This window comes from Cupressus sempervirens, chromosome 10 (assembly GCF_028749045.1).
Source record: "Cupressus sempervirens isolate cs-2001-9-10 chromosome 10, ASM2874904v1, whole genome shotgun sequence".
Taxonomy (NCBI): domain Eukaryota; kingdom Viridiplantae; phylum Streptophyta; class Pinopsida; order Cupressales; family Cupressaceae; genus Cupressus; species Cupressus sempervirens.
Window position 1 is genome coordinate 341711624 of NC_143127.1, and position 278821 is coordinate 341990444.

Genomic DNA, 278821 nt, shown 5'->3' on the forward strand with positions numbered 1-278821 from the left:
TCACACTTCCACTAAAGCCTCCAATTCTATTCTATTGTTAGTAGTATCTTCAACAAATTTTACAATTTTACCACCTAATTGCCCATCCCACCAATTAACTACACACTGGATCCTTTATGTTCCTAGGTTGCCACCTAACACCCATAAAAATTTATTGTGAACCAACCAAATTATATGATAGTACACTTGCAAATTTCTCTTTCTTTACTCCCTCTTTCTATAAAATTAATAATTGTTTAAAAATTTAATATTACTTTTTTATAAAAATTATTTTCTAAATACTTTATTACTTTTTTAAAAACTTACACTATTTATTTATTAAGCCGAGAGGTTTTCTACAGTAGCAACAATCTTCAATATAAACATTTTCCATTTTGAAAAAAATTTGACATTCATGTACATGTCAGAAAAACAAAATAGAAATATGCATTTTTTTATTACTATGATATGATTTTTATGGAATATGGTATTTCAAAAATCTGTACATGGTGACATAAATTGTTGTCTAAATTTGATTTGTGAATTTTCCAATCTCATAAAACTCTTATATATTAATATCAAGACATAGTATATATAAAAATAAATACAATAGTTTATTCATGAAATTTTTGTGTTCATTTGAATACAATATTTACTAAATTTATATTAATTCTTTTGAAATTACATACTTCTCAAGCTATTTTACAAAAAAATTAATTAAATTTTTAGATATGCTAGTTAATATTAATTTAGAATACATAACTTTACCTATTGGCTTAATAATAATTTTTTAATTTTATATTCTTCTGATGATAAATAAAAACAATTTCCATATATTATCAAATTTCAAGCATCCGTACACTTATATTTATCAAACCCAAAAAGGTAAATAGCAATAATTATCTTTTGATCTTTTTGGAAAGTAGCCCCTGCCGACATCAGTTAAACACGTAATAAGTTCCTGGGACCACTTGAAGCAATACATATTTTGTGGTCTTCCGGTCACTGGAAGCGCTCAGATTCATTGCATACAGCCGCTTTGAATGTGATGGAACACTGACTGACTGTGACTGGTGAGAGAGAGATAACACAGCCGTCAGTGAAAGTTTTATCGACTGCGATTTTGCGCAGCCATTAATTATGAAGGAACTTGACTTTTAGGGTACACCGGCAACAACTCTTAACGTACAACCTTCCCCGCATATTCTCTTCTCGTCCATTAATGGAAACTGTACAATGCCAAACGTGGGTGGTGAAGATTCGATCCGGACGACTTGCTCTCGATTCTGTATTTGCAGAGCTCAAAATGGCTTTTCATCTGGCCAGGGGCCATCTTGCCGCACAACATTTCCGAAAGAAAATTGCGGCAACTTCAGGCAAATCCGGAATTCTATTTTTCGGATTCTACACTGCGAAAATAGCATCTTATCTTTGCTTGAATACGTAAGGCTGCATTTGAAAGGTTTGAGGTCATTGCGAGAGCGCCTGTATTTTTGCAAGGTAATCGCTAAGCTCAGCTTGTTTCGCAAATATTTGTACGATTTTGAAAGCTCTCTTCAAATATTTGTGTAATTTCTGCAAATATTTGCGTATTTTAAATATTCTTCGAAAATATTTGTATAACTTCAAAAGATCTTCGAAATTATTGGTATAATTGTGAAAGATCTCAAGAAGATACCGAAAATAGCATCTTATTTTTGATTGAATACGTAAGACTGCATTTGAGAGGTTCGAGGTCATAGGCAGAGCTCGGCTCAGTCGCCGGTATCAACATTTTCTTGATTTTCCTGAATTTCAGCAAGGGAATCGTTATATTCTGCTTGTTTTGCAAATATTTGTGCGATTTCTAAAGCTCTCTGTAAATATATTCGTAATTTCAAAAGCTCTTAGCAAATATTTGTGTAATTCAAGAATTTCATTGAAAAATATTAGCATAATTTTAAAAGTTATTTGAAAGTGTATAATTTCTAAAAATCTTTGCAAATATTTGTTGTAATTTCACAGAAAAACTTCACAAACAAAGCATTTAAGTCGTTGTTTTGCAAATATTTGTATAATTTGAAAAATCCTTTTGCAGGTATTTGAGGTTTACAATGGGCAGAGAAAGAATAGAACTAAAGAAAATAGAGAAAGCCGCAGCGAGGCATGTAAGTTTCTCGAAGCGGAGGAAGGGGTTGATAAAAAAGGCGAAGGAGCTCTCTATTCTCTGCGACGCGGAGATAGCGCTCATCGTTTTTTCTGCATCAGGGCAGCTCTTCGAGTACTCCAATACCAGGTACCATTTTCTCGTCCCTGATTTTATTTATTTAGGAAAAAATCTAGAGTTTTTAGAGGATCTAGTTTCGGAAAGTTAATAGGAACAGCGAATTCGTGACAAGGCAGTTTCCTAAATATTTGAACACGTTGAAAGCTGTACAACGCAAGTCTTTTTTCTGCTTCTAAAATTAGAGGTTTTGGAATGTCAACTGTTTAGAAAATTATCGAGAAGAGTTTTGGAGTTGGTTTTTACAAATTTTGTTTAATTTTTAAGCGTGTTAACAGTAAGCTATATTATGTTATGAAACCAAAGTGTATCTAATAGTTATTCAACTTTTAAAATTATTCTTTTTGTATTTAAATTGTTTTAGTGTGAATACTTAAATTTATTTTACTATATTTACTTATTTTACTATATTTAGTTTAAGTGATTCTATTTTTATTTATATAAAAATTTATTTATTAATAATTATAAATTTATATTTTTTGAAAATATTTTCTCAAAAGTTGCACTCTTTGAGCATGAAGATCTCGATTTTAAATTGTTTCAAAATAATTTTTAAAATAAAGAAATCTAGAAAGAAAAATATATATTTTTGAGATTTTATTTTTAAGACATTTGAATTATTAAAACAACAAAAGGTTAACAAATTGCCTATTCATATAGAACTATGTTGAAAATATTTGTAATACTAGAAATAATGAGGTCAAGAAATTCACATAAAGTAAAGAATATAGGAAAAGCTAAATTATTATTTTATGTTTCCAAAATTGATTTTTTGATGGAAAAGTTGTAGTTGGTAGGAGAAGTTGTAAGATGGCTAGAAAAGTTTTCATTTTGGTAATTCGTCTTTCCATTAATTATTTATCCATCATTTTTATCTAACTCCATTTTTTACTCTTGTTTTGATATTTATTAATTGTTATCTCCACTTTTAACTATTGTTCATTTTTTAGAAAAATATTCACTTGTGATCTCCACATCTTTATTTATTTTTAAAATTGATTTAAATTTAAATATAAATTTTTTAATTATTTAAATTTATATTTTTATATTAGTTTAATTTTTTCTTTAAATATTGCTTTTTAGTTTCAATAATTTATTTAGTAAATAGAATATATATTTGTTAGAGACATTGCTTCTTATTTTTTTTTCTTATTAATTTTTCATAATAAAATTTTAATGGGATTTTTAAAAATGATTAATTTTTCATATTTGATAAATTGAATTTATATAAATAATATTTATTAATCTATTTAAAATATTTTATTAAATATTATGTTATTTAAATTAAAAATTATTAATAATCTAATCTGTTCACATAAGACTCTATTTTAAATCTTTACTTTTAACTATTATTTTTATTTTCCAATTTATTTGAAAAATAATTACTTGTGACCTCTAGATTTGTATCTAAACTTTTGAATTTTAAAATTGATTTAGGTTTTTTTTATTTTATTTTTTATTTTTAATATTAGTTTAGTCTTTTCTTTAGATATTGTTTTTTAGTTTTTATAATTTATTTAATCAATAAAATATTTTTATGTTAAAGATGATTTTTATGGAATTTTTAAAATAGTTTTTTTTGTTTCATATTTGATAAACTGAACTTAAATAAATAATATTGATTAATCTATTTAAAAGAGTTTAGTAAATATTATGTTATTTAAATTGAAATTTATTAATAGTCTAATTTGTTCGCATAAGATTGTATTTTAAAAATTAATTTTATTATCAAACACCTACACAAAAATATACAACTGCGAGTTAATATTATCAAAAATATTTTTCTTATAAGAAAAATGGGAAGTTTGTTATGAGATTATGCACGTCTTTAAAATGGAGGCAAGTATACAATCTTTATTAAAAACCTTATTAGAAATATAATTAATAAAAATGAAAATAGCGCAAATATAATGTCATTCTTAATAATTTTCAAAACTATTAAAAATAAAAAATAATTAAGAACATCTGTAATTCTTTTCTAGATATGGATTTTTTTATCTAGACTTTAATGTTTTAATTTTGGATCTATTTTATCATCCACATTATTTGCTTGAGGTATCTTATTGCATTATGATATCCTTCACCACAATGGTGAAGACATGTTACTATTACTCTAATCAATCATAAGCTATAGTCCTTGAAAAATAAAATTACTATAATATGATTCAAAGATATTAAGAAACGTTGGAAGATTTTGAAATAACTAAAATTTAACAATATTAACACATTTTTAATTTCTTTTGTGATTTTCATATAAAATTCAAAGAATTTATGTTTGTGATTGATTTTTCCTTTTTCTGAAAATATTAGAGATCATCTTATCTTCTTCTTCTTTTTTTCTTTTCTTTTTTTTCTTTTTTTTTTCTATAGAAGCAGTATAGATCTCCCTAAGAATTTGATTTGTTAAAACAAATTAGTGTACTGTAACAATGTTAGGATTGCCAATGAGGTCAATATCTTTGGCTATTTCTAAATTATCCCTTAATCCAACCTTAGCCCTATTAAACAATAGGAAAATATTATCTTTAGATTTTGACAAAGAAAGTCTTAAAGACGTTTAGTAGAAATTTATTTTTGTTTTAATTTTTCACTATTTTCATATATGATTCTTTTAAGTTTGAATATGAGTTATTAGAGGTGGAAGACATGTCATAGACATAGAAGAATTTTGATTCCTTTAGATTTTGATTTGTGAATTCATCCATGGTCATATAAACTTAGTAAGCTTGTAATTTATATATGTTTAAAAGAAATATTTTTCTTTACCAAAAATTATTATTAATTTTACTACTACATTCTGAAGAATTATTATTTTCACCTCAAACTTGATAAGCTAATGGGTTGCTTCACTTTCTTTAAAAAATAATTATTTGACTTTCTTTAATTTGATTCTGTATTGTATTATGGTTCCATTTGTACATTAAAAAAAAAGGTTCCTAGTCCTCTTATATTTGACTCCATCATTGTTTTTATTCTACTAGATGACTACTATTATTTTTCTATCTAAGAAATAATATTTATCAAAATATAAAATCTTGATGTTATAACTTATTGATAATGTTAATCTCTTATAGATATACTTAATTTTTATTCTGTGATCTATATAATCTCCTAGATTATACCATACTAAATCATAATGAAAAAAATATTATGGATCAAAAATAATTTACTATTCTCCACATTTTATGAGGAATTAATCTAGTCATTATGGATCCTCTTCAAACATTATTTTCTTTATCTATTATGAATTAATCTATATAGAACTAAACATAATCATGACATGATCTCATAAATATTTTTAGAAGTGCTCTTTTTCAATATTTGTTGCTACAATACATAACTAAAATTACACTCCATAAGCATGTAAATATGGTTAAATTATCCAAATCATTTGGTTCTACTCTAACTTGATAGTAGCCACTAAATCCAACTAAAAAGGAGAAATGTTTTGCATAAAATATGGTTGATGAAAATAACATTTAAGGTAGTAACCTTTAACTATCAATAGCTAAAATAGATATTATCTTTTTTAATCTTAATTTTGAAAAATTTACTAGTGGTAAAGTCAAATTATTAGCCAAATGTTGGATACACAAATCTTACCCTCTCGAGTGTTTTCTCTTGATTTTGTTAGCTCTCTAAGGGTTGAATTTATCATACCTAAATTGGATTGTTTTATTTGATTGAGTATAAATATGATGTGCTTACATGGTAGTGTGAATTATTTTTATGTCACTATATTTCCAAGCAAAAGCTTCAGAAAATAAATGAGGCATCTCATAATTTTTTTAGATTCTAAATAATAGGTCAACTTTGTTCAAAGGTGTCTTAATTTAATTCATGATTAACTTGGAATGAGGGTAAAATTGATGGAAGTATTTGGTATACAATAATATGCTTGCAATAAATACAATGTAGCTATTTCATGATAATAATAAATAAATTCTTCTAATGGTATAATTTTTACCAAAAGGCATATCAAAGATACTAAAGAGTATTGTTAATGAACTTAGGGTTGTTCTTATGTACTTATTTATATTGGGAATTATTATGAATATTTTCATCATTTATTTATAGTATTCTTATTGTTACTCAGTAAACTATTTTATTATAACCATTTATAACCTATTTCCCTCGTACAATGATTCATTTATGTGAATTGACATAGTAATGATTAAAAATATGTTTAAAATATATGTGAAGTAATATAAAACAATGGCATGACCACAAGTGTAATTAAGGGAACCATAGTACTGATGAGGGATAAATTTTATTAGTACCCATAGATTAGTGGGCCAAGAGAGGCATACCAAATAATAGTTATTGGCATTACAAGAAAACAAAGGACCAAAGAAGGAATTTATAAGTCAAGGAGTGGGCATCAAAATTTGAGAGAGTATTGTTCCCATATCTATAGGCAAGATATGAAACATATTAAAAATTCTAGAATGCAAATTAGGTTCTTGTACTAAGTTGTCAATCAAAGTTTTAGAGTAGAGGTAGATTTAAAACTAGAAGGGGTAGGAATGAACAATTTTTATAACAAGCCCTTTTGAAGGGAGAGTAACATATTGATCAAGAAGTAATTGATAGGCAAGATTGTTCTAGATAGGAATAAAAAATCTTTTGGAGATATAATTTCATGAAAAAATATAAGATCCAAATAAATGGAATCAATATTTGTTAAAGAATATTGCAAGAGATGAATGGAACTAGTGTTTCCAAAAACCTTTTCACTTTGAAGACAAGCACTACTATAGACAAGCTTTTCAAAGCAGGATTTTGAGGGTGCAACAATAGAAAAGAAACTTGAATACTAAGGCAACTCTCAATAGGAGGAGCCATGGAGATAGTCAATGGAAAGTAGCCCAAAAAAAAAAAAGGTATTAAAAAAACCCTACTTCAGAATCTTATATTTGAATAGTAGAATCATAAAAAGTGAAGTGCCTCCATTAAATGTGATGGAGGATGGCCACCATTAGACCAAAATATAAAGATGGTGTGAAAGAAACTAGGGATCTCTTACTAGGACAAAATCTTTACCTAGTGGATTTTTTGTGGTAGAATTATGGTCAATGGATATAAAGAAGAAAGATGTACTCTTGGCACCCCACTTGATGGATGAATAGGGACTATTTATATAGGATTTAGCTCCTATTTTAACTTGTTGAACAAAGCCATAGATATTGTTACATTATGGATCATAATGTAATTCTTATCCATAGAGTATTGGAAGAACAGTGTGTTAAAAATTATAGGGGATAAAATTAGAAAATTTGTTAAAGCATATGAGCAATTGGATGATCAAAAATATGAGATGTGTGATAGGATATATATAGAGGTACTACGATTTCTATTAGTCTCCAAACCAATTAAACTACACTCATAATTTGATATTATGTATTAGTCAATTATAGGGGAAGATTGTCTAATCTTGTGATCTAAACATGGTTCAAAAGGATGCTAATCGTTGGAATGCTACAAAAAAGAAAAAGAGAATTAAAATGATATTGAAAGCCCTCAAATAGGCCAATATAAAGAAGGAGAAGAATAAAAGTTGGTAAAGAAGATTCTACTGATCAGAAGCCTAACCACAACTTTTTGCATAAGAAGTAAAGGATTCAACACTATTCATAATTAATAAAGCTAATCAAGTTGATAATGAATCAATAACATAAGATAATGGAGGAAACAAAAACATGGGTTGGGAGATCTCCATGGAAGAGTCAAAAGCCTTTACACTTGATTTTCTCTCTCATTTTTTCCTTTTTCCTCAAAATTTTAAATTTTCCTCGAATCACACATTATTTACCTCATAATTAATCAATCCTTGTATATATTATACATGGGGTGACTTATACCTTGGGGAGTTAATTTTGGTAAATTTAGATGCCTAGTAAAGGGCATTTCGCTATACTCCCCTAGTATAGTTGACCCTTACAAAAATTAACCCCAAAATCCCTATTAAAGGAGGCTTCCTCTATTCAAAAATCACAATTACAATACACAAGAATGCATTTCCCTCTATAGATCTTTCTTCTTTCTTCATTGGAGATGTAAAAATTGGCCATGAAGGGAGGAGATCTACATTCATACATCTAAGATTTCTTCTTCTATTTCTATTTAATATTTGAGGTGATTTATTAGCATTTACTATAGGTTTTATTGTCTTACATGATTTCCTTTTGGGATTTTGTGTTGAGTGAAATCTATTATATAAACATACTTGATCACATACTAAAGAAAATTATATTTACATGGTATGATATGTTGCACTAAGGTTTAATCTCTATTGAATTATAGCATTTCTTTTATTTCAATTCAAGGTTAATTCCTAAATAGGGGCTTGAACAAGGAAACCCTCCAACCTCCAAGAATTTCCCCTACTATTTGGTGTGCAAGTGTAGATTCATAGAGTTTTAGATCTAGATTTGTAGATCTAAAAGTGGAGTTACAAGTATAGTACCAAGACCTCTAGATTTGTTTATTATGGGTATAGGTTGCCTCAATATTGACCTATGCTAGTATAGGAAACTTCATGTTTGACCTATTCCTTTGACATTCAAATTTTCACAATACGAATTTCAATCTATTAGGTTTTCATATTCTATTTAATTTCTAGTTTTAGTATAGTTTGACAAGGTTTCTACAAATATGAAGTTGCTTCATCTACTAACCCTCAATGTGATTCCATCTTCTTTCCCCTTCCTTCATATAACTTACTTTGATACACTATATCTACTATCTTGTTATTTATTATTGCATAAATATACATTTGAATTTCCTTTCATTTATATCACATTTTTGTCCCTGCATTCTTACATAGATAGAGAGGGCCTTAGAATAATACATATTATTGTCACTACATCTTGCATTAGCACCCCTTCCTCTAATTGAGCTGTGATAATTAGGTTTATTCCAAAGAGGTTATAATGTTTTTGACCCCTTCTAATCTACGTTTCAAATGGTTGTCTACTATTGATCGTCATCGTGTCTCATACATTTTGGTGTATCTAGGTTCTTACATTTTCATTCTAATTTTAGTGTTAGATCTACTTGGTTACATTATACACATCGAGTTAGATCTCTCTTGTATCACATATTTCATCATTGTGTATAGGTTCACCTTATACATTTTGGTGAACTCGTTTCTTTTATGTGTTATACCTTTTGAGTGGACATTTGGATATTCTAGTTGTGATCTCTTTTGTGTCTTCATTGCAATTCAATTTTTTAATTGGATCCTCTTTGTATATTAGTATTGCATTAGTTGTCCTCATTATGTTATATGCAAGAATATCATAAAGATATATAAACATAATGAAATGAAATAAACTATAATGTACCTCATGGGTTTAGTGGAGAGAAGAAATAATAAAGTTGATTATATTAGTGATTACACAATACTCTATTTTAGAGAGTTTCATGATTAAAAGTATGCAACTAGGGCTCAAAAAGGAATGTAACAAAACAATGTGAAGATGCAAATAAGATTTTAATACTTATACAATGTAACCAAACAAGGGGGATACAAAGTAGATCTAAATATGAAGGTGTAAACTTCTCTACAAGGAATGTTTCAAGATTATTATCAACATTTCATGTATCTTCTTGATGCATATTTGAACTAAATGCATGGAATATATAGATTACATAAGGGTATCTATAAATGAGATTGTTGTCAATCCTCTTAACTTTATCCTTCTTAGTTAAGCTCAAACTCCTAATAATCCTCAAAAAATTAATCATCTCCAAAATATTATCCATGATCCAAATTTTAGAAATTGTATAGATGATTTTTCTTCTAGATCTTTTGGTAACATTTCTTTTCCTTCACCTTTCAAGGATGGGAATACTATTATTTTGAAAGATAATATTCCTTCTACTATTCCCCCTTATACCATGCATGCTCATACAAGATGAATCATCTATTCCTTCTACAGTATAAACTACTTATAATGTAAGCTATTCTATCACCACTCAATAATGCTACAAAACTTTAGGACTAGATATTAATGAGAAAGGTATTACAATTTCTATTAATCCTTCTCAAAAATTTCATAAAGATGGTTTAAGTTTTGTTCCACTGGCTAACCCTTCTCAACTTTCTAAAGATCTTGTGATAGAAATACATTGATCTTATCAATCTCCAAGCAATTGCTAATTCCCTTGATGATTTCCCTCCACCCATAATTGATAATGCTCCTATATCCCTACTTCCTAAAGTTCATCATGTTGATTATTGTCTTCCTTCTTCATCTAATTGGCACTATCAACACTTTTCCTCAAGCATAGATAAGAGCACGATTTGTTGTCAATAGATTTAAATCTTTAATTTAATTTTTTTCTATTATATATCTTTAAGGCCTTGAAATAGGAGTGTTATATTATATTAATTTATTTTTATATTTAATCTTATTATTTATCTGTTCAATTTTCTTTCAGAAAAGGATTATTACATAAACAAAGAAAGCATAGACAAGTGGGACCTAATGTAGGAGCATCTTGGGTGAAGGGAAATCTTGAATCACCCAAAACAATATTTTTTATTCGTCTTTCAATAATGGTTTTCTCAATGGAAAGTTACTATTTCTGGAGGCCTACTATTTTTATAAGTTGGTTGTTTGAGCTCGAAATGTTATGTTTTCATCCCTCGAGGTTGTTGAAATGAAAATTTATAGAACAACCTATTTTGACACTTCCAAATTTTAATAAGGTATTTCAAGTACATTGTGATGCCATTGATAATGCAATCAGATTTATTTTGAGCCAAGAAGGTAAACTTATTGCCTACTTCAAAGAGAAGTTGAATGATGCAAAAGGAAATATATGATTAGGAGTTTCATGCTATAGTTTAGGCATTGAAGAATTGGAGATATTATATTTTCCTAAGGAGTTTGTTTTATATATTGATCATCAAGCTTTGCAATACTTGAATAGCCAAGGAAACTTGAATTAATGACATTTGAAATGAGTTAGGCTTTTGAAGAGGTATACACTTTTTGGAAGATAGGAGTGCAAATTCTAATAGGGTTATTGATGCTCTTAGCAGGAGATAGATTCGGCTAAAAGATATGTAGAGTGAGGTTGTTGGGTTTAATAAACTCAAGATTTTGTATTGAAAGTTTCTTGATTTTAATAAAGCTTGGACATCTTGTACAAAACTTATTACTCTGATAGAACCACATGGTTGAATTTAATCATGTAGGATGATATGTTATTTAGAGGAATTCAATAGTGCATTCTAAGGAGTTCTATGAGGGATAATCATAAAGGAAAGAATGGATACTTTGGACATGATAAAACAATTTTTGTGGGTAATGAAAATTTTTACTATCTACAATTACAACACGATGCTACAAAATTCATACAAATTTGTAGAGTATGTCAGATGGAAAAAGGAGTCAAGCAGGTTACATGATTATAGAAGCCATTACCTATATGTGAGAAGCAATGAGAGGATATCAATATGGACTTTTTTGTTGGACGTTTACCGAGGACTTAGTTTTCAAATATGGTACATTTCATTTTGCGGAAGAAGAATAATGGTGTTGTTCATGTAGTAGAATTATTTTTGAGAGAAGTGGTAAGACTTCATGGTCTACTAAAGAGCATAGTTTTATATTAAGACAAATTTAAAGTTTAGCTCATCACATCACCCACAAACTAATGGATAGACAGAAGTAGTGAATAGGAGTTTGTGAAATTGGTTGTGATGTTTGTTTGGAGATAAACCAAAAGGATGGGATTTGATTTTAGCAAAGGAAAAAAATTCATATAATAATTTTGTTAATAGAAGCATTGGTAAATCACCATTTTAGATAGTATATGGAAGTTGTCCTAGAAGTGCTTCTAAATTGAGAAAATGGACTAAGGAAAGACAAGTAGTGTCAGAGTTAAAGATTTAGTAGAAGACTGAAATAAATTATGTGAGGAATTGAGGAATCATATTACTAAAGTTATACAAATTATAAGGGTAAGGACGATGAGAAAATGAGGCATTAGAAATTGCTGATAGGAGATGAAGTCATAGTTTGTTTGAGAAATGAGTGATATCTAGTTGGAACATATAATAAGTTAAAGATGAAGAATTTTGGACCATGCAAGATACTGAAGAAGCATGATTCAAGAAGTATCTATGAAGTAGAGTTGCCTAGTGAATTTGAATATTTCATAACTATTTAATATTTTAGATCTGACAAAGTATCATGAAGGAGGTATTGAAGATAAGGTCATATAAGCACAATGGAGTATTCTAGCAATTACTCCAACTAAAAAGGAGATAGGTATTGAAGATAAGGTCATAGAAGCACAATGGAGTATTCTAGCAATTACTCCAACTAAAAAGGAGATTCAAGGAATCTTGATAGTCATGTTGGTAGAAACATAAGGAACATGAGTTATAAAGAGTATTCAATCAAATGAAAAGGATGACTTGTTTAAGATTCATCATTGTTGACAAGGGAGTAGGTTAATTCTCTTGGTTTTGCTCTAAACACATGTGATGTGATAAGGTCACATCTCAAATTACCCTGGGTGTCTAATGTAGGAGTATCTTGTGTGAAGGGAAATCTTATATCAACCAAATAAAATTTCTAATTTGTCCTTCAATAAGGGTTATCTTAGTGTAGAGTTACTATTTATGGATGATTTCTATTTTTACTAAGTTAGTCATTTGAGCTTAGAGTGTTTTGATTTCATCATTGGAAGTTCATTTTAGATATATCATCTTTCTAATAAAGTTTCATTGCAATATCAAGTCTTTTTTTGAAGTTAATGAATTTTTTTGGTATTGGCAACAAGGTATAAAAAGCTTTGAATTTAGTTTTCAAGGCTTTAGAGACTTCAAAAAGGGGTTAAATCTTGGATGATTAGATATTTTACACCTTATTTGTTGTATATTAGGTCATGGCATTTCCAAAAATGGGTCATAATAGTCAATCAGAGAAACCATCAATGAGTTATGGTCTTCGGAAGCCGCACCACCTGAAATGGGCAAAACTTAAATTTCTTCAAAATTTCTTTTTCATTATAAAATTTGTGTGGCCTTCTTTATTGTAATAAATATAAAAAGAATTAGGCTTGCCTTAGGTTCTACGGTTAAATTTCTAGAACATTCTTGGGTAGTGGAAAATTGCCTAAATAAACAAGGCATGTAGGGTTGCCCATGGCAATTCTAGGATGTTGGTGTTGGCTTTGGCTTATAGAATATGTTAAGACAAACTACCATGTGGCTTTGCATATTTTATTTTTAAAATTTTTGAATCTATACTTTTGGATATAATAAGAAGCCAACCTTTTGTTCTTCCAACTTGTTATTATTTATCTATTTCTATTATGTATTTGTATTATTAAGGGGATTACCTTTTATTAGGATTATTACAAAAGTATCTTACATACTATAATAGCATTAATAAATAGTGAGAAAAAAAATTGAAAAGTGAGAAAAGAACTTTTGATAAAAGAGGTAAATAAAGTCATTTTATAATTTTAGCCAAACAAATGATCACATTTGGATGAATTTATTGTAGGTTTCTTTCCAAACAGTCGGAGAATAACTAGATTTGATATTCATAAAGAAGTGGACAAATATAATCAAAGACAAGGATGTTGGGATCCCTAAATTATACATTCCTAGCCCTCATACCAAAAAATATACACCATTAGACCAAAATAATTGTGTAATACCTTATAGCAGAACAATAGCCAATGGGATCATAGTGACTCATGAAAGCATTCATACAGGTTATAAAACTAGAGAAGAAAACATGATAACTGAGCTACACTTTTGAAGTGTATTATTTGGTTAACAATTTTTCATTGTCCTCAAAAGTTTGGATTTTTGGAAGAATGTATAAAATGGATAAAGGATAAAATTTCCTAGTTATTTTTCTTATAAGTTGTTAGTATCTTATTTTTGCATTTAGAAAGGAAATTTTAGGAATTTTGGATATTTTAATACAATAGTGGAGTTCATTTCTCTCCTCAATAGCTAAACTCTTTCTTGACACTTGGATTTTATCCTAGATTTTGCACCTTTAAGAAAATTGAACTAAAAATTTAGCTACTCTTATTTTGATAAATTATTAGTCAAGTAGTAGGATTTAGGATGATGCAAGCACAAGGGAAACTTTTGTTTGAACCTAATATGCATAAGCAATTATCTTAGAGTTAGATCCATCACGAATGTGGATGAATCATTTGTATGCATACTTCTTGTCAAGAAGGATGAAGCAAGAATAATTTTCTAAATACAACCTAAGGGTTTTGTATTGATTGTACAAAAGATTTGCCACAAATTAGAGAATAAATCCTTATGAAAGGGTGAATGAAACCCTAGATACAAATTTAATGCACAATATAGTTAGCACGTGCTAGTTTTTACAATCATAATTATTGAGATAACTTAACCTATTATTAGCTTAACTTGATTACATGAAACAATCCATACATTTAGCTAAGTGAATGAAGTAATCTTAGAACCTTGTTAATTGAATAAATAGATGTTGTGGTTATTATTCCAATAGGAAGTACATGCAAGTGAGGCAATAATAATGATAAATAATTACTAAATATTTTTAAATAAATGTAAGATAAATAAATATGGATAAGGATTAAATCATGAACAAAAAATGAAACAAGAGTATGCCACTTATTGACATGTTATTTTGATAAACTATCACAACAAAATAAAATAAGTAGATCACTAATATTAATTTTCTTGTTATAATTTTATTAAGTATATATTATTTGACATGTCTACTGATTAAAACTATTGTAAGTTCAAACTTAACTATTGGTGCATTGAGTTTTATAATATAAAGTTTTCAGATTTTTTGATGCTTTTATAAATTCTCTTCTTATAATAATAAATATCAATTATATTTTAAATGATAGTCTTTAACGCTAGAATTTGTGTACCTTTTGTATTTAGAAACTAACTAAAAAAATCAATATGTATATTTTTTCTAAAATATATAATTAATTTTTTAATTATTAATTTAACATTTCTTGTTTTCTAAAGCATGAAGAGAATCTTGAGGAAGTATTCTGAAATCTTTGCTGGAATTATACTTGAGGTAAATTTTCACTACATTTTTTTGGCATATTCATAAGAAATCATTTACTCTAATAGTGAATGCTTATTATCTTTACAAAGTATCATTAAAGTTATTGAGAAAAATCATTCGAAAAAATTCATATTCAATAAAAATAGAACACACAATCAAATAGTAAAATATAGAATCCATGCATATATCTATTAATATTTTCTTTAAGTGTGAGTTTCATTTATTTATGTCTACCCCTAAATAAACATGATATTGTGATGATACTATCATACGTTCTTGTTACTAGCTACAATATAGGGATCAAAATGACTCTAATTATGAACAAACTATGCTTCTATTTCAAGAAAATATTATCCCACTAATATTTGTTAGTAATATTTTCTTAAGTTATTGCATAAGATGATGATACCATTTTAAAAAAATTCTTAGAATTGGGTTGGTTATATTGGGGCTATTGATGTGTTCTTAGTCATTTTTATGTCTAGTTTTATATCTTTTTTCTATATTATTGTCTTGAAATTTAGTGTGTCAAATCTTACATGGAGCTTTTCTTTTGTAATTATCTTCTATATATTACTTTATTGAATGTTATCCTTGTTGAAAAAATGTAGCGTCGAGAGGACATTATTATCCTTTGATTGAACAAATTAATAATACCAGACTAATTGGTATTATATTTGTAAAAGAAGGTATTTTAAAAGGGAAACACTAAAAAACTCAATGAGTGGATGAAATTTATTCAATCGTGCAACTATAAGACAAATGAAATAGTTGTCTTCATTATCATAGAATGCAAATCAAGACTTCTTGATCAATGTCAAACACATATATTGAAAAATGTATATGTAAGATGAAATATTACATATATAATACAAAACAAGATAATAAAAATCACACATATATATATGTATATTGGGTAAGTGGACAAAGAAGAGGGACCAAAAAATTTACACATTCTTTTTTTCCCTCAAAAAATGCAATAAAGTGTGTGTGCAATGTAGTGCATGCATATTATGGCTTGGATTGATCAAGCCTTAGGTTTGGCAATTTAAAACATGGCATGTGTTCCCTATAATGTGTACACCCTATGTAAAGTTCCTAAATAAATATAAATATGTGAAAAAACTTATAAATAGATAAGTAACACACAATAGGATCTACCATATCCTTTTTAGCTCTAGGACCATACATAAAATGTAACATTTAAATATAAGCAATCCTTTCTTATACTTAAGTTGCATATTAAGTATATACTTTTAGGATGTTTGAGAGTAGTTTAAGATTCATAGGAGATAAGATAAATATTTTGGATTCTACATAGTTTTTAAGAAATTTTAGACTTATCTAAATTTCAAGAATTAACACATTGTCTTCCACATAATTCACATTAGACTATCGATTGTAATCTTAAGCCCTTCACTAGTAGATGATCGTTTAAGGATTATTTCACATTACATAAAAATTTAGTTTTCTAATTGACATTTGTGTTTAACCGAGAGAGAGAGAGAGAGAGAGAGAGAGGCTCCCTTGTCAATGGTAGGTGAGGAAGATGGATTTCACTTAATTACCAAGGAAAGATTTTGAACACTCATTCATATGGGTTTAAATGGATAGAATTAGATTATTTTGCCCCTTACTTTAGTAGATTATTGTGACCACTACCCTATATCTCTTGTACTGACCCCTCCATCCCAATAATTAAGTACAATAGTGTTCTAGAGAGAGAGAGAGAGAGAGAGAGAGAGAGAGAGATCACATTAATCATTGTAAGGGACATATAATCCATTAGGACCCCTTTGAATAAATTGACTATTGTAGGTTCTAGGTACTCCTAATTTATCATAAGGGGTCATAATGATACCTAAGTGGTCTAAGGAAAGAACCCATTACAACCCCTTAAGATACATTAGGGTCCCAATAAGACATATTAGAAAATATTAGTACATCTTATAACACATTAAGGGATGTAAACACATTACTATGTTCTAATGGGTCCTAATATGTCCTAATGGATTGTAATGGGGCCTAAGTGGTCCTAGGAACTCAAAAGACCCATTAAACCCCCTTTAGATCTATTAGGACTCATTAAAGCATGTTGCGACACATGAGTTCCCCTTAAAACACATTAATTTTTGTAGGACACACTTTAGGGTTCTAATGTGTCTTTATGAGCCCTCAAGTGTCCTAAGGAGTTGTAATTGATCTTTTGTGATCAAACAACCTTTCCAATCTCATTAAAACCCCTTAAGACATATTAGAACCCATTAGGACACATTAAAACCCATTAGGGCACATTAAAACTCATTAAGGCCTCTTATGTGTCCTAAGGAATACTAATTCATCATAAGGTGGCATAATGTTTCCTAAGTGGTCCTGGGACCCCTTAAGAATATGTACGACCCCTTATACAACATAAGGACACCAAAAAATATTAACTCCCATCAATACCCCTTAAAACACATTAAGATGCATATGACACATTAAATGGTTTTAGTGGTCCCTAATGGTTTATAATGTATCATAAAGGGGCATAATGGGTCCTAAGAGGTACTAAGACACCTTAGAACCCATTGCATCCCCTTAGGACACATTAGGACCTCTAAGAAACTCTTATAACACATTAATCATTGTAGGCCACACTTTAGGAGCCTAATGTGTCCTAACAAGTCCTAATGTGTCTTAATGGGACATAAGTGTTCCTAAGACTTCTTAGGATCCATTAGGATAACTAAGGGCACATCAAGACCCTTTTGGATACAATAGAACCCATAGAACCCAATAATACCCTTAGAATACATTACTAGGTGTAGGATGTACTAATTGGTTCTAATGTGTCTTAATGGTTCCTAATGTTTCCTAAAGATTTTTAATGAGACATGTCATCTTATAACCCTTTAGGATACATTATAATAGATTTGAACCCATTATGACACCGTAGAGTACATTAACCATCATAAGACAAACTAATATCTCCTAAAGTGTTAATAATGAGACCTACATGGTCCTAGGATCCAATACGATGCCTTGTAATATATTAGGATTAGTTAGGACACATTAGAAACCATTAATACCTATTAGGATACATTAAGGGGCATATCACACACTAATGGGTTTGAATGTGCCCTAAAGGTTCCTATGGTATCCTACGGGATTGTCTTAATGTGTTCTAAGGAATCCTAATGAGTCCTAGTGTGTTCTAAGGGATTTTAATAGGTCCTAAGTACTCCTAAAACCCACTACGACAGATTACAACCCCTTAGGATGCATTAGAACCCGCTAAGGCACATTAGGTTAAAAATAGGTCAAAAGAGTATATAAGGGATCCAAAAAGGTAGATAGATGTGATGAAAATATTAACTCCCTTGTGATAGGAAAATAAAGATGAATAAGTGAGTGACAAGACCAAAAGGAAGATGAAGATATGATTGAGAAGAACCAAGAAGATGAACACAACTAACTAACGTGTCCATGAAAGATAAAGAAGACTCTATCAACACTCAAGTGTAAACTTAAGCTAGAATGAACCCTAGAGTGCAAGCTAGTATGCAAAGTGCACGTGAAAGGATTATATAAGTAGTATCTTTTCTATCATTTAGCCTTATTAGGGACATTGGAAAATTATACAATCATCACTAGTATAACTACGAGGATATGAATATGATCTATATTAAATAGGTATATGGGAATCTATCCTATGCATCAAAGATGCAAAGGTCAAGATGAGGGTGCATTTAGATTCCCTAAATTTAGTATAGCAAGATTATGCTTGCATCAAGACAAAATGTCAAGATGAACATAAACATGCATTTTCAAAAAGAAGACAAGGATGTAATGTTAAAGATCCTAAGTGTTAAGTGGGTCAAGCAAGATGCTCAAGACACCTAAGATCTAACAAAGTACACCTACATATAGAAATTAAAGGGAAAATGCCCCATGCCCCCAATCTTATAGTTCATGACATCTGTGAGAGACTATTAGGGATGGAAAACTTGGTAATGCAATCATCACAAATAACACACAAAGATAATAAGCCAACAAGTCTCTATTAGTTTTTAGTTTAAGTGTGTCTTAAAGTCACATGATCGTCTTCCATAGACTTAAGTCTGCTAATGAGAAATGTCGCAACATCCTAAACTGGACAAGGGATCCAATAAGTGTTGAGAAACACTTGATGTCAAGGGGAAGTGTTGAAAAACATTGTTTGAGAGTTGCCAAAGAAACCCTAAAACACTTAAGAGACCTTGATAAGCATGGACAATATGTACCCCCTAGACATAGACAATAATGAGTTCTACGGTAGAAAAGGTAAAGAAATGTGAGATGAATGGTTTGGAGTGCAAAGCAAGATATTGATAGACATAGATGCAAAGGTCTCAAGTAGCACCTATTTCCATGTTTTCACCACTTAGAAGGGTTTTCTTTTTTCTTTTCTTTTTTAGGATCTTTAATGATTTTTTAATATTTTTGAGATATTTGATATTTTTGGTGATACATCAGAGCACCTATTACTATGTTTTCACTAAGATGATCATTTTTTAGGACCATTGAACTGCATATATATATATATATATATATATATTTCATAATCATTAAGTATGTACAAGCACTAAGCAATGGGATCACTAAGAATAGAACTTCTTCAAATGTAGTATATTGATGGGCTCAGGGAGCTATTCTACTTCAAGTGTAGAGAGTTGATAAGCACCAAAGCCAAAAGCAGTAGTAACAATGTAAGGACCCATCCACTTAGGTTCAAACTTTCCCTTCTATTATTTATTTTGTTGATTCTTCAGATTCTCTCCAAGGACTAGGTCACCAACTTGAAACTCCCTAGGATGGACTTTCTTATTGTAGCTAGTAGACATTCAAATTTGATATGCTCTCATGTGATCAAAAGAAACCTTGTGGTATTCATCCAAGAGATTAACCTCTTGTATTCTCATAGCTCTATAGTCCTCATTAGTAATCAGCCCTTCCATGCAGACTTGCAAGGAAGGAATCTGAACCTCTAATGGCAGAACAACCTCAAAAGCATAGACTAGAGAAAAATTTGTAGCCCTAGTAGGCATGTGTATGCTAGTCCTATATGCCCATAGTGCAAGATTAATCTGTAGATGTCAATCACATCCAAACTTATGTATAGTTATATGTAAGATTTTGAGCAATGTCCAATTCAAATCCTCAACTTGAACATTCCCTTGCGAGTACTATATAGAGGAACAATGCTGTTTAATCTTAAATTTCTTGCAAATTTATATGTGGTCCTTATTGTTGAATTATCCTCCATTTTTAATGACTATAGAGGAGGGAATGTCATAGCAAAATATGATGTGATTTAGGATGAAGAGAGAAACATGTTTTCCTGTAGCTATAGAAAAAGGCATAACTTCAACCCATTTAATGAAATCCTCGGTAGCTATAATATAAATTTATTTCCAGTAGAAGAACTAGGATGTATTTACCAACCATGTCAAAGGCCCATTGTTGAAAAGGCCAATGTATGATAGAAGGAATCAACTCAAGTCTAGGAGCATGAATCAAATTACCATGGAGTTGATACTCTTTGTAGAAGTACGCATACTACATGACATTAGCTTGTATAGTAGGCCAATTGTAACCAGCCCTAAGCATTTTTTGAGCTTGTGTGAAGCCATTAGAGTGAAACTTGCGAATATTGTCATGGATTTTAGATATTGCTCTTTTGGACTGATCCTTCTCTAAGAACCTAAGTAGTATTCTGTCTAGACCCTTCCTATACAAGTTACTAGAGATAGTGGTATAGTAGGAGGTAATTTGAATGAGTTGGCATTTTTCATTGTGGGTTAGACTTCCAAGAATAATTTGGTCACACAGGTAAGAATAGATAGTGGCATATAAAGATGATTCACAACCAACAACAATACAAATGACTCGATTGTCAGGGGAATCATAGGCGGGATGACATAGCTCTTCCACTAGGAATTTAAACCAAGACTCATGTTCTTGCAATTGTAAGATAGATACCAAGGTAGCCATAGCATTAACAACCTTATTTTTAGCTCAAAGATTTTGTTGAAAGGTAACAAAGGTGAAATAGTTCCTCAAAGAAACAATCAACTTCTTGTAGGGAATCAACTTGTTATCCATAGTTTGATAATCATTGTTCATTTGATTTATGATAGGTTCTGAGTCTCCATAGATATGTAGCTCATTGATTCTCCATTTAATAGCCAACTTGATCCCATTTATAAGAGGCTCATATTCTTCTACATTATTTTTGCAAGGGAATAATAACTTTTAGGAATTAGAAATAGTGTATCCATGGGGTGTAACATACAAAATACCAGCTCCAACACCATTTTGAGTATGGGATCCATTGAAGAACATCTTCCAATTCCTTTGAGTGACATACATGATAGATGAATTTGCAAAACCTATTCGCATAGGAGTACTATCTTGAAGTGGGAAATCGACAAGTTGGTATGTACTAGCTTGTCTATTTATGGCTTTATGTGCAAAGTATTCAATGTCAAATTTGGAAAGAATCATCATCCATTTAGAAATTTAACCAGTGAGTACATCTTTACTTGGGGGGTACTTAATAGAGTTAATTTTGGCAACCAATTGTGTAGTATGAACTAGCATATAGTGTCAAATCTTTTTGGATGCAAACACTATAGCAAGATAGGCCTTATCAATACTGTTGTAATTAACCTATTAAGAAACTAGAGTTATGTTGATATAATAATGAGCTTGCTTCTTTCCATGTTCATCGTGTTATGCTAGTAATGCCCTCTAAGCGAGTAGTTGTAGCTAAGATGTACAAAATTAAAGGCTTTCCTAAAATAGGAGACATGAGTATAGGAGGCTAGGCCAAATATTTCATGATTTGATTAAGGTTGTTATCACATTCTCTATTCCACACACATGTAGACCCCTTATACAATATTTTGTTGAAGGGTTGTGATCTATCATCTTAGTTGAGAAATATACCTCCTTATAGATTGAAGACGTCCTTGAAGACTTCTTAATTGACTAATACTACAAGGAGGTGGCGTTTTCATAATTGTTTGTACCTTTTTAGGATCAACCTTAATGCCCTTAGTAGATATGATGTATCCTAGCAATTTACCAAAGGTGATGCCAAAGGCACATTTCTTAGGAATGAGCCCAAGCTAAATTTGTTCCATGTGGTCCAATATCAAATTCAAACCATCAAAATGAGTATTCCTTTTCTTAGACTTAGCCAAAGTGTCATCTACAAGATATTCTATTTTTTTATGCATCATGTCATGAAAAATGTTTGTCATAGCCATTTGATATGTAGCACCAATATTTTTTAGCCAAAATGGCATGACATTCTAGCAAAAGGTACCCCATGCATAGGTGAAAGAAGTCTTCTCTTAGTCTTTAGGAGCTATCTTTGTTTGGTTATATTGCAGAACTCATCCATTAAGGAGTACATCTCATAGACCGCAGTCATTCCCACTCTCATGTCAATATTAGAGAGTAGAAAATCATCCTTAGGGAAAGCTTTATTTAGGTCTCGTAAGTCAGTGCATACACAAGGGATTTGTCATATTTTGAAATAGCTACAATATTTTAAATACATTTTGCATAGTTTATAGCTCTTAGGAATTTGACACTAAATAACTTCTATAATTTGGCTTCCACCAAGAGAGAAACATGCAGATGCATTTTACTCAATTTTTCTTAAAGACCTTGATACAAAGAGTTATAGAAAGGTGATGAATGATAAGGTCAGTGTTAAGATTGGTCATGTTTGCATAGGTCCAAGCGAGGTTTATCTTCTTTTCACAAAATAATTGAGTGAGTTGTTCCTTTTCTTCACCTAATAAAGGTTGAGCTAAGTGTATAATATTTTGATACTCTTATGTATCAAGATTAATAGGATGTATAGTCTCAATCAATACTGATGATCTATGTTTAAAATAGTTGGGTAGACTACCGAGTACCTCATCGTTAGGTACCTCCAAGACATTTTCACCTTTGGATACATTTGGGTTTTTACTATTTTTAGGCTCTAACGCTACCACAAAGTGTTTTTTGCCATCAGAGTGCCTCTTTTTCATATTGTTTTATTTATTTTGTGACTAATGTACTTGATTTTTTTTTGTCATGTTGATAGTTGGTTCACTGGTGGAATAGACTACAAGGTCAATGGAACTAAGGTAGCAAGAAATCTGAAAGTCATTTTGAAAGGATAGTATCTCAGGTGGTTGACTTTGTATAAACCAATCAAGGAGATTGGGGTGCATGAGTGATAGCAAGGTGAAGGATTTTAGGATGTTAAAGCGAAGGGAATCGTCTCCAATAACTAGAGAGTTATAATCTATAAGGAATTCTTCAAAAGTACCTACATGTAATGTATCTAAAGCCTTCTTAGCAATATGTGAGATATTAAGAACTTGGAACACCACATCCTTCTCAGTAGGAGGTCAACCTGAATGGGTAGCACATTAGACTTTTGGAAGAGTGCTCAACTTTATCATAGGCCTTGATAGTAATCTTCCACCTAGGGTTAATAGAAAACTCAGAGAGACCCAATTGTTGAACAACATTGAAGGAAATGATATTTATCCATGCACTATTGTCTATCAGCATATGTCTGACTTGGGTACGATAGATTTGAACCTCAATATGGAGTGCAAGGTTATTTGGATGGCTAAGCACTTTTTTATCTTCTTCATAAAATGTTAGGTATTCTAGAGTAGAGATGTGGTTTACCATAGCTTGGAACTTATCTGCATCAATGTTAGTACGAACACTAGTTGTACGTATTACTTTCTCTAAGATCTCCTTATGAAAAGGGGATATTTCTATCAACTCAAAGATGGAAATTTGCATAAGGGTATGTTGTAATCGATCCACAAGGTCATAAGTGGACTAGAAGTAGTGGTGGTAGATTTTTTCTTGGACAAGGAAGACCCCACTTGTTTAGCATGAGTTTGGTTGGAAGTAATAGCAACTTTAAGGACAACCTTGGTTTGGCTCTTAGTAATGACATTTAATCTTTCACCATCAGAAGAAGAGGTGAGAGTAGCGACTCTCAAGACAACCTTAGGCCTTTCATCATCCATCTCATAGTTGGGCTCCTCATCATGAAAATGCTCTCATCAACAAGTTCAAGCATGTGAATAACATTATCAGTGGTTGTGTAGGTATAATTGATCTTAGCATTGTGGTTTTTCTTTTTTCCATTTGATGTCTCCCCTTGTTCATACTTTGGGAGAGGCTCATTGAAATCCTTATGATAAATTTTTTTAACTATCCCGTCCACACAAACCTTTCCTTCCTCAATAAGATCTCGTATATGTATTTAAGCTTGAGACAGTAATAAGTATTGTGACCTTTATTCCTATGACAGTTGTAGTAGTAATCCTCTCTCCACCAAGGAGGTATAACAACAGTATCATAAAAATCTTGAATTTTTTGGCAGCGTAATGATCTTATTAGCAAGCAATGTTTTTAGGATTACCTCATAGGAATCAACCAAGGGAGTCTTATAGTGCTTATGCTTAGATGGTTGTGTAAACTTAGGCTTGTTGGAATCATTGGTCTTTTTATCCTCTTGTTGTTTTGTAGCTAGATTAGCATTAGCCAAGTTGAAGATGGGCTCTTTGGTATTAGGGGCATCAACTACCCCATCATTAACATCATACTTGTTTTTATTCCAAGGTTCAGGACTATCTCCTTGTTCAAGACTATCTCCCCCTTCTTAAAAACAATATCCTCTATATGATACACACTCTCAATCATGTCATTAAAAGTGAGAAACACTTGTTTTCTAAGATTATAATGTATCTTTGGTACAAAAGTGTTAAAAAAAGATGTCAATCTTTCATTTTTAAGAATTAGTCGGGGGTATCTAGCATGCAATTTTCTCTATCTTTGCAAATAAGTGGCAAAAGGTTCTTCTTGTTTTTTTATTGATGTTGCATAAATCCAACATAGTAATGGATGTTGTATATTGTAAGAATAATGTTCTATGAAACTTTTCCCAAGCTCATCAAAGAATTTAAAAGGTGGGGTAATCTTTGTGAACCACTCCATGACTTGCCCATTCAAACTCCTTGGAAAGAGTCTCATGAGGTATGTGTCATCATGCATGAAATCCATACTAAGAGCATAGAATTACCTAATGTGATCATGTGGATCCCCATTGCCATTGAATTTATCATATTTAGAGATCTTGACATCTTGTGGAAAAGGCATCATATAGAGACTTTTGTCAAAAGGGAGTGCACATATATATTCAATGAGTGAGGACTTAGGTTTTTCCTTTTCTCTTTCCATGCATGAAAATTCATTTTGTAAGTCTTGGAATTGTTTCCTCAAGATCTTATTTTCAGTAGGTTCTCTCTTTTGACCCATCCTTTGAACATCAATGTCATGGGGAAACTTCTATCCTCTAGAAGTCAAGTATGTAAAATCTTCATCCCCATTTTTCTCTAAAACCTTAACTAGAAGCCTTTGAAGGTAATTGTATTGTTGAAATCTTAGGAGGTTATCACTAATAATCTTATTATCTACCTCACTCCCACATTGTAAAGGTTTTCCATGACGGAGCCTTTTAAGGTAAACATATTGTTGAAATCTTAGGAGGTTGTCACTAGTAATCTAATTATGTACCTCACTCCCATGTTGTAAAGGTTGTCCATGATGGGAATGTCTAGGTGGAGACATTGGCCTCAAGATGAGACCTTGGAATCCAAGGAGGGGTGTCATTGTCATTGTTCCCAAAGTTCACAAAATGATTGCTATAAGTGACATTAGAATTTTGGTATCCAAAGGTATTAGAGTGATGATTTCCAAAGCCATGAGCATTATTTTCCTCAAATATATGAGCATTCATCCTAGTGGCTACTTGTCTTTTTTTTCAAGTCTTTCTTGTTCTAGTCTTGCTTGTTCATCTCAATAGGATTTCTTCTCTCTTTCTATTTGGTCATGTGTAATTGTAAAGAATCTATCTAAGTGTCAATTTCTCTCTTCTTGATTCATGGTGAAAGACACATTATTTTTAGCCCTAAAAGTATCAAGTGGTGTATCAAAGGAACTACCAAAAAGGCTAAGAGGAAAGTACCAAGCAATTGATTTGTCTTCCTCTATTTTGTCAAAGATAGGTTTAGCCTCAAAATGTTTCTTATGTGGATGCCTTGTTTGAGAGTGTAGTTGTTCAAAGTTAAAAGAAAAATGACTTCCTTGACTAAGTTGGAGCCTAGTTTCAACTGGCATGTTAGGGGTATTTTTTAGATTAGAAGGATAACACAAAGCACTTGGAGTCCAAACTTAGAAAATCAAGATGTTCACTTGTCAAAGAAAGGTAGCAAATAAGAGTAACTTATCAATCAAAGTTTTTAAGTAGCATACGGAACCGGTGACTTGAGTGAAGAACTAGGCAAGAAGCCAAATAGCCATGTAAATAGAGAAGGTCAAAATAAAAAGTGAACAATCCCTCAAGTCAAGTATGTAACCAAGGAGCCAAGTGATCAAGTGTAGACTTTTCTAAATCAGCCAAGAATGTAGTCAAAGTCAAATTAAGCAAGCACAAGGATTAGGCAAAAGATCTTAGATAGTAGGACAACCAGGAATTTTGCACTACAATTTGCAAGAAGCAATATAATAGTTTTGGGCCATACAACAATTTCTGAATGATAGTATGATAAAGTCTAGTATAGCAATATGATAGAGTCTAGTATAGCAGTATGACCAAATTTGTATGACATAATGATACTTTATAGAACCTAGAAGTATCATATGATTTTTTTGAGATAGGTAGTATGACAATTGACTACCAGAGATAGTTTTCATAACTTTTATGCCTAAAAGACCTATTTTTCACAAAGGTTTTTGTTCAATTTGTGTAATGTGACTATCATAGCAAAGTTTGTTTTAGTTTTTGACAGCAAGGTAGCAATTTTGAAAGTAATTATGATATAAACATGTCTTCAAGCAATTGGACAAGGGACAAAGCAACCTTACCAATACAAACACTTGGAAACTTTTGAAAGCAAAAAGCCTTGTGAAACTATTGGTTGTGTATGTTAAAATGATTCCTACAGGTCTAACACATTTGAAGACAAATTGAAACAATATCTACCTAAAAGACATGTCTCATTACTCAATACCTTGGCCCATAACTTGATACTCCCTCATCTCATACAAAGTGGTTGTCCATAAATAGATATTGGCTTCGTCATAGATGGGTTACCCACATCTAAAGGAACATATATGGTGATTCAAATCATGGGGTGATCCAGGTAGTCCACTAGGAGCAACCCTTGCATCAAGATATGGAGCACAAAAATAGGGTGGCCTCTATTTTATATGGTGTCTAGTAATGGTTCAATTCATAACACTCCTCTTACACCCAATATGGGAAAGAGTCCTCATGACCACAAGAGTACCTTATGCATACCCACCTAGTGATTTCCTCATGGTCCCAATCCCACAAGTAATCTCACCAAGTGAAGTTAAGTGTTATGCCTACCAAGGTTTTTGTCTTTTCAAAGAGGTTTTGATTATAGTGGGTCGAGATAGCTAGGTTTTTCTTATTCCCACTTCCAGTCATTCCTATTGGTAACTTTCGACCAATAGGAGGCCATCTAAAGGTAAAATCTCACTAGTGAGATTAAAAAAAATGGATCCACACTATGGAGATTGTGATTTCTAATTCACCAAGTAGGTGAAGAGAATACTCTCCTATTCTGCAATGCTTCCCCCAAAAATGCCAATCAGGTTAATTAAGGCCACTAAAGAGTGGAATATGCCACCCACTTTCTTGAACCAGTGATGAGTCAAAATTTTTTATTCACCAAGAAGGTGAAGAGCATACTCTCCTATCAACAATGGAACCTTACTAATGGGTTTTATGTGCCTATAAAAATAAATACAACTAGTATATGTCGTACTTGAAATGGATTGGAGACACTAAAAAAAACAAATTATTTTTGCTTGGGTAGCCCTGCAACAAAGTTAGTAGCCCTTTTTTTCTATTTTTCTTAACAAGACAAGTAAGCAAGATAGGCACCTACAAATTAGAAAGGGTTAAGGCATCAAAATAATCAATTAAATCTGAAAGAAACCCTATAAAATCATTGTTAAGACTAGTTGGAAAGCCAACGGGCCAAAATATGAAAGCCAAATTGAGAAAATAAAATAAACATAATGATATTATTGGGTGACCTAGTATCATACAATACTTCTCAATATGTTGGGGTGATACTGCTTCCCAACATGATACTTTGTACCAATATAGAATGATACTTTTCAAACAACAATATGAAAAAATATAGAGTACCAATATGATAGTGAAATTGGTCATGTATTGTATCCCAGTCCACAAACTATCGTACGATCATAGAGAAAGTATTGTACAATAATTCTGCCAGTAAAAATAGAATTCAACTTGCAAGTGTAAAAAGTGACAAAAATAAGCAAAAAAGGAGCTAAGAAATGATGTCCAACCCTACAGTGGGTGCCAAAAATGTATACCAAAAATAGGGTACACTATTATAAACTAATGCTTGAGGGAAGCCATGGAAAAGGGAGTCTCAAGAAGTGGCTTATAGCTTCCTATCTATGACGTGCAAGAGTATTGAGATGGTGGATCTCAAATGAACGTAGCTAAAGTAACCCTTGCAAGGTGCACCTAGTAACCCTTCCAAGGTGAACCAAAGAATGGAAGATTCAAAGAGTAAAGGAAAAAATGCCAAAATCCAAGAAACAATGAGGTGCAATGCAAACTCAAGCTATTCTAAATGAAATGCAAGCTAACAAAGAGAGTTACAAGAGCCACCTAGTTAAGCTATGTGACCTAAGCTAGAGCATATAGGAAATCTAAGCTAATGCAAGTATGAAGATGCAAGAAAAATGAAGAATAAGCTAAGAGTACAATAATGCTATAAGAAAATTGATAGCATAACATTAGTATAAACTAGAATAGAATAGAGAGTGAGGAGAGAGCCTCCCTTTTAAAGAAAAATGGATGGTAGAGATTAAGAGGCGAAATCAAGGGTGGAGAATGAGCCTTGAGTGATCCATGTGACTGGTTAGCTTAATACCTTAGTAATGAAGGATTGGACATCCTCCCACAATTATTCTATGGTCAGACAACATCATGTGTTTTACTTAAAATAGTATACTGACTTCATTTAATTTATCAATTTGACAGCATAAACTTGAAATGGTAACTACAAAGTATATGCTCTAATTCTTCTTTAAGTCGTTACAACTAAAGCAAAGGCAATTCTTGAAAGAAACCTGTGCTAGAAAATGAAATGACAACTTAACTTAAAGATTAAGATAATGTTACAAATGGTAAACCTATCTATGGACCTATGCTGCAGGAATAGTTCACTGATTCTTTTATCAATGGATGCAGGAGAAACATAGTTCTACCTTACTTAGAAACAACAAGGAAATGGAATCTATTATAATAGACTAGTTCACTCACCAAGTGGACCCCCTTGGATGAGTGAACAGAAAACACAATCAAGTCAAGAGATATAAACTTGAACTGTGCATTCTATTCATTCATGGTGAAAGATTACACTTGATTAAAACTAGTATCAAACTTTGCTACTATGAAAATAAACTCACTCTATTCTTCTTTTGACTACACTCAAAGCTATAATAGTCATTATTTTTAAAATGAAACTACAACTACTTCATAAATCTAAGATCACTTCATTAATGAGGATCAATTAGAGACTCATAAAGTTTGAAATAGAAACAACATTAACCACAAATAAATCCTCCAAGAATATAGCAAGTTGCAGAAGACACATTCATGCACTACAAAAACAGAAAGCAATAAATGATTTTCCTCTCTTACAAAGGTCTAGCAATCCAATTGCCTTTGATTTCTTTAGCGCTGAAATATTGATCTTGGAATATCCATGACAAATGCCTACAAAACAATCAATACACACAGAACCTCTACATATATATATTTATTCTCATCATCAATATTAGAAAAAAAGGTGTAAAGTTCAAATTGCCACTCTTGCAAATCCTGTGGCTACAGAAGGAAAACTGCCCAAAACATAGCATAGATGGGGAAACATTTATTAGCATGTTATACTACTTCATTATACCATTTTTGTCCATGGATTTAAGAAAAAAAAAATATATATATATATATATATATATATATATATATATATATATATATATATATATATATATATATATATATATATATATATATATATATATATATATATATATATATATATATATATATATATAACCATAAGTTCATATAAGTTCATATGCTTGAAACCACAAAGTCATAATTGTTTGCAAGATAATTTTTTGAAAGTAAGATAAAAGGAACTTAGAAAGATGGCCTTTTGGAGGCCCATCATTCCCCCCAATTGATATATTGCTAGTACCTAGCAACCATGAAATTTTTGATTCTGGCTTGAACTCTCCAATCACTAGTTGTCCTCTCCCTTGGCTCATTCTTAACATTATCAATGTATCCATAATTTTCCCTAAGATTTCTCCATCATCAAACTTCTATTGAAATATCATGATCCTCTGCATTGTCATTCACTATTAGTAATGGTTGTAGGAGAATGGGAGGTTGATACCTTAATAGTATTGTCTCGAACTCCTTCCCAAATTGATATACCATAGAATTCTAACAGTAGCAAGAATTAAATTTTGAAGTGAGTGGGGTTCCCTTATCTTTAGGTCATGTGGCATCCGTGTCCACCTTTATCTTGAAGCAACAATTGTTGTATCAACATCATAAGATGAATGCTTCCAATCTACAAAGGCTTGTTCTCTTATTGGGTATAATTTATTAGCTTCCAATCTAGGAATGTCCACTAAGAGTTTTGAACTTCTAGTCTCATGAGTAGAGGAATTGCCATTTTATTTTCCATGTATGGTGCAGCTTGATGTTCCCTACTTATCTCATTCTGTATCCAAGACATTAATGCTCTCAATTTCACATCTCCTATATAAAGGAGTGAGTTCCACTCTATATCATTAGGCACTACCAAGTTATGCCGATATAATTCACACAAAAATTCTTCAAAGACATTGGAACAAACTGGAATGCATCATAAAACTCATGAGGAGTTGAAATGGAGGGATTAAGTCCTTCCACAATTCTTGTCAATCTTGAAATTTACAAGTTTTTCTTTGAGAAATAATGCATACACCAGTGATGGTAATTTGCATTCCATAAGTTTAGGAATCAACCCTATGATTTGTTTAATCCTCCTCTTTAAAATTACAGTTTTTATTGAGCTTTGCTTCAATTGATGGCTTTGTTCATTAATAAAATGTTTCAATCTTTCTATTTCCAACTTCCATTGTGCTCTTCCCCACAACATTTGATGAAATAAATTGATCCTAGCAGATAGGGGTGTAGACAAATTAGGTGGTGCTAATGGTTCTTGATTGAGAATGTCTATCCATTCAAATTTTGGACAATGAACTTTGTTGGAACTTTGTGACATGACACAATCTCCTTTTCTTACAAAAAGTGTTGTCACCACATTCTATTCCTTACTGGACTCAGTTTCTACTTTAGCTAGTGTTTCTAGTCCATCCTAGTTAATCTTTTCTATCACTTTTTCAACAATTTCTTGTCTGAATTTTGAGTAGTCCTTAGAAGGAAGGTCTTCGGAATTCTCACAAGTGTCCTGCATAATAAAATTTTCTTCAAACTCCTTAGATGCTTTAGGCTCTTCATAATCCTTATCACTATCAACAAGTACATAGTTAACACTAAGGTCAACTTTGGGTTACAGACTCTAATTATTGCACTCATTATCGCTAGCTATGTTTTGTTGAAATTTTCCCATCGAAGAGGAATCCTTCACAAGCTTAGAAGACTCTAGGTTAACTACTAGAAGAGAAGCTTCAATAACCCTATTTCCTTCATAAAGCCTCACACTTTTTCTTGTAGGGGTGTAGACAGGCATGGAGAATTCTTTTTTTTCCTCTTTCTTGTAGTCATTTCTACTTTAGCTACTTTAGGAGGTTTTTCTAAAGCTTACTCCGCTTGTGAGTGCAGGGTTTCATTAATATTACTTTCACTATCAGGCTGTTGTTCTAATTTTTTCTCTTTCCATTCCACAACTTTACCCCTACCTTCCCTAATGGTGTCTTTTCAAAAAAATGGGACCTTGGGGGCAATAGAAGCTTCTCTATTTTTACTTTTCATCTTGCTAGAAATGGAGGAATCAACTTTGTAAATCCTCTTCCTAGTTGGTCTAGAAGTGGAGGGAGAGGCTTCAAGAACATTTTCTATCCTTGGAATAACCTTGCAAAAACCAATGGATGTTCTTTCCCTTTTTCCAACACCCTGGTCTCTAGCGCTGACCAATCTATGTTCTACCTCATTTAATTGCAAAAACTCTTCCCATGTCCCAATTGATTGTTTTTTTAATTCCCTTTACATAATTAATTTTATAAAACAATGATGGAAGACAGACTGATCCTTTCCTGATTGTACTAAAGAAGCTTGCTTCTTCACAATATTAAAAAGGAAATTGAGAAGATTTACCCATCTATAGCCATGCTATAGATGAGCCAAAATCTTAAAATAAAGGGTATGCAGGTACTTGTAACGACCTTCACAAGCGAAGTACTAAATGATAAATATTGTTGGCTAGATAAACTCCAAGGGAAAAGATGATCTAAAAGTACCTTGCTTCTTTTTTGTGTCCATTGGAGGGTCAGGATGAAAATTGAATTGTCTCCTAGTTGTAAGTAAATCAAAATCCTTTACCCGATTTTTTCCTTTCTAGGGTAACCCGGTGACTTTAGCCACCACATCTTCTATAAATTCAATTTTTAGCCCCTTGACCATTGCAAAGCCATCCTTCAAGATTCTAAGAAATTGAAGAGCAACGTCTTCATCGAACCCCTTAAGACTGAGGTAGTAATCTAACTATCCTCTTCTCCTAAACATCTCACAACTGGTCGCTTCACCTAGCAAAACCCTATGATCAACCGGCTAATATCTCTGAAGATCTCCACCCATTCTTATGAACAATAGAATCATGGTGTTCTCAAAACTCAACAATGGTGAATTAACAAAATTTGCAATGTTACAACACCAAATGGTACAGATAGAAAAAAATGGCATACAATGACTACATGCTTCTTGAAAGTAAATATTTTTAATGAACAAAATCTCATGATATATTTCATTGCATCAAGTCTCATAATATTTCACTCGTGTATAGGCCTACCACCCTGAACACATTGCTAATATATTATTAAAAGTTAAGCTTCAATTTTTAATGTCCTTAATTTCCTTAATAATGTAATCATGGAAGGACAAGTCATCAAACATATGACGACAATCATCTTAGAGGACAAAAACTTTAAAGTTTAGATGTGATTTGAACATTTGAAAAATGAATATTCCCCGCCCCCCAACTAACTAAGGGCACGGGTCCCACCAGGCCAAGATATGCAAGAGTAATAAATTTAAAAAACATGAATTTCTAATAAAGATTGAATACAATAAAGTATATGCAAAGTTATGTGGAATGAACCTGGCGACTGTTGCAGGAAAAGTGTTCTGAAAAAGATCACCTGAATTGATGGAGTGATGGGATGGAATGGAAAGATGGTGAAGAGAGAGGGTGAGGTGGAGTGTATGGTGGAGAAATTACTTTCAAGAAGAAAGTGTTTATTGTAAAAATCTTGAATGGAATCTAAAATTAGTAGAAGTCTAGGTAGAAGAACCAGACTCTTCAGCTGTAGAAATGAGTAGATCTTCCTTGTGTCGAAACTGCTGCAAGAACTCCAAGTGTGACTAACCAGTTTGTTGTAAAGCTTGAGACAAATTCCATTGACAAGTAACTTGAATCAAATAGGATCAATAGTAAACAACTGGACTGCTCCATTTGAAAATACAACAACAATTTCATATGGTCCAAACCAAGGAGTTTGAAACTTTCCTAGATTGTATTGATGATTGGAATCATAAAGAAGTGTCCAATCTCCCACAACAAACATTTTATCTTTGATAAACTTATCATACCATTTTTTTGTTGATGTTGGATGAGTTTTGTGTTATTTAACATAGATTTGTGTCATTCATGAATGCCTTTTAAACTCAAAATTTAGTATTGTTGTGCAATAATAAGTTCCATACCAAGCTCCAACACAGTCCTCAATGTCTTATACTCAAACATTATAGCTGATCTATCATAGACTAGCTCAAAAGGAGTGAAACTTGTTGTAGATTTTTAGGTGGTTCTATAAGCCCAAAGAGCTTCAGGAAGGTGTGTGGCCCAATCCTTCCTATGGAGTGCTACTATTTTGGTGAGAATAGCTTCAAGCTCCCACTTAGTAACTTCTACATGGACATTAGCTTGTGGATGGTAAGGTGATGATTTACAATGTTGAATAGTATATTCCTCTATGATAGTAGCTATCATATTAGATGCAAATTGAGCTCCTTGATCATATATTAACTCCCTAGGGACACCAAACTATGTAAAGATGAATTCATACAAGAACTTGGAAACATTGTTATCCCTTGGATGTTTCATGGCTTTGGGCTCTACCCACTTAGTTACACAATCAGTGCAAACTAAAATATAGGATTTTCCTTGTGAATAGGGCTCAATAGGACCTACAAAGTTAGTCCCCCCATTTATCAAAGGGTGCAACAACAACCTAAGGCTGCAGGGGAATTTCATCGAATTTAGTGGGTCTCCCCATGCGTTGACACTTATCACATTTCTTTGTGTATCTAGCTGCATCCTTGAGTAAACTTCGCCAATAGTACCTAGTTGTCAATATTTTAAATGTTGTATGCTTCACTACAAAATGACCTCCATGGAGCTCATCATGGAATGCCCTCAAGATATCATATGTTTCATCCTCCCTTATGCACCGACACATTACTTGATAAGGATTAGTATAAAACATAAATCAAAGAATAGTTAAAGCTCTTTTCAGCTAATAACTTCCTTTCTTTAGTAGAGAAGTGAACTGACATCTTTCCTGTGGTTAGGTAATTCACAATATCTGCATACCATGGATTTTGTGCTGACAATAGAAAGAGATTTTTTTTGGAAAACTATGATCTATGGTTGCAAATCATTAGGGACATGGAACCAAGAGAGAAAGTCAACTACCACATTGGCCTTCTCAGGTTTATCTAATATTGTGATATCAAATTCCTACATAAGTAGCAACCAGCAAGCCAATCTTCCTAATATTGCATGCTTATTCATCAGATACTTTACAGAAAAGTGGGCAGTATGAACAAATATTTCATATCTAGTAATATAGTGCCTAAACCTATTCAATGCATAGATAACTACATGTAGCTTTTTTTTTAGTGACTGTGTAGTTAAACTATGCACCTTGCAAATTCTTACTAATGAAACAAATAGCATGTTCAACTAAGTCTACCTTCTGACCTAGCACTGCACCTATAGCATAGTCTGAGGCATCTGTATGAATGTGAAAAGATAGTCCCCAATTAGGCCCTCTCAAAAATAGTGTTATGGTGAGAACTTCTTTAAGCTATAGGAAAGATGTAGCACACTCAAAGTCCCAGGATAATTTAGATTCCTTTTTTAACAAGTTATAAAGGGGTGCTACAAGTTTACTAAAATTCTTGATGAATCTTCTATAATACTCAGCATGTCCAAGGAAACTACGCACATCCTTATGCTTCTTTGGTGTAAGCAAGATACTAATAACCTCAATCTTTGTTGGATCTACTTGGATGCCTTGTGATGAAATGAAATAACCTAGTACCGCTCCTTCCATCATCATAAAACATATTTCACTATTTAGGGAAGGTTATAGTCTTGGCATCTCTTGAGTACCTTCTCTAAGTTTTTTTTTGCTTTCTCAAAAGTAGTCCCATAAACAATAAAAGCATCCATGTAGATCTTGATACAGTTAGTAGATATATCAAAAAAGATACTTATGATAGCTTGTTGGGATGTGGTTGGGGCATTGCACAAGCCAAAAGGTAAAACTAAGTAGGCAAACATTCCCCATGGGCATGTGAAGGTTGTTTTTTCTTGGTCATCTGGAGCTATTTGTATCTAATTGTAACCACTAAAACCATTCAAAAAATAAAAATGTTTCTTTCCCACTAGCTTGTCAAGGACTTGATCTATAAATAGCAAGGGAAAATGGTCCTTTTTAGCAGCTAAATTGAGCTCCTTGTAATCTACAAAAACTCTTTATTTTCCTCCTTCCTTTGGTACTATAACAAGGGGTAAGACCCATTGACTATCAAAGATAGGGTAGATAAGACCAATACATAATAGTTTTTGGATCTCATTTTTAACTATATCCCTCAAAATAGGGTTAACTCTCCTCTGAGGCTATCAGAGAGGTTTGAAGTTAGGACTAATGTATATCTTATGAGTGCAGAGCATAGGAACTAATCCTTTCATGTTGATGTAGTCCCAAGAAAATTCTTTTTGATTTTCCTATAGTAGTTGCAACATAAATTTCTGATGAGAAGGTGGTAATTCATTGTTTACATTCAACTCTCTTCCTAGATCAACTTCATCTTAATAACTTTATCTGTCAGGAATAATTGGGCAACAGGAGAAGAATCCACCTCATGAGGTAATAATGAGTGAAGGAATTAGGAAGCTTCTAAATGCTAAGGGGTATGTGCAGGATCATGGTCAACCAAACTATGACCTTAAGTGGCAGTGAAAAGCCAACAGATCAGGGCTATGTCAACTTGGCACAGAATTTTGGGCTTTAAATCAAAAAGTTGTAAGAAAATAATCTATAGGAAATTAAATGTAGTTTCTAAACTACTAGGCCTTATTTGGAGAAAAAAATATTTGATTGGTCAAAAGTTTGGATTTTAATGCAGTACTACAAAAATTTCAGGGCCAAAATAAAAAGTAGGTGTATGTCTAACCACCTTAATCAAAATCAAATGATAATATTTTTAAATATAATTATAGATATAAAAAGTAGACTCATGCTTGAATGTGATGCAAATTTTTGGGTTTTTTTATTCCAAATAAATAATTAAATGTGAATTTTCTACTAAAACATTTTTAGGAAAAAAACTCCCATGTCTGACCACCTTAACTAGTTGAAAACTTTACCAAATTATTATTTTTTCCTTATTTTAGGCGAAGCATAGAATGTGATGCAACTTTTGGATTTAAAAAATGTTATACCATTTGGAGGTTATAGCTATTTTTCAATCAATATGTTACTTAGCACTTTTTAATCATCTTCATTGAAAATTAACTAATAAATACTTATCAAACTCATAATTTGATAGGAATTATATTGATGGAATCTCGAGAGTGTTATAAAAAAACCCATTTTGTTTCATTCAATTTTGATGAAAATAACATTGTCAGATGGCTACTGGAAGTCTGAGTGTAAGTGAAACCCTTCCCAAACATATTTTTTGGGTTGACCAAATAGGCTTGGTAAATACCGAGCCTAATTGGATACCTGAAGTCAAATTAGGTATCTGATTATCCTTGATGCGAAATTGGGTATCCGATTACTACGAATTTTCAATTGGGAATTTTGGAAGGAAATTTGAGAGGAAAGCTTTAGAGGGAAACTTTAGAGAGTTTTAGAGGGAAATTTACTTTTGAGAGGTGTGGGCATTAATATTATTATTACATATGATTATGATTATTATTAAATATAACATAGTTATAAATATTATTATTATAACTAAATATAATATAGTAATATATATGATTATTATTGGTATATAACATAATAATATATTATTATTATATTAAAATATACAGTACTGTATAATTATTAACTATAATATTGTCATGAAATGTGTCAAGAGGGGTCATAGGTTAACCTATGACACCTCTCGACACATTAGAACCAACCAAATAGGGTCATATGTTGTCATGAAATGCATTGATAAAGGTCATAGGTTAACCTATGACCTCTTTCGATGCATTGGAACCAACCAGATGCATCCTTAGGGGCCCTAGGACCCCTAGGGACATACATTATTATGAAATGTGTCGATAGGGGTCATAGGTTAACCTATCACCCCTCTCGACACATTGAAACTAAACAAATGCGTCCGTAGGGGCCCTAAGACTCCTATGGACATATGTTGTCATGAAATGCATCAATAGAGGTCTTAGGGTAACCTATAACCCCTCTCGATGCCTTGTAACCAACCAAATGCATCCCTAGGGGTCGTAGGGCTCTTAGGGACATATGTTGTCATGAAATATGTCAATATGGGTCATAGGTTAACCTATGACCCCTCTCGGTGCATTGGAACAAACCAAATGTGTCCCTAGGAGTCCTAGGGGCCTAGCGACATACGTTGTCATGAAATGCATCAATAGGGGTCATAGGTTAACCTATGACCCCTCTGGATGCATTAAAACCAACCAAATGCATCCCTTGGGGACCTAGGACCCCTAGGGACATACATTGTTATGAAATGCATCGATAAACGCATTAGAACCAACCAAATGCATCCCTAGGGGACCTAGGACCCCTGGGGACATACATTGTCATGAAATGCATTGAGAGGGGTCATAGGTTAACCTATGACCCATGTCGACACATTAGAACCAACCAAATGCGTCCGTAGGGGTCTTAGGGCCCCTAAGGACATACGTTGTCATGAAATGCATCGATAGGAGTCATAGGTTAACCTATGACACCTCTTGATTCATTTGAACCAACCAAATGTATCCCTAGGGGTCATAGGGCCCTTAGGTACATATGTTGTCATAAAAAGTGTTGATAGGGCTCATAGGTAAATTTATGACCCCTCCCGATGCATTGAAACCAACCAAACATGTCCCTAGGAGGCCTAGGACCCCTAGGGACATACATTGTCATGAAATACGTTGAGAGGGGTAATAGGTTAACCTATGACCCCTTTCAATGCATTAGAACCAACCAAATGCATCCCTTGCGGTCCTAGGGCCCCTTGAGACATACGTTGTCTTGAAATGCATTATCAATGCATTAGAACCAACCAAATGTGTCCCTAGGGGTCATAGGGCCCCTAGGGACATATGTCATTAAATGTGTTGATAGGGGTCATTGGTTAACCTATAACCCCTCTCGATGCATTGGAACCAACCAAATGCATCCCTAGGGGTGCTAGCACCCCTAAGGACATACGTTGTCATGAAATGCATCGATAGGGGTCATAGGTTAACCTTTCACCACTCTCGATGCATTGGAACCAACTAATTGTGTCCCAAGGGGGCCTACGACCCCTAGGGACATACATTGTCATGAAATGAGTCGATAGAGGTCATAGGTTAACCTATGACACCTATCGATGCATTGGAACCAACCAAATGTATCCCTAGGACCCCTAGGGACATACGTTGTCACAAAATGCATCGATTTATCTATGACCCCTCTCGATGCATTCAAACCAACCAAATGCATCCCTAGGGGTCATAGGGCCCCTACAGACATACGTTGTCATGAAATGCATTGATAGGGGTCATAGGTTAACTTATGACCCCTCTTGACACATTGGAACCAACCAAATGCATGCCTAGGGGTCCTAAGGCTCCTAGTGATATACATTGTCATGAAATATGTCAATAGGGGTCATAGGTTAACTTATGACCCCTCTCAACACATTGGAACAAACAAAATGTGTCTATAGGGGTCATAGGGCCTTTAGGGACATACATTGTCATGAAATGCATCCCTCTTGATGTATTGGAACCAACCAAATGCATACCTAGAGGCCCTAGGACCCATAGGGGCATACGTTGTCATGAAATGCATCGATAGGGGTCATAGGTCTCGATGCATTGGAACTAACCAAATGCATCCCTAGGATCATAGGGCCCCTAGGGACATACATTGTCATGAAATGCGTCAATAGGGCCCCTTTCAACGCATTAGAAACAACCAAATGTATCCCTAGGGATCTTAGGGCACCAGGGACATACATTGTCATGAAATGCATTGAGAGGGGTCATAGGTTAAACTATGACCCCTCACAATGCATTGGAACCAACCAAATATGTCCTAAGGGGGCCTAGGACCCCTGGGGACATAAGTTTCCATGAAATGCATCAAGAGTGGTCATAGGTAAACCTATGACCCATCTCGATGCATTAGAACAAACCAAATACATCCCTAGGGGTCGTAGGGCCCCTAGAGGCATACATTTTCATGAAATGCGTCAAACTTATGACCCCTATCGATGCATTGGAACCAACCAAATGTGTCCTTAGGGACCCCAGGACCCCTAGGGACATACGTTATCTTGAAATACATCGATAGGGGTCATAGGCTAACCTATGACCCCTTTGAACACATTGGAGCCAACCAAATGCATCCCTAGGGGTCGTAGGGCCCCTAGCGACATACGTTGTCATAAAATGCATCGATAGGGGTGATAGGTTAAATAGGTTAAGCTATGACCCCTCTGGACATGTTAGAACCAAACAAATGTGTCCTTAGGGGTCGTAGGGCCCCTAGGGACATATGTTGTCATGAAATGCATCGATAGGAGTCATAGGTCAACCAAATGCATCCCTAGGGGTTGTAGGATGCCTAGGGACATACATTGTCAGGAAATGCATCAATAGGGGTCATAGGTTAACTTATGACCCCTCTCAATGCATTGGAACCAACCAAATGTGTCCCTAGGGGTCGTAGGGCCGTAGGAACATATGTTGTCATTAAATGAATCGATAGGGATCATAGGTTAACCTATGACCCTTCTCGACACTTTTGAACCAACCAAATGCATCCCTAGGGGCCCTACAACCCCTACGCAGATGCGTTGTCATGAAATGCATCGACAGGGATCATAGGTTAACTTGTGAACCCTATTGATACATTGGAAGTAACAAAATGCATCCCTAGGGGACCAAGGACCCCTAGGGACATACATTTCATGAAATGGGTCGATAGGGGTCATAGGTTAGCCTATGACCCCTATCGAGGTGTTGGAACCAACCAAATGTATCCCTAGGGTGCCTAGGATCCCTGCACCCTAGGGACATACGTTGTCATAAAATGCATCGATAGGTGTCATATGTTAACCTATGACCCCTATCACCGCATTTGAACCAACCAAATGCATTCTTAGGGGCCCTAGGACCCCTAGGGACATATGTTGTCATGAAATGCATTGATAAAGGTCATATGTTAACATATGACCCCTCTCGATGCATTGGAACCAATCAAATGCATCCCCAGGGGTCATAAGGCCCCTAGGGACATACGTTGTCATGAAATGCCTCAACTCCTTGATGCATTGGAACCAACCACATGTATCCCTATGGGGTCTTGGACTTTTAGGGACATACATTGTCATTAAATGCATCAATAGCCTGGATCATAGGTTAACCTATGATCTCTCTCGACACATTGGAACTAACCAAATGCATCCCTAGGGGGCCTAGGACCCCTAGGGACATACATTGTCATGAAATGCGTCAATAGGGGTCATAGGTTAACCTATGACCCCTCTTGATGCATTGGAACCAACCAAATCTATCCCTAGGAGGCCTAGGACCCCTAGGGACATACATTGTTACGAAATATGTTGATAAGGGTCATATGTTAACCTATGACCCCTCCCGACACATTGGAACCAACCAAATGCCTCCCTAGGACCCCTAAGGACATACGTTGTCATGAAATGCTTCAAGAGGGGTCATAGGTTAACCTATGACCCCTTTGGATGCATTGGAACTAGCCAAATGCATCCCTAGGGGGTCTAGGACCCTTAAGGACATACATTGTTATGAAATGTGTCAAGAGGGGTCATAGGTTAACCTATGACCCCTCTCGACACATTAGAACCAACCAAATGCATCCTTAGGGGGCCTAGGACCCCTAGGGACAGACATTATCATGAAATGCATCAATAGGTGTCATAGGTTAACCTATGACCCCTTTCGACACATTAGAACCAACCAAATGCGTCCCTACGGGGCTTAGGACCCCTAGGGACATATGTTGTCATGAAATACGTCCAAAGGGATCATAGGTTAGCCTATGACCCCTCTCAATGCATTGGAACCAACCAAATGTATCTCTAGGGGGCCTAGAACCCCTAAGGACATACAGTTTCATGAAATGCATTGAGAGGGTTCATAGTTTAACCTATGGCCCCTCTTGATGCATTTCATGAAAACATATGTCAATAAGGCCCTTAGTGACCCCTTTCAACACATTCCCAATGGGTCCCTAGGGGTCCTAGGGCCTTTAGGAACATACGTTATCATGAAATGTGTCGAGAGGGCTCATAGGTTAAGCTATGACCCCTCTTGATGTATTAGAACCAACCAAATGCATCCCTAGGGGTCCTAGGGCCCTACGGACATATGTTATAATGAAATGCATCAAGACGGGTCATAGGTTAATCTATGACCCATCTCGCCGCATGGGAACCCACCAAATGGATCATAGGTTATAATAATAATAACATATATTACGTTATTATATTTAATAATAATAGTAAAAATAATAATATAATATAATATAATATAATAATCATATATAATAATAATCCTATATATATTAATCATCGTACTTTTAACCATACATAATAATAATCGTATATATATATATATATCATCATACATTGCCCATAATTCCCACCAAAATTTGGGCATCAATATCGTATATCTGATTTGAAATTGGATATCTAATATATTATTAGATATCTGATCTTAGATCGGATACCCTATTAAAATGGCATGATTGTCCCAACATATTCCTTGTCACTGTAGACCCGACAACATTGCTTTTTGTGGGTCATTTTCATGGATTTTGGAAAAACTTAATTTTTGGGGCCCAAACAATTGAGAAAGGTTGGATAATATATCATTAGGTGTCTGATATTGTCATCTAAATCGGGAGCAGTAGTCGTCAAAAGGCTAAATGTAAAAGGAAGGTATCTAATGAAAATGTTGCGGCATATAGGGAAAGGGACAAGGTAAATCACTAAATGAAAAGACAAGGTATTTTAAATGTGAGTCAAGTTGACGTTGTATTGGTCAAAGGTGAAATCATAGAGTAAGATAATGAATATGTACAGTGGGGGAATGAAAATGTATCAATTGATAAGGATAATGCCAAGATTGAAAATTTAGAGAATGAAAATTTGGAGGATGAAATGCTACCAGGTCATAATGTAAATTGCATGATTGACCATGCCGAACATGACAATGCACAGGAATGTTACATATCTCCTAATTATAATCGATATGAATATTCTAGAACACTAAAATGGATAATTGAAATTAATGAAACAATTAGTGCCAATTTGGAAGGGAAAAAATCAGAAAGAACCATTCGATTATGGGCTTCAAAACTATATAAGAGGTTTTTTGGTAACAAGATAGTGGTGGAGCAATGTTAGCTTTTTATGCATTTATTAAAGATGCAAAAGATGAGACCTATGCTTTCCAAATTGAAGATTTGTGTCAATAGAAAATTAGAAAGAAATGCCATTATTGTGAAGAATCTTTTCAGTGCTCTCAATAGCATTGGGAAAAATAGCAGGGAGAAGGATAAGAGAGTTGCTCAAAAGGTTATTACAACCTCTTCAGTAAGTCATCCTTTGAGAAATGGTAGATATATGAGACAAATATGTATTGACTTGAACCTAAATCATACTACTTTGAGAAGACCACTTAGTAGATGAGAGAGAATTGATGATCCTCTTCAAAATGAAACATGGGCTTTTGGTGGGAGACTTCCACGTTTTTCTAAGAAGCTATCCGACGATGTGAAGGAAGAAATTACATAATTTTGGCACTCTTTCTCAAGAGTATCACCCAATGCTAAAGACGTGTTAGAGTTGAGAATTGGCATTAGAGACTGCATGGCACATCCTAAACATTATTTGGAGGTAAGTCAAACTATGTTGTTCAAACAATTTAGAGAGAGTCATTCAAGTCTTCATATATCACAAAGGGCTTTTGAATCTTTGAAGTTGTTTTATTGTGTGCCACTTAAAATTTAAAATACATATTGTTGCAAATATTATGTCGAGTTTTCTATTTACCATGAACTATTACACTCCATCTATTCTACTTTTCATTGTAAAGAAATGTTAGAGAATTGTGTTTCTAGTGGCCTTCCAAAATCATCAAGAGACTTGCTAGATCAATTTTTATCTCATAGAGTTGATGGTTGTTTCTTTTATAGACATGTTTGCTTAAATGAGAAGTGTTTAGAATGTGGTGGCTTATCCAAGTTTGACACATGTTTCCATTAGGGGTGTGAACAAGATCTTGGAAAGACAATAGTAAAAAAAAAAGGTATATGAAATGGTGAAATACACATTGAAGAGTGGGGGTGAGGACTCTATATGTGAATTGGTTGCAAAAGAAATCAGTGTGGCTAGTTTTATTTCAGATTTCAAGACAAATCTCTTCTACAACTATACCAGACATAGTCATAGGTGTGAGTGGTTGGATCAACAATTTAGAATGTGTAAGGAGACTTTTCCCATTGACACTATTATATCAGTTGTTGATTTTGTTGAAAACTACACATTGCAACCTCAAAATGAGACACAATCTCAGGATTACAACTCCATTCAGATTGCTATTTTTATCCACATAACATATAGACATGCCCCTGATAGTGCGGAAGATAATTAGAAGATTATTATAGAGTATCATTTTTATATAAGTGATGATAGATCTCACTCTCACGAGTTTGTGCAACATTGTTTCAAGAATTATTTTGATATCTTATAGGAGCATGTAATTGCTATGGATAGACATATCATTTGGTTAGATAATTGTATAGGTCAATTCAAGAATGCTCGCATGTTTTATTAGTTATGTAGGATGCACGGAGAGAGCGGAGTGCCTCATATTTGGAGTTTTTTGAGTCTGACCATGGGAAAGGAGAACAGGATGGAGTAGGGGAATGTGTGAAGAGAGCTCTAGTTAAGGAGCAATTGAAGATTCTAGGAGCAGAGTTTCTTGATGCTTGTAGCATTGTTGATTGGTGTAGTTCAACATTATCACAAGGGGGGACTCTTGATTTAGTAGTAGGCAGGTTCTTTTGGTTGGTTGAGGAAGCGTCCATAGGTGATAGATCAGATTGTGCTACAGTGAGAGACTCATCAAAAATGCATTCATTTTGGAGCTCTGATTCTAGTACATGGACCGTTTGGCCATGATAGCTAGCTTGCTTTTGTCCTAGTTTTTTTCGGTGTGATTAGGATCACTATGAGTCGAGTGAGTGGGTGGACACATGGGCTCTACATTATCTTACTCCATTGTCTATCATACCTTCTATCATAAATGATGACATGGAAAGTTCACTTGAGCATAATCATCTATCAGATCTTCTTCAACTAGGACATGTCTTTGCATTGGTTGCACCATAAGGGAATGATGAGAAATCAGATTATTGGTTAGCACGTTGTGTAAGTGGTAAACAAAAGCTTGCACAACTGATCACAGATGATGATGGATTCACATATCCTACTGGTTCAGTGGTTGTTGCTGGAACATGACTATGGAAATATATGCTTAAAAGGAATGGAATTCCTACATTTGAAGACTATCAAAAGCACAAAATAACTCTCATTTATTTGCATCTTATTATAGCAAAAAATGTAAAGTTGTTGAAGCATCAAGGAGGACCAAAAGTAAAAGAACTTTTTTACTATTACTAATACTGATCATGAAGCCCTATTGGAGACCCTAAAATAGAGAGAGGACCCTACTGGAACACTCGACTAGGTATATTTACTTCTTATGTTATTTTCTTCATAATGATTCAGTGAACCAATGATTTTCTTGTTTAATATAATAAGTTACTAATATTTTTTATGATATTGGAATGTAGGTACATCATGAAGAGTAGTCATGCATGAAGATAAAAAGTAAAATAAGGAGCAGAATGAAGAAAAATCTATTCTATTTTTGACACTATTTTTTACAATACTTTTATTGACACTATAGTTTTTGACACTACTATTTTTTACACTACAATTTTTGTTAGTTGTGTATTGATGTAATAATGGTGAAACACTTGATATATTGTAAATGTAAACTTGTTGATTTAATGTAAGAAACAAAGATGATTTTACTTAATGCAATTTATGTGGTGTGACCTAAAAAATGGTGATTTTAATACATACTAACACCAAACTCGCATTTTGCCAAATTCCAAAAACTTGAGAGGTAAAACATAATGTTTTTTCTTTTAATACTAACTCTAATGACACCCTTTTTCTAGCCACAGAGAGCCTCCATCGTCCACGGCCACCCCGTACCGAGAAGTCTCCAAAGTGCTTTAAGTGCATTTCAAGGTTGATCTTCTGAGGGTTGTAACTCAGAGCTAGTGAGTGCTATTGATGAAAAATTAAATGCTACAATATGGTCATGTCAAGGCCTAAAATAGTCTCCCTCATTTTGGAGAGATCACATTCTATTTGAATTTGACACAGCGATCTCGCTCGATGCCAAAACTTACAGTGTGCCTCAATTAATATGTGCACTAAGTGTAACTTTGAAACCATTCATCTTGGCATCAAATTGTCAGTGCCAATAGCTTTGAATGGGTGGGTGAACCCTAGTGATACCCTTATTCTAGCCATGGAGAGCCTTCGTCGTTCACAGCCACCCTGTACCGAGGAGTCTCTAAGGTGCTCTAAGTGTGTTTCAAGGTCGATCTTTTGAGGGTTGTAACTTTGATCTCATGAGGGCTATCAATGAAACATCAAATGCTACAGGATGGTCATGTTGAGGCCTAAAATAACCTATCTCATTTTTGAGAGATCACATTCCATTTGGATTCGGCACAACGATCTCGCTCGATGCCAAAACTCGCAGTGTGCCTCAATTCATAGGTGCACCACAGCATAACTTTGAAACTGCTGATCTTGGCTTTGAACCATTACCTCTGGATGGGTGGGTGAACCCTAGTGACACCCTTGTTTCAGCTATAAAGATCCTCCATCATCTGCGGCTACCCCGTATCGAGGAGTCTCCAAGGTGCTCTAAGTGTATTTCGAGGTTGATCTTCTAAGGGTTGTAACTCGGAGCTCATGAGGGCTATCAATGAAATGTTGAATTCTATAGGACAATCATGCCAAGGCCTCAAATAAACTATCTCATTTTTGAGAGATCACATTCTATTTGGATTCGGAACATCAATCTCGCTCGATGCCAAAACTCGTAGTGTGCCTCAGTTAATAGGTGCACCATAGCATAACTTTGAAACTGCTAATCTTGGCATCAAATTGTCAGTGTCATTAGCTCCAGATGGGTTGGTGAACCCTAGTGACACCCTTGTTTAGATCATGGAGAGCCTCCATCGTCCGTGGCCACCCCGTATTGAGGAGTCTCCAAGGTGCTCTAAGTGCTTTTCAAGGTCGATCTTCCGAGGGTCGTAACTCAGAGCTCATGTGGGCTATCGATAACCCTTTACCAAGTTTGATGAGCTCATCTAATCAAGAATTTAAAGTTTTAGCAAAAATTGCTCAAAATTACAAAAGTAGCAAAATTGCAATTTTTCAACTTTTGCAACTTTTTCTTGCAAAGTGATTGCAATAAGTTAGTTAGGGGTTTGAGCATTACCATACAAGGTTGGAAACACCTATATAAGGTGTGAAATGATAGAATGCATTAATGAAGCTAGTTTACATAATGAAAAAATGCATTAATCGATGGTTGGATTAAGGAAATGAAGTACGATTCAAAAGTTATAAATGATTGTGTTTGGGTCTATACAAAGGACAACAAGAAGGTATGTTTTGGATGATTCGGTTCCTAAGTTTCATTAAGTGGATTAGTATGGGTAATTTGATCAATGTGAGAAATGTGTAGATGTTATTCATATGGATATGGTATTGGGGAACCAAGTTAAAAAGGTTTGATCCAATCAAGTCTCTTAAGTTGGGATATTTTGAGGTTACGTTGAAATTGAAAAGTTGTAGTATGAGGATAGTAACAAAGTGAAGGGCTAGTTATCAAAGATTATGAGTAAAGGAATGTGTTTGTGGTTGGGAATAGAATCCATGGTTGAATAGTGGAGTCCTTAAGTGTGTTGAGATTATATTTGAAGCCAAGAGTTAGTTTCAAGGTTGAAGGTGGAGTTTAAAATCCGATTTGAGGTTATGTGAACCTTGTGTAGGAGGTTAACAGGTGTGTTTATGTGATGATAGCACTTTAAATTAAAATTGCATCCAAAATTGATAATAAAGGTTGTTAAAATTTTATTCACAAATTATTGTATTTGAATCGAATATAACAAACATGATCAAAATTAATGATATTCCATAAACACGAACAATACACATTATCTATGATAAATTGAACAATACTAGATACTAAATTAATATGTATATCATTGTGCACATAAATGACAAAAATATATATCAAAATACATGTATCTATAGACAAATTATACAAAAATATATTAAGGTTCATGTATCCATAGACAAATTACACAAATATATATCAAAATACATAGATCCATATACAAAATGTGGCTGATCATGCCATCAAAATGTGTATAATATCAATGTTTCTGTAACCAATGTGGCATATTCCATTCAAAATATCTCATGACACATCCTATGACAACTATATTATCCCAGGCTACTGTTGGATGATCAAATTGCAACCTCTTCACTAGACTAGGTGGATTAGATGCCTCCTACATAAACAAAAAAGGAAAACCCAAAGTTAGACTACTAAATTTATATGATTTTTTGTATCTAACATTGAATTACTCAAATGCATAATTATCTTTTTTTAATGAAGATTTATACTATTAAACTTTCATCATAAATACCTCTCTCATCGACCTCTTGCACCGGTCAAGAGTCCTCTTGAATGCCCTCGACAATGCTTTTACCTCGTTGATTGTGGCCTGTGTATGTTCAATACATTTTTCAGATGAATCTACAACTTAAACTATAACATTATAATTCATAGCATGCTAAATTTATAATATATAATCAATAATTCAAACTATAACTTACTAGTGTAGACTCCTCCTCAGGATATAGTGGCTTCATCATTAAAGATACAAAACTCTCCTGTCTAACCTCGTGTGTACTAGGAGTTTTCTATGAGATACAAAATACTAGTTGTTAATATAACATAAATAAATTTTGAATTTATTTATGAAAATAAGGAAAATAAAAAATAAATGATACTTATACATACAATGGGGCTCTCAGTGCGAATGGAAATGCCTAAGTGTCTACGACACAGAATTTGCATGGGCTCATCCCCAGTAGCCATGCCCTATACAATAAAGAATGTAATTAAATTTCATTACCATAAACATTTTACAAGAATGCATCGATATTTAATCATATAAAAAGTACCTAATTGCCTTTCCTTTGTCAATGGGTCCTAGCTCATCCCCCACACTTTGTCCCCCACACTTTGTCCCCCAGGGACAGGTGGTACCTGCAAGATCAAAGAAAGATTAGAAACCATATATGCTACAATATAAAATAGAAAAAACAATGAGAAGACAACATAATGTACCATAGATGTCTCAAGGCCAAATGAAATAGCCAAGAGCGTGACATCATCAACCTGTCTCAGCTCCTCCTTAGTCATCAACTAAACATGAATGAAGACCACATACATGTATAAGTCAGTATAGCTTAAAAGTGAAAATTACTCTATTATAAAGATAAACTTTAAATTGCATATATCATAACAAAAAAATGTATACACGTACCAACATAGAAGGATTCCATGCCTCTACATGCCCCTCCTCTCTTGCATCATGGTTTGTACCCTCTGCATGTACGTCTAGTGCATCCTCATCAAATACAAACTAATACTTAGAATGATCACCTATGGAACCTAGACAAATATTCTTGCATGTTATGCAAGTATGGGGCACACAAAAATGTGATGAGCTCACCGATAAGGAACTCACGCCAACATCATCAACATGGGGAGGTAGCACTAACCTAATCGTGATATTAATAGGCTACACAATCTATGGATGACTCTAATAGTCTGAGAGCTAGCCTCTACAATGATATCAGGATGTTGCACTAGAGGAGGGGGGTATTATCAGTATAGGGGACAAAAGTGTCCTCTTTCTTCCACTGGGAAGAGGGTCTATCCTGAGGAGCTCCTAATCCTACACCCATGTTGGGCTTCATGCTCCAATAGTTTACCTTGAGGCCAAGCACAAATTCTGCATACAATTTTCTAAGGAAATAAAATGGCACCTTTAAATTTTTATATGGAGGAATGTCAAAAACCATCCACCAAAGATCCCAAAAGTTTGCACGTATGGCATTATTTGTACACCATTTAATGGATAGTTTGGGCTTTTTGCTGTCAACTGGTAAATCAGTTTTTGGGTTCGCAAAAAAGGCAACCAAATCATCTTTACTTATATTCAGGTCTGCAACCTCATCATTTTCCAACCCATCATCAAACATCTCATGCATTCTATCATACCACAAAACAATGACATTTTGTTCTTTGGTAAGTGTTTCAATGTTATCCACTATGGTGTTTAACATGGATAACATAGGAGCCAATGCAGGTATAGTATTATATGTTGTTCACAAAGCCCTCAATTCAGTGAGATTTTCAAATATCAAATCCTTGATTCAAAGAGGGTTTTGAGGAGGTAAATGATCATTTGGTGGATGATTTTGAGGGGGCACTAGATCATTTGGTGGGAGATTATGAGGAACAGTATTCCTTGCCTCAATATCATCATTTTGGTCAGCCATACCTATTAATTTGCAAAACATAATTTATATTAAGAAAACCTAAATTTTAACAATTTCTATCAAAAAAAACTTAAATTTTAACAAATTCAAATAAAACTAACAAATTTATAATAAAATTGATTGAAAACACAAAAAAAAACCTCAAGTCACTTACCTTATCGCATATTCATTTTACAATTGAATATCTGAGCTACAAATGTGAATAACACTGTTGAAACAAAAACCCTCAAGTTTCTTTTTTTAAATAATAGCACAGTTATTGAGTATCAAAATTATATATCTGATAATATCGAGATCAGATATCAAATCAGATACCCGATAAGGCTTGGGGCCTAATTTTTTAGCTTTGGTATGAGGATGGGTGGAAAAAAGTCAGAGTGGATTTTGAAACACTTTTAAACGTTTTCAAACTCAATTTTTTTCACATCACCACTTTTTGGCACACCATGATCCTGAACATAACCTGAGGTGTGTTCAAAGGTGGTAATATGGTTTCTAGAATACATTCTACTTGAGGACACACTTGAGGCTCTACTCCATACTCATTCATGATAATGGATGAAATTATCTCATCTTCTTCTCAAGAGGCTACAAATGACTCTTGACCTATCATCATTAGTTGTTGGATGGAATTAAATCATGATTACTTGGTCATCTAGCAACATGGCTGAGCAAGGGAGTATAAAGTCAAGTTCTTAGTATGGATACCATTAGATATTGTCATCTTCCTAGACTGACAAGCTATATAGGCAACTGTAGTGGCTAACCATGGTCGGCCTAAAATTAAAAGATATCCACCCATGTTAGCCTTTGGGGAAAGGAAAACAAAGTCTACTTGATACTCCCAAGAGTTTAATGTGGCTATGACATCTGCTATCATCCCATCTAGCTTGATAGTGGAACTATCAGCAAGCTAAAGCAAGGTTGGTGTTTCTCTGAGACCAATGATATGTAATTGAGACAATACATCATTTTCCATGACATTGATGGATGCTCCTAGGTCAATTAAAGCATTTTGAACTTGCATCCCATGAATGGTAATAATAACCACAGAACTCCCAGGGTCAGAATATTTGGGTACAGTTAATTTCTCCAACATTAAATCAAACAATTGTCCTAATACGTGAATAGTTTTTGGATCCTTCTTTCTTCTTGACTGCTTGATACATGCTTTTGTGGTGGCTTTATTATAGATAGGGACTTCCTTAATAGCATTAATTAATGGTATTTTTACCATCATTTTCTTCAATCGATTAAGAAAATCAATTACCACTTCATTTTCTATATTTTGGCCTTGTTCTACTAACCTATGAGGAAATAAAAGCTCTTTGGCTACAAGAGAGGTCTTCTGAACTAACACATCCACCTGTTTAGTTGGTAAATCTTCAACTTCAGTTATTATAGGTTTTTGGGGTGAAGGAAGAGTAGTGCCTAACCTTAAGTGGATATTATTCAAGGAAATAGCATAACTCTCTTGTTATGTTGGTTGTTTAGTATTGTTGGGATTAGGATTAGGTTGAACTAGTAGCTAAGTTTACTTAGGGGGAGGATTAGTGGTTGTAGGAGGACACATTAGAGCCTACTACTAAGGTGGTGGCGTTAAGGCTTGTTTCCTACATTGGGTATTCCAATTTAGGGGTTGTTGACAACCCTGTTGAGGTTGTTGCCAATTATTATGCCAACTAAAACCAGTATTCTGAGAATTTTTCCATTGATTGTTACTATTATAAGTTTGAAGAGGATCTTGTGGCATACCTTGTCTTTGAGCCCATCTCCTTCAGTGAACAACATAGAGCACCTCTCCATTTTCATCAATGGTGTTTAACTTAGTAGGCATTGGTTGTGTCTCTAGACTTGGAACTGACTTGCATCTATAGTTCCTTTTCTTCTCCCTACAATGTGGACAATATTCAACTCAGATGGCATCAATTTCATCCTTATTCCTTCTCACTTGCATGGTATCTAGCTGAGTGTCTACATTGTTAATGGTGTCTTTTTTGAAACTGATAGCAAATTGGATAGCTCCATCTTTGATACTCCTGAACTGCCATTAGACTTATGTGGTAGGTCTCTAAGTCCCCTACCTTTCTTAATAGTGGTCCTGGAATAATTCAGACATATACTTGTATATTAGTTAAATTTTTCTAAGTGATATCTCCTCCCACCATAACATCTAGATCCTCAATACTTCCATCATTTACACCTCTCAAAAAAAATAATTCTTTGATTCCTCATTCAGCTGGTGTTGTTTGTTATGCTACAGGTTGAACATGGACAATGAGACATAGTCTTCCAAGGTTTCATATTCTTTTTGGGACATTTTGAAAATGTCATCCCTTTTTAAATCTTGACCCTTGCAATATTCTTTATACTTTATAAGAAACAAATTGCTCATTGCAAGACAATCTACTATAGCATTAGCACCCAACCCCATGAACCATCTCAGAGGAGCTTCCTTGAGGGTGGATGGAAACAAATTCAGCTTGTGAGCATCAGTTTTATATTCATAACTTCTATAAAGGATATCAAACTCAAAGAGGAAGGTTTTAGGGTCTTTAATAATTATGCCATAGAAGTTGGGAAGTGTAGTAGAAGCTATGTTCTTCAATTTTTGATTACCTAGCTGAGGAGGGATATGATTATCTTGGTATTCAGATTTAGCAAAAAGATCATTTAAATGAAAAGATTCTTCAGAGGATGAGTGTATTTATTCTTGAGCATAAGCAAATGGATTTTCAAAAGGTTCTTCTTCTTTGTTCTCACTATGAGGTTCTTCAAGCTCAAGATTAAAAATATTTTCCTAATTATTACAAGGAAGAGATTGTTGTCACAAAACTTTGCACCCTTGTCTAAAGTTTTTACCTAAGGACAACCTTATGAAACATAGAAACAACCTCCAAGCTATGGGACTTGAACTGTGAGGTTGAGTCTCCAGAGAAGGTTGGCTTCCTTTACTATCAGGGTGCACCTAACTACTCTTGGAGAGAAAAAGGGAGAAAGAATGTATAGAAGCAAATCTAGCTACTCTAACCTAAAGGGGTGATGCACCAAAATAGAGTGTTTCAAGAAATCTCTGCCCATACATGCACTATTGAACCATCATGACACTGAAAGATACACACATTAAGACTTTCTTTAATCTAGCAATCACATGCAAACTAGAAAACCCGAATAAATGACACAAGGAAAGGAAGATTCACTTATATACCATTCATAGGCCAAAAGAGATACAATCATGCACGATTACAAATATCCACAATACATCAATGGGAAGCAAGTAATTCTTGAACTTTACATCAATGGTTGGAAGAGATAGGGTAGAATGTCATACAATTCAGAGGCAAGGGGAATTTACACTAAAGTTACAGAGCAATATTAGAGAAAAACAAAGAAGAGTCCCTTAACAAAATCTACAAAAACAACCTTTATAGCTTAGGCATAACTGAGATGTTCTCTGACTAAAGTTACTCCACAACCACTACCATTAAATCTTACAGAAACTAATCATGCAAATCTAGGGAAAATCTAACCTTGGCACAGACTCAAATACAATGAAATCCAAAATCTTGCTGAAATAGGGCCTCAAGAAGACAAAAATAGTACCATTAAACCATTTTAACCAAGTAGATGGATAGGATCGAAGGTGGCGGATTTTTTCCTTCATTCACTAGGTGCAGCATTCATTCAAGAGTGGTTGGAATCGATCATGAAGATCAAATTGTGCAAGAAAACCTGATTTGCTTCATTTCTAGCTTATGAGTCAGCAAAGTTATCAAGTCAAACAAGTTCTGTAACCAAATGAGCCACATGTGTCAATGATTTTATTTCATTTTTCCACCCACAAAGTCTCCATGTAGTTGATCACCTTGCAACTAACTGAGCCACCTTTTAAGACCATGACCATGGCAGCCTCACAAGTGTCAACCTTAACTGTCAATGCCTTCCTATACTATTTCCTTAGCCGAGCCCTTAGGGGTACATGTCCTTCAAGTACTTCCCTGCAATTTTTAAATACCTTGCATCTTCATAGAGTGGGAAAGCACTGATCATTGATCTCCATAAGAACAATGATCTTGAAAGATCTGTTATTAGACTAACCTTGCCCTCCAAAATTTTTGGGCCCATGAACCACTGAGTAGCCACCTCAGCAACCTGGCCCCCATCAGGCATCACCCTGCAACTTATAAAATATAACCTAACCCCACAAAGATAGATGGTAGCAAGGCACTTGCCTACATTCCTTAACATCTTTACATCTTCATAAAGCAAGGAAGCATTGATCGTTTATCTTGGGAGATCTGACAGTTGATGAGAATTCGCAACTTGTTGATGATCTGTGCTAGTACCTACCCAATGAAGTGTCTTCCATATGCCAACTTGACTGACAGTCCCTTTCCCTCTCTGCAGCCCACAAGAGAACACATTTGACCCAATCGATCCAAGTAGTGCAATGGTGTTTGCCCACAATGTCAAGAAGTCTGACAAAACACAGAATGTGGGAAAGTGCTTGCCAATCAAATTGCTAGCTCACTGGTAGCTTCCCCCTCTACAGCCCACAAGAGGAAATGGACCCACCTGCCACATGTCAATGAGGCACTTGCTCACATTATGTAAAGATAATGCACTTTGATGAAGCAGGAAAGCACTCACCGTAGATCTATATAAGATCTGACGGCGAGGAAAGTTGCGGACCCATGGAAACAAACTTAGGAAAAAGGAAATACCATAAGTCTTTTAATTTTTTAATTTTTTTGTATTTCCATTGGTATTTAAATAATTAGAAGCAAGAAGTGACCGTTGGTGGGCTCAGGCATTCAAATTCAAATTTTCGGCGAGAGGCAAAAAATGGCTAACATTTTTGGCTACTCAAAGGGGATGCAAGCCAGCTATGCGTATGATCAGTGACCTTATGCATCCATTGGGCCATAGAGCCATAAAAAATGTGGATCAGTGTATTATGAAACCCTAACCTTACATCTATGAGAGCAAAAAAATCCTGGAAAACCTACCTTCTGCAACTAGAACCATAGATCAAATCTCCTACAACCTTCAAAACTTGGAAAAACTAGCTATCTCACAGAGAGAACCTGTGTCTGATGCACTTCTTGGAAAGCAAGAAACCAAAAGAAGGAAAACTACTCTACTTATGTACATGAAACCTTAACCCTCATTAGAAGCATGATTTTAGATAGATCCCATTGACTGGGATAGGCAAAGTTTCACCATCAGGCCTACTTAATTGGAAAGCATTGGCCTGCTTGCAACTGACAATTACATAGAGACCACTCCATAGTGTATCAAATTTTGAGTGCCTCCCTTGTTTTTCCCTGTCTACATCCCATTTCAATACTAGATCACCTTCCCTAGAGATTCTAACCCTGGCCTTCCTATCCAAACTCCTTTTTACCTATTGCTGATGCGTTTCTAAGGTCTACATGGCCTATTTTATTTTCTCTTCTAGCTCCATCAGCTCTATCATTCTCACTATCATGGAATCATCTTAAATTAGCTCCAGCTAATGAGCTAGTTCCAATGATGGGAACTCTAATGAAATTGGAAGCCTTGCTTCTGTGCCATATACCAACATAAATGGAAAATTTTCTATTGACCTCTTAGGTGTTATCCTATCAACCCACATGGTTGTCTTCAACTTCTAATGCCAACACCTTTGGTTATCTTCTATTGTCCTTTTCATAATCCTAATTAAGTTTTTATTGAATTACTCATTTAAACCATTGCCTTAAGGACAGTCATTTGAGGATGTGCCTAAGTAGATATTATGGTCAACTACTCATACACAAATCTGAGCTCCTACAAAAGATTTTGCATTATCTAAAATGATGGTTGAAGGGGCACCAAACTTTGTCACAATTCCATAAAGGAATTCAACAACTGAAGATTTGGTGACCCAATTCAGTGCAATTGCCTCCATCCATCTAGTGAAGTAGTCAGTAGCAACTAGAATCCATTTATGACCTAAACTGGAAAAAGGATTGATATGGCCTATGAAATCCAATCTCCATTGAGTAAAAGGTTGGTCCACCTAAATGGGGTAAAAAGGAAGATCTATGAGCTTTTTCTTACCAGAGAAGAAGGCACACTTTTCACACTTCCTCACATACTTATGACAATCATGAAATACAGATGGCCAGTAGTAACCAGCCCTCATGATCTTCATTGTAGTTGTCCTTGCTGAGAAGTGGCCACCATTACAACCATCATGAAGCTCTTTGACCATTCCTTTAGCTTGGTCTGTGTCAATGTATCTTAATAGGGCTCCATTAAATTCTTTTCTAAAAAGGATACCATCAACTATGACATAAGGAATTGACTGCAACCTATACTGTCTCCCTTTAGTTCTATCCAATCCCTAAGGATATTTGTTACCTAGCAATAAATTCTTCATATCATCTATCCAATTCCTTGAGTCATCATTTCTTGTCTCTTGCTATTATGTTAGTATCATAGCGACTTCCTTACATGATTCTTGAGACTATATCATCTATTTACACAACCCCCTCCCTCTTACCAGCTTGGTGATTTGGATGTCAACATCATATTCCATTACTTTAGTAATCCAACCAGCTCTCTTCTTACTAAAATCTTTGGTCAAAGGAAATGCTTCACACTGGCATGGGGTACCAACAAATGAATCTTATTATGAGATAGAAGGTGTCTAAATTTCTTTAAAGCTCTGATAACTACAAGGACTTGCTTCTCTACATAGCTATATTTGTCTTCATACTCTTTAAGCCCTTCACTAAAGAAAGCTATGGGTTGCTCTTCATATTTATCATTTGTTTGAGTCAAGATAGAAGAAATGCTTGACTCACCACCTAGGGCATAAATGATGTAATCCTTTTCAAAATTTGGATTAATGAGAGTAGGAGATGAGGCTATGGCTGCCTTGATCTCTTCAAAACTCTCCTTCCCTTCCTTGGTCTATGAAAATACCATATTTTTCTTGACCATAGTTGTAAGGGGTTTTACCATGGTAGCAAGATTAGGGATAAATCTTCTCACAAAATTTATCCTACCAAGGAAACTTTGTAGTCCTTTCTTATGTTTAGGAAGAGAGAGAGAAAGTATTGCTTTTGTTCTCTCAGGATCAATGGTTAAACCATCCTTAGATAAAACGTGTCCTAATAATTTTCCTTGATTGGTAGCAAAGACACACTTGCTTGGGTTAAGGGATACCCCAAACTCTCTGCACCTTATGAGCACCTGTTTGAGATGATCAAAATGATCTTCTACATTTTTTGAATACATTGTGATATCATCAAGGTAAACTAATACAAACTTTTCAATCATGTTTTTGAAGGCCATCTCCATTGCCTTCTGAAATGTAGCACCTGTGTTGGTTAGTCCAAATGGAATCTTACAATAAGCATAAGTACCCCATTTGGTAGTAAATGCAGTCTTGTATCTATCAGACTCTTTGACCAACACTTGATTGTAACTAGAGAATCCATCAAGAAATGAAAACCTCTCTAAACCACTAACCTTGGACAAAATCTGCTCCATGGAAAGGAGAGGATGGTGATCTTTAAGGGAAGCTTGATTAAGGTCCCTAAAGTCCACACACAATCTAATTTATCCATTCTTCTTCCTAATAGGGACAAGGTTTGCTATCCATGACGAGTGCTTGATGGGGAAAATTATATTGTCCTAAATCAATTTGGATAGCTCTTTTCTCATTAAGGGTTCAATTTTAAGATTCGCTGGCCTCTATTTTTGCCTTACTAGTTTTGACATTATCAATTAAATCTATGGTATGCTGAAACAACCTTGGGTCAAAACCCTTTAAATCATCATATGTCCAGGAAAATACATCATTAAATTCTTGACACAGCTTAATAAAACTTTCTTGCTCAATTTAAGAACATACCTTCCTCATGTTTAAATATTTTCCATTAGCAACCTTGATTGGGATGTGATCATCTTTGTCAGCAGCTAGGTTCATGGCTCTACCTCTTGCTTGGTCATTAGGATTGAAAACACTCTTTAAGGTAATGAGACCTTTAGTTATTTTTTTGGAAGTGAGATTAATGATCTGATCACCATACTAATCCTGTAGTCTCAACTAGTTTCTATTTGAAAACTCTATTTCATTCTGCAAGAAGCTTACAATTTGTTTGTCAAATTCAAACACTTGCCAATGGATGTTGTTGTCAAGGATGGTAGGCCTTACTACCATTTTGATATGTTGCTTCTTCTTCTCCTCAAGATTCCTTGGCACATCATAAGATGCACCTATTGCTGCAAGTCTATCAGCATATCTATTTATTTTTTTCTAGGAATGCTTTGAATATTAAATGCATTGAAACCTTCAAGAAAATCCCATACCCTATGTTTGTAAGACTTGAGCAAACTGTTCTTGGTGATATTCTGATTTCTCACTTGATTAACCACCAATTCACTATCTCCATATACACTTAAGGCTTGAATTCCCCTTTTCTGAGCAAGTAGGAGACCCTAAATCAAAGATTCATACTTGGCCACATTATTAGTGCAACTAAATTGGAGCCTAAAGGAGAAGTAATACCTTGCTTGTGCAGGAGAAATCAACATCATACCCACCCCTGATCCATTCTTATTTCTTGATCCATCAAAGTACATGCTCCATACCCCACTAACATCTTCTTTAGTCTTCATCAAACTAGGAGCTAGAGCATCTTTCTCTAATATACAATATGAATCGAGACCTATCTCAAGGGTTTATGACATAGGATCAAACTAGTATGCATTAGCCCATTCATTTGAGAGAAAATCAAGTATCTCTATTAGAGCAGTGGCAGGCTCATTCACTATCTCATTCTCATCTATTTCTAGGATAGCACAATTCATATTTATGAGATTAGGGGTGTAGGGTTCAATGTGATGGAGGGCTAAAGGCTCTTCCCTGATTGAAGCTTTGGTCCCATATCTTGTTCTAAAAAACATATATGACCAATTAGAAGATATGTAACCACCTATTTAGGCAGTGAAGTCTCTTAACAGACAGATAGAAAAATGTGTCTTGACTTCAGCAATGGATATATCTTGAGTTACAGTAAAACTAGGGCATGCATGTAGGGCCATTTCCATATTCCTAAGGATCCCTATAGTCTTGACAATGCTACCATTCAACTATAATACATCCCTAACAATGGGCTCATATTTCATTTCCAAAATATCAACAACACACCTAAGCATCACTGAACTACTAGCCCCTGAATCAATCATGCAATTGTAGAATACTTTACACCCTATAATTAGAGAAACATAAAATGGAGGGCGTCTAACCTTTTTAATTGTTTCTACCTCCTCTGATGGTTGTACTAGGCTTGTGGCACTTTCCATGTTGGGTGGTTGATCCTCTGTTTCAATACTTTCCAATTCTTGCTACAACAACCTCTTTTGCATGGGTATAGTAAAAACATAATCCCACATGGAAATATTCACATTCATCTTCTTCATTTTTTCTACCACACTAAATGGTGTATTAGGTACTTTGGTAGAAGCCTTGGGAGCTGCATTTGTAGGAGGTTGAGATGGAACAACCTGAGGATCACTTAGATCCTTTCTGATATTATTTTGCCTTTGTTGCTAAAAGTTATTTGATTGATCATTTACTACTTGTACACAAGGTATTGCATTCAAAGTTGAGGCTTGATTGGGAGGAGGAGGGGGAGCATCTTCAATAGCTCTTCTTTTTCTCCTAGTGTTATGAGCAATGGAATCTTGGTTTACATTACAATATTCTTCCACCTGATGATTCATAAAAGAACAATCCCTTGATTGCTACAAATGGGCAACATTAGTAGACTGAGGGTCATTACATTATTTTGTAGCATATGGATCTTGTGTAGTTACTGCTAGGAATAATTACAAGAAGGAAAAAAATCTTGGTCTTGAGCCAAGTTGTTTTGAGGGACTATGGCCCTACTTTGGTTTACATTTGAGGTTGAAGCATAACTATTCTATCTACTCTAATCAAAAGAGTTATTTCCATAATTGTGATTTGGAGGCCTACCATTTTTTGGAGTTTGATATTGCAATTGATGAGCCTTATTACCTTGAGCTTGTTGCCTCTCCAATGTCACCAACTTGTTGCTCACTTTCTACATCACCAAGAAGCTATTCTCCAACTTCTTCTCTTGGCCTTGCAATCTTTTATCTATGTTCAACATCATAGACTACATCATCTCCTTAATTTGACTCATCCCATTTGAAGACGTGGAAGCTTGAGAGACTAGAGCAAGGGGTTGTGGTGTGGATGTTGTGGGAATAGGGGCCATTTCTGGTTGGTGACTTGGGACATCAAGGAAAAAGGGCATAGGAGGCCTTGGGGCTAACTTTCCCCCTTGTATCAATATGTTTTTTTCCTTTATTGCTATGTCATAAGCATTAGGTAAAGTGGATCCTCCCATAGTTTGAATTGTGGTGGCAATGTCTTTATTAAAAGCTTTAAGGTAATGCAAGAAGGCATTACCAGGGGTAGGTTTTACTGAAGTAGGTATTCTATCCCATGTCTTTTGAAATCTATAGTTGAAATTGGTCATACATTCATGGGGGGGCCTTTTTATAGTAGTCAATTGTTCTAAAAGTGACAAATGGTCACTTTTTTCCTCAAAGTGTTTACATAGTCTTGCTCCTAATCCATCCCAATCTATTATAGAATCATGAGCCAAACCTCTATACCATTGTAGTGCTTTTCCTTTCAAGGATGAGGCTAGAAGCTTAACTACAACATCATCTTCTGTAATACCATGTATATTGTAGACATTTTCAACTTCTTGAATGTGTTCTAAGGGAGAGATAGAAGTTTCACCAATAAAATCTAGTATACTTTTGAGTGTAGCTATTGGTATGTCATGTCTTTGGGTCAATAAAAGAGGACTTCCACCATTAAAGGTGGAAAAAGCATGAGCTCTAGGTTGTACCATATAGACAAGTGATCTATTGATATGTGTTAATGGCAATCTAGGTTGAAATCTAACAGCAGGAGGAGTAGAGATGGATCTTGTAGGTGTATTAGTTACTGTTACACTCCTAACTAGTGATAAAGATACTCTAGTCTTTCTTTTTCTAGGGTTTGAAAGTAAAAGCTCTTAGGTTGAGATCTAATAGTAGGAATAGAGATGGATCTTGTAGGTATATTAGTTACTATTGCACTCCTAACTGGTGATAAAGATACTCTAATCTTTTTTTTTTTAAGGTTTGAAAATGAAAGCTCCTTATACTGAAATTTACCTCTAGAAGATGCCCTTGTCTTAGCTTGGGGCATGAATCACTACGACTTTGGTCTAGAACCAGATGCATTTGAAACTTAGAGTTACTAAGTACTTGAAGAATGAGCCTCTTGAAGGCTTAAATACTAAAGCCAGTACTATCTCTTCAGTATTAATCCTGAAATCTTCCTTTTGACACTAGTAGACTTGAAATTATTTGAAAAATTGTCCCACCAGGCATGCCAAAAACTATTGTCACAAAAGTTTGCACCCTTTTCCAAATTTTTTACCTATGGACAAACTTGTGAAACATGGAAACAATCTCCAAGTTGTGGGACTTGAACTGTGAGGTTGAGTCTCTAGAGAAGGCTAACTTCCTTTCCTATCAGGGTGCACCTAACTACTCTTGGAGAGGAAAAGGGAGAAGGAATGCGTAGAAGCAAATCTACATACTCTAACCTAAAGGGTTGGTGCACCAAAATAGAGTGTTTGAACCAATCTCTGCCCATACATGCACTATTGAACCATCATGACATCAAAAGATATACACATTCAGACGTGCTTTAATCTAGCAATTGCATGCCGATCAGAAAACCCAAATAAATAACACAAGGAAAGGGAACATTCACTTATATACCATTCATAGGCCAAAAGAGATATAGTCATGCAAGATTGTAGATATCCACAATACATCAATGGGAGGCAAGTAATTCTTGCACTTTACAGCAATGGTTGGAAGAGATAGGGTAGAATGTCATACAATTTAGTGGCAAAATGAATTTACATTGAAGTTATAGAGCAATATGAGAGAAAAATAGAGAAGAGTCCCTTAACAAAGTCTAAAAAAACTACCTTTATAGCTTAGGCATAACTGAGATGTTCTCTGATTGAAGTTACTCCACAACCACTACCATTTAAGTCTTCCAAAGACTAATCATGCAAATATAGGGCAAATCTAATCTTGGCACATACTCAAATACAATGAAATCCAAAATCTTGCCAAAATAGGGCCTCGAGAAGATAGAAACAATGCCATTAAACCATTTTGACCAAGTGGATGGATAGGATCAGAGGTGGTGGACTATTTCCTTCATTCATTGGGTGCAACATTTATTCGAGAGTGGTTGGAATTGATCATGAAGATTAGATTATGCAAGAAAACTTGATTCCCTTCATTTCTAGCTTATGAGTTAGCAAAGTTAGCAAATCAAACAAGTTCTGTAACCAAAATGAGCCACGTGTGCCAATGATTTTATTTCATTTTGACACCCGCAAAGTCTCTATGCGGTTGATCACCTTGCAACTAACTGAGCCACCTTTTAAGACTATGACCATGATGGCCTCACAACTATTAGCCTTAACTATTAATGCCTTCCTGTACTATTTCCTTAGTCAGGCCCATAGGGACACATGTCCTTCAGGTGCTTCCCCACAATGTTTAAATACCTTATGTCTTCATAGAGTGGGAAAGCACTGATCATTGATCTCCATAAGATCAATGATAGTGAAAGATCAGTTATTATACTATGCTTGCCCTCCAAAATTTTTGGGCCCACAAACCACTCAGTAGCCACCTCAGCAACCTAGCCCCCATTTGGCATCACCCTGCGGCTTATAAAATATAACTTGACCTCACAAACACACACGATATCAAGGTGCTTACCCACATTCCTTAACATCCTTGCATCTTCATAAAGTGGGGAAGCGTTGATCGTCAATCTTGGGAGATCTGACGGTCGATGAGAATCTGCAGCTTGCTGACAATGTGTGCAAGTACCTACCCAATGAAGTGTCTTTCATATGCCAACTCAACCAACAATCCATTTCCCTCTCTACAGCCCACAAGAGAACATATTTGACCCCACCGATCCATGTGGTGCAATGGCACTTGCCTGCATTGTCAAGGAGTCTGACTAAACACAAAATGCAGGAAATACCCTGCCAATCAAATTGCCAGCTCACCCAGTAGCTTCCCCCTCTATGGCCCACAAGATGAAATGAACGCACCTGCCACATGGTAGCAAGGTGGTTGCCCGCACTATGTAAACATAATGCACTTTGATGAAGGGGGAAATCGCTCATCCTAAATCTATGCAAGATCTGGCGGTGAGAAAAGTTGCGGACCCATGGAAACAAGCTTAAGAAAAAGGAAATACCATAAGTCTTTTCATTTGTTTATTTTTTTTGTATTTTCATTGGCATTTTAATAGTTAAAAGAGGGAAGTGACTGTTGGTGGGCTCAGGCATTCAAATTCAAATTTTTGGTGGGAGGCAAAAAATGGCTAACAAAAATCTCCCAAGGAAGGTCTGTTCTTCTATGCATGCAAAATAATGCAGAATTTAAACTAACATAATGACTTCAGGGTTGAACTAGATTGACACCATCCCTAGCAACATCACCAAAAATGACTGGTAAGCATAATACCTTAGTAATGAAGCATTGGACATCCTTCCAACCAATGATTCTATGGTCAAACATCATCATGTGTTTTACTTAAAATAGTATATTGATTTCATTTAATTTATCAATATGGGAGCGTAAACTTGAAATGATGACTACAAAGTATATGCTCTCATTCTTGTTTAAGTCATTACAACTAAAGCAAAGGCAATGCTAAAGGAAAGCTATGCTAGAAACTAAAATGATAGCTTAAAAATTAAGATAATGTTGCAAATGATAAACCTATCTATGAACCTATGCTGCAAGAATAGTTCATTGATTTTGTTATAAATGGCTACAGGAGCAACATAGTTTTTCCTTATTTAGAAACAACAAGGAAATGAAATCTATTCTAACAAAACAATTCACTCATCACTGTGCTCAAAGCTACAATAGTCATTATTTTAAAAGGAAACTACAACTACTTCCTAAATCTAAGATCACTTCATTAATGAGGATCAATTATAGACTCATAAAGTTTGAAACAAAAACACCATTAACAATGAATAAATCCTCCAGGAATATAGCAAGTTCTGGAAGCTACCTCTGTGCACTACAACAACATAAAGTAATAAATGATTTGATCTGCTTGCAAGGTCCAAAAATCTGGTAGCCTTTGACCTTTTTAGTGCTAAAATGTTGATCTTGGAATATTCGTGACAAATACTTGCAAAATAATTAATGCAGACACAACCTCCACATACATATATTTATTTTTATCATCAATTTCAAAGAAAAAGGTGTAAAGTTCAAATTACCACTCTTGCAAATCCTATGGTTATAGGAGGAAAACTACGCAAAACATAGCATAGATGGGGAAACATTTATTAGCATGTAATACTATTTCATTATATCATTTATGTCCATGGATTCAAGAAAATACAACATCTTTAAAGTAATTGTATTCCTACTTCATGTTTTCACACACACACACACACAAACACATAAAACATATACATAAAAAACCATAAGTTTGTATGCTTGAAACCATAAAGTCATATTTCTTGCAAGATAACTATTTGAAAATAAGATTAAAAAACTTAGAAATATGGCCTTTTTGAGGCCCATCACCATGTGCACAAGAATCTCAACTAATCAAGATAAATGGTGGTGTTTAAGAGGCAAATGATGTGTAGAAGAGAATGAAGATTCCACTCACCTTGAATCATGTAGGAGCATCCTAGGTTTTCTTGCAATCTTGCGTATTGGAGTTGAGTGCCAATAGTTTCCAATTTTCTGTTAATGTCAAGTTGTTTAGTGTATATTGAGTTACTATATCTCTAGTGCATGTCAAGTTATTGTAGCTCTCATGGATTTTGAGTATTGTAGCTCTAGTGGATGTCGAGTTACTATAGCTCTAGTGAGTGGATGTCGAGTTACTATAGCTCATAATGGAAGTTGAGTTACTATAGCTCTTAGTGGATGTTGAGTTATTATAGCTCCTAGTGGATGCTAAGTTACTGTACCAATCTTATGTTGATTGAGTGTTCCTTCATGTGCCGAGTGAACTTGTTGGTGCTATATGTTCTAGTGGATGTCGAGTGTTCCTGTATGTGCCAACTACTAGTATTGGTTTTGGTTCTATTAATTCTGAGTTGTTTGTGAGCCAACTTTTGGTATTTAATTTATATATGGGTATTTAATTTAGTGTTGTATCCAACTTGTGGCTCGACCTATATTTAATTTAGTTTGTAATGAGCTAGGCTGACTTGTGGCTTCATTGGGTATAAGTAAGGGTTTTTTTGGAGTCTTTAAATAGTTATCATTCTAGCTTGGAGAAGGGGATGGAGTGTAGATGCAAATTTTGAAGAGCTAGGGTTGTGCCTTAGAAACCGTAGAATTTCTTGGTGGACCTAAGGGTACAAGTGTGGATTCTTCTTGGTGTTCTTATTCAGTTGTGTATTTGGACTAGCTGGAATCAAGTTTGTAAGTAGATCTTGTTGCATCTTCCAAAATTGATTTTGTAATTGTTGTTGGTATTTGGTCCTAACTTGGAAGGCCTTATAGCAAGACATGTTACATATAATCAATTATATCTATGAATAAAGAGTTTTGATTTGGTATCAGATCTTGCATTATTATTGCTTTGTTGTTGTATTTTCATTGTGTGGTGAATTGCTAAGGGTTTGGACATCTCTTGTTGGATCTTGTAGAATTGATTTAGTAATTGTTGTTGGTATTTAGTTTGTAAGGGATTTAATTTAGTTTGTAATTAGATGGGCTGACTTGTGGCTTCGTTGGGTATAAGTTAGGGGTTTTTTGGAGTCTTTAAAATGTTATCATTTTAGCTTGGAGAAGGGGATGAAGTGTAGATGCAAATTTTGAAGAGCTAGGGTTGCAATTTAGAAACCAAAGGATTGCTTGGTGGACCTGAGGGTACAAGTGTGGATTCTTCGTGGTGTTCTTATCTAGTTGTGTATCTAGACTAGCTGGAATCAAGTTGGTAAGTAGATCTTGTTGGATCTTGTAGAATTGATTTTGTAATTTTTGTTGGTATTTGGTCCTAACCCGAAAGGCCTTATAGCCAGACATATTACATGTAATCAATTATATCTATGAATAAAGAGTTTTGATTAGGTATTAGATCTTGCATTATTATTGCTTTGTTATATTTTCATTGTGTGGTTGTTTGCTAAAGGTTTGGACATCTCCTTTAGGGATTCTCCTACCTTGCTCTATGTCAGATGGTATCAAAGAAAAATTTTTCCTGAGTGTCTGGATAGATCACCGAAGTTGTGGCAGTTTATACCAGGACTTGCAGAGAAGGTTGGTCTTGTGTCTGATTAAACTTCTAGATTGGTGGATCTATTGCTCAGGGTTTGCTAAATTTTTTGAAGATGCCTCCAAGAAGATTGAACCCTTGGGAAATTGATGATCTTAGTGATGACATGGAAGAAAAAAATCTCAGAGAAGATAAGAGCAGAGTTCAGATCTGAGATTGCATTGATGAAGAGTGACATGATCACTTAAATTGTAAGTACTTTAGGTGGTGTACCTAGGCATCTGGGTACTAAAGGTAGTTATGAGGACATTGCTAAAGACTTTGAAGCTATTTGATATAGTGGTGAGGATATAATTGATCGTGCAGAGAGACCTATTGGAGCTAGGGTTGGTTAGTTTGCTAGACTTGGATCTCAGTTGAAGCTAAAGCATAAGATGAAGGTTTCTAATTTCTCAAGTACTTTGACTCCTAAAGGCTTGATTGATTGGATTGGTAAATTGGAAGACTAATTTGAGCTTGAGGATATTGAGGATCCACTTAGAGTGTGGTTGGCACAAACTAAGTTGAAAGGACATGTTGCACTTTGGTAGAAAGAATTGCAAAGAGGAAAAGACGAGGAAGGTGAAATGAAGATCACTAAATGGAGATTGATGGTGATTAAGTTGAAGGCTAAATTTAGTCCTATCAATTATGAACTTGAGTTTTTTAAAAGACTACAAAATCTAAAATAAAAAGGATATGTATAGGAAAGATTATACCGAGGAGTTCTACATGTTGACTATTCGGTCTGCTCATAGAGAATTGTCAAAGGAAAATTTAGCTCAGTACATTAATAGTTTGAGATTCAATATTCAAGATGAGGTTGGTATGTTGAATATTTCTTCAATTGAGGATGCTTATCAGTATGCCTTGAAGGTAGAGGATAAGTTGAAAAGGAAAAGTCAAGGTAATGATAGAGGGAAGGAGAAGCTGGATAGCTTGGCACAAGCTAAATTGAGTGCTGAAAGTGAACCAAAACCTACTGATCAAAAAAGGAGGACAGGTAGTGGTGATTTCAAAGGTAATTGTTTTAGATGTGGGAAAGAAGGGCATGGATCTTTTACATGTCTGATAGGTGGGATAACTACTATTGTGAATGAGGTTGTAGTTCAAGATAGTTAGCCTAAGCAAGGAGAAAGTTTGCTAGCTCAACAAGTACTAATTGGTGAGAGGACATTGGATCCTTGTTAGAGGACTAGTTTTTTTAGGACTCATTATAAGTCTGGTGGTAAAGTATGCAAGGTAATTGTGGATGGTGGTAGTACTGATAATCTTGTTACTAAGGAGATGGTTCGAAAACTGGGTTTGAAGAGAGTGAGACATCCTTATCCTTATAGAATCGGTTGGTTGTAAGGTGAGCATGCTTTGAAAGTGAGGGAGAAATGCCTTGTTGATTTCTAGATTGGTAGTATAAGGATCAAATGTTGTGTGATATTATGGACATGAATAGTTGTCATGTGTTGCTTGGTAGGCCTTGGTAGTATAATTGTAGGACTATGCATGATTGTGTCAAGAATGTGTTTACTGCTGAGAAAGGTTGCAGAAAGTTTTCCCTAATTCCTTTGTTGAATGAAGAGCTCGGTAGGAGGAACCTGAGTATTGGTAGTTGAGTTGAGTTGGCAGATTCTAAAAAGTTTGGAGATCAGTGTGGAAAGAAAACCTATAGCACACCTCAAATGGATGTGAAGAAGTAAAAGAAGAACAAATGAAAGAGTGTACAAGTTGAAGATTTGGAGGATATGTATGTGAAGAACCAGTTTGGGATTCATGTGTTGAATCCCAAAAGCTGTTCTTCTAGTTACTAGAACATCTTTTCAAACCTGGGGTTTTTGAAGTAAGAGCATCCTAGACTTTCTTGCAATCTTGCATATTGGAGCTGAGTGCCAATGGTTTCCAATTTTCTATTAGTGTTGAGTTGTTTAGTGTATGCCAAGTTACTGTAGCTCTTGTGCATGATGAATTACTATAGCTTTAGTGGATGCTGAGTCATTGTAGCTCTAGTGGATGTTGAGTTATTATAGCTCTAGTTGATGCCGAGTTACTATAGCTCTTAGTGGATACCAAGTTATTGTAGCTCCTAGTGGATTCCAAGTTATTATAGCTCTTAGTGGATGCCAAGTTAATGTAGCTCCTAGTGGATGCCAAGTTACTATACCAATCTTATGTTGATCGAGTGTTCCTTAATGTTCTATGTGAACTTATTAGTGCCCAGTTTTCTAGTGGATGCTAAGTGTTCCTGTATGTGTCGAGTGCTAATATTGGTTTTGGCTATGTTCATGTCGAGTTGTTTGTGAGCCAACATTTGGCATTTAATTTATGTCTAGGTATTTAATTTAGTGTCGTAGCCAACTTGTGGCTCAACCTATATTTAATGTAAGGGATTAAATTTAGTTTGCAATGTGTTGGGCTGACTTGTGGCTTAGTTGGGTATAAGTAAGACCTTTTGTGGAGTCTTTAAAAATATATCATTCCAGCTTAGAGAAAGGGATGAAGTGTAGATGCAAATTTTGAAGAGCTAGGGCTACGACTTAGAAATCAGAGGATTGCTTGGTGGACCTGAGGCTACAAGTGTGGATTCTTCTTGGTGTTCTTATCTAGTTGTGTATTTGGACTAGCTAGAATTGAGTTTGTAAGTGGATCTTGTAGAACTAATTTTGTAATTTTTGTTGGTATTTGGCTCTAACCTGAAAGGCCTTATAGCTAGGCATATTGCATGTAATCAATTCTATCTATGAATAAAGAGTTATGAGTTGGTATTAGATCTTGCATTATTGTTGCTTTGTTGTTGTATTTCCATTGTGTGGTTGTTTGCTAAGGTTTTCGACTTTTCCTTTGGAGATTCTACTACCTTACACTATGTCATTGAAAATTATGCCTATCATGTGAGACAATAATGCTTTTATTTTATTTTTAAAATGGGAATAATGTTTTTCATTTTCACACTTAGGATTAGTGGGATTTTTGAGATTTTTACTTAATTAAAAGGGGGCAAGTTCTTTGAATTAAATAAAAGACTTAGGATAAGGCAACCGACTGATAGGTTATAATCGATTGATTAAAAAAATGATGATTTGATCAAAGATAAGTGATGAATAAATTAAGAAAAAATGTTAGAAAGGGGACTCATAGTCTAGATGACCATTTTTGGGTGATTCCAGACCTTGACAGATATTAGTGATCTGTGGAGGAAATATGTACTATCTCAGTTCTTGAAAAACTTACCCTTGAATACTCATATACCTCTTTCTCTCTTTTTGCAATCAAGGATTCATGATAATTTATCTTTCCTTCTTCTTCATTAATTTCTATTCATTCACTTACATATTCTCCAATATGTCTTATGCTTTTATTTGTACTCTTGGTTAGTACTCTTTTGTCTTTATATGTAATAGCTCTAAAATTAGTCTCAACTCTAGGAAAAGAATCTTTCAATCTTCTCATTTAAAAATATTTTATTTTACCAATCAATGTTCCTCTATTAAAACTTTTAATAAGAGGAGTAACTTAGTTCAATTGAATTAACCTTATTCTCATAAGTTGGTATTAAGGATCGAAGAATCTTGTGAACAACTTGAACTTTTTATCTGTGTAGTAACTATTGTAATTCATTGTACATATGCTATAACAATTCCATCTTCTTGCATTATTCCCCTTTTTAACTTAGTTTTCCAATTTCACAACTTTTCTTTCTTTATAAATTCATTACCTTCCCATAAATTCTTTAACTTAATCCACATGTCATGTGCAAGGTCAAGTTCCTTTACCTCGATGAATTCTGATTCAAATAGAGCACTAATGAGTGCTTCTCTTGTAATCATGCTCTACTAGAATATCTTCTTGTCCTAATATATACATCAAGATAGATCTTTCTTAGTCTTTACAAAAAATTGATCCCTTGTGATAAACCAATAGTTAATTCCCATACAGAGCGGATGTGTTTGCATCTTTTTCTTCCAACTTTCATAGTTATCACCATTAGATTTAGTACTCTCTTTCCTTTAAGCCATAGATCCCCTCAAGTTGTTAAGATTCTTTTTGAAAGAAGACCTGATTCTTTGATGCCAATTAGTAAGAAGTAGAGTCCGCACACAACAAAGGAGGGGGTGAAGGGCTTGAGATGAATTTTTTGTGATCAAATATAATTAAAACCAAACTTATAAATGTGATTTCTAGCAATTAAATTAATGATGCACAAGAAAAATAAACCATGCGCCATAACACACGGATTTTTTGACTAAGGAAACCCTTGATCAAAGGGAAAAACCCTAGTGGGGATGGCATCCAAAAGATAATGTACTAATAAATAAATTCCTTATAAATGGATGTGACCCTATTAGGATTCAAATATAATACATTTAGTACAATAGTGCTTTGAGAGGATGGATACTTGTTAGGAGACCGTGAATCCTTTCTAGAAGATTGTAAACGTATTAAAGGGTAGAAAGGAAATAAGTAGATCCACTGCCTAAATGCTCTAGCAAGTGTGAAAGACAATATTTGAAGATAACATATCCAAAATCATGAATTGACAAGTCTACAACTTACTTGCCAAAATAGTTCCTTTGAAGCTCCCCTTAATCATCCAATATTAATATTAGTATACTTTGATTATCCATAATATGTATCCACATCAATTGATCTCATATATGGAATACCCAACTAAGGAAAACAACTTTCCATTATACCTCTTACAAATAATTAATTAGGTTGACCTATTAGAGCTTTCCCAATGTACATTTAATTATATAGCTTAATGTTAAGGCATACGTGTTTTCATAAGCATTATTAAAAATAACATAACAATGTTCCCACAAGTTACAATAGAGATATTATATTTTACAATGATAAATAACACATTTCCTCAACATAGTCGACTATCAATAAAATATATCACATGTTACAAAATAGAGATATTTACATAATAACCCAAATTCTTCCTTTAGACATGGGAAAGGATACATATTCTAATTAAAGTAAAATTTATAACATTAAAATGAAAAAAAAAGTGTCTCTTGAAAGTTGCAAATGCTACAACTTACTATTATATGTAAGGAACACTAATAAAAACTTAGTAATGTCTAAGGTGGACATATATTAGGAAGATGTATACTTGGGAGTACTTTTATACAAAAGCAAGTGAATGTAAACAGACTACAATGTTGAGATGTATTTATGTGCCAAATATTATACAAGGAACGATTTCAATAATTTTCAAACAAAATAATTTAAAGTAAATGCATCATTCGAGAAAAAATGAAGGTTTTAAATATACAATTTCTATCTTTTATTTTTATTCATGTAATTTTATAGTTTAGAATAATTATAATAAATGATGCAATAAAAGTATACACTAAACTCATTATAATAATTTGTATCAAAAATAATATTCTATAATCATTTTCAAATTGAATTTTTTCTTAAAAAAGGCAAGGGCCTACTATGCAATGGTAAACTATGAGTCTCTCATCAAGTAGGTCTTGGGTTCAAGTCTATGATTAACACATAATAATAACTAATGCTAACAATAATAATCAATAATAAATAATCTAGGCTTTGGTCAATTACTTTTCAAACATAATTATCATCATATTCTATTAATAGTATAAATTTAAATATTATATTTTACTAATAATTTGATTTTTATTCATTTTATTTAATTTAAATATATTTATAATTGATATTTAGTATAATTGATGATGTAACATTTTGCAAAGCTTAAAGATATACTAGTATTGTTTATTTTACTAATCTTTTTCAAGGTACTTGCAGTATGATAATCAAGATTTTGGAACGATAAGACAAGAAATGGAAAGCAGCAACCATATTTTGAGGTAAACCATATAAATCAATATTATTTGGAATTGTGAAGTTATTATTATTTATTTTAAATAATTGGTTCTTTTAACAAAGGATTTGTCTATTATTTTTCATAGGCATATGGATGGAGAGGACCTTCAAGAGCTAACCATAAAAGAGTTGCAAGAATTAGAACAAAAGTTGGAACTTGGGCTACATAGGATTCGATCAAAAAAGGTATCATTTTATTGTATTTTATTATAAGGTAAATTAGCTTGTTTCACATAAATAATAAAGAATTTTTTAATAGATAAATAATTTATTACTTTTTTAAAAATGGTTCACAATTTCTCTGCTTGCTCACTTTCATGAGCTCTTCACTAACCACATAGTTAGTTCTTCTTAATGTCATAGATGCTCACATTCCTCACTCATTTAAAAATTCATAGAAGCTTCAATAGGGCTTGTATTGTGTGAATTCCTCAAGAAGATGTTGAATTAGGATACCACAACTTGCTTTGGCAAGGGTTTTCTACTTATATCATCCAAAGGTCCTTGGTGTCAATGTACCACGCTGAATTTTACATCATTTAGACTAAAACTATCCCTTCCAATGCGATAGAAAATATGCCTACATCAAAAATGGTTAACATGATTTTTAAGAAGGCACTAAGTTTTGGTATCCATAGTTACAATGGGATAGAATGGCTCCTCAATTGCACTAGTCTCCCCCAAGTTTCGTGATTCCACTACACGGTGCCCACACCTTCTGTCTTCCTATCATCTCTAACCATTGCAATATGCTTGCATAATTTGTTCACAACTTTATTGGATTTTTGTAGGATCGTACCTTGATATGTCAATTTACACAGATTTGGCCAAAATGGTGCAATTTCTACTAGTGTTTCTAAAATAAAAACTTGTTGATGGGGAAATGTTGATTTACCCATGTGTTAAGGATTTTTATAATGTAGTTTTATTATCATGAGGAAAAATAAATTGCATTAAAGAATAAGCTTTAGATTATTTAAGGAAACTTCCTATGTCATCTTTCTTTGATGGAATATGTGTTCCAATATTGTTTTTCATAGATTTGGAAAGCACTAATATAGAAGAAAGAAATGTTAGATGAAGATGTGGATAGCTTACACACTAGTCTACACTATTGTTAGAGTAAAAGGTTAATTTAATTTCATTCATTAAATTACCTTTAACCCCTTCTTAAGATTCCCTTTGTGCACTTGCATTTCCATTTAATAATTAATTAGTAAAATTATTAAATGTCATTTACCTCTTAGAGTTTCCTTTTTAGGTTTTCTATCTCCTTCATAAGGATCGATCGGTTGTAAATTATTCATTTTGTTTTGCACAAGTAAATACAATCTTCTTGTTTATTGAGAAAACCCTTCTCTCTTTGTGTTTCTTACTTCCTCATAATAAGTTATTTGCATGAAAGATATCCAGGGATCTCTAGATTTGTTCATTATCAAATCCTACATGATATTAGAGATTTGCCTCTAGCTACCTGTTCTTGTTTGGAGTACAGAAGGTACTTAATTTTTTTCAAGCAAATCTTGTGATTTTTTGTTATTTTCTGTAAAAATATGGGGTCTCTGAAATTGGGGGCGCTTTGAGCCCAAACAGACATTACAGTTGGATTCAGAAGATGTCAAAACCCACATTTCATATAAAGCACATCTTGTTTGGCCAATCTTGCATTATGTGGAAAAAAATATTTGCCCAATAGGGTTGTATGACCCTGTGCACAATTCCTGAGGGGATATTTTCAAAAAAAAATCTGTGGGTTTTTTTTTGAAAAAAAAGGTTATCTATATTAAACATTAATAAAGTTTTAAAAAACTTTATAAAGTTTTTTTTGAAGACAAACTCAAGAGAATATGTACTTAGAAAAGTACTTGCAAATGTAGAGGGTGACATCATTCAAATGACCTTTAATTTGACATCCATGCACCTATCAACAGATTTATTTGTTGGTTAAAATAGCAGCAGTTGGTTGTTGGGTTGTATCTTGAGCATACTGTGTCTTTTTTTGTAAACAAAATGTCATTGGAAATTTGATTCCAAGACCCATGCATTAATGGAGGATATTTTGGTATTTGGTTTTGTTTGGTTACCTATTTTTCCCAGTGAAGTCAAATGAGTCTTCTTGCATTCCGGGAGACATAATTTGCTCTTTTTAGCTTTTTTTTTTCAATCTAAAAGAAGCGTCAGAAAGCTCTTCTCGAGCCCTATCTAAATTTTGTGTTATTTTTATTAGTATTTCTTAAAGGTGCATGTGATTCTCAAACTGAAGCTCTCTTTTTGTTTACACATTCCTTCTAGCAGTTGGGGTTCAATTTTGTGTATTGTGAGGGGTGTTTTCTATTATTATTTATGTTATTTACATCAGTAAACCATAATGTTTTCAAAAAAAAATCCAACACCTTCGAAAACAATGGTCGAGACCTCTTCTTTTCTAGAACTTCTAACCCCTCATAACTATCACACATGGAAGTCCTTGATGACATGACTTCTCTGATCAAAAGCATTATGGTCTTGTTTAGATGCAATGTAGCCAATTTTACTGACGCCATTTGAGGTCATCTAATACAAGAATAAAATGGATGAGGTAATGGGATTGATTGCTTTACAAGTATCTGATAGTCTATAGTTTCATCTTGATGGGTGCAATACCCCTCTAGCTATGTAGACAAGGTTTGATGACTTGTTTGGTACTATGAATGAGTTTAGGGAACCTCAGATTGAGGCACAAATTACCTCTCTTGTACAAAATTTTTTTCCTTCCATTGAGGACTTCTTGATGAAGTTAAAACAAAAGAGATCTTAATGCAGGGTTATGGGAAAACCAAGATTGACATTGAGTGCATTTACTTGATTCTTTCTAAGCTTCATGGAAACTTTTAGATTTTTTCTTCTACCATTTATTCTACCAAGGATGCCTTGGGTAATAGATTTACCATGCCATCTTTTGAGGTTCTCTGTGATCATTTAACTCAAGAGAAAGTTAAGCTCTCTCAATTTCATACTCTCACACACTCACAAACTTATGCATTGGTAGCTTGGCCATCTACTAGGATGAACGAGAAGAAGCATAAGTCACATCCTATAGAGCCTCAAATTAAATCTAGTACTCACATCACATCAAGCCCACCTCCTCCTAAGGGAGATAAATCAAAGCTTGAAAGACTGAATTGTGCTTATTATAATAAGCCCAATCATGATGAGTTACATTGCTATGAGAAGAAGTTAGATGGCTATGCCAAATAGGTTTCAAATTTGACAACTCTCCTTCAAAAGAGAAACATTGTTATTCCTTCTACTTCCCATAGATCTTCTTCATTATCATCATTTCAGTTAGATGGTAAAGATGTAGGAAAGGGTCATGCACTATGTGCAACTACCACTCCACACTCTTCTAGATGGTTATTGGATTTAGGTTCTTCACACCATATGGCATATTCTTAGTATTTGTTCTCTTCTTTTGAGGCTTCTCATACTCCACACATTTTGATGGGGAACAACATTGTTATGGCTGTATGTGGGAAAGGTAATATTGGAATTGATGATGGTACATTTCATGATGTACTTTGTGTTCCATCTTTGTCCTCTAACTTCTCTCTATTTATCAGATTACGCATACTGGAACAGGGAAGATAGTTTAGTTTGCACAAGATTTGGTGCATATTAGAGATAGTGAGAAATGCAATATTGTTGCTAGAGGGATTTTTGAGCATTCTTCCCACATATACTCCTCCTCTCATTTTGATCCACCATCTCCACTATCAGAGACTCGCTCTCCTTCTTTACAAGAGACTACTGAGGTGAAGTTGGGTCACTTGAACTTATGTGTTGTTACTAAGACCATTGTTGTGACTTCTACACCTCCACCCTCTATTTAGAGTCCATCCATTGCACAAGATTACTCTTCACCATTTCCTATTATTATAGCTCTACTCATCAAGCCACCTACTGTAGTTGTTGAGGATATATCAGAGGACACATATCTTCTCTAAGATGACATATTTAGTTCACCAATTATCCCATCTCTATTGAAGATTAAATTGTAGATTATCATGCATTCTCCTTCAAGCATCAACTAAGACTTCCAACTTTACCTTACATTTAAGGGTTTCACCCTCCTTATCCACTACCTTTATTTCTTTCATATTGGAGCCACATTGGTATGTTCATTAATAGATGAGTTCTACCATTTTGGGGAGGCTATGGAGGAATCAACACACATTCTCCATTCTCCATTCTTCTTAGGTGCCAATGTAGAAGGTACAACACATGGACTCGAACTTTCTCTGATCAAACATTTGCAACAACTCTTGCACTTGTCTATTGAGTTCTTCATTGTCTGTCATTGTCAGCCTATATGGTGGTTTATTCAGAAAACTAGCTCCAGGAATCAAATCCATATAATGACTTATACATCTTTCTAGTGGTAAAGCATCAGGTATACCATCTACAACAATCTTTTTATACTCATTCAACAAGCTTTCAATTTCTATTGGCACTTCACTTACATTATCTTCTTATGTTATCACTCAGCCTCTATCAGTTCTTCGATCATTACTATGCTCTGTCACTAGGCCATTACTAGCACAACTCAACCCTCTATGAATTATAAGAAAACAAACTTGGTTTTTTTTCATTCCCTTCTCAAATTGCTTTCAATTAACCAATCAAGCTCTAACAGTAGTATAGTTTATCTCATTGGGAGACTCAATCAAAGGCGTTAATGTATCGATAACTCCATTTATCCAAATAGTATATTGATTCAATCTTCCATCATACACAACATGTTTATCATATTGCCAAGGTCTACCCAAAAAAATATGACAACAATCCATAGGCATAATATCACACAAAACTTCATTAGAGTAATATCCAATCTTTAATTTCACAACATATTATACACTGACCAATATCTTATCCTCATCCTTGATCCATGAAACATGATAGGGTTTAGGATGCTTCAGCCTCAGCGACTGAGACTTTGTAACCAACTCCTCAGATGCCAAATTTGTTGAACTTCTAGTGCCAATGTTCACTTTGCAGCATTTCTCAGCTATCTTACATCCAGTCTTTAAAAGACTTCTTCTATGAACAGGTTCTTTATCCTCAATTTTCTCACTGCACAGAGTTCTTCTCAACATCAAATTTTCTCCAACCTCAGGATCACTCTAAGGGTATAGTTGTTCACCTTGTAGCACAACATTCGTGCTACCACTTTCATTTTCACTAGAGTATCTACATTCAAAGGATCTATGCCCTTCTTTGCCACATCTGAAATAATTACTATGAAAACCTCCTCTAGAATAAGAATTTCCACTTTTCAATTCAATCTTGCCTTTGTCATCACTTTTCCAATAAGATTTGCACTTATCTTGCATAGAATTATCAAATTTGTCACTTTCTCCATAAGATCTAGCTCTACCTCTCTAGAATCTACCAGATCTAACTCTTTGTTCATGCTTCTTTGTCAAGATCTCTTTAGCTTTCAAGGCATATTAACATGCTTATTCCATAATTTGCAATTTTAAAAAACTTATGTCATCTTGAATCCCAAATCTCAATCCATTTGAATACCTTGCAACGTCGTCAAACTCATCATCAAAATGTCTAGATTTGATGTCCAGTCTATAGAATTCCTCATCAATAGACTCTTTTATAGTCATGTCCTTTTGTCTCAAATTTTACATCTTTCTCAACAAGCTAACTTGGTAATCAATAGGAAGGAACTTCTTCTTTACTTTATTCATCATTTTCAACCAGTTCTTGATCTTTTCTTTTTCTCTTCTCTATCTATCAGTTTGCAAATGCTCCCACCATAGTGAGGTGTGACCTTTCAACCTAATGACTACAATCTTTACCTTGCTATTATCAAGAGTGCCTTCAAATTCAAAAAAATCTCCATATCAGAGATCCAATGCAACACAACATTAGTGTCTAATTTTCCATCATAAGGAACAACTTCCACAACAAGCTTTGAATGTTCCCTAAACAATACTATCAACAATCCTTCTTCATCTTGACCTTCCTCAGGTTTTGGATTAGGGTTTGATGCCATTGCTTCATCATCACTCACATTATCCACGTGCACTCCTCTCCTCTAGGTTATCACCACAGCATCTAACTTGGCTACAATTAGATCAACATGTCCATAGTAGTAGTATCAACATTTCCTTTGCCTCAAACAATCTATACGAATAGGTTCATGCAAGATTGCAACCCTCTAGAAGCTATAGGTCAAATCCAAAGATCTACTACCCTTAGCCAAATTCAACTTGGGGTTTTTTGCATTCCAATCTCCACAAGGAAGAACTTGAAGCCCTGATGCAACCCGATTTAAGGAGGGATCTAAATAGCTAGGGCTAGAGGTACACCTAACTATCCAACCACCTTGCTAAGTAACACAATAGAAGCAAACAACACAAAGAACAACACCAAGGAGAGAGAGATCAGCAAACCTTTTTATTGATTCATCCAATTATCAACATACATGTCCAGTTGTGAGTGTTAGCATGAATGGTGATGCTATGGGGGAGCATTGAAGAACATTGATATGATGTATTTATAACTGTGTTTGTCATTAATGATAACATAGTAATAAGTTTGTAAAAGACTGACAAAGCAGCAGACTCTGATTTTTGTATTGAGAATATTAAATTACTTGTCTAATGATGTGCAGTTACCAACGCATACTAAATTGCGCATTTGTTACAAGGGTAAGTGCACAAAACCTGAATCAATAGTGCATGGAAGATATGGTTGATCTACAGAGAACCATATGGAAACAGAGTATTAGGAAAGTAGTTCCTATTGTATGATTGCTATAGTTCATTACAATTGTAGTGAAGGGTTTCACAATCAACTGGAGATAGTATAATGATCATTGAAGATTTCAGAGACTATGCATGTACAAATGTCACACATGTGAAAGTTTATGTATAACTGTGAGCTAACAACATTAATTAAATGTGTATTTCATTTAATTAATGTGTGGAAAGCTGACACAAGGATTTATTATTAAGCATGGTATAAAGCAAAGATGTTTTGCTTGTTTTACATATAAATGAATAGAGAAGACTTGTGAATTACTAAGTAGCAAAGTGATACAAAAGTAGAGTAATCTACCCATGCATGTAAGTGACCTTAAGGGTTATTGTCACTAAGTTCAGAGTTCCAGATCTCATTGCATGATCTAAAGGTGAAGGAGTCTGATGTATTAGAAAGAGGGAAAAGTAGAAACTTGTTACACATCTATTATTTTAAAAGGAATAGTACTGAGGTTAATTGGATATTGGGTTCATTGATCTAATCCTAAAGCTGTTTGGACAGTAGGTTTAGCTACCTTCCACAACTCCTAACAGGGTTGTCACAACTCCTAATAGGTTTGGAATCTCCTAATAGGGATTAAAGACTTCTAACTGGGACTCTTTCTACTAAATGTTGTAATATACTCCTAATAGGGTCCATCCTCTAATAAGGAATGTTCATATTAGTACATCATTTTGTGGGCATCATTCCCATCAGGGTTTTCTCTCTGATCAAGGGTTTCCTTAGTCAACATATCTGGTGTAATTATGTATGAGCATCTCTTTATGGTTGTTGTTTACATTGGTTGATTGATTAAGATTTGTTAAGAGGATAAATATTTTAATTTTCATATAACTAATTCACCCGCCCCCCCTCCCCCCTTTCTTAGTTATATTGGTGACTATTATTCCTAATAGTGAGGCCTTTATGGGTTACAGCCAAATACAGAATACAACTTAAAAATCTAGGATCTAGCTTTAAATTCACTCTAGGAACATCTTCTCTAAAAACTCTAAGTCCTACCTAATTTAAACTTAAATACCCCTATTTATACTTGCCAAAATGACTTACAAAAGATTCTAGATCATTACATAATAGAAAGGTGGACCTTAAAATGGACTACTCACATCCCAACACAAGATCCTAACATTAAATTCACAATCCAAATTAAATGCATAAGGTGGCTCAAACTAAGATCCAATCACAAAAAAAAATAGTCAAAGAAGGAACCGAACACCAGAAAATATCAAGTTCAACACATGAAGGCACACTTGTCCAATAGTGGACAACTTGGCCAACACAAGAAATCTACAATGATTAGAACTTGAAAGTAACTAGTGAAATGAACAAAAATAGGTAGGATTACAAGGCAACCTAGGATGTGCTACAAGGAGATTGTTGAAGTGAAGAAGATTGATTAAACCTATCATGGAACAATCATTATTTTGTCACTATGTCAAATCTACTTCTTTTTGGTGAGATAATTTCTTACTTTGGTCTGAATTCTATCATTTGTTTAATTGATGAAGATGATTTGAAAAGAAAGGATAAAAAAAGAACTTAGAGGAAGGTTGAGATATTTGGTGTATAAAAGAAGCACTAATATGAAACAAGACATTGATGATATAGTGTACTATTTATCTACTTAAGGCTATAATGAAAGGATACTTGAGAAAAGAATTGAAGGAGGCTAAGAAAAGAAAAGTGTCTGTCAAGCCTAACCAAGCAAATAGTACAAGCCGAGAAAAGTTAGTGTAGGCTGAGCAAAAAATCATGGAAGTTGAGTGAAGTAGGTTCAGTATGTACCAAGTGAAGAAAGTCAGTAAGAGCCAAGCAAGAGAAATTTAGTTGGTGTTGAGAAAAGACAATTAGTATGTGTTGAGCACCAAGAAAGACCTAGTGGATACTGAGCAACCCAGTGTTGGTCGAGCATCAAAACATAGTGTTGGTTGAGCAAACAAATTGTTATTGTTCAGTACCAATAAAATGTGTTAGATTAAAGATTTAATGAATCTTAGCCAACAAAGTTGATTTCTTGAATTGTGTGCAACATGTAGAAGATTACTGTGATAAGTTGGTGGCACAGAATTCAGGATAAACTATTTTGAGGTAATTTCAAAGAGGATTGTAGAGGAAGTTTCTAGAAGGGCAAAAATGGAAAAGTGGGTAGATTCATTGAATCTTACCTAACCCTAGAATGGACAATTGTGGTTAAGTAGAAAGAGACCTAAATTCTCTATTTGTAGAGATAGCAAACAAGAAGAAATAGTTGCTATGTGTAAGAACCTAAGGAAGACAAGAAGTCTAGGATGTTGCTTCATATGGTGGCCAAATAGAAGAGTCTGCAATTGGCATACAAAGAAAGAAGGCTTAAGGGGATGAATACTTGAAGGGTGAACAAGATGTTAGAGACAAATAGAATGAATGCCAAGCAGAATGGAGGACTGAATGTGAGATTTGTAATCTACAAGTGAGTTGTTATTGTTATCAGATCAAGTCCTACTGTTACTCTCTAATAATTGTATCAGTCTAGATAAATCCCTTGGATTAAGGTTGACCTAACAGTCATTAGTAAATCCTTTAATAGGGTGAAATTCTAATGAAATTTTTTTAAGTCCTCTAACAAGGCTCACTCCTAATAGGATGATTGATATCCTTTAACTAGGTCACATTTAATAGTGTGCATTATAACCTTTAGCAGGGTTGGCTCTTCATAGAGCTCACTTTAGGAGAGTGAAAATTGGTAGCATGTTACTGGTAGTTTTTCTCAAATTGGATTTCCTAGTAAAATCCATGTGTCAAAATATTTGATTTATTTTACAGTTTTGCATGTTTACATTTTTGTAGAGTTATTTTGACATAGGACTATAATATGCATATGTTTAAGATAATGAATGGTCAATGCATGCATAAGGATAAGTTGCAATAATGAAAAGTTTTATTTGTATATTTGGATCTTGGAAAATTGATTCACCTCCCCTCTTAGTTATTCTAAAGTATTCCAATAGGATGCTCTTCAATTAGAAATAAAGGGTGGAAATATGACCTTGAAATATGCAAAGGGAAGGGCATTTTAATTGTGAACTACATATCTACAAGTGTTATAGAAAAAGTAATGTGCATATGTGATTGAAAATTAAAACCTCTAAAACCTCAATAATCTCAGATCTCCAGGTATAGGTCAATTTGGATGACATATATCAGTAGGTTTATGAGATGGCAAGCATATTCCTAGAGCATAGATGATGCAGGAGCATCTTGCATGGGAAAATTAAATTATTAGAAAAAAAAAAAAAAAAAGAGAAAAAAAAGTTTTTAAAAATAAAAAAAATAAAAAAAAATAAAAAAAAATTATGGAAGAGAGAGAAAGTGATGAAAATGGAAGGAAAATAATAAAAAAATAGGAAAAAAAAAAGGAGAAAAAAGGAATTTCTATTTTCAAGGTGCATGGGTGGCATAAATAGAAAATAATAAAAATAGTTGTTATTCCATTAATCGAGGTGTGTAGGTGGCATCTTAGAAGTTTGTGGAAAGTTCCTTAAATCATGCATTTAATATTTGTTGGGTGCTTAGTTGTATTTGGGTGGGAATTTAATATTTATTTAAAGGTAGTTGTATTTACCTTTTATCCCACATTGCTTGTGTTTGTAATGTCTTGGGTTAGAAGTGCCTATTTAAGCAAGGCTTATAATCGTTTGTAATCAAGTTCAAGAAATAGAAGTTCAAGAAGTTGGAGAAATGGAAGCTCTTCTAATGGAAGTTCGAGAAATAGAAGTTCTTGAATTGTAAGCTCTTCAAATGTAATCTCTTCTAGTGGATTTCAAGTATTAATGGATGCTTTATGAAGCATTTTTTTTGTGATCTCTCTTGTTTCCATATTATTGCATTTTTGGTTGTGAGTTGGTACGGGTGGTGTGGCCCTTCATCAGTGGTATCAGAGTAGGAGTTCCTGAGTGTGCGGACAGATCGCCGAATGTGAGGTAGTTTGCACCAGGACCTTGAGTTGGGTGAAGTTTGTGAAGAAGTTCTTGATTGTGTAGACAGAACGCCGACTGTGAGGCAGTTTGCACGAGGTTTTTGTTTTGGATGAGATTTTTCTTCTGAAGACTTGATTATGGAGAAGAGAAAGAAGAAGATGACTTTTGTGATTGGATGGATTCTAAGGATTCCTCGACTTGAGAAATTTAGAGCAAGAAATCAACAATCATTGCTAGTTGATTTGCAAAAGCAAGTGAATGAATTAGAAGCTGAGTTGCGGAAACGAAGAGCATGTCACCAGAAAAGAGATGCTGATAATTCCTTGGATGCGGAAAAGAAAGAGGATCCAGTGGAGTATGAGACATGTGGTACAAAAGAAGAGCAAGAGGATGTAGAGGATATTATTTGCGAACCTAAAGTTGAAGAAGATGAACGAGAAGAGGAAGAGCATGAAGATGGAAAGATTTATGAACCTGAAATAGATCAAGATGATTTGAAGATTGCAGCAATGGAGGAAACATATAGTGCCTTCGTTGGAGATCAAGCAAGTGAAGAAGTTACATGCATTGTTGACGACATAAAAGAGGCAAGCGAAAATGAAGATGTCAAACAGGTAAATTCTTATGAATCATGGGATGTTGTCTTTGATATGAGTTTAAAAGATATTAATGATGGTTTGCATGAGGATCTTGTTTGTGATGCAAAGGAAGATTGGTATGGTGTTGCTGGATTTAGTACAAGTGTGATTAATTCAACAAGATTGGATGAGAATGAGAGTTATACTTGGATACAGTTCATTGTGAGGGAGCATTTTCAGCAGCAAACAATTGTTCCAGCTAGTTGTTGGAAAAGAAGAAAGAAGGAAATATATCGGCATCGGATACTTGTTCCAGTTATGTGTTGGAAGAAAAGAAAAAAAACTTTCAACAGTGGCTACTTCATTTTGTGAATCCATATTCACAAAATTTTTCCTACCATGGGAGTCGGATGCAGGAGCATCATGCATCAGCAAAAAAATAAAATGTGAAAGATTTGTATGTTGGTTTTCTTGTCCCTATTGAGGTGGAAGCTTGTGGTGAAGATGAAAATGGTTCTATATTTTTCTTTTGACATCAATGTGTGGGACACACTTTTCTATCTACCAGGGGAGTCTGATGCAGGAGCATCTTGCATGGGAAAATTAAATTATTAGAAAAAAAAAAAAAAAAAAAGAAAAAAAAAATTTAAAAAAAAAATAAATAAATTAAAAAAATAAAAATAAAATTATGGAGGAGAGAGAAAGTGACGAAAATGGAAGGAAAATAATAAAAAAATAGGAAAAAAAAAAAGGAGAAAAAAGGAATTTCTATTTTCAAGGTGCATGGGTGGCATAAATAGAAAATAATAAAAATAGTTGTTATTCCATTAATCGAGGTGTGTAGGTGGCATCTTAGAAGTTTGTGGAAAGTTCCTTAAATCATGCATTTAATATTTGTTGGGTGCTTAGTTGTATTTGGGTGGGAATTTAATATTTATTTAAAGGTAGTTGTATTTACCTTTTATCCCACATTGCTTGTGTTTGTAATGTCTTGGGTTAGAAGTGCCTATTTAAGCAAGGCTTATAATCGTTTGTAATCAAGTTCAAGAAATAGAAGTTCAAGAAGTTGGAGAAATGGAAGCTCTTCTAATGGAAGTTCGAGAAATAGAAGTTCTTGAATTGTAAGCTCTTCAAATGTAATCTCTTCTAGTGGATTTCAAGTATTAATGGATGCTTTATGAAGCATTTTTTTTGTGATCTCTCGTCTCCATATTATTGCATTTTTGGTTGTGAGTTGGTACGGGTGGTGTGGCCCGTCATCAATAGAAACCAACTCAAACCAATTTTTTCCTTAAGTTTGCAATTGATAGATTCCAAATTTTATTTTGTAATTTTGACACCATGTTCCATCATACAAGAAACAAATAATTATTTTTTAATTTATTTTTGGTGGAGGAGGAAGTGCCTTTCCTTTGTCAAGCTCCCATATAGGAATTATCCTTGAAAGAGTTAAGTATAAAAACCCATGTAAGGAAGTAAGAGAAATGTAAATATTCACCTTACTTGATAAATCCCTTGTTAAAAAAAAATTGTGCAATGCTATAATATAGTTGATGTCAAATCTGGAAAGAAGGATGTAGAAAGTCTCCACAAATGTAGTTGATCTAACAAATATCAAATCATGGAGCCATGGATATAGATGTGCACAAAAAAAGAAGATGATGAATTTCACAATGTAAATCTCCTCTCTTGATGACCAACAAAATGCAAGAACTTGAAGAGGGAATGCTCAAGAAGGAATTTTAAATCTTGAGAACACCTTGAATGCTTAGCAAATTTCCTTAAAACTTGATGAATGCCTTAAATATTATAGTTTTAAATTTCTTCATGTGTGTATAGATGTTTTTTTCATGAGAAAATTTGATGAAAAAGCTTCCTTGTATGCTAGTTTTTAGTATTGGAAACAAAGCAAGCCTACAAAGCTCATGAATTTTGTAAATTAACCCTATAGTATAAAACTAGTCCGAGAACCAAAACTACCCAGGATGCAAATTGACCTGACCAACTTCTACTAGTATAGGTTTACTAGGCTAACCTATACGAGGGTTATCCTGAGAAGGAGTAACCTAAGGTCTCAAAAAGTACATAGGTGCAACTACAAAAGAAATAACATGTGAGAGAAAGATTAAGCACAAATAAATCCATGTTCCATAAAATCATTAAAGTGCAAAAGGTAAAAGGTCTTAAATTATGGGTTCTTTAATTTTAAGATAGTACATTTAGCACCCACTTTAGTAGGAGTATGAGCCTACCTCATACTCATGATGATGAAGGATGCTCCCCTTAATACCATAAACACATAACAAAAACAAAGAAACAACAACAAATGTGAGAAAAAAATATAGATTTCTTATTTGCGCCACAAGTGTAGAATTATAGAATTCACAAGTACAATATGTTAACCCACATGAGTGCCTTCATTATAGTAATCTGCAAGGCAATGTTGCAAACTAAACCCAGAGTTGTTTTAGACAATGTTCTAGCCTTTCTTAAATAGGCAATTTTATGTCACCCAGGGAGGTTCTACACATTGAAACTTAATATCTAGGGTTGACAAACCCTAATAATACATATAGAGTTAGCTAAATACATCTTTGACAATTATTTTAGGTATTTCAGGTAACCCAACTTTGAAAGGCCATAACTCATAAACTATTGCTCTGATTGGCTATTATAACCACTTTTCAGAAACATCAGCTCCTAATCTATAGGCTTTGAACTGTGCAATCACCCTTCTATCAAATTTTGAAATCTCATCCTGGCACACTAAGGGCTCCAATGGTAAGCCTAAAGATTTTTCTACAATTTTTTCCACTAAAAATCCACAATAACTTCTTTGATACTTATGCTTAAGGAATGAGATTTTTGTGGTAGGCTTACAACTCTAAAATGAACCTTCTTATAGAAAATGAAAATATTTTGAGCTCATATGAAAAAATTACTAAAAATAGTAAGCCCTCAAGAATAGCAATCCCTTGTCTACTAGTGTTTATTAAAATATAAAATATTTTTGGGTGATGCAAGATTGCTCTTATATGCAGGATGCTCCTACATCTAACACCTAACGTAATTTGAGAAGTGACTATGCCATGTCTTAGGTGTTCAAAGGAAAAGCAAGATGGTGAACCTCCTCCCTTGCTAGCCATGATGAATCCTCTACTACTCTTCCTTTCCATTTGACCAGGTATTCCTCATAAGTTTTGTTCCTTGTACTTTTACCAACATGACTATCCAGTATCTCCTCAATCTCTTTTGTAGCCAAACTAATTGCTGGAACACTCCACTGCTCTTCTGCGACTTCATCTCTATCACCTCCTTAATAATACTCTATCAAATTTGAAATGTTAAATACTAGTGAAATATTCAACTCAACAAGGAACTCCACTTCATAAGCATTTCTAGAATCATTCCTTTTCACAATCTTGTATAGACCAAACTTCTTCATCTTTAGCTTATTATATGTACCCACTAGAAAATGCTCCTTTCTCAAATGAACCTTGACTTCATTTCTAATCTGAAATTCCTTGTACCTCTTTTTCTTATCTGCCCTAACCTTGTACTATATATTCATCTTTATGATGTGTTTCCTCGCCTCCTCATGGATGTTCTTCAAATGTTAAGAAAAATCTTCTACTTAGCACTAACCAACTATCTCAATTTAGAAGCATTTTTGGGACTACTCTCATATACAATCTGAATTGGTGATTTACCAGTACTCTTGTTGACTTGTGGTAAGATCATATCCCATCCTTTTAGCTTGTCTCCAACCAAACATCTCAGCAAGTTTCTCAAACTGTAGTTCACAACTTTTGTCTATCCATCAATTTGTGGATGATGTGATGAACTAAACTTCAAATCTATCTTCAACTTCTTCCATAATGTACACCAAAAATATTGAACAAATTTGGTATCTTGATCTAAAACTATACTCTTTGTCAAACCATGTAGTTTCACCACTTCTCTTAAAAACAACTCTGCCACATGAACAACATCACTAATCTTCTTATAAGGAATAAAGTGTGTCATCTTTGAAAACCTTTCAACCACCACAAAAATAGAGTCATGCCCTCACTGTGTCCTTAGTAATCCAAGAACAAAATCCATGTTGACATCCTCTCATGGCTTCTCTAGTACAGGTAATGGTTGATACAGTCTTATATTCTACTTTACTCCTTTTGCCATCTAACATACTTTACAAATTTGTACAAACTTCTTCACATCTTGTTGCAGCTATGGCCAATAATAATTCTCAACAACCAAAGCTATGGTTTTATCCCTACCAAAATGTTTGGCCAATCCTCCACTATGCTTCTCCTTGATGAGATTCTCTCTCAGTTAACTTTTGGGAATGCACAATTGGCTTTGTTTGAACAACATACTATCCTAGATCATGAAATCCAACCACTTTTTCCTGTCAAGTGTAACAGGTTTTGTATAAGCCTTCCACGCTTCACAAAAATTAGGATCATCTGGATACAAAGTAGTAAGTTCCTTGAACCCAACCACCTCTATCTACATTTCTATTAGCAAAAATTATCTTCTACAAAGAACATATGCAACTCTATTAGACTTCCCACTCTTGTGTTTCAAAAAAAATGTATAACTCTGCAAAAACTCAACCCACTTCAAATGCCTTTGATTTAATATTCCTTTACTATTCAAATATTGCAAAGCTTGATGATCAGTACACTAAACAAACTCTTTAAGAAGAAGACAGTTTCTCCACTTCTTCAATGCTTGAACTATAGCATAAAATTCTTGATCATAAACAAAATATTTTCTTTTTCCATCTTTCAATTTCTCATTGTAATAAGCAATAAGTATACCTTCTTGGCTCATTGCAACTCCTATTGTAGTACCACTAGCATCACAGTCTACTTGAAACACCTTGTTAAGATCTAGAGGTGGTAAAAAAGGTTGTTCAGTAACTTTTTGTTGCAATAGATTAAAACTCTTATCTCATCCTATAGTCCACTTAAATTCTTTCATATCCCTTCTCATTGTTTCAGTTAGGAGTCCACAAATACTGCTAATACCTCTTATGAACTTTCTGTAAAAACTGGCCAGTCCATGAATATATCTTACGACTATCACACTCCTTGGAGTAGGCCATTCAAGGATAGCCTTCATTTTCTCTGGATCCATTTTTAGACCTTCTGTTGAGACTACAAATCCTAAGTACATCAACTTGTCTAAAAAATTGCACTTATTTAGGTTTATCAACAACTTTTCTTCCCTCAACTTATCAAACACCTTGTAAATATGAATCAAATGTTCCTCTAATGTCTTGCTAAATATCAATATATCATCTAGGTAAACAATGACAAACTTACCCAGAAATTCCTTCAATACCTCATTCATGAGTTGCATGAAAGTGCTCAGTGAATTGGGTAACCCAAAAGGCATGACTAACCACTCATTCATTCCTTCTTTGGTCTTGAAAGTAGTCTTTCACTCATCACCTTCTTAGATAAGAATCTGATGGTATCCACTCTTCAAATCAATATTTGTGAAATACTCAACCTCACTGAAATAGTTCATAATATCATCCATCCTTGGCAATGGAAATCTATACTTTATTTTGATCTTGTTGATAGTGCGAGAATCTATGCACATCCTCTATTCTCCATTCTTCTTTGGTGCTAATATTGTTGGTACAACACATGGACCTAGACTCTCTTGAGTCAACCCCTTCTACAACTCATGAACTTGTATATTCAACTCTTCAATTTCTATGCACTTCCTTGTTTCAAAAATTAGCTCCTAGAACCAAATTCTTTTGGTGACTGATCTTCCTCATTGGGGGCAATCCATCAGGTACATTATCTGATACAATATTAGAAAACTTTCCCAACATATCTGCAACTTCTACAGGTACCACCTCTACTTCTTCTTTACTATCTCTTAGAATTATAACAAAACACATATGCCTGTGCTTCATACCTTCGAAAAACCCTTTTCCATCAAAAAAACATATTCTAATAGCACTACATACTTTTTCTTCTTTCTCCTTCAATGACTTCAACTTATGTTTCACTCCATCCTTGGTCAGAGTGTAGGTATTTGCTTCCATCATGTAGAACATGCCTATCAAACTATCATGACCTACCTAGGAACATATGACATATGTCCATAGGTATGATATCACAAAGTACCTCATCCTGGTAGCTTCCAATCTTGAACTTCATAGAGCACTGCCCATTAACTAATGACCTTGTGGTCATCTTATAGCCAAGATATACAGTATGGACACAGGTGTTTCTGTCTCTTCAGATTCAACTTGGTGACCATTTTTTTTGACACCAGATTGTCAATATTCCCACCGTCAATGATCACATCACAACACTTATCTTCACATTTGCACCTTGTGCAAAACAAACTCCTTCTTTGATCAAGTTCATTTTCACCACTTAGTAGGACTCTTCTGTTAACTAGGATTTCTCTTCTTTCAACATCTTTAGAATGTGAGGATTTGGCATCTTCATCAACATGTGCAACTCTAGCCTAGCCTTCTACTCTTTGGTTTGTCCTTCCTTGGCATTGCGTACATTCATGCCCTTTTTCTTCGTAGTGAAAACATTTCCCATGGAAGTCTCCTCTTCCACATCCTTATCCTTTTCCTCTTCCTCTCCGAACTCTATTGTTTTAATCATGGAAATGATTGGAATTGTTTCCCCTCTAGTTCTAACTGCTACTTCTAGCCTCATACTTATTCTTCTGATCATCATTATGACCACTATAAGATCATCTACCAAATCTTCCACCACGACCTCTTCCACTATTCTTGTTGTCAAATTTCTTGCTCAATTTTTTCTTAACTCTTAGGGGAAATAAGTATGCCTCCTCAATACTGTTCATCCAAACTAGACTCATCTCATCTTAAATGCTTGGCCTTAACCCATTAAAATAGCAAGCCACTTTCTCCTTATCAACTTCTACATGACTGGTTCTAATTAGAACTCGGTAGAACTGTTTGGTATACTCTTGAACAGATTTTCCTGCTTGCTTCAACCATTGTATCTTCTTAACAAATCAAGATCATAATCCTCAAGAATGAATTGTTGCTTCAGTTTAGCTATCATCCAATCCCATTTAGTGATTTTGTCCTTTGCCTTTCTATTTTGATCTAACTGAACCTCCTACTACTAGATCTTTGCATGTCCCTTCAATTTTTCCTTCACAAACTTCACCCTATCAAGATCATCAATATCTTTATACTCAAAGTACTCCTCTAGTTCATTGATCCAATCGATTAGCTCCTCTGGGTTAAGATTTTCCAAAAATGTGGGAACCTCAAACTTAGGTCTTTTTCCAATCTTAGAGATGGCCCTAAAAAACCTCTCTTCCTTTGGGTTTAGAACTGTCTCTACTTCGGTATTTTCTTCTACTTTGTCCTCATCCTCACTTTCATCTCTTATGGAAAGGTTCATTCCTCTATGCATTTGTTCTTCCAATGCTTGCATTAGCATTTGGAGGGCTCTAAAACCCTCAGGTGTAACACCTACAACTCTTTCGCCATGCTCTCTTTATGGAGGTATTTTCATGCTTTTGCTGAAGCCCTAGTGCAAACTACCTCACAATCAGTGATCTTTCTACATGCTCAACCCAAACCATAGTCTTGGTGTGAACTGCCTCACAATTGACAATCTATCCACACACTTAAGAACTCTAGCTCTAATACTTCTTGATGAAGCATGCTCCCCTTAACACCATAAACACATAATAGAAACAAAGAAACAACAAAAAATGTGAGAATAAAATATGGACTTCTTATTTGTGCTGCAAATGTGAAATTATAAAATTCACAAGTACAATATGCTAACCCACATGGGTGCCTTCATCATAGCAATCTACAAGACAATGTTGTAAACTACACCCAGAGTTGTTATAAACAATGTTCAGGGCTTTCTTAAATGGACAATTTTATGCCACCCAGTGAGGTTCTAGACATTGAAATTTAATACCTAGGGCTAATAGACCCTAACAATACATATAGAGTCGGCCAAATACATCTTTGAAAATTATTTTAGATATTTCGGGTAGTCCAACTTTGAAAGGCCATAACTCACGAACCATTGCTCATGATCTATAGACTTGAAATTGTGCAAATGCCCTTATGTCAAGTTTTTGGACATCATCTAAGCACTCTAAGGCCTTCAATGGTGAGCCTAAAGATTTTTCTACAAATTTTCCACCAAAAATTCGTAATAAATTCTTTGATACTTATGATTGAGCAATGAGATTTTTATGGTAGGCTTACAACTCTAAATTGAACCTTTCTATAGAAAATGAGAACATTCTGAGCTTGTATGACAAACTTACTAAAAATATCAAGCTCCTAGAAATAGCAATCCCCCGTCTACTAGTCCTCATTAAAATAGAAAAGAATTAAAAGAAAATATTTTTGGGTGATGCAAGATTTCTCTTACACCCAGGATGCTCCTACATCACATGATAAAGTAGATCAAAATAAAATCTAGTTGTATCATGACTAAGGAGACAAATAAACTACCAAACCCCTAATGGACTTGAGTCTTTATCATATCCAAAATCATAACAAGAGATGTTTTATTTAGAAAAGAGAGCGGTCAACTTATCCATTAAGGATTTTGCTTATTATTGTAAACCACACTAAACGAATAGGATTGAATGGTATAGCAGGTTTGTGTGCTCAGTAGTCAATCTTGTAGAAAAAACAAAAGGGCAAGATCAAATGGTCTTAGCAGGTTTGTGTGTCAAATAGTCAATTCTTCAATACTTGAAACTTTGGGTGCATTTATATATGCACACCCTTGTGATATATTACTCCTATATCATGAAGATAGATTATGTATGTGTCAAGATAGGCCAAATGGTCTAGAAAGTGTGTGTGGCATGCTAGTCACCAATATAGGAAATGTAAAAGGGAGAGACCCTAGAAATTTGTGCTACGCTTGTATACTATAATTGTTGTGCTTGAAATTTTTAAAAAAAAACATAAAAATATTGGAACCATGTATGCCCCCATGAAATGGAAAAATAAGTTATTATTTTGGCATCTTAAGGAAGTGATGAACAAAGATAAAACAATTATAACATCAAGATAGTACTCACAAGAAACACCCAATCCAAACCAAAGAGTTCACAACTCCTATGAGGCTATATGAGAGAAGAATGCAACAAGATGTTGGACATAACTGATAAATTAATGCCATTATTGGACATAACTAGTGCTAATAAATAAAAGGGAGGGATTGTTAGATATAAGAGATGTTGATGATTAACAAGATTAGGACAAAGCCACGGGTTGCATGCATAAGAGTTAGATCACTTGTTATTATGTCATTGATGTCAACTTGTTTGACTCTACTAATTGATTCAAGATTTGAGATCTATACTTGATAATGGCATTAAACTTGATATTTTGGTTGGTATATTGACTGTATTTTAGTTGAATAACTTTGATAATTTTTTGCCTAAGATTAAAACATGTTTTAGGTCATCACTACTCATTGGTAGTTCAAGAAAAGAAAAGAGTTCACATAGAATTTAAGATGAAAGTGAATATGAATGAGAGGATAAAGATCTATATTAGATTGAGTGACTATTGGCAAGGATATTACTGAGTGGAAAAGGAAAGTATAAAGGTAAACTACCTTTGATATGTTTTAAATGTAATAAAGTTGGTCACATTACAAATAGATGTTCTAACATGAAAAAAAATGAAAGGAGCGGCAAAAGGGAGAAAAAATATTGTGCAAATACAGACTACAAGGACAAAGGAAAGAAGTCTTGTTCATAGCAAAGGAATAGGACACCGAGCATGAAACTGCTAATCAAGTTGATGTTGAAGAAGTTGTGCATGTTGCAATAAAAGATTATTCTAATGATGAAAGGTATGAACATGAAAAGTCTCTTATTTCACATGTTAGCAAGAATGATACATGGATTATTGATAGTGGTTGTTCATGTCATATGATTGGTGAGATTGATAGGTTTGAACATTATGATGAAAAAACTATCAAAATTGGAAATTATGTTCCATGTCTTGTGAAAGAAAATAAAATTATTATGCTAAATGAGAAGATTAGATGTGAAAATACTTATTAGGTGCAACAACTAAAATATAATCTATTTAGTGTGGCTCAGTTCAATAACTCAAGTCACTAATTGGAGTTTCAAAATAAAAATATGAAAATCTATGATGATGTTGGAAACTTGATTGGTACTAGAGGATAAACAAGAGGTAACTTTTTCTACCTAGATTCTATTGAGGATACATGTTTGATTGTAAGCATTGAAGATATATGGATTTAACATAATAGGTTATGTCATTTGAATTTTAATAATATAATCAAGGTTAGTAGGAAGAAAAGGGTGATGTTTACTGAGCTTAAGAAAACCTAATAAAGTGATGTGTAAGCAATGTCAGATTGGTAAAATAACTAATTCAAGTTTTAAGAGAAAGGCATATTCTTATAATGATGTGCTAGAGTTGGTTCATACAGATTTTTGTGGTCCCATGAAAGTTCAATGTTATTGTGGTGATAGATATTTCATATTATTTGTTGATTATTATTCAAGAATGATATTTGTGATGTTCTAAAAAAAAATTTGATGCATTTCAAATGTTCAAATGGTAGTTGAGAAAGAAATATGTAAGTCATTAAAATGTTTGAGATCTAATAGAGGAGGAGAATTCATGTCCAATGAGTTTACTATCTTTAGAAACTAGAATGGAATTGTTCAAAGGAGGAACATATCTATTGTTGATTGTGCTAGAACATTGTTGATTAAGGAGGTTGCACAAATATTCTAGAGAGAAGTTATCAATGCTACTTTTTATACACTAAATCAAGTACAACTAAAGAAAGGTACAAACAAAATACCTTATGAACTCTAGTATGGACATACACCAAATGTTAGTTATTTCACAATCTTTGGGAGTAGGTGCTATATTCTAAAAGATGATAGAAATGGAAATTTTGATTCAAAAAGTGGTGCAGGTATATTCCTAGGCCATTTCACTAGAAGAAAAGCATATAAATATTTGAACAAAATTACTAACAAAATGTTAAGAATTGCAAATGTGAGAATTGATGAGTTTGTAGAAAAGAATGATGAAGAAAACAAGAAAGAACCTAAATATTATTAGAGATTTGTATATGTGTAGGAAGGTTCATCACATACCCTACTTGAGCAATAGTTAGAAGTAACCAAGCGACAACACACGATACCTAAGCAACAACAAGTTAGAACTGAGCAACATGTTGAACCTTCACTAGGTAGAGAAAATACTAAACAATAGAGAACTGAGCTAGTATTAGCAAATTATGTAAGAAGGAATCATTCACTAAACTAGATTCTTGGAGACAAGGATGTTGAAATCATGACAAGAAATAAGTTGAGAAACAATACATGTTAGATTTATGAATTTGATCCTAGAATAGTAAAAAATGCACTTGAGAATAAAAATTCAATCAATGCTATGAATAAACTAATTGAACAAATAGAGAAGAACACATGGACACTGGTAATGAAACCCAAGGATAAGAATGGTATTGGCACAAAATGAATTTTTAGAAACAAGTTGAATGAAAATAGAGAAGTAACAAGGAATAAAGGAAGGTTGGTATGCTAAATATATGCATAAGAAGGAATTGACTTTGATAAGACATTCCCACATGTTGCTAGAATAGGAGTCATAATTTTAATTACATATGTTTGGAGCAATCAAATTATTTATCGGATTGCAAGTTCAACATGTGAAAGATGGTATATACATAACTCAATCCAAGTATATGAAGGAGATATTGAATAGATTTAGCATGGAAGATTCAAGACCAGTTGGTGTTGATCTCTAAGCCTTATTGTCTATTAGTGCTTAACACTTAGTCATTTCCTAGGTAGCATTAGTTGATCATCACTACAATTGATCCATTCAATGAAGGTCGAGCCACATGGACTTGTCTATATTTTCCCTACATGTCAAACAAGTCAAAGGTTACTGAGCACCCCATTGTAGACTGAGTCACAATATATGTTGAGTGAAACATATAGAGGTTGAGCTATATAAAATTAATTTATGTTGAGTGAGTCAGTACATGTCAAGCCTATAGAAGCCAAGGGACAACATGAATATTAGTTATCACTGAACGTCAAGATATTCAATTACTGAGTAAACTAGTTTTGGCATATGTGTTTGTAATGGCACAAACACTTATGTAAATCATTTTGGTAAACTTCTATATGATATTTTTGGATTATGGAGATAGATAAGGAACTAATTATGTATCTTGTTAGAGGACATCAATCCCAAGGAAGGTAGAGTAACCAATTAGAAAATCAGAGGGACTAAGCAAAAAAAGGGTAAATTTTGGATTGTTGATTATGATCTAGAACCTTCCATTATTGTCTATTTAAGAAGGAACCAAGCCCTAAATAATTATGAGTTTTAAGGAAGATCATGAATGCATGAAAAGGTCAAGGATGTAGAAAGGAAGGCTAAGTTTGATAAAGAGATCAAATAGAGAAACCTAGCAGTTAAGAGAAGAACGGACTAAATTAGATAAGGAGATCAATTTAGACAAGGGAAGAGGAGATCCATAATTTTTCATTAAATACTAAATGAAGGATTGGTACTAAGACATTATAACCAGTGTATCAAGGAAAAAATCTTCATATAGTAGTTTTAACAGACCTAACTGTTGATGACAAAGTTGTGACTAAAGAAGACAAGAGTCAGATGGCTATTAGACTTGAAGAAACATCATCTAATGTGTAGAAGCTTATTAAATATTTATTTGGACATGATGAATCAATTGTTACTTGTAAATCAAGAGCTAAATAGAAAGAATGTGGAGATAAAAAATCTAAGATCACAAAGTGACCCACTGAGGAATGAGTTAAGATCAAAGAAAATAAATTTTGAAAGAATGAATAAACTTAGTGAAGTTATAAGATACTTTGAAGAATTGTTGAGTTCACCAAGGTCATCCAGTGATACTTCTAGTCTAGGGCATATCAAGCACTCTTCATCTGCCAAAGAAGGAGAATCATCCAAGAGTGAAGAGCAAAGAAGTACAAAACCTTAAGGAAAACCTACATGTCATCATTGTAGCAAAGTAGGACACATAGAAAACATTTACAAAAGCAAGAATGGTGACTGAAACCTTAAACCTAAGTTTACTGGTAATTTCTTTATTTGTAAGAAACAAGGACACCAAGCACATGAGTGTAGGTCAAAGGCAAGTGATACACCTAGTGCACCTAGATTTGAGGGACATTACTACATTTTTTGGAAACATGGACATAGAACTCAAGAAGGCAGATCAAAAGAAAAATCCAATTCAACATCTAACAAGAAAGCATGTGCACCTAAGCAATGTAACTCTTACAATTGGGATTAAAACACATGGTATAGTTGTCATTATTGTGGAGAGTATGGTCACATTCTAGAAAATTACATTAGAACACATTTCAGAGGCAATTATAAGAAATGGTTAAATGGAAGCTTGGTTTGCTTTAGTTGTCATAAGGGTTGGACATGCTAGTAAGAATTGCAGAACCCAAGCACCAGCACCAAGTAATGAACACATCAAAGGAAAAGAAAAAGTTGACTTAGAAGAAAAAAGAAGGAGATGAGTCAAACCTAGAAAAATAAAGTAGAAGCTGAAGGTAATGGATCAAACAAAGCTGAGATCACCCAATCCAATGGATTAGATGATCACACCACTTCTAACTAAGAAAAGAAGGTAAGTTTGGAACTGTACACTTGAATGATATATTACACACCAGTTCCTAACAAGAAATGTGATTGAAAGTCCATATATGCATGAACAAAGATACACTAGTACAAATCTGAGAAAGGAATTAAGCAAAAGAATTCAATGCATAACCAATGTCGAGCATCAGTGTTATTGCCTCTAGTAATTGAGTAATGTCATATGAGTTGAGCATTCATACAAAACCAAAGTAATATGATGACAAATTATTTGAAGGAAAGAAGTGTGATCATAATGATGCATGAAGGCCAAAACATCTGTAATGCCCCTACTTTAGTACATTGGATTTATTCCAAACCTAATTTGAGAGATTGATCGTATATATCAAATTTTTTTAGTTCATTTGTATTTACCAAGTGATTTTAGTGCACATAGGAGATTAAAGGTGATTTTAGTGAAAGAACAAGCAGATTACATCATGCCATTGGAAAATTTGAAGAACTTAGTAAGGTTAATTTGAAGTGTTAAGTTATTTTCGAAATTGTTGAAGTTTCAAAATCCTAGTTTCAAAATGGCATTGTTTGCATCTGGGAAATAGATGTTGAAGGAAAGTAACACATGTATTGTAAGGAACTACCAATGTCCTCCACCCAAATTTAAGACCTACCCTAACATTGCGATGACTAGAGATGCATTTGGTGCCCTATCATCGATTCTACCTAAATCTTGATGGTTCACAATGTTCGATCATGTTACATGTGCAAGGTTGCAAAGATTAGAGATTATAAAATATGAGTTTATTATGAAAAGCTATGTTATAATGGAATCTTGAAATATAAAAACAAAATTATTGTTGAGAAAGGGCTTACTCTTTCCCTAGCATTTCCTAGAGTATTCAAAGTAGGATGGATAAAGATCGTATTGAGCTGAGTACATGATATGAAATTATGTTTGGAAGGTGGACCAATCAAGGTAAACAAAGAAATCATTCACCGAGTTATTGGTTATCCCACCCTGGATAGAGAAAAGACTATGAGATGTGCAACAAAAAATGTCATCAAGCATTAGATGATGGCCAAATGGAATAGTCGAGGAATGACTATTAATGGAATTAAGGATCCTATTATTGAGTTTTCAATGTGTATAATTATTCACAAGCTATATAAGTCAAGCCAATTGAATAGTGTTTCATGCATTGTTGTGGACCTCACTAACAAAATTGTAAAGAAAGATCATAGTTATGACCTGGTCAAGCTACAACTACTACTATCAAAAAATCTTGGAGCAATTCGGAAGGTCAAGAATGCTTTGTGTAAGTTCATATCTTTGCTAGTCCGTATATATTTCTAATGCAAAATTCATTTCCTCCGGTAGGCATAGTTGTATGGGATGGGACAAGTACGGTCACTAAGCAGATCAATGTTTTCTTTAAACAACTAGGTGAAATTTTTGAGACCATAATAGATAATTATTTTGATGAATTTAAGAGAAAAATGAAGAATAGAATAAGGATCCCATAGTCCATGGTAGATCATTATGATGAAGATGTTTGTTTCATGGTAGATAAAGATTTCACATATGCACGGGCAATGTTACCAAGGGTTGCATGGTTAAGACCAATGCAATATGAAGTAGATGTAGATGAAATCATTGCAGTAGTTACGACATTTTTGTTTGAAGAGAAAAACAAAGATGTTGATCCCTTCAACAATTATGAGTCATCCAAGCTCAGGATGGTGATGCAAACAAAAGTGCCCAAGATGGATAGGAAAAGGAAAAAGATGATCATAAATCTTGAAAAAATCTTGGCAAAGAACCTCTTCAGATAATAGAGGGAAAAGGTGAAGACAAAAAATCTAATGATGAAGAAGAAGAAGATGAGGAATCAAAGGGTAAAGGGCAAGTTGTTGTTGAGCCCAAGGCAACCAAACAAAACAAAATTGTAATTTTTGATCCTAAGGTGAAGGAGGATCTAAAGAAGAATGTAAAGAAGACAATTACACCTCCTAAATCTGAGCCTAAGAGGAGGATATTAACAAGATCCAAGGTAGCTCTGCCCCCAATTGCTAAAATAAAGAAAATCTATGTTAATAGGAAACACACAAAATAGATTGAGTAGAGTCCACAAAAGAGGACAAGAAGGAATTGATTGTCACACGTGATGAGGAGGAGGATGAAGGAGAGAAAATAGAGTCTGATGATATGAGCAAGCTTCAAATTGTACCCAGATGACCTCTTATGACAATTGATCAAGTATGTAAAAATAGTAGGAACTCGGCTGGCATAGCAAGCTTTAAGCAAATTAAATATGATTCTTTGCATAAGGAAGATCAGGAGAAAGTTGAAAAGGCCATGATAGATATGATGGAAAAAATCAAATGTAGATGCAAAATGGAAGTGGGCATTATCCATTAAAAGGAAAATAAGGGAGACTGCATTGTTGTAAACAATGCTTGACTGAGGGAAGACACATATGTCTATTTCCCTAAGCTATTTTGCTAAGAAATTCATGCTAAAAGTAAGGGCATATAGAATTTTAAAGAATAAAGTAAATTAGGTTGAAAAATAAAGCATTTGGATTGCTACTTCCATTGGCCGAAGAAGAAAAAGAGGAAGAGGGAAGAGATGTTGTATAGTTAGATAACAAAGAAGTTGATGATGAGCTCGGGAGGTTAGAAGAATAGGTGAGGAAGTTAGTAGAGGAAGGTGAACAAAAAGATGTTATCACTATAGAGGATTTTCTTGATTCATCACCATAGAATTAGAATATCTTAACTGAGGAAGATTTGAAAAATGTAGAAACAAACACTTCAAACACCTCTCTTCCATCCACCAATCCAATTTTATTAAAAATTCAAGATTATCAATGGATGGAAAATGCATCAAATGATGGTATATAAGCTACATTAGTAAAATTTATTCCAGACTTGAGTGTCAAGCATCAAGGCAAGGCCATCATTGTACTACCAAAGTCTATACATGTAATTGATGGACAAGGAGAAGAGAAAGGAGATGCAGACCAATCTACTTAGGATGCCTTAGAGGGAGATCAAGAGGTAGAACCATTTAAGTTAGCAGAGATTGGGAAGCCTAAGGAGCAAGAGGTTATCCAAGCTCTTATTCAACTGTTCACATTGATGCATTAACTATTAGACTTGTTCAATAGGTTACATCAACTCAACAAGAGCACACTAAACAATAGACACCTGGATTGAGTGCAAAGGGGTAACAATTGCAAATATCACTACCAAGTGACAACACCCCATGATCACAGATAATGAATACAAATTTTGAATCTCTAGAGATTACAATGAGTCTAGATTAGGTCATTACATTGCCCAAGTATGACCCTGCCAATATGACATTGGAACAAATGCAGAATCTACAAGCTTTGGTGAGTCGTAAGACAAAGAAAGAACAACTAAAGATAGAGTTCAATCTGAAGTAGGTGCTCCATGAAATTAATGATATTTTGGTAGATTCTTTTGATATCCAGGATGTAAATGGGAAAAAATCAATTTTGGAATAGTTAGTCCATATCATTGAGAAAGTGAATAATGAGGATATAGAGACCAATGTGAAAATGATGAAATGATCTGAGAAAAAGTTTGAGCACAAATTTTTGGAGCAAGTTTCAATAGAAATGGAAATAAGACAGGTTGAGATTTCTAACCTTACAACTAGTTTGGAAGGAACTTTGTAGCTTATTCATTCTTTGTATATAAAACTTTGTGATGTTGATTTCTTTACCAAGGAGAATCAACAATCCATTGATCAATTACAAGAATATTTGAAGACTTGTGCTAATTCATTGAGCAAGAATGCAACTTCAAGCTCTCATTCATATAATAAATTAACATTTGGTCAAGGGAGATTAGCCGAGTTGATGGCTAAAGAGAAAAACATTAGAAATAAATTGATTTCAATTCAACCATGTTGCTACCTCATCTGCAGGTGATGTAGGAGGAACTATCAACTGAAACAAACTTAATTAAGAGAGATAAGTATGTTGCTACCACTCAACTCAACAATACAAGAACAATAAGTATGAATATGCATAAGCTATTAAATGATTTCCCTTTTTAAAATAATATATTATTGTTATATCATTTCTGATATAGTTTTCCATGTTGTTGCAGATTCCTTTATCACCTCTTCACTACTTCCTTGGCCATTCAGTAGGGTGAGTCCCAGGTGTTTAAATCTCAGAATAAATGAACTCAATCTATTTTTTAAATTAAAAGCGACCAAAAGCAAAGGGGTCATCCCTTAACAGTCAAAAGGCTGGTAACCAGCAGATTACCAACCAGTAACAAAAACAGTGAAAAAGAATAGGAAAACTAGCAGTTAGAGACAAAAACCTAAAACTAGAGAGCTAGAACTAGAAAGGAACCCTAGCAACTAACCAAAGTCCAATGAGGCACCTAGGCCTAATAAAAACATAATTACAGCTGATAACGAGCAAAACTATAATTGTCATGACAATATATAAAGTCTTTGGATCCATGGACCCCAACAAAACAGAAAAAAAAAAAAAAGACCTAGATTTCTTTTTTCCCTTTTCCTCTTGCATGAAGAAGGATTTGGGCCCAGTCATCAACAAGGAACTTAAAGAGTAATTTATTGTCCTCCATGTCCAAGCCAGCTTCCTCCTTCTCCTATGCCAGCAATTGGGGGGTAGTTGCAGCAGCATGAGTAACTTTAAGTCCAAACTTGGAGAAGGTAAAAAACCCCTCCTCCAAAGATTTGAGTCTTTCCTCTAGGTTTATGTCATGCTCCTCCACTGTCACAGTCTCCTCTTTATGCTCCTTGACCTTCTTAGCAGCAACCTCTTTCATTTTTTGTCCCTTTGGTTTATCCTACAGCACCCAAGGGTTAGAAGAAATCTTCAAATTTTCCTTAACAAGGGAAGAAATTGTAATAGGGGAATTATCCTTTTTGCTCATCTCATCACAAAAATTAATGGGTTTAAGTGAGAAGCTAGCTGAAACATGGGTTGTCCCAGTATTCCTTTCTTTGTCGTTCGACACTTGAGTTTGAGTGTCTTCCAAACCAACTCAATCTATTTATCCTCAGTTAGTGTATGATTAATTACATATTCAGTATATCTCAGCTTTTATGGCTTGAGGAAACAATTCTAAGACTTGCAGAAGTACAATTTGGTTCTAACTTACACCAATAAAAGAAAGATGTTTGGACTCAACTTGATAATTTTTCTTTACTCAATATGGGAAGACGAGTCTCTTTCATATTACAATGCAGACTTCTCATGGACATACTTCCTTTTGCTATAATTTATAATGCAGAAATGAAAGAATGAAGATGTATTAGTCAAAAAAGAAATGACCACTTAACTTGGTCTAACATAATATAGAAACATGTGCCTTGGCTTGATGTTTAATAACTGGTTTCCTCACAAAACCAATCCATATGCAATATCAGAATGTGTCTGATTTTTGCCTTTATCAAGGCTATAGAAACAAGGAGTAAAATTATGGAAATAAAATGCAGGAGTAAAACTATGGAAAGAAAATGTAGGAGTAAAATCATGTGGAAGAAAAATAGATATCTGACTTCTCTTGGCTTCCAAATATATGTAAAGGCATTCAATTTCTCAAAGGCTTCCAAGAAGCCATAACTCTTAAAGAAAATTTTTTACCTTCTTGGATGCCGATATAATATGCCAAGTGTACATTTTGGTTTCAACAAAAGAATTGAATAAATAAGGTAAAGAATTTGAAGGTTATAAATCAAGGATAATTTGTAATAAATTTATCTACTTATACATAGATGTATTTATAAGATGACATTATATTATATGTTTTATCCAAGGTAATATTTTATATTATATATATAAAAATACATGCTTTGTTTGGAAGATTATTTTATCTTCTTATACATGCATTTAAATGTATGTATTAGATAGAATCTTGTATAAAAATGATATTATGTTGTCATCTTTATATCTATATCTATGTGCATGTACATAAATATGTGTTACAATGAAATGATGGATAAGTCAACCATAATCAGTTAAAAGTATGCATTTTAATTAAGTTAAAATCATTAATATTTTTAATGTTAATCTAATAGCTTGTGCATGTCCAAATGATTGTACCCTGCTATACAAGTCACTAGGTCCTTACCAAGATAGTTAGAGGTCATACCTGTCAACTAGATAAGTGGACTAAGATAGTACCCCATTCCGTTGATCCCATTTAGCAATGTTTCTCCCCTTCATCTTCTCCTGCAATCACCTATGCAAAATTTTCCATGATAATAACAAGCTCCATGATAAATCCATAATAACATTTAATGTAGATATTAGCAAGGAATTTAATTATGAACCATAATTTTGAAACCAAGAAATTACTAACTACTATCATCATAATATGACAAATAATGGATAATGACCATCATCATTAAATAGTTAAACAAATAATGAATACAATGAATATATTTAACTAGCCTTTTCAAATGATTATGAAAGAAAATTCATTCAATTCAATGGCTATAATAAATTAAAACTAGGTCAAAATTTGGGATGTAACAAAGTGCACCTTTGACACCTAGTGGAGATCCTAAAATTGACATATTCAGTCAGATAATAGCCACCAGTGGAATCATGGAGAAGACCAGAAGCATAGATAGAATACAATAAATTCTTAATAAAGTGACAAAAAAATTGTAGGATATCATTTAGTTAAAGGTCATAGAATCAAATCCTGAGAAGAAAACTAAAGAAGTGATTACAGTCTTTGACAATCAATACAGTACACTTGAGGAAATTTTATCTACCAAGGTGTGGGGAAATTAAGGGCTTTACGGCCATTAGGGGTATTTCTAAATGGTTATCTTGCTTTGTTTAGGTGTTAGGAGGATGGATAACACCAACACAAATATATTGCAAGATATGGTGAAAATTTCATAACATGCTAGGGGTTTAGGTTACATTATGTCATTCATAGGGTTGGGCTTGATGTGAGAGGTTGTATCACTTAGAGGAAGATTGAATTGATCCATGAGTTGGTCATAAGGGGAAGGTCCAAGAGAAAGGTCCAATGTTTTGAAGCTTTGGTGATGTGCAAGTGTTTTGGACCATTCGATGGTGTGCCAAGAAGAAGCCTAAATTGTTGAAACCCTAAGAGAAACTTGAGAAATCTAAGAATCTCAATGTCATATTGGTATCAAGTCAAATTTATAAATTTGGCATATATTATAACCAAGTAGGACACACCATGAGTAAGTGTCTAGAGAAGTCCTCAATAATTCATGGAAGAGAGAGAAGAAATAAATTGATGATTGAATAAGAATGCCAAAATTTCAATTCCACCATTGGAAATAAAGGACTTGTTTAAGATGGAGAAACATTGATGATGTGAAGGACCTTATTGAAGGTGACACAAAGGCCAGAACCACTACTGAGGAAGACACTTTTCAAGACTAGCTAAAGCCATATTGAAGGGCATGTAAGGTTATAATAGATTACAATAGATTATAGATTAACTAAAGATATAGTTCCAGTAGAGATGGTAGAAAAATTAAAGTTAATAAGATAGCCACATCCTAAATTCAATAATGTTTCTTATTTGAATAAGGGAAAAAATGTCTTGGTTGATGAGAAAGTGTAGGTTGATTTTTAAATAGTTAATTATAAAGATCGATTGGTTTGTGATGTAATTTCTTTGGATTCTTGCCATCTATTATTGGTGAATCCATGGAATATGATGTGGATACTCATTACAATAGGAAGCAAAATATCTATCTACTTACCAAGAATGATAGGAAGTTTAGGATGGGTCAACTACTAGATGAGGAGATAGAAAAGATAGTACTGTCAATTGTCATGTTGGTGGATGGTAATTAGTTCTTCAATATGATAAGGGAAGAAGATAGTCGAGGGCATTCTTTTATGTTAAAACCCAAAGACTAGTTTTATGTAGGGGATTAAAGAAGGATGACATTCCTAAAGATGTAGAAGCATTTTGGTACAAGAGCATCACAATAAATGTTAATTAAATGCAATGGAAAGACTAATTTTGAATTCTTGTGAATCCTTAGGATTGCTTAGGAATATTGGCTATTTCATTGGACCCATTTGTGAGACCTAGATCTAAGATTGGTGTACTATAAGCCCTTGGTCAACTATGGACAAAGGTGTCAAATATCCTAGAATCTTAGGATAGATTATTTTTTCATGTTTCAACATTTTCTTCTCCATATTGGATTAGTTAGAAACAAATTTGGTTAACTCTTGCAAAAATGCACTAAAATTGCAAAGTTGTTAAAAGTTGTCAATCAACTTTTTAGCAACTTTTTGCTAAATGCTGTAAATTGAACCCCAACAACTATATATGGTTCAAATAGTTTTTATAACTATTGGGAAGGCCTAAATTATCCCTTTCAGGTAGTTGGTAGGTAGAGATATGTAATTTTGCCTTCAAATCAATATAAATATCAAGTTTTCCTGCAAAATCTTGTGCTGAAATGTGTTTTATAGATGCCCTTTAACATATAAGTATGGATATCTAATATGGTTGGATAGCTTGGTTAATAATATTTATTTTTTACTTGGAATGAGGTACTAATTCACTCTACAGCTCAAGATATTCCCATTTTACTAACTATTGTCCCATTTTGTGCCATTACCTAGGGTTTCATCTATTTTTCCCCATATCTTGAGATTCCACCATGTGAAATTAATGGCCCTAGGTGGAATCCAAGTTAGGGAAATTTATTTTATGTTCCTTTTGGTTTCAGCTCAAAAGATGTAGGCTGGAGAGAGAAACTTGATGCCCTAGGCATGCAAGATCCATGTGCATGCTAGAAATCTACAGCAACATCTCCCATAACTCGTTACAAAGAATGTTTCAAGGCATGAAAATTGATGTGTGATCATCTTACATGGTCCCCCTCATGTTAAAATTTATGGATTGAAGTTTTGTTCAAGGGATAGGGTACTTCCTTTGTTAATGGAGGCCTAATTGCCTACATTCCTAAGTGAGCCTTCAAAAACTAAATTGCTACATACTTCTCTTGAGATCCCAAGCTTTTAGCAAGTTGTATAAACCTCAAAAGGGTATCCAAATCAGTGATTATTTTCTTTGGGTAGTGGGGAGATTTTTGCCATTTTCCATGTTCAAAGCTACAAGCCTAGTCTTGAGTTTGTGAAGCAACTAGCCAATGAAAGTTGTATATTTTGAATCTAATGTTAGATTCATGTTAGTTTGGACCTAAATAGACCCTTTCCATACTTGGAAGTCACCCATGGTCCTTATTTGTGTTTGGGGGGTATTGTGTCAAATAAGCCTTGTGATGTCCTTAAGAGCAACTAGTGATTAGTTGTCTTTGTGATAGGTTTTCCTTGTGATTGGGGATTCCTAGGAGTGGTTGGGTTGTGATAACCATTACCATCATGTCAAGAAATTTTCTTAGGTGTTTTGGGGCTCATTGACTTAACAAGGACACTCATTGCTCCTTAACCTTCAGTGAAGAGGATTCTAGGAACCTTTTCCATTCCCATTACCTGGTCCCATTGCATCACAATTTTTGGACAAGTATAAGTGTAGAGTGGAGGAGGAATTTACTAACACCTTACCACCCATCACAGAAATTAGTCATCAAATAGATTTCATCCCTGGTGCAACCCTACCAAATAAGTTGTCATATAAAACAACACTAGCCCAAAATATAGAGATTGCCAATTATATACATGAACTCTTAGATAAGGCATTGGTTAAGAAGTGATTAATCCCCTTGTGTAGTCCCCAATATTTTAGCCCTTAAAAAAGGATGGAAAGTAGAGATTATATAGTGACTCAACAGCCATAAAAAAATTCTCAACTAGGTATAAGTTCCCAATGCCTAGGATTGAGGATCTTTTGGACTATTTGGGAGGAGCATGTTACTTTTCCAAGATTGATTTGAAGTTTGATTACCATAAAATTAGAATCATGTAGCGGGTAAATGGAAAGATACTTTTACAATCAATGAGGGTCTTTATAAATGTATAGTCATGTCATTTACCCTAAGTTATACAAAGTACTTTACATTTGATGAGTAAGGTATTGGTAGAATTTATTGCCAAATTTGTTCTTGTTTATCTTGATGATATTCTTATGTTTAGAAAGACTAAAGAAGAGTACATCAAACACTTAGATCTAGTATTAAAAAGGCTACATGAGGAGAGATTGATGATTAATCGAGAAATGTTTGAATTCATGAAAGAGGAATTGATATATTTTGGCTTTGGCATCTCCATGGAAACCCAAATATAAATCCTTCTAAAGTAGAAGCAATCTTGAAATAGCCTTTGACTTTACATTTAGTTTCATTAGACATTTGATTGCATTGTCCATGGTTTTCTTACTAACATCAATCATTTTCTTCAATTTATTTTGGATATTGTTTAAGATGTCCTACAACTCGTTAATAAATTACCCATGGTCTTCCTTGAGATCAAAGATACCCTAAGAAAGGGTTTAAGTACTTGCCATGATACTATCTAATTTTGGGCTAGAAAGGGAGGTTTTCTCCTTTACATCTTTGATTTTTTCCACTAAGCATATGATGCAGGAGCATCCTTGGGTAACTGGAAATCTTACATCACCATAAATATTTCCTTCCAGTTTATCTATTTACTTTTAATTTGGAGATGTCCCCTATTATTTTAGGTTGTGATGATCCAATTGGCTCACTTTCTTAAATGATCCTTATGGAATGCTCTAGGTATCTTGGATATCTTATGTCTAGCTTCACATCTTATACCAGTGTTTCCATATGAACTTATCCTAAGATTGATCCAACCCTATAATGGCCTCTCTATTCTAATAGTTAGGATAGCAAGTTTGAGCTTGTGATGAAGATTCACAACATTTGATGCCAATGGCATGTTTTTCTATGTTGTAATACATTTCATCGACTCTCTTCTATGTTTGCACAATACAATGTATCTATTTGGGGTTGTTCTTATGCATTTGGGCCTGACCTATCTATTTTTAATACATTTCTTTTGTCATGGAAATCAATGACTGGATATGTCAACTTGTGGTTGGTAATTTTTATTATAAGTAGGGTAGTATTCCTTGTTTCATTAGTGCTAGATGAAAATGGTGCTAAGTGATTAGAAGATAGAAGGATAGGAAAATATTATGTACAAGCAACTAAGATAACTAGTGTCTATTTGGCATTTCATATTGAGAATGGTGATGTAATATTTCCATTTGCAAGCCAACTTGATTATAATCTAATGAATTTTTTTTTTTTTGTGTGTTAATCTTAGATTGGTTTTGACATGTGAGTTACAATATACTTAAATCATTTACTTAGTTCATTTTGAACAAGTAATACATGTCAAGCATCAGTTGTTAGATAGTATGTTCTGAGTCACTCAAGTATCGAGCAGATAGTAAGTGTCAAGCCACTCAGATGTTGAGTGATCAATGGATGTTGAGTCATTTTGAGGCCAAGTTACAACATTAAAGTTGTAGTTAATGCTAAGCATCTGGGACTTCAAGTGCCGAGTAATACAGTTTTGACATAGTTGTTTGTAATGGTAGAAACTACTATCTAAATTATTTTGCAGCCAAATTAAGGATTGTTTTGCAATCTTAGATGATAAGGAAAAATATTTATTGAGAATCCCTATGTAGTACATGCAGCCAATAAAAAAAAAGGAAGGTTTAAGTGGCAATATGGGTGAATCAAAATCATTGATTCATACTTAACCCTAAGTCACCTAGGTCTTCTTAAGGAGGATAGACCCTAAATTTTTTATAAATGTAGAAGGAGAAAAGAGAGAAGTTTGCATGCACAAATAGAGCATTTGTGGTGACTAAGGAGTTGTGAATTGAGATGCATTGCAGAATCAGTTAGAGGAGAATGGAGGAAAGGAATTAGAAGACACTAGAGATACATCTGATCAGTGAGGATCAAGTACACATCAGGAAAGAGGTGGTCTATTATATAGCAGTAGAGTTCTAACAGTAAGATCATTGCTGAGAGATTTTAACAAGTGAATTAGTTAAATCTCTTAATAGAGTAATCTTAACAGACTGTTGTATATCCTTTAATAGGGTACTTACTTCATTGTAAGTTAAAGTCCTTTTACCAGGCACACTTCTAAAAAAGTGTTGAAATCCTTTAATAGGGTAAGATCTAATAGTCTTGTAAGTCTTTAATAGGGTAGACCTTTCATAGGGTAGATCATGTTTCATGATCAAACATTTTAGCCTTCATTGGATACACTTTATTACTACAATAGTGCAAAAATCATTAGAAAACTTGGGAGCCAAAAGGAAAACCAAGAGTGCACAATGCAAGTTTGGATCAATACTTGTATGTATATTTTTCTATGTGTAGAACACATTTCCTTCATTTGGTAAAGTTGGATGGAATACAAACAAATCTATTGCAGAACAAATAAATGAATTCATTGAGCAAATGAGAGAGAATTTTGAGTCTATTATGACTAGTTACTTTGAGGACTTTAAGAAGTTAATGAAAGAAAGACATGGGATTCCAGTGTCATTAGTTGAGAAACATTTTAATGATTTTTGCTTTCTAGTTGATACTAATTTCACATATGTATAGGCTACAATTCCAAGGATAAGATGGTTAAGACCTCTGGGATATGAGATTCATGTTGTAACATCCAATTTTCTCGAGTCTTAATTAACAAATAACATACTCATTGGAAAATAGTAATCACTTCATTTTTATAGGAAGATAGTTAAATTAGTTTCGTTCATATGAAAGAGATTGACAATTAAATCAGTTAAACAAAATTTCTTAACTAAGGAATTAAAACACCATCAAATGAATTTACTATAGAAATTGAAATCCACATACCATGGAATTTGAACTGATAAATCATTGTAAGATTGCTTCTGCAATCACCTAGATTAGTCCGCAAATACCACTATAATAAAATCATATAATGACTATCATTCAATACTATTATATGAAAAACAAATGACGATTACTATTAAATACCACTACATAAAATTAGGGCATCACAAACCACAGTATCAATTAGGGCATCGATTACCATTGAATCATTAGGGCTTCAAATACCATTGTATCACTTAGGGCTTCAAATTCCATTAGATCATTTAGGGCATCGAATACCATTGTATCAAATTAGGGCTTAAGATACCACAGAATCAATTAGGGCTTTAGATACCACTGTATCATTCATTTCCTTCTGATTGCCTAACTGTAGCAATAACATATGATTAGAAGATATGCTCATATTTATTATTCATATAAATGAAAGATAACAATCCACTAGTTAAAACTATCTCTTGCAACTAAATGTAAAATAACTCAATTAATCTTACCTTAGTCTTGCATATATATTATAAAAGTAAAAATACCTATTTTCGATAAACAATTGAATGCATAGTTTATCTTTGTCTGACACACATCCGACATCTTGGGGAGAGGTGGAACACTGTCAGAGGCTTAACCATCCAACCTCAAACCTTAACTTATTCCCCACACGATCTCTAATGAGAAAGGTCGTCCCTACCCAGAATTGAACTTGGAACATCTATCATCTACTGAGCATCTTGGTATTTAAATGCACCACTAGACTTGACAGCAAGAGTTACATTAACAGGATCATGCATAAGCTATTAAATAATTCATATTAAAAATGATAAAAATTGTTATGTGATAACTAATACTATTTTCATGTTATTGCAGATTCCTTTCTCTCACCTCTTCACCCTTTTCCTTGGCTACATAGCTGGGTGAGTTCCAGGTGTTTGGAATTCTTAGAACAACCGATTCTATCAATTATACAAGAAGATTACATGCACCCAGCATTCACAGCCTGTGATTTGAGAAAGATATTCTTAAAGAATGCATAATTTATTGCATAATTATAATCTCCATTGGCATAATGATCTATGGATCCATACTATGAATACATGGCTATCACTAGCCATGAACAAGGAAAAAATTAGAAAGAGAATCAAATCTACAGTATCAACAATATATCAATGTAAGCGATAAATGTACATGCATATTGTGATTATTTGTACTAGTTGGGTCAACATATACCTTGTTATGAAAAGAGCTCGTTAATATTCAACATTACCCACAATGTATCTTTGGGTTGTATTTCATTTGTTGAATTTTATGATTCTACCATAATGAACTTGCTACACTTAGAGACCAGGAGTCGGGTAACTTAAATGATAATCACAGGTGCTTGATTACATTGAGTCAAATTGAAATCATGGGTCAAATGAGATGACAATGATTCATTCCTATATTGTGTTGTCAAAGTGTGCAATGGATTCAACTATGCAAACAATATTTGAAGTACCACATAAGAAAAATATATTCTAAATTTCACGTTGAATGAATCACTGGAGAAGAAACTAGGAGCAGCTTAGAATCGAGAGTAAAAAAAATGTTAATGGTTATCACAGTAGCATGACCTGTATGTAGTTAAGTTTGCAAATCAAGGAGATGTGCAGTCAAAGATGGTAGTCAGTCCAAACCTCGGCGATAGTCTACATGTGAGTTTATACAAATTAAATATCATTTTTGAATGCATGGATATCTAGTATAAAATGTTATGGCCGTGATGCACATTATATAGAATAGACTGGTAGAAGAGCACTTGGTTTTGTGGAAGAAAAAGACATATTGCATGTTGGCGCTCAAAATTGCATTCTCATTTTGAGCATCCATTTGAAATTTTGAGTCAAATTAAGCCCCATAAATACATATGTACCTAGTTGTACCCGATTGCTAGTTTGAGCCCCAAAAGCTATTTAATGCTTCTAGCACCTTGCATTCAGCCTGTCTAAGTGTTTCACAAAGTTAAATTGTGATTCTGAGCCATTCTGTGAAGTCTCGTTTCGAGCAAGTTTCAAATCTGCATTTAGCCCTAAGTGTCAAACAGTGATAGGAGGTTGTGTTTGCATTTGAATATCTCTCACCCAGAAAAGTTTTGTGACTTTCTGCTTTGAGAGTGTCTAGTGTCCATAGTTGAGAGCTTATGTTTCAGATTTTGAATCATTTTGAGTCCGTTTGACTAGGTTTTGAATCCCTCAAAGTTGGTTAGTTATTGTTTTCATGCTGATGAACTTTGCACACATTTCTGGGAAGCCCTGTTTGACATGCTATAAATTTGACCCAATTGACCCAAATGTTGAAATTCTTATTGTGTTGCATTGTAGATGTCAAAGACTTGTTATGTTTAAGTTTAAGCTTATGATGAATCTGTTTGATCAGTTTTCGAACGCGATTCCAAATGGAATTTCTAACTTTTTACTGGTGTCAGTATTTGCAAATTATTTGGTAGCCTTGTTCAGGATGTTATAACTTGAGATCTGTGGTTACCTAGATTGAATGGATTGTACAACTGTGAAGTACTCTGAAAATACTCCAAGTGTGTCAGTTTGTAAGTCTTGACGAATCCGTCTTCACACTTTTCCAGGGTCATTCCTTTCATAAAAAAATGATATTTTACTGATGTCCTATGTCCTGCAAATCCAGGTAGTCAACTTCAAATGCTTGGCAAATTCCTCCCATGATTTGTCATGAGCCTAAATCATTGATTCATATGCACCTTGTGACATAGAACTAGTGTCCCAAGTTTCATTTTCCCAAGTGTTCGTTTGCCCAGTTTTCAAGGCCAAAATCGAACCCAGTGTGTTGTTTTCTGACATGTTTTATTGCAGGTAAATTTGAGAGGTAAATTTGGACGAGATCTGACAGGGTGAAATTATCTAGAGCAGAGATTCATTGTGACATTTTTCAGAGCCTGGTCAGAGGTTTGGGTCAGTTCTTAAAAGCAGTCAACAGGAGCTCCTGGTACAAATTTGATAGTTTGCAGAAAGTGATAAAGTTAGTTTTTCTAATTTGGAAACAATTTTTTTTTAGTTGGACCCACTTGGGGCCCGACTAATTCCACCAGAATTGATTCTGCTCTGGTCTTGAAGATAGAGGAAACCCCTTGGGCCTCCAAGAAATGGGTTATTCGTTCAAGGGCTTATCCCAATTTCCCATCAAGTTTTGAAGCAAGAGTAAGATTAGTAAATGGTATCTCACAATTACTTAAAGTGGTGCATGTCCATTCTTGCAGACACTGCTTAGAAGTGCACATTGGTCTTGTTGGTCATCATTTTAAAACTTTTCACGGTTACAATTTTGGGGCTTGGAACTCCCATCATGAATGGGTGAATTCTCACATTGAATACATTCTTGTGCCTCTTGAATCATTTCATCTATTTGATCATCTTGGAAGGCACGTGACTCATGAAGAAAGGTTGTCAATAAAGAGGATATCATCAGTTGTCAAGCCTTGCATTCAAGCAGGTCTAGATCTACCTCAGTATCCAACTAGGAGGAGGGTGGAACTTGTACAATTTTATAATAAGGAAAGTGGTTGATCCCAATGAAGATGAGGTGGTCAATGATATGTAGAATGGAGACAATTAAAGGTTCAACAATAAAAAGGGCATACATGGAGTAAAGGAAAACAAGCCATAACTGATTTAAAACATTGCCAAATAAGCATACATTTACAAAAGAAGCTCCATGCGATAAAAGGAAAGTAGAGCCATCTAATGGAAACTAGAAGCTGTAACAAGAAAGGAAAGTTCTCGCAACTCTTCACCGATCTCATGCCGAATAAGGAGAAAGCAAACCCTCAAGGAAGAGAATGTTAAAGAAGGAAACCGCCATATTGTAAAGCCCATGCAGGCACTTGAGAAAAGCCAGAAGTCCACACATCATAAAAGACACACCCTGCAGCATTGAAATAAAAATGCCCACGCAGTAGGAAAAGGCATCAAGGAATTTAAAGAGACCATCTTGTAGTTTCTTAAAGGAGCCTCACACAGTTGAAACAAAAGTAGACCCAACGCCAATGAAAATGATGTAGCCGCCCAAAAAAGAAGAGTTTGCACTTTGAAAGGAAAGATGCGCAGTATGCAAAAGGTCAGCCATGACATTTGAGACGTGTCACTATCCACGATCCATAAATCCCAACTTTGGTACTTAAAAAATGATGCATATAAGTCTGCTATTGCAAATTGAGTGCAAGGAAACCAACAAACTAGCCCCTCACACATTGAAAGATGTAAGTAAAAAGCATAGGCGTAGGCAGTATACAAGAAAGCCTCCTTGCAAATGAAGAACATTGTCAAACACGGAGAGCAGATTGAATTGTGAAGACTAGAGTCCATGCAATAAACAAAGAACCCATGCATTGACAAGAAGAGCACGTGAAGGGAAAGTCATAAAAAGCATTGCCCATGCAAGGAGGTAAAGGGCAAGTTTTTATTTAAGAAAGCGATCAGCATACAAACAAGGAGACCCTGCGCAAAAGGAAAGAATACCCACGTCCAAATAGGGAATCACACTAGAGGAAGCGTGTTCAAAAAAGAAATTTGCACCAAAATGAAAGAACAGAGGATAGCACAAGGGAATGAATCTGAGTTGTTGTCCCACATTGGGGATACAGGGACACTCTTAAGTTTTTAAATACTTTTCCTTACAATAGACTCAATGTCTATTAAACAACACTTTTGAAATGCCAATCCTTGAGTGCGGGGCCCACTGGCAACCAGTCAGAACATGAAGACAGCTGGCAGGTCACCCAAACAAAATTTTAAATGAATCAACAACAATGATGATGTGGTGCACGTGAAATGGAGATTCACTAGGATTATGACATGTGTCGAGATGTGCGGTGCCTGCATGCCCGCAAAAATAAAATGCTCGGAGGTTAAATAAAGTGGGAATGCAGGAAGCTGCCACATGGCAGTAGGTCTTGCATGCATGATGAGATGGCATTACAGAGCAAGTTTAGGCAAGAGTCGCCAGATCATGACATATGTCATGATCTAATGAGTGACACTTTCCTGCAATAACAAGATGCGCACTAGATAAAAAATGTGGGAAAGCGAGATTCAGCCATGTGGCACTGGGTCTCGACCTATGATGATGTGAAAAATGAACTGATGGTGAGCAATCACTAAGTGCCATGTGGCAATCGGTCAACAGAAGGTTGTCCCAAAGTCAGAGGATAGGGGAAAGTTTGAAAACAATAATAAAATAATATATTATGTTTTTCCTGAAATAAAATGTGCATCAGAATTTTTAGGTTTCAAAAGGGCATGTTTCTAAAATTTTTAACTTTAGAAATGTATAAATTTTTGAAAATTTATAAATCGAAGAGTTATAGACCTGGTTTTCTACCAAAGGGGGCAATTTTTCAAATTTAGATTTTGGGGGTTTCCGGTATTGAAAATGGTTGCTTCAATATACCACTGAAACCAAAACGAGAAGAACTTTCTGAGTATGGAATCAGTGTTCGCACAAGTAGCAGTCTATTCAAGTTAAACTAGGTTTTCTCCTAGGTTTCCAACTTGCAATCAATTTTAGGTATCAAAGTTCAGAATTGATTCCTAGGATGGTGATGACCTGAATATGGTTAAAGGGCAGTGAAAATGCAGTTAAGGTCAAATTGTGATCAGATTCACTAAGTAAAAATTCAATTTTTACTGGCATTTTAATGAAGTTTTCAGATATTTTGGTGACTCATCAAGTTTTCATCACTTAGAAATAGACATTTGCAAATCAGTTGCAAGAATTGATGAAGACAAAGATCAGATAAAAGGGGAGAGAGATTAGAGAGAGTCTTTTGATTGCAAAGGAGGGAATTTCAAGTGGACACTTGTCATCTTCAGAATAGATCCGAGAATTCTTTATTGTCTATATCTTTCTTTCTTTGATACATTGGAAGGGTTCCAGTCTTTGGAGAAAAACGTATCACTACTGAGACACAAGGTTTTGGATCCAATTTTGATGTGTTCCCATACCGTGATACCACGTTTTTCAGCAATTTCTCTCATGTGAGTAGTAGGAAGGTTAATACAACAAGTTCTAACATGTTAGGTGTTTTCATGTTTTGATTGCATGCATTTAAATGTATTTTTTCAAGGAAATTAATACAAAGGAACATGAATTTCATTAGTTTCCTTCTGATTCTCATCTCCTTTATCAGTGATTTTCAATGTTTTACAATCTCTGAACAAAGAGCCTAGATTGTAGTTACAGTCCCTTAAGGCTATATGTTATTTCATTATTGCCTGTAACTCAAGTAGTTATGTAAATGCTTCAAGAAAATAACAAGGTTGCAAGGTTATTGATGGGGATATCATGTAAGAATGAGGTTCAGATTGAGCATAGATGTCCATCTACAAGTTAAATAGATAGATCAGATATCTAAGGATACAAAATAGGTATCAGATATCCATATGTGTGTTTGTGATTCATGATTTTTCCCAATGGTTAAGGCACTGATCAGTTATATGATCATTAGGTCTTACTGTTGCATATCTGAGGTTTTGTTGAATTCAACATTTATAAATCAAATGTTCTTTCCATCTTATGTTGAAGGACTTAATTGTTTTTCCCTCACTCAGCTTATGAATGTCCTAGATTTGCAATTTGCTACTGTAGATCTGTGTTATCGCATAAGCCTTTAGGAGATATAAAGGGTTAAATCTGCAGTAAATAGATTCATGATATGTTTTTGCACTGGTACGGTATCATTTGAATCTAAGGTCTACCAGCCTAGGTTTTGCAGAGCATGAAGAAGAAGGGTCTAGCATTATAGTTGGCCTGGTGTCTAAATGGGCATATTGAAAATGGGAGTTAGCTGCCCCTAGATGTGTTTTGTTCTCATTAAGGTAATTGGAAACTGGTAACGTTTTCAAACACCAACAAAATGGCAACTCTGTTGGGGAGTTACATATAGAAAGAGCTAAAATCTTTGGCATGAAATAGATTGGATACAGTAAATATATAGCAAGAGGTGTTTCTTATTTCCTTGCTGAAGTTTCATGCACCCCAGTAAGTTTTTATCCATTTGTAGCAGTATTTTTCAAGGTTGAATACAGATTGTGTTGCTAAGAGTGTTCATCTTTAGTCATGTCAACCAGTTGTTGTTTTCAGAATACTGTTGTAATTTAGAGTCAGAATTGGTGAAAGATGTTTGCTCTCTTGTAAGTGTTTTTAAAGTTTTGCAAAGTTTTACAAAGTTGAAAATTCTCTTCAGATATATAGTGTTATGAATCATGTTTAAAATCTTTTTCACAATAGTGAGTGGTGACTCTATCTAAAGGATCTCTGAACCAGTGTAGATCGGTTGTATAATTGCGTTCAAAAAGTTTTCAGTTGAAATAAATAGATCTGAAAGTTGTGTTAATTTTCAAGCAGGAAGAGAGATCTATATAAGTTTCTGACCAGTAAGTTTCAGAGTGTTGTTTGATTTGCTGTTAAACTTTTTTGAAATGATAAATTTGAATCACTACTGTGATTTCATTTCTCTCCTCAAGGAGATGGTGACTCTGTAAGGTTATGATCAATGGTGTGAAGAATTCAGATTAGCACCAGGCCAATTAGCAGATCAGTAGTTTCATGTAGCAACACTTGAGGTATTTTATGCTTTCATATGATTTCTTTTCAATGAAAGCGAGTTCCATATATGTGTTCTCCGTCAAGTGAAGTTTTAGGACTAAGAAGAGGAGAATGATTTGATAAGTTTTATGTACTTCATTAGATCGAGTTTCAATTGGTTATATTTAAAGTTTTTGAAGTGTGTTTGAAGTGTTCATTTGGTAGAGGGTTGTGAAGATCTGCTGCAAATTATGAATTCTGAAAGTGTTTAATGGTGAATGAGTCTTGAGTTTGAAGAATCTCGAGTTATATTTCGCCTAGTATGCAGCTGGCTAGTAAAGTTCCTAGATCTTTTTCTACCAAGCGGTATATGCCATTAAATTTTAATGGTATTCATGGTTTCCCGAATACTATGCCTTGTAACCTCAGAAAATATTTGCCTAAGTTTGGTGGGAACCATGAAAGGTCAGCTAACCATCATGTTCAGTTATTCAATGACTTGGTTGGTGATTTTGAAATTTCTCATGAAGACATTCAGATGAAGTTGTTTGTTCAAACTTTAGAAGATGATGCTAGGGACTAGTTTTCATTTTTACCAGCTAGGGATGAATTACTGTCAGCCTTCATGATGCAGTTTGGGGAAATAGTAAGAATCTCTGATTATTTTGATAAGTTTTTGAATATCCAAGTCAGGAATGGTGAGTTAGTTCTTGAATTGAATATCAAATTTGCAAAGGTTTTAAATGAAATTCTTGAAAGTTACAAGCCGGATGATCAAATGTGTTTAGTGGTTTATCTCGGTGCATTTGATAAGAAGATGAGCTATCTGTTGAAAGATAAAGAACCTAAGACTTTGCATCAAGCATTCATGACAGCGATAGAGATTGAGAATAACATAAAATATGGCTTAACCCAAAGTCACTTCTCTAGAAATAATTGCCGACAAAATGAAGTGCAAAGCACAAGTCAATGTCATAAGGAGTGTTTGATTTTAGATCAGCAAATAAGCACCCCTACTGTTGTAAATAGTTTTGTTGAAGATTCAGAAATAAAAACATGTGAACATGAAATCTCTTTGTTGCAAAGAAGAAATGATTCCATTCGTGCTGAATTGAATGCACATGTTTATGGTATTACAATAGCGAATGATAGAGTTGATTCACTTGATGAGTTATGTATGCAAGATATAAATCTATTCATTCATTTTCCCATTGATGATTTGCCTTGTGTTGAAAACATAATGAATCAAGAAGAGGAAAGGTATTTCTCTCAACATGAGGATGAAGAAACTGGAAGTGATGCATCAAGTGATAAAGATGAAATTGCTGATCCGACATATTATGAAGAAGAATCATGTGAAGATAGTGATGAGAGTAGTTATTCAAGTCTAGAAGAGGAAAATGCTAGTACATGTGCATCTTCATGTGAATCATATGTTGATTGGGAAGAAGAAAGCAATGACGAAAGTTATAACTCTTATGCTAGTAGAGGAATGAGTTCTTTTCTTAAATCTGAAAGTGAATTTCCAGTTCAAAATTGTGCAAATCAGTTCGAGAGTGAAAGTTATAAGAAGATGTGTCAACACAATATGAAGACAAAGAGGTTATCCATAAGGACATATTACCTAATTGTGTAGAAGAATGTCTTGAGGATTCGTATAGTGATGATCAGTATATGAGTGATCCTAAGATTAATGCATCAACACCTATTGGTAAGATAAATGATGATTTTCTTGCAAGACATTTGAATCACCTACATGAAGACGATGAAAGTAACTTTGATTTATATTCTACGTGCTTCGTTGATGGAATTAATGATGTGTCTTCGAATGATGATTCTAATTTTGCTTCTTCATATGTTAAAAGCGATTATGACAGTGATGTTAGAAATGGTTTTAAAGTTTCCACTAATTTGTTATATGGTGAGGAATTTGATGTTGATCAGCACATCACTTGTCCTAATGTCTACAAAGGCGCTTTGCATAGAATTATCAATCCTCTTTTTGAAGAGCACATGGACAGTTCAGATTTAGAAGAGAATAAGTTTAATGATGATACTTTGTCTTACTGCTGTAAGAGGTTAGGTTGTTCTTCTTCCAAATATGATAGTGAATGTGATCGTGATGTTGCATCTAATTATGATAACAAGGTGTTTGATGAGATCGTTATTGAAAATCTGCCTACACCTTGCAATGATTTTTATGATGGATATTTTAATGCGAAGACTAATCTGTTTGCTGATTGTGAAGAACCATCTAAAGATTATGGATTAGTTTCAGATTCTAATATGGATGACATATGTGAGTACCAGTCCGATTGTTCATTTTATTTCTATCCGGTTATGCAAAAGGATGCACATTTTCAAGGTATGAGTGATTCTTTTCCCCATGTTGAATATGATGTGTTCATATTCGAGATTGATAGCATGCATGATCCATTAAATAAAGAGATTTTTCAGTCTCAGTCAGATATGTATGAGCATGCTGATCAATGCTTTCATAATGAGCAAATAGTTGAGAATGAAGCATTTTTTTATATGCATTATGAAAGTAAGAGTGATGATTTTGTTTTGCCAAGTGATTTTTTATATGATGATAATATGATTGGTGAAACTGACAGAAGAAGAAATTTTAGTTTACCTCATGAAAGTTTAGATGAGAATTATATTTATGGTAGAGGTAAATAGTTTTGTTGAAGTTTGGTGGCCCAAGGCCATCATGTGTACATAATCCTAGTAGTTGTAGTAGTTTCTTGCTTTCAATAAAGTTGTTCGAGAGGGAAGTTTGTGTAGTCAGGTGTGTGGTCTACTTCACCCAAAGATCTGGAATCTTGCCATGACCACAAGGGACATGCATCCCCAGATAGAGCCATTGTTGGCGCTCAAAATTGCATTCTCATTTTGAGCATCCATTTGCAATTTTGAGTCAAATTAAGCCCCATAAATACATATGTACCTGATTGTACCTGGCTATCAATTTGAGCCCCAAAAGCTATTTAATGCTTCTAGCACCCTACATTTAGCCTGTCTAAGTGTTTCACGAAGTTAAATAGTGATTCTGAGCCATTATGTGAAGTCTCATTTTGAGCAAGTTTCAAATTTGCATTTAGCCCCAAGTGTCAAACAGTGACAGGACGTTGTGTTTGCATTTGACTATCACTCACCAGAAAGGTTTTGTGACTTTTTTCTTTGAGAGTGTCTAGTTTCCATACTTGAGAGCCTATGTTTTAGATTTTGAGTCATTTTGAGCCCGTTTGACTAGGTTTTGAATCCCTCAAAGTTGGCTAGTTACTGTTTTCATGTTGATGAACTTTGCACACATTTCTGGGAAGCCCTATTTGACATGCTATAAATTTGACCCAATTGACCCAAATGTTGAAATTCCTATTGCATTGCATTTTATACGTTAGAGACTTGTTATGTTTCAAGTTTCAGCTTATGACGACTCCGTTTGATTAGTTTTCGAACGCAATTCCAAATGGAATTTCTAACTTTTTACTGCTGTTAGTATTTGCAAATTATTTGGTAGCCCTATTCGGGACATTATAACTTGAGATCCATGATTACCTAGATTGAATGGATTGTACCAGTGTGAAGTACTTTGAAAATACTCCAAGTGTGTCAATTTGTAAGTCTTGACGAATCCGTCTTCACACTTTTCTAGGGTCATTCCTTTCATAAAAAATGATATTTTACTGATGTCCTATGTCCTACAAATCTAGGTAGTCAACTTCAGACGCTTGCCAAATTCCTCCCATGATTCATCACGAGCCTAAATCATTGATTCATATTCACCTCGTTACATAGAACCAGTGTCCCAAGTTTCATTTTCCCAAGTGTCCGTTTGCCCAGTTTTCAAGGCCAAAACTGAACCCAGTGTGTTATTTTCTAACATGTTTTATTGCAGGTAAATCTAAGAGGTCAACTTCAACAATGAATATCTTTTGGCTGGGTATTCGTCATAAGACGAGATCTAATAGGGTGAAAGTATGCAGAGCAAAGATTCATTGTGACAGTTTTCAGAGCCTGGTCATGTTCAGTGATGCGACGCGCTCCCCTGCCCACAGGTGGTTAATTATGTGGTGTTCCATGTTCACTAACAGTCATGGCTTTTGGTGCACCAGCAAATGGGCCCTACAATTGGTATTAGAGCCTGGTTTTGGCCTGGTCATGGGTTCAAATCTCCCCGGTGCCTTCCCGACCCACGTAAGCACCTGGTATGCACGTCAAGGGGGAGATTGTTGGGTGATGCAATGCGCTCCCCTGCCCACAAGTGGTTAATTATATAGTGTTCCATGTTCACTAATAGTCATGGCTTTTGGTGCAGGAAAGTCTCACGGTTAAGTGGGAGTCTCACGGTTGCGTGGGAGCAATGGCAGATGACGGTAAGCTGAGGGTTTACAGGTTTAATGGGCAGAACTTCCAGTTATGAAAGATGCAAATGGAAGACTATCTATATCAGAAGGATTTATGGAAGCCCTTGGAAGGGAAAGCCAAGAATTAGGGAACTATGTTAAGAGGCTGAATGGGATCTTTTGGATAGAAAGACACTCGAAAGCATTTGGTTATGCTTGGCACCATCGGTGGCATTTAATATTACAAAAGAAAAGACGATAGAAGATTTGATGAAAACCCTAGCGACACTGTATGAAAAGCCCTCCGCTTCATATAAGGTATTTCTCATGAAGCATTTATTTAATATGAAAATGGCAGAAGGTGGATTTTTTGCTGATCATTTAAATGAGTTTAATACTATTACTAGTCAATTATCTTCTGTGGGTATCAATTTTGATGAAGAAATTATGGCTCTCTTGATTTTGTGTTCTTTGCCTGAAAGCCGGAATGACTTGGTAATGGCTGTGAGTAATTTTGTTCTTGGATCTAGTATCCTAAAATATGATGATGTGATTAGTGTTATTCTAAGTGAGGAAACTCGTAGAAAATCCTCAGGTGGATCTACATCAAGAAGTGCTTTGAATGCACAAAGTAGGGGCAGAACGACTAAAAGAGGAAATAACTCTAGAAATCATGGGAAATCAAGAGGAAAGTCAAAGGGGAGGAGGTCTCAATCGAGAGGACCAAGTGATTGCTAGTACTGTGGGAAACCAGGGCACAAAAAGAAAGATTGTTGGAATCGAAAGAAAAATGAGGAGATAAATCAGATGGAGACAAGGAGGCAAATGTGGTAAGTAACAAATCTAAAGAGGATGCTTTGCTTCTATCTTTAAACAGTGTTGGTGATTCATGGGTTTTAGATTCTAGTGTTTCATTTCATGCTGCACCTCATAGAGGTTATTTCATTGATTATGTCCAAGGGAATTTTGGGCTTGTTTATTTGGGGGATAATGAACCCTGTCAAATTGTTGGAAAGGGAAAAATTAAGATTAAGTTTTAGAATGGGAAGCATTGGCTACTACATGAGGTAAGACATGTTCCAAAATTAAGTAGGAATTTAATTTCAGCAGGGCAACTCGGTGATGAGGGTTGTGTAGTTACTTTTAATGATAAAAATTGGAAGGTTTCAAAAGGTTCCCTTGTAGTAGCAAAAGGTGTGAAAGTAGGCACCTTATATCTTTGTACAAGTCATATTGTTCCTTCTACTTTGATTGTTTCAGAGAAAAATGAATGTTCAGGAACAATTGCTGCAGTTGAGCAGGGAGAACAAATAGCTATTGTAGATTCTGATATAGAGCTGTGGCACAATAGACTTGAGCACATGAGTGAGAAAGGTATGAAAGTACTTCATTCAAAGAAAGTTTTACCAGGTCTAAAATGTGTGAATATGGATTTCTGTGAAAGTTGTGCGTATGGAAAACAAAAGAGAGTGAGTTTTGTAAAGACAGGGAAGGAAAACAAAAAGGAGAAATTAGAGCTTGTGCATACAGATGTATGGGGACTAGCTCAGGTATCTTCCCTTGGTGGCTCTCATTATTATGTTACATTTATTAATGATGCAACTAGAAAAGTATGGGTTTATTTCCTTAGACAGAAAACTGATGTATTTCAAACTCTTAAGAAATGGAAATGCTTGGTTGAAAATGAGACTAGTAAGAAATTAAAATGTCTCAGATCTGATAATGGTGGTGAGTATTGCAGTCATGAATTTGAAGATTATTGCTCCACTAATGGTATTCGTAGACAAAAAACTTTTCCAAGGACTCCAGAGGAAAATTGAGTGGCTGAACGCATGAACAGGACTATAATGGAGCACTCGAGGAGCATGAGGTTGCATGTTGGGTTGCCCTTACACATGTGAGCAGAGGCTGTCAATACTGCAGTATATTTGATTAATAGAGGTCCCTCTACTCCTTTGAGCTATGGTATTCCAGAGGAAGCATGGACTGATAAGAAGGTGAGTTATTCTTTTCTCAAGACCTTCGGTTGTGAAGCTTTTGCTCATATAGACTCTGAAAATAGAACCAAGCTAGAAGCTAAATCAAAGAAATGTGTCTTTGTTGGATATGGCATTAATGAATTTGGTTATAGGGTTTGGGATTTTGAAAATCTTAAAATTGTTAGAAGTCGGGATGTCATATTCAATGAGAAAGTGTTGTACAAAGATCTGTTGCAGCAACATGAGAAGAAAGAAGATGATTATGTAGTGCTAGATGATACTCCAAAAGATGATGTTCCAGCCATTCCTCATGATGTGCAACAACTGCAACAACAAATACCACACACACTAGTAAATGTTAGATGGTCAACGAGGCAAATTAGACATCCACAAAGGTTTTCTCCCTCTTTGTATTCTATTTTACTTACTGATGCTGGTGAACTTGAAAGTTATGATGAAGCTGTGCAGGTGGATACTAAGATTCAGTGGGAGTCTGCAATGAAAGATAAAATGGACTCTTTCCTGAAAAATAAGACATGAGATTTGTGTAAGTTGCCTGCAGGTAAAAAGGCTTTACAGAATAAGTGGGCTTACAGGTTGAAAGAAGAGGAAGGAGGTAAGAAAAGATTTAAGGCTAGGTTAGTTGTAAAAGGATTTGCACAGAACAAGGGAATTGATTTTGATGAGATATTTTCTCCTGTTGTTAAAATGACTTCTATCCGTACTATTTTAAGTCTTGTGGCTACTGAAGATTTGCATTTAGAGTAGTTGGATGTTAAAATAGCCTTTCTTCATGGTGATTTGGATGAAGAAATATATATGGCTCAGCCATAGGGTTTTGAGGTCAAATATAAGGAGAACTTAGTGTGCAAATTGAAGAAAAATTTATATGGCTTGAAGCAAGCATCTCAGCAATGGTATCTAAAATTTGATAGTTTTATGCATGAGCATGGATATGATAGGTTTCATTCAGATTACTGTGTTTATTTTAAGAGGTTGGATGATGATAGCTACATTATTTTATGTTTATATGTTGATGATATGCTTGTAGCCAGGTCTAACATGGATCATATTAAGGGGCTAAAATGCCAGTTAGCACATACATTTGCTATGAAGGATTTGGGGGCAGCAAAACAAATCCTTGGTATGAAGATTTGTAGAGATAGGAAGAATAGAACCTTGACGCTATCTTAGGCCGATTATATTGAGAAGGTGTTGCAACGTTTCTCTATGTAGAATGCTAAAGCTATCAACACACCTTTAACTGGTCATTTGAAATTGACTAAGGAGATGTGTCCCAAGACACAAGAAGAGGAGGATAAGATTTCCAAGGTACCCTAGGCTATAACCCATAATAGATCTGAAATAAATACAGAATTAAAATCCACATGCAAGAGAATAGACAACATACCCACAAAATGTGACACAAGATAGACTTTGGGAAACTCTCATTGAGGGAAAAACCCAGCCTCCAAAAGCATCCATCACCATGTATTATTCAGCAAAATTACCATTGCCATACAACCATGGAAGCCTTCATTGCCATAGCCACAACCGAGAAAACTATGTGAACAAGCATGAATCCACACATCCCATGCCATGCTTTCAACCTTCACAAATGCTCCCTTGGCTAACCTGTCAAGCTTTGTCCTGCTCGACTCTTGCCTTTTTTCTTCTCCTTGTCACTCTACAACAACTATCCTTGTGATTGCTTATATAGTAGCAAGTCCTACAAAACCACCAAGTGGTATTACATAAACCATGTGCTACCTAACCCACTAACCCCACATTTAATATTGGGCATTTAATTCTTTTCCCCAATATTAAATAATTACATCAAATATTGTCACAATGTTACAATATAACTCATCAAGAATATTTCATGGGAATCTTTACATGTTGCATGTCCATCTAGGTGGAACATTATATAATAAAATAAAATAATAAAATAACAATATTATGCAATGTGTGCAACACCCATTATCTCAAAAATCTCCCACTTGTTGTATACATTGCATAGGGTCAATCCATAGCCACATAAATGAACAAGGGAACAATCCCTCCCAGCACATCCACCATCATGGATCAAAATACACCAAGTGCTCCATCCTGGTACCTACAACAAAACCAAAGTATCCAGCATCTTGAACATGAATGATCTCACCTCCTATTATGTCACTACCACTGGACATACATAGAAGCCATCCAAAGAGAAAACCACCCAACCTGTCACATTAGAGATCATAAAACTCTGTACCAACTGAAATTCCAAGCACAAAAACCTGATCTAAAGGTAATCACATATATCTGTAGTTGTCAAAATATCCATAGCTGAAATAGCACCCATAGCAAGTGCCAAACCCATCCAACTATCCATACCTCAAAGGTATAATAAGTGAATCTTATATCACTGACATATATCTAATCTACAACCTGCAATCACAGGCCTCAAGAGCAATACCTACCATATATATACCAAGAAGCTCCCACTGCAAAAGATAATGTCAAATCTATAACCAATCCACTTACAACATCTCAAAGAAGTGAATCCATGTAGTATCAAGGATATCCACAATACATAATCCAATATCCTGCAAGAATAACTCTCATAACAAATCTCCAACACTCTCCCAAATTCTCCACAACCAACAGAGGAAAGAGATAAAGTAATAACCATATCATCTCTCACATGACATACATGAACACAAACCAGTGATCACAATCTCTAACCAATCTCAAATCCAATGTAAGAAAAACTGAACATCCAGGAAGATAACCAAGACCGGAGAAACCATGCAAATCATAACCTGTATCATGTCCTTCAACACACACCTCTAGATGTAAACTGTGCAAGTATGATCTCCTCCATAAAACCCCAACAAGAAGCCTCAAAAAACACCCAAATCATGTCATATAACTAATCATGGATGTAAGCCTTTCACAAGAAGATCAAGCTCATAAACCATTCCTAAACCAAGGAATATGCCCAATATAAAACCATCTCCCAAATGAACCCTTCAGAACTAACTCATGTACCATAGCTCAAGATCCATATCCATGAAAGACAAGTATAAATATAATGCAACTGAGAGAAACAATGGGCTATACCTCTCAAGTAGCAAACCGTTGAGTAGACCAAGAGTGGGGAATGAGAATGCTCATCAAGATACCCAAGTCTCCAACCAAGACTCATCTAAGAAAAATATCCTCTCAAGTCGATATCAAGTGACTACCCCTCGGACTTCCTGCTTAAACCATCAATTGTCCAAAAAAATACTTCTCTAATCCAAGAGAAATCAGCATCACCACCGTCTCTAAGTATCCATGAGCACCTATAACCAATCAATCCATGCCAACTCCAAATCCAACATAGTAATATCATGAAGTATCCAGTTTATGATCAGTGTACTCAATACCAAGAAACTAAATCAAGATCAATGTCAAAGTTCCAACCATGGCCTCAGGAACATAATCAAGAACATAAACATAACAACATGATCTAACCATCTCATCCAAAGAGATAACATGCTCTACCATAGCATGTCACAACTCTAAACGCGTATCAAGAAAATGCCATGACATAATAATGAAACCATCCACATACCAAGGATAACATGCCAAATAAAAGCATAAACCACACCTTTTCCAAGAACCTCAAGATGCAACCATCTTCACACACCATGAAGATAACCAAGAACTCCATGAGTCCTCAAGATCTAACCATCTTCACACACCATGAAGATAACAAGTGCACCATGGAAATGTCAAAGACGCTTCTGGAGCAATAGGATCTAAGACAAACCTCCAACATCTGCAAACACTCAATAAATATATCAATGCCAACAACTTCCACTCAACCATGGTATCAAGTCACCTATGGCATCATAAAATCCATCTCCTACATGAAGATCCAAACTAAACCAGGAACTAATCCTGCATTGTTACCCCATCACTGTCACAAGCTCCCACTAAACCATGTATCCAAGCTATCCATGACATAATGATGAAAAACCATCCTCTAACCATGAGAATCAACCAAAGCATAAAACCATCAAAGAAATCAAAGTGCACATCATGAGCTCCTCAAAAGAAATTAAATAACCATGATCCTCAAACAAGAAGATATACCACCATAACTAAATCAGAAATCCAAGCTAATGAACATGAAGGATCTACCTATATAACCAATCATGTCATGTCAAAATCCATGACACCATGATCACATCTGTGAACCGAGCATCTGTCTCTCAAAGTGTCCAACCTGTCAGCATAGTCAACCACAATCCTCCACCATGACTATACCTGGTAACATCTCATCCCTTTTACATGAAGATAAAATCAGCAAATCATGTGACTTAGGGCATAGACAACCCAAATCCAAGCCGCCAATCTAAATATGCATCAATAATGAAAGATCAATGGGCAAAGACAACCCATAACCAAGCTATAAATGCAACTTGTAAGTATAGACTGCTTACAACACTGCACAACTTGTAGATCCAACAAGTCATCATACAAATCCAAACCAAATACTGATAACCATATCATCATGAGACCAATCTGAAATATGAACTGACTATACAATGATATCATATCTTAAATCTCCAATGCCATAAACTCATAATGTTACCATAGTCAAAATATATCTATAAACTATTCAGATAAATATATCAAAAAATAAATCATGTCAAACCTACACCAAATCTTAACCAATGTGTAGAGCTCTCCAAGAGCTTTTCGTTGACTACTCGAAGTCCAAAATCTGACTCCGTATGCCCAAGTTATGCCCTAATTTGTGCTCAAAATAAATAACATCTTACTTTAGGGCTCTTAAAACTTGAAAAAATCTCAAAATCATAGAACCAAACTTATACCATGTTGTAGTGTTCTGAATTAGCTTTCCAAGGCCTATAAGAACTCTGAAATTTGATACTCTAAGAGAAAGTTACGGCTATTTTACTAAGATAGTCTTTTTACCATTTTTAGTACGATTTTTCATTTTTTATTTTTCCAGTGACGAAAATTTTGACAGGATTAAATTTGATGGCCATCATGGGCTGAAACCAAAAAACTCTTTCATTTCCTCTGAACATGGCCAAACTAGGGCATATTATATATCAAAATTTATGGAAATGTCGACCTGAATCCAATGGTGAGGTCTGTTTTTACCTAGGATGTCATTTTTGCAAGCTACCTCCCAAAACCCTCATTTTAAATGAAACATCTGAAAAATCTTTTTGTCCAAAAAATTTCACATGCCCAAATTTTTTAACATCCCATCATAATAGCAAATCCAAAACCCTCAGATCAGCAATAAAACATTCATATATCTTGCCCTTTCGTTTTATACTTTCATGCATTCCCATGGATTCAATCTAGGGTTACAATAATAAAACCATAGCTCTGATACCACTTGTGAGGAAAATTGGCAACAAAGAATATAACCGTTTTCACATAACCATAATAGATCTGAAATAAATATGGAATTAAAATCCACATGCAAGAGAATAGACAACATACCCACAAAATGTGACACAAGATATACTCTGGGAAACCCTCATTGAGGGAAAAACCCAGCCTCCAAAAGCATCCATCACCATGTATTATTCAGCAAAAATACCATTGCCATACAACCATGGAAGCCTTCATGGCCATAGCCACAACCGAGCAAACTATGTGAACAAGCATGAATCCACACATCCCATGCCATGCTTTCAACCTTCACAAATGCTCCCTTGGCTAACCTGTCAAGCCTTGTTCTGCTCAACTCTTGCCTTTTGTCTTCTCCTTGTCACTCTACAACGACTACCTTTGTGGTTTCTTATATAGTAGCAAGTCCCACAAAACCACCAAGTGGTATTACATAAACCATGTGCTACCTAACCCACTGACCCCACATTTAATATTGGGCATTTAATTCTTTTTTCCAATATTAAATAATTACATCAAATATTATCACAATGTTACAATACAACTCATCAAGAATATTTCATGGGAATCTTTACATGTTGCATGTCCATCTAGGTGGAACATTACATAATAAAATAACAATATTATGCAATGTGTGCAATACCCATTATCTCAACAGGTCAGAGGTTCAGGTCAATTTTTAAAGGCAGTCAACAGGAGCTCCTGGCGCAAATTTGATAGTTTGCAGAAAGTGATAAAGTTAGTTTTTAAAATTTGGAAACTAATTCCACCAAGATTGATTCTACTCCGGTCTTGAAGACAGAGGAAACCCCTTGGGCCTCCAAGAAATGAGTTATTAGTTCTAGGGCTTATCCCAATTGCCCATCAAGTTTTGAAGCAAGAGTAAGATTAGTAAATGGTATCTCACAATTACTTAAAGTGGTGCATGTCCATTCTTGCAGACACTGCTTAGAAGTGCACATTGGTCTTGTTGGTCATCATTTTAAAACTTGTCATGGTTACAATTTTTCGGCTCGAAACTCCCGTCATGAATGGGAAAATTCTCACATTGAGGACATTCTTGTGCCTCTTGAATCATTTCATCTATTTGATCATCTTGGAAGGCCTGTGACTCATGAAGAAAGGTTGTCAATAAAGAGGATATCATCGGTTGTGAAGCCTTGCAATCAAGCAGGTCTAGATCTACCTCAGTACCTAATTGGGAGGAGGTTGGAACTTGTACATTTTATTAATAAGGAAAATGGTTGATCCCAATCAAGATGAGGTGGTCAATGATATGTAGAATGGAGACAATCAGAGGTTCAGTGATAAAAAGGGCATACCTGGAGTAAAGTCAAATAAGCCATAACTGATTTAAAACATTGCCAAATAAGAATACTCCAAATAAGCCATAACTGATTTAAAACATTGCCAAATAAGCATACATTTACAAAAGAAGCTCCAGACGATAAAAGGAAAGGGGAGCCATCTGATGGAAACTAGAAGCTGTAGTAGGAAAGGAAAGTTCTCGCAGCTCTTCAACGATCTTACGCCGAACAAAGAGAAAGCCGACCCTCAAGGAAGAGAATGTTAAAGAAGGAAACTGCCATGTTGGAAAGCCCATGCAGGCACTTGAGAAAAGCTAGAAGTCCACACATCATAAAAGACACACCTTGGAGCATTGAAATAAAAATGCCCACGCAGCAGGAAAATGCATCAAGGAATTTAAAGAGATCATCCCATAGTTTCTTAAAGAAGCCTCACGCAGATGAAACAAAAGCAGACCCAGCACCAATGAAAATGATCTAGCCGTCCAACAAAGAAGAGTCTGCAGTTTGAAAGGAAAGATGCGTAGTATGCAAAAGGTCGGCCATGACATCTAAGATGTGTCACTATACGCGATGGACAAAACCCAACTTTGGTACTAAAAAAATGATGCGTATAAGTTTGCTATTGCAAATTGAGTGCAAGGAAACCAACAAACCAGCCCCTCACGCATTGAAAGATGTAAGTAAAAAGCATAGGCGTAGGAAGTACACAAGAAAGCCTCCTTGCAAATGAAGAACACTGTCAAACACAGAGAGCAGATTGAATTGCGAAGGCTGGATTCCACGCAATAAACAAAGAACCCGTGCATTGACAAGAACAGCATGCGAAGGGAATGTCATAAAAAGCATTTATTTAAGAAAAAGATTAGTGTATATATAAGGAAACATTGCGCAAAAGGAAACAATGCCCACATCTAAATAGGGAATCATGCTAGAGGAGGCATCTTCAAGAAAGAAATCTGCGCTAGAATGAAAGAACAAAGGATAGCGCAAGGGAATGCATCCAAGTTTTTGTGCCACATTGGGGATATGGGGACACTCTTAAGCTTTTAAATACTTTTCCTTACAATAGACTTAATGTCTATTAAACAACACTTTTGAAACGCCAATCCTTAAGTGCAGGGCCCATTGGCGACCAGTCGGAACATGAAGATAGCTGGCAGGTCACCCAAACAAAATTTTAAATGAATCAACAATAATAATGATGTGTCGTGCATGAAATGGAGATTCGCCAAGATTATGACATGTGTCGAGATGTGCAATGCCCGCATGCCCACAAAAACAAAATGCTCGAAGGTTAAATAAAGCGGGAATGCAGGAAGCTACCATGTGGCAGCGGGTCTCGCGTGCGTGATGAGATGGCATTACAGAGCAATTTCAGGTAGGAGTCACCAGATTGTGACATGTGTCACGATCTTACGAGTGACGCTTTCCCGCAATAACAAGATGCACACTAGATAAAAAATGTGAGAAAACGAGATTCAGCCATGTGGCACCGGGTCCTAGCCTATGATGATGTGGCAGATGAACTGATGGTGGGCAATCACAAAGTGCCATGTGGCAGTCGATCAATAGAAGGTTGACCCGAAGTTAGAGGATAGGGGAAAGTTTGAAAACAATAATAAAATAATATATTATGTTTTTCCTCAAATAAAATGTGCATCAGAATTCTTAGATTTCAAAAGGGCATGTTTCTAAAAGTGTTAACTTTAGAAATTTATAAATTTTTCTAAATTTATAAATCAAAGAGTTACAAACCTGGTTTTCTACCAAAGGGAGTAATTTTTCAAATTTAGATTTTGAGGGTTTTCAGTATCAAAAATGGGCACTTCAATAAACCACCGAAACCAGAACGAGATGAACTTTTCGAATATGGAGTTAGTTTTTGCACAGGTAGCTATTTGTTCAAGTTACACGAGGTTTTCTCCTAGGTTTCCAACTTGCAACCAATTTCAGGTATCAAAATTCAAAATTGATTGCTAGCATGGTGATGACCTGAATATGGTTAAAGGGTAGTGAAAATGTTGTTAAGGTCAAATTTTGATCAGATTCACTCAGTAAAAACTCAATTTTTACTAGCATTTTCATGAAGTTTTCAGATATTTTGGTGACTCATCAAGTTTTCATCATTTAGAAACAGACATTTGCAAATTAGTTGCAAGAATTGATGAAGACAAAGATCAGATAAAAGCGGAGAGCAATTAGAGAGAGTCTTTTGATTGCAAATGAGGGAATTTCAAGTGGACACTTGTCATCTTCAGAATAGATCTGAGAATTCTATTTTGTCTATATCTTTCTTTCTTTGATACATTGGAAGGGTTCCAGTCTTTGGAGAAAAACTTGTCACTACTGAGATACTAGGTTTTGGATCTAGGTTTGATGTGTTCCCATACTATGATACCACATTTTTCAGAAATTTCTCTCATATGACTAGTAGTAGGAAGGTTAGTACAGCAAGTTCTAACATGTTAGGTGTTTTCATGTTTCGATTGCATGCATTTAAATGTATTGTTTCAAGGAAATTAATACAAAGGAACATGAATTTCATTAGTTTCCTTCTGATTCTCATCTCCTTTATCAATGATTTTCAATGTTTTACAATCTTTGAACAAAGAGCCTAGATTGTAGTTACAGTTCCTTAAGGCTGTATGTTATTTCATTATTGCCTGTAACTCAAGTACTTATGTAAATGCTTCAGGGAAATAACAGGGTTGCAAGGTTATTGATGGGGATATCATGTAAGAATGAGGTTCAGATTGAGCATAGATGTCCATTTACAAGTTAAATAGATAGATCAGATATCTAAGGATACAAATAGGTATCAGATATCCATCTATGTGTTTGTGATTCATGGATTTGCCCAATGGTAAAGTCACTAATCAGTTATAGGATCATTAGGTCTTATTATTGCATATCTGAGGTTTTGTTGAATTCAACATTTATAAATCAAATGTTCTTTCCATCTTATGTTGAAGGATTTAATTGTTTTTCCCTCACTCAGCTTATGAATGTCCTAGATTTGCAATTTGCTACTGTAGATCTGTGTTATCGCATAAGCCTTTAGGAGATACAAAGGGTTAAATCTGCAATAAATAGATTCAAGATATGTTTTTGTACTAGTACGGTATCATTTGAATCTGAGGTCTACCCGCCTAGGTTTTGCAGAGCCTGAAGAAGAAGAAGGGTCTAGCATTATAGTTGGCCTGGTGTCTGAATGGGTATATTGAAAATGGGAGTTAGCTGCCCCTAGATGTGTTTTGTTCTCATCAGGGTAATTGGAAATTGGTAACTTTTTCAAACACCAACAGAATGGTGACTCTGCTGGGGAGTTGCATATAGAAAGAGCTAAAATCTCTGGCATGAAATAGATTGGATATAGCAAATATATAGCTAGAGGTGTTTCTTATTTCCTTGCTGAAGTTTTAGGCACCCTAGTAAGTTTTTATCCATTTGGAGCAATATTTTTCAAGATTGAATACAGATTGTGTTGCTAAGAGTGTTCATTTTCAGCCATGTCAACCGGTTGTTGTTTTCAGAATACTATTGTAATTCAGAGTCAGAATTGGTGAATGATGTTTTCTCTCTTTTAAGTGTTTTTAAAGTTTTGCAAAGTTTTACACAGTTGACAATTTAGTTTAGATCTGTAGTGTTATGAATCATGTTTAAAATCTTTTTAACAGTGGTGACTCTATCTAAAGGATCTCTGAACCAGTGTAGATCAATTGTATAATTGCTTTCAAAGAGTTTTCTGTTGAAATAAGCAGATCTGAAAGTTGTGTGAATTTTCAAGCAGGAAGAGAGATCTATATAAGTTTCTGACCAGTAAGTTTCAGAGTGTTGTTTGATTTTCTATTAAAATTTTTTGAAATGATAAATGTGAATCACTGTTGTGATTTCATTTCTCTCCTCAAGGAGATGGCGACTCTATAAGGTTATGATCAGTGGTGTGAACAATTCAGATTAGCACCAGGCCAATCAGCAAATCAGTGGTTTCATGCAGCAACACTTGAGGTATTTTATGCTTTCATATGATTTCTTTTCAATGAAAGTGAGTTCCACATATGTGTTCTCCGTCAAGTGAAGTTTTAGCACTAAGAAGAGGAGAATGATTTGATAAGTTTTATGCACTTCACTAGATCGAGTTTCAATTGGTTATATTTAAAGTTTGTGAAGTGTGTTTGAAGTGTTCATTTGGTAGAGGGTTGTGAAGATCTGCTGCTAGTTATGAATTCTGAAAGTGTTTAATGGTGAATGAGTCTTGAGTTTGAAGAATGTCGAGTTATATTTCACCTAGTATGCAGCCGGCTAGTAAAGTTCCTAGATCTTTTTCTACCAAGCGGTATATGCCATTAAATTTTAATGGTATTCATGGTTTCCCGAATACTATGCCTTGTAACCTCAGAAAATATTTGCCTAAGTTTGGTGGGAACCATGAAAGGTCAGCTAACCATCATGTTCAGTTATTCAATGACTTGGTCGGTGATTTTGAAATTGCTCATGAAGACATTCAGATGAAGTTGTTTTTTCAAACTTTAGAAGATAATTCTAGGGACTAGTTTTCATTTTTACCAGCATGTTCAATTTCATCCTGGGATGAATTGTTGTCAGCACTAAAAGAAAGTGGCAAGTAATAGTCGTTTTGATTTGGATAATCTATGTGAAAATATAAAGACTAATGCAAGTTTAAGTTGATTTTCACATATTGAATTTGATAAGCTTGGAAAGCTAGAAATGGACAAGGTAGAGGAGTCAGTATATGCCATGATGGCAACATTTATGATGGCTCTAATTGAGATTGCCAACTCTCTACCAAAGAACTTATATGATAGAGTTGAACAAAGATGGAAATATAGTCTCACAACAAAGAGAAACATAAGAGAAACTACCCTTGCAAGAGTGATGCCAAATTAAGATAAATTTGAGATGAAAAGGGCCATTAAGAAGTCTGTAGGAAGATTTGCTCCAAAGTACTGAGCATTCAATATTTTGCAGAATAAAATTGAAGATGTTGTTTACTAGATTACCCAAGAATGGAAGGTAATTTATGGGCTGACAACACCCAAGGCAATTGAGCAGACATCTATTGAGGTAGGTGATGAAAAAGGTGAACAAGAAGTAACTAAGGTTAATACAATTGATATTAGGAAAGATGCACATGTGGAAGGAACTAAGAAAAATCTAGATACATAGGCAATAGCTGAAAATGAGTTGCAAACATAATAGAGTATACCAGATATACAGATGTCAAGTGCGAATCCACAACATGGGACAAAAGCAAACATTGAAATTATACAAATCAAGGATATTTCTAACAATGTGCCTCAGAACATCAATCCCCTAACAGAGGAAGACATGAAGAAGATATTGCTAGACACCACCACCAAGGCACAACCATGTAGTCATCCTATATTGGTGAGTATGGATGAACTTAAGAAGGCAGAGAAGACATCTATAGAGGTGGGAGCACAAGACATTCAAAAACCCCTCAATTTACTATGATACAACCTACATTACCCATTGTACTGTATCAAAGAAAAGAGACATCGGTGACCAACATCAGCAAATTGGTGCACAATGTGTCAATACCAGAAGTTGCTATAAATGCACCGATTGGAACACAAGTTCAAGGTGCAATTGAAATTATAAGGCAAGAAGAGGAGAGGATTGAAGAGTTAGACTTGACTACGAAGCCTGAGAGCAATTAGTAATACAAACACTGGTTACTTTGCTAGCAACTGCTATTCCTCCAAGTCAAGCACTTCACTGGTCGAGTGTAGAAGCTACACCACTACAGTCATCAAGGCCTAGTCCTAGTACATCCAAGGTTGATGAGGTTACATCATTTGGTGATGTCAACTTGGATGAAGTGATTATTTTACCAAATTTTGGCGTTGCAACAATCACTATTGACTGAATGAGCATACTATAGGATGCACTTGCAAAGAAAAAGCATCAAGAACTACTTAGAAGGGAGCATAGGAAGAAGCAAGCATTACAATACATCAAAGATATATTTATTGATGCATTCATCTTGCCAACACCTGAAGAAGACAAGTCTATCATGGAGTAGTTGGTAAACATTGTAGAATAGTTCAATGATGCAAACCTAGATTCCAATATAATATTACTTGAATGTTCAAAGAGAAAATTTAAAGGAAAATTCAATGAAAAGATATCAAGTGCTATTGCACTTAGTCACATTGAGTTAGCAACCAAGATTGAAAGTGTAAAGAAAGTCTTAGAGAATATTTCTCACTTTACACCAAGTTGTGTGATACAACTCTATTCACACAAGAAGTGTAGCACCATATTGAAAATCTAGAGGGAGATATGAAGTTAGCAGGTACTACTCTACCAAATTCTTCTACTCAAAGTTAGAAGCACTTCAGGAATTTAATGAATTTCCAAGGTCAATTGATAGCTCTGCATGTTGAAGATGCAAATATTCAAGCTACACTGATCAGTATCGAATCCATGTTGACTCCTCACATGGATATACTTCACAAGGAGCTAGCCTTTGCAAAGACATTACTACAGAAAGATCCCCATCTTTCTACACTTGAAGGCTTAGTTCATCTTGTTGCCAAGTTAGCCATCCAACTCAAATCATTGGAAGTAGCTTGTGATAACTAGGATGTATCTTTAAAGATAATACTTGAGATCCATAAAAATTTCTTGGACAAACACACTATCTAAGTACAACCCATGACATAAGTGTCAAAATGGGGGAAAATCAATGAAGGAGGAGAATAAAGAAAGGGGGAGAATGCATGATAAGTAGAGATCAAACAAAGATAGAGTCAGCATATGTAGAATCTACTCAATAGGAGTATTTGGTTTCAAAATTAGAATAGAATAATGAACTCAAGGGGAGTTATTAAATTTTGAGGTATGACTGATGAGTCATAAGTTTTGCAAAATTTTGAATTTTTGAAATTTTGTATGTAAATGGATATTATCTGAGTTATGCTTGAGAGGCTAAGTTTATTCATGCATGACCAAGTATTTTGCCACTCATGTCAAATGGGGAGATTGTTAATCTCATATTGGTTTTGACATATGAGTGACAATATACTTAAATCATTTACTTAGTTCATGCCAAACAAGTAATACATGTCGAGCATAAGATGTCAAATAGTATGTGTGGACTCACTAGTAAGTTTTGAGTCACTCAAGTGCCGAGAAAACAGTAAGTTTCGAGTCATTCAAATGCCAGTGATCAATTGATGTCGAGTCATTCAAAGGCCAAGTTATAGAATTGAAGTTACAGTTGATGTTGAAAATCAAGGACTTCAAGTGCTGAGTAATACAGTTTTGACATAGTTGTTTGTAATGGCACAAACTACTATGTAAACCATTTTGGAGCCAACTTAAGGATTGTTTTGTGATCTTAGATGATAAGGATGAGTCTTTATTGATAATCCCTATGTAGTACATGCAGCCAATCAGAAAAATGGAAGGTTTAAGAAGCAATATGGGTAAATCACAATTGTTGATTCATACCTAACCCTAAGTCACCTAGGTCTTCTTAAGGAGGACAAACCCTAAACTTTTTATGAGTGTAGAAGGAGAAAAGAGAGAAGTTTTCATGTGCAAACAGAGCATTCATGGTGACTAAGGAGTTGTGAATTGAGATACATTGCAAAATTGGTTAGAGGAGAATAGAGAAAAGGAATTAGAAGACAATAGAGATACATCTGAGTAGTGAGGATCAAGTACACATAATAAAAGAGGTGATATGTTATCTAGTAGTAGAGTGGTAACTACATGATCATTGTTGAGACATTTTAACAAGTGAATCAGTTAAATCTCTTAATAGAGTAGTCTTAGCAGGTTGTTGTAAATCCTTTAATAGGGTTCTTACTTCATTATAAGTTAAATTCCTTTTATCAGGCACACTTCTAACAAGGTGTTGAAATTCTTCAACACGGTAAGATCTAACAATCTTGTAAGCCTTTAATAGGGTAGATCATGTTTCATGACCAAACATTGTAACCTTCATTGGATCGACTTTATTACTACAGTAGTGGAGATTTTTGGGTGTGCCATCCCCACCCTACTTTTACCTTCTCCTTGGAGGGTTTTTGGATAACCAAATATCTTGTGTTATACATGTGTTGAATGTTCATTTACCTGCATAATATGGATGTATATGCTTAATTTGGTATTTCAGTTTACATGCATACATTTTGAGATGGATGTGTGGTGAATGATTTTAAGGTTGAAGTTTTAAGTGCTAATTTGTAACCCCCCCCCCCCCCCCCCCCCCCCCTCAAAGTTTACTTTTAAGATTGTATTTCCAACACTTTAATGTTCATTTTTTGATATTTTGTTTTGGCATTCTTTTTATGGTTTAATCTAGTTGCAAGGTTAGATATCTCCTTTGGAGATTCTCTTTCCTTGACTATATCAAGTGGTATCAAAGTGTGGTTTACATCAAAGTTAAAGAACAACTTGGAATCTAGTGTCTCGGACTTGCATTCCCTATTATTTTGGAGTGGAAGAAGTTGAGGATCTTAGCCACATCAACTATAGGATACTGCAAGGTGGAAAGAGAAGTATTGATTGCTTTGGAGATTGGAAATTGCACCTGTACACCTGAGTTGTTGATTGGAAAATAGTTGGATCTGACTTGTAATTATGGAAGGTTACATGAGGAGGATTGGTTGGTTGATAAGTTGATCTAGTTTCTCAATTATCAAATAGACCTAGTTGCTTGAGGTAGATTGTTGGTGTTGGTATATTGTCATATTGGATTAGGAAAATCAACATTTGTGACCAGATCAATGAAACGGAGGAGTTGAAGAATGGAAATCTTGAAAAATTCCACCTAGAAAGATGAATCCTAGAATATTATAGAGAAAATGATGGAGGATTTCAAGAATGAGATAAGGATTGAGATCCATAATGCTTTGGCTAGGGCTAGGGGAAATCCTAATATTGGAGATGAAATTGAAGAAGTTGCTAAAGATATTGAGACAACGTAAGTTGATATTCTTACCAAGGAAGAAAGATTGTTAAAAGTTATGGCAGAAATAGGTAAGAATTGTAGAATTGATGGTGTGTGATTTTTTGGTTCTTAACATCTAGAAGAATTGATGTGTTAGATTAATAAACTAGAGGATTACTTTGATCTTGAACATATTGAGATAAACAAAGAGTTAGGTTAGCACAAACTAAGTTGAAGGGTCATGTTGCCTTATGGAGGAAAGAATTGTAGAAAGATAGAGATGAGAATGGTGAACCTAATATCACTAGATGGAGAGTTATGGTTTCTGTACATCATGCCAAGTGCGTACTGGAGGATTGTGAACTAGAAATGTTTAAGAGATTCTAGAACCTGAAGAAAACGATTTGATAATTAAGGAGTACACAGAAAAGTTCTAAGAGATAACAATTAGATCAGGATATAGAGAGTTATCTGAGGAAATGGTGGCTAGGTATGTTAATGATTTGAGACTTAACATTCAAGATGAGTTAAGTATGTTGAATATTAGTACAATTTAATATGCTTATCAATATGCCCTAAAGGAAAAAGACAAGTTACCTCTAAAGTTAGGGATAAATCAATTTTTGATAAAGGAAAAGTTAAACTTATGATTTAAGAACCTAATTAATTTATTCAAGGAAAGGACAAATATAATGGAAAATTAGAAGGTACTTATTTCAAATGTTGAAATTTTTGGCATAGGACTCTCCAATTGTTGAACCTAAGTTGTTGGTTCGCAAAAGATTGGATCTGAATTGTAATTATACAAGGTTACACAAGGACGATTGATTTATTGATAAGTTGATAGTTTTCGAGTTACCGACTAGACCTAGTTGCTTGAGGTAGATTGTTGGTGTTGGTATATTTTCAGAATGGATTAGGGAAATCAACATTTGTGATTAGATCATCAAAACAAAGGAGTTGAAGAATGGAAATATTATAAACATACCACCTAGAAGGATGAATCCTAGAATATTATAGAGAAAATGATGGAGGATTTCAATAATGAGATAAGGATTGAGATCCAGAATGCTTTGGTTGAGACTAGGAGAAATCCTATTATTGAAGATGAAATTGAAGAAGCTCCTAAAGATATTGAGACAACGTAATTTGATATTCCTACCAAGGAAGAAAGATAGTTATAAGTTATGGTACAAATAGGTAAGAATCATAGAATTGATGGTGCATGCATTTTTTGTTCTTTACATCTAGAAGAATTAATGTATTATATTAATGAACTATAGGATTACTTTGATCTTGAAGATATTGAGATCAACAAAGAGTTCAGTTAGCACAAACTAAGTCAAAGGGTCATGTTGCCTTATGGAAGAAAGAATTGTAGAAAGATAGAGATGATAATGGTGAACCTAAGATCACTAGATGGAGAGTTATGGTTTCTATATATCATGCCAAGTTCATACTAGAGGACTATGAATTGGAACTATTTAAGAGATTCCATAACTTAAAGAAAAAGGATTTGACAGTTAAGGATTATACACAGGAGTTCTTAGAGATAACAATTAGATTCAAATATAGAGAGTTATATGAGGAAAAGGTGGCTAGGTATGTTAATGGTTTGAGACTTAACGTTCAAGATGAGTTAAGTATGTTGAATATTAGTACAATTTAATAAGCTCATCAATATGTCATGAAGGAAGAAGACAAGTTACCTCTAAAGGTAGGGATAAATCAGTTGATGATAAAGGCAAAGTTAAACTTGTGAATTAAGAAGAACATGATCAATTAATTCAAGGAAAAGCCAAACATAATGGAAAATTAGAAGGTACTTATTTTAAATATCAAAATGTAGGACTCTCCAATGTTCAATTGGTTCTAGAAAGAAAACACATAACCTTGTGGTACACAAGGGGAAAAATAGAAATGAACTAGTGAAGAGAGAAGTTACACCTAAGATGAGAGAAAAAATGATGTTTAGGAGAGTTATATTGAGTAAGAAGGAACCAGAGCCCATGCAAAGAAGGCATTTATTTTGAACTATTTGTAAACATGGAGGTAAATTTTGTAAATTTATAATTGATGGTGGAATACTAATAACCTTGTATTAAGGGAAATGATGCAAAAGTTAGGACTGAGGAGACTCAAACATCTTGTTCTTATGGAATAATTTGGTTTCAAGATGATCGTACAAAGGAAGTGAAATAATAGTATTGGCTTAATTTCAATAGTGGACCTTACTAGGATGAGGTATAGTATGATGTGGTTAACATGAGTTCTTTTCGTATTTTGTTGGGTAGACCTTGGTGATGTAATGTTGGTCTTTTCATGATTACCAATTTTTTTATTTTTTCTCTTTTAAGATGATAGAAGATTTACTTTAGTTCCTTCGAAGGAGGAAGGAATGAAAGATAAGAACCTAACCATGTCGAGAACTTACACCTTAGGAGAACAAATTACTTCATATCATTAGGTGATGGATTTGCAATGGGTGGATTAGAAGGTTATAGAGGTTTTATAGTTGTTGAAGAATCTGATGAGGGAATATGAATCGGTGAGATTGACAACTAGAGACAATCGGATGATGATGTTACCATAGGCTATTGGTGAAATGGTAGTAGATGAGGAGAAAAATCTTATGATTGTATTAGAGAGCACAAACTTGTTGAATGATGTAAGTGGTGGAATCAAACAACAAAAATTAAATAAAGTATTAGTTGGTGATTGCAAAAGTGATAGAGACCAAGACACCTATTGTACTAAGACAGATCAGAATAGAGGTTATGGAAGTAGTAGCAATAAGATACCTAAGGAGAATGTATTCTTTGGGATTTTTAGATTTGTAAAGTTGGCATAGTCATGTCCTTTCTGATAAAGAAGATATGTGGGTCAAGAAAGAGCATGGGATTTATGTTTCAAATCCTATTAGATGTTCATAAGTTAAGCTTATGAAAAATCTTCTATCCACCAAAGGTGTTTGATGCAGGGGAATTCTTAGGGCATCGGCAATCTTGCATCGCCCAAAAATATTTCTTTTTGGTTCATCCAATTACTATTTGTTTTTAGAGTTTTCCTACTTTTTAAGGTTGTGATCAATTTAGATAACTGATTTTATTATGAAATCCCTATGGTGTGGTCTAGACATCTTGGAGATCCAATGTCTATCTTTGCATGTTATTCTAATGTTTCCTATACCAACTTTCTTCTTCTAATGGTCACAATGGCAAGTTACAACTTGTGATAAAGATTCATGACATGGGATGCCATTGGTGCATTGTTCTGTGTTGTAATACATTTCAACAACCCTCTTGTATATTTGTAGGACAAAATGTATTTGTTTGGGGTTGTTCTAATGGATTTTGGTCTTGACCTTTCTATTTGTAATACATTTCCTTTGTCTTGGAAATTAATGATCGGATCAAACAACTTGTGTCTAGTAATATTATATGTATGTACATGTCAGTGGTCCTTGTTTGAGTAGTGTTAGATGGCAAGGGTGCCAAGTTATTAGCAGATAGAAGGATAGGAAGAGATTCAATAGACACAAGTGGGATAAATAGTATTTGTTTGGGGTTTCATAATTTAGGATGAAAAATGTCTAGTTGTAGTTGCATATTGACAATGGTGATGTAATATATGCATTTGCAAGCTAACTTGATGATAATCTAGTGAAATTTATTCCTTTGACATTCATTGTTTGTTATCCTTTTTGAGCATTTCTATTGTGGTTTAATCTAGCTACAATGTTAAACATCTCATTTGGGTATTATCTTTCATTGATTGTATGAGCATGAAAGAGCAACATTCTGGTTCTTCATCAAATTCATAATACACTTGCCAATTTCAAGATTTGTAAAATAAAGGACCCCTTCTAGATAGGGGTATCTTTCCCCATCTCAACGGTAATCTCGACATGGATACCCATGTCCATGTCATTCTTCTTGCACTATAGAGAATGGACAAGGCATATGGGGGCTGACTCGGACGTTTGTTTGAACTTTTTCAAGCAAAAGCATTTACACTTGACCTTCATGGAATAGGACCCAAAAGGACTCCTCCTATTTGTAGTTTTCCTTAAAACAAAACCCTAATCTTTCTCTTTACCTTAACTTTTTATTGCTACCTTTGAGAATAATATATCACTTCCTATACTAATCTCACTTGAATTATATTGTCTCCCCTTTATATCTTCCAATGTTTAGGAGAGTCACACTTCTTTATCATGTCTTCCCTTTGAATGGTAACAACCTTTCACAATCACCACACTTTGAAATAAACACGAGCCTTCACAATTTCTGCTCTTCATAATTACAACCTTTCTAGAAGAGTCACTACCCTTCATAATTGCTACCCTTTGAAAGAGTTGGAACCTTCCATAAATTTAGCTTTTGTAGGAGTTGCTTGTTTTCTTCTTATTCCCTTTTCTCTTCCATTAATTATTTCTTGAATTGCACCTTTTTTTTTCTCATTTTTCATACATTTTTACCCCTCATTAACTTAACTAAATCTTATTTATAATACATTTTAATTTTATTCTTTAATGTTTTTACTTTTAATTTGTTATGTTCTTATACTTTAAATTTATTACTTTTCTAATTAAATCAAATTTAAAAAGACAATATTTTAAAATTTTGATTAAAATACACATGTCATGTTTATTCTATTAACGTTGTAATGCCCCGCCAAGAGATCCAAAGAATTTCACTAAGTTTGCCAAACAAATTTTTTTTTAAAACATGAAAGTAAAACCATACACAAACTTGCGGAAGCAATAGTAACATCCATCTGAAAATAATATAACATAACAGATTACATTCTTTAAAAATCCCTTAACGTTGAATTACTTCTAAACATAACTTATTCATCTAACATTACATCCTTAACAATGAAATAACAAGGATACATCCAATGCTCTTATACCATATACAAGTGTACATTTTAAATTGCTCAATCATCCACTGTACATATTACAAGGTATGAAAAAGCTTAAAAGAATAAACATCTATACAAATAAAGTACAACATCATCCAATATTAATCCATGATACAATATCACAATGAAACCATAAACCATACATGATACATCATCACAAAGACATAAACATCCATCATAAAAGATAACCATATATCACAACATAACTAACTAAGTGCTCGGTTCCTCCCAACCGTTAATAGCATCATTAGATCATCGTGGATCCCAGCCATCCCTCCGTGCGCAACATTCCAAAGCACCGAAGAGATCATCAGCTATATACATAGTAGGAATGTCACTCCTAAAACATCCTACTAACATGCAAAGTAAAGCATAGTATATCATCAACTAACATATGCAAATCATCAATATAAGAACATACCAGTAAATACATCCATCATAAGGTATATCATCTACCATAATGATCCAAGAACAGAATGAAGATAAATACCAACCAAGAAAGTATTAGCCACGGTGTCTCCAACGGGTCTCAAATGATAAGAGTGGAAAATACACTACCACCCGACCACGTGGAACCTAAGTGGTCCACTCCCACCGTGCTGAGGAGATAGTCTCAAGTCCCAAACAGGATATCAGAACCACAAAGCATAAATCTCTATGAGCCCAGGAATCCTAAAAGTATGCTAACTCAAATGTTCCAACACACACAAAATCTGACATCTAATTCCCAGAGGCACACAATGATATGTAGGAAACCTACTCTGCAAGCGGGAAAGTGTCATCGCATTTATCTCGTACAAGTTACCCTGGCAGTTAGCTAAACTCCACGGGTCCATACAGATCTCATGCGGCCACTAGTATCCTCTCATACTGACGAGGCATACTATGGAATGCAAGGTCGCAACCATGCATCTCACTACTCCCATCCTAGCCTGTACAAGTGCTCAAGGCATGGGCGAGAACCGAAACAATTATCTTTTTAGGTTCATTTAATCCCCATTTAGTGTGTAAATGTTATCACTTATTACCAAACTTACAATGAGTTACCCTGGCAGCCACTTAGGGCCCCGACCCCCATTGCAAGCCACTTCCCGACACTACAAGTAGATTACCTACCCTAATGCTCATGGAATCATAATATCACCACAGTCCTGTACAAACGACTGTAAAGAAAATCCAAAAGATAATCCATAAAAAGAATCATGAATTATCCACAATAAAAAACATCAAATATCCATGATAAAATCATCAAATCTCCAAGATAAGAATCATCAAATATGCATAAAAGCATCAAATCTCCATGAGCAACATCCATAGAAAATCATGACCACAACAATTCTCTATTGGCATCACTGATAATCATAAGTATCCATTGGTTCTCAATAACCAAAGTAAATCATCACATCCATTGGTTCTCAACAAGCAACCAAGAATATCTCAAAATCATACTGATCGAAGACTCCAAAATGGTTGAGTCAAACATGTCACAACTCGACATCATCAAGAATAAATCCACATCATAGTCCCATCATGGTGACTAGAAAACAATCCAAGGATAACTGATCGATGACTCAAAAGTAATGGTTAAGTCAAGTGTCTCAGATACATAGACATCTCAGCTTCACACATGAAGACTGATGAACAATAGCAAACATTTCATAGAGCATACGATCACATAACCATGGTTGGGCTTATAAAGATCAAGACCAAATAAGATCAACATGCCTTCACATCTCATAACCCCCGAGCCTCTGGTAACAACCTAGGACTGGTCAACACTAGTCAACCCAAAACCCAAAACAAGAAGCATATAGAATACACGATGCAAACACATGTTTTTGGTTTTGCTATTATCTCATAGCTGAATAATGTGTAGAGTTTTATTTTTCATTTTCAATTGCAGGGGTTTCCAGTTTCCATTTTCAAATACACTTCAAGTGTCTAAGTTTCATCATTTGACCTACAAGTCAACCCATTTGATTCCCCGATAGCATTATCCTTCCATTATTAAGAATTACTTTCTAAGAATAACTTAAGGATAAATATTCACTAAACTGATCATCATTAACCTTAATTAAATTGTTCTCCATTTAAACCATGATCCATATTGTAATTGATTAACTCTCCTTTAATGTTACTACAACTTTTCACATAAATCAAGGATCATTAATCGTTAAATTATAAGAGAACCAATTATCATTCTTCAAATAAGATATCTTAACTTAATTAGAATGATCAATTAAATCCATCAATTAATATAGGCACACCATCTATGACCTATTATCATTCTAATAATTCTTAATTAAGACTTAATTAAATATTATTAAAATTTAAGCCTTTTAATTCAATCGTTATCATCATTGACAATCATATAATATCTAAAGTCATAAATTCAAGTCAAAAGATTTATCAACTTCAATATAGATAATCTACAATCAAATAAATCTCTATTACATAACTTAATTATTAATTAAATCTAATTAACTCTCATTAATTGATTTAATTAATAGTTGCATAACCATAGCAACGTTCCAATTAATATCAGATGACTAATAACCAACTAGACTTCTGTAAGTTAAAAGTCAACTATAATTCAATACTCAAATGATCATATTAATAATTCAATAATAATAATTTGTTAATATTTATTAACAAGCTATATTTCAATAGTAATCTTGTAACATCCATATTCGTTTTACTAATGTTTTCTTAACAATTTCGTATTAATGATAACCATTTCGAGTTAAAATTCTATCGCATTTAATTATATTGACAACTCATTAATCAATTATAGTTCAAATCCAAAAACTAATGTCTTTACAAGACTTCAATCGTTAAATAATCCCTTCTAGATTAATTCTAATTGAATTTATTGATAATTATTTAAACCATCATTTATTAATAGATTGTTGGACACAACAAATATTAATAAATAATAAACTCCTCAAACTATTAGTACTCGATTCTAGAAGACCTTCCATAAACTTCATTAGTTAAGATTTAACTAACCCTTAACATGTTTTAAGGTATATCAATATTGTATTTAATAATACATAACGTATTAATAATACCATAACCATTCAAATCATAGCAAGGTTATTAAATGTTATAACAATGACTATGTCCCCTGCCAATTAAAACTAATATCATTTTAAGTCTCTATGGATATCCCGTCTAAATAATTGGATCAAATAAGTTTAACCCCCTATTAAAATGTGATCTCAAATAAATATCTCACCCATTAGCAATACTAAATTAATTAGTAATAGCTTAATTTCTCCATTCTTGAGAATTCTATAATTATTTGAACCACTTCAATATCTCAACATTTCTATTAACCTTAATTACACTAATTAAATAAATTTGTTAACCTAAAACTATATCATTTATTTAAAAACTCAAATATTAAAATTTCATTAATATTATATATATATATATATATATATAAACATACATATATACATATATAACAACAATATATATATATATATATATAAACACATTACAATCTCTAATATTTAATATTAATAATCGCACATATTATTTAACAACATGCATTTGCTATTAAAGCCGAATGTTTCCATTATAACATCCGACGACGACCTTGAATTACAATACTATGTGCAGTTTCTTTTAAAAAATAATCGTGCAACCTTTGACGTCGCTGACTGTACCATCGCATGCTGTACCAGAGTTGATGGCATTTATTTCCACCTGCGCAGGTGCCAATGGAAAAAGGACGGCGGTGCCGTGACAATCCTCTGTCCTGACAATAGTCGCAGGTACTCTGCAGTCACAGGTACCCTGCGACTGCCGCCGCTGTGAGGATAGAGGGGAGTACGGGGCACGGGTCCGCCCCCCCCCCAGTATCAATTTATATGTATAACGATTGACGAGTTATAATAAACTCTTTTACCATATCTGAATTCGAATTTGTAAATAAAGTTTTCTCATTTCGACTTACTCGAATATATATACATATATGTATATATGTATATATATATATATATATATACGTATATGTATGTATATATATATATATGTATATATATATATATACAAAATTTATATCAAATATCATATATATATATATATATATATATATATATATATATATATATCTATCTATATATATATAGATTTTACAAAAGAAAACATATATTTAGATCAAAACATGAATTTTTTCCCTTTTAAATAATTGTTTCCTAAACATGACTATTAGTCCATCCAGTAAGTCTAATTATAAATTTGAAATCATCATTCTCAATTCAATTCTAATTTGAACCCAAACCCGTTTAGATCTATTGTCTCTTTAATTGGATCTAGGTTTTTTTAATGCTTCCTTCTCAACCAACAAAATATCTAGATTCGAATTTAGTTGTAAATTCTAACACAAGAGTATTCAGACACGTAAAATAGACATGATGAAGACAAGAAGGGAAATAGTGCAAATAGAGTGTGAGATTATCACGAGTGCACCTGGACACTGATGCTAATCCACCATGCCTCAGAAGTCCATAGAAAATCCTTTCCTTCTCCATCATTCGCAATCCTTCCAAGATCCAAGCCAACCGAATCCTCCAAGTAACTAGAAGTGCTAGAAGAAGCATAGAAGCAAATAGAAAATACATGAGCATAGGGATCTTCTCCAATGCATGTAAGCTTTGAAGCTTCCATAATGCTTCCCTCAAGCTTTCATTTAAGCTTCCATTTAGCTTCTACTTCAGCTTCTTTAAAACATACTAAGAGAGACTCTATTTAAAGGCCTTTAAGATGCATCTAGAGTGTCTCTAGAAACAACTAGAAGATAAGCATGACAACCAAGCATGAGCCTTCTCCAACCTTCTAGATAAGTCTTAAGGTTGTAGACACCATGTGCTCAAATAAAAATGCCAACTTCTAAGTGTAGACAACTTGTGCATATTTAGAGTGCAAACTCCAGTGTTGTCTACATGACAACTCCCGAGAATTTGCCAACTCCTATGTGAGCAAATATAAAAATAATACACATTAATTAATATAATAATTAATTTACTGTTTCTAATTTAGTTTATTTATTTATTAAATCTCATGCACAAACTTTAATAATTCCACTTTTCAATCTTAATATATTTATATTTTAAGCACATGAAATCTAGAATCTTTTATTAATTTAAATATATCTTCCACTTTTAAATTTCATTTTCCAAAACTTAATTGCTAAAATATTTATTAGCTTTAATAATAATATTATTTAGTCATTTATTTAAAAATGAGCTCCAATATATATTATTATTAAAATAAATATTGTCACATTCCAAATTTAAACCTTTAACTTTTTATTTTCAAATTTAATTATTTTATTTAATTAATTTCTCAATTAATTAAATTAAATAAATATTAAAATATCATATTAATTTTCCATTTAATTAACCCATTAATTAAATCTTTTAATTTGGCTTAATTAATAGAAAATACATCAAAGACTCACAAGGTAAAAATATGAAAAATCCATCATAGCCAAAATACATACAAAATCAAACCAAAGGTTAATACCACGAATTACGTTATTCAACGTATTCGGAAGGTACTCAACTCGGATACTTGTCCTAATTTTCCAATTAGATCAAATAGCTTAAAAGGGTTGGGATTTGGACTTGAGAATTTATCTCCCCTCTCTTATCATTGAGATAATGTGATAGGGTACGCTCATCCTGGCAATTCAGGGAAGTCGATACCCGGTACCTGCAACCTGCATAAAAACCATGCATGTACAAGCACAATATATACTAAGCTAAACAGGCAATTGCAGGAAGTGGTGCATCGTGTAGATCCCGACTAGCAGGTGACTACGACTCCCTTCCTTAATCACATCAGACACGCCATACAAAAGCAAACACGCAAAGCAAACACGCACACCATACACATGCAAGTATGGGGTAAGTATCCATAAGAAAACACATATAATAATAAGTCATCTTACTAATCATCATTAATAACTAAAAGCAATGTAATAATCATCATCAATAATTGCGAACATTGAGTATAATCATCATGCATACATGAAATGTAGAGTCTAAGTAATCTCATCACATAATAAACTGAATCCATAGCACAATATCTGATAATCTCATAACAATGCTGCTAACCATCAACATAAATCTAACCTTAAAATAGTTCAGCAATGATAACAAAATGCGAACTAGGAGCAGGCACTACAGACGTGGTGAGCATTATTAGGCACCCAATTGCTACTCTTGCTTCTTTGATCTCTTTGACTATTACACAAAGAATGTTGAAGACTTGGACCATGACTTTTCTTTGTGAAGACCCTATTAATGAGATCCTTGAGCTTGTGAATGGCCTCAAATTGTCCTATATTCTTTCTATGTCTTCCAACTCACTCAACTGGGTCCTATAAGCATGCACCTATTCATTAGTCATCCAAACTAACAAAATATGCCTTCCACCTTTATAAGACATGTCATATGCACCTTGAAAGAGTTTGGACTCCATGAAAGGGCCAAGGAGCTCTTACTAACTCTTTAATTGTAACTTTTTACAACTTGTATTAATGTTTTTATGATCTATAAGGCTATGATGTATTTTTTTTGTTAGAGACTATTCTATTTTGTCTCAATGCTGCCCTCATGCCTCTCAAGAGGCCACCCTTAAATATCACACACTAAGGAAGAAATTAAGCTTGGAAAAATAAGTCAAGTTTCACTATTTAACACTTAACTTATGAATGAAGCCTTAGTGTATGATGTTTAAGCTGTCCACTCTCAAGATGCATCCTACAAGTCACTAATCTAACTTCTTACTAAAAACTATCATCTTTAATCTTGGCATCTTAGTCATTGACTGCTACGCTGACTTCCTATTATGGATTCCCTTATTAGATCTGAAGGATTTGATCAAAACAAATCCAAAAAGCCTTCAAATACCTGCATGCAAGAAACCTTTCATAGAAGAAAAAGATGATAGGAGGCAAGGGTTTTGCTCTGAAAAATATGGTAATATATTCTTAGAAATGAAAGAGATAAAAAACAATTATAAGAGTTCAACCTTAAAGGTGAATAGAACTCTAAAGCCTAAGAAAGCTAGGTTGCACACTTATAATTAATAAAAGAATTAATTATTAATGCACCTAAGAGAAAGCTTAAGCACTAAAGAGTAATAACTTAACTAATTAAATCAAAATGATTTAAGTAGTAAGAAAACAAAATATTACTCTAACAGCCCCGCTTAAGCTAAGTGAAAGGGAAAAGCCAACCTAGCATAGCTATGAAAGCAGGAAATGGGTCCTGGCAACAAGGCCTAATCAGGTACCCAATACAAGGAAATCTCTGTAAGCTGGAGACAAAAGAGAAAATCTAGTTGGAAAAATTCCTCTCCAAAAAGAGATGAAAAACAACAAAAAGAAAATGGCTCAAGAGACTCTCTCAAAACCATAAGACAACAAACCCCCCCAATGAGAGAGAGATGAGACACCAAAGCCCCCCCAAAATGATGGAGCCATTATAAAAATGAACGAACCAATGGAACTCCAATGTAGAAGAAACAAGGGCATAGAACAATGAAACTACTGAATGACTGGAAGCCCTAACTAATGCTCAAAAGAGAAAATATGAGGATCCTGAAAGGGAATCCCCAATGTAGGTGTGCTAACACTATCATGAAAGAGGAGATGAATGTCCTCTGTAGAATCTGCAACAAGTGCACTTGGAGGCTCAATGAATGGAGTTGGAGGGTCCGGCAAAGTGGAAGTAGAATCTTGTTGAAGAGAAAAAACCTCAACTGGTTGTGGTGTGGTAGTCAAAATAGTGATTTCGGGAACAATACAAAGGTAAAAGTGTACTAACTGCACCACATGATGCTCTTGCAAAAGAGAAGAGTTGTTCTCCGACAGTGGAGATGGAGGACCAAAGTGCGAAAAAGTGTAGACGGGTGGTATGATCTATCATCCCTATAGCAATAAGGCCTCCTATTGTACTATCCCAAGTGAAGACTGAATCTACTATGAACTCAACTGTCTTCCCTTATCCACTACGTGTAATCTGATAAATTGAGAGAAGGTTTGTAGAGAGAGATGGAACATAAAATACATCATTCAATGTGCCACCCTGAATGCCAACTGAACCTTACCCGCAGACTATTAAGGCAGTGTTATTCCCCATGAGAATATGAGGAATGGGAGAAGCCTCAATAGTGGAGAAGATTCCTTGAGAAGATGTCATATGGTGAGAAGCACCTGAATCTAGTATCAAAGGGACCTAGGAAGGGGATGTAATGGAAGCCTGTAATTCATGACCCTATCCAAAATTTGATGTAGATTTCGAAGAGATGCAAGAAGACTAAAAGGCAGACCCCTGTGAGGTAGAAGAGGATGGAGATAAACAATGCTCTTCTAAAGAAGAGCTTGCAAATCTGCAATCTATTTCTCATAGCCATCAAATCTCTTCTAAAAATAATGTGACTCATCATGAGGTTCCTTCTAGCAATAGGAACAAGTAGGAGTCTCAGTCTTCTTTTTCTCCTTCTTAGAAGAAGATGATGAACTAGTAGAGTGTTGAGAAGAGGAATCTGATATTTGCTTTGGCTTCTGTGTATCCAGAGGTGACTTGACAAGCAATGCCTTTGTCTATGAACCTTTAAGTGAATCCATTTGAGTGAGCTTGGATTGCTCACGAGTTAACCTATCACAGAATATCTCAAAAGAGGACATAACATGTCATGCACCTAGAGCATCCATAGTGGAGTAGAAGGTAGAAGTGAAAATCTGATAAGAACCTTGAAGCTTTAAGAGTATTAGAAAGATATGCTCATCATCTAACTTTGTCTTTCCAATAGCTTGTAAAATAGATCAAAGAGACTTGAATTTCATCAAGAAGTCTTCAATGCTGGTGAATGATTCAGGAACCAAGGAGGTGAACTCTGCATCTATCTGTAGAATCTTGAACTGATTCATTGTGCCAAACAAGATGGAAAACTTGTCTCAAATAGCTATGGGTGTAGTCAAACCATCCAGGTGAAATAGTAACCCATCTAAAATATTCATTGCAATGATGCCCATTGCTTCATCCATCTTATTGCGCTACATAAGAACCTCATAGGACCTCTGTAGAATTGGCTAAGCCACATCAAGGCATGACCATAACCCCTTTTCCATAAGCAATCTTGTCATCTGTCCTTTCCAAGTATGGTAGTTGTGAGGTGTAAGGCAGGCAACATAAGAGTTTGTCATTAAGAGAAGAAGAAGTCAGAAGTAGAAGGGTCAATTTTGAAGTAAAATACGAAAAGGAAATTGCACCCCCCCATAATGTAATAAACTAAACCCCAACTTACAAATTGATTGTGTAAAGGAGAGAAGAGCAAAAAAGCTTCAGATATGAATCAAAAATGCCTGGTACCAATACTATGAAAAGACTGAGAATTTAGAGAGTTCTCTAGAAGAACTTTTCAGCGCTTTTTTCATAATAGAAAACGAAGCTACAACAAAGAACTTTTGCCCCCCAAAAGATGGATGCCATCAACAGACTTCAAATGCCAAAATAGGTATCAATATGGAAAAAAATTCCCAAAAATTTCTTCTCCATCATCTCCATGTTGGAACTAGTTTTCTGATGCTTCTTTCAGATCAGAAAAATACCCCCATATGCTTGAGTTATTGCAAAAAAATTGACAAGGCCCCCAAAAGAAGAGAAATTATTATTATTATTTTTAAATAATAAAATTTAAATTTAAAAAAATCACCACCAAAGCAGTGGCGGAGTGGACCGAGGGTGGCGAGGAGGTGGAGCTCAGCCCACTCGGCACCACAATAGAGTAGAGCAAGAGTGAGCAGTGCTCAGGTGGCTCTACGGCAGAGGAGCAGCGACATTTGACAACTGGCGCTGAAAAAATTATAACTAGCACCAAAAATGAAAAAGTCACCGGTCAATGACCAAGAGTTGATAGCCCACACCGGAAAACATAAAAGCCGGTCAAAAAAATGGGTCTACAGACCAGAAAACAGCCTAGGGCCATTTTTTTAATTTTTTTGAAAAATTAAAGCATGTAGGAGGCCGCACAGTCTTCTGGGCAAAAAAAATTTGCCTCTCGGACCAACGTTGTCCAAAACAAACAAACTTTATATGGAAAGGGGGGTTTTGACGCCTTCTAGATCCATCGGTAATGTCCGTTTGGCCTCAAGCAGCTCAAAAAATCAGTAAACCCCCCTGTTTTCTCAAAAAAATGATCAAAAAAACTCTAAATTTGTTTTATCAAACCCTTGTTCTCCTTTTTCTCCAAATAACGAACAAGCTGCAGCAAATCCGGCTCTTATACCATGAAGGATTTGATCAAAACAAATCCACAAAGCCTTCGAATACCTACATGCAAGAAACCTGTCACAGAACAAAAAACGAGAGAAGGCAAGGGTCTTGCTTTGAAAAATATGCTAATATATTCTCAAAAATAAAAGAGATAAAAAATAATTACAAGAGTCCAACCTTAAAGGTGAACAAAACTCTAAAGACTAAGAAAGCTAGGTTGCACATTAATAATTAATAAAAGAATTAATTATTGATGGACTTAAGAGAAAGCTTAAGCACTAAAGAGTAATAACTTTACTAGTTAAATCAAAATGATTTAAGTAGTAAGGAAAAAAAGATTACTCTAACAAGATCTACCATCATATCAACCTTATAAGGCCAACCATATCCTTAGCTTTCATTATCCTTTCTATCAGCTTTAACCCTCCTAAGGATCCTATTATTTCCAAGATACCATATTATACTATCTTCGTTGTGCCTCATTCAGTTTTCCAAGGAAATATCTTTTGCTTCTCAAGATCCCTATCATCCTTTAACTATGTTTGTCAATGCAGGCATAGATCTGTCATAGGTTAACTATGGATATGGCGCTCTTCTATTCAAGTTGTCTTTTTGGGCCAATCTTATCACTGTATTCTTAGTCTCTTGATAGAATCCACTCACTCAACATGTATACTTAATGATAACTATCATACTTTCATGACAAAGTATCAGGCCTTTTTCCTTTCTCAAACTTCCACTTCTACTTGTCTCTCTTGATATCTAAGACTTTTTTCATTCTTTCCCATCACTACAGTCCTTGCCATCGAGAATCTATGTTAGGAAGGGATTAGGCAAGACATTCCTTTTACCAATCTTCATGACTTTTATGGTCCCCAAAATATCTTTATGAACAAAAACTTTATGTTTGTCTTCTACTATTTACCTCTGTCATGAAACTTTATTTCCCATAATATCATTCTGAGGTCCTTAGCCTTTTTCTAACCACAGTGGTCTACTCTTTCATATTAAAGGTGATTAAGCACTTTACTCAGGACTATTTCCTCATTTCCACTTTGAATACAAAGTATTATCATGCAATTTTGATTGGCTGCCCTTGCCAATATTTTATGGACTCGAACTGCTGCCCTTTTGGAGGTTGTTGTGGCACTATGAAAAGAGAACAAAGCTCATGCATGCTAAATTTTAGTAGATGTACTCCTATGCCTTGTTGTCCATCAAAGACATTATGACTGTCCACTTTCTTGCTTCCAACTATGAAGGGTTTGGACATGCTCACTGCCATATTATGATATGAACTAAATTGTTAAGTATGCTGTACATTAACATTTTTTACTATTCTCACTTTCTTTTTCTGGCTAGGTCTCTGTAGAAGGCATGTAAACGTTAGATATTTTTGATTCTTCAGTCCCTTGTCGATAATTTGTTCCTTCATTGTACCCACCGTTCCTTCATTGTTCCCCCATTTTCTTCTGCAGACCCCCTTCAATTCTTTTGCTCCCTTCTCTAGTAAGCCTTTGTTTTGGGGCTTCTACTCTGCAAATGATTTAACCATGGCTTAATACTAGCTGTGAGGAATTCCAGTGAAGATAAGTGTAGATAGAAAATTAGTGAAGTGTGTACTGCTTTATACAGTGTATCCAGAATCTTACTTGTGGATGCTGTGTAACATATAAGACAATGTCTCTCGTTAATGAAATTGGCGTGGTTATAAAAGTGTAGGGACATACTTTTGGATCTTATGTCATGGATGATGTTGCCAGTCTTTGACAATTCATATCAGATGAAATTCAAATCAACAACTACTTTTGGTATTTATTACACGATCCCTCTTCATGTCATTTCTCTTCACAGCACATTGTCACCAAATGGTCAAGCTATGCGGTATACGAAATGCACCCTTACACCATGTTGTTAATTAGTTAATAATAATAAATACGTGTTGATCTCATGCTAATGGAACACTTTCCGTGTGCATTTCATAGACTTTATAAGTGTGAAACTAATTTTAAGCAACATTTCAATTCAAATATTAATAATCAAATAGATAAAAAACATGAATATTAAAACACACGAATTCCAAAATAGGCCTTTACAAAGGACATTGAAAGAAGTCAATGAAAGTAACTATGGCATCAGACCACCGTATAAGTGAGATTAAATTCAAATTATACGGCAGGCCAATAGAAAATAGTGGAAGCTATGTATCTTCTCATGGATGAGAGGGACAACTAAGGAATTGACATTGTTGGTCAGCAGTTTGCTCTTCGAAGAATTAAAAATTGTCTGCTGGCGTTGTGAAGTTTGCTGAAAGTGCAAACTGGAAATGAACAGAATAAGCAAAAGAAAAGAGAAACGTAAACACACGATTTATCGTGGTTCACCACAAATTGTGGCTACGTCCACATTGCAGGGAAGATCTCTATTAATGTAAATAGTTGAACTTTACATCAAAGCTATTGCTTCAGCTCTTTGAATACAATATACAATGATCAACCTCCAAAACATATTTATAAAGTCTCAAAGGAAATGAAGAGACAAACAATTTGGAGGGAACAATAATAAAATGAGCATAATAAAAAGGTGACTGTTGAGCTTCACATATGCACCCAACAAACCACCACTTGAAGTCCAACATCGGTAATGTATGAGTCTCACCTAAATTCCTCTACTGTTATTTCTTTACAACACCAAGAGAAGTTCGACAAAACTCGAACTTCTCTAGTGGAACAACCTTGGTTAATGCATCAGCTGGATTTTCCTTGGTGTTAATCTTCAAGACTTGAAGTTTGCCCTTTTCAAGTTTACTTCGAATGAAATGATAGTGAACCTCAATATGCTTGGTCCTACTATGAAACACTGCATTTTTAGCTAAGTCAATAGCACTTTTGCTCTCACAATGCAAGGTTGAACCTTGTTGAGGACAATCAAAGTCACCAAACAAACATTGCAACCAAATCAACTCTTTTGCTCCTTCGGTGAGAGCAATATATTCAGCCTCAGTAGTGGAAAGTGAGACCACTTGTTGTAACTTTGATGCCCAATTGATCGCTGCTCCAGCAAATGTAAAGACATAACCAGTAGTAGATCTTCTATTATCTAAATTTCCAGCCATATCTGAATCCGTATAACCTCTGAGTGAAGTGTCTTTGCCACCAAAACATAGTACAAAATCAGAAGTGCCCTTAAAATATCTCAAGATCCATTTTACCGCATCCCAATGTTGTTTACCCGGATTGCTCATGAACCTGCTGACAACCCCCACTGCTTGGGCAATATCTAGACGAGTGCACACCATTGCATACATAAGACCATTGACTACTGAAGAATAAGGGATGTTCTTCATGTAGTCTTGTTCTTCTTGTGTCTTGGGACACATGGCTAAAGACAATTTGAAATGATCAGCGAGAGGGGTGCTGACCGGTTTGGCATCCACCATGCCAAATCTTTCTAGAACCTTAAGAACATAGTGTTCTTGAGAAAGCTTTATTTCCTTCTTGTGCCTATCACGGATAATGTCCATGCCAAGTATCTGTTTCGCTGCCCCTAAATCTTTCATGGCAAACCTTTTTGACATTTTTTCTTTCAATTCTGAAATCAGCTTCATAGATGAACCGATGACAAGCATGTCATCAACATAGAGAAGTAAAAGAATAAAGGAACCATCAGGTAACTTCTTGTAATAGACACATCGATCAGATTCACACCAAATAAAATTATGTTCAGTCATAGATCGATCGAACTTGAGGTACCACTGCCTCGGAGTTTTCTTGAGACCATACAAGCTCTTCCTCAATCTGCAATATAAGTTTTCTTCACCATATTTAATAAATCCTTCAGGCTGCATCATGTAAATTTCTTCATTCAGATCACCATGGAGAAATGCGGTCTTGACATCTAGCTGCTCAAGTTCAACATCATGAGCAGCAACTAAGCCAAGAATAGCCTAGATTGTAGTCATCTTGAACACGAGAGAAACAATCTCATTGAATTCTATACCCTTTTGCTGATCGAAACCTTTGACAACCAGCCTGGCTTTATACCTCTTCTGATTTTTACCTTCATCTTTCAATCGATAAATCCATCGATTTTTAAGAGCTTTTCGATTTCGTGGCAAAGGAACCAAGTCCCAAGTATTGTTTTGCATCAGAGAATTCATCTCTTCCTGCATCGCTACCTCCCATTTGTGAGAATCTGATGCTTTGCATGCTTCTTTGAAACTAGTTGGTTCTACTTGGTCTAAAAGCAAGAGTTTCGACTCTGCTTCTTCGGAGTATAGGAGTTCAAAATCAGAGAATCGAGTAGGAAGCCTTCTCTGTCTTGTAGATTTTCTCAGTCCCTGAAAATTATCCCCATTTTGTATACTGCCATCAGCGTGTTCCTTTTCAATATCATGAGAAGTCTTTCTCAGCGGTTCATAATCACTATCTTGAGAAGATGTAAAATGACTCTTCTTTTGAGTTCGGTTTTGTTCAAATCCTTTTTGAATAATCCCCATATTGGAATTATGGCTCTGAGAGTTTTGTTGCCTTGGAAAAAATACAACATGTGACAGATCATTTTGAGATCCATACTCTGCATTAAATTGACTTCTCTGTTGTATAAGAATTTTGTTACTAAAATTTTTACCATGACTTTTGCCTTCGAAAGTATATCCATTGTTAGATTCACCTTGACAAATGATAGCGGCCTGCGTCAAAGAATTATCATGCACAGTTAATTGACCCATGCGGAGTTCATGCTCATCATTGTGATGTTGCATAGGGGAACCCGTATTTGTATTTAAACAGGGAGTTGAAGTGTTTTGGCATCCTGCAAGACATGACAGGAAGCTGGAATGTCGTGAGTGAACTTTTGTTTGTTCATGTTAATGATATTTGGAGGGGAGCCATGAGTTAGCTATTGATAGGAGTGATTAGGCAGTGTTCCTCCAACGATTTGTGGATTCGGCTCATACTGACAATAATTGGATAGAACATCCCTTGCGTGAGTAGTCTGATGGCCAGTGTCAGTGTCTTCACTCATAAACTCCTTGCGAGGTTGTCTGACAGGATGTTCTATAATCTTGTGCGCAACATGATGAAAGATGCGACCATGCTCACAGTCCTCTGCATTCTCTGGACGCCGGGGGTCAAGACTATCATCGAATTGAATATAGTCTTTGGTGCATTGACCAGCTGTGCCAATCTTTCCAGTGCAGGAATCTTTGGAGGTACCGTGCCTCTGAATGTGACCATGTGTATCGGCAAGGAATGTGACTTCATCAGCATAATTGCCATTTTCTCTGTACTCAAATAGAGGATTATCATCTCTATTCTAATTTGAAACTAGAGTTTCAAAACTGTGACTACTCGTATCACCAGTAGTGTTCGAGTTACTCGACATGCTAGTAGAAGAAGAGGATAGAGGGGCAGGGGCCAAGACGGAGGTGGGAGATAGAACATTTGGAGAAACAACATTCTAATTTCTACGAGCATTATTATTATCAAAAATAGAGAAAGGTGCATATTCACATATTGTGTTTTCTTCTTTATGTAATGTTGGAAATACCTTCTCGTTGAAGACAACATCTCTACTTCTGATAATTTTGTTCCCAACTGGATCCCATATTCTGAAACCAAACTGGTCTTCACCATAGCCCACAAAAATACCTTTTTGTGATTTTGGATCAAGCTTTTGTCTTTTCTCCTTCGGAACATGTACATAAGCTTCGCATCCAAACACCAGGATATGTGAATATGAGATTTTCTTTCCCAGCCACTCTTCCTCTGGTATGCCAAAGTCCAACCGAGAAGAGGGACTTCGGTTGATTAAATATATTTTTGTATTGCATGCCTCTGCCCAAAACTCCTTGCCTAAACTGGCATTAGAGAGCATGCAGCAAGATTTCTCAAGGATTGTTCTATTCATCCTCTCCACTACTCCATTTTCTTGCGGGGTGAATGGAACAATCTTAATTCTATGGATGCCATTATCTGCACAAAATGAATCAAACTCTAATGAACAAAACTCTCTGCCATTGTCCATTTGCAAGCACTTTATTTTGTGGCTAAACTAATTCTGTACTAAAGCCTTAAAGATTTTAAACTTGTTGAAACCATCAGATTTCTTATGGAATAAATAAATCCATACATTTCTTGTGCAATCATCAAGGAAGGTGACAAAGAAGTTTGCTCCTCCAATAGAGCTTTCCTCGGTGGGTCTGAACACATCAGAATAAACAAGAGCCAAAGGAGTACCTTTCTTTTCATGTCCGGTCCTCAAGAAGCTGACCCGCTTCTGTTTTCCATAAAGACAATGTTCACAAATTTGTAAGTCAACTGATTTCAGTCCTGGTAATAGCTCCCTTTTATGCATAACAGCAAGGCCCTTTTGGCTCATGTGATCGAGCCTTTGATGCCACAATTCAGAATTGCTATCTTCAACTATCATGGTAGCCCCCACTTCATTGATATTTTCTACAATATACAAGCTCCCAATCTTGTCGCCTTTTGCAACTAACATGGATCCTTTTGTGACTTTCCATGAATTAGTTAGAGAAGTGACAAAACCTTGTGCAAATAGTTGACTTATGGAAATTAGATTTCTCTTTAGTTTTGGAACATGACGCACATCTTTTAATAGCCATTTAACGTCTCCTTTCAAAGATAATAAAATATCTCCTTTTCCTATTATTTCACATGCCTTATCATCACCCCAGTATACTTCACTAAACTTACCTTCTTGATAATTCGAGAAATATTCCGTACATGAAGTGGCATGAAATGATGCGCCAGAATCCAAAACCCATGAGGCTGAAGTCGTTTCAATTGTAGATAAAATCAACACAGTATCATCTTTGTCATAGATGGCGTTGGCTTGACTTTCCTGCACTCATTCTTGTGCTCTCTTATAACCTCTACAATCCTTTTTCACGTGACCACTTTTGCCACAAAACCAACAATCTCCTCCTTTCCTTTCCTTTGACTTTGAGCGCCTAGCTGATTTTGATCTTCTATGATGATTGTTCCTTCCTCTATTCTGGCTTCTTCCTCTATTTTTAGTGCTGACCACCATCAGGGCTTCACCAAATGAGGATTCCTTGTTGCTTCTCCGCATATCCTCACTAAGTAGAGTTTCCATCACTTCATCATAGACCAACTTTTTGTTTGAGGAGTTAGAAATACTAATTGGTGTAACAACAGGATCCCAGCTACCTAATGAACACAACAAGATGATAGCTTTAGATTCATCATCTTGTGTCATGCCAACAGAGGTTGCTTGGCATAGCAAGGTGTTCAAATCATTTATATGATTCGACATCGTAATCCCATCTTTCATTTTCAACTTGTAGAGCTTCTTCATAATAAATATTTTAGTTGCAGCTGAGGCCGTTTCATACATAGTTTGAAGTTTATCCCAAACTTCCTTTGTCGAAGATTCGTTGTGAACATTGAATAAAACATTCTGTGATAAAGAAAGAAATATTGTTGCCTTTGCTTTATCATCGGTTTTAACCCAGTCTTCATCCGTCATTGCAGCCAATTTCTTTGCCTTTCCATCAATTGCTACTGCCAGGTCTTGCTTGACCAACAATGAACGCATCTGAACTTTCCACAAACTGAAATTCTGTCCCGAGAATTTCTGCACTCGCAAATCTTCCATGACTTTGAATTTTCAAACACCAAAATCAATTCCAGCGTCTACGCCAAGCTCTGATACCAATTGTGAAGTTCGCTGAAAGTGCAAACTGGAAATGAACAGAACAAGCAAAAGAAAAGAGAAATGCAAACACACGATTTATTGTGGTTCACCACAAATTGTGGCTACGTCCACACTGTAGGGAAGATCTCTATTAATGTAAATAATTGAACTTTACATCACAGCTATTGCTTCAGCTCTTCGAATACAATATACAATGATCAACCTCCAAAACATATTTATAAAGTCTCAAAGGAAATGAAGAGACAAACAATTTGGAGGGAACAATAATAAAATGAGCATAATAAAAAGGTGACTGTTAGACTTCACATATGCACCCAACAGGTGTCTTCAAGGGGCAAAATTGGAGTCGCCTTCTCCGTTTCTTTGAGAGGGTTCAAAGTTTACACGTTGGCTGTCGCAGGGTTATATGTCTTGTTTGAAAGGAAAAGGGACTCCTTGAGAATTCTTTAAATTTAATAACTAGTGGTTGTACCGAAAGTACAATAGTTATGCAATAGTTTTTAAAAATTGTAGCTCATATTTGGTGCTTCAAATCTCCCTAAACACGGACATTATATGTTGGTTTTTTAAGGCATATGATACTTATCTTATGGTTTCTATATCGGTCACACTTTAAACCATTGCTTTGTATTTGTTTCGTTTAGGAATTCATGCGTATTTTGTAGTAGACAGCCCTGTTTATTACCATTTTTTTTTCACTTCCATTAACTCCACATTATGTCAAACAGTTTGCATAAACATCATTCGAAGTTATCTTCATGTGCTTATTATTAGTTTAGCTAAGGAAGTCTTGTATTTCTGATTTGCAATGCAATCGACCTCAGCTCGCTGTTCTGTCATCGGGAGTTTCAAATTGACAATATTTTACAACAAGAAATAGAACCTAATAATATTCTATTTAATTTCTTCAGTAAGAACAATACATAGATATAATTTCTGATCTTCATGAAAACAACATACCTATCCCTCAAAACTCCTTCCAGAAAACCCCAGTCTGACCGGCATTAATGTTCTTGACCCTTGGGAAGAGCTTTAATCACCTTTAACATTTATAATTTGCCGTGAGATGAACAATCACTGTATAGAAATTTTTTTATACCCAGCAAAGAGTTCAATCGACTTTTAACTTGTCATGGAAATCTCTAACAAAGAGTTTAATCGACTCCTATTAACCTGTACGGCATCTTTTTGGAGACTCCTAATGCCCAGCATTGTGAGGATCAATCATCATGGAAATCTTCTTATAATCAGTTCGTTTTCAGACTCGTCTATTTAATAACAATTGTATTTAATTTTTAATCTCACCATCACGCATAGTACTGTAAAATTTAATCTTTAGTGCACTCTATAACACTTAAGGTTAAATTTACTTTTTTTTGGCACTGGCACGCACTGCATACATAATTTAATTGCCTGTAAAATTTTAATATGTATTTGCAAACCAAAGAATACCCGAGAAATGAGAATGCGTTCAGTTCCCCATTCTTCCAAACTTCTCCTTTACACAACCTGAGACATCTAAGTTGGCAAACAATCGTCAAAATTCCAAGGGGATTCTTCAGCATAATGTCAAATGACCCTTTCAAATGCATGCAAATTTTTAATTAAAAGCTGCATTTGAGAAAGGACATTTCCATTAAATTAATTATAATGTCCTTATTAAATATGTTCATATTGAAAATATTTTGCTATTTAATTTTTTTAATGTTTTAAAAAACAAAATTGGAATAATTAAGATAAGTCATTAACATATTGTCTTTTCAAATATTGTCATACAAAAATTAATTGTATTTGATTGATTCAAATGATAAATAATGGTAAACAAAGTTAATTGGATGTCTCCTTATAATTTTACATTGTTTCTAAGTTTCTTGGAAGACACACCAAACACCAAAAATCTCTCCCAAAAGCAACACATGAGAAAGTAACACGAGTCTTCTAGACCATCTTAGCCAACTAAAAATATCAAATAACACCTTAGACAAGATTAAACACCCACTGAAAAAGTCATAATAGATCTCAGTGCAAGAGAAGCCTAAAATGATTGCACATGTTTGTCATCATATCTTCCACTTCATTGCCTACTTAAGACTCTTTCACCAGGAACTATCCAAACACAGCTTATATGGCACTTGTGATATTGCTATCAAGATTTAACCATGTAATTTTTGAGTCAAACTCATTTTTCCTTGGCCCAATTGTAATTAATGGAACCAGGGACACCATATTGAGGAGGAGAATGCGAGACTTCACCTGAAGGTATCTGTTTTCTCGAATTGGCGTCTGTCTTTCGTTGTGGTCTAGTTCTTCTGATTGATTATAACGAAAGAAGCGTACAGGTTCAACAGTTGACAGAGCGCTCCAACTCGGAGAATAATACTGCGGTGGAATTCTTGTTGATTGAGCCTCCTTCGGAAACTCGTGATCATCCTCAGACTTCTGAAAGTATATATACACAACACAAAACAAGCATTATTCAACACAATGAGGCTTCAGACACTTCATTAGAATTGGGGTAAGCTATTTACACGTTTTATATTATGTTTGATAGGAATCATTGGCCATTATTGAAATGTTGATAAGATAATTACAACACAGGTTGTCCATCTGATGCCTGGTTTGGTATTCCCTCACGAAACACGGCATACACTCGTTAGTAACGCTTCTGATTCAATCATATCTCTTGTTGATTGATAACTGATTATGAAGCTGATTGAATCGTTTTTATATACTTGTTTTCGAAGGTGAATGGTAACATAATTTGCCACAAATATTAAAACTATAATATACTTAAATCTTTAATTTTAATTCTGATTTTATCATATGATAAAACAAGGATACGGTATTTCCGTGGCAAAGATTCCCATATATCTGATTTCATATTCATTCGTACAGAGCAAAATTTTCATATAAATGGGCTCTCGTTACAAATGTGACTGTTCTCTGGAACAAATGGCAGATGCTTGGACTGTGTCTTTTATTTCAGTATGTTTCAAATGCTGTACTATCTCTTTTGGCGCTGTTTTCATTATGTTGCATCTCTGGACACTGCTATTACTGGATTGCTGTATTTTTCTGTCAATTGGACGTTGCGTCGGACTTCTGTCGGACTGTGCTGGGGTTGGAATCCAGTGTAATTATATATGAACATGTCATTTTGTGATTGTGAATTCTTATTCTCATGGTTTTAAGCTATGACTCTTGTTCTCGAGTATGAGTATGAAATATGAATGTGGGCAAGTAGCAATATTATGGATTAAAATGTTTATGATTAAACGAAAATTGTTTTAACAAAGATCAGAAATCCAAGTCTTTGTAACTAAACCAAAAATAAACATGTACACGCTTTACCGGACTATAATTTTTTTTCCCTTTTTTAAAATTTCAGGGTTCATGAAATAAACCTTAACTATGCTATCAATAGAGGTGATACTCTTATCTTACCACCTTCTTAATATCTTAACAGGTTAGTATTGGATGTGAAGTTTAACTGTTATGTCTGTTCGTTTCTTCTTATTAATCTCTTTGTCTTGTATTGAACAGTAATGTACAAATATGGAGGCAAAGCCCTGTGTATTCAAGCTACAAGCTACTATGACTGAATAAAATAGCTGCTCTGCTCTCAGTATAGATGTAGCCACAAATTGTAGTGAACTACAATAAATTGTCTCTCTTTTCTCATTTTTGTAATTGATTTCTAATTTTAACAGTCCCAACATAAAAGCCTTTTCAGTCTTCTCACTGGTATCATCTGAATCCTCAACACTGTACCTATATCACACTAACAGATGACGAAGCAGAGTTATCCTTATACATTACTTGTAAAGCCTCTTCTTGTTCAATCAGTTTCTTTAAGACCCTCGGTGATATTATCCGTGACATTTTACTAACTGCAATTTCAGCTCTTAGCTTATCCCCAATCACCCTCAAAGAGTCTTCAAGCTTGTTAATAGACTACTCATGGTCTTCCCTCAAATCGCTATTACCCTTGGCTAAAGTTTGGCCACTTGCTATGATGTTATCAAGACTCTGGTTTGAAGGAGAAGATCTGTCATTCAATCCATTTATTTCGGCTACTACCCATGGAAATATAGAAACGTAGGTTTTCATCATATTTTTGACATTTTTATTTATATTAGGATTTTCCAAGAACCTATGAACCCCTCTTAATTGCATTATCTTTCTCCATGTCAATAGGGATGTCCATGTAAATTACCATATCCATATCTTTATGGAAATTGGAATTTGAAACTCTTGATTTGGAATTCTAGAATTTGAAATCTAGATTTCAGTTTTTCAAAATTTGGTTTGGACCGTTTGGTTGATCAAGATTTCATTATCAGAATACACATTCCTCTGTTTGATTATACATTTCTTAAATTAGAATACCAACCAAAATAAACATAGATGAAATATATTTTCAATATATTATTACAATCACATAATAATAAATTCCATAATAAAAAAGAAACGAAAGACTTTGATGAAGTAGAGAAATTTCCATTCATTACAGTACAATGAAATCGAGTAGGAATCAATTAAATTTTTTTACATTGAAGTCAAGCGGGTTAGATGTTTTACTATTTATATAAGTTATTTATTGAAAATTGCCTTTGCTTGCCAAACAATAACATCTTTTCGCACAAAATACATTCAACCATTCTTTCGAGTGGTAGTCTAATGTTCATTGTCATCCTGAAAGCGACATAAAATTAATAGAAAGACAGACTAAATTACACCTACCTTTCTGAATTTCATCCCAGGTTGCAGTGTATCTTTGTATCTTCATTACAATCTGGTGTTTTTCTGTATGCCTAGGATTATGGATTATGTGGATTATTCTTGGACAGATTTTGTCCAAATTAATCGAAGTGTGCAATACGGTGATGTCAACTTTATTAAGAGATATTCACAAAATTGTTTTGACCGGGGGATTTCAAAAAAATTTTGAGAAAAAAAATTCATTCTAACCATGTGTATAATCGACTATAGTAAAAAGGGACAATGAAGATTTTGATATGCTATAGAAGTGTTCAATTTGATCGCAGATATAGTCACAGAGTCTTTTGGAACCGTTTATTATTCGTTTTCTTTGCATGATTTGGTTGTCTGTAAAAGGGGCTGGATGCATCCATTTTCAAAGGCTAAAATTAACTTCTTTCTAGGGATGTCATTCAGTGTAATAGCTTTCTCAGAAACGGCAAAATCAAAGAATATTTCTTCTGTTGAACACCTATGGAGGGATATGATCTCTCTTTTTGTTTAGTGTATTTGTTGTTTTGCGACGATCGAGTAGAGTGTCAAAAATAGCAACATGAGCAATAGGTCAGGTGGACCTCAAAAGTTTTTCATTTCAATTCATATGTAATTCAAGTTTTTGGTAAATTGGAATTAAAATGGGAATTGGAGCAATATGTAATCCAAATTTTTGGTAAATTGGAATTAAAATGGGCATTGGAGCAATTCCACCTATTCAGATGGAAGACCAAATTATGGATTTGAAGGTAAATGAGGAATCCAAATACTAATTTTTTCAATTCTAGTTCTTATTTTGTGCACATAAACAATGGATTAGAAATATTTAGAAATTACAAATGTCAATTTTGGTTCAAATCCATGAACCAAATAGGCCCTAAGAAGGAGGAATAAGAAAACTAGTGTTTGATTTAGCATTAGGCTTTAAGATAGGACAACTTCCTCGTATTCCTAGCATAAAGTGTTTTGGAAGTGTCTATCTAGCTGACAAAATTGTTCTGATTAGGCATTTATTTATTATATAATATTACATTAAAATCACAAAACAAGTGTTTTATAATTTTAAATGATTGATAAATTACAATAAAATGTCATTATGTTCGCTGCATAGCCAGTTCGGTGGCTCAAAGGGTTTCTTGTTTCATTTGGTTTTATGAAAAGATAAAACTAGCTTTCTCATTTTCTTTGACAACAACACTAGGCTTTAAAGAATCAAAAGCATTATTATTTGATGATGTGTAGGTAGAGTCATCGCCATAAGAGATAGCAACTTTGTTATGAGTAAAGAAGGTAGATGAGGGATGTATCCTTTTATTTGAATCAACTCTTGATATGAGGAAGTTGCCCCATAATGTACCTTTAAAGAATTCTTCTTAAATAAAATTATCGTTTTAGATGGAGTGTTTCTCCCTAAATGCAAAGTCCTAACATATTCCATAACAAGTAAAATCAACCTCTCATGAAGAAGAAGGGGAAATAAAATTGCTTGAGCATGTAGACTATAATTTATAAAAGGAAACAAATAGAACAAAAAGGAAATGAACTTGTTGTGCATTAAATGGTTAAGGATAACAAAACAAGAGTTAAAAATATTACAAAGTTTATAAATGAGGGTGAGATAATGCACTAATGCACAATTACCTTAGAAATATCTGCTTATGAACCTTTTAAGGGAATGTCTATGACAACCCTCACTAGTATTATTTTCTACATTGTCTCTTTCACCATTCTAAAAAAAATCCACTACTTCATTGAACCACTTCTTATCTATGTAAAACTTCCTACCCTCTACCAATGGGCATGAGATCTTTGCAATTAAAGAAAGGAAAAAAGATTTTGCATGAACATGTACAGACAATGATTTATAAACAAAAATAAATAGAACAAAAAGGAAATGCACTTGTTGTGCATAAAATGGTTAAGGATAACAAAATGAAAGATAAAAGTACTACAAAATTTATAAATGAGGGTGAGATAATGCACAATTACATCAACAACATTTTCTCATGGTCTTTTAGGGGAATATCAATGATAATCCTCACTAGTATTATTTTCTACATTGTCTCTTTCAGCATGCTAAGATAAGATAAGTAGACAATTATTATTATTTTATTAAAGATTACAAATTAATTTTGGGTATGTTTAAAGAATATAAAATCTACCACATGTTGCAAGAAGCTAACTATGTGTCAAGAAGGCTAGTGAATATTGAATTAGGATATTAACAACGATATCCCTATACCATCCATAATGATCTTGTAAAGGATGATGTTATAGATGCCTTACTTATTATGAAATGGTTGAGTATTTTGGAAGTGACAATTTTGGTGTTTTGATTTGCTTGCCCTATTTTCAAGAGTATGGATGCTTATTCTTATGGAAGAATGGGGGACCATAATAAAATAGAACCCATTGTTTATGACAAAAAAAAATGGACTCAATCTAGAGTGAGATTTTGGTGGGAGGGCTAAATGGCTATATGGAAAGGCTTCATGGGGTCGATGTATAGGCCACCAAAACATTTATTGAAGGATGGAAGGAGGGTACTCTTAGAGTATATGCCATTGAATCATAAATCAATAAAACATTAATTGAAAATATCTCATGCCCACTAGTAGAGGGTAGGAAGTTTTACATAGATAAGAAGTGTGTCAATGAAATAGTGGAATTTTTTTTAGCATGCTGAAAGAGACAATGTAGAAAATAATACTGGTGAGGATTATCATTTATATTCCCCTAAAAGACCATGAGAAAATGTTGTTGAGTTAATTATGCATTATCTCACCCTCGTTTATAAATTTTTCAGTACTTTTATCTTTAATTTTGTTATCCTTAACCATTTTGTGACAATGAAGGACCCTTAGTCCTTACCTTGTCTTTCTTTCTTCTTGTTGCTTTATTCCTTTTCAGTCACTGTTTGGTGCCTTTGCTTGGCTGGCTCTTTTGTTTGTATGCTCAATCCCATAAACCGTTTTGGTTTTTCGTGGACATTAATAATTTTATCATATCTTATCTTATCTTATCTTATCTACCTTGTGGGACATTTCCATTTAAACCATCATCAATGTTAATATATGCATTTTTTACCATACTCTCATCATCCCCCTATCCTTAACTATTTTCATTCCAATATAGATCTGTTGGAAATATGAGAGGAATAACTAAGAGGGGAGGGGTGAATCAATTACCACTAAAATAAATCTTGAATCCCTTTGATTTCAATATAGATCAAAACTAAACTCTGTTATACCTCAGTACCACACAAAAAATATATTGTAACTCGGTAAACACTAAAATAGCTCGGTAAATGCTTAACATGAAAATCTTCAACATATTATCTGAGGTTAATCTTACTTTACTTAGTTGCAAACACATAAGAAAAATAGTATGAACATAGTTGACACTGGTCAAGATTTAACACGGAAACCCAATTTGGGAAAAATCACCAATTGCAACTAGTTACTAATTTTCACTCTTATGAAGTAAGCTCTATTAGAAGCTAACCTTGTTAAAAGTTACAAAACACACTGTTATGCGTGACCCTGTTAGAAGATTTAACCGCCCTGTTAGGAGTGGCCTTGTTAGAGGTCTTTAGACAATTCAATAGAAATGTCACCTTGTTAGAGGATTTACAAATAGTTGTTAAGCCAACTCTGTTAAGAGATTTAGATAATTGTTACAATGGTTAGAGTAAAAATGAGATGACTTAATTTTTGATTCAACTAAATTATTGATTACAAATCTGAATTCTAGTTTGTAGACTTGATCCTTCCTAATCGAATGTATCTTTGCATCTCAATAAGGATATTCTGCTTATCCTTCTAATTCACTTCCTCTTAGCATCATCAAATCTTCAATTATGTTCCACACATTCAATCCTCTTCTTGACCTTATATTTATATCATACATATTGTCAAGTCAGCTTAAATACAACTTAGAATAATTTATATTCATCTTCTCAGACGACTAGAACCAACAGACAATTCAATTAAGCTCAATATACCAAAACAAGAAAATCCTTCATTAGCCGATCCTACTTAGTAGATACTAGCTCAAAAAAAATTTCTTATGTTAACCAAGTGAACTCAATTAACACTAGATATTCACAAAGTTCCTTTGGTAACCGAGTGAGCTCATTTAACACTGGTTCCATCCAACATTTCCTTTGTTAACTAAGTGAGCTCAATTAACACTCAACTTCTGCAAACTTTCCCTTGTCATCCGAGTGAACTTGATAGACACTGTCTTCTGAACTAGGCAAAGTCTAGAATGCTCGACAGCCACAAAAAACTATCTTCAATGCTTGAGTGAGCTCTACATACATTGATTATCAATGATATGACATTTTGTGTAACATCAAAGACAATACATAATTAATCAATTTTTTCCAGCAAGATGGACCACGTAAGCATCAACAAAGTAGTTTGTCTAAGTAACATTATGGATTGAAATTTTTTATTGAATTAGTAGGAGAAGGGCCTTAATCCTAGATATTATAACTTAACAAATGACAACATAGACTCAAGCCATAAACCCTACAACAAAATCCTAATCAAAAATCTAAATCACATTAAAAACAATCTATTCACATGCCTAGTGCACTATCCCTTTATTCTATAGAGTTTTTAACATAATAAAATACATAACAATATGAGACTTTGAAACAATATAATTAACCAATGAGATAGTTTTAGCCCAAAGGACATGGGTATTAGAAAATAATAGCCAATTGTTTATGGTCAAAGCTAAGAAAATCATATTAACTATCATCATATTAATTTTGAACTTATGGTCACTAACCTCATCTACTGGCATCTTTAACCTCATCCTTCTTTGAGATGATATTCCAATTCTTTGACAAATATTTGAGGTTTGTTGTCTAGTCTTAGTCATCCTCATCAATCTCATGTTCTTCCTTGTCTTCATCTCCTCCCTCTTGCTTCTAACTCTTCTTCTTGTCCTTCCTTTTGATTCTATTTTCCCCATTAACCACTACAAACATAGCTTTTTTCATTATTCTACCAATAATCCTATATAGGTTATAACAATTATTTAGTTTGCTTAGAAGAAGTAACAATCTCCTCTACTTGGATGATTTTTTTTTTCTAAATATTGTCAATTTATTCATATGGGTTAGGAGGGATTTATTTCTCCTTAAGAATGTTGGGGACAAGGGGAGCCTCTTCATCAACCATATCCTTATTAGAAACAAGGGATGCACAAGCATGGTCCAAAACCTCTTCATAATCATCCAAATTGATAGAGATGTCAATAGATTTTTCTTCCTCGCCACCTTTGTATCCATCATCCTTAAAGTTATCTAAGGATTCCTTCTACTCTAGCTCATACTCAAAGTTAGTTTCAGGGATAGTTTTATTTTTTATATTTTCCCCATTGAGTTGCCTTTTAAGCAATTGTGTCAAAAAAAATCCTTAGAACTCATCTCATGTTCCTAATCTTCACAAGTTTCTTGGAATAAAATGTTGGTCTTGAAGCTTCAATTTATTTTATATTTGACATTTAGTAGAGAAATGTAGAGCTTCAAAGTCTTTTTTTTATTAAGCAAGAAAATAGTTATATTTGTCAATCCAAAAGATAGATGATAGTCACATTGGTAAGTAGATCATAGCTAACATGGTTAAAAATAAATAAAACTTGTTTTCTTCTAATAATAAGGTGTTTTGAATTTTAAGGTATTTCAGGATGATGGTTATTTCAAATAAAAAATTATTATTCCTATTCATAACAAGATGTTCCCCTGTTCATTTCTATTATAGGCTCATTTGAGAGTTCTTATAATATATGTTTTTATTTTGTATTGGTGGTTGTGTGCTAGTTATATTCAAGAAGTATGTGTCTTTGAAGAGCTATTTGGCAGAAATTATTATTATTATAGAGGATGACTAAAAATTCTTCATTAATAGATATATTGAAAAAGTGGTTGCTTGTCATGCACCTTAATAATTATCTCATGAATTCTAATACCATTATAACAAGATAGATCTCAAGTAGGAGAAAATAGGGCTTATAATAGATAAATATATGGTTGGTGTGTGTGTGTGTGTGTGTGTGAGAGAGAGAGAGAGAGGGGGGGGGGGGGGGGGGGGGGGGAGCGAAGGAGAAAGATGAAATGGATATCAAGGAGGATAATTATCACTTAGAATAGAAAAATTTGGTGATGGTGCATGAGAGAGAGAATGGGAAAATGGTGAGAGACATGAAGTGGACATAGATTATAATTATGTGAAAAGATTATGAGAGGGGGAGAGATGTGAAAAATAAAGAAGGGGGAGATGGAGAGAGATGAGATAGACCTCAAGTTAGGGCCTATATTAGATTTTAAAAAATTGTGATGAGGAAGGTGGGGAAAGAAAATGAGAGAGAAAGTAGTTATAGGGGGACATGTGAGAGATAAAGTGCAAGAGTGGTGAGAGGTTGATAGACATTAGGTATAAATCGAGGGTAAATAGAGAGTAATAAATGTTGAGAAGAGATAAGGAGATAGTGAACTAGGATAACTAGAGGGAGAAATGTGTGTGTGAGAGTGTGTGTGCATGTGACATAGATATAGGGGGACACCTGTTAAGAAGCATTGAGAGTAGGGTAATTAGGGGATATATGTTTTACAGAGAATTAGAGAAAGGAGAGAGGGTTAGTCAGATGAGGAATACATTTATGGTAATGTTTGTGTGTGTGTGTGTGTGTGTGTGAGAGAGAGAGAGAGAGAGAGAGAGAGAGAGAGAGAGAGTTAGTAGTTAGAGTAGATAAAGATGGTGATGATCCATGAGAGAGAGAGAGAGAGAGAGAGAGAGAGAGGAAATGGGAATAGAGTAAGATACATGATGCAGAAATAGATTATAGTTGGGGGAAGATATATTGTATCAGAGGAAAGAATGGGAAAAACAAGAATGAATGATACATGAGGCAAAGAAAGAAGGGGAGAGGGAGAGGTATGAGATAGAGATCAATGAGGAGGATAATTAGGGCTTAGAGAGAGAGAGAGAGAGAGAGAGAGAGAGAGAGAGAGAGAGAGAGAGAGAGAGAGAGGATATATTAGAATAGATAAATATAGTAATGGGAAAGGTAGGAAGAGAGAGAATAATAGAGATAGTAATAATAGGTGGTTGTGTGAGAGATACAATGAGAGAATAGTGAGAGGTTGATAGATATAAGATAGAGATTGAGGGTGAATAGAGAGAAATATATGGTGAGAGGAGAGTGGGAGATAGTGAAATAGGGCCATTAGCAGGGGATTGCAATAAAAGGACATGTTACTTTCTTATGCCTATTAATTATTTTTTGCGTAAATTTTCTCAAAGTGAGTATCCTTCACCTGAGATCCACTAACTATAGAATTTTTAAATCAAAATAATATATCTTTATACTTTTCTCCATAAATATTGAAGATATATTTTTAATATATCTTTATGAAGAGGATTTTAAAAGATGAGAATAGCAGCAGCAGTAGAGTACTATTTGGTATTCTTGGAACTTAGATTTTTTTATCTATGTTGCCATAAGTGCTAAAGGGGCAGATTGTTAGCATGAATGTTGATGATACTACATTGGGGGAGTATCTTAAGCATTGGAGAGAATTGACATGTTGCATTCACGATTTTGTTTTTCATTGATGTTAACATAGTAGTAAGTTTGTGAAGACTGATAGAGTAGCAAATAGAGATCTTAGTTGTATCGACAATGTTTTGATTTTCTGGTGATTTTTTTTTATGGACATGTTCAATATAGTGTCCTGATGTGAAGGTTCAATATGCAACATGTAAGTCAAAGACGTGTGAAAGTTGTACTTAATTTACAAAGAGCAATATAGAGATAGAGTACCTAAGGAGTAGTTTCTAATGTTTGCATTATATCCTATGACAGTGATATAATCTATTGATGCACAGTTAGCTAGTAATAGAGGAAAGTTTGATGGTGATGGCAGAAATTGCACAGGTCCTGAAGTCATATGTGTGAAGTTTTATATATATTTTGAGCCAACAGTACTATTATAATTATAATTAATTAATCATCTTATTATAATTAATTGGGAAAGTGATGCAGTGCAAGGCAAGAGAATCCCAAATGGAGATGTCCTAGCCCCCAGCAAATAACCACACATCAAAATATAAATAAAAACTTGATATCTGATACCAATTTGCAACTTTTTATTCATAAAATAACTGATTACATGCAATACATTGGGTTGTAAGGCCTTTCCAATTATGGCCAAATACAAAGAAATTACAATAGTTCTTAAAGATCCCTCAAGATCCAACTCAAATCCTAGATAACCCAAATCTATAACACAACAACAATCTAGTAGAAACTTCCAAGATCTCAAATTGTGCTCACAAGCCACCAAGCAACCTCCTTGTTTCTAAACAGCAACCTCTAGCTCTTCTCTAAATGTGCTATTCTAGATTCCAACTCAAATATTTTCTCTCCAGCTCCCACTCTAAACTAAATTTCATTATCCTTCTTAGTTACCTAAGACACTACCCAAGCGCTTCTTAAATACCCAGTCAAGCCACAAGTCAGCTAGTCAAGCATTTAATTACAATATAGGTCCACCTTGGAAGAGTAAACCAAAACTCTAATAAACATGAACAAAAATAAATATAGAGTTATAATTAGGTGCACACATGACCCAATAACATGTCCCTCTCTTAAAAAGATCTCATTTTCTCACAAAAAACTACACAAGATGAAAACTCCACATGTTTCACGCAAAACTGTCCAAAAATTGATACTCGAGAAAAATCGTGATGTCTCCTAACTTTGATTGAATTAGAACTTGTGCTTTAAACTAAAGGTATTAATTTAGGTCCTCTAAAATCCCTTAAGTGCACAAAGGCTGACTCCTCAAAGAGAACTATGTGTCCATCCCAAAAGTCATACACAGAAACCCATCGTGAAATTGGCACAAAATTGATGTGTTAGAAAAATGACCATACCTCCCAAACCATGAAAAGAATAACTCCACCAAAATTCGAGCTCAATGATCCTGCATCAAACTCCCCAAGTAAATAGAAAAGTATGTCCCATATTTTGATATCCAAAGAAAGATCTGCAACCAACTTTATCTTTACCAAAGGCTTCCTCTTCATCAAAGTCAATAGAAAATATCTGAAAATCAACGATGTATGCTTCACCCATTAAAACATAAGAATCAAATGAATCTCAGCAACCCAATCTGCATGCTCGCTCCCAAGAACAAATTGAACATAATGCTTCACCAAGAATCTCTACAATTGATCACAACCAGAAACAACAATATCCTTAAACATATACTCCATGTTAGCAACATCTTGTAACTCCAAAGAAAAGTCAAAAACATGTAAGTTCAAATCCCCAATAAGAAGAACATGTAAATCCTTAGCCATGTCAACCATAATTAAATTAGGAGCACATAGATCCATAAAATCATGTAGATCCAAAACCAAATCAGCAACTAGTGAATCCACACCAACAACTACAAACTCCACATCAGAAGCAATATGTAGATCTTCATCAACACATGCCAAACCAATAATCTCATTGCTCACAACAAGATGATCTTCAAGATCTAACTCATCAACAATAGCAACCTAATTATCCATGACCAAGTGCCCTATAATTTTCATGTCAAACTCAGCCAATTGATCATGAAAACCAATCTCCATCCCAACATCAACAAGGTTAGGAATATCCTCAACAATAGCCTCAAGTTTCTCTACAGGTTTTACATTAGACTCCACAAACTGATCAATAAAACCAACTTTCACCTCAACCTTGTTATGTCATCTTCTTTCTTGAACAAGTCTTCTAACTAGCTAGACAACTCTCTTTCAAACCGGTAGACTCTAACTCCATAACCATCTATAGAATACCTCCCTAACCCTATCCTTATCTTCATCAATAAAACTAGCTTCAAACCAAGTAGGCACCTCCTTAACTCAATTAGCCAAACTAGCTTCAAATTGAATAGACATCTTAGCAAACCACCTCTGCACCACATCATAGAGATTCGTAATCATCCCAGGGTCCAATCCTCTCAAAGCCATCTCCCAAGATCTTCGCAAAACCTCTACAACAAATCCTTCTCATGCTCCTTGTGACAAACCTCAAATTTTTTGCAAGTTAGATCGCAACCTACCACCTCACATGAACAATCAGAAACCAAATCACAAGTCTAGGAACATAGATCTGCAATCCACAAACTATTTATGATCATGCCTTAGCAAGATCAATCTTCCATCTTTGCATTCGTCGATCCATCAACAAGTCATCTACAAGTGTAGGTCAGATCACAATCTACCACCACACACCGAGAATTACAAACTAGAACTCCAAAGAAATTGATCCTCAACACAATTGTCACCAGATCAACTTCTCTCAAGACAAGGTTTTAGTGCAAATTACCTCAACTTTGGCAATCAATCTACACACTTAGGAACAACTGTGCTCTGATAAGATCAATCAAACCTTCACTCTAATAAGATCAATAACATAGATCAAACCTTCTCTCTAATAATATCAACCAACCAGATCAAACCTTCTCTTTGATAAGCTCAAAAAACCATATCAAACCGTTGCTTTGATACCACCTGATGTAGTGCAATGAAAGAGAATCCCCAATGGAGATGTCTTAGCCCCTAGAAAATAACCACATAGTGGAGTATAGAAAAACACAAGATCTAATACCAAATTGCAACTCTTTATTCACAAAATAATTGATTGCATGCAATATGTTGTGTTGTAAGGCCTTCTTAGTAATGGCCAAATACAAAGAAATTACAATAGTTCTTAAAGATCCCTCAAGATCCAACTCAAATCCTAGCTATTCTAGATCTGTAACACAAAAAAAAATATGGTAGAAACCTCCAAGATCTCAAATTGTGCTCGCAAGCCACGAGGCAACCTCCTTGTTTCTAAACCGCAACCACAAGCTCTTCTCCAAATGCGCTATTCCAGATTCCATCTTGAATCTTTTCTCTCCAGCTCCTACTCTAAATGGAATTTCCTTCTCCTTCTTAATTACGTAAGACACTACCCAAGCCCTCCTTAAATAGCCAACTAAGACACAAGTTGGTTAGTCAAACATTTAATTATAATATAGGTCCACCTTGGAAGAGTAAACCAAAACTCTAACAAACATGAACAAAACTAAATAAAAAGTTATATTTAGGTCCACACATGACCCAATAACATGTCCCTCTCTTAACAAGATCTCATTTCCTCATACAAAATTGTGCAAGATGAAAACTTTGTGTGTTTCACGTGAAACCGTCTGAAAATTGATACCCAAGAAAAATCATGATACCTCCTAGCTCTCATTGAATTAGAACTTGTAATTCAAACTGGAGGTAGTAATTTAGGTCCTCTAAAACCCATTAAGTGCACAAAGGTTGATTCCTCAAGGAGAACTATGCATCCATCCAAAAAGTCACGCATAGAAACCATCATGAAACTGGCAAAAAATTGATGTGTTAAAAAATGGCCATATCTTTGAAACCATGAAAAACATAACTCCACCAAAATCCAAGCTCGATGCTCTTGCATCAGAAAGCCTCAAGGCCTACTCAAGGAATTATTTTGAAGATATGGTATAAAGGAAAGCTATTTTCCTTATTTGTAAAGTGTATCAAGTATTGTATTGAGTGCAAAGTGCGAAAAGGAGAAAAGTTTTACTAAATGCGAGTAAGTGATCCAAGGGATTATTGGATGTGATTTTTGTGATACGGTTACAAGATGAAAAGGAGTAGAAGTTTAGTTGACATGACAGAAAGAGTGAGGAGTCGTACTATTCATTTCTATTATTCTGCAAGGAATAATACATAGATCATTTGGATAGTGGGCTCATTGATTTTTCCCTTGAAGTTGTTTGGGCAATGGATCCAGATGTCTTCCACAACTCATAACAAGGTTGGCACAATACCTAACAAGGCTGGCACAACTTCTAATAGGGTTAGAATCTCCTAACAGGAATTCAAAGTTTCCTAATAGGGAATGATATGTACTAAATTTTATGATAGTCTCCTAACAAGATCCATCCTCTAACAAGGAATATTTATATTAGTGCATCAACTTGTAGTTACCATCCCCACCAGGGTTTTCCCTCTGATCAAGGGTTTCCCTAGTTAACATATATGGTGTTATTGTGCATGAGTATCTTGTTGTGGTTTCTAATTATATTGCTCATATGGTTAAAGTTTAATAATGTTGATAATTATGGTATTAGTTGGATAACTAATTTGCACCCTCCCACTCTCAATTATATTAGTGGACTATATATTCTAACAAAATCATGTAAAAAAATCAAATCAATATTATACTATCAGAGTCCAACTCATTCAAGTACCTATTGAATAGCATACAATTATCAACACTTACATCATCATACTTTCTTCAAATCCCCTTTATCAATCAAATGATATGACACTCTACTAAATTAGCATAATTTATAACCAAGGCTTGGAATCAATGACAACATTACAATATGACTCTTTCACATATAGTAATAGTATTATCAGTTGGGGATAACAATCTTCCCCTTTGGCATTGATGAAAACACATAAATACATAAGACTTTACATTACATAATGAAAACATCAAATGCCAAAATATCTTCAACTCTCTCACTTCATTCAAATTCTCTACAACAAGTTTAGGATCTCCATCTTGGTGCACTTTGGCATCTTCTCCCCCTTTAGGTTTACTCCTCTTGTTCAATAGAATCTTCAATATTTTTTATTATTTCCTTTTGACGATAATCTTGCAATCGCTCAATTCTGACTTGTCTCCATTCTTACTCATGTCCCCATACAACATTTCACTCCATTACTTCCTCATCTCTCCCTCTCACAACAATTCCAAAGGTAACTATAAGTTTCAATAAGAAACGTATAAAAACTTGTAGTAATACCTTGTACCATGCATGTATAGGTTTTATCAACTACATTACAAACACTTTCACACTTAAAATCACTAAAGAGTGAACTCTTGCATCAACTCCACAAAGAGATTATATTAATCCATGAATTGATGCAACATTCATCTTCTCTTTATGAATCTTGGATAGGGAATGGACCCCTAAATTGCGTCTCAAATACTCAAAATCATAATTAGGCAATGGTTTTGTAAATATATCTGAAATTTTCTTCTCAGACTTCACATACTCCACTCTCACTTGTTTCTCTTGAACTTTCTCCCTCAAGTAATGATACTTGACAAATATGTGCTTGGTTTTTTTATGTGTCATAGGATTTTTTGATATGTTTATAGCACATTTTTTGTCATAATAAATAGTAACAAGTTCAATGACTTATTCTTTCATACCTTCTAACAATTCCTTAATCCATACAATATTTGAACAATTAATAGCAGTAGTAGCATACTTAGCTTCACCAATAAATAGAGATATACAAATTTATTTATTTCTCAACCATGTAATAAATCTTTCTCTTGAAAAAAAGCTCCACAACTAATACTCTTTTTGTCATCAATATTTCTTGTGTAGTGAGCATTAGTATAAACTCTAAGCCCAAAATCACCATATTGTCTACACCATAGTCCATAATCTTTCATTCCTTTCAAGTATCTCAATATCATCTTAACTATAGTCATATGTGTCTCCTTGGGACTAGATGAAAATATTGCAACTATTCTAACTACATGTGCAATACCAATTCTATAGTGTACAACCTATTTTGACTTCCTATTCATTAACCTATATTGTGTCTTATTCATTTTTGTAGTGTTATCTTCTTATTTACATCCAATGAACATAGGTGTTCTTGCTAGTCTTGACTCATCCATACCAAATGTCTTCAATATATACTTTATGTACTTAGAGTGGGTCACATATATACCACCTTGTGTTTGATAAAATTTTAAAAACAAATCAAAGTTTTCATGTAACCAAACATAGACATCTCAAATTATTTTTTCATTTGATCAAAAAATTATTTGCACAACAAATCATTACCACCAAATATTATATCATCAAAAAATATTTTAGCTATTAGTACCTTTTTCTCATCTTCACTTCTCAAGTACATATAATTTTTCTCACTTGTTATAAGGAAAACTGATCTTGATAAGATATTAATGCAACGTTTGATACCATGCTCTCAATGCTTTCTTCAACCCATATAGTACTTTGTTTAGTTTTCATACTAGGTTCTTCTAATTTGGGTCCACAAATCCTTCAAGGTATTGAAAGTAAACCTCTTCTTCTTGTATGGCATTTATAAATATAGATTTAGCATCCATTTGATAGACTTTAAATCTCTTATAAGTTGAATAGGCCAACAATATTTTGACTCCTTCCGATCTTGCTATAGGTGCAAAGGTCTCGACATAATCAATACCTTCTTCTTGGGAAAAATCTTTACAAACTAGTTTAGGTTTGTTCCTCACAATTGCACCTTTCTCATTCAATTTGTTGTTGAATATTCACTTGGTTCTAATTATATTATTGTCTTTTGGTCTTGGTACAAGTGTCCATGTATTTTTTTTTCAATTTGATCTATTTCCTCATGCATAGCATGTACCCAAACATCTTTATCAAGTGTAGCTTTCATAGTTCTTGGTTCAAATTCAAAAATCAAATAGGTATTGCCCTCCACCTTACTTATTGTTATGATTACATCACTCTTGTCTCTAATTATTTTATCTTGTGAATGATTCCTTCTCACATAATTTTCTAATAAAGGTTTAGCTCTATAATCTCCAACATTATCCTCATTTAGGAAAGAAAAAACTATTTGGAGGAATTTCCATGCAGGTACAACCAAGATGGGGCCTATTAAAGAACACATTAACTCGAAGGTGCTTGAGGGAAGGGATGGTAAAATTCAACTCGAAGAGCTCATTGATCCTGGCCTGGTGATTCTTAGTGAGAATGTGTGGGAGATGGGTATGAACTTCCTAAACAATGCCAGAAATAGACTTGTGGACAATTTTTAGTCCTTGAAATGGATATTTCATGAAATTGAGGAAATAAAGTACAGGTTACAGGGTCAAGAAAGGCTGGAAGGCATGGGAGAGAATGAAAAAATTGGAAATCTAGAAGCAAGGGTTTTAGAGATTTTAAAAAGGGTGGAAAGGATGGAGACTACACTTCACATCTCGGCTAATCAAAGACTTAACATTATAAAATGTCTAAATGATAACATCATCAGTTGCATGAGATGATGGAGCAAAATTAAAAGTGTAAGGAGGAAAAGGACATAGACGGGACTAGGGTGACTAAGGAGGAGGAATCCTTGTAGGAGGAGAGCCCAAGCAGAAAGAGCAGAATGGAAAAGAGAAAGAGGGAGGAACTAACTTCTTAGGATGACAATCACTCAAAGACCGATAAGGTGGAGGCCAAGGAAGAGATGGAGTTAAAGAAATAGAAGATAGATAAAGACCTCTTTCCATGATTGCACCTCTTGGTTTTTGTTGGTCTCCTAGATTTTGAACTTTTAGTTTTTGCTTTTGTTTGTTGGTCAGGCTTGGCTGCTTGTTTTTTCTACTGCTAAATAGCTAGACTTGAACTGTTAGTTTTTTTTTGTCATTAACTAGTGGGTTTCAAGAACCCCTATAAAAACTTGTTTTACTTAATCAAAAACATTATCCTCGCTCAATTGGGGCTCATCATTATTCTTGAATTGTTCTATTTGTGGCTTGAGTGATGTAGGTTGTTGCTTGGTAGCTTTTTCTATTGCTCAGTTTACCATTGTAATGACTTAGTTTTGTGCTTGGGTATTGTAGAAGATGATTCATCATATACATACACAAACTTTTTGTAATCCTAAGGATCCTTTTTTCTTTCCTCATCATTCTTAATTGCAAACTCATTAATTTTAACATTTGCAATTTCAATCATTATGTTAGTCACACTGTTCAAACATTTATAAGCCTTTCTCCTAGTAGAGTAACCTAGAAATATAACACCTTTATTACCTTTTGAACCAAAATTTCCATTTCTTGCATCTTTACAAATTTAACACCTACTTCCAAATATTTTAAAATAAATTACTTTTGGTCTATAATCATACCAGAGTTTATAAGGTGTCTTGTTTGTTCCTTTCTTCAAGTAAACTCGGTTGAGGGTCTAAAGATAAGTACTTACAAACTATCTCTCAAAAATTTGCACAACTCCTTTTTCAATCAATAGTGTTCTAGGACAATTAAAAATGGATCTATTTCTTCTCTCTACAATCTCATTCTACTACGGTGTATGCATTGCAAATAGTTATATCTTATTCTATTCTCAACACAAAAATCGTGATTTCATCGGACATAAACTCAACACCTCTATCATATATCAAATATTTAAATTGTTTACTAGTTTCTTTTTTACCTCTTTCCTTATACCATTTGAAATTTTGAAAAGCATTAGATTTCAACTTCAAAAACATAATTGTCATCATTCTAGAATAATCATCAACAAACAATATGAAATATCTTCCTCCATAGTGTACCATCTTAAATTAGAAGAACTCTAATTTAATGAAGGTTTAGAACCTATTTAATGTGAGATTATCAATATCCTTCTCTCTTTCATCTCTTCTTCCCTTTTCCATCTGTCCTCCTAGGTGGAAATTGAGTAAAACCTAATAGATCATGTATAAAGCTCTTGTTTCATGGTGTTAAGCTAAAGGTAGGATCTATTTCCCCTAGGTCCCTCCCTTTCATCCATCTATCCACTTGGAATTTACTCCTCACACCAAAATAGGATTTTCTCATAATTTGGACCTAATTTTGGGATCTTGAGACCTATTTAAGAGCCCTAAGAGAGCCCTGATGGTTTGTGCACTTGATCATCAGGGGCATAGTGAAACTCTAACCAATCAAGGGTATAGTCCATCCATTATGGGCTAGTCAGGGGCATAGTTCACCCCTAATGAATCCCTATTTTAGCTCCTATATTTGGGTCCCATGTTCTTGGATGTTTAGTTGTTAACTTCTAGGTTTGTCGACCTGTAGGAGTTACTTAATTTCTAGCTCTACATAAACCCTCCCATTTTCTCTATTTTTCATATCATGACATATTTCCCTCAAATATCCAAGAATATGCAAGATCTATCTTTCAAGAATTCAAGTTTCAAGTTTTTTAGTCTTCAAGCATTCATTCAAGTAATCCTCCATTGCATATCAAGGATTCAAGTGCTTAAGCAATTAAAGTAGTTTATCTTTAAGATATTCTTCAATCCATTCAAGATCCTTTGTTGTATGTTCTACATGTATTCATCTTCATCTTCTTGGTCCAATTTTTTTGATGATGTAATAACATTGCATTCAATTCAAGAGATTTAGCTTTATAAGGTTACAAATATTGAATGATGAACAAGTTTCAGATTAGAGTATCCTTTTTCACTTTCTTTGAAAATGTGAAATCATAATCAATGTCACACATAGTCAATTAGGATCACACTCCACTATTGCTGCTCTATTTTAACCTTGATTCTCTAGTTTCCCCTACATATCTAGTTTACCCTTGACAATTTGCTGATATATTTCTAGGTTTTGTTTGTTGCACAGTTTCAGACTTGTATCTGACAACTTCCACTCATTTTGATCAAGAACAGAAAGTACAAACAACTCTTGAAGTTGTATTCCTTTTCCTCCTCCTTTTTCTTTTAAATATATCTACATATATCTATTTTTCACATACTGGGGGTTTTATAAGAATTAGATATCTTTCCTTTATTCTTCCTAGACCTAGTTTGCATTAGTGCTCCTCTCACATTCAGTTAGTACTAATCTCTCTTGACTAGTTCTGTAGAATTGAGATTGAAAGGATTATCTTTGTTATCTTCTCTCATCTTATATTATATATGTATATGTATGCATAGGTTATGTGGTGAGCTTAGGATTTTATCCTCAAGTCACATTTCCTACACTACATTTATTGGTGAACCCAACTTACAACATTTCCACTTTTGATTTCATGTTAGATCTTTCATTCAAAGTTAACCCTTTATTTTGTGATCTATATTTTCATGCTTTATATCTCACTTTACATTATATTTATTTGGATTTCATATCATGCGGTTATATATCTTAATGTCTTCTTCCCTTATTTTGTGTATGATCTTTACTACTTTTATTCCTTCTAATAGCATTCCCATTAAGAGAAGTTGTAGACTCCTGGCTCTTTTTGATCTAGATTTCACTTTCCTCCTCTTTGAAACCTTAGTGACCCTATCATTTCTCATGATCCTAATCCTTCTATGGAGCATGACTCTTCCCACTCTTATCATGATGAGAAAGAGGCTTTAACAGTTCCCCCTAAATAAGTTGATAAGCTTGCTATCGAGATTGATAAAATGCACGATTGGCTTTTAAAAGAAACTCACAATATTGAGATTGTTGTTTCTTTTAATTCTCTTTAAAAATTGATCCATAATGATGAACATGGTTTTAGTATTTTATATGGTCTTACTCACCTTTTCCATACTCATGTTAATCCTTTGAATCAATTTTCTTCTAAAGCAATGATGGCTCTTCATGTTCCTACTATTGAGCCTATTTTGCCCATTTCTATACATGTCTCTAGTATTCCCATTTATGTTCCTCCTATTGTGACTACTTATGTTAAAATATTTAATCCTCTTAGTGTTCTTCCTTTCACTTCTTTGTATGTGAATATTTTGTCAATGTCATTGTTAACTTCATAACCTTTATACAACATTGTCCATTTCACTTATCCTAATCCTTCTACTATTGTTCCAAGTATTCCACCCATAATTTCTTCTACTCTATCTAATTCATACACTTTTCCTAGTGTGTCAAATGTGCATGTTCCATCTATTACTTCTAATGATTCCACTATCCTTAGTCTTGCTAATACAGTGTCTTGTTTGCAACAACAACTTGCTTCCTTTACTCAATCTAAGTTTAATGCTCCTACATGTGATATGGGTAGTCCTTTTTTGTTTAACATTATCCATACTATTGCTCCTTTAAGAGAATATTTTCCTCACCTTGACACTTACAATAGTAAAGGTGATCCTATGACACATCTTAAGACTTTCCAAGTTCTATGTAGTGACTATTCTTGTGACCATAGGATTTTAACTAAGTTATTTTCTCATAATTTTCAAGAGAAAGATTTGCGATGGTATTGGTCTTTTCCACCTTATTCTATTTATTCTTTTCATATACTTTCTAATGCGTTCATGCAACAATTTCAAAATAATATTGGTCCATTTGTTTCTTTTATTGATTTGATGCATTGTAAACAAGGTCCTAAAGAGAAAATGACTAAATTTATTAGTATATTTAAGCATTTGCATGCTTAGATTTCTTATCATGTTCCTGATTATGATATTTAGCATATATTTATTGTGAATTAATAAATATATATTAGAGATAAGGTTTGTCTTACTGGGTTTACCTCTTTTTCATAACTTTGTGCAATACTTGATCATTATCAATTAAAAGTGAGTTAGTTTGAGAGCACCACTCCAAAGGCTCATGTACATATTGATAAGAGTGATGTCACAAATAATCCTAATAAATTCCACAAACATATTAATTACGTCAAGATCTACAAAGTAAAAAATATAGTAGATGATAAAGTAGTTGTTGCATCATGGAGTGTTTCTACTTCTTTTTTTATTTTTTTAATGAACCATAACTTTACTCTTCTCTCTATGTATTTACATTCTATTATAACTAGGTTGGATTGTGTTGATATTTTTACACTTCCTCTTGTTAAGCCACTTTTTCATTCTACTATATAAAGTCCATATTTTAATCCTCGATATTTTTGTCAATTTCATTGCTAGTCTAGACATGATACTAAGGCCTGTTGTTCTTTGAAACATAAGATTTGGGATTCGATTGATACTAATGCCTTATCTATTCAGGGTTAAGATAATGGGAATAAGTTTGTGGTCCCTTCTAATCAAAATCTTCAAATCTCCACAAATCCTTTACCTTAGCATACTACTAATACTATTGTTCAACATCCTTCTTCTTCTACTCCTCCTGAAGTGAATGTTTCTTATAATACCTTACGATGAGAGAATGATAATATTGTTAATGATTTGTAATATGTAAATCAACCCTTACCTCCACCTATGGAAGACATTTCATCTATGTCTAATTCTTAACCTAAACCTAAAATGAATCTTATGCATACTAGAGCCCTTAATATCACATTCATTGATGCTGATATGTTTAAGGCTCTAGATTGTCTTCTCTACATTGCTACTTAGATCATTAAATATCCTTCTTATGGGTGCCTTTGTTATCCTACATCTATGATTATATCATCACTAAGGAAAATCTTTATAATCAAGGGAAACACTCTGATTTCTATAACTAACCTAATACTTGGATTCAAACTTATAATGGTTTATTGTATCCTCTACAAGGTTCCATTTCTTTTCATGTTGATCTCTATGGTAAAGTGGTGAATAGTACCTTTGTTTTCATTCCTACTTTTGATCAATTCCAAGTGAAGCTTGCTTTACCTTGATTGACTTCTATGCAATCTATTGCTTCCCCTATTCATCAATGCATTAAATTTCCTTATGATGGTGAGATTAGGAAGATTAATCATTGTCTTTATCATCCTTCTACACCTTGACATTGTGCTACTCTTAATTTCTTTTGGCCTTATTTTCATACTATTCCACCTACTCATTTGAATTATATGTTTCATTCATATCAAGAATATAAATATCAAAATATTGATGACTTAATCATTCCTTACGATCATTTTCCTACAACTTCAACACCTATTTCTTTTGATTCTTCTATATATAATATTCAATCACATCTTCCATCTCCTGATCCACCTAGTGTGGTTACTTCCATGGATCCGTCTCCTAGTATGGCTCCTCCTAGTGGAGTTCCTCCTTCTACTTCTCATCCTTCTCTTGTTCCTCATTTTTCACCAAATGGTAAGGAACCTATGATTGTTGATCTTCCTTCATCTTCTTGACAAATTTCTAATAAAACTAAATGTAATTGACATGCTCACGAATTTTGAAAGGACCATCAAGATTGTGCTAAAGCTCATCAGAATGACTCTTACTAGCCTATGTTTATTGAGGAAGTTAATCATATTCATATATTTTTTTAAATTCTATTTCTATTAATTTAGATAAAGATGATACTTTAAATGATGATGAGTGTGAGATTATTAATATTGATGTTGATTCACCTAACATGCTTTCTATGTAGCTAACACTTATATCTATATTTGAGCATAGTGACTCTCCTAAGAGTCCTTTGGAGTTATCTATTATTCCTCCTATGTTGGACATATATCCTCTTGAAATCTACCCACCTTCTCTTATTAGTGCTAACAAATATAGGGGAGGAGCGCAACATGCTTGAACAGGGTTCTCTAGCATAGTAGTTTTTTGCGTGTTTTCTTATTATTATGTGCTTCCTTCGTATCCTATTTTCTAAATGTATGTTTAGATTTATCTAAATAACTCTTCTCATTCCATTGGTTCAAGGTGATAAATAAATTATAGTGTTGTAACAATAGTATATTTGTATCTTACTTCTTCTATCTATAATTCTATGTTGTATTGTACATGTTCTATTTTTTGTACTTGTATCCTTTTTTTTATCTCCTTGAAATTTTAATACATTCTAGTCTCCACTATCTAAAAGTATCATCTTGTCCCACATCTATTTTTGGTAGCACAATTATTGACATTATTAAGCTTGACATCATTTAGTGCGGGGACAAGTCTAAATCATCATACTATTTTGTTCTTTCATCAGGTTCATCTCATCATCTATCATAGGAGGGTTGTGAGGGGTGTACTAGTTTTATAGATAACATAGTGCATTATCTCTAATCCAAGATAGATAAATCCAACTTCTACTTTTCCATGAGGATAATTTCTCCTTGTCCATCTTTTGTACCTATCTCTTATACATCTTTGGATCTTTAGCTTAAGTCCCTTCAAACTTTTCCTTCAAGAACTCAACTTTGATACCAATTATTAGATAACTAAGAGAGGGGGTGAATAAATTATAATAAATTATCCTAGAGGTCTTAAAAATACTTTTCACTAGTTTGAAACACTATAATATTTTTTATCATTAACTCGGTAACCAAATCTAGCATCAAAATATAAATTAACATAAAATTTATAGCAAATTGTCACTTACTATATGCCAAGTATTAGAGTAATCTTCCAGCTTATACCAAGTTGCAACAATAAATTGAAAACATGAAATAAACTTGGCATCATAAGTATTCACAAAATTTAACACAAGTATTTAACATGGAAACCCTAGAAAGGGAAAAACCACCTTAGAATCAGCAACCCAAAATTTTTATTCTTATGTAGTGAGCTTTGTTAGGAGCCAACCTTGTTAACAATTACATACACATTGTTAATGTGACCTTGTTAGAGGGATTTTTTCAAGGATCATCTAAACCTTATCCATCTTTTGACACTTCTAAAGAACTACTCTCTCTAAAGGTCTTACAAAAACTCAATAATATGTTACCATTTATGATTCTAAAAGACTGTTAGGTCCACTTAGTTAAGAGATTTTTTTGTTACACTAATTAAAGAGAAGTAGTGGAATGATCAGTTAGCTTTAACACTACCTTTCTTACTATGATCTTCCGTTCTCTCAATATCTATCTTATGATCCTTTACTAGTTGATTCACACACTCCACACTTCTACATGGCACTTCCTTTTCTTGATCTTCACAATACTATTCTACTCAACTCGCCTTATTCCTTTATCAACTTGATTAGCTAAATGAGAAACAATAAACATTGTGTTTCATCTCTTAAATAAAAATTATTTTCCATTCCTCTAGGTTCTTCCAAGTTTTTCAACTTAATCGCAATCATTAGATCTCCATCAGGTTCATGTTCATTGAATCTAGATGCTCAAAAAATATACATTCAATTTGAACTCTGTGCTTCACTTCTAATTTTTAAATCTCCTTTATTAGATCTTCTTTGAATTTCTCCAACATTTGATCTTGTAACAAACTTCATCCATGTCTTTGAAACTTCTTGAACAATCTTTATTTTCACAAAATGCTAACATCAGATTAAATATGTCTTTAAATTGTTCTCCCTTCCATGCTCAGTTAACATTACATCTCACTCAGTCAACACTAGACTCAATTAACACTGAAATTGATTGGTTGACACTATATTTTCTACATATCTTCTTCAAGTACTCAGTGACAATTATAATAGCTCATTGAATGTTGTTTTCCTTCATTCAATGACCAAATTTTCTTTCTTATACATGATCTCATCACACTAAATCAAATCCTATAAAAAAGTCAAACCAATATTATATTGTTAGTGTCTGACTCATTCATGTTCCCATTGAATTACCCATATACTTATCAACACTTACATCATCGTAATTTCTTCAAATCATCATCATAAATCAAATCCTTATCATGTTCTTTTCATAGACTTCATAAGGAGGAAGGAATACATATGGCCTCCATTTACATTCTCTTCTACACTTTTTTATGCAGATTTACATCAGAAAATTCCCATGGGGATAAGTGATTTGTATCCGACTATAGCATCTAGTTAAATAGATAATTTCTCATGGGTATTATTGATCTATATCTATCCCTAGGATGCATAGTTATAAATAATCCACATGACATAAGTGATTAGAAATCTCTATGGAGAAAATGTGTACCATGATCTATACATGGAGTGCACAAATATATCCAATCATTATGGATACAATAGACTTTGATCCATTGATGAGGAACACATATGATAAAGGCCTCTAAGAAGTACATGTTTTTTATAGTATTCACAAGCATGACACATATACATACTAGAAATTTAAATTTTATCATTTTTTGGGTTCACAGTAAGACACAATTTTACTAAACTAGACCCTGCCCTCCGCCCCCCGCCCCCCACCTCTCTCTCTCCCCATATTGGTAGGTTAGATCATGAAGTTTGTATTATCATTGGAAATTCTCTTTTTCTTCCTTTGTGATAATTTTTATTCTTCTATATCTTTCTAGAAACAATATTAGTGATTGAGACATTTTCAATCAATGTCTCTTTTACTTGGTGATTTGGAGTTTTATTTTAGTACTATCCTATTTGTCTTTTTTAGTGTCTTTTATCTTTTCCTTTTATTTTTATCTTTTTCATGTCCTTATGCATGAATGTGGAGTTAGGATCCTTAGTTTGAGGGCTTATGTCATCAAACATAGTGATATATTATCTCTTTTGTAATCCATTGCCATCATCTCTCTCTCTCTCTCTCTCTCTCTCTCTCTCTCTCTCTCTCTACACTAGCATAAGAATATTTTAATATTCCCACTAAAGTGGGGGCTAAATGTATTGACTTAAAAATTAAGAAATTTTTGTGTCCTTTTCAAACCATTTTAGACATCCTTAGTGTGTTTCTTACATTATTATATCTCATTGCACCTAATTGCACATATATTTTAAATTGTGAACCTACCCTCTACTTTGAATATTTAACAAAATTCTAAGATGGCTCTAATCCATATGAATTATCTCCTATGTTTTCACCCATTCACAAATTTAATATCCCTGATGTGTCCTATTTCACATTAAAATTTAATTTTCTATCTTTGATGCAGGGAGGTGTGAGTAACTAAGGCCATCTAGCACACTCAGCTACCCAAACCACCATGCAAGAGTTAACACAACAAAAGCAAACACCATAGAGAGAGAGAGAGAGAGAGAGAGAGAGAGAGAGAGAGAGAGAGAACAATATTCTTTATTGATTAATGAAAATATCATCATACATGCCCAACTGTAAGGCCTTCTGGGTTATGGCCATTACAAAGAAGAATACATCTTTCAAAGAGGAACATATCTCTAGACTCAAATAAAAACTTCTACCTCTATGCTTCTCCACCTAAGACTCCTCTACCAAAATTATTTATTAAGACTCTACCCAAGATCCCCTACTTATACCAATCTAAGCCACAAATTGGCCTCCAACATAAATTAAATGTCCAAAAATTGATACCCAAGAAAAATTGTGATATCTCATAGCTCCAATTGAATTAGGACGTGTGCTTCAAATTGTAGGTATTAATTTAGGTCCTCTACAACCCCTAAAAGGCACAAAGGTGGATTCACCAAGGATAAGTGTGCATCCATCCCAAAAGTCACACACAGAAACCCATCAAGCAAACTGTAAGAAATTGATACTCTAGGAGAATTGCCATATCTCCCAACTTATAAGGAATTAGGAATTTCTCCTTTGGTAAAAGTTATTATTCTAGGCCCCCTTCAATCCTTAAAATTTTCATCCTCTAGCTCATTGTGCAAAATTAGTTACACGGCCCACAATAGGCACCTAGAAACTAGAATAACATAGTTCCAACAACAAGGTAAAAATGACTCAAACCTTAACATGATAACTCCAATCTCTGTGCACACATAGGAAAAGGTTCCCTAGTGTGTCTCCAATTCTTGGAAATTATTGAAAACTCACAATGTAGGACAGTGCAACTTGGAAAAACTAGGAAAATGTGAGAACATGCAAGATAGTAGTGCAACCCAGGATGCTCCTACATTAGACAACCAAAGTTGGAAGAAATGATTCTCTGGAATCATTGAGATGTCACAACCTAAGTTGAATCTAACTAAGAAATCCATGAAGCATCTTCCATAGGTTTTTTTTTCCACTTCACTAGATATTCATAATAACTTTTTCCCCTTGTGCTCTTACCAACTCTCTGATCCAATATTTGTTCAACTTCTTCAATGTACTTCTTAGGATAATCCTCTGATACAATAACTCCATCATTTGACTCATGATACTTGTATAAATTAGAAACATTGAATATAAGAGATATATCCATTTCATTAGGTAACTCAATTTCGTATGCATTTCCACTGTCAAACTTCTTCAAGATCTTACAAGGTGCAAACTTCTTAATCTTCATCTTACTGTATGTTCCAACAGGAAATCTTATTTTCTTTAGGTGAACCATCACCTCATCACCAACTTGAAAATCATGATGTCTTCTAGACTGATCAGCATTCCCCTTATACTTTTGATTACTTTGTTCTATCCTCAACTTCACTTCCTTATGTAAAGATTCCATAAAATCAGCAAATTCTTCTCCTGCAACACTTCTCTTTTATTCACCAACAATATCTCTCAAATCTGATATACCTCTTGGCTGCATTCTAGTAACAATCTCAAAAAGTGTCTTCCCTGTACTCATATTCATAGAATTATTATATGCAAACTCAGCTTGTGTCAATACCATTTCCCAATTACTTGGATTATTCACAACTAAACATCTTAGCAAATTATCCAAGCTTATATTCACAACCTTTGTCTATCCATTTGTCTGTGGATGGAATGTAGAACTAAACTTCAACTCAATACCCATCTTCTTCTACAAAGTCTTCCAAAAATAACCAAAAAACTTACTGTCTCTGTCAAAAATAATACTTCTTGGTAGTCCATGCAATCTCACAATCTCTTTAAAGAAAGGTTTAGCAACATGTTCAGTATCTGATGTCTTCTTACATGGTATGAAATGAGCTATCTTAGAAAATCTATCCACCACAAAAAATATGGAATCATACCCTTTCATTGTCTTAGGTAATCCAAGAACAAAATCCATAATGATGTCACTCCAAGGTTTCTTAAGAACAGTAATAGGTGTATACAAACCAATATTTTGACTCACTCCATTTGCAACTTGACAAACTCCACAACTCTTTATAAATTTCTGAACATCCTTATACATTTGTGGCCAATAATACTTCTCTTTCAACAAACTCAAGGTCTTATCAATTCCAAAATGTCCAGCCAATTCACCATAATGTTTTTCCTTAATTGGATTCAACCTCATAGAACTTCTAAGGATACACAACTGAACCTTTGAACAACATACCTTCTTGAATGAAATATTTATCATACTTACTGATGTGATCTATCATATTTGGTGCTATGCACTCTCTCCACGCCTTAGAAAAATCAAGATTAGTGTCATATAACTCTTTCATTTCATCAAAACCAAGAACTTCAACCTTCATCTCAGTCAATAGATAATATCTTATGCTTAATGCATCAACAACTCTGTTAGTAACTCTACTCTTATGCTTGATCACAAATGTAAAACTCTGCAAGTACTCAACCCACTTCACATGTCTTTGATTCAATTTATGTTGACTTCGTAAGTACTGTAAAGCTTTATGATCAATATACAACACAAACTCCTTAAGAATCAAATAATGTCTCCACTTCTTCAATGCATGCACAATAACATAAAACTCTTGATCATATAGGTTAAAAGTACAAAGTTGTGCCACCTTTTAGGCTGACTAATCAGAATGACTAAATTTGAGTATTTCTATCTAAAAATCAATTTTTTTCAAACATATGATCTTTTGAAATTTATTCTAGCTAAGTTATATATGGTCTCACACTTTTCAAATTGGAAATGTCTATTAAATGCATGTTTTATAGTAGTTAGTATCAAATTACCAAAGAAATTAAATTATTTCACAAAACTAACATTTCAATAACTCTTTCTATTTTTATGATTTTTTTTAATAACATATAAACACCATTTTATAGAGCTCATAGTCAAGAATATTCGCATATAGAGTTCATAGTGTTTTAATTAGATATAATATATTATAAGTAAAAAATTCTACAAGTACGCATTTTAACTCTCGAGAAGATATCAATTTTGAGAAGGAAAAAAATAGTAAATCATATCAGAAAAATTTAAAAATTATATGACGTTCTAGAGGAGTGAGTCCTCTTCAAGAATCAATATTTTTTCTTTTGGCTGGAACAGATTTATTTTTAAAAATGTGGTGGGAGATGAAAACTATCGATTTGAATAAGTTGAAATTTGAATAATTATAAAAGAGAAAATATAGGTCTAAAGTCAATTTTTGTTTTTGATTGTTCTAGCTACATATATTATCTATAGCATAATCTAAGATAAAAAAGAAATAAGTTTATTTTCTTGTAGTTTTGTGGTGGGAACTAGACCCCTAATTTTTAGCATTTTTTAGCAACTAAAAAGTTATCTTTAAAAAATTTGAAAATCTATCATTTGTTTTTGCAAATAATTATTAAAAATTATAATCCTAAACTTCATCCATTCTACACATTTCATTAGTTTACTTCATTTTCAAATTCTAAATAATAATACAAGATTTATGCCGTTGAAGTTGAACAGTAATAGTTTTGTTAGCATTTTCCTTTATAAAAGGGTGACACAGGTTTGTACTTTTACCCTAGAATACTTTGTTTTAGCATCTTTCAACTTTTCACTAAAGAAAGCAACAGGTTTACCTTCTTGACTTAATATAGCTCCTATTGCATTACCACTTGCATCATTTTCAACTTAAAATACTTTGTTGAAATTAGGTAAAGTCAATACCGGTAATTCAACAACCTTTTGTTTCAAATTCTCAAAACTCTTATCAGCTCCATGTGTCTACTTGAATTCCTTTTTATCTCCTCTCATTGTCTTAGTCATAGCATTACAAATAGAACTGAAATTTCCTATGAACTTTCTGTAGAAACTATCCAAACCATGAAAAGATCTTACCTCACCCACATTCTCAGGTATAGGCCATTCCAAAATTGTTTTAGCCTTCTTTGGATACATTCTCAAACCATCAGCTGAAATAAAAAATCCCAAATACACAATCTCCTCTTGCATAAAAGAACACTTTTTCAAATTAATCAGCCACTTTTCCTCTTTCAACCTTTGTAATATTTGTCTAATATTCTCAAGATGTTCTTCCTTATTCTTATTGAATATCAAAATGTCATCAGAATTTTTTCAAAACTTCATTCATCAACCTCATGAAGATACTAGGTGCATTAGTCAAACCAAAAGCCATAACCAACCATTCATGCAAACCATCTTTTGTTTTGAAAGTAGTCTTCCATTCATCACCTTCTTTAATTATGATCTAATGATAGCCACTGTTCAAATCAATCTTGGTAAAATATTTTGCTCCACACAAACAATCTATTATGTCTTCCATCCTCAGCATAAGAAACCTATATTTCACTATGATATTGTTAATAGCTCTAGAATCAATACATATTCTCTATTCTCCATTCTTTTTAGGTGCTAATATAGTAGGTACAACACATAGACTCAAAATTTCTCTGATCAAACCTTTCTGCAACAACTCATGATGTACTTATCTATTAAGTTCTTCATTCTCTATAGACATGTCAATCTGTATGGTGCTTTGTTTGGCAAACTAGCTCTAGGAATCAGATTCATACAATGACTTATACTTCTTACTAGCGGTAAACTATCAGGAATGTCCTCATTAACAAAGTTTTTATACTCATTCAAAAAATTTGCAATTTCTTCTGGTACTCAGCTACCACTATCTGTTGTCACTCTATCATTACTAGCTTATGTTCCTTGGTCATTACCAGCTTCTGCTGCTCAGTCATTACTACCAAAACTCGGTCCTCTAGGAACTATAACAAAACAAACTTCATTCTTCTTTACATCCTTTCCAAATTGCTTTCCATTAACCATGCAAAGTTTTATTGTAGTACAACTGACCTTATCTGGACTTTCAATCAAAGGTAGCAATATTTGCTTCTTCCCATTTACCCAAAGAGCATATTGATTCAATCTTTCATCATGTACAACATATGTATCATATTGCCAAGGTCTACCCAAAAAAATATGACAACAATCCATAGGCATAATATCACACAAAACTTCATCAAAGTAATGTCCAATCTTGAAATTCACAATACACTAATCACTTACCAATATCTTATGCTCATCTTTGATCCATGAAACATGATAAGGTTTGGGATGTTTTAGCCTCTATGACTACAACTTTGTAACCAGCTCTTTTGATGCCAAATTTTTTGAACTTCCACTATCAATGATCACCTTACCGCATTTACCAGCCATTTGACATCTGGTATTGAAAAGACTTCTTCTCAAAACAGGTTCCTCATCACTTCCCTTATTACATAAGGTTCTTCTCACCATTAGATATTCACCAGCCTCAAGTCCATTTGGTGAACTCTCAATATCTCCTTGAATCAGAACATTTATATTATTTTTCCTACTTTCAGAAGATCTAGATTCAAAAGATCTATGCCCTTCTTTACCACATCTAAAATAATTACCACAAAAATTACCTCTAGAATATGAATTACCTCTTCCTTGGTAAGAACCAATGCCTCCTCGATAAGAACTACCACTTTTCCACTCAGCCTTGTCTTTGTCATTATTTTTCCATTCAAATTTCCCTTTATCATGCACAGAACTGTCAAATCTTCCACCTACACCACAAGATCTACCTCTACCTCTCTGGAATCTACCACCTCTACCTCTTTTTCTTTGTTCATGCTTCTTTTTCAAGATCTCCTTAGTTCTCAAGGCATACTGATATGCTTCTTCAACACTTTCCAACTTCGCAAAACTTATTTCATCTTGAATTCTAGATCTCAATCCAATTATGTACCTTGTAATTTTCTCAACATCATCATCCACATGTCTAGATTTGATGTCGAATCTATAGAATTCCTCAGTATACTCTTTCAGAATCATGTCATTTTGTCTCAAATTTTGTATCTTTCTCAACAAGCTAACTTGGTAATCAGCAAGAAGGAATTTGTTCTTTACCTTGTTTACCATCTTCGGCCAAGTTCTAATCTTCTCTTTTCCTCTCCTTTTTCTATCAATTTGCAAATGCTCCCACCATAGTGAGGCATGACCTTTCAATCTAGTAACTGCAATCTTCACCTTCTTATTGTCGAGAGTGTTTTCATAGTGAAAGAACTTCTCCATATTTGAGATCCAATCTAACACAACATTGGTATCCAATTTTCCATCATAAGGAACTACTTCTATAGCAGTCTTTGAATGTGCCCTAGAAAATACTCTCAACAATCTTTCCTCATTTTGATCTTCTTCCAGTTCTAGATTAGGGTTTGGTGCTACTACTTCATCATCACTTACATCATCAAGATGTGCTCCTCTCCTCTGTGTTGTCTCTGCAACATCTAATTTGACTACAATTTATCTCAATTCATCCAATATAGCATTATCAACATCTCCTCTACCATGAACCATCTTTACAAATTACGTTCCTGCAAAATCGTAACCCTCTGCAAGTTATAGGTCAAATCTAAAAATTTACAACCCTACAGCCCAATTCACTCAAGTTTCTACATGATCCAATCACCACAAGGATGAACCTCAAGCTCTAATACCATTTAACACAAGGAGGTGTGAGTAACTAAGGCCAATTGGTATACTCAGCACCCAAACCACCATGCAAGAGTTAACACAACAGAAGAAAACATAAAAGAGAAAAACACCATAGAGAGAGAGAGAGAACAATATTCTTTACTGATTCTTGAAAATATCATCATACATTCCCAACTGTAAGGCCTTATGTGTTATGGCTATTACAAAGAAGAATACATCTTTAAAAAAAGGAACACATCTCTAGACTCAAATACTAACTTCTACCTCCAAGCTACTTCACGTAAGACTCCTCTGCCAAAATTATTTATTAAGACTCTACCCAAAACCCCTAATTATACCAATCTAAGACACAAGTCAGTCTAGAATGCTAAAAACTAAATAAACCTAACATTAAATACTTGAAGAGCCACAAGTCAGCCTCCAACAGAAATTAAATGTCCAAGAATTGATACCCAAGAAAAATCATGATATCTCATAGCTTCGATTGAATTAGATCTTATGCTTCAAACCATAGGTAGTAATTTAGGTCCTCTAGAATCCCTTAAAGGCACAAAGGCTAATTCACAAAGGATAAGTGCACATCCATCTCAAAAGTCACATACAGAAACCCATCATGCAAACTATCATAAATTGATACTCTAGGAGAATTGTCATATCTCCCAACTTATAAAGAATTTGGACTCTCTCCTTTCACACAAGGAAGTACTCTAGGCCCTCTTAAATCCCTGAAATTTTCATCCTCTTACTTATTTCACAAAATTAGTTACACAGCCCGCAATAAGCACCCAAAAAATAGAAAAACACAATTCCAATAGCAAGGTAAAAATGGCTCAAACCTTACCATGATAACTCCAATCTCTTTGCACACGTAGGAAAATATTCCCCATTGTGTCTCCAATGCTTGGAAACTACTAAAATCTTACAATGAAAGACATTGCAACTCAGCAAAACTAGGAAAACCTAAGAACATGCAGGATAGTAGTGCAAACCAAGATTCTCTTGAATCAATCTTATACTTCAAATTCTCTCAAAACCACTTACACATATGAGATCTTTGATCTTTTTCTTCTTCATTAATTCTTCATTGAGGTGAATTACAAGAATATAATACATGAGGTTTTTCTTACATGATTTCCCTTTGGTTCTTTTGTTGAGTGGAGGCTATTGCATCAACATACTTGACCACATACTAAACATAATTGTATCTACATGGTATAATGCATTTCATTGTTAGATTTAATATTTACTACATTATAGGATTTCCATTATTTCAATTCAAGTTTTATTCCTAACAATGGGTTTTACTAATGTAAGCCCCTTTTCATATAAAAAATTTCCTTCTATCCTATGTGAAGATGCAGGTCATAGAGTTTCAAATTTGCATTTTTAGGGATTAGAGTTATAGTACCATTTGTAGATCAAAGACTTTTAGTTATTAGCCTCTCTAGTATAGGTCAAGATTAACCTATAACTAGAAAGTTGACCTATTCCTAATACTTACATATTTTTACTTTTTGCATATTCTACCTCTTGGGTTCCAGATACATCTCTATTTTAGGTTCTAACATAATCTAATAGTCTATTTCTAGATCTGAACTTCTATCCTCTACTAGCCCTCAATTTGAGTACATTTCCTTCTTTGTAATATCATTGTGCTTACTTTTATGGATTATATTCTTGAACATCACCTAGGACTCCTCTCAAGGAAAGAAAGAGAAAATCTCAAGACCCTAAATTGTGAAGATCACAAATTGGTACCCTATCTTGTTCCAATCATGTTTCTATTATTTCATGGTTTTAGATCTTCTTTAAAATAACGTATACTTTGGTGAGTGCCACATTTCTCACAATTTTGTATGTAACACCCACTATGAGTTATTTACAATTTTAACATTGTGTTAAGATTTCATAAAGCCATAATTAATCATTCTTCATGTCATAAGGTCCTTGATAATTTGTAATGCTTGTGTCCAATATGTGGTCCTGATGGTTTCAATATTTTCAAAATTATCATTATTAAGTGAAAGCTTGGAAAAGACACCAAGAGGGGTATTTAATCATGTATAAAGGACATTGGGATATTAAAATGTATTCAAAATGGACTGAGGGCACAAAGGTCCTATTTTTGGTGTGGAGCCAAGTTGTGTAAAAGTTCTCAATATTGACAAAAGTTGTCAATAAAAGTTGTGTTGCAAAATTATCATAACATATGGATAGAGTTTGGTTAATTTTAAAATAAGGGTTATGAATTTTTTTTTATGGTTATAAAGTTTTTTCCAATCCTCTTAGGGTCAAGGATGACTAAGGAGATTGATCTTGTGTAAGAAAAGAAGAATTTGGATTAAAATATTTATAGTTTTCTTGATAAAACACATATTTTTAGTCACTATTTTCTATATTTTATATATAGATGATTAATTGTATAAATGAATAATTGGTATAGTAGGAAATATTGACAAATATCCTTTAAGTTAAGATCGGTTTGAAGCAAATCCATTGAGTTTTAGAGGAGATATGGTCAATTTTGTCCAAGCAAGTTTGTATTTTCTTAAAACTTATTTTTGCAATGTTTCTTACTCGCGCATTGTTATTTTTTCACATGGAAGACATAGTATGTAAGGGGGAAATTATTGTTCAATTTGGTGATTTATTTAGGGTTTTTCTTAGTTTGGAGGGAGATCATGAAATTCTTTGGGAAAATACTAGATAACCCTCCATAACTAGGGTTTGTTTGCAAAAATGTGTGTAACTCTAGTTTTCAAATTTGGAAAATTATTCCCATAGGTGGAATGGGAAAATTTTGGATAGACTTTCTAATGAACCAAGTCTCTATTATGGAGGTTGATTTTTTTTAAAGATATGGCTTTCCCTGGGCTTGGTATGTGTGTGTGGTGGGCCTTAAAGGTGTGGAAATGTGTGCTAATTAAGTTGATGTTAGAAATTTGAGAGGTTTGTTAAGTGAATACATGCGAAATCCTTAGTTTGTGTATTTTTTGGGAATGGAGACCAATATTGTGTATACTTCCTTTTTAAATGATGGCTAATTAAAGGCCTAAAATAGAGGAAAGACATGATTTGACACTTTTGTTCCAAATGATCCAATACCAATTTAAACATATATTAGAAAAAAACCCAAGAGGGTATCTATAAATTCTCTTGTTTGGTCCCTATGATGAACAATTGGGGAGTTATGATCAAAATGTTGGAAATATTATGAAAGGCTAAGTTACTGAGAGGGGAGGGGTGAATCAGTAACTAAGAAAATTTTTATCCTTAAATTACAAATTAATCCTTCATATATATTATGATGTAGTTGGATGCATGAGAAATTGAAAACATGAAAGCATACACAACACTTTAACACACAAGATTTCGTGACCCATAAACCTTCCAAATAAAAAGTAAAACTGGGGTGGAGATGATACCCACAAGCTTTAGTATTGCAATATAAAGTTGGTCGGTTAAGGCTTACATTGATCACTTCTAATGATCTACCCTATTAGGAGCAATAAGGACTGCTAGGTCCACCTTATTAAAAGATTTATAATCATACAATGAAGTATGCACTCGGTAAAGAGATTTACATAAGACTATTAGGTCTACCTTGTTAAAGGATTTGGTTGATCCACCTATTAGGATCAAGCAGTAGTTGATCTTTGATCTCTAACTAGGTTTGTTGAATGAGATTCCTTGGAGTGTATAAATTTCCTTGTTGTGATAGACGAATCTTTGCTACTCCTTATACTGTTGTAGCCTTTGTAATTTGCTCTTATGCTTTTCTCTGATTACATTACTTCCATTCGATACAATTAAATACTTTGGATGTGATACAAAAATTTATATATATATATATATGAATCCAATAACAAAATTACAATGTTGGCCACAATACAAGTTTACACAAATATTACAAAGTTGGCTCAAACTACAGGAATTTGGGTTCTAAAGACTAACTCGGTCAGGTTTTGATACTCAACATCATCATGCACTTGGTAGACGTAGAATCTCAGTCCATACTAATCACTTTCAAGTAGTCTTGAACTCAGTTTGCATTAGTGACTTGGTGAATATTGTGAAACTCAACATATAAACTAGATAACTTGATTCATAATGCATAGTTCATTCAATGCTCTTACTACAAGCTCGGTATAAACTGAATCACTTGGTTAACAATGAGTAGTTTTATTAACACTAGACTCACATCACATCAACTGAAAACTCTGTAAGCACTGCACAACTTGGCTTACACTAGTAAACTCGGCATACAATAAGATGCTCGGTTTACACTACTAATCATTATCATAATAGTAACTACTCGGCACAACCTAAAATTTGTCCAAAGGACTCGGTAGCAACTGTAGAACTTAGTAACAACTGAAATTCTTGGTTAACACTATTAACTATACAATAAGCTTGGTAGATACTTATAATCTGAATAAGTTTATTCCACTAATAAAAAACTTGACAGTAAAGTCAACAAAAAAACCCTGCAAAATAGGGTTATAAGGCCTAATTGAGCATAGTGAAGCAATTGATATTGATTGTCAAAAGGGGTTTGTTCCGAGGGTTGATCTAATTTTTTTTTGGACATGTGGGTTTGTAGGAAGCCTAAAACCACTAGTCCAAGCCCTTTCTAGGTCATGTTTTATGTTTGGTTCATGTTGCCATGGTGGGGTCACCCCTTTTCTTTGTGATTGTCGAGCATTGAAAACCTTCATGTATTATATGTGCAGATCCTTGAAAACTGTATTTGAATGGTCTCATTTCACCTTTTATACCTCTACATCACTGCATGATAAGCACACAAAAAAATTCCATGTTCAACTTTATGACAGTTCCTAAGAGCCATACCCTTGAAAGAAATATTATATTTTACATATTATTTAATTTGATGGATAATCTCATGTATATCATAATTTTTGCTACTGAGAAAAGGTTGCACTCATTTTATTTTTTATGGATAAATACCTTATCAATATGACATTCAACTTCTTATTCTCTAATAACTTCCATGGATGCTTTCTCAAGAGCACTTTCTTCACCCTTGTTAATAAAATCGGTTAGTTCATTTAGTAAATCAAATGACAACTCATTCTCATCGCAAGTTTTGTTAGCATTAATAATGATAGTATTCTTATGGCAGGAGTATATTAGAAGTATTGGAGATATGATTCATAGCTTATGTGTTACATTCATGACAATGTTTGTCATTGATGTCAATCTGCTATTATTCGATGAAGAATGGTAGAACAATAGAGATAGATTGGCTTTGAGTGGTTCATGAATTTCGGACCAGCTTATGTACACTTGGGATTGTGTTTTTAATTATATCTAGATGTTATAGTTAAGATCACATACATAAATATGAAGACTAGATAGACTTATGCATATTTTAGGGAAGGCAAAATTTAACTAGCTTTTCTAGAAAGCGGGTACTCTTATTTGGATTTTATCTCCTAACAAAGATAGAATCTAGTTGAGTAAGTTGAGACCAAGTTTAAGACATATTGGAGATGACTTGGTTAAGTTAGCATAATCAAATGTTTATCGTATGAAAATTTAAGAAGACTACAAATCGACAGATTGTCTATAATCTTGAAAATATGTAATATTCCAATGTAATGTGTATTGTAATATCTTAAGATGGTCCTATATTATCATATTAAATTAGGCAAACCTCAAGGTCAACTCAATAAAAAAATTTAGGACTTAGTATAAAGGAAATATGTTTTCCTTAGTTGTAATCATCATTGACATCATAAGTAATGATATGTAGTCATATCCTTGTAATATCTATTGTACAATCTTGGTATGTGAATTTGTAAAGATCATAGAAGAGTTTGGTGTGGTTGAGGCATAATGAGCTTACAAATAATTGTATTTGGAAAGACAAGTTTATGGTTGGAAATTTTTTATTTCAAATTTTATTATTCAAAAGAAATGGTATAGAGGCTATTTAGACAATGGGTTATGTGGTCTTCCTTTCAACTCCTAATAAGGTAGGTACAACTCCTAATAGGGTTGGAATCTCTTAACAGGGATTCAAAATCTCCTAACATAGACTCATATGTAGTATTTGTATTTCATTGATCCAAATAGGTTCTATCACCTAAGAATGAAATTTTATATTAGTACATTATTTTTTAGGTATCATCCCCACCAAGATTTTCCCTCTAATCAAGGGTTTCCCTAATTAACAAATTTGGTGTTATTGTGCATGGTTATTTTTCTATGGCTTTTGCATCTTTTTTTTACATGTTCCAAAATTATTAAAGATAATGAGTTATTTTAATTACATAATTGATTCACCCCCACCCCTCCTCAGTTATCTTGGTGGACTTTACTTTCTAACAATTGGTAATAGAGCATCGAGTCCTTGAAGGAAAAGATTAACCTCTTAAGGAGATATATGACACATTTATTGAATTATAATCTAAAGTTTGATGGAGTTAACTATGAGACTAGGGAAGAGAAGATGAAAAAATGCCTACTATGCATGGGCCAAGAATTTTGGTTGGTTACAAAAAGTAAGAAGGATGTGATTGAAGAAGACAAGATTGAAGGATGTGAGGTAACACAGAAAGATTTATTCAATCAAAATGTGCTTGCTAGAGAAGCATTCTTATCAGCTACTCCTAAAACTAAATATGGAGAGGTAAAATATTTTAGACTTGCTAATGAGATTTGGAATGCTTTAAAATTTACATTTGAAGGTGATAAGAATGCTAAGAAGGCTAGACTGCAGAATTGGATATTTTTATTTCAAGATGCTAAGATGTTGGAAGATGAAATTGTAAGAGGATACCTTTCTAGAATATCAGAGATTGTCATGGGAATAAATAATTTTGGAGGAGAGAAGTCTGAAGATGAAGTTTTCTAGAAAATATTGAAGACTTAGACACCTTATTTTAAGAAGACAACATAGATGATTGAAAATGTTATCCCTTGTGCACCTAACTTTACAAGAGAGACTCTTCTTGCAAGATTGCAAAAATCTAAGATGTGGATGAAAAAAGTGGTGAATATCCTAGAGTGGAGATTTCTTTTAGTGCACTAAGATACAAACCTATGTTGACATGCAGTGCTAGTAAAACTGGAGACTGTGCTAGTAGAAGTCAATCAAGAGATGAAGAAGACAAGAAGATTGAAGGAATTACCCTACTTATGAAGAGAGAACCTAAAGGTAACAAAAAAAAGAAGGGTTGGACACGTAATGAACTTGTTCATTATTCTTATAAATTTCCTAAGATATTAAATAACTTTAAGCCTAGAAAGCCTTACAAATCAAGACTACTTAAGGATTGATTTTATGTTGATGAGGATGGTGAATTTGATTTTAAAATGGTAGACTTTATAAATGATAGTGATAATGAAGAGGATGATTAAATTTGGTTTATTTCTATTAAAGAAGAGAGTCTTGAAAAAGAAGAAATGAAAGAAGTAATAAGAGAGGAAAATGCATTAGTATCACAAATTATAAAGAAAAAGTTTGATTGGATTAAGATAGTGGTATTTCCCATCATATGATAGGATATACGAACACATTTATAGAATTCAATAATTATGATGGTAGAATAGTTAGAGTTAGAAATAATGCAACATGTCACATAAAGGAAAAGGATCTATTACACTTCATGGAAAGACTAATACTAATGATGTTTACTTTTTGGATGGTTTGAAACATAATCTTTTTAGTGTTGGATAGCTTGTTGATAAGGGTTATCAATTGCAATTTATAGAGAAGACTTGCGTTATCAAGGATAAGAATGGAATATTGATTAGTACTCATAAAAAAGCAAAAGGTAATGTATTTCAATTGAATCCTATTGAAATGAGAGTTTTAGTTGCTAAGGTGGATGAAAGTTTACTATGGCATAAGAGACTTTGTCATATCAACTTTGATAATATTGCTAAGGTTAGTACTACATTTGTAGTTAGAGAATTTTCTAAGGTTTTGAAATTGACTAACATGATGTGTAAAGAGCATGTGATGGAAAAATAGAAGAAACGATCTTTCCAAGAAAAGAGTATACTATTTTAGTGAAATGGAGATTGTGCACACATATTTGAGTGGCCCTACAAAGACTAGAGCATTCTATGTTGAAAGGTATTTTATGATTCTTTTTAATGATTTCACTAGAATGATGTGGGTTGCATTTCTTAGAGAAAAATCTAAAGCTTTTGAGAAATTTAAGATATTTAAGAGGAGATTTGAGAATTAAATCTAGTTTAAAGATTAGATTCTTGAGATCTGATAGAGGAAGAGAATTCATTTCAAAGAATTTAAGAGTTTTTTTGAAGACAATGATATAAAGAGATAGCTTTCAAACTCTGAGACACCTGAGTAAAATTGGATAGTAGAGAGAAGAAACATATCAATGGTTGAAGTAGCATGAGCAATAATGTATCCCACATCTTTTGGAGATAAGTAGTGAATACAATAGTATACACTCTGAATAGAGTGTAGATCAGACAAGACAATGGTATGACCCCCTATGAACTTTGGTTTAGACATGCACCTACTATGAAGTACTTTAGAATCTTTGGAAGTAAATTTTATATTAAGAGAGATGATGACATTGGTAAGTTTGATTCTAAAAGTGATGAAGGAATGTTTATTACATATTCATTGAAAAGAAAAGCATATAGATATTTTAATAAAAAATCTAAGACTATTATTAAGAGTGTTAATGTGAGATCTGATGAGAAGTTTAGAATTCATGAAAGGATACTTGATTACAATTCTAATGAAGAGACAAATCCTAGAAATAATAGGAAGAATGTTGAGAAAGAATTATTTTATGAAACTAGCATTGACTTAAAAAATGAAATAAAAAGAGAAGAACATAGAGAAGAAATCAAAGTTCTGAGAGTGACACCTAATAGGAATGTGGCAAAGAATCATCCTACTAAATATATTATTAAAAACAAAGACAAAGGATTTATGACAAGCAATAAGGTACATGAGGAACTATGTTTAATTTCTCAAGTTGAACCTAAGAATACTAATGAATCTTGTAAAGATGATTATTTGAAAAAAGTTGTGAAAGAAGAATTGGATCAGATTGAAAAGAACAAGACTTGGAAATTGGTTCCTAGACCTAAAGATAAGAATTTTATTGGAACTAAATGGGTATTCAAAAACAAGATGAATAAACTAGGTGAAATTGTAAGAAACAAAACAAGATTGGTATGTAAAGGTTATTCATAGCAATAAGGAAGTGATTTTTAAGAAACTTTTGCACCTATTGCTAGACTAGAGGTAGTAAGCATGTTTTTTTCATATGCAACAAATAAGAACTTTAAATTTTATTAGATGGATGTCAAATCATCTTTTCCAAAGGATGAACTAGAAGAAGATGTATACATTAAACAACATGATGGTTTTCCTTTGATACATAAAGAGGATATGGTGTACAAATTAAAAAAGGCATTGTATTGACTAAAACAAGCAACTAGATCTTGGTGTACAAGATTGGATAAATACTTGACAAATTTGGGATTTGTCAAAGGTAATGTTGATAGTAACTTGTATTTGAGAAAGAATGATAAAGGATTATTAATCGTCATAGTATTTCTGGATGACATTGTTTTTGGAGATAATGATGAAGCGAGGCATTTTTTTAAGAAATGAATAAATAATTTAAATGAATATGATTTGAGAGATGAAATACTTCTTTGGATTGTAGATTCTACAAAACGATGATGGCATTTTTATATCACAAATGAAGAATCTTAAAGATTTTTTGAAAAGATTTGGATTGGAAAGTTGTAAAACTATTGGAACTTCTATGGAAACTGGATGTAAGTTATCTAGAAAAGATGAATCCCCTACTATTGAATAGAAAAAAAGTAGATCTATGATTGGCTAATTGTAGTATTTGACACACACTAGAATTGATTAGCTAATTTAGTTGGAATTTTGGAAAGATTCTAGGTAGAACCTCAAGAGATAAATTATGAAATAGTAAAAAGAATTTTTAGATACTTGAAAGGCACACCTAATTATGGATTATGGTATGATAGATCACATGATGTCATTTTATGTGTATACACTGATGTTGATTGAGTAGGAAGTGTAGATGACAGAAATAGCACTAGTGGTGGAACATTCTTCTTGGGAGGAAGATTAGTTTCTTGGCTAAGAATTGCACTTCACAGATATGGAAGAAAAAGAGTATCTAGTAGTGGCAAACAATCATACTCAAATTATTTGGATGAAGGAATTGTTGAAAGACATTGGAATATAATTCCTTGAACCTATTATCATTTATTGTAACAACACAAGTACTGTAAGTATGTCAAAGAATCAAGTAGTGCATTAAAAGACAAAGAATATATCTATTATCACTTTTTGAGAGAGAAAGTTACATAGAAAGAGATTAGATTGGATAATGTTAGCACAAAGGAGAAGATAGCAAATATATTTATAAAATCATTAGTGAAGAAAATGTTTAAGTATTTTAGAGGTATGCTTGGGGTTACTCTACAACCTACTTTAGATTAGATGATGTGGAGATTGTATTATTCAAGATAGGAGTAGAGAAAATTTTATTTACCTTGATTGGATGCTTGATGATTCCTCTATGGCAGAGTATCTATGCTTGAGTTGAGTCAGTAAGGACTCTTGGCATTGGTACTCTTGTGTATTTTCACACTAGAACTAGAATATATTATTCTGGAAATGATTGACCTTAGAGAATTGACATAGTTATGCATTTTTCATTAATGTTAATGGGGGAGAGATTTTGTGTATATGAAAAACATCCTTTGATATGTATGTTTGGAAGAAAGAAGTGACATTATCCTTTGGGGGAGAGATGTGTATTATCTTAGATATGTATTTAATTAATGAAGAAGATTTATGATAGATGTTGATGTACAGGGGAGATTAACACCCTCCTTATGCATGTTGATTACTTCATGAAAGATAGAATTTGTGAGAAACATGAATGGGGGAGGAAAGGCAGATGAAGAAGAAGGATATTAGGTATTATTTGAATTTATACATCTTTCATCTATTTTTCCATCAATGAAAAATGGGGATATTGTTAGCATGAATTTTGATAGTATTCCTATGGGGGAGTATATTATCATTTTTGGAGACATGATTTAGATCTCATGTATTACATGCATGATAGTATTTCTCATTGATGTCAACATACTAGTTATTTTGTAAAGACTAGCAGAACAGTATAGACAGATTGGCTTTGTGTGGTTTTAGGGTTGAATATCAACTTATGTGCACTTGGGATTATATTACAGAGTATTTCTAGATTCTATAGCTAAGATATCGCATAGAAATATGAAGACCGGATAGAGTTATGAAGATTTTATTCAAGGAAAAAATAACATTTCTAGAAAGTGGGTACTATTATTTGAATTTTATCTCCTAACAAAGATGGAATATAGTTGAGCGAGCTAAGAGGTATTTTGAAGACATATTGAAGATAACTTAGTTAAGTTAGTCTAATTAAATGTTCATAGTATGAAAATTTATGAAGATTTTGATTTGAAAGATTGATTGTAATCATGAAAAGATGTAATATTGTAATGTAACATGTATTGCAATATCTTAAGATGGTCCTATGTTATAATTGTAAATTGGGAAAGCCTCAAGGCCAACTCAATAAATTGTTTTAAGACTTGGTATAAAGGAAAGATGGTTTCCTTAGTTGTAATCATTAGTGAGATCATAAGTAATTATATAAGGCCATATCCTTGTAATATCTATTGTACGAGCTTGGTGTAAAAATTTGTCAAGATTAGAGAAGAGGTTTCCGTGGTTGAGATGTAGTGAGCTTACAAAGAATTGTATTTTGAAAGACAAGTTGTTGGTTGGACATTTATTGTCTCACATTATATTATTTGGAAGGAATAATATAGATGCTATTTGGATAGTGGGTTTAGTGGTCTTCCTTCCAACTCCTGATAGGGTTGGAATCTCCTAATAGGGGTGCAAATTCTTCTAACAGGGAATCATATGTATTGATTTCTGAAATGAAGAAGATTGTTGAAGTATAGAGATTGATTAAACCTATCATGGAACAATCATTAATTTTTCACTGATGTCAAACCTGCTACTTGTTGGTGAGATAGTTGCTAATGTGGTTTGAATGCTATCATTTTATTGATTGATGAAGAGGATTTGAAAAGAAACGATAACAAGAGTACCTAGAGAAAGGTTGAGTTATATGGTGTATAAAAGAAGTACTAAGACCAAGTAAGACTTTGATGACATATTGTATAGCTTACCTACTTAAGGATAAAATGAAAGGATACTTGAGAAAAGACAAGAAGAAGGATAAGAAAAGAGATGTGTCTTCCAAGCCTAACTGAGCAAACAAGTGGAAGCCGAGAAATTTAGTGTAGGCCAAGCTGAAAGTTAGTTGTGATCAAGAAAATTTAGTATGTGTTGAGAAAAGAAAAATCTAGTAGGTGTTGAACAAAGGAAGTTTAATATGTGTCAAACACCAGTAAGACTTAGTGTATACCAAGAAACCTAGTGTTGACTGAGCATCAGAAGACAGTTATTGCTGAGCAAACAACATGTTATTGCCAAGTCCTAATAAAATGAGTTTGATCGAATATTTGATAAATCTAAGCTGACAAATTTGATTTTTTGAATTATATGAAGCATGCAAAAGATAAGTATGATGAGTTGGTGGCATAGAATCCAAGATAGACCATTTAAAGACAAATTTGAAGAGGATTGTAAGGGAAGTTTGTAGACTGGAACAAAATGGAAAAGAGGATAGATTCAATGAATCTGACCTAACTCTAAGATGGAAAATTATAGTGAAGTAGAAAAGGATCTAAATTAATGTGAACCACATATAAACAACGAGTCTTGAGGTGTTTCTTCATTTAGTAGCCAAAGGAATGAACCTTCAGTTGGCATACTAAGCATGACGGCTTAAGGAAGTAAAGGCTTGAAGGGTGGACCAGCTATTAGAGACAAAGGAGATTAAATGCCAAGTAGTATGGAGGACTGAATAAGAGATATGCAATCTACAAGTGAGTTATTTTGTTATCAAGTCAAGTCCTACCGTTACTTTCTAACAACTGTATCAGTCTGCATAAATCCTTTGGATTAAGGTTGACATAATAGTCATGAGTAAATCCTTTAACAAGGTGACATTCTAATGGAATATTCTAAAGTCCTCTAACAAGGCTCACTTCTAATAGGGTAATTGAAATCCTTTAATCAAGGTCACATTTAACAATGAGCATTGTAACTTTTAACAGAGTTGGCTCCTCAAAAAGCTCACTTTAGAAGAGTGAAAATTGTTAGCATGTTACTGGTAGCTTTTCCCACATTGGGTTTCCACGTAAAATTGTTATGTCAAATTGTGTGAATGGTTTTTTGGTATTTCATATTTACATTTCTGCAAAGTTCACTTGACCTAAGATAGTAATATACTATGGTTTGAGATATTAGATGATCAATGCATGTACATGTATTTGTTAAGTACCAAACTTTTTTATTTGTACATTTGAACCTTGGATAACTAATTCACCCCCCCCCGCCACCCCTCAGTTATTCTAATGTATTCTAACAATTGGTATCAAAGCATTTGGTGCTTGTGAAGAAAATAGTTTGAAGGTACTTGAAGCTAAAGATCAAGATATACAGAAAAGAGGTACCCAAGTTAAACGAGAAAAAAATTCTTTGATGGAAAAGTTTGATGAAGTTGCATATAGGAGGACTTGGAGATTATGCACAGACAACTGTCACCACTAAACATGTTGAAGTAGTTGGAGCCCTAACTATTGAACAACTTAAACACAAGAAAGAACATAATCAAGTAATGTTGGAGATTGCATCTGCCCTAAGCTATTTAGAGTTCAAAGACATCAAAACATGTACCACTTATAAAGGAATGTGGGATGCCCTGCATAAGATCTATGGAGGAGACCAAAATGTGCTAAGAGCCAAAGAAAATAGTCTAAGAGGAAAATTTGATGAAATCAGAATACAAGAAGGTGAGACTATAGTCTAGTATTGTTCAAGAATCAAAGATATTGTAAATGCAATCAAAGGAGAAAATGGAATTATTGAAGATGAGACTATGATCAAAAAAGTGTTAAGAACTCTTCTGCCTATCTATGTTATTAGAGTCTCTGCTATACAAGAATTGAGGTGTACTCTTGGTAATGATCAACCCTTGAAGGATTGGTTGGTAGACTCACTGCTTTCAAACTTTCAAATTTTGATAATTTCAAATATGAGAATATTGATCCTACTTTCAAAGCTAATATGACACTCAAAGAACCTAAAGGAAAGAAAAAGGTCAAACATGTTGCTAGTGATAGTGACACATATGATGAAGATCTGGAAGAAATGGAAGCACCGTTGGCTAGGATATTTCATAGAAGCAAATAAAAATACAAAGGTAAGTTACCCATCATATATTTTAATTGTAATGAAGTTGGTCATATTGCAAAAAGGTGTCCTAAGAAGAAAAACAATAAAAATGAAGAAAAATTCAAAGGTAGAAAAGATGAGAGTAAAAAAGGCTATAAAGACAAGGGAAAGAAAGCTTGTTACATTGCTAAAGAAGAATCTAATGATGAATCAAATGATCATGATGATGAAGTTGTGTATGTTGCTATGAAATATGATTCAAATGAAGATGAGGCAACTACATTAGTATCTTATGTAACCAAAAGTGGAGGATGGATAATAGATAGTGGATGTTCTCATCACATGATTGGTGATAAAAGTACATCCATTACTCTTAATAATTACAATGGAAATAGTGTTAGATTTGGTAATGATGCACCCTGTTCAATGAAAGGTAAAGGATCAATAAGATTGATAAAAAAGATTATGTGTGACAATGCTTACTATGTGGAAGGACTTAACTATAATCTATTGAGTGTGTTGTAATTGAATAGTTGAGGACACAAAGTTGAATTTGAACACAAGAAGGCTAAGATCTATGATGTTGATGGATAGCCCATTGGGAGTGGAGATCGGAATAGAGGCAATATGTTTTATCTTAACATGAATGAAAATATTTGTCTTGTTGTACAATTTGATGATGTATGGCTATGGTACAAAAGATTATGTCATGTAAATTTTGACAACTTGGTTAGTATCAGTAAGATGAAAAGAGTTGGAGGTTTACCAAAACTAAAGAAACCTAATAATGTGATTTGTAAACAATGTCAGTTAGGCAAGATGACAAAGTCTAGTTTTAAGAGTAAGACTCATACTTCAAAAGAAATTGTGGAATTAGTTTGTATTGATCTATGTGGACCAATTGATTTGTGAAGCTACGAAGATGACAAGTATTTTATTCTATTTTTTTATGATTACTCAAGAATGATGACAATTATGTTTTTGAGAGAAACATATGATGCTTTTCAAACCTTTGAGTGGTGTCTAGCTAAAGTTGAAAAGGAAACTAGTAAAAGTTTGAAATGTCTGAGATCTTACAGAGGTGGAGATTTTACATCAAATAAATTCAATAACTTTTGCAATGATGGAGGAATCAAAAGACAAACTTCTACACCTAGGACCCCTCCACAAAGTGGGATGGTTGAAAGGAGGAACAGGTTTGTGATGGATTGTGCCAGAACATTGATGATAGAGAATAAGGTCACTTTAAAATACTAGAGAGAAGTTGTTAGCATAGTTCTCTATACCTTGAATTGAGTACAAGTCAAGAAAGGTACAAATTTCACACCTTATGAATTATGGTATGGTTACTCACCCAATGTCAAATTTTTAAGGTATTTGGAAGCAAGTGTTACATTATCAAGGATAATAGAAATGGTAAACTTGATACAAAAAGTGAAGAAGGTATATTCCTAGGTTGTTCCACAATAAGTAAAGCTTATAAGTGTTTAAATATTAACACTAACAAATTTGTGGAAAGTTCAAATGTAAACTTTTTTGAATATACAGAAATACATGAAGATGAACAAATGAACCTGAGAATTACAAAACCTTTATGTACTACTATGAAGGCATGTATGCTAATATTGATGGTACTGTGAACCAAGCTACTAGTCAATAAGAATCAGTGATTGTTGAGTCACATAAAATGGATGTCAAGTTTTATTCGAGAGCTAAGTTACAATCAGAAGCTATGGTACATTCTGATGTCAAGATCAATTTATAGGAAAGGAATATTGAGTTACTTGATAGAGAAGTACATAGTGAATGTGAGATTGAACTTCATGAATGACCTATTGTTGAAAGAAGAACGTAGCCAAGATTATCAAAATATGTCAGAAGACATCATCCTACCAAACAAATCATTGGAGAAAAAGAGTTTGGACCAATGAAAAGGAATATATTAAGGAATGAAACATGTATGTTAAGCATTTATGAAACTAAATCAATGAAGGATGCATTAGAGAATGAAGACTAGAGTCAAGCCATGAGAGAAGAAATTTATCAGATTGAGAAGAATAAAAGATAAACACTAGTACCAAGAATAGAGGAAAATAAATTTATTGGAGCCAAGTGGGTGTACATAAACAAATTGGATGAGAATGGTGAAGTAACAAGGAATAAGGCAAGGTTAGTCTACAAAGGTTATGCACAAGAAGAGGGAATTAACTATGGAGAGACATTTTCCCTAGTTGCAAGATTAGGAGTAAGAACTTTGCTTGCTTATTCTGCTTATAAAGGATTCAAAGTTTATCAAATAGATGTTAGGTCATCATTTCTAAATGGTATACTAGAAGAGGAGGTTTACATTGAAAAACCTAAAGGATTTATTGATTCAAATAATAAGAACATGGTGTGTAGATTGCACAAAGCTTTGTATGGTTTAAAGAAAACTCCAAGAGCATGGTATGAAAGACTGCACAACTATCTTGTGAAGATTGGTTTTGAGAAGACTAATGACAACAACAATCTATACTTAAAGACGGAAGGAGGTAAAGTAATTTTACTAGCTGAAATATTTGTTGATGATATCATATTTGAAGGACAAAATGCATTGTGTAAGACATTTGCAAATAAAAAGATGAAAGAATTTGAGATGTCTATGTTTGGAGAAATAAAGTTCTTTGTTGGATTACAATTTTATCAAATAAAAAATGGTATTTAAATTACTCAATCCAAGTATGTAAAGGAGATCTTGAAGACTTTTGGTATGGAAGATTCAAGACCAGTTAGTACTCCCATGGTGATAGGACATAAGCTATCCAAAATTGATGATTTTACTAAGGTAAATAAAACACTATACAAGTCTATGATTGAAAAATTACAATATGTAGTTCATAGAAGACCTGATATTGCACTAGTTGTTGGGATTGTTGTGAGATTTTCTACAAATCCTAAGGAGAATCACTTAATGGTTGTTAAAATGATTATGAGATACTTGAAGGGTACATAAGACTCTGGTCCATACTACAAGAAGAATGACAAGTTTGAATTGAGAGCCTATACATATGCTGATTTTTCTGGAAACATTGATGACATAAATAGTACAAGTGGTGGAGCATTTTTCTTAGGAAAGATATTGGTTACTTGGACTAGCAAGAAATAGAACTATATTTCACGATATACTATTGAAGTCAAATATTTGGCTACTACAATGAATTGCACAAATGTGGTGTTGATCAAACAATTACTCAAAGGAATGAAGGAAGAGATCACTAAACTGAAGAATCTAAAATTTTGCTCACAAGCTACCAAGAAACCTTCTTGTTTCCCAAGCACACACTTAGCTACTAGCTTTGCTAAACTTTGTTCCTCTTAACTACTCCATGTTGAACTCCATGCAAAATGAATATGAATTAAGACACCACAAGACCAACTTATACTAAACTAAGCCATAGGTTGGTCCAGTAAGCTAAATTAAATAAATATTCACATTAAATACATCATCAAGCCTCAAGTCGGCTTGGTAACAAACATTAAATACATGAAATAACTAAATTCTTAGGACAAGCCCCATGTTTACAATGCATAACTAACTCATATGACAACTTAAGAGTATGAGCCCTTAGGCATAGGTCCATGTACCACTCAACAATCCAAATTTAAGAGCTCAAATTACAACTACCTTAGATCGAAGCTCATGAAAATAATCTCCAAGGTCTTCCAGTAAATCAAGAACAAATGACAAAAAATCACCAAAACAGCTCTAACTCCAAGATGATTACTCCAAATGTGATGTGCACTTAGGATAAGGTCACTCAATATGCCTTGAACACACCCCCAATTTTTCAAACCATAACTCCACATATTCGAGCACAAAGATCCTGCATACAAGATTGTTGACTATCTCAGGATGCTCCTACTTCATGTGTGTTGGTTTTTATCTATAAGTTTACTACTTTACATTTTAGTTATTGCATGTTGGTGAACTAATCAGAAACACAATAAATATTGATCAAGTTAAAATATAGTCTATTGGTTCATTATTATAAAGTTAAATAAGTATGAAATTTGTGTGGTACTAATCCCCCCACTCTCTCTATACCTAACTTGAATCTTTCCAACAATTGGTATCAGAGCATTGGTTCTTTAGATGAAAGTTTAATAGCTTGAGAGTAGATTTGGGATAATGGAAAATTACAAGTATCAGAAGAAATTAGAGGAAGCCCTAGAGAATGCTAATGACTATATACAAGATCTGAAGAAAAAATTGAAAACTCCACTTGCCAAAAGGAAGGAATTGTCAGAAACATTACAAATAAGATTTGATAGTCTCAAACAATTATCTGAAGGAAGTGTCAACTCTAAGGAAGTTGATTTTGCTATCACATTACTATTGAGACATAATATTGAACTATTTGAAGAGATTAGTCAAATAAAGAAAGAATGAGAAGGTAAAACCATAGAATGACATAAGTTTTAGAAAAGATGAGAGTTGTTGAAAATGCTAAAGAAATCTTTGAATCTGAGAAGAGAAATGTTGAAGAAATATTTAGAGATAGAGATTCACTCAAATTACATGTGATTTCCAAACTCTTTCCTTAAATATTTCCTATCCTTTGACCCATAAAATAGGATATCTTGACACTAGTTCATTACACCATATTATCATGGCATAGTGCCCATGCCTTGATATCATTAGGTCATCATCAATATTTAGTAGAACTTTATTTAAATCCAACATAATATGTTGAAAAGAGGAACTACTTACCTCTCCCTTTTTCAAAATTAAAAATTTAAAAAGAAGTGGAAGCTCCAAACATGGATAAAATATCAGAATTTATAAACCCAGGCCTTGTACAACACTATGGTAAATTCGTAAATTGTAAGCCTCTCAATTTTGAGGTCTTGGGTTTGAGTCTACTCAAGCTTAACATATAATAATAATTAATCTCAACAAATAATATATACACTCTAGGCTTTGGCTCATTGTCTATAAAAAAACATTTACATGACAACACCAATGGCATGATTATGCAAAAATTTAAGAATAGCTTATGAAAGATTTTCTTTTATTGTGATGTTTATGTTATGAAGGATTTTCTTTTCTTGTGATATTTATGTTTGTGTGTCCTTAAACTTGTATTTACTTTATTGACATTGAGAGTATTTATTTGATAATTTAAATATTTATTAATTTAAGAATTTAAATATACTGTTAAAATTGTTTTCTTTTACTTAATTTTAGAAAATGATTTTAATTCTATAAATTCTATATTTAAGCCATCAACTCCCTTATCTACCAATTCAATTTTGTTTCATTCTCAATATATATGATTAATTTTTTATGTGACTAAAATATTTAAGCAATCACACAACTCTTTCTAAGCTTGTGTTTAATCTCTACTTAGGAGTATTACATCTCCTTAATCATTTATTACTATTTGTGAATCGCCTTTTATTTATAAATTTTAAATACCCAAGCTCTTTAACAATAGAAGCCTTAACACCTAGAGAAGAAATCACCTCCGCAACCTTCTCATCCTCTCTAGCTCCATGCCCTCTTAGTCTTGGGAGGGATGGATCCCTCCTCCACCTCTACCTCCCCCCCACCCCCCCACCCTCCACTAGATCTAGCACCCATCTGCCTAGATTTAGATATGGTTTCGAAATCTCAAAATGGTTGCCTCCTCCTTCGTGAGGAAGATTCTTTTCTAATAGAACCTGGAGTTGTTCCAGATGGTTGTGCTTGCTTAGGCCCCAAGCCCTTTGGTGGTCCCACAATTAAGGAGATTCCAAAGTCAAACTATTTGGGGGTTGTTGTTGGATCCAAGACTCCTATGACTCTGGTGCTAAACTGACGTTCTCTTCAGGACCCATTGGACCCCTAATTTCCCTACTTGATTCTGTGGTGGACTCAATTTCCTCAAGGTTTCCCTTGTGCCTTGTAGGAAATTTTGTTTCTTTCCAACCTGCAATGGATATGGTCAAAAAATGATGCTCGAAAAAGTGGAAATTCATAGGCTTTGTCTCCATCTCTGTGATGACTGAGGCCCTCTTCCTATTCAACTTTATGGCTAAAAATGACAAGGATGCAATTGTGGCTACATCTTGGAACTTTGACAACTATCACTTGATGCTAGGAAAATAAAAGTCGAGTTTTAACCTAGAGAGAGACCCTTACAAATCTGTCTCGGTCTAGATCTACTTACCTAGGCCCCCCTTGGAGTTCTGGGATGAATGTGTTTTCAGATGGATTGGAAGCTCCTTTGGGCAGTTCATAAAGATGGATTCGATGATTGGCTCAAATATCAAACTAGGCTTTGCGAGGATCTATGTGAATGTGGGACTAAACAAACCCTTACCAACCATGGTAGACCTAATGTCTAAATGGGGAACTTGGTTGCAATTGTTAGTGTATGAGAATGTTGCTCCTTTCAACCAAAAATGCAACAACTGTGGTCATATTTGTGTGGAGTGACCGAAGAATGAGAAACTCAAGAACAAGGTATCTTTCTCGGGTGTAGAGGTGGGTGAGAGCTCAAAAATAACTGAAAGGACTATTGTACTGACAACCTAGGAAAACACGAACCTAGGTGGTTCCATCAACACGTGCATGGAGGAGCCTCAATTGACTAGAACCCCTTGCTTGGGAGAGAACACAAGAACCTCGGTGAAAGAATACATTAGTGCAAGGTAAGGAGACGAATGATTTATTGAATGTTGTTGTTCAAGAAGAGGGGGAGATTGTCAACATGTTGAACCTAGAACCGCATCTGAGTGATGGTGTGTTGGACAAAGAAATGATTTTTGAGGGGGTAGAGTGCTATTGCAGCCTACCTATTGACGTGGGGATGGGCTCGTATCTTGATAATGGAAACCTTGTAGTCTCTATTCCTGGTATAATGGAAATCTTTTCCCCTACCTCAAAGGGCCCAAGCCTTGATCTCATAAGCAATGTTGAATGTATGGTCTCGAAGAGGAAGATAAGGGGGAATAGAGCAGATGTCGAATCAACTATGAGGATAGGGAGACCTTCGACCAGGAACATCTATCAAAAGGAAACAGAAAAGGATATTGCATAAGGGAAACAAAAAACCCTGAAGGAAACCCAGAACCACAAAAGATGAAGATCATATCTTGAAATGTGAGAGGGTTAAATAGTCCGAGGAAGCAGTACAAAATCAAATAGAAAATCATTGAACTTAACATTGATATGATTCTTCTGTAGGAAGTTAAAGTGAATACACATGTTTTTTCAGAAGTGGCAAATTATATTTGTCCAAGTGCTAAATATACCTATAGTGAAGCTAATGGAGCTTTTGGTTGTATTGCTACAATGTGGAATTCTAATAAGGCTATGAGCATGGATATTTCCATCAACACCCATTTTGTTGTCACAAAATTCAACACCCACTCAAGCAACTAGACTACTTTCAATTTTTATGCGCCTAACACTCACAATGGTGGGCTTGTTGTCTAGAATGAGGCTACTACTGTGGCAGATTCTATGAGACATGGGAAATTTTTGTGTATGGGAGACTTCAACACCCCGTTGTACCCTTCTAAGAAATTAGGGAGATTGTAGGATTTTTTGAGAAGAAACAATCTAATTGATATCGAACTACAAGGCTCTATTTTTACCTAGTCTAATAATAGAATGGGGAAATTTTTGATTCAAGGTAGGCTTGACAAGGCTATAATCTCTTCACGATGGGACATTCTCCAGCACACCTCCCTAAAGGTTTTTCCAAGGACTGTCTCGAATCATTCGATGATACTTCTTTCTTCGACTCAAAAGGCTACTAGGCGAAGGCCTTTTAGGTATGAGATCATGTGGCACTCGCATATTGAATTCAGGGACTGTATTGCACAGTGGTGGAAGGATCTGGTAGAAGGCACTGCCATGTTCTATGTTGCTAGAAAGCTTCACAGAATTAGAAAGGAGGTGAAAGATTGGAGAAAATCCTCGTTTAGGATTTTATCCAAGGAAAAGAAGGTTATAGACAAAAAGTTGGAAGCCCTCCATATGCAACTTGCCCAAAACAACCTGCAAATTGAGCAACAGCAGCAGGAGAAAAAGTGTAGAGATGAATAGAGAACCCTTCTAAATAGGGAGGAAGTTTTCTAGAAACAAAGATCTAGGATACAAGGTTGAAGGAGGGAGACAAAAACATGACTTTTTTTATAGATCGGCCTCAAGACAAAAAAAGAGAAACACTATGAATAGCTTGATGGATGATAATGACTACAAGGTCATTAAAATGGAATAGATAGAGGATAAAGTCAATTCCTATTTCCAAGAAATGTAAAAACCCCCAATGGCCTAGGTTAACCGCAACATACAAAATGATATTTTGAGGTCATTTCAACTAGTGATTGATAGTCAAATGAATGAGAAGATGACATACAAGAGGAAGTTAGAAAGGTTATTTTCAGTATGGATCAATATAAAGCTCCTAATCCATATGGGTTTCCTCCTGCTTTCTTCCAAGAATTTTTTAACATTCTTAAGTATGATGTTATCCATGTTACTCGTGACTTTGTTAGAATGGGAAAGGTTCTAAAGGAACTCAACTAGACCTTCATTGTTCTCATTCCTAAGATAAAGGACCCTTGGAGACTAGAAGACTTCAGACCCATTAGCCTTTGTAACACAATTTACAAGGTTCTTTCTAAGGTTATGGTGAATCACATCAAGCCTCTCCTAGACAAATTTATTTCCCCCTTTCAGTGTGGCTTCGTGTCTGGGAGGTAGATTCTTGATGCAGTTATAGCCACCCATGAGGTGATACACTCTATGGAAAGGTCTAAGAACATAGGTATGGCTCTTAAACTAGATATCTCCAAAGCTTATGATAAGGTCAGGTGTGAATTCCTCTTTGCTATTCTTGCCAAACTTGGCTTTAATAAGAAGGTTAATAGTATTATAAAAAATGCTATTAACTCTACTACTTTCTTAGTGATCACCAATGGAGCTCCTAGCAATTTTTTCTCGTCCTCCCAAGGTCTTTTCCAAGGTGATCGCCTATCTCCCTACCTTTTTATTATTGTAGTAGAAGTGCTAAGAAGAAATTTAGTGTGTTTGACTAACTTTGACAGAATCAAGGGTGTTAAACCAGCCTCTTGGTGCCTCCCACAAATCATACATCATTTTGTGGATGACACCTTATTCAACATCTCCTCCATTCATGAAGCTAGAGAATGGAAAGTCACCCAAAATCAATATGCTCTGGTCTCTGGTCAATACATAAATTACCTAAAAAAGCAAAGCCTTTTTCTTCAACACCATTGCCAGCTTGAGAGATAAGTTGACAAGTATTTTTGGCTGCCAGGAGGCATCCCTCTTGAATACTTATCTTGGCCTACCACTCATAATTAAGGAAGTTCCCAACTAGTTTTGGAATGGCCTGGTTGAACACTTCCAAAAAAGGCTAGCGAGCTAGAAAGGGAAAATCTTGAGTAATGTTGGGAAACTCTAGCTTCTCTCTGCCTCCCTGCAAGGCATCCCAATGTATCTCCTATCCATTTTCAAAATCCTGGGCAGGTTCAAAGATATTATTGATAAAATCCAGCAGAACTTCTTGTGGTCTAGAACTGAAGAGAAATCAAGAATGAATTTAGTTAGTTGAGAGAAATTCTATTGACCAAAAGCTCTTGGTGGTTTGAATTTAAGAGGAACAAGAAACTTGAACAAGGCCTTGTTAAAAAAAATTGGCTTGAATTTGGTGAGCTCTTAAGGAAACTGGTGCAACATAATTAAGGCTAAATACCTTGGGGGATTGTCTCCTCACCAATTCCCTTGGGCATGTGATCTCCCCTAGGGCTCCAAGATTTGGAATAATATGGTTAATACTAGAAAGATTCTAAAAAGGGGGTGCCATTGGATTATAGGGAATGGTAATTCTATTCATTTCTGGAAGGATCAATGGATTCATGATAGTCCTCTCATGCACAATAAGTTCCTACCTCTGTGGGAGAAGTGTACTAGATTGTATGGCCCTTGGATTCAAAAATTTATCACCCCTAAAACACAAAGGGTCACTATCCAAAACCTTGAGCCCGTTGATTTGGGAATCACTCGAGAGCTATAGGACCTTCTTTATACCTATAGGAACCCCTCAATTTGATTGAGGACTACTTGGTGTGGAAACTCACACCCTCAGGAGAGTTTATAGTTAATTCTACTTATCTATGCTCCATGGGGGAGATGGTTTCCTAGGCTGATTGGAAAAAAGCCTAGCACCCTTGGATCCTACCAAAGATAACTTTTTCTCATGGGCAACTTCGCATGGATCGATCCTCACCATTGATAACCTATAGTGTAGAGGGTGCCTACTTGCTAGAACTATTGTATTTTATGTCTTCAAGATGCGGAATATATTTCACCCCTACTTATCCACTACCTCTTTTCCATAGTTGTGTGAAGGGAAGTTCTTTCCCTATGGGAGGTCGAATAGTGTATGGAGAATGAATTGAAATACTTTATTCATTGGAACGGGTTGGCAGTGCATTCTTATCTCAGAAACTTATGGTTGATTATCCCCCCATATTTTACTTGGCATATTTGGAAGGAAATGAACAATAGGAACTTCAGGGAACAAGCCAATACCAATGTGGGGGTGGCCCAACAGGTTATTAGGCTCATAAAAGAATGCAGCGGATCTGGTGTTGGAAATGCCCCTCCCCCGAATCCCCTAGGTGGTCTAGACATGAAATGGGCTTTGGCATGGAATGCTGAATCAATCATGGCATAATTTGACAATTCTAAAGTCCTAGCTAGGAAGAAGGCAAAATGGTTCCCTCCCCCTCCATCTTGGTTCAAACTAAATTTTGACAGTTCAGCCATGATGGGAAGCACCATAGTGGGAGGTATTCCCCATAATAGTATGGGAAATATTGTGGTCACCTATGCTGGTAACTGTGGAGGAGGCTCCAATAATGAAGTGAAAGCTATGGTGCTCCTATGGGGGTTGAGAGTTGTGAGAGCTTAAGGGATCAATAAACTTGCCATCGAGGAGGATTTTATGCTTATCATTAAGGCCGCTAAGGGAGAAGGATAGAGTAACTGGTTAATTAAACTCATAATCAAGGAAATCTAAAGGTTGTTGGAAGATTATCATGACATCCAAGTGGCACACATATATTGGGAAAGGAATGGCATGACAGATGAGCTAGCCAAATTTGGCCATGGTGTCAAGGATTTTATGGAATGGGAGGACGTAAGAATGTTGTTGGATAATCAATGCAAGTGGTGATGGAAAGGGAGCATACTTTAAAAAATGTCACATAATGAATCAAAATAGGTGGCGAGCTGTCCTTTTTCCACGAGGGCATGAGGACAAGACGATCCATAAAGGGCTTGTTTGAAAAGATAGTATGAGGATATGCAATAATGTTTTAGTTGTTGTAAACATTGATTGCTATTGTAAAAGGAGGTAGAGGGGGGATTTGGCGAGATATAGAAAATAGCCTACTAATAATCATAATAACAACTTATTGTATTCTCGCACTAACTACAAATGGCATCGGTCATATACGGAGGGAAACATACCACTCACACATGCCATAGGGGATGTATTTTTGTCTTTTGAGAAACTTTTTAGAATTATGATAACTATGCAATGTCTTTTCATTTTTATCATTCAAGCTTCTCATTTTATATTTCATACTTGCAAAGAGGCTATGTCGTCTGAAGATTTGGTTGTCGACCTAGGTGAAGACATGGGTGTTCATGATCGCATAGAACCGGTTTGTGTGGAGAAGGGCATCCGTAGTAGTGAGGTAGAGATGGTCTACTTGTAGGAAAGTGGCCTCTTACCATATATGAAGGGAATGGGGAAGCATAATGAGATTGTCTCGATGCATTTCTTCCAAACTTGGAAGGACGGAAAGGTGATTGTCAATGGTATGGAATTTAAAATCTCAGAGGAAACCATTGCGAGGATTGTAGATTTCGTGCTATGGAAGGATAGAAATGGTGAAGGCATGCTAAGGTTAATGAGGAGCCCAGTTTGTGGAAATTTGTCAAACTCAAGGAGGAACCAACACGAATGTGCAGAGGGATTTACACGAGAAGCCCTCCCTAAGCCTTGGGACACCATCTGCTATGCATTCCCTGGAAGATCTATTTTTAAAGCTAGGAGGAAACATGAGGAGGGTAAAACTTTCTACATTATCTACCAGGGGCTTATGAACAAGTTGTATTTTCAACACCTAGCCCAAAACCCACCTCTTTTGGTTAACCCTTTGGCCTCGGTGACCCCCCAAGCCTCCTTGGACCTTGGATCTTGGCCTAGCCATAAGAATTTCAAGAAAACCCATGGCCTGGAAGTCAAAATGGACCCAAAAGCCAAAATCAGCCTCATCAAGTTGGACTCAGATACTAAGAAGGGTTTAGATACTAAGAAGGGGACAAAGAGCACCAAGAGAACCAATAAGTGCCTCCAGTTAGATAAATTCAAGTCCCCCTCCCTCCCAAAAAAAAAAAGGATTCCACCTCTTAGTCTTCCAACGGTGATGTCAAACCCACGAAAAAGAATAGATTACCTCAATCTGCCCCCAGCCCTCTCAGCCCTTCCTATATCTTTGACACCCTAGAGGCTACCCCAGCTAGAAGTTGGGGGGGAAGACATCACTTCCCCTAGGAAAGAACTCAACAAAGACACTGGGAAGAAAGGGAAGCACATCCATAGTAAGGCCAAACTAGAAAGCCTGGAACATTCTATAAAAGACCTAGTTGATAATCAAATTGATATCTGCCAACGATTTGAAATATTGGTGGAGTTTTCCACCGAGGTTATGCACTCCGTGGCCACAACCTTATACTTCCTATAGGCTAAGAAAGAGGAGAAGGATCTGCGCAAAGCTACTAAGACCACTCAATACATCTATGGCTTTCTGGCGGAGGACTAGCTAAAGACCTTCCTGGAGAAACCGGTTAAGGGGGAGGGGGAGGATGCAATCAAGGATGTTGCTGAGGAAAAGAAGGAGGATAAACAAGGGAAAGAAGAGAGAAATTAGCCCTAGTTCTGTTGTTTTTTATGTGTAGTTTTTTTATGCTTAGTACTTTGAACTTGATATTTTTAAAAGTAATTTCTAATATTTTTTACTTTTTTAAAAACTTACACTATTTATTTATTAATATTAATTTAGAATACAAAACATAAATTGAAAACTTTACCTATTGACTTAATAATGATTTTTTAATTTTATATTCTTTTCATGATAAATGAAAACAATTTCCATATATTATCAAATTTCAGGCATCCGTACACTTGTATTTAACAACGCCAAAAAGGTCAATAGCAATAATTATTTTTTATCTTTTTGGAACGTAGCCCCTGCCGACGTCAGTTAAACACGTAATAAGTTCCTGGGACCACTTGAAGCAATACATATTTTGTGGTCTTCCGGTCACTGGAAGCGCTCAGATTCATTGCATACAGCCGCTTGGAATGTGATGGAACACTGACTGACTGTGACTGGTGAGAGAGAGATAACACAGCCGTTAGTGAAAGTTTTATCAACTTGACTTTTAGGGTACACCGACAACAACTCTTAACAGATACAGCCTCCCCCGCATATTCTCTTCTCGGCCATTAATGGAAATTGTACAATGCCAAACGTGGATAGTGAAGATTCGATCCGGACGACTTGCTCTCGATTCTGTATTTGGAGAGCTCAAAATGGCTTTTCGTCTTGCCGCACAACATTTCCGAAAGGAAGTTGCGGCAACTTCAGGCAAATCCGGAATTCTATTTTTCGTATTCTACCCTGCGAAAGAGATAATAGCTACCGAAAATAGCATCTTATCTTATCTTTGCTTGAATACGGAACGCTATTTTTGAGGTTTGAGGTCATTGCGAGCGCGCCTGTATTTTTGTAAGGTAATCGCTAAGATCAGCTTGTTTCGCAAATATTTGTACGATTTTGAAAGCTCTCTGCAAATATTGGTGTAATTTTTGCAAATATTTGTGTGTTTTAAATGTTCTTCGAAAATATTTGTATAATTTCAAAAGATCTTCGAAACTATCTGTATAATTGTTAAAGATCTCTAGAAGATTCCGAAAATAGCATCTTATCTTATCTTTGATTTGAAAGGTTTGAGGTCATAGGCAGAGCTCAGCTCAGTCGCCGGTATCAACATTTTCTTGATTTTCCTGGATTTCAGCAAGGGAATCGTTATGTTCTGCTTGTTTTGCAAATATTTGTGCGATTTCTAAAGCTTTCTGTAAATATTTTTGTAATTTCAAAGGCTCTTGGCAAATATTTGTGTAATTCAAGAATTTCATTGAAAAATATTAGCATAATTTTAAAAGTTATTTGAAAGTGTGTAATTTCAAAAGATCTTTGCAAATATTTGTTGTAATTTCAAAGAAACACTTCACAGATAAAGCATTTAAGGCGTTCTTTTGCAAATATTTGTATAATTTGAAAAATCTCTTTGCAGGTATTTGAGGTTTACAATGGGCAGAGAAAGAATAGAACTAAAGAAAATAGAGAAAGCCTCAGCGAGGCATGTAAGTTTCTCGAAGCGGAGGAAGGGTTTGATAAAAAAGGCGAAGGAGCTTTCTATTCTCTGCGACGCGGAGATAGCGCTCATCGTTTTTTCTGCATCAGGGCAGCTCTTCGAGTACTCCAATACCAGGTACCATTTTCTCGTCCCTGATTTTATTTATTTAGACAAAACTCTAAGTTTTTAGAGGATCTAGTTTCGGAAAGTTGATAGGAACAGCGAATTCGTGACGAGGCAGTTTCCTAAATATTGGAACACATTGAAAGCTGTACAACGCAAGTCTTTTTTCTGGTTCTAAAATTAGAGGTTTTGGAATGGTAAATTCCTGCTTAGAAAATTATCTAGAAGAATTTTGGAGTTGGTTTTCGTTTAATTTTTAAGAGTGTTAATAGTACGCTATTTTTATGTTATGCAACAAAAGTGTATCTAGTAGTTATTCAACTTTTAAAATTATTCTTTTTGTATTTAAATTGTTTTAGTGTGAATATTTAGTTTTTTTTTTTTTTAAATAATATTTTCTTTACGGGATTCTGTTTTTATTTATATTAAAATTTATGTATTAATAATTATAAATTTAATTTTTAAAGCATAAAGATCTTAATTTTAAATTGTTTCAAAATAATATTTCATACAAAAATATAATTATAAATTGACAATGTATTTTATAAGATGAGTTATTGTTTATATTTTACAATTTATTTTAAAATAAAAATCAGTTTTTATTATCTAAAAATTTGATTTTTTTAAATTATAGAACTCTTAATATAAACATTTACAAAATAAAGAAATCTTAAAAGAAAAATACATTTTTTTTAGATTTTATTTTCAAGACATTTGAATTATTAAAACAACAAAAGATTAAAAAATTGCCTATTCATATCGAACTATGTTGAAAATATTTGTAATACTAAAAATAATGAAGTTTAGTTTAGTTTTTTAGATTGCTTTTTAGTTTCGATAATTTATTTAGTAAATGGAATATATATTTGTTACACACATTGCTATTTTTTCATTTTTGTTTTTTTGTATTTTTTCTTATTAATTTTTTATAATAATTTTTTTATGGAGTTTATTTAAATGATTAATTTTTTCATATTTGACAAATTGAATTTAAACAAATAATATTTATTAATCTATTTAAAATATTTTATTAAATATTATGTTATTCAAATTGAAAATTGTTAATAATTTAATTTGTTCACATAAGATTACATTTTAAATCTTTACTTTTAACTATTGTTTTTCTTTTCTTATATATTTGAAAAATAATTACTTGTGAGCTCCACAACCATGTTGTATCTCTATTTACTTAACTTTTGGTTTTTAAAATTGATTTGGGTTTTAGTTTTTAAATTATTTTAATTTATTTTTTATATTAGTTTAGTTTTTTATTTAAATATTGTTTTTTAGTTTCTATAATTTATTTAATCAATAGAATATTTGTTAAAGTTGATTTTTGATGGAATTTTTTAAAATAGTTTTTTTTTTATGAATAGTCCCTTCATTATATTAAAAAAAATACAATCAAGTTTTTTTTATCTAGACTCTAATGTTGTAATTTTGGATCTATTTTATCATCCACATTATTTTCTTGGGGTATATTATTGCATTATGATATCCTTTACCACAATGTTGAAGACATATGTTACTATTATTACTGTAGTCAATCATAAGCTACAGTCCTGAAAAATAAAATTACTATAATATGATTCAAACATATTAAGAAACATTGGAAGATTTTGAAATAATTAAAATTTAGCAATATTAACACATTTTTAATTTCTTTCTTGATTTTTATATAAAATTCAAAGAATTTATCTCTGTGATTGATTTGTACTTTTTTGAAAATATTAGAGATCATCTTACTTTCTTTTTTCTTCTATAGAAACAGTATAGATCTCCCTAAGAATTTGATTTATTGAAAAAAAATTAGTGTACTCCTTTAACAATGTTAGGATTGCCAATGAGGTCAATATCTTTGGCTATTTCTAAATTAATCCCTAATCCAACCTTAACCCTATTAAGCACTAAGAAAATATCATATTTAGATTTTGAAAAAGAAAGTCTTAATGATGTTTACTAGAAAATCATTTTTGTTTTAATTTTTCACTATTTCATATATGGTTCTTTTAACTTTGAATATGAATTATGAGAGGTGGAAGACATGTCATAGACATAGAAGAACTTTGATTCTTTAGAGTTTGATTTATGAATTCATCCATGATCATATAAACTTAGTAAGCTTGTAATTTATATATGTATATAAGAAATATTTTTCTTTACCAAAAATTATTATTAATTTTACTACTACATTCTCAAGAATGATTTTTTTTCACCTCAAACTTGATAAGCTAATGGGTTGCTTGACTTTCTTTAAAAAACAATTATTTGACTTTCTTTAATTTGATTCCCTATTGCATTATGGTTCCATCTATACATAAAAAAAAAGTTTCCTAGTCCTCTTACATTTGACTCAATCGTTGTTTTTATTCTACTAGATGACTATTGTTATTTTTCTATCTAAGAAATAATATTTATCAAAATATAAAATCTTGATGTTATATTTATTAATAATGTTAATCTCTTATAGATATACTTAATTTTTATTCTATGATCTATATAATCTCCTAAGATTATACCATAGTAAATCATAATGAAAAAAATATTATGGATCAAAAATAATTTATTATTCTCCACATTTTATGAGGAATTAATCTAGTCATTATGGATCCTCTTCAAACATTATTTTTTATCTATTATGAATTAATCTATATATAACTAAACATAATCATGAGGTGATCTCATAAATATTTGTAGAAGTGCTCCTTTTCAATATTTGTTGCTACATTACATAACTAAAATTATACTCCATAAGCATGTAAATATGGTTTTATCTAAATCATTTGGTTCTACTTGAAATTGATTGTAGCCACTAAATCCAACTAAAAAGGAGAAATGTTTTGCATAAAATATGATTGATGAAAATAACATTTTAAGGTAGTAACCTTTAACTATCAATAGCTAATATAGATATTTATCTTTTTTAATCTTAGTTTTGAAAAATTTACTAATGGTAATGTCAAATTATTGTCCAATGTTGGATACACAAATCTTACCCTCTAGAGTGTTTTCTCTTGATTTTGTTAGCTCTCAAAGGGTTGGATTTATCATCCCTGAATTGGATTGTTTTATTTGATTGAGTATAAATACGACGTGCTTACATGGTATTATGAATTATTTTTATGTCACTATATTTCCATGCAAAAGATTTAGAATATAAATATGAGGCATCTCACAATTTTTTTAGATTCTAAATAATAGGTCACCTTTGTTCAAAGGTTTCTTAATTTAATTCATGATTAACTTGGAATGAGGACAAAATTGATGTAAGTATTTGGTATACAATAATATGCTTGCAACAAATACAATGTAGCTATTTCATGATAATAAAAACAAATTCTTCTAATTGTAGAATTTTTACCAAAGGGCATATCAAAGATACTGAAGAGTATTGTTAATGAACATAGGGTTGTTCTTATGTACTTAATTATATTGGGAATTATTATGAATATTTTCATCATTTATTTCTATTATTCTTCTTGTTACTCACTAAACTATTTTATTATAACCATTTATAACCTATTTCCCTCGTATGATGATTCATTTTTGTGAATTGACATAATAATGATTAAAAATATGTTTAAAATATATGTGAAGGAATATAAAACAATGGCATGGCCACAACTATAATTAAGGGAACCATAGTATGAATGAGAGATAAATTTGATTAGTACCAAAATATTAGTGGGCCAAGAGAGGCATACCAAATAATAGTTATTGGCATTACAAGAAAACAAAGAACCAAAGAAGGAATTTTTAAGTCAAGGAGTGGGCATCAAAATTGGCCATGTTCGAAAAATCATTCATATTATTCATGCATTTGGAAGTGCATTCCAACACTTGTTATGTGGGCTATTTGGTGGGAGAGGAATAAAAGAATTTTTAGTAATCAATCTTCATCTATAGAAGGTGTGTTATTAGCGTTAGAATCTGTAATGGGGAAAGTAGTGGTAGCCTATGTTAGAAGAACTTCTAAGCATCTGATTGTTACTAGATGGGATATTGCATTGGCAAATAGATGGAAAAATTTACCCTCTCTATGCTATAAGTTCATTGCTTCAGGACCTAGTGAAAAAGTGAATAGGTGGAAAGTGAGATGGATTCCTCCTAGAGTGGATGTTTGTAAACTGAATTTTGATGGTTTCTCTAGGGGTAATCCTATGAAATCAGGGGTCAGAGTATGTATTAGAAACCATAATGGGTAGGTGGTGGGTATGTTGGCTCATAAATTACTGATAGGTACAAATATACAGTAGAGGCGATGGCACTTTTAATAGAATTAGAGTTGGCACTTTATCTAGGAATAGATAATATTCATATTGAGGGAGATTCAACTCTAGTCATTAATTCATGCTTAAAGAGAAAAATAGAGAATTGGAAGTTTGGATATATTTTGGAGAAAGCTTGGTCAATTATTGACAAATTTAAGATGGTTTCCTTTTCTCACACCCTTAGAGAGGGAAATTGAGTTGTAGACTATTTGTCTAATTTATGTTCTGACTTACAAGATGTTGAGATGAGGATTACGAACTTTGCCTTTGGAAACTTCCCCAATCTATTCAGAATACTTGAACAAGAATTTTTTTTGCATAATTAATAGTATATTTACTGTTAGTATTCATCTTTTGGTATATGCTTGCGGTGCATTATACAAATTTATAATATGGTTTTTTTCAGATGGCTACAATATGCATTTTTTGAGTTTGCAATTGCATATGTTTATCATTGCAAATTGTCTTTGTTTGACAATTTTGGGAGTTGTATCATTGTAAAGAATTATATTATAATCTTTTCTGTATTTGGCAACAACTGAAGGGTTTCTTGTTGTGTTCTTCCCTTCACAATCCATTGAACCAACTTTATTTTATATATATATATATATATATATATATATCTTCAGTGGCTTGCCACTTTTCGTTGAATTTATTTTTTTGAGAGAAGTATTGTTACCATATCTATAGGCAAGATATGAACCATATTAAAAAACCTAAAATGCAAACTAGGCTCTTGTACTAAGTTGTCGATCAAAGTTTTAGAGTAGAAGTAGATTTAAAAATAGAATGGGTAGGAATGAAAAATTGTTATAACAAACTCTTTTGAAGGGAGAGTAACATATTGATCAAGAAGTAATTGCTAGGCAAAATTGTTCCAGATAGGAACAAAAAATCTTTTGGAGATATAATTTCACGAAAAAAATATAAGATCCAAATAAATGGAATCAACATTTGTTAAAGAATATTGCAAGAGATGAATGGAAGTAATGTTTCCAAAAACCTCTTCACTTTGAAGACAAGCACTACTATAGACAATCTTTTCAAAGGAGAATTTTGAGGGTGCAACAATAGAAAAGAAACCTGAATACTAAGGCGACTCACAATAGGAGGAGCCATGGAGATTATCAATGGAAAGTAGCCCAAAAAAAAAAACGGTATTAAAAAAACCCTACTTCATATTCTTATATTTGAATAGCAGAATCATAAAAAGTGAAGTGCCTTCATTAAATGTGATGGAGGATGGCCACCATTAGACAAAAATATAAAGATGGTGTAAAAGAAACTAGGGATCTCTTAGTAGGACAAAATCTTTACCTAGTGGATTTTTTGTGGTAGAATTATGGTCAGTGGATATAAAGAAGAGAGATATACTCTAGGCCCCCACTTGATGGATGAATAGGGATTATTTATAGAGTATTCAGCTCCTAATTTTAACTTGTTGAACATAACCACAGAGATTGTTACATTATGGATCATAATGTAACTCTTACCCATAGAGTATTGGAAGAACAACGTGTTAAAAATTATAGTGGATAAAATTAGAAAATTTTTTAAAACATATGAGCACTTGGATGACCAAAAATATGGGATGTATGATAGGATATATATAGAGGTACTATGATTTCTATTAGTCCCCAAACCAATTAAACTACACTGATAATTTGATATTATGTATTAGTCAATTATAGGGGAAGATTATCTAATCTTGTGATCTAAACATGGTTTAAAAGGACACTCATCATTAGAATGCTAAAAAAAAGAAAAAGAGAATTAAAATGATATTGGAAGCCCTCAAATAGGCCAATATAAAGGAGAAGAATAGAAGTTGGCAAAAAAGATTATACTGATCAAAAGCCTAATCACAACTTTTTGCATAAGAAGTAAAGGATTCAACACTCTTTATAATTAATGAAGCTAATCAAGTTGATAATGAATCAATAACACAAGATAAAGGAGGAAACAAAAAAATGGGTCGGGAGATCCCCATGGAAGAGTCAAAATCCTTTACACTTGATTTTCTCTCTCATCTTTTCATTTTTCCTCAAAATTTTAAATTTTCCTCAAATTGCACATTATTTACCTCAAAATTAATCATTCTTTGTATATATTATAGATGAGGTGACTTATACCTTGGGGAGTTAATTTTGGTAAATTTAGATGCCCAGAAAAGGGCATTTCTCTTTACTCACCTAGTAGAGTTGACCCTCACAAAAATTAACCCCAAAATCCCTATAAAAGGAGGCTTCCTCTATTCAAAAATCACAATTACAATACACAAGCATCCTCGCTCAAGCAATTAAGTGCAATAATCCAAGGATTTCAATCAAGAAATTATTAATGGAAGGTATCCATACAATATATTCAAGAATGCATGTCCCTCTATAGATCTTTCTTCTTTCTTCATTGGAGTTGTAAAAATTGGCCATAAAGGGAGGAGATCTACATTCATAAATCTAAGAGTTCTTCTTCTTCTATTTCTATTTAATATTTGAGGTGATTTATTAGCATGTACTACAGGTTTTATCGTCTTACATGATTTCCTTTTGGGATTTTGTGTTGAGTGAAAGCTATTATATCAACATACTTGATCACATACTAAAGACAATTATATTTACATTGTATGATATGTTGCACTAAGGTTTAATCTCTATTGCATTACAAAATTTCTTTTATTTCAACTCAAGGTTAATTCCTTCAAAAGGGCTTGACCAAGGGAACCCCCCAACTTATAAGAATTTCCCCTACTATTTGGTGTGCAAGTATAGATTCATGGAGTTTCAGATCTAGATTTGTTTATTATGGGTATAGGTTACCTCAACATTGACCTATGCTAGTATAGGAAACCTCATGTTTAACCTGTTTCTTCGACATTCAAATTTTCACAATAGAAATCTCTATCTATTAGGTTTTAATATTATTATTGACTTCTAGTTTTAGTATAGTTTGACAAGGTTTCTACAAGTATGAAGTTGCTTCATCTACTAACCCTCAATGCAAGTCCATCTTCTTTCCCCTTCCTTCATATAACTGACTTTGATACACTAGATCTACCATCTTGTTGTTTATTATTGCATAAATTTACATTTGAATTTTCTTTCATTTACATCACATTTTCATCCCTGCATTCTTACATAGACAAAAAGGGCCTTAGAATAATACATATTATTGTCACTAGATCTTGCATTAGCATCCCTCCTCTACTTGAGTTGTGATAATTAGGTTTACTCTGAAGAGGTTATAATGTTTTGGGCCCCCTCTAATCTATGTTTCAAATGGTTGTCTAATATTGATCGTCATTGTGTCTTATACATTTTGGTGTATCTAGGTTCTTACATTTTCATTCTAATTTTAGTGTTAGATCTACTTGGCTACATTATACACATCGAGTTAGATCTCTCCTGTATCACATATTTCATCATTATATGTATAGGTTCACCTTATACATTTTGGTGAACCCATTTCTTTTATGTGTTATACCTTTTGAGTTGACATTTGGATATTCTGGTTGTGATCTCTTTTGTATCTTCATTACAAATTAATTTTTTAATTGGATCGTCTTTGTACATTAGTCTTTATACCTTCATAGTTAGATCTACTTTGTATCCCCCTTGTTTGGTTACATTATATAAGTATTAAAATCTTATTTTCATCTTCACATTGTTTTGTTACATTCTTGTTTTTGAGCCATAGTTGCATACTTATAAACATGAAACTCTCTAAAATAGAGTAGTGTGTAATCACTAATATAATCACCTTTCTTATTTCTTCTCTCTACCAAACCCATGAGGTACTTTATATTTTATTTCATTTCATTATGTTTATATCTCTTTATGATATTCTTGCATATAACATAATGAGGACAACTAATGCAATACTTCTCTACAAGGAATGTTTCAAGATTATTATCAACATTTCATGTATCTTCTTGATGCATATTTGAACTAAATGCATGGAATATATAGATTACATAAGGGTATCTATAAATGAGCTTGTTGTAAATTCTCTTAACTATATCTTTCTTAATTAAGCTCAAACTCATATTAATCCTAAAAAAATTAATCATCTCCAAAACATTATCCATGATCCAAATTTTAGAAATTGTATAGATGATTTTTCTTCTAGATCTTTTGGTGACACTACTTCTCCTTCACCTTCTAAGGATGGGAATACTATTATTTTGAAAGATAATATTCCTTCTACTATACCCATTATACCATGCATGCTCATACAAGATGAATTGTCTATTCCTTCTATATTATAAACTACTTATAATGTAAGCTATTCTATCACCACTCAATAATGCTACACAAATTTAGGACTAGATATTAATGAACAAGGTATTACAATTTGTATTAATCCTTCTCAAAAATGTCATAAAGATGGTTTAAGTTTCGTTCCCTAGCTAACCTTTCTCAACTTTCTAAAGATCTTGTGATAGAAACATATTGATCTTATCAATCTCCAAGTAATTGCTAATTCCCTTGATGATTTCCCTCCACCCATAATTGATAATGCTCCAATATCCCTACTTCCCAAAGTTCATCATGTTGATTATTGTCTTCCTTCTTCATCTAAATGATACTATCAACACTTTCCCTCAACCATAGATAAGAGCATGATTTGTTGTCAATAGATTTAAATCTTTAATTTAATTTTTTCTATTATATATCTTTAAGGCCTTGAAATAGGAGTATTATATTATATTAATTTATTTTTATATTTAATCTTATTATTTATCTGTTCAATTTTCTTTCAGAAAAGGATTATTACATAAACAAAGAAAGCATAGACAATTGGGACCTAAAGCTGGAGCATCTTGGGTGAAGGGAAATCTCAGATCACCCAAAACAATATTTTTTATTTGTCTTTCAATAAGGGTTATCTCAATGCAAAGTCTCTGTTTCTAGAGACCTACTATTTTTATAAGTTGGTTGTTTGAGCTCAAAATGTTATGTTTTCATCCCTCAAGGCTATTGAAATGAAAATTTATAGAAAAACCTATTTTGACACTTCCAAATTTTAATAAGGTATTTCAAGTACATTGTGATGCCACTGGTAATGCAATTAGATTTGTTTTGAGCCAAGAAGGTAGACTTATTGCTTACTTCAAAGAGAAGTTGAATGATGCGAAAAGAAAATTTTTTTTTTAATGATTAGGAGTTTCATGCTATATTTTAGGCATTGAAGAATTGGAGATATTATATTTTCCTAATGAGTTTGTTTTATATATGATCATCAAGCTTTGCAATACTTGAACATCCAAGGAAACTTGAATTAATGACATTTGAAATGAGTTAGGCTTTTGTAGAGGTATACATTTTTTGAAAGATTGGAGTGAAAAGTCTAACAGGTTTATTGATGCTCTTAGTAGGAGATAGATTTGGCTAAGAGATATGCAGATTGAGGTTGTTGGGTTTAACAAACTCAAGATTTTGTATCAAAAGTTTCTTGATTTTGGTAAAGCTTGGACATCTTGTATAAAACATATTACTCTAATAGAACCACATGGTTGAATTTAATCATGTAGGATGATATGTTATTTAGAGGAATCCAATAGCGCAATCTAAGGAGTTCTATGAGGGAGAATAATAGTAAAGGGTAAAATGGATACTTTGGACATGATAAAACAATTTCTATGGGTAATGAAAATTTTTACTAGCTACAATTGCAACACGATGCTACGAAATTCATACAAAGTTGTAGAGTATATCAGATGGAAAAAGGACTCAAGCAGATTACATGGTTATAGAAGTCATTACCTTTATGTGAGAAGCAATGAGAGGATATCAATATGGACTTTGTTGTTGGACATTTACCAAGGACTTAGTTTTCAAATATGGTACATTTCATTTTGTGGAAGAAGACTAATGGTGATGTTCATGTAGTAGAATTATTTTTGAGAGAAGTGGTAAGACTTCATGGTTTACTAAAGAGCATAGTTTTATATTAAGACAAATTTAAAGTTTAGCTCATCACATCACCCACAAACTAATGGATAGATAGAAATAGTGAATAGGAGTTTGTGAAACTTGTTGTGATGTTTGTTTGGAGATAAACCAAAGAGATGGGATTTGATTTTAGCATAGGCAAAAAATTCATATAATAATTTTGTCAATAGGAGCATTGATAAATCACCATTTAGATAGTATATGGAAGTCGTCCTAGAAGTGCTTTTGAATTGAGAAAATGGACTAAGGGAAGACAAGTAGTGTCAAAGTTGAAGATTTAGTAGAAGACTTAAATAAATTATGTGAGGAATTAAGGAGTCATATTACTGAAGTTATACAAATTATAAGGGTAAAGAAGATGAGAAAATGAAGCATTAGGAATTTTCAATAGGAGATGAAGTCATAGTTTGTTTGAGAAATGAGCGATTTCTAGTGGGAACATATAATAAGTTACAGATGAAGAATTTAGGACCATGCAAGATACTGAAGAAGCATGATTCAAGAAGTATCTATGAAGTAAAGTTGCCTAATGAATATGAATATTTCACAACTTTTTAATATTTCAGATCTAATAGAGTATCACGAAAGGACGTATTGAAGATAAGGTCACAGAAGCACATTGGAGTACTCTAGCAATTACTCCAACTACAAAGGAGATTGAAGGAATCTTGATAGTCATATTGGTAGAAACATAAGGAACATGAGTTATAAAGAATATTCGATCAAATGAAAAGGATGGCTTGTTTTAGATTCATCATTGTTGACAAGGGAGTAGGTTAATTGTCTTGGTTTTGCTCTAAGCACATGTGATGTGATAAGGTCACATCTCAAATTAGCTTGGGTTCTAATGTAGGAGCATCTTGTGTGAAGGGAAATCTTATATCAACCAAATAAAATTTCTAATTTGTCTTTCAATAAGGGTTATCTCAGTGTAGAGTTACTATTTATGGAGGATTTCTATTTTTAGTAATTTGGTCATTTGAACTTAGAATGTTTTGATTTCATTGTTGGAGGTTCATTTTAGATATATCATCTTTCCAATAAAAGTTCCATTACAATATCAAGTCTATTTTTGAAGTTAATGAATTTTTTTGGTATTGGCAACAAGGTATAAAACCTTTGAATTTAGTTTTGAAGGCTTTAGAGACTTCAAAAAGGGGTTAAACCTTGGATGATTAGAGCTTTTGCATCTTATGCATTGTATATTAGGTCATGTCATTTCAAAAAATGGGTCATAATAGTCAATCAAAGAAACTATCAATGAGTTATGGTCTTTGAAAGTCGCACCACCTGAAATGGGCAAAACTTAAATTTCTTCAAAATTTCTTTTGAATTATTAAATTTCTTCAAAATTTCTTTTGAATTATGAAATTTGTGTGGCCTTCTCTATTGTAATAAATACCAAAAATAAGAAAAAAAATTAGGTTTGCCTCAAGTTCTAGGGTTAAATTTCTAGAATGTTCTTGGGTAGTGGAAAATTGCCTAAATAAACAAGGCATGTAGGGTTGCCCATGGCAATTCTGGGATGTTGGTGTTGGCTCTGGCTCATAGAATATGTCAAGAAAAACTACCATGTGGCTTTGCATGTTTTTTTTTAAAAATTTGTGAATCTATACTTTTGGAGATAAAAGAAGCCAACCTTTTCTTCTTGCAACTTTTTGTTATTTATCTATTTCTATTATGTATTTGTATTATTAAGGGGATTACCTTTTATCAGGTTTATTATAGAAGTATCTTACATACTATAATAGCATTAATAAATAGTGGGAAAATAATTGAAACATGAGAAAATAGTTTTTGATAAAAGAGGTAGATAAAGTCATTTTATAATTTTATCCAAACAAATCATCATGTTTGGATGAATTTATTGTAGGTTTCTTTCCAAACAGTCGAAGCATAACTAGATTTGATTTTCATAAAGAAGTGGACAAATATAATCAAAGACAAGGATGTTGGGATCCCTAAATTATACATTCCTAGCCCTCACACCCAAAAATATAAACCTTTAGACCAAAATAAGTGTGTAATACTTTGCAGGAGAACAATAGCTAATGGGATCATAGTGACTCATGAAGATATTCATACATGTTATAAAACTAGATAAGAAAACATGATAACTAAGCTACACTTTTGAAGTGTATTATTTGGTTGACAATTTTTCTTTGTCCTCAACAAGTTGGGTTTTTGGAAGAATGTATAAAATGGATAAAGGATAAAATTTCCTAGTTATTTTTCTTATAAGTTGTTAGTATCTTATTTTTGCATTTGGAAAGGAAATTTTAGGAATTTTGGATATTTTGAGTACATTAATACAATAGTGGGGTTCATTTCTCTCCTCAATATCCAAACTCTTTCTTGACACTTGGATTTTATCCTAAATTTTGCACCTTTAAGAAAATTGAACTAAAAATGTAGCTACTCTTATTTTGATGAATTATCAGTCGAGTAGTAGGATTTAGAATGATGCAAGCACAAGGGAAACTTTTGTTTGAACCTAATATGCATGAGCAAATCTCTCAGAGCTAGGTCCATCACAAATGTGGATGAATCATTTGTATGCATACTTCTTGTCAAGAAGGATGAAGCAAGAACAATTTTCTAAACACAACCTAAGGGTTTTGTATTGATTGTATGAAAGATTTGCAAAAAATTAGAAAATAAATCCTTATGAAAGGTGAATGAAACCCTAGATGCAAACTTAATGCACAATATAGTTAGCATGTGCTAGTTTTTACAATCATAATTATTGAGATAACTGAAGCTATTATTAGTGTAACTTGATTACATGAAACAATCCACACATTTAGCTAAGTGAATGAAGTAATCTTAGAACATTGTTAATTGAATAAATAGATGTTGTGGTTATTATTCCAATAGGAAGTACATGCAAGTGAGGCAATCATAATGATAAATAATTACTAAATATTTTTAAATATATGTAAAATAAATAAATATGGACAAGGATTAAATCATGAACAAAAAATAAAACAAGAGTATGCCACTTATTGAGATGTTATTTTGATAAACTATCACAACAAAATAAAATAAGTAGATTACTAATATTAATTTTCTTGTTATAATTTTATTAAATATATATTATTTGACATGTCTACTGATTAAAACTATTGTAAGTTCATACTTAACTATTGGCACATTGAGTTTTATAATATTAAGTTTTCATATTTTTTTATGCTTTTATAAATTCTCTTCTTATAATAATAAAAATATCACTTATATATTAAATGATAGTCTTTTATGCTTAAATTTGTGTAACTTTTGTATTTAGCAATTAACTAAAAAAATCAATATGTATATTTTTTCTAATTTATATATATTTAAATTTTTAATTATTAATTTAACATTTCTTGTTTTCTAAAGCATGAAGACAATCTTGAGGAAGTATTGTGAAATATTTGCCGGAATTATAAATATTGAGGTAAATTTTCACTACATTTTTTTGGCATATTCATAAGAAGTCATTTATTTTAATAGTGAATGCTTATTATCTTTACAAAGTATCATTAAAGTTATTGATAAAAATCATTCAATAAAAATAAAACACACAATCAAATAGAAAAATATAGAATTCATGCATATATCTATTAATATTTTCTTTAAGTGTAATTTTTATTCATTTATTTCTACCCCTAAATAAACATGATCCTGTGATGATACTATCATACATTCTTGTTACTAGTTGCGATGCAGGGATCAAAATGACTCCAATTATCCATGCTTCTATTTGAAGCAAATATTTTTCCACTAATCTTTGTTAGTAATGTTTTCTTAATTTATTGCATAAGATGATCATACCATTTTAATTCGTTTCTTAGAATTGGGTTGGTTATATTGGAGCTATTGATGTGTTCTTAGTCATTTTTATGTCTAGTTTATATCTTTCTCTATATTATTGTCTTGAAATTTAGTGTCTCGACTCTTACATGGAGCTTTCCTTTTGTAATTATCTTCTATATTTATTTTATTGAATGTTATCCTTGTTGAAAAAATGTAGCATTGAGAGGACATTGTTATCCTTTGATTGAACAAAATAATAATACCAAACTGATTGGTATTATATCTGTAAACAAAGTATTTTAAAAGGGCACAAGACTAAAAAACTCGATGAGTGGATGAAATCTATTCAATCGTGCAAGTACAAGACAAATAAAAAAGTTGTCTTCATTATCATAGAATGCAAATCAAGACTTCTTGATCAATGCCAAACACATATATTGAAAAATATATATCTAAGATGAAATATTACATATATAATACAAAAGAAGATAATAAAAATCACACACACACACACACATATATATATTGGGTAAGTGGACAAAGATGAGGGACCAAAAAGTTTACACATTCTTTTTTTCCCTCAAAAAATGTAATAAATTGTGTGTGCAATGTAGTGGATGCATACTATGGATTGGATTGATCAAGCCTTAGGTTTGGCAATTTAAAACATGGTATGTGTTCCCTATAATGTGTGCACCCTGTGTAAAGTTCCAAAATAAATATAAATATGTGAAAAAACTTATAAATAGATAGGTAAAATCCAATAGGATCTACCATATCCTTTTTAGCTCTAGGACCATACATAAAATGTAACATTTAAATATAAGCAATCCTTTCTTATACTTAAGTTACATATTAAGTATATATTTTTAGGATGTTTGAGAGCAGTTTGAGATTCATAGGAGATTACATAAATATTTTGGATTCTAAATAGTTTTAAAGAAATTTTAGACTTATCTAAATTTTAGGAATGAACACATTGTCTTCAACACAATTCTCATTAGACTATTGATTGTAATCTTAAGCCCTTCACTTGTGGATGATAGATTAAGGATTATTTCACATTATGTAATAATTTAATTTGGTAATTGACATGTATGTTTAACCATGAGAGAGAGAGAGAGAGAGAGAGAGAGAGAGAGAGAGAGAGAGAGAGGCTCACTTGTCATTGGCAGGTGAGGAAGATGGCTTTCACTTAATTACCAAGGAAATATTTTGAACACTCATTCATATGGGTTTAAATGGATAGAATTAGATTATTTCCCCCCACTTTAGTAGATTATTGTGACCATTTCCTAATATCTCTCGTACTGACCCCTCCATCCCAATAATTAAGAACAATAGTGTCCTAGAGAGAGAGAGAGAGAGAGAGAGAGAGAGAGAGATCATTAATCACTGTAAGGTACATATAACCCATTAGGACCCCTTTTTATAAATTGACCATTGTAGGACTCGCTAATTGGTTCTAGGTAGTCCTAATGTATCATAAGGGGTCATAATGATACCTAAGTGGTCCAAAGAAAGAACCCATTAAAACCCCTTAAAATATTTTTGGGTCCCAATAAGACACATTAGAAAATATTAGAACACCTTATAACACATTAAGGGACGTAGACACACTAATATGTTCTAATGGGTCCTAATATGTCCTAATGGGTTGTAATGGGGCCTAAGTGGTCCTAGGAACTCAAAAGACCCATTAAAACCCCTTTAGATCTATTAAAACCCATTAAAACACATTGGGACACATGAGTTCCCCTTAAAACACATTAATTTTTGTAAGACACACTTTAGGGTTCTAATGTGTCTTTATGAGTCCTCAAGAGTCCTAAGGAGTTGTAATTGGTCTTTTGTGGTCAAACAACCTTTCAAATCTCATTAAAACCCCTTAAGAAATATTAGAACCCATTAGGACACATTAAAACCCATTAGGACACATTAAAACTCATTAATACTCCTTAGAACTCATTAAGGCCTCTTACGTGTCCTAAGGAATACTAATTCATCAGAAGGTGGCATAATGTTTCCTAAGTGGTCCTAGGACCCCTTAAGAATCGGTATGATCCCTTATACAACATTAGGATACCAAAAAATATTAACTTCCATCAATACCCCTTAAAACACATTAAGGTGCATAGGACACATTAAAGGGTTCTAGTGGTTCCTAATGGTTTATAATGTATCATAAGGGGGCATAATGGGTCCTAAGAGGTACTAAGACACCTTAGAACCCATTACATCCAGACCCATTAGGACCTCTTAGAAACCCTTAGAACACATTAATCATTGTAGGCCACACTTTAGGAGTCTAATGTGTCCTAACAAGTCCTAATGTGTCTTAATGGGTCATAAGTGGTCCTAAGACTTCTTAGGATCCATTAGGATAACAAAGGACACATTAAGACCCATTTGGACACAATAGAACCCATAGAACCCAATAATACCCTTAAAATACATTAACAAGTGTAGGATGTACTAATTGGTTCTAGTGTGTCTTAATGGTTCCTAAGTTTTCCTAAGGAGTTTTAATGAGACATATCCTCTTAGGATCCTTTAGGACACATTATGATAGATTTGAACCCATTATGACACCGTAGAGTACATTAACTGTCATAAGACAAACTAATATGTCCTAAAGTGTTAATAATGAGACTTAAGTGGTCTTAGGATCCAGTATGATGCCTTGAAATATGTTAGGATTAGTTAGGACACATTAGAAACTATTAATACCTATTAGGATACATTTGTTAGTGTAAATAATTATTATTTACACTTTACTTAAGTTTACTTAGGATAAATGCATTATTTTATTATTTATTAGGTTAGAGACCTAGGAGTTTGTGTACTCATATGAGTTATCATGTTGACAACACAAGAGTAAGAATCTCTAATTTAGCACATGGTGTCTACAAAATTGGAATTTGCATAATTAACTGAGTTGTCATATAGATAACATAGTTGTTCGCACTATTAACTAAGCACATGTTGTCTACAACATAATTTTACATGACACACTTATGTAGGCTTATCCTCTCATCCGTGTACTAACTCCTTTGCTCAATGGAGGATAATCCACTCTTGGTGGACATGTGCTTAGTTGTGAGGCTTATCATATTGCTAACTCCTAGTCATTCTAGAGGCCTTTATATACAAGCACTCCTAGTGTACTTGTACATCAATTGAATTTCATATTGTTATTCTAATCATACTTTATTGATTTATTTTGTGGCAATCGTTGAGCTTCTTGGTCTTGGCTGATTTTTCCCTAAGGAAAATTCTTACATGGTATCAGAGCCATAGGAGCATCATTTCATTACCATTGGAGACCATTCTTGCTTCACCTCTCGGAGGGCCACTGATTCAGATCTAGCGAATCTGCAGTTATTAGGAGCATCTAGAGCCAAAGCGGACCTCACCATTGCATCTAAAGTGCCAATTCAGTGAATTTTGACTATAAATTTTCCTATGTTGGGTGATAGTCAAAATTGAGCCAATTTTTTTTGCAAACTGGCACCCAAAGGCCCAATTTGCAGAATTTGGTATGATCTACTAGATTTGCGAATTTATTATTTCAGATCTATCATTTTATTTTCTCTGCATTAATTGTATTTTCGGAAGAAAAAAATTCAGCCTATCAGGCCTGTAGAGAAATTTTTTTTACAAGAACCGGGTGGTCAAATCCCAACCCCTGGTAAGGAATATTCACTAAAATCTGGCATTTTCCTTTCCATTCTAAATCGACGAATAATTCTGGCAGAATATTTGGTTACATATCGACCGCATATTCTTTCTACACAAATTCTAGCGACCACATTGCAAACTGGTAACAACAACATCAACTTGGCGGCCTCTTAGTTGCTTAACACTTCATGGCCCTTTCTTTTTAAAAGTCTTGGCAGTTGAAGTTTGGGTGAATGTGAGACTAAATTCCCACACCCACCCTACCATTTTTCTAAAATTTGACAATGAACAACACCTCCGGCTCTCACCGGCCTTAACTTTTGGCGCCTTCATTTGACCTCTCACCGACGCATTAATCTCCAACCCAGGTTGACAATCCATGGCTTCTCAACTTGCCGTGGAAGACCCTCTAGCAAACACTATCAAAGCCCCCACTGGTGGCAACCCCATCCACCCATCGGCTCTTCTTTCTGATGCCATAAATGCATGTTGTTTGTTCTTTCACCTACAAGCATCGCTTCTCCAAACTCTGACATCCTCTGGTGACTCCACGTGGACAAGCAGTGCCATGTAATAGGCCCAGTCCACCACATCTATTGAGCCAAGTCAACTGCTAGCTCAGTAGATACAATCACCTCCATATAGGCTCTAAGTTGGCAAATAGACACATAACTTGCCACATGTCCACCATGCAAGATATTCATACGGTAATGTCACCTGACCAGTCAGCAGATCGAACTTCCACGTCATCTGGGGAGGGCTTTTTTTGCTGATGTAAGCATTTCACGACATTAAATTTAATGGTCATTTAACTGTCATCAGTAGGCCAAATTGCACTGCCATGATAGTTGTTTGGACGTCAAATTTAACAACACAATTTTTTTATCAAACCCCTCTCCATATCCAGTTATGATTTGACAGTCTGACTTTGGGAGGCCATATCTTAGTCATCTAGACTCCAAATCAAGTGTTTTTCTTTTTTGGTTAGAATTTCCTGAATTGTTCAATGGTGCTATTATTTTTGGTCCACAGATTTGTCAGAAATTTTAGTTTTTGGTGACTTTACCTGTCCAATCCTACATTTTGCAACTTCAATTGCTCCATACATACTCATCTAGACTCCAAATTAGGTTCTATTTTTTTTAAAGTGAATAATTTTGTGTCTACTTTCTAGATCTACAATCAGATTATAGGCTTGTGTGGACAATTTTTAGAAATAGGTCTTTTTACGCATTGTAATGCTTTGATAAAACTTTAGAATTGTTGTACATATGAGCTATAGTATTTTGTACCAGATCTGAACTCCAAGAGGAGGTTGTAAACAACAAATCAGAGGACCACTAAGGCCAAAATTGGCAAGTGGCTATTGTAATCACACTAAGTATAAAGTGCCAAAATATTTCCTACTATTATCTTTCATTTTTTGCATCATGGGAAATCTTAAGATTCCAAAATTAACACCACGTAACTATGCCACATGGTCTATTAAAAAATGGTGTGAATTGATGCATGATGAAGCTTCTCAATATGTAGATGTTTTCTTTCCTAAACCAATAAGTGATCAAGTATTTAAAAGTGATATCAATGCTTGGAATCAGGCAGATAGGAAAGCCCTAAGTGCTCTTAGGTTAGGGGTTGAAGATAAGATCCTCTATCAAATCATGAAGTATGACACATCCAAGGACACTTGGGATGCTCTTAAAAACCTATATGGTAAAGTGATTGAAGAGGATGTCTACAAAATTGAAGATGAGCTTGTCACCCTAAATCCTAAGAGCTTTGATTCAATACAAGATTTTATCATTATGGTGAATGAATTGAAAACAAAACTAGATGATTTTGGTAGTCCTATTAAAGATGATAGGTTGATTTATCTCATTCATAATAAGTTGCCATCTGAGTACTCCACATTTGTCTCTTCTTTCAACACCACAAAGACTACCTTAGGGGCTTCCTATAAGAAAATAAATTTTGATGATTATGCTCAGTTGTTAGAGGATGAACAAACTAAGTTGACAAAAATGGGGATTCTCAAATCTTCAAAGTCTAAGGCATTGGTGGCTAATAATGAGGGTTCTCAAAATTCAGCTGGTCAAAGTTCAAACAAAGGAAAGGGCAAAAAGAACAAGTGGAAGAATAAAAAAAAGAGGACACAAAAAAGTCAACATCACAATCAAGTCAAAAAAAAGGAAAGTCTTCTCCAAATACCAAAAAAAAGGGGGACACTAATTAGGAGAAGAAAAAGTGTGCCTATTGTAAAAAGATGGGTCATGATGAACATCAATGTTATCACAAACAGATTGATGAGTTGAAGAACAATATGAAGAAACACAATGTTCCACTGCCTAATGCTTATAAAGATAAAGGATCTTCATCTTCAAATTCTAAGGGCAAAGGACATGCTTTACTCACAAACACTGTTAGTCAAGGAGAATGGATCATTGATTCAGGTGCCACACATCATATGGGTGTGTCAAAGAGAGATTTTTCTTCCATGACAAATTCAGAGGTATGACACATCTTTGTAGGAAATGATACTAAAGTGGAAGTTGAAGTTAAAGGTGAAGTTGAGATGGACAATGGAGCCATTCAAGGATGTTCTATATGTTCCTAATCTTACCTCCAACCTTCTTTCAATCTACCAAATGACTCACTATGGAGGTGCAAATAAAGTTGAATTTCTTCCAAATTCAGTGGTAGTGAAAAGCATCAAGGATGACTCTATGATTTCAATAGGTGAAGCCAACCATGATTCAAGGCTTTACACTTTCTCTTCCTTTTTTCCTAAATCAAATGCACAAGCCTTGTTATTACATTCCAATACAGAAGAAAAACTGTGGCATGAGAGATTTGGACATCTCAACTACAGATATCTTTAGTAGCTTAGTAGCAAGAAAATAGTTCAAGGTCTACATTAAGTCCAATTTTCTAAAGGTGTTTGCTTAGGTTTCTTGCTAGGGAAACATCCTAAAAAAATGTATGACAAGGGGAAGTCTTGGAGAGCATAATGTGTTCTTGAATTGGTTCATAGTGATGTGGCAAGCCCATTTGCAGTGCCATCATTTGGCAAGTCTCGCTATGCACTCACCTTCATAGATGACTACTCTTTCTTTACTTGGTTTTCTTCATGGCTCATAAGAGTGAAGTGTTTGAAAAATTTCTCAGCTTCAAGGCTCAAGTGGAAAAGTAGTCAGAAAAAGCCATCAAAGTTCTTCGAACAGATAATGGGGGGAGTATGTGAACTGAAGACTAATAGATTTTTGTACTCAAGAGGGAATTGACCTTTAGCATTCAATACCATACACACCATAGAAAAATTGTGTTGCTGAAAGGAAAAATCAAACCCTCAAAGAGATGACCACTTGCATGCTACTAAAAAAGTCTCTTGATCAAGTCTTTTGGGATGAAGTAATGAATTGTGCTAACTATATTTAGAATAGGAGTCCTCACAAAGCTTTGGCTGGTATAACTCCGTTTGAAGCTTCGACTAGCAAGAAACCTTTAGTTAAGCACTTCAAAGTCTTTGATTGTCCAGCATGGGCATGAATACCTCTATAGAAACACAAGGTATTGGAAGCTCAAAGAAAACCTTGCATCTTTGTTGGATATGCAAACTCACATAAAGCCTACAAGTTAATGGATCCAGAGACCATGACACATTTTATGAGAGGAGTGTACACTTGGAAGAAAGTTGTCCAAGCTTTACTTCTTCAACTTTTTCCTCCTTCATTGAAGAGAGTGATAGTGATAACAGTGACTTGGAAGATGTACATCCCAGACCAAAATATAGGCATCAGTCAGTTGAGCTTTAGGATATACCTTCTACATCTTCTTCCACTAGACCTAGATAGGCTAAGCAGACATTGGATGCGGCAGGACCATTGGCAAGGAATCCTTCAAATACTAGGAGGACAAGATCACAACACAACTCACTCCCTCATGCTTATATTGCAGTTGCTTCTGATCCACAATCATTCAAAGAAGCATTAGGTATTCCAAAATGGGATAGAGCAATGGAGGAAGAATATAGTTCTATTATGAGAAATGATACATGGGACTCACTCTTTCTTCCTAAGGGAAGAAAATGTTAGAATTCTTTAGAATAACTGAGAGGGGGGGTGAATCGGTTATTCAAGGTCCAAATGCCCTAATAATACTTTTTTCACTACTTTTAATGAATCCTTATACTTTTCATCCATTCAAACTTAAATCAATCATATTAACAAGTTACAATAAATCAACACGCAAAGATAAAACATGCAAGATCAACACATGACACAATGATTTACGTGGAAACCCAATTTGGGAAAAACCACTAGTAACATGCTACTTGATTCTCACTCTTCTAAAGTGATGCCCTGGTAAAGGCTTACAACACATTGTTAAATGTGACCTTGTTAGAGGATTTCACCAAACTGTTAGGAATGGGCTTGGTTAAAGGACTTTAGAACATTCACTTGGAATGTCACCCTGTTAAAGGATTTATTTCATGGCTATCAAACCAACTTAAGTCCATAGGATTTAAACTAACTGTTACAATTGCTAGAAAGTAACGATAATAGCCTTTTGATCTGATATAATTTACAACATACTTTGCAGATTTCAGATCACACTTTCAGTTCAATCCTTATGCTTGGCTTCAATCACTTCAGTTCTGACTGCTTGTCTTCTTCTCAAGCTTCGTCTCCTTGAGTCTTCTTAGTCAACATACCAATACATCCATATTAGGAGTCTTCTTATTGAAACATAGTAACTATGCTCTCTTTCCTCCTTAGCACCTGCCATACCATGCTTGTGACTGATTTGGAGTTTCTGCTCCTGCTATCATCCTCTACATCATTCTTCTGATATTTCAATGATTCATTGCTGGTGATGCAGGGCAGCTTCCTTGTTGCTTTAAATTGCTTGTGTTAGGGGTATTACCCCCAATTTTCCTCTAAGATATTCATAAGCATCCTTGGGCAATGGTTTGGTGAAGATATCTGCAGTTTGTTCCTTTGTGTGAATGTATTCCAACTTCACTTGTTTGTCTTCTACCAATTCTCTGACATAATGATACTTGATTGCAATATGCTTGGTTTTTGCATGCATTACTAAATTTTTGGATATGTTTATAGAACTTGTGTTATCACAATACAATATCACAGGTTTTGTTACCTCTTCTTTCATTCCTTTCAATAAATGTGTGAGCCACACAATGTTTGTGCAATTGACTACAGCTGCCACATATTCTGACTCTGCAGTGGACTGGGATGTGCATGTTTGTTTCTTGCTAGTCCAGGTAACTAGCCTTTTTCCTAAAAATAATGCACCTCCACTTGTGCTTTTTCTATCATCAATGTTGCCTCCCCAATCTCCATCTGTATATGCATTGAGCTCAATTTTTTTATTCTTTTTGTAGTATAGACCAAAGTTATCAGTTCCTTTAAGATATCTCATTATTCTTTTTACTGCTATGAGATAATTTTCTTTGGGATTAGCAGAGAATATAGCCACTATTCCAACTACTAATGCTATGTCTGGTCTACTATGTATAACATATTGTAGTTTTCCAATCATAAATCTGTACATTGTTTGATTGACTTCAGCTGATTCATCATTTTTGGACAGTTTATTTCATGTTGCCATTGGTGTGCTGACTAGTTTGGACTCCTCCAATCCAAACATTTTAAGAATCTCTTTGATGTACTTTGATTGTGTGACAAATATACCATGTTTGAGTTGATGTACTTGCAATCCAACAAAAAATTTGATTTCTCCAAACATAGACATCTCAAATTCATGTTTCATTTTGTCAGCAAAGCCTTTGCAAAGCACTTCCTTTCCACCAAACACTATGTCATCCACAAAGATTTCAGATACAATAATGTCTTTACCTTCTTCTGCTTTGATGTACATGTTGTTATTATCATCAATTCTTTCAAATCCTATTTTCATTAGATACTTGTGAAGTCTCTCATACCATGCTCTAGGTGTTTGTTTCAAACCATAGAGTTCTTTATGTAGCTTACAAACCATATCCCTGTTGTTCTCATCAACAAATCCTTCTGGTTGTTCAATGTAGACTTCTTCTTCTAGTATACCATTTTAAAAAGTAGACTTTACATCCATTTGATAGACTTTAAAATCTTTATATGCAGTATATGCAAGTAAAGTTCTTACTCCTTCCATTCTAGCAATAGGAGCGAATGTTTCCCCATAGTCTAGTCGTTCTTCTTGAGCATAACCCTTGCATACTAGTCTAGCTTTGTTTCTGGTAATCTCACCATTCTCATCTAGCTTTTTTCTGAATACCCACTTGGTGCTAATCACATTCTTGTCAACTAGTCTGGGAATCAAACTCCAAGTTTTTTTTTTCTTTATTTGATCAATCTCTTCTTCCATAGCTTTACACCAGTAATCATCTTGTAATGCACCATATACTATCTTAGGTTTGGATTTGCTGATTAGACATGATTCATGTCTTAGTCTGCTCCTTGTCATTGGTCTTGCATCTTTGTCACCAATTATCTATTCAGTAGGGTGATGTCTTTTTACATATATGGATAATCTTGGCTCTGTCCTTGTTTCCATGTTTGATCTTTCAGATTCAGGATCACTATGCACTTCGTTGTCAGGTTGTTCTTCATCTATTTCATGTGTACTGTCTTTAGAATCAGATTGTCCATTTTCTTCATTCTAAAACTCGGCTTCTGAATGCAACTCAACATTCACTGGTTGGGACTCGACTGAGGCTGAAATTTGTTGTTGAGTATCAATTTGATTGACGATATCCTCATCAACAGGCATTCCTTCAGAACAATACAAAGGTTCTGTACTCTTCCTTTTTCTTTGGTTCTTCAGCTTGGACTTCTGTGTGCTCATCAAAGTTTACATTTTCACTTTCCACAATTTTGTTAGTGTTAGTATTCAAACACTTATATGCCTTACTTCTAGTGGAGTAACCAAAAAATATGCCTTCATCACTTTTTACATCAAATTTTCCATTTCTAGCATCTTTAAGGATAAAGCATTTGCAACCAAACACTTTGAAATGTTTTACATTGGGTGAGTGACCATACCATAATTCAAAAGGTGTTGTATTTGTACCTTTCTTGACTTGTACTCGGTTCAGTGTATGAACAGCTACACTTACAGCTTCTCTCTAGTATTTTAGAGCAACAGTCTTTTTCATCATTAATGTTCTAGCACAGTCAATCACAGATCTATTTCTTCTTTCAGCAATTCCATTCTGTGGGGGAGTTCTAGGAGCTGATGTTTTTCTTTTGATTCCTTTATCATTACAAAATATCTCAAATTCATTTGCTATGAATTCACCACCTCTGTCTGATCTTAGGCATTTCAAGCTTTTTCCTGTTTTCTTTTCAACTCTAGCCACATACCACTTAAACATTTGAAAAGCATCAAATTTTTGTTTTAAGAACATAACAATCATCATCCTGGAATAGTCATCAACAAACAACATTATGTATTTATCTCCTCTATAGCTTTGTACTTCCATTGGACCACATAAGTCAGTATACACTAACTCAAGTACTTCTTTAGATGTATAGTTTTTGCTTTTGAAGCTTGACTTTGTCATCTTTCCTAGCTGACATTGTTTGCACATGATATTATCAAGCTTCTTCAATTTTGGTAAACCTCTAACTTTCTTCATTTTACTGATGTTGACCGTATTGTCAAAGTTGACATGACATAATCTTCTATGTTATAACCATTCATCACCAAATTTTGCAATAAGACAAGAAACATCATCCATATCAAGGTAAAATAGATTACTCCTTGTTTGATCTCCTTTTCCTATCAGTTTACCATCAGTATCATAGATTTTTGCAATTTTGTTTCCAAATTCTACTTTGCATCCTATATTGCCTAACTGTGATACACTCAGCAAATTGTAGTTTAATCCTTCAACATAGTATGCATTATCACATGAAATTTGTTTTGTGAGCTTAATGGAGCCTTTTCCTTTGATTTGACATGGAGCATCATTACCAAATCTAACACTATTTCCATCATACTGAGTAAAGTTAACAAACTTACTTTTATCTCCTGTCATGTGATGTAAGCATCCACTGTCTATGATCCACCTGTCATTCTTGTTCATACATGTTACCAGTGTTATGGGCTCTTCTTCATCAGATTGATCCTTCATGGCTACATAAACAACTTCATCATCATTATCATCAAAATTTTCTTCAACAATGTAACACTTCTTGCCTTTTTCTTTGTAATCTCTTTTGTCATCATCTCTTCTGAATTTGTTTTTGTTGCCTTCCTTGTAATCCTTTTTCTATGTACACCTGGCAGCAATATGACCTACTTCATTGCAATTGAAACAAATGATATGCATCTTAACTTTGAATTTTCCTTTACCTCTATGAAATCTTCTAGCAAGCAATGCTTCCAATTTTTCCACATCTTCCTCATCAGTGCTACTGTCACTGGATACATACTTCATTTTTCTTCCTTTCTTTGATTTTACTTGTTCAGCATCTTTCAGTGATAGCTTGGCCTTAAAAGCAGATTCAACATTTTCAGGTCTGTAGTTGTCAAAGTTAGATAACTCAAATGCAGTGAGTCTACCTATTATACCTTCAAAACTTAGATTGTTTCCTGGTACACATCTTAGCTTTTGTATTGCTGATACTCTAATAGCATAGATAGGGAGCAAGGTTCTTAAGAGCTTACTATTAACAGTATCTTCATCCAATTGACCACTCAAGCATCTTATTGCACTTACCACTTCCTTTATTCTTGCGCCATATTGAGCAGCATTCTCATTTTCCTCCATTTTCATATCATCAAACTTTCCTCTGAGACTTTCTCTTTTTGCTCTTTATACATTCTGATCTCCTCCATAGATATCTGGTAGGGCTTTCCACATTTTGAATGCAGTATCATATCCTTTGATATCATCAAATTCAGCATAGTTGAGTGCAGAGGCGATTTCCAACATTTTCTGATTGTGTTCCTGCTTTTTTTCATGTCTTCTGCAATAAGAGTACCTGTTGGATCTACATGTTCAGTGACAACTGAATTTTGGGCATAATCTCCTATGGATCCAAGATGTAGCTTCATCAAGCTTTTCCATGCAAAAAAGTTGTCTTTGTTGAGCTTGGGAACTTCTCTCTTAGGCATTTTGATCTTTTCTGCTTATAGTCCCTTTAAACTGAATCAACAGTCTAGCTCTGATACCAATTGTTAGAATTCTTTAGAATAACTGAGAGGGGGGGTGAATCAATTATTCAAGGTCCAAATGCCCTAATAATACTTTTTCACTACTTTTAATGAATCCTTATACTTTTCATCCATTCAAACTTAAATCAATCATATTAGCAAGTTACAGTAAATCAGCATGCAAGATCAACACATGACACAATGATTTACGTGGAAACCCAATTTGGGAAAAACCACCAGTAACATGCTACTTGATTCTCACTCTTCTAAAGTGATGCCCTATTAAAGTCTTACAACACACTGTTAAATGTGACCTTGTTAGAGGATTTCACCAAACTGTTAGGAATGGGCCTGGTTAAAGGACTTTAGAACATTCACTTGGAATCTCACCCTGTTAAAGGATTTATCTCATGGCTATCAAACCAACCTAAGTCCATAGGATTTAAACTAACTGTTGCAATTGCTAGAAAGTAACGATAATGGCCTTTTGATCTGATATAACTTACAACATACTTTGCAGATTTCAGATCACACTTTCAATTCAATCCTTATGCTTGGCTTCAATCACTTCAGTTCTGACTGCTTGTCTTCTTCTCAAGCTTCATCTCCTTGAGTCTTCTTACTCAACATACCAATGCATCCATATTTGGGGTCTTCTTATTGAAACAGAGTAACTATGCTCTCTTTCCTCCTTAGCACCTCCTTTAGCATTTTATGCTTTCATGTTGACCACCTCTCTCTATCTTCTTCATGAACTTATGACTCCTTTAAATAGAAATCTAATTTTCCTTTTCTGCTCAATTCTCCTTCTCCAATTTTAGGGTTTCAAATGGATTAGGTAGGAAAGAATGTATCTACCTCATATCTTGTTCTCATCTAGAAACTTCTTCAGTTGTATCCTTAAAAATGTTTTACATGGTGTTCTGTGCCACTAGATCATCATTCTCATCTTCCATTTAATTCACAAACTTCTAGATAACAACCTTGTCATCTTAGATCTGGCGAATCTTCGATTTTCAAAATAATGCAGCAACTCAGCATTATTGATTTACTGGTGCTCGACACCTCTATGTTACTCGACACTATTGGTTTACTGGTGCTTGGCACCTCTATGTTACTCAGCACCTATATTTGCTCGACACTTGTATTTTCTCGACACTTGATAAGTTCTGTATCACTCGACATCTAAATTTTACTCGGCACTTGAAGTTCACTCGGCACTTGAAGTTTACTCGGCTTCAACTAGGAATCTGTTCGACACTTACTAGCTTGCTTGGCTCCTTCTCTCTAGTGAACTTTAGTTAGGCTTTACATATGTCTTAGCTAAAACCTTATATCTTTGCTATGTTTTAGTGTGCCCATTCTCTTTGTCTTATAGTATGTCATCAAATACATTTTTTCATCAATGGCTTAGCTGATCCTTGTACTTCATTGCAACATCATAACTTCAACCTTTCTCTAGGTGTTCTAGTTACATCTTATTGATTGCCTCCTCCTTGTCAATCAACTAATTGATAGTATTTGGATCACTAAAACAATTGTCATTCCTACGAGTGGAAAGTTTGACATCAATAAAAAAATAATGATTTAGAACATTCTTTACCAGTTCCATATGATCATTCCAACAACTTTCCTCATGATCTTTTCAATCATTTCCAACAGAAAATTGGTTTGATGTACAAGTAGATCTATCAGACCAATTTTGTGGTGGATGGAAGTGTTGATAAACATAAGGCTCGACTTGTTGCAAAAGGATTCTCTCAGGTACCTGGCATTGATTACACTGAGTCCTTTGCACCAGTTGCAAAGATGAATTCCATTTGTTTGACACTACCTATAGCAACAACTCAGAGATGGGTTGTTCATCAGATGGATGTGAAAAGCGCATTCTTGAATGGTGATCTTCATGAGGAGATTTATATGGAGCAGCCACAAGGGTTCATCTAGGATTCTTCCTTGGTTTGCAAATTGAAGAAGTCTATCTATGGACTTAAACAAGCTCCAAGAGCTTGGTATGCCAAGATGGATTCCTTCCTTCTCTCAGCAGGGTTCACCAGATGTCATTCTGATCTGAATGTCTACATTCTTCAAAGGGCTCTGATACCATGTAAGAATTTGGAGAAAAATCACCCAAGACGAAGAAGCTCAAAAACTAGCACAAAATAGACCAATAGAGCATGATCAGAATAAAAATATGAAATTCAATTGATGTATAAGTACACTAGGAGTGCCTTTATATAAAGGCCTCTAAAATGACTAGGAGTTAGTAATATGATAAGCCTCACAACTAAGAACATGTCCACCAAGAGTGGATTATCCTCCATTGAGCATAGGAGTTAGTGTGATGATGAAAGGATAAGCTTGCATAGGTGTGTCATGTAAAATTATGTTGTAGACACCATGTGCTTAATTAAGAGTGTGAACAACTGTGTTGTCTACATGACAACTCAATTAATTATGCAAACTCTAGTGTTGTAGACGCCATGTGCTAAATTAGAGTTGCTTACTCCTGTGTTGTCAACATGACAACTCATATGAGTATGCAAATTCCTAGGTGTCTAACCTAATAAATAATAAAATAATGCATTTATCCTAAGTAAACTTAAGTAAAGTGTAAATAATAGTTATTTACACTAACAACATTAAGGGGCATATGACACATTAATGGGTTTGAATGTGCCCTATAGGTTCCTATGGTATTCTAAAGGATTGTCTTAATGTGTTCTAAGGAATCCTAATGAGTCCTAGCCTATTCAAAGGGATTGTAATGGGTCCTAAGTAGTCCTAAAACCCATTAGAACACATTACAGCCCCTTAGGATGCATTAGAACCTACTAAGACACATTAGGTTAAAAATAGGTCAAAAGGGTATAAAAGGGATCCAAAAGGGTAGATAGATGTGATGAAAATATTAACTCCCTTGTGATAGGAAAATAAAGATGAAAAAGTGAGTGACAAGATCAAAAGGAAGATGAAGATATGATTGAGAAGAACCAAGAAGATGAACACAACTAACTGATGCATCCATGAAAGATAAAGAAGACTCTCTCAACACTCAAGTGTAAACTTAAGCTAGAATGAACCCTAGAATGCAAGCTAGTATGCAAACTGCAAGTGAAAGGGCTATATAAGTAGTTTCTTTTTTATCATTGAGCCTTATTAAGGACATTGGAAAATTATACAATCATCACTAGTATAACTATGAGGATACAAATATGATCTATATTAGATAGGTATGTGGGAATCCATCCTATGCATCAAAGACGTAAAGGTTAAGACGAGGGTGCATTTAGATTCCCTAGATTTAGTATAGCAATATTATACTTGCATCAAGACAAAATGTCGAGATGACCATAAACATGCACTTTCAAAAAGAAGATAAGGATGTAATGTTGAAGATCCTAAGTGTTAAGTGGGCCAAGCAAGATGCTCAAGACACCGAAGATCTAACAAAGTACACCCATAGATAGAAATTAAAGGGAAAACACCCCAATCCTATAGTTCATGACATCCGCGAGAGACTATTAGGGATGGAAAACTTGGTAATGCAATCATCACAAATAACACACAAATATTATAAGCCAACAAGTCTCCCTTAGTTTTCAGTTTAATTTTGTGTTCAAGTCACATGACCATCGTCTATGGACTTAAGTATACCAATGAGAAATGTCACAACATCCTAGATTGGAGAAGGGATTCGATAAGTGTTGAGAAACACTTGATGTCAAGGGGAAGTGTTGAAAGAAATTGTTTGAGAGTTGCCAAAGAAACCCTAAAGCACCTAAGAGACCTTGATAAGCATGGACAATTTGTGCCCCCTAGACATAGACAAGAATGAGTTCTACGGTAGGAAAGGTAAAGAAATGTGAGATGCATGGTTTGGACTACAAAGCAAGATACTAATAGACATAGATGCAAGGGTCTCAAGTAGTGCCCGTTTCCATGTTTTCACCACTTAGAAGGGTTTTCTTTTTTCTTTTATTTTTTAGAATCTTTTATAATTTTTTAATATTTTTGAGATATTTAATATTTTCAGTGATACATTAGAGCACCTATTACTATGTTTTCACTTAGATGATCAATTTTTTAGGACCATTGAACTGCTTTTTTGGATTTTTTCAGCATCGTATGTGTTTTTTTTTAATTTTTAGGAATCATTAAGTATGTACAAGCAGTGAGAAATGGGATCACTAAGAATAGAACTTCTTCAAATGTAGTATATTGATGGGCTTGGGGAGCTATTGTACCTCAAGTGTAGAGAGTTGATAAGCAACAAAGCCAAAAGAAGTAGTAACAATGTAAGGACCCATCCACTTAGGTTCAAACTTGCCCTTCTATTCTTTATTTTGTTGATTCTTCAGATTCTCTCCAAGTACAAGGTCACCAACTTAAAACTCCCTAGGATGGACTTTCTTATTGTAGCTAGTAGACATTCAAATTTTATATGCTCTCATGTGATCAAAAGAAACCTTGTGGTATTCATCCAAGAGTTTAAGCTCGTGTATTCCCATAGCTCTATAGTCCTCATTAGTAATCAGTCCTTCCATGTAGACTCGCAAGGAAGGAATCTCAACCTCTAATGGTAGAACAACCTCAAAAGCATAGACTACAGAAAAATTTGTAGCCCCAATAAGCGTGCGTATGCTAGTGCTATATGCCCATAGTGCAGGATTAATCTGTAGATGTCAATCACATCCAAACTTATGTACAGTTCTATGTAAGATTTTGAGTAGTGTCTAACTCAAAGCCCCATCTTGACCATTCCTTTAGGAGTAGTAAATAGAGGAATAATGTTGTTAAATCTTAAATTTCTTGCAAAGTTGTCTATGGTCATTATTCTTGAATTATCCTCCATTATCAATGATTGTAGAGGAGGGAATGTCATAGCAAAAAATGATGTAATTTAGGATGAAGAGAGCAACATGTTTTCCTGTAGCTATAGAAAAAGGCATAACTTCAACCCATTTAGTGAAATCCTTGGTAGCTATAATATAAATTTATATCTAATAGAAGAACTAGGGTGTATTTACCAACCAAGTCAAAGGTCCACTACTAAAAAGGCCAATGTATGATAGAGGGAATCAACTAAATTCCAAGAGCATGAATCAAATTACCATGGAGTTGATACCTTATGAAGAACTTAGCATACCACACGAAATTAGCATGTATAGTAGACCAGTTGTAACCAGACCTAAGCATTTTTTGAGCTAGCGTGAAGCCATTAGAGTGAGACCTGCGAATACTATCATGGATTTTAGATAATGCTCTTTTGGACTCATCCTTCTCTAAGAAGCTAAGTAGTATTCTGTCTAGACCCTTCCTATACAAGTTACTAGAGATAGTGGTATAGTGGGAGGTATTTTGAATGAGTTGGCATTTTTCATTGTTGGTTAGATTTCCAGGAATAATTTGGTCACACAAGTAAGAATAGATGGTGGGATATAAATAGGAGTCACAACCAACAACAATACAAATGACTCTATTGTCAGGGGAATCATAGGCAGGATGACATAGCTCTTCTACCAAGAATTTAAACCGAGACTCTGTGTTCTTGCAATTATAAGATAGATGTCAAGGTAGCCATAGCATTAACAACCTTATTTTCTGCTTGAAGATTTTGTTGAAAGGTAACAAAGGTGAAATAGTTCCTCAAAGAAACAATCAACTTCTTATAGGGAATCAAGTTATTATCCTTAGTTTGATAATCATTGTTCATTTGATTTATGACAAGTTGTGAGCCTCCAAAGATATGTAGCTTAGTCATTCTCCATTCAATAGCCAACTTGATCCCATTTGTGAGAGACTCATATTCTTCTATGTTATTTTTGCAAGGGAATAATGACTTTTAGGAATTAGGAATAGTGTATCCATGAGGTGTAACAAAAAAAATACCAGCTCCAACACCATTCTAAGTATCAGATCCATTCAAGAGCATCTGCTAATTCCTTTGAGTGACATACATGATAGATGAATCTACAAAACCTATTTTCATAGGAGCATTGTCTTGAAGTGGGAAATCAACAAGTTGGTATGTACTAGCTTGTCTATTTATGGCTTTATTATTAAAGTATTCAATATCAAATTTGGAAAGAATCATCATCCATTTAGAAATTCAACCAGTGAGTGCATCTTTACTTAGGGGGTACTTAATAGAGTTAATCTTGGCAACCAAGTGTGTAGTATGAACTAGCATAAAGTGTCAAAGCTTTGTGGATACAAACACTATAGGAGGGGTAATCTTTGTGAACCACTCCATGAGTTGCCCATTCAAAGTCCTTGGAAAGAGTCTCATGAGGTATGTGTCATCATGCATGAAATCCATACTAAGAGCATAGAATTACCTAATGTGATCATGTGGATCCCCATTGCCATTGAATTTATCATATTTAGAGATCTTGACATCTTGTGGAGAAGGAATCATATAGGGACTTTTTTCAAAAGGGAGTGCACATATAGATTCAATGAGTGAGGACTTAGGTTTTTCCTTTTCTCTTTCCATGCATGAAAATTCATTTTGTAAGTCTTGGACTTCTTTCCTCAAGATCTCATTTTCAGTAGGTTCTCTCTTTTGAGTGATCCTTCGAACATCAAAGTCATGGGGTAGCTTCTATCCTCTAGAAGTCAAGTACGTGAAATGTCAATCCCCATTTCTCTAAAACCTTAACCAAAAGCCTTTGAAGGTAATTGTATTGTTGAAAACTTAGGAGGTTGTCGCTAGTAATCTCATTATCTACCTCACTCCCATGTTGTAAAGGTTTTCCATGATGGAGCCTTTTAAGATAATCATATTGTTGAAATCTTAGGAGGTTATCACTAGTAATCTCATTATCTAGCTCACTCCCATGTTGTAAAGGTTGTCCATGATGGGAATGTCTAGGTGGAGACATTGCCCTCAAGATGAGACCTTGGAATCGAAGGAGGGGTGTCATTGTCATTGTTCCCAAAGTTCACAAAGGGATTGCTATAAGTGGCATTAGCATTTTGGTATCCAAAGGTATTAGAGCGATGATTTCCAAAGCCATGAACATTACCATTGTGAGCATTGTTTTCCTCAAATATATAAGCATTCATCCTAGTGGCTACTTCTCTTACTCTCTCAAGTCTTTCTTGTTCTAGTCTTTCTTGTTCATCTCAATAGGATTTCTTCTCTCTTTCTATTTGGTCATGTCTAATTGTAAAAAATCTATCTAAGTGTCGGTTTCTCTCTTCTTGATTCATGGTCAAAGACACTTTATTTTTAGCCCTAGGAGTATCAAGTGGAGTATCGAAGGAACTAGCAAAATGGCTAAGAGGATCATACCAAGCGATTGATTTGTCTTCTTCTATTTTGTCAAAGATAGGTTTAGCCTTAAAATGTTGCTGATGTGGATGCCTAGTTGTAGAGTGTAGTTGTTCAAAGTTAAAAGAAAAATGACTTCCTTGACTAAGTTGGAGCCTAGTTTCAACTGGCACGTTAGGGGTATTTTTTAGATTAGAAGGATAACACAAAGCACTTGGAGTCCAAACTTAGAAAATCAAGATGTTCACTTGTCAAAGAGAGGTAGCAAATAAGAGTCACTTATCAATCAAAGTGTCTATGCAGCATACGACAATAGTGACTCGAGTCAAGAACTAGGCAAGAAGCCAAATAGCCAAGTAAATAGAGAAGGTCGAAATGAAAAGTGAATAATCTCTAAAGTCAAGTATGTAACCAAGGAGCCAAGGTGATCAAGTGCTAACTTTCCTAATCAGCCAAGAACGTAGTCAAAGTAAAACTAAGTGAGCACAAGGATTAGGCGAAAGAACTCAGATAGTAGGATAGCCAGGGATTTTGCACTACAATTTGCAAGAAGCAATATGATAGTTTTGGACCATACAACAATTTTTGAATGATAGTACGATAAAGTCCAGTATAGTAGTATGATAGAGTCTAGTATAGTAGTATGAGCAAATTTGTATGACAGAATGATACTTTATAGAACCTAGAAGTATCATACGATATTTCTGAGATAGGTAGTATGACAATTGACTACTAGAGATAGTTTTCATAACTTTTATGCCTAAAAGGCCTATGTTTCGCAAAGGTTTTTGTTCAATTTGTGCAATGTGACTAGAGCCTATAAAAATAAATACAACTAGTCTATGTTGTACTTGAAATGGACTAAAGACACTTTAAAAATTAAATTCTTTTTACTTGGGCAGCCCTGCAACAATGTTAGTATCCCTTTTTTTCTATTTTCCTTAGCAAGACAAGCAAGCAAGATAGGCACCTACAAATTAGAAAGGGTTAAGGCATCAAAATAATCAATTAAATTTGAAAGAAGCCCTATAAAATCATTGTTAGGAGCAGTTAGAAAGCCAATAAGCCAAAATATGAAAACTGGAAAGTGAAATTTGAAATTTGAAAGCCAAATTAAGCAAATAAAATAGACATAATGATATATTGGGTGACCTAGTATGATACGATACTTCTCAATATGTCGGGGTCATACTTCTTCCCAACATGATACACTATACCAATATAGAATGATACTTTTGAAACAACAATATGACAAAATATAGAGTACCAGTATGACAGTGAAATTGGCCATGTATTGTATTCCAGTCCACAAACTATCGTGCGATCATAGAGAAAGTATTGTACAATAATTCTGACGGCAAAAATAGAATTCAACCTGCAAGTGTAAAAAGTGACAAAGATAAGCAAAAATGAAGCTAACCAATGATGTTTAATCCCATAGTGGGTGCCAAAAATGTATACCAAAAATAGGTTACACTTCTATAAACTAATTCTTAGGGAAGCCATGGAAAAGGGAGTCTCAAGAAGTGGCTTATAGCTTCCTATCTATGACATGCAAGAGTGTTGAGATGGTGGATCTCAAATGAACCTAGCTAAAGTAACCCTTGCAATGTGCACCTAGTAACCCTTCCAAGATGCACCATAGAATGGAAGATTCAAAGAGTAAAGGCAACAATACCAATATCCAAGAATCAATGAGGTGCAATGCAAATGCAAGCTAATAAAGAGAGTTACAAGAGCCACATAGTTAAGCTATGTGATCTAAGCTAGAGCATAAAGGAAATCTAAGCTAATGCAAGTATGAAGATGCAAGCAAAATAAAGACTAAGCTAAGAATGCAATAATGCTTCAAGTTCTCCAAATGTTATAAGAAAACTAGTAGCATAACATCAGCATAAACTAGAATAGAATAGAGGGTGAGGAGAGAGCCTCCCTTTTAAAGAAAAATGGACAGTAGAGATTAAGAGGCGAAATCAAGGGTGGAGAATGAGCCTTGAGTGATCCATGTGACTGGTCAGCTTAATACCTTAGTAAGGAAGGATTGGATATCCTTCCACAATGATTCTATGGTCAGACAACATCATGTGTTTTACTTAAAATAGTATACTAATTTTGTTTAATTTATCAATTCAAGAGCATAAACTTGAAATGGTGACTACAAAGTATATGATCTACTTCTTCTTTAAGTCATTACAACTAAAGCAAAGGCAATGTTGAAGGAAACATGTGCTAGAAAATAAAATGACAACTTAACTTAAAGACTAAGATAATGTTGCAAATGGTAAACCTATCTATGCACGTATGTTGCAGGAACAGTTCACTGATTCTATTATCAATGGTTGCAGGAGCAACATGGTTCTACCTTACTTAGAAACAACAAGGAAATGAAAGTTATTCAAACAAAATAGTTCACTCATCAAGTGGACCCCCTTGGATGAGTGAATAGAAAACACAATCAAGACAAGAGATGTAAACTTGAATTGTGCATTCTATTCATTTATGGTGAAATATTATACTTGATTAAAACTAATATCACACTTTGCTACTATGAAAATTAACTCACTCTATTCTTCTTTCGACATTGCTCAACGCTACAATAGTTGTTATTTTAAAAGGAAACTACAACTACTTCCTAAATCTAAGATCAATTCATTAATGAGGATCAATTATAGACTCATAAAGTTTGAAACAGAAAAAACATTAACCATGAATAAATCCTCCAAGAATATAGCAAGTTGTGGAAGTTACATTCATGCATTGCAACAACAAAAAGCAATAAATTATTTTCTCTGCTTACAAAGGTCTAGCAATTCGGATGGCTTTGATTTCTTTAGCACTAAAATATTGATCTTGGAATATTTGCAGCAAATGCCTACAAAAAAATCAATACGTACAAAACTTCTACATACATATATTTATTTTTATCATCAATATTAGAGAAAAAGGTATAAAGTTCAAATTACCACTCTTGCAAATCATGTAGCTATAGGAGGAAAACTACCCAAAACATAACATATATGGGAAAAAATTTATCAGCATGTAATACTACTTCATTATACCATTTTTGTCCATGGATTCAAGCAAATATAACATCTTTAAACTATCCATATTCCTACTTCATGTTTTCGTATATATATAACATATACATAAAAAACCATTAGTTCATATGCTTGAAACCATAAAATCATAATTGTTTGCAAGATAACTATTTGAAAATAAGATAAAAGGAACTTAGAAAGATGGCCTTTTGGAGGCCCATCATTCCCCCCAACTAAGCTATTGCTAGTCCCTAGCAACCATGAAATTTTTTATTCTGGCTTGAACTCTCCAATCACTAGTTGTCCTCTCCCCTGGGTCATTCTTAACATAATCAAAGTATCCATAATTTACCCTAAGCCTTCTCCATTGTCAAATTTCTACTAACATATCATGATCCTCTACATTTTCATTCGCTGTTAGTAATGGTTATAGGAGGATGGGAGGTTGATACCTTAATAGAAGCTAGTATTGGCTCAGACTCCTTCCCAAATCGATATACCAAAGAATTCTGATAGTAGAAAGAGTTAAATTTTGAGGTGAGTGGGGTTCCCTTATCTTCAGTTCATGTGGCATCCATGTCCACCTTTATCTTGAAGCAACAATTGGTGTTCCAACATCACAAGATGAATGTTGCTCCCAATCTGCAAAGGCTTGTTCTTTTATTGGGTATAAACTTTATTAGCTCCACTAGGGTTGCCTACAAAAGAAATCCAATCCAAAAATGTTCACTGAGAGTTTTGAACTTCTGGTCTCATGAATAGAAGATTTGTCATTTTATTGTCCTTGTATGGCGCAGCTTGGTGTTCCTTGGTTATCTCATTCTACATCCAAGACATTAATGTGCTCAATTTCACATCTCCTATATAAAGGACTGAGTTCCACTCTGTATCATTAGGCACTATCAAGTTATGCAAATATAATTCACACAAAAATTCTTCAAAGGCGTTGGAACATACTAGAATGCATCATAAAACTCATGAGGAGTTGAAATGGAGGGATTAAGTCTTTCCACAATTCTTGTCAATTTGAAATTTACAAGTTGTTCTTTGAGAAATAATGCATACACGGATGATAGTAATCTGCATTCCATAAGTTCAGGAATCAACCCTATGAGTTTTTCAATCATCCTCTTTAAACATCATTTTGGTCTAATCTTTTCTTGAATTCATGGCTTTGTTCATTAATAACATGTTTCAATTTTTCTATCTCCAACTTCCCTTATTCTCTTCCCCACAACATTTTTTGAAATAAATTGATCCCTGCAGACAGGGGTGTAGACAAATTAGGTGGTGGCAATTGTTCTTGATTGAGAATGTCTATCCATTCAAATGTTGGATGAGGAACTTTGTTGGAACTTTGTGGCATGGAGCATTCTCCTTTCCTTATAACAAGTGTTGTCACCACATTCTATTTGCTTACTAGACTCAATTTTTACTTTAGCTAGCATTTCTAGTCCATCCTAGTTAATCTTTTCTATCACTTCTTCAATAATTTCTTGTCTGAATTCTGGGTAGTCCTTAGAATGAAGGTCTTCTGAATTCTCACAAGTGTCCTGCATAACAAGATTTTCTTCAAACTCCTTAGATGCTTTAGGCTCTTCATAATCCTTATCACTATCAACAAGTACATAGTTAACACTAAGGTCAACTTTGGGTTGTGGACTCTAGTTATTGCACTCATTATCACTGGCTATGTTTTGTTGAAATTTTCCCTTTGAGTAGGACTCCTTCACAAGCTCAGAAGACTCTAGATTAACTACTAGAAGAGAAGCTTTAGTAACCCTATTTCCTTCATAAAGCCTCACACTTTGTCTCGTAGGGGTGTAGACAGGCATGGAGAATTCTTTTGTTTCCTCTTTCTTGTAGTCGTTTCTACTTTAGTTGCTTTAGGAGGTTTTTCTGAAGCTTCCTTCCCTTGTGAGTGTAGGGTTTCATTAATATTACTTTCACTATCAGGATGTTCTAATTTTTCCTCTTCCAGTTCCACAACCTTACCCTTGTCTTCCCTAATGGTAGACCTAGTCTTTTCAGACAAATGGGGTCTTGGGGGCGCCAACAGCTTCTCTATTTTTACTTTTCTTCTTTCTAGAAATGGAGGCATTAGCTTTGTAAATCCTCTTCCTAGTTGGTCTAGAAGTGGAGGGAGAGGCTTCAGGAACATTTTTTGTCCTTGAAATAACCTTGAAAAAACCATTAGATATTCTTTCCCTTCCCCTCCATCCAACACACTAGCCTCTAGCGCTGACCAATCTATGTTCTACCTTATTTAATTGCAAAAACTCTTCCCATGTCCCAATTGATTGTTAGTTTAATTCTCTTTCCACAATTAATTTTATCAAACAATGATGGGAGATAGACTGATCCTTTCCTAATTTTACTAAAGAAGCTTGCTTCTTCACAATATTAAAAAGGAAATTGAGAAGATTTACCTATCTATAGTCATGTTGCATATGAGCCAAAATCTTGAAATTTAGGGCATGCAGGTACTTGTAACGACCTTCACAAGTGATGTACTAAATGAAAAATATTGTTGGCTAGACAAACTCCAAGGGAAAAGATAATCTAAAAGAACCTTGCTTCTTTTCTATGTCCATCAGAGCGTTGGGATGAAAACTGAATTGTGCCCTAGTGGTTCGTAAATCAAAATCCTTTACCCAAGTTTCTCCTTTCTGGGGTAACCCAGTGACTTTAGCCACCACATCTTCTGTAAATTTTATTTATAGCCCCTTGACCATTGCAAATCCATTCTTCAAGGTTCTAAGAAATTGAAGAGCAACCTCTTCATCGAACCCCTTAAGACTAAGGTAGTAGTCTAACTATCATCTTCTCGTAAACATCTCACAACTGGTCAATTCACCCAGCAAAACCCTATGATCAACTAGCTCACATCTGTGAAGACCTCCACCCATTGTTATGAACAATAGAATCATGGTGTTCTCAGAACTCAACAATGGTGAATTGACAAAATTCATAGTATTACAGCACCAAATGGTACAGATAGAAATAAAGGGCGTAAAATTACTACATGCTTCTTGAAATTAAAGATTTTTAATTCATGAAATCTCATGATATCTTTCCTTGCATCAAGTCTCATAATATTTCGCTCGTGTATAGGCCTGCCACTCTGAACACGTTGCTAATATATCATTAAAAGTTAAGCTTCATCTTTTATTTTCCTTAATTTCCTTAATGATGCAATCATGGAAGGACAATTCATCAAGCATGTGATGACAGTCATCTCATAGCACAAAAACTTTAAAGTTTAGTTGTGATTTAAAATTTTGAAAAATGAATATTCTCCCCCCCCCCGCGTGGAAACTAAGGGTAGGCATGGGTCCCACTAGACCACGATATGCAAAAGTAATAAATTTAAACAACACGAATTCCTAATAAAGAATGAATAAAATAAAGTATATGCAAGGTTATGTGGCATGAACCTGGCGAGTGTTGCACGAAAAGTGTTCTGAAAAAGATCACTTGAATTGATGGAATAATGGGATGGAATGGAAAGATGGTGAAGAGAGAGGGTGACGTGGAGAAATTACTTTCAAGAAGAAAGTGTTTATTATAAATATCTTGAATGGAATCTAGAATTAGCAGAAGTTCGTGTAGAAGATCCAGACTCTTTAGCTGTAGAAATGAGTAGATCTTCGTTGTGTTGAAACTACTGGAGTTTTTGTTGTAAAGCTTGAGGTGATGTGCATTGACAAGTAACTTAGATCAAACAAGATAAATAGTAAACAACTAGACCGCTCCATTTGGAAATACAACAACAATTTCATACGGTCCTAACCAATGAGTTTGAAACTTTCTTGGATTGTGTTGATACTTGGAATCATAAAGAAGTATCCAATCTCCCACAAGAAACATTTTATCTTTGATAAACTTATCATCCCACTATTTTCATTGACATTAGATGAGTTATGTGTTGTTTAACACATATTTGCGTCATTCATCAAGGCCATTTAAACTCATAATTTGCTCTTGTTGTGCAACAGTAAGTTTCATACCAAGCTCCAAAGCAATCCTTAATGTCTTATACTCAAACATTACAGCTGACCAATCATAGACTAGCTCAAAAGGAGTGAAACCTGTTGTGGATTTTCAGGTGGTTCTATAAGCCCAAAGAGCTTCAAGAAGGCGTGTGGCCCAATCCTTACTATGGAGTGCCACTATTTTGGTGAAAATAGCTTCCAGCTCCCTGTTAGTAACTTCTACCTAGCCATTAGCTTGTGGATGGTAAGGTGATGATTTACCATGTCAAATAGTATATTCCTCCATGAGAGTAGCTATTACATTAGATGTAAATTGAGCTCCTTGACCATATATCAACTCCCTAGGGACACCAAACCATGTAAAGATGGTGATAAGACTAGAATATGATCTATTTTGTCATTTCATTTTGAATTTGCAAACTTTCTAAAAAAAATTCATGTTTAAGAACATGATGTTTATGATAATTTTAGACAAATGTGTGCATAATTACTTTCTAGGACTAAAATGAATATGCTATGAAATGATATGTCATTTGATTACAAAATAGTGAGAGTGATGTTTTTATTCCTTAGCTAGGTTGGGTAGTTCTCTTGCAGCAACGTGACATAGGGTAAACTAATTTAGATGACATATTTTGAATTAGTCTTGATGTATGTTATTACTTTGGAGGTGCTAATATTTTGTAGATTCAAATATGAAGTCAACTCAGCTAAGCAAAGTTAGCAGCCTGAGAAAATGGTGGTAAATTTCATTAATGACCTCCCACATCACCAACCATTTCGTCCATAATAGCTAGTACCTATTTTCAGGAAAGTAGGAGTCAAAGCAGGAAATCCAAAGGTCATGATCTCCTAAATTCATGTTTCATTTGGTGCCAAAGTTAATACATCTCTTGTAATATTCAATGTTATCCATTGTTTTTGTAGTTGATGGGGTCTAAAATCTAGGAATTTTGTTCCTAGTGTGTGCTTAAATAACTGGAAGTCTTTGTTCCAAAGATAATAATTAATTAGTGGTTTTAGTAGAAGGAAGAAGTTTTCTGAGTTTTTGAGTATTGAATGTAATCTTGTTGTTTATCAATATGAATGTTTACTATTGTTATGAATAAAAAGATCATTTTACGTTTCCATGTTTGAGTAGTTCTACTTCACTCCTCTATGAGGGCCAACACAAGAAGTGAACTAATTAATTAGCATAGGATTTACCTTCAATTCATAGAACTAGAGTAGAGTCTGTTGTTCCTACAACCACTGATAGCAGAATTAGTGGACTATTCCTGTAGCATAGGTAGTTGAAGTAGTTCTAAGCTATATTTTCATGCTTTGTTAAAATAGATTTGATTCTCTACTTTAGCATAGATTTCCTGTAGCATAATCATTTGATTTTTGTAGAATAATTCTTAAGAGAAGTTTGAAGCATATACTTCGCAGACACCATTTCAAGTTTACGTCCCTGGTTGAAAAATTAAATGAGTCCAAATGAGTTGGGTTAGAAATACTTGCGATGTCCAATCTTGGATTAAGCAGTCCATTGTTGTAGTATTTTGATTCCTTTCTTTGGTTAGTCATTTTTGGTGCCATTGTCGAGGATGGTGTTAATTCAAACCAATCTTTGTGGTTGCACTTTTATATCCTATAGAATAGAGTTTAGTGTTAAAGAAGCATGTTATGCATAAAAGACGAGACCACCTTGGGAGATTCCTTGTGATAATCAAGAAGAACCATCCAACGATGTTCATCCTGAACTAGATGAACCCCAAATAGAGAACGATGAAGATGAACCTTTTGAAAATTTGTTTGTTGATATTCAAGCTAAAATACCTTCTTCATCTTCAGAAGAATCACTCCACTTGAATGAAGTTTTTGCTAAGCCTACATATCAAGATAATCCACTAGCAATTGTTATATATCAAGCACCACCTCTTCCTCTAGGAATGGCTATGCCTACCTTTCCTTTTCCTATTCCACCTCAGCAAGGGAATCAAAATTTGAAGAACATACCTGTTGCCGCCCTTCCAAAATTCTATGGCCTTATTATAGAAGACCCTGAAACCTTTATCTTTGAGTTTGGCATTCTCTGTAGGAGCTATGACTACACAACCAATGTCCATAAGTTGAAGTTGTTTCCCTCTACTCTAAAAGAGGTTTCTCTAAGATGGTTCATGGGGTTGGGTGCAAAATGTTGTAGCAAACTAGACTGAAATAAGTAATTTGTTTCTTCAAAAATATAAAGAATATTGTAGAGGTCAAGATATGAAGGGGCATGATATTTTTAAAATGTCATAGAAGGAGGGTGAAACCTTGGAAGACTATGTTTCCAGATTCTTGTTCCATGTGCAATGGAATACACAACATAACTTAAATGAAGAATCTAAGAAGCATCTTTTTCTGAGAGGTGTGCAAGAAGAAAGCATGGAAGCCTTGGACCTAATGGCTAGAGGAGATGTTACACAAAGGACTTGGAATGAAATCAAGGAGATATGTCAGAACTATTCAAGAGCTACTATGAAGAAAGGTAGAGGATTAAGGAGCCTACCACATAAGACCAATGGTGGGTCAAGAGTATCTAAGATGGAGTTATCTAACCTACTATCTGACATCAACCAAAATATCATTAATAATGTCGTTACTCAGTTGGATACCATGCAAGCCCAAAGGAAAAGGGATGAAGTTGATGCTATGCTCACTGAATTCTACTCTTGATGCAAAGAAAGGAAGAAGAATTGCACATGCAAGACCATTGCAACCATGAATGCACATCCAATGCCCATTGAGTTCAAAGCAATTGATGAGGATACAGGAGAAGTGATTTATGTTGCTCAAAGACAACCATGGGCTCAAAGACAAGGTATGCCTCAAGACTCTCTAAATAATTTTGGTTATAATAATAATCAGTGGAAAGGCACTATTCCTCCAAATTCTGCCCCTCAAGGATAGAATTGGAACAATAATTAGCCTAACCAGTAGCCACAGTATAACCAAGCCTACCAACAACCACCTAAATATCCCTAGGAAAATAAACTATGGCCTCAACAAAATAAATAGTATCCTCAGTGGGGCCTTAACCAGCAACCTATCTACCAGGGGAATTGGTAGCAACCACCTCAGTGGGGGCCTAACCAACCATCTTAGCAGCAAGCCTTGATGCCTCTACCTTAGCAGCAAACCCTGATGCCTCTGCCTCCTACAACCAATGCTAGCCCACAAAAGCAACCACAACTTCCTACTCAACCAGCACCAAATCCCACCAATAAGCAATAGGCTTATTCTTTATAGATAAATGATATTCATCTAAGGTCCAAAACCAACTCACCTCCACCTAAAGGACCTATAATAACTGAGGTCATTAATACTGAAAATGTTCCAACAAATCAACTAGCTGATGCATCAATTCCCCCACCTATACAAGCATCTACTCCCCCATATCCGCAAAGCTAAATTCCTGCAACTCCATCCAAATCAAATCCTGTAGCAACTGATCTCTTAGACCAGCTTAAGAAAATGACTATCTAGATTCCCTTATTGGATGCGCTTAAGGAGATTCCCCTTTACAATAAAGCATTAAAGTTAACTCTGTACTCTCTTGCACAACCAAAACTAGATCTTGATCAAGTTTCTTGGCAAAATCTTGGTGATGATCCTTCAAAAGTTAATTCTGTTCAATAGCTCATGATGCTTGAGAGAAACCCATTTGTTGTATCCCAGGAAGAAGATGATATACTAGCTGCAATCCTTACTAATTAGTATGATTCTGAGGAGTCCACTTCTAAAAATTCTACTAGACCCTTACAAACTATATTTCCTAAATGTGATGCACCTCAATCTCCTATAGCACCATATTACCTTTATACATTATTACCCCATGAAATCAAATCTCCATCAATATCAGAGGTTTTAATGATGGATAAGGTAAAGATAGGTGAGATTGTTGTAGGAAAAGAGCAAAATATCAATAATAACCTTACTGCATCTTAGATGACAAGTCTCATTAAGCTATTGCAAGATAGCCAGTAAGCCTTTGCATGGGACTATACTAACATGAAGGGTTTAGATCCTAGTCTTTGTACATATAGGATATTTATTAACTTAGAATGTAAGCCAGTGAGACAACCGCAGAGGAGAGTAAACCTAGCATTAAAAGATATAGTCAAAGGAGAGTTATAAAAACTCTTAGTGCTAGATTTATCTATCCTATTTCTAATAGCCAGTGGGTGTCACCTCTAGTTATTGTTCCAAAGAAGGGAGGAAAATGGAGAGTATGTGTAGACTATAGGGAGCTTAATAAATCCATTAAAAAGGATCATTTTTCTTTGTCATTCATTGATCTTGTATTGGATAACCTAGCAGGAAGGAGATATTTTTCATTTTTAGATGGTTTTAGTGGATATAATTAAATCCAGATCTCTCCAAAAGATCAGGAAAAGACAACATTCACCTGTCCATGGGGAACATTTGCTTACTCTATCTTACCATTTGGATTATGTAGTGCACCTGCAAATTTTCAACAAGCAGTACTTAGCATATTTTCTAACATAGCTGCTAATTGTGTTGAAATCTATATGGATGATTTCACCACTTATGATGACACATTTGAACAAGCTCATGCCAACTTGGAGAAGGTGTTAAAAAGGTGTCAAGAATACAACCTTTCTCTTAATAGTGAGAAGTGTTATTTCATGATGGAAGGAGTTGTTCTTGGCCACTAGCTTTCCTCTTTTGGAATTCAAGTGGACCCTGCAAAGATTTTTGTAATTACTAATCTACCAATGCCAACCAAGAAAATATATGTTAGAAGCTTTCTTGGACATGCTGGTTACTACAAGAGGTTCATCAAAGACTTCAATAAGCTTGTTGCCCCCTTGTACAACTTACACAAGAAGAAAACTGAATTTGAGTGGATAGAAGACTGTAAAGCAGCATTCCAGCAATTGAAGGATGTTTTGACTACAACACCTATTCTTAGAGGACCTAATTAGAAGCTACCTTTCCACATTCATACTGATGCATCTAATACTACTTTAGGAGTAGTTAGGGGACAAAAAGAAGGTACTATTGAGCATTTCATTTACTATATTAGTAAGAATTTGTAAGGTGCTAAGTTGAACTATATTGTCACTGAAAAAGAATTGCTTGTTCTTGTGTATGCACTTAATAAAATTCAGCAGTATATCACAAGCTATGAGATTTTTGTCTACACTAATCACTCTACTATAAAATATTTGATGAACAAACCTGCTATTTCTGGTAGATTAGCACATTGGCTACTCCTTGTGTAGGAGTTTAATGTGAAGATAATAGATAAACCAGGCCGAGCCAATGTAGTAGCAGATTTTATTTTATGACTTCAAGTACCTCATGATCCTATAGCCATAGATGATAGCTTCCCTGATGAGCATCTATTTTCAATAGAAAGTTATAACCCATGGTTCACAGATATAGCAAATTACCTTGCTACAGGAAGAACACCGCCACACTTTTCACCCAAGCAGTGTCGTCTCTTGGTGGAAAAGAGTTTCAACTTCTCATGGATTGTTGGGTTGATGTTCTACACTAGACCAGATCATGTAACTTGCTGGTGTGTAAGGGAAGATGAAACCTATGACATCCTATGGGCATGTCATGATGAACCATGTGGGGGTCATTTTGCAGCAAAGAGAATGGCCTACAAAATTTTGACAACTGGATACTACTAGCCTACTCTCCACAAAGATGTAGCAAAGTATACAAGGCAATGTGATCAATGCCAAAACATGGGAAGGCCCACTAAATTTGATGAAATGCCTCTACAACCAAAGGTAGTGGTCACACCTTTTGACAAGTGGGGTATTGACTTTATCAGTCCAATAGAAACCTCTTCTCATGGAAAATCTTACATCTTAGTATGTACTGATTATGCAACTAAATGGGTTGAAGAACAAGCTATGACACATGCCAGAGATCAAAAAGTAGTAGATTTTCTATATGAATGCATATTCACCAAATTTGGAGTACCTAGAGAGATTGCCACAGATCAAGGAGCTCAATTCACATCCAATCTTATTGCAGAACTCATGAAGAATTACATGATCCATCATGGTACATCTTCTCCATACCATCGTCAAGCCAATGGTCAGGTAGAAATCACAAATAGAGAGATAGAAGCAATCCTCACCAAGACAGTTGCCTTTTCACAAACAGGACTGGGTTACCCGGCTTCCTGAAGCAATTTGGACTTATAGGACTACATGGAAGAGCACCACTGGATTTACCCCATTTGAATTACTTTATGGTAAATATGCTTCCATGCCTATAGAATTTGAGCACAAGACTTCAAAAATTGATTTGTAATTGGATGTTTATCATTCAAAAGCTCAAGAAGATAGGTTACTGCAGCTGAATGCTCTTGATGAATACCACAAATCTGCCCTGCATAATACTAATATAATTCAACAACAGTGAATGAAATGGCATGATAAGTTCATCTACGAGAAGAATTTTTCTATTGGAGACTGGGCCCTGCTATATGATTGGTGTTATCAGTAAACTCCAAGAAAACTCCAAATGCGTTGGCTTGGACTATATGAAATCATTTCTATGTTTGAGAATGGTGCAGTGCAGCTCTCTACCATTGATCCTATTTTCTTTAAACTACTTGTTAATGGGCACCACTTAAAACTCTACCATAAGTCGTCTAGTCATGAAGAGTTCTTGTAGCAATTCTAGCCATCTATTGATCATACAATTCCTGTAGCAACTGTAGATGAGTTTCCCACTCATTTGTCGTCCTCTCTCTAAGAGCATTTCATTCATCATAATAAACTACTGTCTTAGTGAAAGTATTTTCTTTGTAATAATTCCACCTCACTCCACCTTTTCTCGTCTTCCACCTCACCTCATCCTTCATCAACTTGTATGATGGTATCATCTGACAACACAAATTACAAGGTTTGTACACATACTCAAAAAAATTTCTTAATGTGTTGTTCTATTTTTATTTACCTTTGTCACTAGCAATTGCAGGAGCTATTGCCTAATTTAGTTGGGGGGAGGGGTATTATATTTCATTCTTTTTTTTGTGATCATTAAATATTCATGTTATTCTTTATATGCTGCCACATGACAAGAAGAATGATGTGATGTGACAATTACCTTTATGTCGCACAACAGTTACCTTTATGTCACACATTTTTGCAAATTGGTAAGTACAAATTCTAGCTGAGGTACTTAATGCAGAATTAAGTGATCTTAAATGCTACCACATCGGTTACTTAAAACAAGTACTATCACTTATCTTCTCATCTTGTTCCAAGCTTTTTCATTTTTGAAATTACTCCTATAATCACTCTAGAGGAACAATGGGGGGTGATTTGAAAAGAAGAGAACCAACTGACCATACAACATTGTTGAGAGACCCAGTCTTCCTACCTATATTTCAAGCTAGGGGGTGGATCAATTACATGTTCAAACTATCTTCATGGTATCAAGCGCTTACCTTAGAATTTTTGCAAACGCTGAGGGATAGTTTTTCCACAGTCAGAAAAATAAAGGTTTTGTTTTCACCCAAAATTGCAGCTAAGATAATGGAATTTCCTCTGGTAGGAGAGGATTTTTCAAACGCATTGGACCCAGTGTCGGCCAAAGCCCAATTTACAATGCACACAGAATCACGGCTTTAGATAGATCAGAAACATGGTACAATCCACACATCTTTACCATAACCGTTTAACCAATGTGCTATCTATATTGTGAGAAATTTTACTTGTGAGGGGAGACATTCATATTTGCATGCTACACATTTCAAATTTTTGAGCTGCCTAAGACATGATGACTGCCCTTTGAATGTTCCTCATTTTATGTATCATATTTTGTTAAAAAGAGCTACTGTAGTGCAAAAAGAAACCCTGAAAGATGTTTCACACCACTATTTTATTAAGCTCGTCATAGAAAAAGCCCTCAAGGAACAACTTGGGATATCTTGGGATGATTTTATTTCAAACAATGGGCAAAACCTTGTTAGGCAACCTGTAGAGTAGATTGAAGAGGAAAGAGAACCTCAAGAAAATCATGTAAACCCAACACTAGGTTTTTCCTCGTCTAGATCCAAGATGTCATAGAGAACCCCAATTTCCATTTCTATAGCTTCTACCTTTGGGTCAGGTCCAACATGTGATAAGGGTAAAAGGAAAAATAAATTTTCCCCAAATATTGGCTCTCCTGCAATTCCTATAGTTTATAAGAAGAAGAAAGGGAATGTATAGGAAACATCTTCAGAACTTCCTATAGCTTCAAAGGCAACAGAATTACCCCTCAAGCATAGAGCTTGAAGGAGCCAATCATCTGTAAAACCCAATGAGGGTGTGTCTTTTCAATCCCCTATGTCCGAAAATGTAACTATTGAAAAAGAGAAATCCTCTTCTTTTAATAGGGATAAGAAAATCATTGAAGATGGTTCAAATGAAGAAATCAGGAACATCCTCTATCTAGTCGCCCATCATTTCCATAGATTTAGACAATGACAACAATGTATCTGTTGGAGTTACAGACTCTCCTCTTGTTCTTCAAAAGAAAAAATTTCATGAAAAAGATATTTGAATAAATTTGCAGACAGTTAATACTATTGCGGAATCTTTCATAAGGACTGGATGCTTTAGACTCTGCAGCCCAACAAGTTGTTCCTCTTGGTCCTTCACCTATGACACATGTTACTTACCATCCTAGTTCCACTACTTCATTATTAAGCATTATTTCATAGTTATCTAATCAGTTAATTCAAGAGAGTGAAGAATGGAAAATAGAGAGAGAGCCTCGACAAAACCATCTTTAATCAAACTCAATATTTGATTGAAAAGGATGTGGAGATTGAACAATTAAGTGGTAAACTTACAAAAGTCACTACCATGATTCCTGAGTTGATGTCTCGTCACTCTCCTTCTCCTGTTTATGCTCTCTTTTTGAAAGAAAAATTTGTCAATTATCAAATGACCTATGTAATGCAAGGTAAAAGATTAACATTGAATACTCCTCAAAAATTCGT

General features: G+C 34.1%; 2 protein-coding genes across 2 annotated transcripts; both read left to right on the plus strand.

Annotated features, from left to right (window-relative positions):
- The first annotated feature begins 873 nt into the window (after positions 1-873).
- Positions 874-166940, plus strand: LOC149533983 (MADS-box transcription factor 22-like). The gene is made up of 8 exons (XM_089805002.1): positions 874-1479; positions 2057-2254; positions 15267-15321; positions 73182-73243; positions 73346-73445; positions 165903-165944; positions 166025-166200; positions 166284-166940. Exons 2-8 carry the CDS (start codon positions 2073-2075, stop codon positions 166294-166296), a joined length of 630 nt encoding a protein of 209 aa, XP_089661128.1. The 5' UTR covers positions 874-1479; positions 2057-2072; the 3' UTR covers positions 166297-166940.
- Positions 166941-227703: 60763 nt separating this feature from the next.
- LOC149533984 (MADS-box transcription factor 13-like) lies at positions 227704-238008 on the plus strand. The gene is made up of 3 exons (XM_089804846.1): positions 227704-227869; positions 228433-228630; positions 237649-238008. Exons 2-3 carry the CDS (start codon positions 228449-228451, stop codon positions 237797-237799), a joined length of 333 nt encoding a protein of 110 aa, XP_089660972.1. The 5' UTR covers positions 227704-227869; positions 228433-228448; the 3' UTR covers positions 237800-238008.
- The last annotated feature ends 40813 nt before the right edge of the window (positions 238009-278821 follow it).

What these genes read in the sequence shown, in the direction of transcription:
- LOC149533984 (XM_089804846.1), top strand. Translation starts at nt 228,449, where the DNA reads ATGGGCAGAGAAAGAATAGAACTAAAGAAAATAGAGAAAGCCTCAGCG. An exon ending in TTCGAGTACTCCAATACCAG is followed by an intron (nt 228,631 to 237,648) that starts GTACCATTTTCT and finishes ATTTTCTTTCAG; the next exon opens with AAAAGGATTATTACATAAAC.
- LOC149533983 (XM_089805002.1), top strand. Translation starts at nt 2,073, where the DNA reads ATGGGCAGAGAAAGAATAGAACTAAAGAAAATAGAGAAAGCCGCAGCG. An exon ending in AGCAGCAACCATATTTTGAG is followed by an intron (nt 73,244 to 73,345) that starts GTAAACCATATA and finishes TATTTTTCATAG; the next exon opens with GCATATGGATGGAGAGGACC. An exon ending in ATGCGAGACTTCACCTGAAG is followed by an intron (nt 165,945 to 166,024) that starts GTATCTGTTTTC and finishes AGAAGCGTACAG; the next exon opens with GTTCAACAGTTGACAGAGCG.